The sequence below is a fragment of the Synchiropus splendidus genome, chromosome 4 (assembly GCF_027744825.2).
Source record: "Synchiropus splendidus isolate RoL2022-P1 chromosome 4, RoL_Sspl_1.0, whole genome shotgun sequence".
Lineage (NCBI taxonomy): Eukaryota > Metazoa > Chordata > Actinopteri > Syngnathiformes > Callionymidae > Synchiropus > Synchiropus splendidus.
The window spans coordinates 4,070,549-4,279,456 of NC_071337.1; the positions used below are offsets into that span (position 1 = coordinate 4,070,549).

The 208,908-nt window shown below is 45.2% G+C and overlaps 1 protein-coding gene across 4 annotated transcripts; it reads left to right on the forward strand.

Moving 5' to 3' along the window:
* The first annotated feature begins 25,322 nt into the window (after window positions 1-25,322).
* grin2da (glutamate receptor, ionotropic, N-methyl D-aspartate 2D, a) lies at window positions 25,323-189,686 on the forward strand. Of its 4 annotated transcripts, none has more exons than XM_053863431.1 (19): window positions 25,323-25,562; window positions 82,420-83,000; window positions 89,955-90,092; window positions 96,126-96,392; window positions 102,035-102,222; window positions 107,847-107,987; window positions 126,545-126,659; window positions 136,435-136,640; window positions 138,104-138,272; window positions 141,132-141,285; window positions 153,115-153,240; window positions 153,534-153,646; window positions 158,788-158,904; window positions 160,621-160,781; window positions 166,282-166,351; window positions 168,472-168,589; window positions 174,977-175,038; window positions 175,167-175,337; window positions 181,290-189,686. In XM_053863431.1, the coding sequence occupies exons 2-19, from the start codon at window positions 82,560-82,562 to the stop codon at window positions 184,386-184,388; spliced, it is 5,856 nt and encodes a 1,951-aa protein (XP_053719406.1). In that variant the 5' UTR covers window positions 25,323-25,562; window positions 82,420-82,559; the 3' UTR covers window positions 184,389-189,686. The 4 variants fall into 4 exon arrangements, with proteins under 4 accessions (XP_053719406.1, XP_053719407.1, XP_053719408.1 ...); XM_053863432.1 differs by lacking the exon at window positions 25,323-25,562 and adding an exon at window positions 47,357-47,824; XM_053863433.1 differs by lacking the exon at window positions 25,323-25,562 and adding an exon at window positions 49,644-50,808.
* Window positions 189,687-208,908: the final 19,222 nt, after the last annotated feature.

Below are 208,908 nucleotides of genomic sequence, written 5' to 3' on the forward strand. Positions count from 1 at the left end.
CGCGTGTGGTGGGTTGCTTCAGCTGTTTGGCATCGATTACGTCACCATCTCCCGCTCCCGTCAACACCCCGCTCACCATCTGCCCCATCTGGTCCCGATGATCCGAAACCCAGCGACCCGCTCGGTACCAGCTGGTACCAGAAGCCCACAGAGCAGCTTCGCGGTCCAGGGAGTTTAGGTGGCGTCACAGTCCCAGAGCGGCTCCACAGCGCCCTCTAGTGGCGCTTGAAGTGAAGTGACGGACGTTTCCGGCAGTTGAGAACTTTTTTTTTTGCCAGTAACTTTACGAGACGTGAATTACTGGGACTTTCACGAACGATATTTAGTGTCATGTTTTCGCATTCTTCGTCATTCTAGGTCACCGAATTGATGAATTCGTGAATAAAACGGTGGATATTAGATGTTTAAACAGAGATCCACCGTGTATCAGTTCTGGTTCCGAGGTTACCATGACAACCGGTAGCGCTTGTCAAACTTTGACGCTCACCTGTGGGACACAGCGCCTCCTCTCGGAGATCACAGAGAGAGAACAGCAATTGAAGAAAATGTGAATAAAAGAACCATATTTTGGTGACCTTTAATTTTCCGGGTCCATGAAGGCAACATTTGCCCATTCATTTTATTTAAATAGAGAGAAAGAAAATGTCTCACCAAACAAATGCAACGACTCTGAAGAACTGGAGAACAAATAGTTTGGTTCTCGGCCACAATCCGATCCAGACAGCCGTTTGAGAAGCGAATTTGTCCTAAAATCTGAATCAATTTTTCCCATTACAATGAAAGAAAGAATGCGTTCCAAGTCTTAAAATAGTCTTTTGTAGGAGTGAATGTCGAGTGTCTGCTGCAGGTGGCTGTTCCTCTATGTGTGTGGCCGCTGCATGTGGGAGGGGTTGCCGAGTGAGTGAGGTCTCTCCAGAAGTGAAGAGGTGCCCGGTGCGTGTCCAGCTCTGAATGTGCGCTTCTGTGCAGTTTGGCTGTGACAAAGTCATAAACCAAGTCACGCTCTGTCCCAGACTGGCCTCATCCCTGTCCCAGCTCCAGCCCACAACAGGACATCAAACCCTGGAGTGAGCGCTCCAGCACCTCCCCTGTGACACTCTACCACGGTCCAGTGTGGAGACAGGAAAGGTTTTACACCTCAATATGAAGAAAAAACAGTCAGTAAATGGAGCTAACGGGACACGTCTGCAGACAGAGGCTGCGTTATACACAATAACAAAGCGCGTCGTGGGTCAGCTGATCGGTCCGCGCATTTTATGGTTTTTCCGGCTTTTTTCAGGGGCGTTCCAGTTCTGGATTTTAGTTTGAAATCCGAAGCAAAACAATCTAGAAATTTTTGTTCGAAGTCAGATTTGTTTGAAGTCCGGGACGTTCAAAGACCGAGGTACCACTGAATTTGATATTTAATAAACTCGTCTCCAGACCCGTTTTCGTATCGACAGACAGCCGAACTGCACATGTGGTTCCTCCCTCCTTCATGCTTCCAGGATCATGTGTCCCGATTCCCTGAAAACCTCAGGACTGTTGCTAACTAGCTCAGAGGTCACTCCAGACACGCCTCTTTTCAGTGATTTTTCTTTTTCTTTAAACAACAGAAAGTGACAACAAAACCAGATGGAATGTTTTAATTTTGAAGAAGGTTTGAGTGCATCAAACAGCTGAGGTGTTGGGCCTCTGACAGGCTTCAGCGTGAGTCGTCTGTGGCTGGATCTGATGGTGAAACGTGACCTGATAGTTTGGGATGCGGGCGACTGGGCGACCGGCCCTCAGAACGTCTTCACCCTCCAGCGGGTCACTTCACAGCCTGTTGTGTCTGCAGGCTTCCACCTCTGCGCCAGTGTGTTTCAAGTTCCTGAAGTCCAGCTCCAGTCAGGTTTGTGTTTGAAGCTGTTTCCGTCTGGTTCTGACCTCAGGGATGCAGCTTGTCATTGGCCCTGTACAGAGCAGTGTGTGTGTCACCGTCACATCTGTCGCCGCGTACGTCTTGACAGCCTGCAAGTCTCCCAGGCATCAGCTGCCCTCAAAATCTCCCACCGCAGTCTGCACCTGATCCCGACCCGCTCTGAGAGACGGACCTGGGTCGGCGGCCCCGGGAGCCCGGCGCACTTCCCTGTGTGTAACACTCCTCTTGTGAACTCACCTTTGGATTCAGTGGAAACTGTGGCTGAAGCAAATCCATTCTTGGTCTGATGTTGCAGCAAGAGGCGACTCCTGACATGGTCAGTCTGACTGGAGTCAGTTGGTGGGAAGAAGTGCGGCAGTCAAGGACACATACAAAACATTCATTCATTCATTCATGAAACTTGTTCTCTTAGAGTCAGTGCTGCAGGTTTTTGGACTGTGGGAGGAAACCTGAGTCCCCAGAGGAGGATCCACGCAACCACACTGAGCAGCTTCACGCTGCAAAGAGAGACGCACGTGTCAAGTTTTTGGTCATTGAAACTGTTAATAGCTGCGACATATTGGAGTCCACAAGGGGGCGCTGTTAGAGCTGTATCTAAAATCCTGTGAGAAAAAAATAAAGACGAAGCTCGTCAAGATGTTGGATTTACTGAGGTAATATTCTCCGTGGCACCTTCATATGATCAATGATCCATTTTCAATCAGGTTTCTCGCCTGAAATCTCGAGACGCTTCTTGTTTTGTGTTTTTTTTTTCCTCAAAAAATGAAAGAAAAAAAAGAACAACCCCAGTTCTTGTCATCTAAGTCAGTCGCCAAAGTCCTGCTGTTATGCTGGAACAAAATAATTATTTCACTGAGCTGAATATAAACGAAAATCATCGGGTTCTCCGAGCTTCTCCTGTGAGAAGTGCTGCCTCCCGGTGGCAGTTTAATGTTACTACATCAACCCTATTTTTCAATTCTAGACCAAAACAAAGCGACACTGAACTGTTTCGTGTGTTTGGCTTATTTTTGTTGACTTCTAATGTTTTGTATTTGTTTTACCTGTACAAAAAATGTAAACAAATCAGACTGCTCATCTGAAACTGGATCATGTGACCACACATTTAACACAGAATTGTTCTGTTCCTTTTAGGTGACAAATTCTGGTCCAGTTCTTTCCTTTGCTTTTCAGTGGTTGGGTCGTGGGGGCAGCAGCAGAAGGAAAGACACCCACTCACCTCCTCCTGCTGCTTCCGCCTAGTGGACCCTGTGCGAAGGAATGTAGCTCATAAATCAAGAGCTTTGTCTTTTGGCTCAGCTCTTTTTTCACCATGACCCCATGACTTCCTGCCTGGGGATGGATCTAGTTTCCTGACCCGGAACATGGACTTGGACGTTGGTGACCTGCACCCTGGCAGCACAGAGGGGAGGGTAAGTGAAGGTGTTTGACAGCTAGCGCTCAAAAATCCCAAGCTCCGACCTTGTGATTTTTGAGCTGAGTTCTGTCTACACAGAGGTTCAGTACCAGCACACGAGCTGAGCGATGCCCAGCTGGATCCGGAGCGGCTTCAGAGGAGCCGGAGTTCTGACACCGTCGGGGAGATGAGAGGATGAACGGATCATGAAAGTTCACAGGGTGACGTCTGTCTGACGCACGTGTGTGTTGACAGCTTCCCAGAAACACCCAAAGATGGAGCCAGTGTTTCCAGAGTGGTGAGCGATGTTGACCACAGTCAGGCCTCGTGGTTGGACCTGCTCTCTTGTGAAGGCAGGTGCCACACACCAGCCAGATGAGTGGACCAGGTGCCTCACTTCAGCACCACCACATCTGAGTGTGACACGTGAGAGGAAGCAGTGTGTCATGCTGGAGTGTGTGTGTGCTCTCCTTGTGGGGACAAAGACTTGTGACACTTTGTGGGGGACGTTTTTGCTGGTCCCCACTAGTCCAAGCCTCATCTTGTGGATGAAAGGTTTTGGTGATTCTAACAGGGTTAGGGGGTTAAAACCTCAGTAAAAGAAGTTTATTATAAGCAGGTTTCAGCCTGGTCCTGGTTCAGGTGAGTCATGTGTTTTGGATGGTTAGGTTTAGAGGGAGAGGCTGGGGGAAGGGTGATGGACAGGAGAGGTCCTCACAATGTCCCCATAGGGATAGCAAACAAACACGTGTGTGTGTTGGGGGGTGCAGCGAAGACAAGTGTAACGAGTGGAATAAAAAGTGGCGTGCAGAGCAACATCATCATTCCAGTAAGGTTCTACATCCACGGAGGAGATCAGATGTAGGTCCAGGTGTGGCAGGTGTCCGGGCCTCAGAGAGCTCAGCTGTTTCATCCTGTGCACGGGAAGTCGTCTTCCACTCTCCATGGCGCCGCGACACTCGGCTGCAGCTGCTATTGACCAACACATTTCCACCCTATCTTCTCACCTTCGCACACACACGACCATCTGACCACAGCTGACGCAACTCCAGGAAAGTTTTGAAAAGGTTTTGCAATTCCGATCTACTTTGAATGAATATTTGATCGGAACTGGTGCCGACCCATTTATTATTCACGTCTGACATGTGTGAGCTGACGGGATGGCACCGGCCCAGTCCTGCCTCGCTGACTGCGGGGTGTCTCCCTGTGTGTGTGTGTGTGTACACACGCTGGTGTGAGTGTGTGTGTTCCTTCTGACTGCTGTGTAATCATTCCGATCACATGACACAAACACCCGAAAGCACCGTACATGCTAATCACGCCGTAACGGGCTTTCAGGGAGGAGGGGAGGTGTCGGAGGGGGGAGGCAACTGGCGTTCAGAAACCCGAGCGCCCGCGGCCACCCGCCGGTCAAGGTTCTCGTGTGCATACAGAGAAGCAGCTGCTTCAGCCCTGTGGTTCCTGCTGGCTGGAAACTGAAAACCTTCCGTCTCTCTCTGACTCGACTGCTTCCCAAACTCTGAAGACGCGGCTAGATATCTGTGATGGACAGACTTCCCCGTCGGTTGACACCTGAAGAGCAGCCGTCTGGTCTTTCTTCACAACCACGCTGACGTTCAACTCCACTTCAGGTCTCAGTGAAGCAGCTGTTCCCCGCAACGGCGAGTCACTGAGGAGCTCCACTGAAGACCTCCACCACCATCTGGCCGCACCGAGTCACCAGTCCGTCCACATTTGACCAGTAGGCGGAGTCCTTCTGCAGTGAGCTGGGATGGTCCAATCCAGTATTCTGGACTGGTCAGAAGACTGACACGCTGAGACAGGTGAGCGGCTTCACTGACATCACTGCAGTCGACACTGAAGTTGCAGGTCTATCCATGATGTGGGAAGTGTTTTCCCAGCTTCTGTCGCACACCTTCCTGGGAAAAGTTGTCCCACAGAAGCTTTCGCATGAGGTGTTAGAAGCCCATGGGAGGTCTTGGGCCTCGTGTAGTTGAGGACCCTCTAGTTTCCAACACCACTGTAGGTACCTGCATGGAAACTTTTTCACTGTCTAGTGGAATAAAGGACCATTTATACAGTTTTTTTGTACGTTTCCATGAAGCTCATTGATATGGGCCAAACAGAGCAGTACCACCGGACACCATGGGGGGGCAGTGTTGCTGTTACTGCCTGATAGGTAGCTCTAAAGAGACATGAAGGAGACATAACAATGGTGGAAACTAATAGAGCTGGAGATAAAAAGGTTCTGGGACCTGTTGGATTCCTGCTCAGCGATGTGCAGAGCCATGTATTCTGTGAGAGTGAGAGCAGCTGAGGTGTTGCAGGGAGCAGAGGAGGCTGCCCACTGCTGCCACGTTCTCGGGGCAACAGTCCTCCTGAAGTCGCGACAGAGCTCAAGTTGGTGACCACCAACCATCATCACCAGGTGATCACATGAAACGCTTTTGATCGTTCTTCACCAGATCTCAGCAGAAGTCACTCCGTTCATTGTGTCCACTCCAGGGCACTTGCTGCTGAACCTCCAGAGTTTACTGCTGCCGATGATGTTACATTGGTGCGGCGCTGAGCTTTTTGCCTCTTGTCTGTGGATGACGGTCTGTTCTCTTCAGACTCAACCGTCTTGCAGGTTATAAGCATAAGTTAAGCGCTGAAGTTTCCGCCTGTACTTCAGCCCTCGGACACCTCATCTGTTTTAAAGAGCTGAAGGGGAGTGTTTGCTGCCCACTAGTGGCCAGATGACTTAATACAGCCAGAAAACACCAAGAAGTCCATGTATGTATTTATTTAATGTCAAATATTGTACTTAAAATATTGATACGGTATAGTACCTTTAAGTATTGCAAGTATTACAGTATAGTACCTTTAAGGATTGCAAGTATTATGGCATAGTACCTTTAAGGATTGCAATATTACAGTATAGTACCTTTAAGGATTGAAGGTATTACAGTATAGTACCTTTAAGTATTACAAGTATTCCAGTATAGTACCTTTAAGGATTGAAGGTATTACAGTATAGTACCTTTAAGGATTGCGGGTATTACAGTATAGTACCTTTAAGGATTGCAAGTATTATGGCATAGTACCTTTAAGGATTGCAATATTACAGTATAGTACCTTTAAGGATTGAAGGTATTACAGTATAGTACCTTTAAGGATTACAATATTACAGTATAGTACCTTTAAGTATTACAAGTATTCCAGTATAGTACCTTTAAGGATTGAAGGTATTACAGTATAGTACCTTTAAGGATTGAAGGTATTACAGTATAGTACCTTTAAGGATTGCGGGTATTACAGTATAGTAGTAGTAGCTTGAAGTATCACAATACCTGTGTATTGCGATACCAGGACCAGGTGGAGGGATGAGTTCTCTTCACTGGCCTGGGAGCGTCTTGGGTCGGAGCTGGTGGATGTCGCCCGGGAGACGGTCCATTTGAAGCTGCTGCCCCCACGACCTGGCAACAGACAGGCGGATGAGGATGGATGGATATTTGTGCATCAATATTTTGTTGTTTAGATTAGATTAGATGGCCTTTGATAGTCCCACAGTGGGTGGGAAACTCAACATCCTCCCCCCCACTGTGGACCCTTGTGGCGATGGCGAGCGAATGGTTCCATGGTCCCAGGCTCTGCCGTATTGGAGCTGAGGGTCTTTCTCATTGAGTTAAGGACGTGATGGTGTGAGATCTGAAGCAGGCCGGTGTGTGGCTGTGAACCGGGTTCACATGTCTGTGTCTTCAAGTGTCTGCTGGGATCCAAAGCGCAGCTGTTGGGCCGGTGTGAGTCCGGGCAGGCGGCCTGAAGCAGCTGCTGCCGCCCGCCTCTCCATTCATGGCCCACGTGAGGCGCCCGCTCCCTGCCACGGCCACTTCCTCTTCCCACAGTCCTCCTCCAGTCAGTCAGCTGCGAGGCTTTGATCCCAGCCTCAGGACGGACGTGGGCCTCCGCAGGAGGACGGCCATTGACTGGCTGTAATTGGCCCCTGGCTACTAAAGGAATCTCTGCGGGAGGCGAAGAGTGTTGGATCAGAGGCGGAGGGTGGTTCACCAGGTGTGGACGCTCCTCACGTCCAGGAGCTGAAGCCGCTGCGACTCCTTCCCTCCGCCTTTCTGCCTAATGTGACTTCAAAATCAATTTGCGTCAGACGCGGCCGAACTTTCCGACTCCGCTGGCGCCGGCTTTCCAATTAGGGAAAGTTGTCGGACAGAATGTGGACGACTCGTCTTAGCGCTGGTCACCCTCTGCGACTTGATGAGGAAAAGTACATTTTTAATTGGACCTGAAACGTCACGAGGAACCGCTCACGCCGCTTCACCACGGCGGCGGGATTTGAAGAGTGTGACTTGGATGAGCTGGTTGACCTTAGCTTCACCACATGAGCCGTGAAAATGACTCGCAAAAGGAAGAGCTCTTCCAGGGAAATTTCAAGATATTGGTCGAAGACTTTCGCATGAGACGTGACCAAGGCACCTCGCTGCACGTGCGCCACGCCTCCACATTCATCGCCCATGAGAGTCGCGGTCCTCAGACTTGGATTGCCATCAGAGCCACGGTTTAACATAGCTAAGTTCCAAGTTTCACTTTGTCATGACTTAAACTAAAAGGACTACTCCCGTTTCTCTCCTCTCTCTCCACAAGAGCTTCACCTTTAGCTCGCGACTTCATGATCAGATTTGTCTCCGACTGCTGATCTTGATTTGTTGGACTCTTGTATGAGTATTGACCTGTGTGTTTGTTTCACGTCCTTCTGCTCCCTTGGTTGCTCCTGTTTTTCCCTCCTGGTCCAGTGGACGTTTTGGTTTTGGTGGAAACTTCTCCTTCTGTTGTCGATGGCATTTTTAGACTCTTGCATTGAGTTGCATTTTGAACCTCACAGTCGATCGACGCCTCACACCTGCACTTGGTTCCACCTGGTACGGAATCGTGACACATGATGAAAACGAAGCCGCATTACAATAAAAATGTAATTTACTTTTTGAAAATTTGAATTAATGAGCAACTAAAAACAATAATAAAAAGGTCAATTGTAACAAAACAGTATCAACAACATAGTCTAAATGAATATAAGTAGATAAATAGATAGAATAGATCTACTCTTATTGAGGGGAGACAGAAATATTTATTTTTGGTATACTCAATATTCAGGCCATGAATCACTGGCAAATATTTGAAATATTACCTTAACATTGTCAAAGAACATCGATAACCAAATCTAAAATATAATGAACAAACAAATGTATTTGTAAGTTATTCTAAATGTACAGTATGCAGTTGACAATTGAAGGCACCAGGGTGCCCCCTGGTGGATGGACTTGATATATATGACATGATCAATGCATGACTGAAATGTAGCGTTGCAGTCAAGACAGCGTTGAGACTGAGTGGAGACCAGAGACCAAGACTGAGACCACAGTGTAAACAGAACTGCTACAGTCAGGAAGCACTCCCATAACGCACTACAACAGTTAAAGCACTTTAACAGTTACCAAGCTGAAGGTCAAACTCAGGTTTGTGTTGCTCTTCAGCAGAGCCAGAAAACTCCATCCATGTCAGTGAGGGTTCCTTCAGGCTTCCTGTGAACCGCTGCCCTTGTTCTCCAAAGCTGCGTGTGCCTCACTCACCTGCGACAATTCCAGGAGCCACATAAAAAGGGTCTTTGTGTGGAACAACCATGGTCCCAGCTGAGATCACCTGAGGTCTCTTTCTGCTGACTGGCTGATTTCCCTGAATCCACAACCTGGGCTTCCCTGATCAAGCAGCCTCAGCTCCCCGCGTTTGAGCTCTAAACTCCCAGAACCACCGGGGAGCCACCGCTCGCATCAGCGCTGCAACCTCGCTGACAGCTTTATAAAGATGAATGGAAGGAGAAGAACAAAGTGACTGCTAAAGAGACTCTGCCATGACTGGCCTTCCCTGGAGGAACAAGTGTCTCAGCCACTTCGCCCTCAACCCTAAATATTTATTGACTTAAAGGAGCCGCCGCCGTTTTCTCCGGCTGACTCTGGTGACCGAATCCCCCGGCGCAGCTGCCCGGGACCTTTGTAGATCTGAGAGGACTGAGAAGATCTGACAGCGAGGAGAGGAATCAGGCGAGCGCAGGCACGATGATGGATCGACTTGCTCTGTTGGACCGGCTCCATGGGGCTTCAACTGAAGACTGAGCTACACCAAATGCCCATCGTGCTCCACGCAGGCAGGGGGCGATGGAATTACCTGAAGCTACACAAACTCACTTCAACAACGTCCCCTCAGTGACGTCCAAACATCTCCCAAACTCCTCAGCTGAGTGTGTTTTGTCTCTTCATGTTTGGGCAGGGGCCACTTGTTTCTACAGCCTTAAAACCTGAGCTGTGTTTGAGGGAATGTCAAAAATGACCTGCAAAACTCCATGTTTTTTTTTTTAGTATTTGAAATATCATCCAGTTGAAACGCGCTCCCTGAGCCAGTAGGTGGCAGCAGTGTTCCAGAACCTGCTCACCAGTAGTGAACTAAGCAGGTCAGTGAAATGCTGTTGTGACTTTTGCTAACCAACACACTAACAGATCTCCTGCTCCCACACATGTATCACCCTAAATAAACTGCTTGTTCAGGTGTGTATTCCTCACATATTATCCAGTCATTAATCACTATAAAGTATTGACCAGTGTCTTCTTCAGACTGACCGACGTCTACAGTGGGATGGTCAGTGGTTTGCCATAAAAAACATGAATAAACAAGTAGTTTATTCATTGTTCACAAGTGTTCCCTAAAGTGAAACACCAGCGTTTCCACTTTGTTTCTGTCCTTTTCCTTGCATTCACTTTCAAGTCCTTCAATTAGAATTGATCTCGGAACATTTATTATTGTCCTCATTATTATTTTTATGAAGCAATTTCAATAACTCCACTACGGATCAATAATAACTACTTGTTCTGTCTTCATCGCCAAACAAAACAAGGCCTATAAAATGTATTGTAATGTCCCTGCTTGGGTAAAAGGAAAATACAAATATTTGAGCAAGATGTTGTGCATCAAGTTATTGAATTAAGGTACGGGAAAGTAGAAGAAGTATAAGAAAATACGACACAGACAAAATAATCACATAAATTCAACACAACAAAGCTGACAGTGGCCAACACAAACATAGAATCAAACAAGTCTCTTAAAGTAAAAACTGATTTATAACATAAAGAAAACCATCTTTTCATTTGGTTTTATTTTGTCGGTACATTTCCTGTGTCCTCCACACCTGCTCACAGGCTCTGCTGTGAGTCAGGTCCTCTTTGCTCCCGTGCAGGTACCTTGGCTCTTTCTCGGTTCTTTCCGCTCTGTTTTCCACTTCTTTGGTCTCTGTGTTTCCTGCCGTGTGTGGTTCCACCACCAGCGTGTTTTGTTTGTTCTCCATTCCTCCCTCCTCCTCGTGCGTGAGTTTTTCACCTCCATGTCACTTTCTGTTGCCACTGACTGGACTTTTTATCCCATCGATTGTGTGTCTGCCTGTTCGGTATATTCTGTTTTAATTGACTTGATCTCCATGAACATGACCGATATATCCATATCCAATCCATATCCAATATCCAAAATATATACTTAAGTAACAAGGACAAAATGATAATAAGGCAATTTATTTCAAAATATATTTTTCAATATTCCTTCAATGTATTTTGAGGAACATGAAAAACACATGGCCAATGAAGAGAAGAACATTTTAGTCTTCAAACAAGAACACGCTATAAGTGGTGGCCATGACTAAAACAGAACAAAAAAAATCCTGAAAAATTTCAACATATCAGTTAAAAGGGCGACGAAAATACAGGGATCAGGCCGCACTTTACCCAGGTCTGCACCAGTCCAGCCATGCAGTAGCTACATATCCCACAAAACCTGAAGTAACTTGTGATGCTGATGGAAAACCAGCATTCGCTGACCTCACATGTGAAATCTATGGCATATTTCAAGCTAGAAAATAGCTTTGGCTTTCTCCATCGACTCCTGTTGATACTCTCTGGTAACTTAGGTTCCATGAGGTGAAAGTACTTACTTAGGTTTTGAGCTGGAGTGGAACAAGTTTGTGGATCCTCTGAAGTTGGTGGAGGCTTTGGTGGCGCCTCACTCCTACTGTCATGATCCGCCATCACTACACCTTCAAATTCCGTGGCCAAGTTCCATTGAGCTTCTGTATAAAGTTGTTCAGGGTGGTCGAATGCTATTCTTTCCTGCTCGTGTTGTCCAGTGGTGAAGTTTTCCATGAGGGGGTGTTTGACCTAGTCATGTGCCAAGAACATGAAGGTCCAGTCTGGGACCAAAACCAGGCATCAAAGGAAGGATTTTAGGGCTCCAGTAGCCGACTAGAAATACATAACTCGGTGTCACTTTCTGGCCCCAGATCAGTCGTCCGACCCACCTGCTGCAAGACTTGTTCTGTCGACGTCACAGTCACACAGAGATTCATCTGCAATGTTCTCTTCCTCTCAGTGCTGTGACTGGATTATTCCAGGCTTGTATGGAACCAGTTCTCCAGCAGAGAAGCAGTGAAGTGTCTGATGGCCTTCACAGTCAGGGATCAAATGACTGTTGACTCTAAATGCAGGAGGTGAAGGTGTGTAATTAACCTCCATCAACAAACGTCTGACTCGTGTCGTGTGACTCGCATCGGTGTGAAGAAAGCAACATTCTCAAAGCTGCACAAGGTGAAATACAGTTTTCCCAGCTGTTCTTTGGTTGGGTCGCAGGGGCAGCAGCTGTAGCAAAGAGACCCAGACTCATGTCAGAGATCCCAAGTCAGTTATGGGCCGTAGTCCCTGTGGTGCAGCCCTGAGCCTGCTCCCATCTGGAGGCACCCGTGCAAGGAGGTGTCCCGGAGGCCTCCCACCAAGTTGCCCATTTAGTGAGTGTTGGAAGAGCCTGTGTTCCTACTGCACCTTCAAAAAAAGAGCCACACAGAAGGAGGTTCCTGTTGAGAGGGAAGTCTGAGTCTCTTTGTTTCACAGTCCAAACACAGCAGGAGGCATGGCACGGGAATGGGGAAGTCAAAGTGCTGACCACTGCAGAAACAGGGTAGGATAGTCTGGCGGCTTGTCCCGGGACAGAATGTCACTCACCAAAGGGAGGGAGTAGTTCCCGGGAATAATCTACCCGATTGTCTCCAGCCTTCAGCACCAGCCTGTTGAGGTGCAAGACAAAAACACAACTAACAAGGATCAGGACACGTCGGACGTTAAACCATTCATGAGACAAAAACCCTAGAAATTGCCAAATATTTTCCCCAAATTTCATCAGTACTAGAAATAGAACCTTTGGGATCGTCCAATTGAATCTAAATTCCCCACCACTTCTCAGTTTCGTTGATGTGCTGCAGACTTCAGTTGTACTGGAGGATCTTTCTCTATTGAACTCAAAAGCCTAAACCTAGCATCATGAAACAGAGCAACTGCTCCCTGTCTAGAGTCCGACTTTTTCGGTGTTTGGAAGAGAAGGGAAGGACAGTGACAAAGTCCATTTGCAACTGGCGTTTTTCGAGGCAAACTTGGGAAAGAAGAGGATCACACCACGAGGCTGGACCTCCATAGCAACAGGAGCTGTGCGGTCAGCTGATGTGCTCACGTGTCCAATTACGGCGCTGGCCGCGGCCAGCGTGGGCAGCGGTGGTGGCTAGAGCGTGTGACTAACAGCTGACCACTGTGTCCCCCGACCGCTTTCTGTCGCGGCGCCGGCAACTTTCAGACTGGACTCCGTTCGGAGCGTTCATGGTTTTAAGGCCTTTCAGCGGCGCCTTCAAACTGAGCATAGCTAATGAGCCGGCTCCACTGAAGGGGAGCCCAGATGAGGCTGGCTGGTTCGCACCAGACTCGTGGTCTGCTCCTCCTCCGGGGCCATTAAGACTGACGGAACTGAACTCTGCTGCGTGCGAATGACTGATCAGCTGTCCGTCGCCATGGAGACGAGGGCTCGCTCTGCAAGACGTGATCGACCTTCACCATTACCACCGTGCCTGCCGGCACGTCTAAGTCTGTCAATGGACCCCCCTGCACGGCCTCCTCAGCTGCTCCACACTCGGGCACGTGCTCCGGCTCAGCCGCGGGTCGCAGCCAGATGAAGCAGAGACTCATTTACAATTCAATCCGTGGACAAGTTGGTTTGTCCTCCAGATAGCTGGAGCAGCAGGAGTCCTTGGCCGGTCCTTGTCTAGTCTCTTGTTCCTCACGAGTCGGTTGACATGTCTGTCTCCTCGCTCATCTAGTCGTGTCCGACTCTTCTCCCACCCCACGGTTGACAGGTCCCACATCATTCTTTGATGTTGTTCGACTCGCACCTGACCAACAGGTCTCACCGTGTCCTTCTGTTGCTTGTCAGCGTGTCCCTCTCATGCTGATCCATCACCGAGTCACCTGCTCTCCTGCTCTCTGGCTGACTTGCTCATCTACCTCTCTGCACTTGTCTCTCTGACCCCTTGCCCTCTGGCTGAGCAGCCATGTGACTGGTCATGTGACTCGGTAGAGATTTTCAAACCAGTGATCAGGAGATGCTCAGGTGTCTATTCCCCCCTCAGATCACTCACAGATAAGTCTGGAATTATCGCTCAGTGATGCCAAAACTGTTTTGCCTTCTGCACCTTGAACTACCATTCGACCCGTCGCTCACTAAGTTAGGAGCTCTCAACCCACCTGAAGGTCGACCCATCTTCACCTGCTGGAATATTTGTTTGGTCCATCTGGTGCCGCCGACTCCTCTCTCGCTGTTGGACTGCAGCCAAACTCCCCGCTGGTTCAGAGGCCTGATGGTTTCCCAGTTGGCTGGAACACACAAGCCAAAGTCAGTCAGCAAGTCGTAAAGGTCCACCAACATCTGCATCATTCAAACAAGCAATGAAGACTCTTTTGTTCCTCTTGAGGCAGAGGCCCAACATGCAGCAGCACAACACTGTGCACATTAAGCTTCCAGTGCATGAGTTTGAGGGACGATGATGTCATCATGAGTAAGTATTGGACAGAAAATCTGACTATTCACATGTGAGATGTTGCGACGTCAAGGTCATAGCAGTTCGTGTTCAACACCAGTCGAAAAATGAGCTGCCTGTTGCCAATATGTCGACTGACCTTTGACCCCTGCTGTCGTCCTCTGAAGGAGCATCAGAACGTGATCTGAATCTGTTTGGCACGTGTTCATTTTGTGAGGACCACTCATGTCCATAACCCTTTCCCCAGCCTTTCATCATGAACCTAACCATCCAAGACACATGGCTCACCTGAACCAGACTGGAACCCAGTTATTTTGAAGTTTTCATCCTGAAATTGAGGTTTGGACCTGTGGGGACCGGTGAGGAGAGTGTTTTGCCAGGAATTGGTCCCCACAAGGCAGTATAAACAACACTCAGACACACTCTCACACACACTCTTGCTCTCTCTCTCTCACACACCCACACACCCTCTCACACACATCCCCTCTGACACACACTCTCACACACACATGCACATCAGCTGGTGTTCCGACGACCTCTGTTGTTCAGCAGCAAGCCGACAACACATTTATTTTCTTTTTTTTCACACAAGGGTGAAGAGAAAATGCATCAATGCATGAGCATGAGAGGAACCAGACGTGCTCTTCTCCCATTGTGTCTCCCTGTAGAGGAAGCGTGTTCTCTCCTGGTCTGACCTGATCTTCCTCACCTCGAGCTTTTCCCTCTCCCCGCAGGGAGGAGACCAGAGAGACCAAATAGAGACAGGAACTATACATCCCCCGCATCTGAGGGATCCACTGAGCTCCGGAGAGATGAAGAGGTCCGGACGCCCCTGAAGACATCTCACCCCACAGCCCTGCAGCTGGAAAACAGTTGCATGTGTGTGCTGTCCTGCGCGTTTGAGCAGAATTATCAGCTGCAACTACATGGAGCTGCAGAGCTTCCTCTCTAAGGGCTCTATGAAAATCTCTTTCTTCTGTCCTCACAGATCCACTGAAAACTGATGGAGTACATGTGCCAGGACTGGAGTGGAGCTGTAATCTGACAACACTTATAGAGGACGCCAGGGTGCATATTCTTCTCTGTAGAAAGTGTGTCACAACAGTCGCTCGCAGCTTGTCACAATGAAAGAGTTGCTCAATGTTTTGTGTTTATACTGAGGATAAGTTGAGCAGTTGTTGCCAAATGTGCCCAACAGTAGGACTTGATGGTAGGTGACGACTTTCAGGAGAGAACCAATGCCACAATCGGTACCCAGAGATCCGAACTGAGAAATATCGGATACGTGAACGCTGGATCTGTGTGGGTGAAACAGGCTTCGTCTCTGAGTGGATGGAGTCTTACTGTCATGTTCGGGTATCGCTGGATATTTGAGTTAGTTTGAAGATGAATGTTTAGTTTTACCTTAGTGACCAACGTCACTCGTCCTATTCCGTGACACCCAACACCACAGTGAATTCCTTTACTCAACCTCTGAGGAAGTTCTTCTCAATCCCCAAAGTTGTGGAGGCTTTGACAAATGCCCGTTGGCGTTCCACTGCGACTCACTTACTGCAGTACATTTTTCAATCCGCTTTGCTTGCAGACCATCTGCCGGTGACAGCTTCCCTCCAGTTCCCTTCATTTTGACTCCTGTCCATTAATCTTTGACTCTCCTGACAAGCAGTGTTTCCGCCTCACCTGCACCCCCAGAAGCTGCTCATTTTTCTAGCATGGTTTTTCTAACCTGGAACTTGACCCTGTTCTCTGACTTAATCCACCTCTTCTGGTACTGCTGAACCTCCAAATCTGAGCACCGTCTTTGCCCTTTTGCTTTTTTAAGCCGTGTAGCGCGAACCTGCTCCTCATTTTCATAAAACTCTTCATGCGATCTTTGGCGAAAAATGACACGATCTGCAGTCTTGGGAGTCGTGGGCACCACCCTGTCAGGTGAAAAACTCTTAATAGCTTGGTGGTATAAAGTTCACGCCGGGAAAAAATAAGGTTGTCACTGGACATGGGTCGCACTGGTTGTGGACAGATTTGGATCATTCTTTGGCTGCGCGATGGTGCGACCCTCGGGGGAACAGCAGAGTCCAGCGGTCTGCTCTGTAATGATCCCGCTGGTACACGGTGCCAGGAAGGAAGCTTGGTGCTTCGGTTGGAACAGGGGTTTGAGTCCTGTGCCAGGGTTCATTTCACCACACCAGTCCTGATCATGTGACCATGACATTGGCAGGTGAGATTTTACCAAAGCCTTGTCATGCTATTGAGATGAAAGGCAGTGGTGCTGCTTCGCATTTTCTTGTCTTTGGAGAACACTCAGGACAGGAGGGCTCACACTGAAGACCTGTGTCTAAACAGCCCCAAGTCCCATTCTCTCTCCCTCACACCTCTGCCTCCACACCTGTCCGGTTTTTTCACGACTCACTGGAGCCAGCTGGAGGCGCTACATGCACAAAGAAGACCATGTCCATGCATTCGCTGGAGACAACCAGGGTTTGATGATTAGCAGTTGAATGCTGTTGTGGCGACTGTAAACCTCAGTGTTTTGGTGTTTTTTGGCAACTTGTTTTTTCCCCAACTGATCAATATTGGCAGGAGCTAAAAGTAGCATGATGCGAAACGTCATCTGCGATGGAAGACTGGGAGGAGATCCGCCTCCCCTGGCAGACACCAGTCCGTTTGTATTCAAATGTCAGATTTTCCAGCAGAAGAAACTTTGACTCGGGTCAGAGTGGGTACTGTGAAAGCCTCCACTCTGGCCGGAGAATCTCCCGGAAGTCTGAGCCGATGGACCCCAGCAATGTAGCATGAAGGTCAAGTTTGACCTGCAACCGATTTCTCAGTTGAAAAAGAGAGAATAGATTCCACAGAACCTGTTCCAAGGTGCAGCCCTGCGGGTCTGCTCAGCACATGGGGGCAGCGCGACCCCCCTGCGCCGCACGCTGCCTTCACTCTCCGGTCGGCTGCTCCGTCAGGCGTCGCTGCCTCCTGGCTGCTCTCCCTCGTTAATCATGATTATCATTCTGCTGCAGCTCGTTCATTACTGACGCGCTCACAAACACCTGTGGTTCTGGATGCCGACGTGTCCCCCGTCGTCGCCCCCCAACCCGGCTAATGGAGAGGGTGTCGGCGGGAGGCGGGTGGAGGGGGGAGCAATTACGCATCTATTTAAGTAGTTAGAGAAAATCAGTGAGTCACAGTGGCGGGTGGTGACACGTCTGGTGAGGAGGGAGACTCGGAGCCGCGGCGTGTCGTCATGGCGACTTGTTTGACCACAGTAAGACATCCACTCTGGCATCCTTGGTCCAGTGCTGACTGAGGTTTCTGCCTCACTGTATCTCTTCATTTGGTCCGAGCTGAGGGGTCAAACCTGAGGTCCGCAGGCCTCACCCTGCTCCTGAGTTACTTAAAAGTAGCCACCTCATGAATGACTCGATGGTAACTTCCATCTCTCTGCCTTCAAGTCTCCCAATGCACAGATCAGGCTCTTGTCACACCTGTTTATGTACTAGGGATGCTCCGATCAGGATGTTTACTTTCGATCACCGATACCAGTCACATGGATTGACAGTGTATTTGTAATCAAAATGATGCAACCTTCTGTGTACATGATGTGAAGGTTTTCATATACCTCTACAAGAAGGAAAAACATCACTAGATGCAGCAACTATTCTGTCAGAAGGACCAACTGAAAAACATTTAATTCTACGTGTGAAATATTTTCATACTGGCCACTTGTAGCGGGACTCTGAGTCTGAGAGCACTGCATTGCACATGAAAGTTTCCACTCCGGATGTTTCCAAAAGTTTCTCTCCGTGAACGACACCTGAAAAAGGTTGCTCAACTAGCTCGGTGAAATGAATAATGATTTCTTATCATCCCGAATGTCACGCTCGGACTGGCGGGTGTTGCTGCTGAGGTCCAGCGGTCACACTTTCATGAGCCCAGAAAACTCTTGTGCTCTGTCAGGTGCTGGTGCTATAAATGCCGTGATTGATGCGCTTCCCTGCACAGCATTGCTGCAGGATGCTAACTTTACATGACAGATTGAAAGAACCTCCACAGCAGACATGCCACTGCCAAGTGAGCTGCAGGGACGGAGGACCAGTGGCGATATATTTAACGTCCTCACCGAACACCACCTCCTACAACGCTGCCTCTGTTCCCTCTTTTCTGCAGGAGCTACAAGATCAATACTGACTCCACAGTCGCCATGTTGGTTTGGGAGTTTGTTGTTGCCAACTATGGAGCGGCTCTGTGGCGAAACGAAATGTTGCACTTGGACCGGAGTGAACGAGTGGATGGAAAACTCTTGAACACATACTTTAGCTCCTAAATAAGTCAAAAGTGTTTTATCCGCTTTTCTTTTTTATAAGTGCAAAATGTTTTTTTATTGTTACGTGTGTTTTGTGCGTGCCTTTCATTTATTGTATTTTATTTATTCTTTTATGATTTGTTTTGTTTTTATTATTCTTTGATTGTTTTTGAGCTGTATACTATGTTAGAAAATTCAATAAAAATATGTTGCAAAAAAAAAAAAAGGCAACAGTCCTCGGCACTGTGTGCATCGCGGCCCATCCTCTGTTAGGGGGTGATATATGTGACAGTGTTCCCCCCGCAGCTCCCTGGCTTCCCCAAACTAGTCAGCAGTGCAGTTAAGAGGTGATAAGCAAGTCGCGCAGCTGGACAGTTGTTCTTGAGAGCAGCACTTTTCCTGACTTCAGCAAGGATTTAATCGCCGTGCCATCTGTTCCGTGGTCATCTTTGTTCTTCCTGGTGTGTGAAATTGAAAAGAGGCGAGCGTGAGGAGTCGTCTCCTGAGTCGGAGGTGTGTTAGTCTAAACTCTGAGTTATCTGCAGAAGGAGGCGCTGGGACACAACGTGGAGATGCTCACATATACTGGGCTTTCTATTGGGTGCAAGGTTGGTGGCTTCAGTAGCTCACGTCAGCGCTGCACTCACCAGCGTGCGTTTCACGCAGTATAGTGACGATCGGGGATTGACTCCGACTGACTTATCTGAAGTGAAATCACTTGGTAGGAAATGTCAACATGACGTATAGAGGGTTTTCACTGCGCGTCATCACCGCGCCATCCTACCAGGAAGCTGCCATGTTGGAGATACTCTTTGTAAACACCCACATAGACTGTCACTGGAGTGGAGTGGAAAAACGCAAATACACTCAGAATGGTTAGTTGAAACGACAGGAGTCACAGGACATACAGAGAGGGACTTAGTGAACAGGAAGATGTGCGACACTTGGAAGAGTTGAGCTTTATTGGTGGTGCAGACACGTACCAGTTGGCTCCATCAACTCGTACATTCTGCCCGGACCCGGTCAGTCTGCCGTCGGTGACGTATCCTGATATCATCAATGACCTGTTTTTCATCCACCGCCGAGGACCTAAAACGTCACCTGAGTTTGGAGGCCTATAACCAGATGGTGTGTGGATGGGTCAGGAAACTGTTATAACAAGTCATCGACGACATTTGCACCTCATATGAGAATGTGACGTATTTAAATATTTTGATGTTTCATTTTGAGTTTGTGTGCTATTTTAGTTTGTATTTGTGTGTGTGTGTGTGTGTGTGTGTGTGTGAGAGAGATAGCTTCTGAAAACTGTGAGGGTTGGCATCAGTGAATATGTTCTGATAAAAGTTCTGCGTATTCTCTTCCACGACAATATAATTCAGTCATTTAAGCTATACTTTTTTTTTTTTTTTAATGACCAAAATGTTCAGATCCACAGATTTGCCACGAAGGTCCTGGTTCAGCGTCGCTAACCACAAGCGCCTCCTTTTTTCCGACCACTTCCGGCATTGTTCTCCTTGATTTGTCATAACTTTTGGAAATCAGTAACATTCCAAATGTTTTTCATGATCGGAATGAATCGCACAGCCCAATACACAATAGTAATTCACCATTGTTTTCAAGGAAACGCTGCAGAATGGCCTTCAGTAGCGCTCTGTGCTGAGCAGAGAGTATCTCCAACACGGGGCTTCCAGGTTTGATGTCGGGCCGTGAAAACCCTCTATAGTTACCTGAGTGGAAGACGATAGTGCCCACAGCAGGAGGCGCTGGTGTTGCAGGTGTGCGTCCCCCTTGTGTCGGTGCTTGGGCAACTCTTTTTCTAGCCAGTGAGAGATGTTTTAATTGGAGTTGGTGGACGAGCGGTGCGAGATAAAGGTCAGGAGCCCATCAGTGCCTCCGCCAACGTTGTTTGACAAAAGCTCAGACACCAATTAACTTCCTTTCGCTTGGTTCACAGCCGTTTCGCCCAAACGTTGGCAGCCATCGCGAGGAAATTCAACATATAAAGAACCGTGGGGTTGCTTTACACACACCGAACCAAAACACTTCTCCCATCATCGGAGCACATGGATCTTCACGCAACTGACTGAGGAGTTATTTTAAACTTGAGGTCTCATCCAACATGTCTGACCTCCAATACCTTCATCGGTGTGGGAGAGCATCAGAATATGCGGAGAAAAAAAATTAGAATATATATATATATATATATATATATATATATTACAGAAACATCCAATCTAAAATGAAAGAGAAATATTTTCTGGGGTCAGGTCGCAGGGGCAGCAGCCTGAGCGCAGACATCTGGACTTCCCTCTCCAGAAGCCTTGAGGCCTTATGAAACAGTGTCCGTATTTTCAGAGCTCAGTAGGTGGCGCACTTGGTTTAAAAACAATGTGAGGTTCCAATAAAACGGTTATTCACATCCAATGGTTTTGGAGAGGTGACTGCCACCTAGTGGGCTCTGCTTCAACAATCCTCATAAGCCCATCAATAAATGCAAGTTTTCTGGAGGAAAACCAAGCTGTTTGAAGGTGCACCTGATCACCAACATCTCCAGGGTCTCCTCCCATTTGAGCTCACCAAGAGTGCATCACCGGAGAGGCGTCCAGCAGAGCAGGGTCAGGTCCGCTCCGAGTATCTCCCAGATGACTGAGCTCCTCACCCTTTAGGGACGTTGCCAGAAAATCTCCGTCCTTCTGTCACATGTGAACATGACCCCAAGATACTTCAGCTTCAGAAACGATACTTGAGTATTGGGTTTCCTACTTGCCAAAACAAAGTTAGAGAAAAGTCTAACTCGAACAAATTTTCTTCTTGATTTTAAAGGCTAAAACAGCTATTTTTTTTCTGATGTTAATGCTCATAAGGTCCAGCGTTCTCATTCAAACTCCCCCTCGATGAAAGCGCTGCTTTGGTCCTTTCTTCCCCACAATCCTTCCCATTTGTTTTCTTGTTTGTCTTCATCTGTTGCGGGGGGATTTGTCTGTGCTATAGTTTTGTTTCTTGTCATCAATCTACTGGGATCACACCTGGAACGCAGCTCCCTCCACCTGCGAACCTCACACCGCCCCGCCGCCTCATGTATAATGCAACATGCGGCGAACATGTTGGAGCGTCCATCCTCGCGGCGCTGACTCTGAAAAGTCTGCTGAGGTTTGGAGTTGAGTAATCATGGGCTTCGGTTTGTTTTTTTGAGTGGCGCTCCAACTCCTGGTGGCTCCTGGTGCAGATAGCATCTTTCATTTGTGGAGCATCTTGCAGCCTTTATCAGCTCGCCTCAGTGGAAATAAAGCGGAGGGAGACTTTCGGAGCTTTTGTTTCATCTGAGGAGTAAAAGTGGAGGGAAAATTGCTGATTCGGAGGATCAGATACATAACAATAGTGGGCGCTCCGAGGGAGTTCTGCCCGCGTTTTGTTCAATGACGGAGTCCGGCTTAGCTGAGCAGGTAGTTAGTTTAAAAATAGAGGCTTTTGTCCACGTTTCAGATAAAGCCAGCGTTCCCAGAGCAGGAGGCACCATACTGCACCACTACTGAAGAGGTCCTGTTTCTGCCGCTGTTTGTGATGTGGTCTTTCAAACGCTAAAAGAGGAATGTCAAATTCTTGCAAAAATAAATTCCAGTCATGTTGGCTCAGTGTCTCCGGTGGGATGTGAGCTGCTTGGCGGAGGTCTGCACTCTCTGGGTGCTTCTCTGGCTTTCAGATTTGCTGGTGTTTTTTCTGGTCCTCAGGTCCTGAGGTCAGTGTGGAACCAGGAGACTGACCAGATGCGTCTGAGGGACCAGATCTTTATTTCTCTGGATTCATCTATCTATCTATCGATCTATCTGTCTATCTGTCTGTCTGTCTGTCTGTCTGTCTGTCTGTCTGTCTATCTATCTGTCCATCTGTCCGTCTGTCTGTCCATCTAGCCATCCATCTCATGAGTCATCATAATCATTTATAAAGTTGTAAATGGTTGTGAAAGATGCTGGTGACAGATGAGAACAATCGTGGTGAAATCTAAAGGTAAGCACGGGTCAGTTTGAGATGGAAACCTTGGGAGCTGTCACACTGAGTGACAGGATGTTGTTGTGTTCTGAAGGTTTCTCTTTTGTACATCATGTTCCGGACTCGTCACTGACGGTCGTCAGCGCTGAAGTAGATGCATCTGTGCTCCCTGCTGCTGCCGCCAGCTCTTCTGCCCAGTAAATGTACATGAATATTCACGTGATGTCAAGGGACTTCGTGGACAAAAATCAATGAAAGAAATATGAATATTACTGAAGTAAAGTCAGTTTTTTGGGGGGGTTATCCATGTTTTTTATTTATTTATTTATCAGTCATTCAGTGTTGGTTATACATAAGACATGCAGTTTGAAAGTTTTAAATCAAATTGAAGTAGTGCTTTTACATGTCTAATACTGCAGAACATGGTCATTATTATTTGAGATTTTTTCACTAGCTGCAGTTTTATTTCATTGTCATTTTGAAATTCAGTCAGTTTTAGTTTTTTTCTTTTTGAAAATGCTTACTGTTCATTGAGTTTTTGTTCATCAATATGTCAACGCTTTAATGCATCATGGACCTTGAGGTTTCCGACAGCTGCCATAAACCAGCAGAGCAAAATAAGCAGATTTTAAATCCTCTGTGTTAAATACATTAACAACAAAAACTAAGGAGGTTTTCACTCTAACTTTTAATTTTAATTCATTATAAACAGACGACACAGATTTCATTCTTTTTAACCTGCTTTGTTTTTATTTACGAGTAAAATTGTATATTATTTAAGAGTAAACTGTTTTTACAATCTGCTTGCAGTTATTTCATTCATTGTCGTTCACTCAGAAGCTACATACAAAGGAGCGCATAGTGGGGCGGAATTTTAGTTACGGAATTTTCATTCGTCAGTCATTTATCTTTATATTTAGTTTTGAGCTTTTTTCTTTCAAATTCACAGAGTTTTAGTTTTTATCGTGGGTTGGCTAGTTTGAAATAGTTTCAGTTTTTTGAAAAATGCTTAGTTTCAGTTTAGTTTTCTACTAGTTTGTGTTTTTTTTCCCCTTCAACATGGTGTATTGGAACAAGATTGAGATAGGTCACAACAATAGTAATAAATCCTCAACAAAAAACACCATTTAATAAAACGAATTATGTTTTGAAAGATGAGGCTTTTGCTCACAGACCACCATTACGCTAGTCAGCGTCATCAAGTCAACACAAGTGACGTCACGGACTTGACATGACATATTTATTATCCTTTAATTTCTATTTATTCATTTCCTCCTAAAAAAATAGGTTTGAAAAACCTCTTTCTCCAAGAAATCCCTTTTTTTTTGGTCCCAGCAACAACTACCATGATAACTTATTTGACAGGTGCCCTTTTCGATGACTTGAGCAGCGGCCCCTCACAATGTAAAAATCCTCAAGGATTATCGTCAGCTGCTACCTATTACCTCTCAAATGCAAGGGAAAAAAATCTGACCAGTTTATGCGTCAATCAATAAATAAAAAAAAAAAACATACAAAGAAGTAAAGACAAAGGAGAAATAAATCATAATATATATATTTTTAGATGAATCTGGGGTTGGTGGACTCCCTCAAATTATAATAGGAGGACAGCATCAATAGAGATAAGGGCTCCTGGGGGCCCCCATAGCCCCTGGTCTCCACTTCTTCTAGACGGAAACTTCTGGAGCTGCCACAGGTCTCCTGCTCATGCTGATCCTCTTTAGAAACTCTTTGCATTGTGTGTCCGTAAAAATCAAGTCAGTCTCCAGCTGGACCAACATAACTTTGCTTCTGAAGAGAAAATAGGAATTTGAGCTTTGTTTTGTTTAGTGATGGTTGTGATGTTCCTGTCGAGGTTGTGCTGTTACGAGTCAAGACGTGGACCCAAGTGCAGTGATGAAAGTCACAGGAGGCAGGAGCGAGTCAAAGACAATATTTTAATCATTAACAACAATAAAACCACAACAGAAAGCGTCATCGAACCGGGAGAAACAAAGCAAAGTCGGAATGTCCAAAATCAAAAGGGTCACCAAAACCGGCAGAAGTCCATAAACATGAAGCGTCACCGAACCGGGAGAATCAAACGAACTTAAATCTGGAGACAGAGAGACAAAAACACAATAAACAGAGATAGTCAATCACAAAACAAACCAGGAAACACGTGGAAAGAGAGGAAGGGACAAAACACTAACTGAGGCACCAGGGTTTCAGAGAGTGTAGTCAAAATAAGCAAACAAGCATACAGATATGTCAAGAACGAACGAGGAGAGCCAATTTACCACGGGAACAAGAGGAGACCATGTGGCACACGCTGCTGGAGTCCTTGTGTCTTTATACACAGGTGATCAGAGGATGAGTGGCTCCAGCCGTGTGCCACAGGAACAGGAAGAAAGGAGGGAGAAAACAAAAACAGGACTCAAGGGACCAAAATAAAAGCAGAATCATGACATGTGCAGCTTTGCACGTGTGCAGGGCGTATTTGGATGAAAACATTCCTTGATTACAATATGAGTGTTGTGTACTTCAGAAATGGAGGGAGCAGAAAGGTGTGATGCCGAAAGAAAAGATGGACGTAAAAGATTTAGAAGAAAAAAAACAAAACAGCAGCATCCCGGAAGTAGGAACTTAGTTTAGATTCAACACGTGTCGCTGCGAAGTGATGAGGAGGGGAGGGGGCGGCGAGGGGAGGGGGGCGGAGGAGGTTGCCATGGTGACGGAGCGTACATACTGAATTTTAACAGAGGACCCGGAGTAGAGCGACAGACGGAGTGAGTGAGTGAGTGAGTGAGTGAGTGAGAGGCAGCAGCAGCAGCGGCAGCGGCGGCGGCGGCGGCGGCAGCAGCAACATGTAGCCAAGTGTTCGGGTCCAAACTGTGATTCGCGTTCGGGGGGTTCGGCATGATCCATCCCCAGGACCTTAACGTCCCGCAAGTGTAGCATCGATCCGGCTGCTCTCTGCCGCAGGACAGCGGAGGGATGGAAGGATGGATGGTGGTGCGCGCAGAGAAGAAGGAAGAGAGTCGCGCTCCTGAGAACAGTGAGTGTCTTTTCCTTCCCTCTTTCGGGGATGAAGGTGAACATGTCTGAGAGCGGAGTCGCGCCGGTGCCCTTCATGCCTCCGCAGGCGCGCGCGTCCCGGGCGAGTCTCCTCGGGTCGCGGGGTGGGGTGTGGGGGGTGCGCGGCAGTGACCCACCTGTCATTGATGACAGGCACGCACGCGCTCACGCACGGTGGCGATGCGCAGTCATCCGTCTCCTTCATTCATCTCGCTGCTTCTTCCACAAGTTAATGCGGGTGGGAATGTGGGAACTGGGATGACATTTGAGGAAAACCGCATCATCATCATCATCATCATCATCCACATCTGCATCCCACAGCGCTCGACCTGGCTGTTGCGCATCTGAGCTTGTGACCGCACAGGGGTGATGATGGAGGGATGGAGAGGAGGGGGGGGTGCGTGTGTCTCCAACACCTCCTGATCCACCAGCCACGACTTCACTGGACTCCCATTCAGAAACGTCCTGCAGATCTTCATCAGTGAAGGACCTGAGGGTCGACGACTGTGATCACCAGATGTCTTCATCGATCCCCCCCCCCTCCTCCTCCAGCGCTCTAATGTGTGCCCCGTTTCCATGTGAGAAGCGTGTTGACCGCCTGAACCAAAGACAGCGCAGAGTTGCTTTCTGTTCAGATTCAAGCTGGTTTCAAAGTCCTTCTGTGAAAACAGTCTCAGCTGTCAAGCTGCGTTTTTCAGCGTCGCTGAAGCTCGACAGCTTGAGGTTGAGCCGGTGACTGAAGAGGCTGTTGGAAGGAGGAAAAATGTGTCCGCTAGCAACAAGTTCTGCTGCCTACAGTGTCGAGCATTGATGCAGTAGCACGTGTGGTGAGTAGCCAGAGCCCTACGTGCTGTACTGGCCTTTATCTGATGCAGACATGACTAAAGCTTTTGCCACCCAGCTCAAGGAAAATGAAGCATTCTCTGAGTCACTTTTGTTTGGCCCTAAAAGTCACGTACAACAGGAGGTCTTGCGACGTATTGGACACTGGGTTGCTCTTCCGGGTTACGAAGCTTTTGTCGTAAACGATTCCAGAACACAGCAGAGAAGTACGTCAGTACTTTATCACTGTGCTCCCCAGTACATGCTCACTACGTTCTAGCTGTACCTCCATGGTGTTATAACATCCACATTGCGACATAAAGACGAGTTGAGTGGCCCCAGGACCGAATGTCGTTTTTCACCGTACGTGTGAGGACAAGTCTTGTCAAGCCGCCTTCTTGCGAGGACATTTTGGCCTGTCTTCACAAGGTTTAGAGGGTTAAAACCTCAGTAAAAGAAATTTATTATAGGCAGGGTTCAGTCCTGGTTCAGGTGAGCCATGTGTTTTGGATGGTTAGGTTCAGGGGGAGAGGCTGGGGAAAGGGTGATGGACAGGAGAGCTCCTCACAATGAAAGAGACACAACGTGTGTGTGTGTGACTAGAGCAACAGCAGCTCAGTGTCTCTACCATCCTGTGTGACTCCATGTAGCTGTTAGAGCAGATGATTTCTTTTTCAAAAACGTCCCTCATGTACGTTTCCGTCTGTTCACTTAGACCCACTTACGAAAATGAGGCGGAGCGTCTGGGGTCCATGTAACCTGAGGAAAGTGGTGCTGAAGAGAACATCTTGCCATCATCACAATGATGCTGATGCTGATGAGGCTTTGAAGTGCGAAAGTGTTGTGCAAAGCATGGTAGAGAGTGATGAGCTGGTGAGGCTTCATGACACGCAGGCTTCAGTTTCAGCGCCCACTAGATGGCGCGCTCTATTCTGTAGAGTTGAACAACCGTTTCAATGAAACTTTGCATCTTTTTTAAACTGAAAGTGCCACCGACTGAGCTCTGAAGATGAGGACTGTGTTTCATGAAGCCTCACCAGCACATCACGAGTTAGAGGTGACACTTAAGACTGGGTCTGTTTTATGGCATCACCTGTTACGCAACTGTATTTAAATCTCTGGTAAAAAAGTCATATTTTCAGACTGGTCTTTGATGACAAAGTCATTTCTCGTTTTATCTTCCTGAAACTGTTGCAGCATCACTTTTATTCTGTACATGGGTGGGTTTGCATGGGCTATTGCCGGGCGCTCTGATTTCCTCCCAAAGTCCTGCCAAAGTTAATCCGAAGATTTTAGGAAATTAGCCAGTATTGCCGTGTTGCCGACCTCAGGTTTAGTGATGGGCTGGTGAGGCTCCATGAAACAGTGTTCTCATTTTCAGAGCCCACCAGATGGCGCTCTCTGCTATTGAATCTTTTTTTCATGAAGCCTCACCAGCCCATCACCACCTTTTCCCCTGCATCACATGACATCACATCCGACAGCCATGATCTTGTTTTTAAAAATGTTTTAATGAGCCAGAGAAACTTGAGATGGAGGATTTGAAAACATGCAAAACATCAGCCAACGACGATGTTTGTTATTACAGTAGGTTGTTTGAGACATATATATCTGATCCACTTCCTGCTCTGTGGGACAACGCATCGTGGTTGGCTGACATGAACAGGTTAATGCTTTCATTTGATATCGCAGAAGACAGTTACGCTCCTCTGAAGAAAGTCTGCTTCATTCCCTAGCGAAACATTTGAGTCAAAGAGGGATATTTCGCCCCTGCAGAATCGGTCCTGCCACTTCCTGGTTTGACAAGCAACACGTTGTGATTGGCCGACATGTGCGGGTTTATTATTTGGGAGGACCCAAAACACCCATAGCTCTTGTATGTGACGTCATCATTGGGTTCCTGCACCGCACGAGCTCGGAAGAATTTCTTGCTCTGTTTCTAACCGACTGTAGGAGCCAATGGCTGAACACTACTGCCACCTGCTGTCCCACTGAGCTCATTGGAATTTCACTGTTATAATACATCAAAAGCCAAAAAACGTTATATATAGATATATATATATATAGATTGGGTCTGCGCTCTGTGAGCACCATGGATCCGACAGTAGAATCTCAACAAATGAGTCAAAGTCTAACTAAAATAAAACGTTATTTTTCTGAAAGACCTTATGGATGTTTCATCACTTGAGCGCCGTCGGATGTGAAGCCTCGTGTCCTGGCTTCAGCCGATCTGATGCAGATTTGTTAGCGCAGTTTGGCCTGGTAAATCATCACGACTGTAGAAACCTGGGGACACGCTGAGTTGCGGGAGCGGCTCACCTCCCTCGTAAAGGTTCAAGAGAATTGATGGGACGTTTTCACGAGGGCCACAAATACATTCCTGGAAGCCGGAACATTGGCACCCATCTATCAGGCTTAATGGACAGTGATGGCTGAGGAACATGACGTGGTACGTCACATGACTTCACCCACTTCCAGCCAAGTGCCCGTTCATCATGAAAGAACGGTCCAACAGGAACCTTTCCTGAGGAACATCTGCGCGGTCTCTCTGGCGGGAGGAGGGGCCAGCGACATCCTCCCGGTGAAGAGGCTTTAAAGTTTCTCCTGGTTGCCAAGTAGAGTCAAAGCAATTAGAGGGAGTGGGCCCGATTCTGGTTCTGGTGGCTCCGTCACAGCTGGAGCACCACAGAGTGGGATCCAAGTGATTGCTCTCTGATAAAAATGATGCTAAAATCGGAGGCCGTCCCATCACACGGCGGCTAATGACACACTCTGCATCCTGACTGTTAAATATTGGAATCGAGTTCCTCTGAAGCAATTGGTTCCGGAGCTCAGTTTCCACTTGTTTGTAGCGTAGCAAGTCCTGACGCAGACCTTCGTTCCTTCACCTCCCTGGTAGTGGGACACTGAGATGCTGAGGTGAGATCTTCATGTTTGACTGGACAAACTTTGTTCAACAGAGCCACAAAACAATGCATTGAAATCTTCAATAGTTACACTCAAACACAACATTGTAACGGTTTTATTCTACTTTTCTTTTTGTCTTTCCATCAGAAAAGAAGTGGATTTTAGCAGCAAGGATCTGTGGTGGTTTTGAACCTTGGCACTAGTTGTGCCGTGGTGCGCAGTCGGTTCATAGTAAGGTGCTCTACATACCAGTGATGATGAGGCTTCATGAAACTGAGCTCAATAGTTGGCGCTCTCTGTTGAAAAATCTGTGGTGCTGAACGACCATTTCAATGAGATTTCACCTCATTCAAACCGAGAGCGCTTTGCTTCCTGCTGCTTTCCTTCTCTTTCTTTTCAGTTTTTGGCAGTGTAGACCTAGCAAATGAGCCTCACTGCCCCCTACTGGTGACAAATAGACTTGACGTAGATGATTGACAGCCTCGGAAGCTTCAGCCCTCGAGACAAAAAATAATGTCCTATCCTGCTATATCTTGTAGCGCATGTACTTGTCATTAAAATAAAATAAAAATAAACAAATTAAAATACAAATTAATATTACTGAGTGAAAGACAGAATGCTGTATAGAATCATATAAAAAAAACCTTAAATTTGAACTCTTTAAATTGTTTCAACGCAACCTCACATATTTTTTTAGAACAAGAGTGCCACCTGCTGACATCTAAAAATGAGGACACTGTTTCATGACATTTCATGTTGCTGACTGGAAGCTTCTGGACTGGGTCCTCTGCTACTTCAGAGTTCTCTGAACGGTGGAATGATGTCTTCATGGCTCATAAAGTCTGGAAAGACAATATGGAATTGTTAAGAAAAAAAATATTTCAGCAAATTCCCTCTGTATCCTTCATGGTATCGATCTCTGAGAAATTGGCAGCCCATCTAACCCAATGAAATGTGACCTTGAGCAGCCGTCCTTCCCTCCCAGCTCTGCATCTGCTGTCATCACTAGCAGAGGTACATGACAGGATTCCCAATCTTTGCAGCTGGAACATGAGTCAGCTCACGGCAGCGGTGCTGAACGTCGGGTGACGTCCGTGACCGTTGTGTTCCAAATTAGATTCTCCTGTTGGTGCTGAAGGAGGATGAAGGTAACAGGCGAGATGACATTCAGGATTCATCTGATGGAAAATTCATAAAAAATATTCCAGTCATGATTTAGTTTCGGCTTCGTGGAATGACTTTGAAAAACCTTCTTGACGTTATCAGCAGCAGTAGGTCAACATGGCGGTGAAAGTGTGTCAAACTCTGAGAGTATTGAGAGTAAATATTCTCGCACTGAATTCCTCATCAGCAAGATGGTTTTTCAGAGGCTGAAGTGATGTGCTCATTCATGTGCGTCGGGAAAAGGTGGTCCTTTTAAATTAATTTTCAATTTTGGTAATAAGAGCCAAGAGAACTAGTGGGAATTATTTTTAGAAAATTATTTTAAAAAAGCAAACCTTGACAAATAGCCTGACCTTCCTTGTGTTTAGAAGCAGCAGAAAAATCACATTTATCATATTAAATATGAAATATTTTTCCCCCAAATAAAATGATAAAAATGTAAAATAGAAAATTGTCATCATATGTTGATGTGAGACTATGCATTTCAAAAAGAAACATGAGATAACTGAATAAATAATCATTAATAAAATACATAAATAAATGAAGGATTGAATTTCAAAATTGCATTTTGGATTCTTGAGCCAGGTTCAGTTGGCTGTGTTCCAGTGCTTGTCTTGGTGAATTATATTTATATTATATATTTTATATATATATAAATTGTGTATAAGAATCATTTTAGACGGAGGGGGGTCATTCATTACATTTTGAAGGGTCGATATTGATAATAACTGGTTTATGTGAAAGCAGCTTCAGTGTCGTTCCTCCTCATCACCGAGCAGGTGCCTCAAGTCTCCTCCTCCTCCTCTTTTCTGTGCACTAGTTCTGAATGAGACTGAGAAGATGAATGAACCCATGTTCATGTCGAGGTGTTTCATCACGCTCCAACATGTAGTCCCTCCTCCCCCCCTTCCCTCCCTGCCCTCCTCCTTCTTGCCTGGGGTCCTGCCTCCTCATCCTCACTGTCTCTCTTTGCTATTGGCAAATCTGCTGCCGGGATGAGTGAGGATCTGAGGCGCCGGATCAGGAGTGAGATATGTCGAGGAACAGAAAACAGCGATGCTCTACGGGGGGAACGCGGGAATGTCTCAGGGGCTGGAAAGCAAACATTTGGGGTTTTGAAGCGTGAGAATAAGGAGTGGAAGACGAGAGAAGACAGATGGGGACCAGGGAATGGAGGCGAGGAATCTGGAAGGAGAAGGGAAATCGATGCAACCACTTTAATCTGCTGCTTTGTCTAAGTAATAATAATATTAGGAATCTATCTTCTCTTCTCTTGATGTTCCATTAATAACTCGTATCTATTAAAGCGAGAGACTTGAAAGTGAGACGTTAACTTCCTAATCACTGGTTCTCCTGACTCAGATCCAGCTCCGGCACAGGCACATTTTTTTTTCCTGCTGGAGTGAGAGGGGTGGGGGAGGGAGAGGCTGCGGGGGCCAGTCTTGCTTGACACGGTGTCAGAACAGAACTGGAGAGCAGGCAGTAGTAACAGGAGACAAGAAGTTCAGCAGACGACAGGTGAAAAAAAACGAAAAAAAACGAAAAAAAACAAAAGGACATTTAGCTGAGCATCCCGGAGTGGAAGTGAACGGGTGAACGGGTCGGGTCAAAGTGTCACTGTAAATCTGCGTCAGTGGATTAATGTGGACTCGATGCAGCTGGAAGGGGAGGCGTGTTCATTCACCTCTGACCTCACCTGATGTAGCGTTTTAAGACGAGGATAAAGGCAAGTGTGAGGGGGAGCATCTATTGATGCTTTATCCTCCTGTGATCTCTGTGTGGATTCCAAATCCTGACCATCGCTGAACTCCTTCCCTCCTCCGCCACATGGAATCTTACTGTGGAACCCTCTGGAAACATCACATGGGTGAGAAGAGCCCTGTATGCTGGAGGGAGTTCGTGGGTCCGCCGGTTTCTTCTATGGGAATCTTTTATGATGGCAGAGAAGCGTTCCTCAAATGAAGAATTTAAAATACAATGGTGGTTTTTAACTCCGGGGTTGATGCAGAAGTGGAGTGTCTGAGAGTTTTCTCACCTCAGAAGAATCCTACAGCTTAGGAGACCAAGTCAGAGAGGCTGGATGGAGATGGTTTGGACATGTACAGAGGAGAGAGAGCCAGTACATTGGTAGATGGAGATGTTGAGGTTGGAACTGCCAGGCAGAAGGTGGAGAGGAAGGCCACAGAGGAGATTGATGGAGGTGGTGAAGGAGGACATGAGGTTTGGAGGTTTGAGAGAAGAGGAAGCAGAGGACAGGGTGAGAGGGTGGAGGATGATCCACTGTGGCCACCACTGAAGGGAGATGCAGATCCCACAGCTCTGCTGGGGGACATCTGAGGCGTCCGTGGCCAACAACATGTCAGAATATACCTTGAAGGAAGCTGAGTGTCCAATAACGCTTTCCTCATACAAACATTTGACAGACACTGTCCAGAACATTCTTGAGAAAAACCTCAGAGGCTCTGAAGAGGCTCAGCAACACGCTAACAGCAGAGCATTGGAAACGTTCATGGCCACTCTGGTGTTGAGAACAGCTTCCTTTCAGTTAAATTCCGAACAGAAGCAAAATGTGTGATTCATTGTCCACAAATCACAAGTTAACTCAGCTTTAGTGGGATTAATTGAGATGAAAAAAATTGAATTTATTGACAGACTCTTGTCATTTTGCCACCCATGATCTAGTTCTTTCACTCACTGCCCTCAGTTCCTGACGACAAGTGAGAGTTCAAATCCACCGTTTTGGCTCAGCTCTTTCCTCCTGAGGGCAGATTGATGCATGAGGGCGCCGTCTAACTCACGCTCAATCTCTCCCTCAGTCGTGAACAAGATCCAGAGACACTCCAACTCCTCCCCTGGGGAAGGACCTCTCCTCCATATCTTCATAAATACAGGGTGTGTGTCACTACTTAATATTCAGCAGCAAATATTTTTTTCCTGTCTAACCCCATGGTTTGTGTTCAGAGCGTAAATGTAGTAGAATAGTTCTCTCTACAGGTTTGATAAATTACATGTACTCATCTGTAGCATGTGAAGCGTATTGGTCCGACCAAGTGATGCATTCAGGTGCCGTACGAACTAATTATTTACATTAAAGTCAGCAGAATACAACGTCAACTTTCGTGTTCATGTAGCGGCTGCTGGCATTTCTGTCTGCTGGTGAGGAATAGCTCTGACATTTAAAACATGTAAATGGCTTCAGTGCGCTGAACACAGGAACACATTCCAAGAACCGGTGATCAGTACGCAGCGGTGAGGCGGCCCTTGGCTCTGAAACCTGCTTTCTCCCAACCATGTCTGGGAAAACAACTGCAGTGGCACCTGCATTTTTGTTGACGTTTACTCAAGAAGTGGTCTGTGTGTGAGGCAGCAGCCGACTCTTGACAAAGTGGAAACCACAGTCAGCGAAGGAGAAACTTTGCTGAGCCAGGTTATAGATTTCATTTCTGTCACTGGAATACATGTTGACTTCTGTCCCTGTGAAGTCAAGGCCGCACTCGCTCCGTGAAATGACTCTTTATTCAATTAAAGCTTGGTGGAAATGTTGATCCACCTTTACTCTGTGATAAAGGAGGCGACACTCCAATACTTGAACCACATTCTTCTGATTTTCACTCCCATAAAGTTAACAGAAAACATATGAATGACAAGATGAAGTTATCATAATTCATAGCTGACGTATCATCCAGAGTGCCATCTGCTGGAGAGACAGAACAAACAAAAAAAGTGGTGCCCACTTGTCTTGTGTTGTGTTTTGGGAAAAATAAATATTTAAAAGTAAAAAAAAAAAAGCAAATTCATATTCCGACTGCTAGTGTTAAGTAAAATCCATTTAAATTGAGAACAAACTAGTATAAACCAGTGTGAAGAGATTGTCCTAGTCAGGTCCATCCAACCTAATAAAATGAAACCTCCAGATTAGAAACTTATTTTCATTGCGTCGGACAGATTGACTGACTCTTCAAACACCAGTTGAATCAAGTCAGATTGGTGTTAGTGGCTAGTTTATCAAGGACCGGGATTTAGAGAGGTGAAGAAGAGAGTGCAGGCAGGGTGGAACGAGTAGAGCCAGTCATCTGTGATGGAAGAGTGGCAGCATGAGAAGAAGCCCTGGATAGCAGTAGTCGCTGACACGATGTGGGGTTTAGAGACTTAGGAGTCAGAGTCAGATGAGTTAGAGATGAAGTTCTCATCGCAAGTGACTACAAAGTAAAGGTCGGAAATGAGTATATCAGAGCGACAAAGTTAGGGGGGACAGATGATTGGACACGTCTGGTGTGGTGGTCCATTCTTGGACCAAGAATGTAGGAGATGAAGAAGAAGAGGAAACAAGTCAGGTTCATAGATGCGGTGAGTGGAAGACTGTAACCTTGCACCACATCTTGAGCCTGATCATTACCCCCAAAAGTTCAGCCACTCCGTGTATTTAAAACTGCACTGTGGGTGTCCTCTGATGCACTGGGTTCTGGACCCACAACCACTGACCCTCACCAGGGTGCAGTCCTGGTCATAAGTTGGACTGGTGTGGATGCCACCTGGACTGGGGTCCTCACAGTCCAACCCACTGGTAGTGATGGGCTTGTGAGGCTTCATGAAACAGTGTCCTGATTTTCAGAGCCCAGTAGATGGCGCTCTTTGCTCTAGAGTGTTTAGATTTGTACGACCATTTCAATGAACCTCCACATTATTTTTATGTCGATAGCGCTACCTACTGAGCTCTGAAAATGAGGACAATGTTTCATGAAGTTGCGCGAGCCCATCTTGGTACACACTGCGCTGTATATTCATTTTTCAAATAAGGGATATTTTTGACTGAACTATGCTGGTTTCCAGTGACTGCTGGACTCTGCCTTGGGGGCAGAAAGACTGACATCGCTGGGTCAGCTTTTTGGTTTGGTGTCCTCGGGGTATCAACTTACCTGTGGGCAGATGATGAGGGAGGAAGCCCACTCAGTGAGTTCGTGGAGGTTGAGTGAAGATACTCTGGAGAGAGAGAAGTCTGAGACTGCTGGCGCAGCAAATCCCGGATACGTGTCGGACAATGTCGGCTGGATGACGCAATGTTTTTCCGTATAGCATACACAGTTAACCTGAACAAGACGATGCACTAATGTTTATGTAACGTTGAAGCTTATCATTAAAATATATTCAATCCATATTTTGTTCACCTGACCTTTGCAACGTCTGTTGAGGATATTTAAGTGGTTAATTTGAACCAGTTTGGACAGAAACTAGGCAAGAATTTAATCCAGTCGAGTTTTTCCTCCGCTGGAGCTGATATATTATTAATTTCAATTTCTACCCCGAGAATATGAATGTGACTGTCTTTAGTTGGGGAAAGTTCTCCCATTAAAGCATTTTGTTATGGATCCCAAACTGTTGCTGAATGTTTATCAGGCAAAATACTCTGAATGAAATCTATTTTATCTACTGTTTTTAACAAGTTTTTCTGTGCCAAGGGCCGATATTGTTGAAACCCGCACGTATCCGACCTTGCGAGTTTGTTCTCAGCGTGTTCTGACTCCTGATTATAAAAGGATTTGCTGTGATTATCTGGTGTGTGTGTGGTAAATAATTCACATGCTCTGGGTCCGTTCTATGGCTAGAGGGCATCTCCCTGTGTGAGGATATTGCGGATGGAAATGTAGAACTGTGCGGCGAGGTAGCACTTTAAAAACCAGACAACATCCTTCATCTGCCCTTGTCCACATACAGACCTGGTGGATAATTTATCTTTGTGCTAACACGCCGACTTAGCGCTGCATTTCATCACATTTATGCCCAACTGGACTTCATAAATAAAGGAGGACTTTCAGATTTAATTTTTAGTTCCAAGTGAGAATGTTTCTAAGCTTAAAGGTCAAAGACGACCTTCAGAAAGAGACGATGAGGAATCAAAAGCCGGGACTGATCGGTATGTACGGCCCATACATTGATAAGTGATGATGTAATGCAGGTTTGTTAAGGACTTGGCAAAGGATGAGAAAAGCAACGAATAAGTAGTTTAATCCTCATGAGCAGAATTTAGAAAGCAGTGTAGTGGAGTAAATGGTAGGGGTCGACCGATATGCTTTATTTCAGGGCCGATACGGACGTTGATATGTGGTGTCTTCGGAAAGCTGATAATCAATATTAGGCCGATATTAGATTTGTCTGTGAGATTTGGCTTTGGTATTAAGAAAATAACAGTGTGGAGATGTGAATTTGACAGTATATATTCGCTTCTTACGATCAACATGTAGTCAGTGGCCTAGTCAAAAGATTAGGAGAGAACTGATGAAATGAATCTACAAACCACTACCTTGCGCTTTGCCAAAGGCACGAATGAACAGCAGGCTGTATTCTTCCCTGTTAAGACCCCAATTGGATAAATATCGGCAGTCGATGATGGCGGTCGATAGCCATGTGTACAGTTGAAAAATGGCACAATATATTGGCCAAACCGATATCGCCAGTAAATGAAACTGAACTCTAATAAATGGTCAGTTTCTATGTGTCAAACACAAGGCATGTGGGCTGAATGCGGCCCGCCGTATCGGGCAATGTGGACCCAACATACTTTCATAAACTAATTCCAAGCATGACTGCGCTGGGGACTAGGAAAGTGATGACCTTCCATGACCTGATGCTTCATCTTCCGTGACGATTTATCACAAGGGTCGAAAGCACTTAAGATGTCAAAGACAAGAATGATACAGAAGAACGGTGATGTGTGATGGACTTTGCTCTGTTTTTACATTTTGAAAACATCAGCTGAAGTGAGAAGCGAATTTGAGAAGATTCTCAAATTCGTGACTGTACTGACTGACAGGTGAAAATGGATGTGTCAGATTTGTTCTTCTGTTGTTCACTGGCTGTCGTGTCAGCTAAAGACATCGCTAAGCTAACGCTGCCATTGTTGTGAAGTGATCATTTCTTTGTTCCAGTAGGAGGTGGTCTTGGCAGAGAGCTGGGGTCGTCGAGGCAGCCACAGACGGGACACCCTGTATTGTTAAAACATTTTGTTCGGTTGGCAACTTGGACTGTGTTCGACATTTCGGACCCTTGTGTGAGTGCATTTGACGCCTTTGCATTCAGGGTATAATGAATAACTGAAGCCGCAGTCTGAGGATGAAGCTTCACTTTCACATCCTGAGTCCAGGCAGGGAAAAGGGAAAGGACATTTAATGGAACAATTGGCAGTGAATGGGCTGTGTTTGGTTCCACTTCAGGCACTGACCAAAACACTATCACCAACAGAAACCGGGAAATATTCTAGTTTCTGGTTTAACGAAGTGAAGAGGAACAAACTCAGTCGTCCGCCTGAATCGTCCGGCTGCTTCTGCACTCAGAAATTGGCCAATTTCTCTTGTAATATCGTGTCACCTGCTCTAATTTGAAGCGTTCTATAAAGCTGGCAGCAGACCGCAGAGCGAAGTCGGCACAAAAAAATCCCCACTTTAGTCTTTTTCTGTCCTGACTTCTTCAACAAGTGCCGTATATGACACAAGTTTAGACCATGTGAGTGTTTCTAGGGGCTTCAGTTTTGTCCGTGTTTAATTCAGGAGCAGACGACAAAAGTAAAAGCATACATTGCATATCCTTGTCACTGCCAGTGAAGTGACATGAACATCAAACTCCTCCAGATGTCACTATTAGACATGGTCTTGTCCTTCTGCGTCTACGCTTTATTTTCCTTTCTCTTTCAAATCTATATGTCTTCTCTTTATCCTCCTCTTTTAGACAGCTGAGCGAGCCGATCCTTCTTTCGCTGAAATGACCCCCGTCTCCCTCCTATCTTCACCTGTCGTCTAAATTTGTGTGTCACTCTTTATCTATATCTGCTTTTGTCTCTCAAAATAAATCCGGTCGGTCTGGATTGAGGGAGGATTATTTATGAACCGTAGCGTCCTTTTTATGTTCGCTTAAGGCAGCCTTTTATTGGCAGCTTCCTCTCTGCTATGAAAGGTATGATTTGGCAGGTCGGGGTTCTTTCAGGTGAATCATTTTGAAGATGTGGTGGAAAAGTTTGTGAAGTTTGTGACTGCAGGGTATCAGAAACTGTTGTGATACGCGTTCTCAACCCTTCTGTCTTCGTCTGTCTCTGCACTCATCATCAGATTTACAAAGTTCCTAACTAAGCTGGTTTTCATTCTGCGCTGAAACTCGCTTATGTAGATCTATTCCGCCTGTTTGTCACACTTTGTGTGTTTATCGAATTTGTCATCTGCATCTTTCTCTTTATTGGCTCATTAAAAATGTGTCAGCCCCTCTTAGGTTTTCTTCCCCTTTGGACTTGCTTGTGATCCAGAACCTATGAAACAAGCAAGTAGAGGTTGAAATCTTTGATAAATAGTACCATCTACTTGTCCAAAAAGGTCAATCCAAACATTAAAAAGCATGGACTTGCTAAGATGCCGGAGCAAGACCTAAGAAAAAATGAATATCCAGAACAACGACCAAGAGAGAGGCTGTTACCGAGTGAGAAGACAAGATGTTCTGGTGATGCATTCTGATCAGTCCCCAGCAGTGTGTTGGCTAGGCTAACAGCAGAGGGCCCAGACACGGGGACTCAGGTGGGTCGTCCTCTAACCACTGGGCTAGCCATTCAAATGCTACCCGTCATTGTTGTAGCGTAGTTGGGATACCTTACCCACCTTGCCACGTGTGAATGCGCATGAATGCACAGATATTTCTTGAGAGTTTAGAGGGATACGAAAGGGCACTTTTCTCATGCAGGAAAAAGAGCCGGTGCTTGAGCACCACTACGTGTTTGCACATGTCTGGTGTGAATGATCATGGTGTTGGTTTGGTGCAGCAAAATGGTGCCCAACATTGCAACGTACAGTGGTGATGGGCTGATGAGGCTTCGTGAAACACTGTGCATACCTTCAGAGCCCAGTAGGTGACACTCTCCAATTTGAACAACCATTCCAAAGTAACCTCATATCATTTTTAGACCAAGAGCCCCATCTACTGAGGACACTGTTTCATGAAGCCTCGTCAGCCCATCACCAGGTTACAGACGTTGCTCACAGGCTCTCACAGTGTTTAATGGAATTCCCACCTATTGGTACAATTCTTGTTATTGCTAGGGTTGCAAAGGTTTCGTGACTTTGTTGAGGTTTCCTCCTCTGCCTCAACAAATTATGTTGCCCCTCCATGAAAGCCTGAGTGCAGTGGTTTTATTTTTTTCCATCTTTTCTTTGGAGGTGGCCTCATGGTAGAACTCTGCTGTGGGTTGGTACTTGGTACTTGGTACTACTGATGCTGGAGCTTTTTAACCTTATCACGGCATTATCGTCCGCCGGAACCCTCTCTAGGCCAAACGCTCACAGTGTGGAGAGTCTGGTCCAACTGTGCCTGTGTTCTGCTGTCGGGCCCAAATGTTTTTGAGGCAGTGGACCTCCTCTGCCCTAATGGAACGCCCTTCTGTAGCCATGTTTGTTGTCAAACTGAGTGTCACACTGGTAACGTCTCTGCTTTTATAGAATACAGAGCTCAGCTGCCTGAAGTCTCACCCCCTGCGGAGAGCTTCTCGGGAAAAGGCTTCTCTCAAACCTGGTTCGCTTGTGTTCATGCCAGTCTGAGCGGCACAGACTGACTCTGCAGTGTGAAAAGCCCTTAGTTTTCTTTGGGACAGGTTAAGGGCTCTCTTTAACAGATGAAACTGCCTGTTCACACTCAGCGATTGTCAGGTTCGGAAATAGAGGTAACAGTCACTTGCAGTCAGAAACTGGCTGCAGTCTGAAAAGTTCTGGAGTAATGGGGTGGTCGAGCTGAGCCAGAGGAGAACCATTGTTTCCTCCCAATAAGCCCGGGTCAGTGTTGATGACTGTCATACGTTCATATTTTTGAGAGCATAGATTCTCCATTTTCATGATGTTTTGGTGAAATCGGTGGAGCTTGTTTCAATTCCATGTGTCCATCAGTGACTCGGACAATGACGAGTCACGATAAACTTGTGTTTGAATTCATTTTTTAAAATCCATCATCAATCTATGAACGCTGAACTCCACGCTTTGCTGAGAGAATCGTGGGTTTTCGGTTTCACACGAAAAGAAATGGAGGAGGCTGCTGTTGAATTTTAAGCAGATCGAAGCAATAAATGTATAAAATTTGTATGATCTCTTCTTTATGCAGCGGCTTGAAGCTGTTTAATATCCCACCCCCACCCTCTTTGCTCTTTTCTTAGCCTCGCTTGTTGTGAAACATGTCTGTACACACACACACACACTCATCAGATCCATGACACCCCCTGCCTCCGTCCACTTGCTGATGCGCTCTATATCCACGACAACATTGGAGTCAAACTCAAACTGATTTTACAGAGGTTTTTTTATGTGATAGTGGGACAAGCGAACACTGGCCTGTTCATCCATTCGAAATATGGTGAGGAGGCATCTTCCCACTGAAGGATTTACGAACTGGAAACCATTGTGGCGGAGAAAAGACCTTGAAGAGCTCAGTAGCTTCTGAAATGCTCTGTTCTGATGTAATAACGGCTGCACGTGTGAAATATCCCTCTAATGGCATTTTCCGCTGTGCAACAGTGGATGGGGTCATTACGTGCACCTTAACCCAGCTGATGGCTCACAGCCTCAGAGGCAGCGCATTACATGTCGTGACACTTCACTCCGCTCTCTTCACCCATGTTGGGATTTTTTTTTTTTTTTTTTTAGCATTGGAACGTTTAATTGGACAGTAGGTGGCGGTAGCTTTCTGAAACCCGCCACCCATAGTAAACAAGGATGAAAGCCATTGGAGCCTGTGTTGAATCTCTCTGAAAGAGAAATCTGTTCTTGAGTTATTTTGCAAACAGTCAGACAAAGGCCAACAATCACAAGAGCTGATGCCATAAATATCCTGAACCTCAACATGCTGCTTCCTCAGGTGAATAATTACGTTTGTATGTCTAAAAATATTCAATTATTTAGCTTTTTTTAATTCTTAAAAATGCTGTAGCAGTCGATATAGATGTGCAATGGTATCTACAGTAGTGGCATCACCAGACCTGCCTTTAAAGGCGCTGGTTTTTTTCTTTCATTTGACCAAAAGCATCAAGTTCAATCATGTGAGAGTGATTGTGTCTGTTACCTCTATGGTGCTTGTGAACCAACCTCTCGTGGTCCTTCAGTGTTGCTCACTGCACTCCTGAATATTTCCCTATTTTGACGACGGACGTCTGTGAAGTGCCGTCTTTTTTGATTGAATCATTTTCCTCAGGCTTGAGGAGACATTTGCACGTTCAAAAATCGCTGGAATGCGCCACGCTGCGATCCATGTATAAATAAAACAATAATGATGGCAGGAACTAACCAACGGATCACATTTAGGCAGCACTGAAGCACACGGATGGTCGGAAGAGTAACAAGCTTTGCATGACAATTGAGACGTTCATGTCCCAGAAGAAATTTTGCTCCATATCCCAGCGACAAGGACGACCTTCAACTGCCAGTGGACGACCTTGTCGGTCTGATTGCTTGAGGTATTCAATTTCAACAGGTGACTCCGGTGCTGACAGCAGCTCAAGCCTGAGTCTCCAGTGGACGACGGAACACAGGATCCAGAATTTAAATAAAGCAAACTCAAGATAAATCAGTCAACTGGAAAGGAAACGCAGATCCAACTGAGCAAATCAAGGAGCAGAGGTGTATAAAAATCGTTTCCTCGTTCAGTGACGTGAGGACCTCCACCGTTCGGCAAACCACCTCAGCTGCGGTGTGAGTTTCTGCCGCCGTCCTTGAGTGGACGTCGACCTAAATCATCGCAGATACTTTCTAATCACCCGAGAAATCGGTGAGGTCTTGTGTCCGGGCTGCAAACGGCTGTTCTGAGGAAACCAAACAACTGTGGTCTGGAAAGAAAAGACGCACGACAATGCTCACTGTTGCCTGAAAACAATGGGGCAGTTGTTTGATTTTTTTAATTGCTTCAGTTTGAACTTTTCTTCAAAACCAATTAACTTTGTTCACCTGTTGTGAAAAGAGTTCAGCTATAGTAGCAGCCTTCAGTAAGCAGTGAATAAGGACACACAACAATGACTGTCGCAGCTTTGTTTAACAGACCTCTCACTCGTATCCTAAACTTTCTCTTAAACCACCGCCACATTAATTCAACTCAAAGTGAATCGACCCTCCACTGCCTGTTTGTCAATCTCCACTCATCGATTCCTTTAACCTTCAATGAGGCTAAAGTTTCACCCATTTCTCTACCATCATCTCATTCCTTGTACTTGCATTGTCGCTTGAGATGTTAAATGTTTATCTGATTTACATTTTTGGCTTCTTTTTTCAGCATTTCCCATCTACATTGCCACTGCAAGCCCACCTTCAAGTAACTTCATCATCCTCTAATGTCTTCATTGACTTTCTCCACATTGACATTGTCCACATATTGTCTCTCCACTTGTCCAAACCATCTGGCCTGCCAAACCCCGTCTCTCCCAATGACAACCCAAGTATCTTCATGTGTGGCTCTTCTAGTGACCCTCTGAACCATACATCATACTGCTCTCCTGTGAGGTGACCCTAATGTAGCTGTCGCTCTTCAGCCGTTTTAGCCAACCCATTCTCACTCGTGTGGCGTGATATATTGACATTGAGAAGTGGAGTTTTGCATCCTATACTGAGGCTGTGGGCAGCATGCCACGTAAATAAAATAGGGAGGTTGGGTTTAGGTAAGACATGGAGGGAGGTTGGGTTTAGGTAAGACATGGGATGGCACTCCTTCCATTCGATATGGAACAATGTAGCAACTGCGGTGCGTTTCAGTCGTGGAGACTTCAGGGCTGACGGCACTGTCAGTAAGGGGGGCAGCCACATAAGTGACAATAGAATTCAGTGAAAAGAGTTTCCAAATGTTTCTTACATGGGAAGGGCAACATTTTCCCTGCAGTGAAACACCCACGCGTCAACATGCAACACGGACGGCTCCCTTTGGCATCAGGATTTGGCATCTCCTCTTCATCTTCCTCATCACGTTATTCAGAATGATTGAGGTCAAATGCTCTCTCGAGCTTCTCACTCTACTTCTCCAGTTTTCCTTACGACAAATCATCAGCAACCTCAAGCTCCACTCTGACCTTGTCTGTCAGTCTGTCCATGCTCACCATGTGATGTGATCTTGCCCTCAACATGAAGCCCATCAGTCTAACAGTGCACCGTCTCACTGTCCTCATATCTACCCTGCACCTCCCTCACATACCTCTCTGATGCTCCTGACTTCCTCATTCAGTACCACACTTGCTCCCTCTGTACTCCGTCATAAGCTTTTTCCAGATCCGCGTTGAGACTGTTCTAACAACGGATCTGTTGAATTCCCTCTCGACATGAAACCATACTGCTGCTCGACAACTCTATAGTCACTGTGGTTGAAGGCGTCTCCCTCGTCACTCATTAGCTCGGCTGTGACTTAATTAGCATTGCTAATCTCAACTACTTAGTATCTGTATAAATGTGAGACGGGAAAGAATATCCATAAACGTTGTCTGGATCTTCAAATGTTGTGGCAGACCTGGCAGAGCAGGAGACTTTTTTTTAACAAACCGCCGTTGGGCTTCGCAGCTCTCACTGAAATGTAATCTTGCTTGGAATAAAAGAGCAGTTTAATCATTATTATATAACGTAGACAACTCATCACATTTGAGATTAATCTTCTGTAATGCTGTGCATTGTTCTTGGCAGTGTCTGTCACAATATTCTGGACTGTTTTGCTTTTCAGTCCGATGAAAAATGTTACCATCAGTCTGTAATTAGGAAGTAAACAGAAACAAAGGAGCAGCACAGATACTGCGATAACAGCGATGTTTGTTCTGTTAGACATTCATCAGCACCATCTTTGTGCGACACCGCCTCAATACCGACGGAGAGAAATGGAATTTTCACTCACTTTATCACCAGACTTCCGCACATGGGACAACTATCTTTCCCTGTATCGCCGAGATCAGCCGCACCGCTGTAACTGCGCCGTGTACGAGGTTTGCAAGATTACCTCTGCCAATGTATAGGAGTAGCCCCTTTTTTGTTATCCTTATCCTCTCGCCGAGTCTTTTGACAGGCTCGTAAATAATGCAGCAGGACCGTGCCATGATAAGCGACTGTGAGGTGACGGCGGTGCAGATTAAATCATCCTACTATTCCTCTGGCAGTAAACAACTTTTTCATTCGATGAGAGCTTGATTCACCTTAAGTAGTTGAACCTAGAGTTTTCTTTTCCTGATAGACAGGAATGAGTTTGCCAACATCCCGGCGGGAAGTTGTCAGTGCCACTGCAAAATGGGGCCGGGTCCTTCCTGTGTGGAGTTTCATATTTTTTCTTGGGTTTGGAGTTTTCTCCTCGAGTCCCAAGATAAACAGGTTCATTGGTGACTGTACATTGCACAAAGGTGTAAGTGACCATCTCTCAATTTCAGTTCAGTTCAGAAGCCCAAGTGACTTGGTGACTTGCTCCTGGGACTCTGATAAATTGGTTGGTGTTATTAGATTAAAACTCTGTACCTCTGGAACAATGCATAACTATGCAGCATGAAATGGTCATGTATCGTCTGCAAAGGTGGTTCTGCTGAATTACAGCGCTAAATACATGTGGATCTAGTTCTAAGTGAATCAGTGAGTCAGAACCAGAAACAAGCAGGTCAAAAAGCTCTTCAGCTTCAGCATCAGAGGAGGAATGGCGAAGCGTTGCATGACAGCTGGATGTTCTGATGGTGCCAGTGAGCACGGAAGCCTGTTCTAACCATAAGGAACAGGTGAAGCCAGTTTAAAGAATGAGGGACGAGTGGCAACCATCAGCATTTGGCTGCTTTGCAGGATGATTTTGCCCTTAAAAGTTTGCCTCAAACAGGTTTGGAAAGCGACTGCTAACACCCAGGGTTTTCCCAAGTAAACAAGGCATGATAGCAAGCTATCAAAACAGCAGAGAAGCAGTCAAACACATGGGTGAGGAGGGGTCAGTACTCGACCCAGTACATTGTTGTTCAGTGTTGCCGTCTGTGATCCGTTCAGACACTTCATCCTCTCACAATAGTCAGAGTTGTCGCTTCCTCAACGACTTGGTTGCGATCAAAAGAAGTCCTTGGTTCACATGAACCTGCTCTTCTTCCTCAAAAACTGCTTCCAGGTATTTGTTATGTTCAGTGACGTCACAACGCTGGCGTTTGACCTACTTATTAGAACCTCATCAGAATCTTAATGTATTTTGTGGTAGTATATGGAAGCCAAATTCGATCTATTTATTGGTTGATGTTGATGCCGGTGACACTTTCAGCCCTTGGTAGCCAGGCCAGACTGTTATGGCATTATAACTCACCTTCTTTCCCAGCACTGGAGCGAGCTGGCAAATACCACATCTGTAAGGTTTGCAACACAAAGATTGACCGCTGACACTTGTATCCTCTGGACACTGCTGCTACAGTTCACGTCCTCTCACTTCAATAGAAGCCAGCGGATATTTACTCCCACAGTGGGGACCATATTTCTCTGCCGTGTCAGCTCCGAGGAACTTTTTCCTGCAGGAGAAAATACCTTTTGACCTTAAATTCAACCGCTTCATACGTCCAGTGGTGGTTCCACACTTCGTCTGCAGAAGATAACGTAAAGTAATCACGTCGATTTTCATCATCACTCTCTTTATTTAGCTTCCTCCACATGCTTATAGGAGATCCCGACTCGGGCATTCGCTATCTTGACAGAGATAAGATGGCGAGGCTGGTGTTTCAGCATCCGCCTGGATTATTAGAATAAAGGCGGCAGATGATGGATGGAGTCCAGGCAGCTGCAGAGCACAGCTGGAGTATTTGTTTCTACATTTTCCAGTCGCCTGCTGTGACGGCACTCATCTCTGCACGAACCTCCGAATGCCTGAGAACTGTTGGACATGTCCGGTGACCAAATCTTGTTTGTTACAGTTGGACAGATGTACGAGAGAGAAGAGCAGATGCTGGGAATCTTTGGCTCACGCAGAGGTCACAGACATACACAAAAACAAAGAAGACAAACTGTCAGCACCTTTCGTCACCTCCACCATCTGGTCCGTATTTGATGAGTCACATGGCGTCTGGACACGGTTTGAGATGTCTTTGCTCCTGGGCTCACCCTGCTAATTATATCATTAGCAAAGAATCTCACTTTGGTTGTCCGTCAAGTGCATTTAGCAACTAATAGATGAAGCATCATCTGCCTTTTAGAACGCTGGCATTTAACTCATCTTGTGAGTTGGACGATGAACCTGTGCTGATGAACGTGGGCAGGTATTTGAGAGCTACGACAGGTGACCCCAGTGGCGATGTGTGGGTTGACGTGTGAATACATGAAATATAAAATGAAATTAATAAAAAACTGATGTTTACATTCGATTAGATGTCTTTTAACTGACTTTTAACTGAGCAAAATGTGACCATGGGAGTTAATTGTGCAAAATATTTACCAACTAAGTGAGTAAATACTTTGCAGCAAAATGTGACTATGTAACTTAATTGTACAAAAAACTCACCAAATTAGTGCACAAATATTTTGCTGACCCATTTTCTTTTACATGGTTCACGCATTTTTACAGAAAAATAATAAATAAATAAATAAGAGAGGCTGCGATGTGCCACCTGTGGAGAAATGCGGGCATTTCAAGGATAATGGCGATTACAAATTTAATACTTTAAAGTTTCGATCTCGAACTGCCGAGTATCGTCACATCGTTGTGTTTGTGTGTTGCACCTGCTGATTGACGTCCAGCCGGAGGCGGAGTTTACTATTAGAGAGTAGAGTAGGTGTTAGCTTGGAGCCCTGAGTCTCTTTGCTGCCCCACAACGTCCCCTGTTTCTCTATATAACGGTCATTTGTTGTGTTATCTCAGGTGGTCGCTCGTAAAATAACCAGAGTTCCAATTTACTTTGAACAACTCATGTCTATACGGAGTCCCGTCTGCCCCGCCCCCCCTCTTCAGTCTGCGTCATGGACTGTTCCAAGACGCGCATCTTGTTCACTGCGCAGCACGGAAATGCTTAGCTCAAAACGCGGGAAGAGAAAAGAGAAAAACACTCCCGAAGGTGACGAACTTTCTCAAAGCTACAAGTGGCACTAATGCTGACGGCGGTAAGAAGCTTGCGGCTCTGGTGCCGGTGTCATGGCCGACAGGAATGCAGTAGCGACTACCACGTCACCTCACGTCATCTTGGCGGGAGCTGGAGAGCTGCGCTGCTGCGGTCCTGGTGGAAACACTCCCTTTAGACAAGAATGGAGATGGTTAGAATGGAACTGTCGGCGACTCTGTTCATATGGATAATAATATCAACTGTATGAAAACTGGAGAAACAAACGGAGAGGAAGACACAATCCCTGTGAGACTGAAGACACAAATGGAGATGTGAAGAAAGTCATGGTAAGTAATGAGAAGTTGATAGTTTTTTCCAATCATGTAATCCTATATCACTTACTTTCATGGAAGCTTCATCTTAAAATTAAATTTGAAATGTATGTATTTTCCAAGTTGTATCATGTTCAAGTTTACAAAATGGCTGCATTGCTCGCAAAACTGTTTACATTGAATGGACCGTTGTAGCGGTGATCAGAATCGGATTTATTGCCATGGTCAGTAGGGATCCCACCAACTAGGAAAGTGCTTTGAAAAACGTGCAGTCCAAAACATAATAATAGTAATATTCATAAAAATAAAATAAACAGAAAAATAAAACTAACAAATAAATGGCCCACAAACAACAAGGACTGATCACAAATTCATTCATCTGATGGCCGAGGATTTTTTAAAAAACTTTTTAATGGGTTGATAAAACTTCAAATAAAGTATTGGTGATATTGATTTTCAAACAAAACTCATTGTGATGACATGTATGGCATCGTTGTGAGTCCAGGCCGTAGATACCGACTCATTCCGTAAGCTTTTCAGTGATGCACATAGGTTGTAAATGAATGAAAGTATGTTACAGGGTGCACAGTTGTCCATGAAGAGGTCCATAGAAGCAGGGCCAGGAACAGAACATTTACTTGGCAAACCAATTGCTTGATGTGTATCGTGTTTTGATGATACAGATGTTTTGCATGTGGTAGATACTCGGGTTGCACGATAACCGTTTTTAACATAGTCATCACAAAGTGTGAAACTATGAATCGGCTTCAAATGCAAAAGAAAAGATCGATTCGGCGAAGACAATCAATCAAGTATATGATTAAGACCCAATCATCCCCTCTGTTTGTGAACGCTGAGAATTGCAGTTGTATGAAGTTGATCACGTGGTATCATCTGATGAACGAACCCTTCTCCTCACACGTCATGCCTAATAATCCTCCTCATTAAAACTACAAACAGGGTCTCTCACTGCCCCGTGGAAGGTCAATACCCACTGGAAACAAATCCAGCACGCTTCCACATGTTCAGACCAGGGTAGAGAGCCTGTAGCACCAGATACATCTCACCTGTACGTTGTCCAAACAGAACAGGAATGAGTGGGTTCATGACTCTTGGTCTGAAAGAACCATAATATAATATAACAGAGATGTTGTTTTGTCCACAGTTTTTAAGCCATTTTTGTAACATCCCAAATTATAGTAATTCAGATTCAAAGCAAATTAAATGCCGAACAACAAAACAAAAAACAATATATACTAGAACAAGAAAACAACTCTGTGTGTGTGTGTGTGTGTGTGTGTGTGTGTGTGTGTGTGTGTGTGTGTGTGTGTGTGTGTGTGTGTGTGTGTGTGTGTGTGTGTGTGTGTGTGTGTGTGTGTGTGTGTGTGTGTGTGTGTGTGTGTGTGTGTGTGTGTGTGTGTGTGTGTGTGATTTAAAAAAAAAAAACATTTTTTTTTGCTACTGCCTACCGCCGCCAACAGACTCTGTGATCCTCAGCAAATGTTGCCAAATACACTGACAAATGACCAGTCTAGGTGAAGTGATGGACTCCGTTTTAATGTTTAGACATTCAATGACAACTCACTCTTGCGACAACAGAAGGCACGTGCCACATTTATAACTGGCACTTTTTGCAGTCTTTGCTAGTATCTGATTCAGAACATAGTAACCTCTGATGGCTACAAGTAGAACGAAGGGAGTGCCATCCCATGGCTGAGCTAACCTCAACCCTGTCTTTTTTTTACGTGACGCGCTGCCCATGGCGTCAAGACGGAATGTGCTTCCCTTTAAAGCCTTAAGTTTCAACATCCAACGCTGAAGACTGCCTTTGGCGTCGGCATAGGATGCTAAAGTCCACTTCCCAACGTCAACATATTGTACCGTGGGTGTGAGGATGTGGTATCTGTAGTGATTTACTCTCACTCTTCTGTCATGATAACCATACTGCCTTTAAAGCCCGCATTTTAGATTTAGATCACCAAAAAGAATTGACCTATTCTGGCTGTATACCTTCTTAATGACACCATGAGTCTTTCACATTGCTGTCGGGACTACCTCAGGTGACATTGGCGCGCTCAACTATAACCCTTTATGAGTCCATCGTCGGTCTTTCATTACTTTGTTCGAGGACGCTCCATCTTTATTGGCCAACCGAGACGAGACGGCGTGACTAATACCCACTGAGAACCTCCTCGTCTGGTGCTTGGAAGAAATCTTACTCAACTCTAACACGTGTAGCCACGAGAGCAAGTAAAGGGCCAATCAGCTGCAAGGAATGAAGGTTGGATTCTAAAATGAGAAAATGTGTTGCTAACAGGTTTCAGCCAGAGCATGAACACACTTGTATGGATTTCCAGGTGCTCCAGTGAGGAGATGATGGGGGTCAAAGGATGCGGAAGATGTGAAGAAGAAGCAGGTTTCTGTTTTTTGCTGGGGAATAAATTGTTATCTGTGTCAGAGGTTGAGGAATAGTACTGTCGGAAGCTGGTAGCTTGCTTTTTAAGGCAGGAGGTGTCAGCGGGGGGCAAAGGAAAAGGATGGGGCCGTCATCGAATGATGAAGTGTGCAAATCATTGTGTAGCTTGGTATGTTTTGTTCTACACTCGGCTTTGAAAAGCCTGTCATGAAATGAAGTGGAGAGACGGTGGGAGAGGAGAAAGCCAGTATAATACAAAGTAGCACATGGAAATCTCAGGACATTCTGTGATTTGGATTTAAATTTGCGAGGTGCATGGTGGCATGGCCAGGTTGGTTGGCTCCTTCATGCTTGTTGAACAAGTGGTCCATGGCTTGTCTTTCATTGGACGCTTGTTAGATGCAATGGTAGAACCACTAGCCTTGCAAAAACGTACCCTAGATTTTCTCCTGTTGCAGTTTCATTCAAATGACGTCTGACTCGACCTTCTCTCAAACCTCATCTCTGCTGCCTCATCACTCCCTTCCCTTCGACTTCTCGCATCAGCTGACTGTTTCCTGAGTCGTGAAGGGGAGTCGAAGGGGTGAGCGTGTATATGTGTGTGTTTTCCTGGACCGCCAGGTGCTTTATTGGCTGCCCTGAGTCTGACTGGCATCCTCGCGGGCGAATCTGACAGCTGAACGGATGATGAATCTGTCCGTTTCACAACTTTTTCGCCCGTCATTCTGCAAAGGTGAATGACGGACAAGCTGTTGGGTGGAAACCTACTGCGCCATGAGAGTGAGAGGTGGGGAAGAAAAGCTGCTGTTTGATATGGTGGTTGAGTCATCAGGAGACCTATGTTAACAGTTGGGTTTTACGTCTATCTAGCGCGACTGTGGGTCAAAACGTTCTTCTCTCGTGGGTCCTTAATAGACTTTCAGGGTCATAGGAGCAGAAACCTTCCCTTCAAAAAAAATGAAAAAAAAAAAATATATAAAGAAGAACTCTCGTGTGCAAACGTTTTCAAACAAAGAGGAAAAATGCCAAAAACATTTTGGGCTGTGGGAGGAAACTTCAGTGTCAGGAGGAAGTCAACTATCTAAGGCATTTGCCTTCTGGTGTTTGGCTTGTGTCTAAATAACAAGTATGAACTCCAGTTACCACCTTCCATCACTGATTGGCTCTTACTCAGTAAAGAACAGTGACTCACATGTCGACACTCGAATGCAACGCCTTCCCTGGAGGTCGAAGTTCATCACTGTGATCCTCGTAATTAAACATCAATCGTAAGGAAAAAGACAGAACATCTCACGTAATGCTGCGAACAAGACTTTTCTTCATTTGACCTCAGCGCCTTCACCTCCAATATCTCCTAAAATACAATTAAGCTAACGAACGTTAAAGAAACCCGTGATGTTGCCGCCAAGTCTGTTATAATTACTCGATAAAGCGGTTTCCCTTTCACCCAGGGTTGGATCTCTGCACCCTGGGAGCTGCTCAAAGACAGCGGGCCATGTTTACCGCTGAAGGGGGATTGTTAACATGCTTCGAGATGAAGTGATAATTAGTTGATATGAGCTGAATATTCTTGAATTTTTCAGCCACAGACTTTTGCTATGTACATGAGCCGCTTCACAGTCTGTTTCTAGAGTGTATTGGATTCACTTATGCAGTCCCTATTCACCAGCTTGGCTGTTGGAAACTTTTGGTGCCACCTGGGCACAAAGGCCAAGATCATCCCGAGCACCTTACCTGATTTCATTTCCCCTAAAATTCTGCCAGCGTAGGTTGAGTTTTCTGTTGTGTTTGTTGAGATGTAGTCCAGTGTAGCTCACTATCGCAGCATTGCCTCAATGTCAAACGTGAAGGACATGTTATTAATGTTGATGTCACCTTAAGATCTGTCAGGCGATCTTTGGCCTCGGTGTGAAAAATGCTCAATATGAATCAACCCGAGTTGTAAATTTCTGGGTCATAAACTACAGTCAAAATTACCATCAGAGACAAGACGTTTTAGTCAAATGGCATAAAAAAATTGCTGTCAATTTTTTTATTTATTAATCCTGGGGTTGCTCTGGATTAATTGTGATTAATATAGTATTTTTAGCCCGTATTTTGTGGAAGAGCAAAGAAGGGAATGAAGGGAACGGTATATGTATATCAGAAGAGAAGGATCAGGGAATGGCGACACAGGAAGGCAGGTCATTTTGTCTGGTTTGACAGTGTCCAGGCCCAGTCAGTCTTCTGGACTTGCTCTAGTTGATAACTTAAATCACGACACTTCAAATGTGAAAAGGCTCTCGTCCCGTAAAACCATTTCAATTTCGGCCGACTACAGTTCGACAGACCTGTTCAGACTGTGAGCTTCCATTGATTTCCATTCGTCAAACATAAATCAGCTCTGCCGAGTGGAGGGGTGTTGTTGACAGTGAAAGGAGGTGGAAGAATAAATTGAAGGCTACAGAGCGGGTGAGACTGGGAGTCTCAGTAGATCTGTAAAGTGGCCTTTTTTCCCCACCAAAAACAGGTATACTTTACTTGCATGCTTCCATCGAGGATGCAGTCGACATGGCTGCGGGGAAAGTCCACTGATGACCCTCAGTGGTGGAGATGAATTTGTGCGTCATTTTGTGTTTAAATGTTGCCGTGTCAGAGAGAACACGGATTAGAATTCACTCTCACTCCCGAATCAATTAAACGTCTGCTTGTCGCTGATTGTGGCAGATCCTGAAAGCTGTCGTCTGCAGTTATTCAAGTCTCTGCACTCTCCGGAACATCACAGGGATGACTGCTGTTTTAATAAAATATAGATTGTTTTGGTTGAGGAGGTGTGAGGGGAATAACTGAAATGGTCTGCAGAGCTTTGGAGACGACAGATTTGCTCAACTGTCATTAGCAGCTGCTTTGTTTGATCCTTTCCTGTTACTGTTTGATCCCTCTTATGTCAGAACAATCGCCTGGTCTGATGTGTTGCTTTTCACCTCGTGAGGATGATCCATTGTGGCAGTTTAGGGGCAACTCTTCCATGTCCTGGCCACTTTCAAATATCCTTGTTAACATATTTATGTCTCATTACATCATTGATTCCCTGAAAAAGCCATCTTCATAGCACGGGGGGAAAAAAGATCTCTGCCACAGACGACTGGTTCCATCCAAAAGTCTGAGATTAATTGCCCAAAAACAAGAAGGGGAGAGGCTCAGTCAAAACACGGGGAACTCCTAACTCCAACAATGAACTTCCTTAGAAAATCCACCTTCTGGCCATTGCTTCAAACAGCAGGACGGTGCTGGTAACCAGGGCAGCGAGAGAGCGCATTAGAACCCAAATAGAAAGTGTCCACACGAGCTCAAGGCCTGAGCAGACAGTTGATTTGCAACTCAAAATGGGAAATGGAAAAAATACAGCTATTTAAATTTTGTTTTATAATACTCAAATGGAAAAACAAGTCGTTATTCTATGGGCTTATTTATCTACTCTGATGGACTTAATTCTGTCCAACATATGCTCTGCTTTTGGTTTTGTTGTGTTGAGTCATGAGGAAGCAGGAAAATAAAGACGCATTTATTTTTATATTTCTATCTTTAGATGTGACTGAAAAGGGTTTTGTCAACAAATCTGGGTCAGTTCCACTCAAAAATAGAAGATTATTTTTTCACTATAGCTTACTGACATGACGTTGTGAAGTGTTTGAGTTACTGACTGGGATTTCCAGATGAACTTTATTAGCATTTTCTTATTGACCCAGACTGTGTCGTCAATCAAACAACAAATCATAACCACACAGAAGTAGCTGCGAGAGTGTAAAGAAATATGTCAATGGAATATCATTTTGCTCCAAGTTGGGAAACGCCTTGTGACTTTGATGGTGTACACCCAGTCAGATGATGGTGGTCGATAGAAGGACCTCTTTGACCTCTGGTGCGCGTGCGTGAATCCATCAGAGTCAGAAGGGTGAATGAAGCGTTTCTACACAAAGAAGTAAGAAAACGTAATTCTGTCTTGGTTGGACATAAGTGATGCACTCAGTTGACCAACTGTAAAAGCACATTTTGCAGCCAAAAAGCACATTTCTGGTTGGTCTTTGTTCCTGCACGCTGCTGGGGAGACAAAGCCGCAACGGTAATTTAATGTGTCGTCTTTACTCACTAGCATTTCGCACTCATTCGTCAAACTTCTTATCCATTGTGTTGTAACGAGTCCATTGTGTTCACTGTATTCTTACTGCGCCAGTTGGTTTGGAAGTAAATGTACGGGACATTTGGTCTTTCAGGTAATGAGTTGCGATTCTGCAGCAACTGTGACAGATCTGTAGCATTTAGCTGAGAAAACACGTAGCAAACTGAGACCCTGAGATCGTCATGCCCTATTCTCACCTTAGCCCCACGTTTTCCACTGAGTACCTAAAGCAAGGCTCTACTGAAGCACCATGATGCAATGATTGCACCATTGGATGATTCCAGGTGCATTACGGAGTTTCAAAGGGAACAATTACCTAGATTTGGAAGAATAGGCGGTGAATGAAAGAACATCCTATAAATGTGGAGTGTTCAAGTGTCTTGGGCATGTCTTCTCAACAGCAGCAGTTTGCTGTGTCCACCAGGGGTTTTCCCAACCCTCCTATTTGAATGTCAGGAAATGCCGTGGGAAGGGAAACGTTTAACTCAATTGCCTCAGTAGTGTGAATGTGGTGGCGTATTCCTCTCTCAGTAATGAAAACCCAACCAACTTTCTTTGTTTTGACTGGTTTAAAGTGAGTTCCTGAATTCTTCTGCCTCCTGCTGTTGCTCATTGCTTATTTGAATTTGGTTATTCATCAGGTCAGTGATGTTGCTAATGTTGAAATCGTATACAAAGCTATGGTGTGGTGTCGATACAAGAGTTGTTTGACAGTACGTTGAGCATTGGGGCAAGGTCTTGGTCTCAAACAAGGGCTCTTGTCTGACTTCAGGGCTTGGTCCTCTGCTACTTGGTTCGTCTCTTGCTACATCTAGTGCTGTGTTTAAAAAATCGATTTTCCGATTCTGAATCGATTCGTACATCAATTCCATAAAATCGATTCGTAGGTCCAAAGATCTGATTAATTAATTTACGTTTTAACACATATTCTCTGGGTGAAGTGCGCATGCGCGCACCTGGGACACCAAAGTCAAAACAACATGCCTCCTCACAGTGGCAACACTCGCAACGTTCAGACGCGACCAAACCAAAAACGCGCTCGACAAAAGCATAGCAATTAGCACGTATACCTAATGGAGGTACTGGAAGTGTTGCAGTATTGCGGAAATATGACCCACCTCACGAGTCACGTGACGCGACATCACCCAGCGCTCCTGTCCAAGCCATCCACCGGGCCACAACAAATGAAACTCGAGCAAACTTTACCACTACCGGGTAATTCTGCACGCTCTGTCAAAATAACTGAAGCGATTGCGGGCTTCATTTGCAAAGATATGCGCCCGTCTTCCGTCGTTGGAAACGAGGGCTTCAGGCGGCTAATGAAAGTAGCAGAGCCTCACTATGTTACGGTGTGTCGCAAACGTCTGTTATCCCAAACATGCACCAGTCAGTCAAAGAAAACGTGAAAAGTAAGCTTCAGTCAGCAGTCAGGGTGGGCATTATAAGTGATGCGTGGACATCTTCGCAATCTTACACGAATCTGACAATTCACTATATTGATGAGGAGTGGGACCTCTTGTCGTATGTACTACAGACCACATAGAACTGTTTACATACTGACCAATGACCGTCAGGTTGCTGTGAAGTCAGTCACCAGCACTCTGTTTACATTTTCAATGGCTGAGAATATCTTTTTTTCATTTTGATAATAACATAAAAATGCATTAGTATTAAACAGCAGCATCTTTTGGGTGAATTTTTAATGTCCTATTTCTAATAATGCACCAGTCCCATGAGCAGTCACATCTGGCGTTCTGTGTCTGGATCTTTATTATCATTTACTATGAATCCTTCATTCATTTCCTGTTGAATGTCAATATGATACTAGTATTAATACGTTGTCATGTGATCATGCCAACAGCTCACAAAATGGTTTAAATACTAACCTGAATCGAGATCGGATCGGATCGGATCGAATCGAATTGAATCGTGATAATCGATTCTAAGTCATGAGAATCGGAATCGAATCGATTCTTGACATTAGAATCGATACCCAGCCCTAGCTACATCGTTTATCAGATTGAGCTGAATCATGAAGATGCTGTAGTAATGTGCTGACGGCGAGGGAGGTGAAGATGCTCCTCTGACACAAGGCAGAGTTGAAGATACTTGGGTCATTGTGAGTGACCAGAAAAGACTAGATCAGATACGAGTATCTCAGAGGGCCATGTGGGGAAGTTTGGAAACAGAGTCAGGCAGGACAGATGGTTTGGACACGAGGAGCGTGGAGAGTCTTGGACCACGAATGTTGGAGATGAAGAAGGAACCAATGAGGTTCATGATGAAGGAGGACATGAAGATGTGACAGGACGATGATGACGATCAATGAAGGTGCAATGCTGGGCAAGAAGATGCCGCAGTAAATCCTAGCAACTCTCTTGTCTTCATTGATGTGGTCATAATTATTTTTCTTTTCAGCCTGACCGTCTGTGATCCTCCACAGTGTTATCAGGCAGCACAGGTTTCAGCACAAATGATCCCGCTGCTGGTGGAAGCCAATGTAAATAAGGCGCCGGCTGAGTGACAGCTAGGCTGCAGCCGCTATCAGCGACAGAGATGGATTACAAAGCAGCTGCGGTGGAGGGTCAAGGATGAAGGCGCCTCGACACAAACACAACAAAGCTGAAGGACGCGCTTCACGTTAACTGCTAAACAACGGCCTCGTAACACGCTGATGGGCATTCCTGCACGTTTGGAGGAGTTCACAGTCGCCGCTGTGATAATGCGATAACGCAAAGGAACGCTCTTTAAAAGATGACTTGCTCAACTAACTCACCTGAGCTTCGTCATGTGCTATCTGATCCTGACTTTGGGGATTTGGCCTGCAGTGAAGCTGTGTCGCAGCGGAGGTGGTGCTTATGCTGTGTGTTTTTAACAAAAGCCTCTTGGCTGTCAGTGACATTCTGTCACTGCGAACAACAAAAACAGCCGGAGCAGCACAAACACACAAGCCTTTAAGGTAGAAACCACAACAGAGCAGCTCCTTAAATGCAGATTTGTACAGCGGACTTAAATACTAAATCTCTATTAAGATGAAAGTTGAAAGTGATTTTCTGGAGCAAGCATTATGACCACTCCTTGCATCGCGTGAGGCCCTCCTGCGTGTGCGAGACCCACTGTGAACTGCAGTGGTCAGTGTCTATCCCTGGGGAGAAAGCTGTGGTGCTGTGACAGAGGTCAAGGGTGGTCAAGGCTCATCGATTCTTTGGGGGAGTGTTATGTGCCATCAGTAGATGGCAATCCTTTAATACATTATACATTTATTATACCACAATTGCATAACTGTAATATCACATGGTTTCTTGATAGTTACATTGCGAAGAATTCAGTCAATATTTCTACTCACATTATACAGAGGTTGGAAAGGAGCAGAGTAAATAACAGTTGTTCGAATTCCTGCCCCTTATTCCCACTTTCTTTATTTTTTGGAACAGTGGCTGTGTGTAGACCTGTGTCTGTCTGAGGTCCTGTTTTGTGTTGTATATTACTGTCAGTCTTTTTTGTTTCCTTCTGTGGTGGTTTCTGTGTTACAGTCAGTTTTGTGTATGTGTGTTTGTTTTAACTTTGAATCTTTATAGTCTCTTCTCCAGAGTAGTCAAGCTGTTTCTGTGTAGATCCATTTTTATGTAAACCATCAGTGCTTAGATTTTTAATTTCCTTTGTCAGTCAGTTCCACATTTTCACTCCCACTGCTGCAGTGTACATTTGTCTGAGTGTGGTTCAAGCATTTGGCTGTAAGTGGTTCCCTCTTTTTCTCTGCTTCTTGTCATCGGACATTAGTCTTTGTAGATGGTCCGGTTGCTGTCCATTTTTTAGCAAGCAGTTCACTGGTTTGTGCTCTGTAATTTGCCTTGATTCTAACAGCCTTCTTCTGTCGCAGTGGTCTTGTATTAATTTGGTGGGTGTTCCCCCGCACCTTGACTCAGTCACTTCTCAGGGAGTCTGGAGCAGAAAGAACCACATAAGTAGTGGGATGCGAGCTTCTTCACTCAGACCCAGTAACATCTCAGAAAAGCAGCATCAGCATATAGAGTCAAGAATAGAAACAATAACAAGTCCATATTAGGATGGTCGGCAGTTCAGTCACTGGAGTTGTCACATCTACCTTTTCTTGGAATAAAAGTTGGCTGGGTCGCCGCAAGATGAACCTCTGGAACCACCAGGCAAGATACGTATCATTAATTGTCTGACGGGAATCTGGTGTGACTGGAAATCTGACTGACGATTCTGTCTACAAGGGAAATAATGTTATCTTTGAACTGACCATTACACGTGTCCAGAATAAGACCTATCAAATTATTCTCCAACAAGAGTCCATGGAATCGAGTCACCTCTGATACACCAATCACCTCTGATACACTAATCTCTTTCCAATTGTAATTGTCAGGGACACAAAAAGACCATGAATTTATTTATTTTTTTTCTAGTCTAGTCTAGTTTTCAATTGATGTTTTTCGATCCTCTCCACAGTTGATAACATTTGTGTCATCTGCAAACAATGTATTATTAATTTTTTCTGATTCATCACAGATATCATTGATATGCAGCATAAACCATTGGGGGCCCAGAACTCAGCCTTGAGGCACTCCACAATCTATCTCTTTCTTCATATCTCTAGCTCCTCGTACTGTTGCCTCCTGCTGAGGTTACTTTTTATCCAGCCTTTTGCTGGGCCTCTGATCCCATATCCTTTCAGTTTTAGAGATCAAGAATACTTATTTTGGTCAACTGCTGCTGTTATGTCATCCATTAGATTCATCACTGGTCGGTATCCTGCTCTTGAATCCAAATTGTTTATCGTTCAGAAGTTTTTTTTGTCTAGGAATTTATTGTCTTTTCAGTTTTTCTAGTACTTTGGATAATTGAGGTTCTAGTGTCAATGGTCTGTAATTACTCAGGTTTTGCTTGTCACCTTCTTTCTGCACGGGGTGTTGCACATGCGGTCCGTAGTTTGTTTTATGTCTTGTCTTCAAAACCTGGTATTGCATCCATAATGTCCTCGTGGACTGCTCCACTCATGGATCCGAGGCTCCCACTCCTGCTTTCCACTCCTTTATTTTCTTTTAATTCCTCTCACATCTTATCTAAACAATATACACAAGTCAAGCGTAAACACAAATGTTCTCCGTTAAATACTTTCTCTTCGCTTGACTTGAATTTCAGTTTATTTCTACTTCGTCCTCCATCAAATCAGAATGATCAGCGGAAATGACACTCGAAGGACGGCGACTGACTTGCGTGTGAGTGATATCAGACCAGACAGCTGTTGGGCCAGACTTATTAGCACCGACATGTTCAATTCCACTCAGCCGTGTGTTTATTGATTCTTGGAGCGTCGGCCAATTTGTACATTTGGAAAGTCAGATGACGTCTTTGCTCTTGCAGATCCCGGCGCCTTGACAGACAACAAACTGCTTGACCTGGTGGTTTGATGTTTTCCTCCAGATCTGTGATGTATTATTTACTTTTAATGAAAGGTGACCCAAAGAACAAAAAATGTATTCTTTATGAAAATATTAGTCAATAATTAATTATTAGTGGATTCTACAGTACATCTTTCTTTATCCTCTTCGACCTGCTCTAGAGATGGTGAGGGAGGGCCAACATCGTCACACTTCACTTGTTGACTAAAACAGTTTGGGGGCCAAATCCCAGTGTAAGGGCCCCTATCCTGCTAAAGTGCTAGGGACAACCATGAATGCTGTTGACCACCACACTTTATTTATACATGCACATCTCCCCATTCAGTGTTTCATCTCTGTCTTTGCTACTTTGTACATTCTGGATACATACTGAAGACATCATGGGTGGATTCCAGTTCCTCCCATAATCATCAATTGTTAACCCTCAACCTTAGCCCTCAAAATCAAGTGTTAAGGGCTGTGTCTTACTTGGGACACCCTTTGAATGTAGATATGTCCCCCAGGCTCACGGGGCTAGCGTTGCGCAAAAGCAGCTTTCAGTAAATCACAGTTTGCACCAAGGAGTCGCCATCATACCGACGGTCAGAGTTGGCAGAGGCAAGTTCTTTGGCGTGATGTAGATGAAGTCAAAGTAATTTCGACTTGTGTTGAACCGTTACTGTCGGAGTCGGTGCTGTCGCTGCTGAAGTGCAGACCTTGCTTCACAGCACACGTTTTTGTGCTTGAAATACTCATTCTATTACACTGCGTTGCTTTCAGACCTGCTCTGCCTGTCGTTTCATTGAGTGATCACCTCACATGCCACGATTGTAACACACCAGCAATAACTAGGGATTCACCTGACTTTTACATCACAGACACCTGACTTTGGCTATCGACCGATCCGATACCAGTATTAACCATCTTTCTATGCTGTGGAATAACACTGGTCATGCTTTGAGTAAAATGGAAAAATAACTTGATGTGGAATTATAAACTTGATATTTATTCAAACAAAGTGTTTACCAACTGTTGCCTGTGCAGCACTGCTGCAGTGCTTCAAATTGGCAAGGATTCTATTTCTAGCGCATCTACGTGTGGCACTACTTCAAATTTCAGTGGAGGGGTGCATCGCAAAAAACACAACTAAACGACCATGTGATAACTATGAATACGTCCATTGCAAGTCATGCATATGAAGTGTTGGATCGGGTGAGGGTGGAGAGAGAGTTTTATTTTTTTATCTCTTCCACGGCACGCGTCTTGCGCGAACACTTGATCGTAACAGCATAGGTTGCTGTGAAAAGGAGTAATTGAGTCATATCAGCAGCTTCTGTGGTTCATCTACATTCAACACAGTAAGGACGACAGTGTAGCCGTCATGTAACTGCAACTTTAATTTGCAGTCTCTGTGACAGCTCGCACACGGAGCCGCTGCCGAGCACTGAAACGCTCTGACTAAGCTCTGGCAAGTGTCTGAGTTGCCTTGTTTGCTCGCGTGTCTGTGAGCTGTTATTTTGAAGTTTCTATGCAAATGTTGCGCTCCATTATGATTCCTAATGACTCCTCTGAGGGTGATGGACAGCTGGTTGACCTCATCATCAGTCACAGTGGTGTCAGAGAGATGGTGCCGCGGCTATAAATAGAGCCGGAGCTGCAGCTTCCAATTACGCGGGCCGACAGAACGACGGACAGGCAGAACGGCATCCACAAATATTCTCGTAAGCAGACGTATAAATCCTGAATGAGATTTATCAGCACAATTATACCACAAATCAGCTTTCCAATCCATCCCATAATATTGCAGGCCTATCCAAACCTAAACCATTGAGTAATTATTCACAACACATTCTACTCCACCTTTTCTTTTTACCAGCTTCATTTAAATTCAGACGAAGTGATTTAAAGTCACATACATTTCCCCCAGAATATCAAGGGGAAATTTTAAAACGAAGAATTTTAAAAGACGACAAAATGACTCGACACTTTAAAGATTAATTTTCTCTATAGTCTGAGAATGAAGATGGCTGTTGAAATGTCATACTAGATTTAAGAGTCTAGTCGCGACGGCAGGTGATACTCGACTGGTCGGATGGAGTTCTTCTATGGTGTGTGTGAGAGAGATGATGATGGTGATGATGATCAGCAGGCTGACTTGGTAATGCACGAGCAGTAGGGAAGTTGTGAAAATATTTTTAAGCCGTGTTTGAAAGTCCTTTAATGTTCCTGACGTTTGCGTAGGATTATAAAAAGGACTTCTACACTTCAAAGTGTGCAAACATTATGGAACTTGGATGTCAAGGGAATCTACAAATCAACAATCTACAAATCAAGTCATGATAGAACAATGATTAGGTTTGATAGCATGCACTCATTTCTGGGTGCGGAAAATGACACATTGAATTTAAGGCCCGCCCACAGCTACAATGCTGCGGAATACTTACAGTGTTTACCAAACACTGACTACTGCCTATTGTAGTCCAATATGTTGAAATTCATGCTTGGTAGAGACTTGTCCGGGTGATGAGTGGGTGGGATCTTGATTGTTGGAGTCTGGTGGAGGCCCGCACTCTTCAAGGCCAGCAAACTTACCACAGCAGCACACTGGGAACTAGCATCATTTCATGAAAGAGAATATCAAACATGAAAAGGTCTAAGGACTTAGTAGCTGCGTGCAATGGACCTGAGTGTGAGAACGATCCTAATGTTAAAAGCCGTGTCGGTTCATGTTGTGATCTTTTTCTTTTTTTTTTTTTTTGATGAAATAAAACATTCTCCTCTTTCAAAGTCCGTCTGGCCTGCTCCACATTTCCCAGATAATCTTCTCGGCTTTCAGGATCAATGTAAATTTGAAATCCTCAGACCAGCCAGATCATTTAAAACATCAAACACGGCAGTGAGATCTGTGGAGACTTAGAAAAGACAGCAATGGGATTTCAGGGTTGAAATCATCAGTTGTGGGTTTATTAAACTCTGCTCCTCAAGGTGCCTTCATCTCTTTCAGCGCTCATGAACACTTGAGTTCTCCCCTTCTTCCTTGAGGAATCCAACCAAGCATAACAAACAGCGAGTCTCTCGAAGGGTTTATATCGAACCACCCTCAAGATCAGCTTACTAGACGCTCCCTTCGGCGAGCTTTCCCTCTTTCCTGGTTCTCATTAAGCAACAAGTTGAGGAGAAATGTGAATCTTAAATATGACAAAATCATTGATCTGTAAGCTATACACCATTTTCCCACAGATATGTTCTCAAACTTAAAAGAGGCTACCGGAGCTAAATATGGGAATATAGATGTCAAATTGGTTTTGATGACGTTAGGTGTTGTGGATGCGCGTCCAAAAGTTTAACCTCTATGTTGAAAGTGGTAGGGAAGATATAAGACTTATTCACATGTTCCACTGTTAAGGAGGTAAAAGCTGTATGACAATCTCAGTGACTGTTACCAATTGTGTATTGGGGTCACAGCAGATTCTGACTGTGCCACCGTTTTCAAGTGGAATTTTGATATGCTGAGATAGTAGGGGTCTGCACCACTTAATGCACTAACAGTGTGAGGCAAGAAAGAATGTCGCTGCTCTCACACACTATCTGATCTGCTGGTGGAAGCAGGAAGGTGGGCTGAATAGATAGTAGTGGATAATGGAGGTCACCGTTCTTATTTTGAAATTCTGCCGTAGGACCCAACAGCGAATGAGTGAGCCATGTAAATGAAGACTCGGTTCATTATACCAGCCTTACCTGCACATTTCCATTCAGGACACATTTCCTTCCTCTCTCTGATGCCATTGAACCTGCACCTCTTGGATATATCAGTGGGGCCCTTCAACCCTTCAGATAAACCACCCCCTAGGTCAGAGGTGCGACCTACTTTTCAAACAACCATGCCAAACAGTTGTGACTGACCCTTTTTAGCTACCTGGGAAGACTACAAATAACCTGGTTAGATTTAGAGTTCAATTCTATGTAGACATAAACTGAAGCACATGGAAGACTTTTAAGTAAAAATATTGAATTAGTTGGTGTTTCTCATGTTTTGTCCCTACTGGTAAGAATGGGTACTGGATTTGGAGTTTTTACTGGTACCGGCCAAATTCCCGATCAAGTACGTACAGTCCAGTGGTCATCTGTTGATTCAGTCCCTGAATTCAATCCCTGAGTCAACCATCTTTGTGTCTTGAGTGTGTGATGCAGTAATTTTATCGGACCGAAGCTCCCGTGAGGATTATCATGGTGCCTTGTATTGATCAACACAGCAAGCGTGGATGATCGAAAGCGCTTGTGTGTGGCTGCGTTCCTCAAAACTGGATGGACTTTTTGCTCACTGCAACATTTGCAGTACGAAGGCCAGCGGCAGGAACGTGTCAAACCGGAGGAAGCATCTGGTTAGGCACAATATTCTCTCAAAGGCTGAGGAGTGCAATATATACTTTTGCCTGCAAGCACAGTCTGTGACTTCCACTGATGTTTGATGTTTTGGATCTTTTGCCACCATACTAAATATTCAAGGTTTTTACTTAGAAATGAACTTAATCAATGAATGTGCAGTTGGGTCCTGTTAAGGATCCCAAGGCTGAGATTATTATCCATACTTATTTCACTCAATTTATTGGTCTGTTTGACTGGTCACTCTTGATTTATCTGGCAGATGAATCTGCACCCCAACCAGGTGCTACAACACACCAGTGTTGAAACAGAGACATCACTTTTTGTTTTAGTTTTGATCGCTTACCAAAGCTGTCACTGGGAATCGATCCTTGTCAGAGTGGAAGATCAAATCCTGTCTGGCGGATTGTCTTCATTTGACTACAGTAGATCCTATCAGGTGACTGTGACCCGGGACTCACAGATTTAGTGAGATCCGGAAGATGGCTGTAAACGTGAGTCCATTTCCTCCACTGCACTCTCACGTTTACTGTCCTGTCAATACCCTGAGATAAAAGTTGTATTGCACCGACAAACTGATTATGAATCTGCTGCCTCAGCAAATGTACTGGAATGCAGTGTCGGTTTTCCCTGGGGAGACCTGCATGTGTGTGTGCGCTATTGTGGGCCTGTTTGATGTGATCATGAAGATCCTGCAGTCAGCTCGTTGATGTGAAATGCAGAGATGATGCGGAATGTCTGGGGAAGAAGGAGGGCTTGAAGCTGCTAACACAGGTTTAATCAAACTGCGGGTTAATAGTGAGCAGATCCCATCTGACTGCACCGTCGGTGGATCGAAGTGGTCAATATTGGAGCCAAGGCGTTGGTCAGGACTGTTGAAGAGAGGGAGGGAGAGAGAGCGAGAGGGAGAAAAATGAATGCATTAAACCAAAAGTGGTACTTGATCTGCTGATTTAGATTTATTCCTACAACAGCACACACATTGATACCAGTTAGCTGGTTTGATCAGCGTTGCCCTCCGATGGTGTGGCCAACCCAAAATCATAGTAGATATCAACTAGGGATGTTTGGGTACCGATACCAGCATCGGTACTCGCACTCGCATCCCTAATATCAAACCCAAATATCAACTTTCACCAACGCTTTCGCAACTGCTACCTACCGCAAGGTCACCTATATATTCTATATATTATATATTGAGAAGACACTTGGTTTGGATACGTGGAGAGCAGAGCAGAGGCGGTGTTGGACCAAGAATATTGGAGATGGACGAGCAGTAGACAACCATTGTTCATGAAGGTTAATAAGGGAGGAAGTGAAAGTAAGTTTGTCTGTATGTCTGCAAAGTAGTTAGGGATTGCAATGTTCAGAATTGGACAAAGAACTGATGTTTTAGTGGAGGTTTCCTGGATGCTGGCAGTGTTTGCAAGGGGACTGGAGAAAATGCATTTGTGGGCCAGGTCAGCCATTTCCTTGATTGTGGGGCGTCTTTGGTCCCTCAAGTGCTTTTCTAGTTTTACTATTTTGCAGTATTAACATGTTATTATGACATTTACTAACTGTGGATAGCTGCGACTCATCACGTTTAAATTAGCGACCAAGCACACATGCACAGACCCCTACACACATACGCACACACACCTGCCTTCACTTGCTCTCAGCAGTAAATAGACAGAATGTTCACTTTCTGCTCAGATATTCAAATCTTCAGAGAAGAGTGTTTGCGGTGGAAGAGGAGAAATGCACAGTCATGGTTTCATCCAGAGAACAGAAAAATACCAAACAGGTCCAATATGTCAGCGAGCTTAAGCTGTTTCAGCCACTGTCGCAGATGAGCTTTTATTATTGTCATTATTGTCTGGTGTTTCATGTTGATGGTAACTTGCTACTGTCTCAGTGTGTGTGTTCTGTTCGTTTTGGCTGTAAAAGATTCAAACATCTTGGCAGTGTCTGCACGTGTCTCTCAGTCGGACACATTAATCCTGATCGAATTGAAACTCCATTTGTATGAATTCAAGTAAGCCTTTTACGGCTGTAGCACCCTGTGCCACTAAACTTGTCTTTGGTTAACTAAGCAGATTTCCCATTTATTTTCCCTCTTTTTGAGTCTATTAGCATTGTCCTGGTCATCCACAGGATTTGCTCTTCCTAAGCAGACAAGTGCGTCCATGCTCCTCAGTTTTGGTCCATGCTTCTTCAAACAAATCCCAACATGAAATCCCTTGGCCTGCTTTGAAAAGCCTTGCTCACAACTTACCCTCAAGTACCCTTGGTCTTTTTGATGTGCTCTGTGTTGGCATTGTAGACTTCGCCTAATAGCTGTTTAGCATCTCTCCGTCTGGTGTCACGGGTCTGAACTCACATTAGCTGGGATGCCCGTTCCATCTGGCGATGTCAAATCTTTTGCTCAACTGGAAAAGTGTCTTGGGATCTTGTTAGCCTTAGAATGAGACAGCACCAGAGAGTGATCAAAATTCAGAGCGCTGCTTGGGAAATCTCCTGGCAAGGCGGTTAAAGAAAACTGAACCTGAAAGAAACATGTTAAATAGTGTCATCAGCTTTTTAAAAATTAGAATCTTTGACCACAGAACAAACGTATTAAGGCATTTCCCATATGCTTCACAGCGTTTCTGCTCATTGGCTCTTTGATTTTCCTCTTCTCCTTATTGGCTGTTGTAGCCATCTCCAACATTGCACTCACATGTCCCCTGTCTTTCCTCTTCATGTGCCCAAATGGCCAAAAAGGGTTTCAGTATTGTAGTGGCAACTATAGTGGTAACTAGTTCCGAGGAATCCTCCTTCTTCTGTTGTCTGTATTATTATGTTATGGGCGTTTTCAAGCTATAAAATGGTTAACTCCGCTCCACCCCCCACTTCACTCTACCGCACGGTTGTGTCCCATATTTTTAATCCTCACACTGACCAGTTCCGTGTGACATACCAAAAACTGTTGTCTGAGATCAGCCAATTCTTCAGCAAAGACAACACAAACTAGGTTGTCGTCGGTGAAAATCATCCATCATCTCTTGAATCCTGTGCCGAGTTTCCTAGAGCAAAATATCACGCCCTGCTGGAGTAGGCCAGGACTAATATCCACCACTTCTGACTGACTCAGTTACAGGGTCTTTTCAAGGAGAACTGATTTTGACCCACAGTGTGAGTGAGTTAAAAAACATATAGTAAACACGTGTGAGTGCCTGCCTGCAATGAGACACACGGCTCTTGGTGTTTCACTCAGGACAGTAGTGATGCTTAGATGAGGTTTTGTGACGCAGTATTAAAGGGTTGAGGTGGCTTCATGAAACAGATGGCACTGTCTGCTGTAAAATATTTGGACTAAAACAACTAATTCAATGAAACCTCACATCATCTCTACACTCATTACACACCCGTGCAATACTGTTTCACGATACCTCATCTACCCATCTCTACAGGACACCTTGAAAATAGGGAATGTTTTTGTTTGACCAGGATGAAATACAATGTTCCTTTGCAACATACACATACACCTTCCGTGGATTCAGTGCAACATGGGTTTTTACGGTACTTTATACTTTCACACAAATGAAGGTGTTCACAGGCCCTCATGCCACATCCCAGTGGTGGACCCCTCGCTTCGCTTCAAATTGCAGACGGTTCTATTTTTCATGGCGCCACCAAGGAATGTTCAGACTGAAGGTCAGCGGTGAAAAGATGCGTGAATCCGGGAAAATGTCACAATAAAACCCTATGTGTAGATGTTATTCACAGTGCCCTGCTACAGAGCAAATGGAACATTACGACTGCAGCTCTGTGATAGTTCATTATTGTAGTTTTAATTGTACTTTTGATACAAGAAATTCAACAGTTCACATGGTTGATTTGATCAGATCCACCCTCCCGATTGCCGACACAATGACTTTGATCAGCGGAATTATTACCCGCTACAGCTGCTGCGATAAATGCTTAGACACTGGAGGATTTTAATTTTTTCAAGGTTGAACTTTTAAATGTATCAAATTCAGGAAAATACTCAATTGTGACATTAGTAGTGACAGAGGTTACATTTGGTTGCTGTTCCCAGAACGTAACCGCTGCGATAAACAAGGGAACGCTGTATGGGAAGCATCAAATACGGGTTCAAAACGTGCCATGCCCCATCAATGTGGCACACCGACCTTGGGGTGTCTATGGACCGCTGTGAACTGGTTTAAGATGTTTACCACTGCTTGGTATTTGAAACGTAATTGTGATGTTAATATCTTGAGTTGTCAATGATCAACTTTCATGGGCTCTCCGACGGTTAGCCCTGGAATTCTGAGTAATTTGAACTTTCCCATTGGCTCTCACATTTTACCATTTTTGTGACACAGAAGAGGGAGCTAATGCTTGCTCAAATCATCTTTGACAAATGGAAAGTGTAATATTGGAATCCGTCATCCACAATGTATTCGTGAAGTCACCGGCTGCCAGAGCCCGGAGCCAGAACCAGACAGCTGGCAGGACCTCGGCTTGATTTCTCACCAGTAATTGGAGCCACAAACCAGCAGGCCAAATGGTTTGTATCACAGCCATTTTGTTATGTTCTATTTTCAGTTACAGTATTTTGTGGTTCAAAACTCAGCTGAAGGACCAACTGCCAGCTCCTGCTACAACATAACTTCTCACTTCCTCTAAGGACGTTTGTCACAGATTATCTGTTGCTGTTTGGCTCCTCTCCGTCCGCTAGTGTGCCCATAATGACATTTATATTTGGGGTTCAAGCCGCAGTATCTCCATCCTGAAACCAACATTTCCTTCTTCACAAGATCACTGTTGGTCTTAAGCTAAGATATATATTAGCTTCATTTTAGCCTAGATAATGACTTCACTCAGCCGGTAAATCAAATCAGAGTGAGAATTTGTTTTGATGCAAGATAAATATCAACAAAGATGTCTGCAGCGTCAGCTTGACTTTGAGGTTGAATCTTTCCCGGTGTTGGTCTGAGCACACACTGTGCTCTCTCTGCCGCATTATCATAAATTCTGCCACGAGTGTTTGGATTCTTGTAGGTGCTGATGAATTGATTCAGTGTGAAGTCACGTATCTGCTCTCACTGGCAGCACATCACTCTGCATCACGGCTGCAGGCTGTGTCAGCCCTTTAATATCCACCTGTATATGCAGCTGCGGTTCACGGAGGCAGAGTGGCTGTCGGCACAGTCCGAACTTCAACAGCGGACAGGTCTGAGAACAGAACAGGAAATCTTTATTCATCACCTCAAAGCGTCTATAGCTACTTTCTGCCTTAGTTCACGTGTCACACATCGGTTTTCCCCTGCTGCAGCTGCTGCCCTTCCTTCACCTTTTGTTGTTCAATCTGCTTCGTTCTTTGATTGTTGCTTTTGTCATAGCAATTTAAAGTTTAGCCCTCTCAACTGGATATAAATGGAACTCAATATTTACTCGTGTTGGTCCAACAGACTGTGGCTGTTTGAGAGGCTTTTGATGAATGCCAATGGTATGTTGTGAGTTTGTTGTTTATAGTTACAAAGGTAAAGAAGACGATAGAAGACCTTACGGACAGTAAAACCATACTCATCGTCCTCTATTGCTAATGCTTCTTAAAACACCCTTGGCTTTGCTTTAATGTTGTCTGTCTATTTGGTGTTTGTAAGTCCTTCCAAGGTTGCGTTTGCTGAGAAAGTTTTGGGGAATGGTATTTCTGAGTCATTAAGTTTGTAATGCAGGCCTGGTCTTTTGGTTATGACACTTTAAAATCAGGCAAAAATTGAACCTTGGTGTAGACCACAGGTTTGGAGGAAGCACTTTCGCCCATTGCGAAAAGTTCAATGTTAAAGGTTAGAGTAAAATATCAGCATTAGTTAAGTCCCTGACCAACCTGCGCATGGCCCCCATTCCCTTCAATATCGTGATCTGCGATACATTCTTGCATCTAAACGAGAATATTTTATAAAACTGGGATGTGTTTGTCTTTATTGTAATTTTGTTTAATTGTGCATGAACGGTGTGAGAAATGAATATTGAGTAAAATTCTCTGAACCAGGATGTGAGTGAAGTTGTTGGTGTCTGCTTTTAAGATGAGAGGCTCGTCCATATTTTTCTTCTCCCCACAAGCTACTGTTAACATTTCCTCATATTTTGAACTCTGCTCTAAAATGAAGAGTCTTAATCGTCTTAAGTCTCCTGCCACATCTGATTCCTCATCGTTAAGAGCCTCCGGGGACAAAAACTGAGACCCAGGGACGAACAAATTGAATTATAGGAGCGAAAGAAAGCTGCGGTTGGAGTGGAGAATATGGGAAAGGCGGAAGTTAAAGGCTGTCTACTGGATCAAAGACATTTAATCAGTGGTTTCTTTGAGACCAGCATCAGTAAAGAGGGTCCGGGTTCGTGTACATGCGAACTTACCGATGGATATTTTCTAGATGAAGGAACAGTATTCTATTCTTGGCTGCAGACTTTCCCTGTGATCCCATTGTGTTGTTGGCAGCGCTGAACTGATATGCTTAAAATGAAAAACAGCCCCTCCCACTGAGTGTAATCTTTCAAAATTCTTAAATAGAAAATAGAGAAATGCATCTCCAAAACAGACACAAACACACCCCAGCACTCTCTCTCTCTCGCTCTCTGTCTTTCTCTCTCCTTCTCCCTCTTTCCTTGGTGAGGAATGGTAGAATTCGATGAAAACCTCAATAAAGGTCACTAATTTATCTCTGCAAGTCAAGGTCCACGGATTTAAAGCGATCAGGACAAGAGCCTAGCAAACTCGGTTACTTTTGAGTGGTGTGCTGAGGCGTTCCCTGGCCAACTGAGATGCAGTCTCTCCAATGAGTTCAGGGCCCGACCCAGGGCCTCCACCCAGTTACACATGCCTACAAACATACAAAAGCAACCTTCTTTGATGTGGAGGAGCAGTGCTTCTACTCTTAGTCTTACCCATCTCTCACGTTATCACTAAAGGAGTTCAGCCAAGCTCATGTCTATAGAGGAGAGAAAATATTGACAGGTAAATTGGAAACTTTGCCCTTTGGCTCAGCTCTGTCTTCACCGCAATAGAGTGGCACAACTCATGACTGAGAGCGCAACACCAATACATTTATATATTTCACCCTAGTTGGTGCCTATTTGGGTCTGGTACAGCCTCAAAACAAAGCAAAAAAAAACACTTAAAAAAATCTCTTTTGTCCATTCTTGCCATGTTTCAAATATGAACATGTACTGTTGAACTTCCTCCAATTTCCTTTCCAAATTTTGTGCCCATTGCAGTCCCAACAATACGTGACTGTTCTGCTCGAGGTATTGCATCTCATTTCTCTCATTGGCCTGCAGGAGAATTGAAGATACAATGTCAAATGTATTTTAGGTCTTGTCAACACACATCTCTATCTCATCAATTCCCTGCTGTACTAAAAACTTGAGTTACTTTCACATAAGCTAGTTTCCCTCTTGTCTTTATCAATGTAGCTTCTGTAGGTATCGAACAACGTCAAGAAAGAGCAGTAGAAAAGGATGTAAATGCACTTTAAAAATCATTGCACCGCTGTATCATTCGTGGAGCTTCCATCATCACCAGCTCTCACATCTCTTACTCACTGCTATGTTAGCACACCCATGCAATTCTATAGGAGTTCATTGTTGCCTAGCGACCCCTTGTTTGAGTGTCGATGACGATCCATACTTCCCCTCAGCAGGTGGTCTCCCTTACAGTCCACATTAGTGTTAGGTTCTTTTCTTGATATGCAGAAGATCATGGCGCTAATAAGCATCCTGTTGCCTTCCTTTGGAGGTTTTCCAGGATCTTACAGCTGGAAGGAGACCCAAGGGTAGGGCCAGGACCAGATGGAGTTTATCGCCTCCACTCATGGTCCATCGATCGGAGCCAAAGTCGTGGTGTAATTGGAACTTTAGGGATTCCTGTGTAAAACCATTTACCCCACATGGCAGAAATCCTGAATGACCCAACATCCATCAGGGAAACATTGTAGTAATATAACAGCGGGACGTGTGCTTGTGTGTTTGTGTGTACATGTGCCTGTGTTGTCACGCGGCTGTGTGTCTAATTGTTCAGGGGTTGCAAGGTCAGTGTTAGATGTTGATTCAGAAATGTTAGGCTATGTAACTCACACCACTGCCACTGTCATTGTCGAAGGGCTGTGTTTGCCAGAACATACACACTACACTTTGCCTTCTCCTTCCTTCCTCTACCCTCCGCTACCCACTCCATCGTTCCATTCACTCTCTTTAATTAACCCCACAGCCCCCCTCCTCACTCTTCCCCTCAGGCTTCACGAAAGCATGCTAAGATGAAGCGCACACACACTTTCCTGAATAATCAGCAAACACACATTCTCACCCACATACATGCCTTCAAGTGTGCTTTTTGTCGGCGAGTGAAGAAATGGTGAGCTGGTGGATGACGCAGGTGACGGGAGGAGGACGAGCGAGGCGTTTTGCAGTCTGTTTCTTTATTTTGTTGTGATGGGGAAAAGGAAGAAAACAATTTTGGAAGTGCTCAAGTCATTGTATAGTCAGGAGGTGTGATTGACTTTCTCAGAAAAGTGGTTCAGGATCAAAGACTGAAGTGTAGCATGAGCACACTTGCACCCTCAGAAGAGAGAGAGTGGGGTATGAAGTTGGGCAGCGTGCTACAGTATAGTGGAGCGTTGAATCACCTGCTCAAGAGTTGAGGCTAAAAAAAGTTGCTGCCTCTGGTGTCAGTATAGGATGCAAAAGTCCACTTTCCCAATGTCAATATAGCCCGCCACAGTGGTGAGGATGGGTTGCTTACGCCGTCACTGTTGGCATATTCCCTGGGGTCTCCACTGTTTTTGTGAACATGTAGTGAAGTTGCCATGTCAGCCCTTCCTCACCGTCATTTGAGGAGGAGGCTGGTCAGGGCCCTGTCAGGGCTGTACAATGACTTCTGTTCTCCTACAATGACCTCTGTTCCAACATCCAAATCCTGTCTCTCCAGAGATGATTTTAGTTTCTGACTGCTGTTGTCTGAAGTGCAAAAAAGCAGCTGGTATGTGCCTTGAGATGGCCTTGCGGCAAGTCCAAGGTGCCAACTGCTAATTTAGCCTTTATAGCTTGGATATGCTCCAGCATTCGGCAAAAATGTGAATAGGATTGAGGAGCTTAATGATAACAATGGTGCGTTTTATTTGTTTCTCTGGATGAGGGAAAGGCGGACGACCCCCCTTTGACCTCGGCATACCAAGCAGAACGCAGAGTAAAATGAATGAAGTAATGTATTTTTAGTTTGTTTACTGATCGAAAGCGGCTCAATAACACCATGTTGATCTTGACAAATAAAAAGCGTTCATTCACAGATGATCAATTCAGCTATGATTTGATCTTTCAATATATTCTCTATTATACATTTGAATACAATGGAGGACTCGATTAACTCCCCTCTTTTCTTCTTCCTGATTGTGCTTCCCCTCAATTTTCCAACTGATTTAAATCGAACAGTATAATAATGTGAAACAACAATCGCATGATTGGGATCATTGATCCGGTGTGTGTGTGTGTATTGAGGAAAACTGTGCGACGGGTCGTACCGGTCTGCCCAAACACTCTGCTTTAATCAGACGGACCTTTTTTCTCTCGCTGGCGAGATCTAATCAGGATCTTAACTATGCCGTTTATCTAAGTCCCTCCTTCAGCCCCTCCAGGATTTCAACTTTCTTTTTGTAGTAGACTTGTGTTCAAATATGGTTCTGCAGTAACATGGTGGGAAATAAGGACCTGTGCGAATGAGCTTGTAAACAAATGGTGTCAGTTTCGTCCGTTTGTTTACGCCCGTCCCGTACAGCGTTCGGGTGACGGTACGCTGTTTTTTAGTGCCATCTCTTGTATGTTTTGATCATGGAATTGGGAGATTTATGAATGAATTCAGAAGAGCTGCAATATTTGTGGGGAAATGTGAGCATTTACGGGAAATTGGCGGTGATTGGTCAAAATTGCAGGGCCTCTGTGGGGATTGTTGACATTGCATTTAATAGTTTTGCCATCTCCTGGAGGGATTGATCCTTTAAGCCTATAGGCCTCAAGTGAAACAGTTCTGACCCCTGGATAGGTGGAGTATGAACATCGTGGCACCTCATGTGGACAGGTTAGTTCAGGTGAATGACGTCTCTTCAGGATGTTCAGAGCAGATGTGCTCCTGTAGCCACAAGTTGATGAATGTCAGTCGGCATAATTTGAATGAAAAAATTCTAACTTTTGCCCTTGCTTACTGGATTCCATGGACGGGAACGAAAACAGCTGAAAAACACTAGCAATAAAGTGGTTATTTGCTGTTTTCTCTTCCTTGTTACCGAGCCAACATCATTTGTGGTGATACGGGTGTCTGCTTCTAATGATGGACCACAGGGTGGATGTAAAACATATTTCAGCAGACACACACACACACACACACACGCAGCCCTGTGTGATGTGTGACTGTAATTGCATGTCGCACACATGTATGTGTTCTCGTTCACGCTCCGTTTCATGCTGCTTGTTCGGTTATCTACGCCTTTCCTATGCTGACGCTGTGTCTATGTGCACGCGCCGCAGTTCAGATTTATAGCCCTGCGTGTGTGTGCTCCAGTGATGTAGTACTGAGTCATGAAGCAGCTCGGGCCATGATGAATTCTGAGGGTCCCCAGGTAGGGGAGGCGTCAGAGGGACAGTGGAATTTTAGGGAAAGAAGTGAAGATGAAGGGAAATGGGAAATGATGGGGATAGAAAGAGAAGTATGGGTTCATCATGGTACAATCCATTTCTAACTGATTCTCTTGAATTTCATCATTCCTTATCAGAGTTTCATCGTCAGCTTCAGGAAGTGACTGCTGCATGTGGTCATAATGTGACCGCTACAGGTGTGTTGGGCTGCATCCGATGATATTCCTGAATATTTGAATGATTGTTCTGAAAGTATATGAAGGAATCAGATCTGGTCGGGGAGGATTTTTACTTACTAATGGTTGAAATAATCAACCTTATTCCGGTGCTACCTCATTGACAAGCATTTTCAATGACTGAACAAAATAAACTCAGTTAGACCCCTTTAATGAGACGAGAAACATGACATCTTTTTAAAAACTGCTATCTCAAAGGAAACAATGACTTAATACAACACAAACACATTTAAATAATCCAGTCCAATAAAAGACATTGAAGGACTCTTGGGACACCAATGAATGTGTTCTGGTCTCGCCCCAGGATGCTCGCAGTCGAAACTTGCAGCGCAATGTGACCCAAATTAAGGCTGACTTTTAGTGAAAACCCCTCACTGGCTTCCAGCTCAGGCCAGCACTTCACTCATCTCTTGCATAAAAATGATCATTTTGCATTGCTGATATTCATCTGGTTCCAAGTTGTCCAGCCAGTGCTTTCACATGCAGAATAGCTGCTTTTCTAAAGCGTGGTGAGGCCAGGTGTTTCTCTGTTGTGCCAGTGCAATATTTCCAACACATGATGATGATGGTGTTGGAATGCGTCAACAATTGGAGATACACTCTTGAGTCACCATTGTCACCATTAATAAGTGTCTTGACTCACGTCTGATGAGCAGCATTTATTCAGGATCTTCTGTGTGTGTGAGACCAAGTTGTTTCAGGTTTTATTATTTATTTATTCAGTGTTAAAATCTTATAGCCAGAGAACTGGACTCCTGTTATTATGGGCCCCTCAATCACTGGATTTGTCCTACTGGAGGAAGGATGGAGCATTTGAGAAGTGTGTGAGGGTTATGCAAGACATGGGTTCGGGAGGCGTCTCCACAGATGTGCACGTGGATGATATTAGCTGGTTGTATAGTGATTTGTGAAAGTTAGAAGTCAGTAACTCTGACACAAAGACTGGAGGCACAGCTAGAAGAGTTGGAGATGAAGATCCTGAGGATTTCAATGGAAGTGACAAGATCAGATGGGCAGCTCCCGTTGAAGAGGTTTGAAGACCAAGTTAGGAAGGTCAGATGGTTTGGACGCATGCAGAGGAGAGACAGGCATGTTGGAGATGATGGGGAAGAAGACAACGGATATGGTGAATGGGCTCTGAAAGACTTGGAGCGTGATAGGTTACAGTACAGTACTTGCTGTAGTGCCCCCTGGTGGGTAAATCCTGAAAAGACAAAGAAGAAGAGATGCGAAAGAGTCGTTTTAGTTGCTGTACTTGTATCATTGAGCTCGATTCTGAAGCTCCGGACAATAAGGAATGTCCAATTAATCTTTGGGTGTGGGAGGAAACCAGAGTGCCTGGAGGAAAACAACGCACGTTTTCATTTTTCAAGCGCAAGTGTTCTTGTAAATGACGTTTTGTGTTTTGCACTGTGATTCGGCATCAACTGGACGATCAACGGTCGCTATGGTTTCTCCTTCTTCCACTCACTGTGTTACAATTGGAACAATGTGTTTGGTCTCAGCTGCAGAGGTTTGTAGTGTTCCAGGTTTGATTGCCTGCTGCGCCTGCCCCGCTGCCGCCACTCACTGCGCCAGACAGCAGAACACCGATCGAGGATCAATTATTCGTTATCACATAGTGGAGGAGCTCAACAGCATCACAACACTCCAATCACAGAATGTTCTCCAGCCTCTGCACAACGGTCCGCATCTTCTCCAGCATCCGGTGTTGGAGTGGAGGGGATTTATTACTCACCTTCTCTTCCTTTGTTTCCACCACAGCTGCTTAATTGTTAGTGTCAGAGCGCTCAGAAGCTCATTAAAACACTGTTGAGTAATTATGCGTGTTTATGTTGATGTAAACCCTTTTTTTTTCCAAGTTAACCGAAAAGACCTGTGATTAAATTTGCTTAAAAAATGTAATAGTGAGGTATTGCGCCCTTATAGCCAGTGCAGCATTGAAGCCTCTGGAGTGCTGTAGTAGCCTCAGTTGTGTGGTGCATATAGAGTTCCACTGCTGGAGCTTTAGTGTTGTGGAAAAACCAATGAGGAGGAAGGTTGTGGGATGGATACCTTCTTGACTCAACTGGCAAAGTGAAGGCTTTCTGCGTGAAGTCTCTATCCTTCCCACTCGCTTGTATGCTTTTCTGGTCTCCTCCCCAAGTCCACCCAAAGTGATGCAGTGAGTGTCTGGATCTCCCAGAATCCTAGAAACAAAGAACAAATGAAAAAGTGAAAAATTTAAGTGATTTCTTTGAAAAAGCATGCGATATTTTAAAATTAAAACTTTTATGAAAGAGAAGGTCGCTGAATGAAGATCACAGTTTTAAATCCAACTAGAGGAAGCACCTTGAAATAAATCTATTTTTTGTTCATATGCCCCTGTGCTCGCATTCCTCCAGCCACTCTGGTTTCCTCCCACAGTCCAAAACAAAATATGAGTGATAAACTCTGTATTGTGCTCAAATTATGTCTGGATGTTTGGTTCAATGATCCTCTTGGAGACCAATCCGGGGTCTCAGGCATGTGCCATCAAATACTGCCAATGCCAAAATAATGAGCGATAAAAGGCTTTTATTGAACATCTTATGGACATTTATTATTAATATTTATGTGCGTGAGATACCTGACTTCCAAGTGCTTTACAGTTATCTGTACAGTAGCTGTGTTGCACATTTTTTAACACAAAATTGAGAATATTTGAATTTTATTTTCAGTTTACACTTCAAAATGACCCGTACAATGATGCCGGTTATATGTCAAATTGAGGAGCGCAGCACAGAATCACCTGTTCATCTATCCTACTTCAGAATGCTTAAATTATTGCTGGAGAGCCGGAGCATCTGTTGAGTGGTATCACTCTGACGTACTTGATGGAACAAGCGCATGAGTCAACACTGAGATTTTGGGAGAGACGGCGCTGCATTCGTTTTCTGGTTCGCCATCCACTTTACTAGAAAAGCGACTCGCGATAATGACGCATGGCGGTGAATCAATCGAGGAATTGATCTTATCTTTTAGAAAGAAAGCAAGCCGACGCAATGAAGTGGGTCACTGCTGCTGGAGATGGAGTGGACTGATTACAGACGCTGATATGTAAGAATAATTCACAAACCTCCCCCTGGGTTGTAGAATAAGAATTGAATATCTCATGAGAAAGTGATTCAAACTTTTTTATTTCACTGAATATGTTTTCTTTGTCTGAGTATTGATTACTGAGAGACTGAGGCGCAACTCTTGCTAATTGTACCATGTTATTACGTGTGACGCTGAAGTCTAGTTTGAAAGAACATTGGTTACTTCAATCTGTCACACCGTTCCTCTCTCTTTTTATGAACAAGTGCCTCAGCCCCCTGACGTCTGGTGATGATTCAGTGTTTTCCTCATTTTGTTCTTGGGTTTGGAACTTATTACTGTCAGCACACCGAGACTGAGGCCAAGACATTTACATTTTGATGGTTTTATTTCCAGGGTTAGGTGGTAAACAGCTCTTTCCTAGACCCCGTCCACACGTCCGGACGGGACATTTGTTGGGTGTTGGATTCGTTCACATGAATCTTGCATTTTCAGTCTGACTCCATCATTTCTTATTCCAGGTCCCAGAATGGAGACCATTGCATCACTGCTCCATCTGTTGCGTGTTTCTCCCCCACAGTCGCCAAGTTTTGTCAAACAGTTGGATTTCTCCGACATGCTGTTTCATACGTAATAATTCAAACATACTTCTTAACCCTTCTGCCTTTTTGTAAGTCCAATAATCTGGCGTGAACGTATTAGCGCTCACTCTTGGTGTCTAATCAGGATAAACATTGGAGGTTCAAACTCAGGGATCGGATCAGTTTTTCCCTCACCAAGATTAATGCAAAGAGGACAACTTTGACAAAAAAAAAATGGTATGAAAGCAACTTGAAATGCAAAATAGGACATAACACCTTAACAAAATCTTCCATTCAGCCTCAGCACTAGAGGATACCTGCCATAATTCATTCACACGTGTAGATGGTCTCACTGAAGTGGCTCCGTGATGGGACTTCATCACCTGGCTCAAGCTCAGCCTTAGCATGCATACATACAAGAGTGTGCAGGGGTCGCCGCCACGTATGAACAAGTGTGGCGAACTGCAAATGAGAATCGCAAGGCTTTCAGAAAAATGGCCTCTTTTTAAAGATGAAATCTCACGTTATCAAATCTATTTACATGTAGTGGAAACACGAGTGGATAGCACTTCATCTTGGTTACTTCGTAGTCATTGGCTGTTTGCCCACTTTTTAAACTAGAAAAAAAATGTATTTGCTGTGTATTAGAGTTTGTATATTTGGCTGTGGAGGCCTCTATGTTTGACTCTTGAAAAGCAGAGCACCTTAAGTGAGATATACATTTGGACTGTTTCATTCACATCGACTGTGTTGTTAGTTGTGAGGACTTCTGTGTTGATTCGGACTCCAGCAGTATCTTAATGGGAATGGTGCTGCGCTCAAGTTCAACTTCTAATTTCTGGTTCGTCATAGGGTGCTTCTCATATGGATATGGAATGTGGAGGTCTTCCTCTCACACCAGCTGCTCCACAGTTAGAATGAGATTCACACAGAGACGCCAGCCCGAGGTGTAAGGTGTGATGTCCGACTTGCAACGGCTGATTCACACTGCTGTGTGAGAGCTCTCCACATTTTAATCCGAAAATGATTTGACAGACACAACAGGCACAGGACAAGTCTGTCTCTGTTTTAAATTTTAATGTGAGCAACGATTTTGTCATCGTTCCCCAGTGTGATTGTCTTTATAGCGGGAAAAAAAGGAGTTGATTGAGAGTTTTATTTTCTCAGTTTCTATTTCTCGTCGTACTAAAAAATAAACATCCCATTTTCTCCAAGACTTTCTTCTGCTTATGATCCATCTGCCCTTCAAATATTTGTTTTCCCTGTCGTCGTTTCATCGCCACCGTTTTATTTCTTCTGTTCCAAATGAACATCAAGCTGCTGACACGACTCCAGAATCGGACCAGCTGTCTGGCCCGACTGCTCGGCAGCCTGCCGCACTGCGTTTGCCTGCCGCTGTGACTGGTGTCAACAGCTTGAGCTAATATATATGACGGCCGAGGTGAACACCGTGACTAACGACTGGTATTAAGGAGGAACATGATGATTCATGCACAGAATGTTGCAGCAGATTTCTGTGTAAGTCTTCCTTTTCAGCAGTTTTATGGCGTACAATATTTCCTGTTTAGTGTTCTACCTTGGCCAGATTTGGGGATGAGCTTCAAGAGATAAGATAAATGTTGATAATACTTCACACAGTTGTGAAAGGGTCCAGTGGTAGGTCTTGACCGAACAGAACCAACGAGAGCGTATTACAGTAGATCCTGAGGTCATTGAGAGAAAAAAAAACAGCCCTTCTTCCCAGCTTGTGGAGAAGACAAAGTATCTTGGGTTTACAAGGGAGGGAATGATTGGGTTTGAAGAGGAGGGAAATGCAAAGGTTTTCGATTTACCACTTCATACCACTCCAAAGGAATGCTGTCACTGAAGCCTGTTTTTCACTGTGGGCAATTGGGAAACATGTCAATGCATCAGGCTGTTCAAGGAGGATGACATCATCTTGGATTCAGTCACTTTTTGCGGGCTGAATTCCTGTCTGAAGGATCCTTGGTGGCGTGGAACTCCGTTTAAAAAAACCCATCTGATTTGCAGTGAAGCAGACATCAGCAGAGGCACCGCATATCGGTGAGGACCCCCTGTACCTGTATTGAAGGGCTGGTGAGGCTTCATGAAACGGCGTCCTAATTTTCAGGGCTCAGTAGGGGGTGCTCTGTGTTTGAAAGTTTGATGTTGTTCAATTGAAAATTGCCTGAAAATGCCTTTGCATGACAGTTAACAGCCTTAAAAACCTGTGATGCACTGAATCCGCGGAATCTAGTGAGGGAACGCATGGGGTTGGTCTTGAGTGTTGTCATGAGTGGAACAATACAGCGAAAAAGGCCAACACAAGTTTAAAAATGGGCTAAAATACAAAGGTAACTGAAGAAAGCAAGCATGTCAGCAACAACAAATTATTAGTTAGAATAAATAAGTGGTTACAGATGCAACTTAGAAGCCTGTGTTAATTATCTGTATTTCTACTCTGTGCTGTACCTAATCCAGTCCCATTGTTTTAAGGATCTGCCTCACAGATTTGATTGTTTCTTGCCTAGGTTTCAGTTTCTCTTGGTGGAGCAAGAGTAATAGAGATATTATAAAAAAATATATTATATTCTGCAGCAAACGTTGAATAGAAAAGCTGCTGTGGTGACTCATTTTGAGCCTAAACAGTGACCAATGATTTCATCTTTTTTGTGACTGTATTGTGTAGTAAGTCAGTTGTTTATTTGCTTCTTGGAGGAAGCAGGGCACACTGACATCTTCAGAGCTGATCATGGTCCGCAATGACCCACGTACAGTAGAAGATTTTGCTGACTCATTCTTGCCTTTGGGTCCATTACTGAGTACATCATGGATTTTCTCTGTCCGCCTGTAATTTCCTCCTCGACTCACTTTACTGCCTTTGTGTCCTTGACATATTTGCTGGGGTTTGTACTGTCATTATGATCAGGAAATGTCCCAATCTCCTGCTGGACTGTAGATTTACTGGACCACACCGACGCCCTGCTCTCGCTGCTGTTGTGATGAAATGACTTTATTGGTCTGGAGTTTTGAGCCAAAAAAAGTTGATATATATCCGCTCACGCTAGCAGTGAAAGAAGGGTGTCTGAGGAGAAAATGATGGCGAATGAAGCCATCATAAACGAACAGGATGGCCTGAGCGTCTCGGGAGGAGAGCGTAAAATGATCTTCAGCTAGCTTGACTGTTTTCATTCATCACTCAGGAAATTTGGCCTCGGCAATGTTTTATCAACTTAATAAAGGAGTAATGTAAGACAGACATAATGCCATCATGTCTTAATAAGCGCTCAGAGACACGACTGGAGCAGACTCAATTTCTAACTGCCAGAAGAATGGGATATTAGATTCTAGTCTTTCAAATGTAATTATTTGACTTTAGTCAAGCTCTGCTTGGTGAACAATGTTGACTCAAAGAATCCTGGAAGGGCGGGAGGAGCGCAGACCCTTGACCCACCGGAGTGACTGGAGTAGTGATCAAAGCTACCAGATCAAAGGCAGAAACTGTGATTTTAGGGGTTCCTGGCCAGTTTGCATGGGTTTTGGGTATCTTAGTGAAGCCACCTAAAACTTCCAGTCAAGTCCTTCGGTCCACACACCAAGGTCTGGACCACTAGTGGAAGACTCCTGTTACCCACATTGTCACACGAGTACAAATCTATTTGGTTGTCTAGCGAACAAAAGCACAATTAAAGCATGTTCCTCTTTTGTCTTTTCTCCCTCCAGGGTCTGGTCTCCTCATCAGGTGAAGAACCTTGAGCTGCTGACCCCCTTTCTAATCCTTAGAGAGGTTCAGGTTAAATCCCCCCGCCATCCTCACCTGACAAATCCCGTTCAGCAGCTGCCATTGGCCCCCCCAGTAACCCATGGTGGCCCCGAGGCCCACCCTCTCACTTCTTCTGGCTGTCCTGGCCTGCACGGGGCCTGCACGCCCCTCGCCCCCCCTGCTGCTCCGGCCCCGGGAGAGAGAGAGGGACTCGGGTGGTGTCAACATCGCCGTGGTCCACTCGGGCTCTTCCCTGCTCCCGGAGACGGCTGTGGTGGGAGGTGTGGGGGTCGTCGAGCCGGGGCAGGGGTCCGGTGTAGGAAACGGCCCGGGTGGAGCACGAGGAGTCACCGATACTGCGTCCGTGGCCGGAGTGTCATTGTCTTCGTTCTCCTCGTTCACGACTCTGGCGGCTCTGGTCGGGGAAACGGTGATGACGCCGTCGGGCCAAGCTAACGTCATCTACTTGGCGGTGAATGAGAGCAGTCCAGGAAGTCTTCTGCTGCAGCTGTGTGAGCTGCTGGCCACCACACCTCTGCAGGTAACCTCAACCAGGAATGATGATCGTGTGCATGAGCGCGTCGTAATTGTAGGTCACTGTATGAGAGGACAGCTGTCTGAGAACAGCGAACCCAAGGAACCAGGGAGTTGGCACATTCATTAACCCCTGGGGATGTTTGCTTCCCAGCAGTCCCATGTTCTAGCAACAAGATTTGAAATGTGGTCTCCGTTTGTTACTCTTTAGTCACATGATTTGTCATAATGTAAGATATATCTGCTTCTTATTCCATATTGTCCTCAGGAAGCTGTTCATGTCAGCGCAGGACTTCACTAGCTGTACAGTACCTTGTAAACACTCAAGCACCACATTGCATAACGCCCTTGCACATGTGACAACAGTGTTCATTTGTTTGGCTGTGTTTAATCTGGAGACATTCATTAGCCACTCGGTGAGCATTAAACAAATAGGCAGAGGAGCAACGGAGCAGTTAACGGCACGACTTGGTCCGTCTTATAATACGATTAGGTTCCTGTGAGGAGAACACAGCTTTGATCGCAAACATAAAATGCCTGGTCCTTTATTTACATGTATTATCTGGTGGAATTTAATGTTTAGTGGACTCATTTTTAAAGCTGAGTCCTCTTTGGGTTGACACGCTTCCTTCCTAGACAGAGGAGCCAGGTGAGGTGTTTGAGAGTCTTGCTGTGGTGAGAAGGGTTGGAGACAACTGTTTGTTACTCTGAACATTCGGTGGCCCAATATATTCGGTCAAGTAGCGCAGAAAAAAAAGCTACATATCGGACATGTGGAGAAGTTTGAAGACAAAGTTTGGGAAATCAGATGGGCTGGATGCCAGAAGAGGAGAGACAGTGGTGGCCAATAAGATTAGAGGTAACCATCCAGACTTGTGGGTTTGATCAAGTGTGAACATGAAAAGAACAGGATTTATGTTTTATGTTCATCATACATTAAATACTATTAATTCTTTTAGAAAGTATTTCCTTCGCATTCAAATGTATCTAATTGAAATGATATTTCAAAATTATGATTATTAAGTATAACTCTGTGGCCCGATATGAACCTCAGAATTATACAAAACAGTTTCCCCCGAATTAAAATGATGATAATATAATAATAATAATAAATAGAATGGCAGTACATAAAGTACTACAAGTGTAATTGTCCACCCCTGAATGTGAGCAAATGTTTATTTCAATCTTCTCTAATACAGTCGAATTACATTTGACATTTACATGACCTACATTTCTTTGCCTCACCCTGCGCTGCTTCTGATACATTCCATATAGTACAGTCAACATTTCGTCTTACACTTTAGAGACGTTGAAAAGGAGCACAGTGAAAAACGGTAATTATAAATTCTATCCTAGCTTTTCAGTGGTGACATGGAACCGCGAATGCTGCGTGTGTGTCATGGCCTTTATGTTGAGTTACTTTTGACTACTACTACTACTAATACTTTTGACTTTATGTTTGTTACTAAGACCCCTAATCTTGAAAATAATTACTGAAGCCTGTAGAATCTAAATAACACGCATCTCACCTGTTAAAAATAGCAATTGAGATGTCTCATCCTGTTGTAAATTCTTTGCGATTTATTTTCAATCCTAAAATGTCAAACTGGGTAACAACAGTCAGGCACTGCGGATGTTGATCGAAATTTTGGGACTGGCATCACACTCCAACAATTCTTCCTCACACTGTTTCAATGAGAATCAGTAATGACAGGCAAGGGTTAATATTTGAATGATTCTCTGCTGGAAAAGTGGGTCAACGGAACTTCAAAACCAGCGCTCTTCTGTGCCGAACCAGCAATCTGAAGACGAGATTTTCTGCTCCATTACATGCTTGTGAGTGTTGTTTACGTGTGGAACCGTGATAACACCAGCATGTGATCTTCTCTGCTGCTGAGCGACGTTATGACTTGTCACTGGGCTGTGTATTGAAATATGCCTCTGAGGAATATAAATCAAAGCGGGAGCACAAAACCTGTCACCGATGAGTTGCTTCGTCAGCATAAGGTTTTAATAAAGACACAATTACAGGATGGTCTTCTCGGCGTGATTTCAAAAGGAACGAAGCAAACCTGTCTCTAACAGCATCTTCTGCTTGTGCGGCAGTCGGGTCCCTTTTCCAGGATTATTTTCTTACGCCGCACATGAAGATGGATGAGATTGGGTCGCGCTGTAATTGAAACTGCTGGCGCTGGTTTCGCTCCCCTGGTTCCGCCTCATGAAGTTATAGGTCCTGCTCTCTTTATGTAACAGGATGTGACCTTTCCAAACGGCAAAGTCCAGCTGTGGTTGTTTTAGGTGTTTCACGGCTCGCTAATCGGTGCAATGATTTTGAATTAGCGTGTTGAAGTCAGCTGGTGAGTTGCACTTGTGATCACAAGAGTGATTGATACAGTCATTGTCTCCCGATTGTTCCAGCCGGCTGTCACTAGGGGGGCGAAGCTGGAACATTTATACTCGGAGCCACCACTGTTCACATTAGAAATGGATTGCGCACAGATTTGGTCATGATGGTGTAGTGATGATAGACTGCAGAGACAAGACCAGGGGTCCATGAGGGTGAAGTAATGGAGGTCCAGAGGCCTGTTTCTACAAGCTGGTTTTGTTATATTATGGGAAATAAGAGGAAACTCTTGATTTCCAGTTATGTGATGCAGGTTCTGTGTAACGCTCGGTTACACGGGCAATCAAATCTGAGAACCTAACCTGCTCACCCACAGACTCCTGTCGAGAGTTTATTTCAGAAAGTCAAATGGCCATTCATTACCACTGCTAAAGCAACATGCCAACAATACTGTAACACAAAAACAGGAACTCAAAACATGTATTTTCCATTTTCACTTAAAATAATTAGATGAATAAAACAATGTATGAAACTGATTTCATGTTTGAAGTCTTTTCATCTTTGACAGAGGATCTTCGCTTTTATTTTGCGGACATCTCCAACAAGCAAAAACCACTGCAGCAGATGCGTTATTCATGCAGCGTTCTGACCGCGTGTCAGGGTACGGCCCCCCGGTGCTACATCAAACACACCTGCTGCTTTATTTACACAGGGCACTGCTTTATTGGTGAAGGAAACAAGGGTTCACAACCTGATCGGATGGTGTGTCCAATTGAAAGTGATGACGGGTTTGCTTTCTATCGTCACCTAGAAACGGCTGTCTGTGGCAAGGACCCAAGTCCCTGTCTACGCAGGATTGTCCCGTTAATTCAGGAATAGCAGTTCAGGGTCCATAAATGATCAGCTGGTGGGCCTGATGCGGCCCTGGTGCCACCTATTGAAGCCCTAGGATGCAGTCCATTTTAAGCCTGTGGGGCTTGCTCAAAGACTCATTTTTCTTTTTCTCCTATTAACACTCACATCGACTCCTTTAGATTTCATGTCAGTGGACTTCCTTACTCAGGAGAAGTGGGAGATGCAACACTTTTATTCAATGTTGCTATGGCGAGTCTTGCTATCTTTGAAACATCGATGAGGGTTTTTGTATATCATCATGCATGATGTACATGTAGGGTCCCTCAATCTTGGTTGAACTAACCATTAGCTTCCTGTTCCATATCCAAATATAAAGAGGCAAAAATTCTGTCAATGATACATGTGAATAGTTGTTGGACTGGTCTTGGAAAAGCAAGAGAACGGTGATTTCTTCTTAATATTGCAATGCGGAAAGCATGTCTCTTCTTGTCTTACCCTTTTCTCTCCTATTTTTAAAGTGTTCTCCAGAAACATGGAGTCCATTGTTAATGCAGAGGTCTGCCTTCTATGTTGCATGTTAACCCTGAGTCAAATGTTGCCCCTCCTGGTGCTTCCTAAGACTGTCCAACACGTAAGAAAAAAAATAGTTTGGGTAAAGTTGTATTGTTGTCAAGAGCATAAAGAGGCAAGAGTCCAAGACCAAGATTTTGAGGGCCGAGACCAAGACCAGTAAGGGGGTGAGACCAAGGCTAAACTCATGTATTACTTATTGCAAAAGAAATGGGAGTCAAAGACAGATCAAGAACTGAAATGCAGTCATTGGAACAAACTAGTAATTTCTTCTGTATTCTCGATCCTCCTCATTGTCTCATCGTCTTGGTCTCGACTTGGTTTCAGACTTGGTGGTCTTGACTACAACATTTGGCAAGAGACATGTGGTGGTCCACAGCGAGTGACTAGCAGTGCCACATTTTTGGCCACAACATGGACATACTGTAGCAAGAAAACTGAAAAGCCATCAATAGAGCAAGGACAAGGTCGCGTTGTTTTTTATTGGACACCCGTTACTACAAATGGGCAAAGACAGAGAGAATGACTGGGATTCGTGCCAAGCCCTTGAACATAATGAAGAGGCATGGCTATTTTCAAAAAGTTTGGTGGTACAGACCAAGAAGTGAAGTCTATCCACTGTCACAGAAGCTGCGGCTTCAGGAACACTGGTTTGAGTGGACAGCATCTCGAGCCAAAAAGACCAGGATGTTTTTGTGTGGATGAGTTCGAAGCTTCAAAACACAAGGTGTCCTCCTGTGTCTTCCTTGGGACAAAGCTGATGTCGAGCTGCGGCCCTCTTTAAATCAATTCATTTTAAACGTTAGTTTCCAATCACCTGCCTCATTATACGCGCCTTCGCTTCGACATCATGTCTTTACCGTCTCTCTTACTGTATAATTTTCGGTGACCTATTTGCATATCAAACACTTCCTGATGAGAATGAAGCTGTCGGCCGTCCTTAGCTTAATTTGTCTCTCGTGAGTTATGACAAGAAAACAAGCATGAAGTCATCAAGTGGTTCTGCCTCCACTCGTCTCAATCTCGTCTCCATCTTGCTCTTTTTTCATCCACTCATTAATGCTGGAGACAGTTTTGATTGGCAGAAAAAGATAGCAGTTTTTTTCCTGAATTGACAAGATAACTAGAAGTCGAAAGTTTGGCTCTTATCGTGAGCTTCACATGCTGCATAAAAAAGCGACTGATACCACGTGTGTTTGGCAAGCAAAACCTTTTCTGGTTCATTTCAGTTCTCCATCACTGCTTGGAGGGAAGCCCGGAGGGTCACTTACCTGCCTCCATTCGAGGGTTGCTGTGTATGTAGGGGAGCACTGGCAGACACGAATCCAGCAGTGCAGATTAGTGGGGGCAATCCCTGATGATGCTGTCAGCCCGCAGTGGTGATAAATGCACAGACAGACAGATTCAAAATCGTCTTGAGTTTGATCCTTGTGTGAGATCACAATCATGTTTCTCATAATAATGTGTTGTCATTAATAATGTGTTGTCATTAATATAGAAGAGAAATTGTTAAGAAATCATAGTAAAATCTCAGAACATACAATTTGTATGTTTCTTAGAAAAGAACAATCATGTGGATGGAAAAAAGAGAAAGCTTTCAAACACTACAACAGTGTTGGTTTGTTGGTGTTAGTGGAAGCAAAATGTACGTTATTACAGCATGTGTGAAACTCATGCTAACTAACTCACTGAGTCATTTTATATGCCCAGCATGTGCTTTTAATGCATATATTTGGCTCAAAATTTGGTTTAAATGTAATTCAAATTACACTTAATTCTAGGTTGCCTCCAAGGCTTGTTGGTATGTTGAAGCTTAGTGTTCAAGTTTAGACAGCAAGTCATCCAAGATGAGCGTGATGGTAGATGGTCTAACATCGGCTCCGTCTTGTGATGTGACTGGTGGTGCCAACTCTAAAAAAAAGTATGAAGTAAATCCAATATACTGGAGAAGATTTGAGTGTTTTTTTAATCATTTTATTTGAAGAAGAGGAGGTTCACACGAGCAAAGGACTTTTTTTTTTTGACATACCGTTATGGAAGCAATGACTTGTGGTTGTCAGAGGATGAAGGATCTGATCGAGCATACATAGCAGTGGATGGTCAGACAAAGATGAAGTGCAGCATTAAAAGCTAACATGTTTAGTGCCATCAATTCTATGAAGGTCAAAACTCCCCCCTTTGCTTCCTTGTTTCACTGTTAGATTGCTTCATGATAGGCTACATTGCATTCCGCGGCACAGTTCAAGTCAGGAGCAGGAGCGTACATGTTAAATATGTGTGCGGATTATCTGGACATATTCACTCGTAACTCATCTCTAACATTCTCATGCAGGATAATCTTGGTAATGATGGGACAGGCTTTTGTTTCCTGCTGTAGATTCGTTCATCAATAAAAGGAAATTTGGGTTGGTCCCTTACTAGTTGTGTTAAACATTTCGGACCCAGGTGTGATGGAGTTTGACTCCCCCCCCCATGTATTGCAGCAACATGCCGAGTCACGACTTGCATTAAATATTCAGAAAATGAGTTTTAATTAGAGCTTTGTGAAGTTCAGGAGTGTGTGAGCAGAGGTGAGTTTCTGGAGACAGTCGAGAGGAAATGAAAACTGAAGGGCAACAACAGCCTAAAATAAATCCACCCTTTTACTGTTGGTTGTTTCTGAACTATAATTTAACAAGACATGTCTGATGTCTCTAACTAGAATGACCGTGGACGTTTTGATAAAAGCAAGGATCTCTCTGAGTGGATGGGACTTTTGAGTCACTCCGGATTGAGTTTTCCAAGAGGTTGTTTGTTATATGGACAGACATGAAGCAGAGGAAGCTAGTTATGTCATCCAGTTTATTTTCTGCTTCATTATAGTGTCTTTATAAACTGGAGACACGTGTGGACACTAACAGGTCGGTAAATAGAATGTTCAAGTAAAAGGGTCCCAATGAAATGACAGTGTCTTTGGTCTTATATTTACTCATTTTAATGTTTGGTTTGTGGGAGTCAATGAAGGAATATGTGAAGCTCAGTCTCCTCATGGAGAAACTCTGTAATCTCTGATTGCCGTGAATTGGATTTCAGTGCATCTCTCGGAACGACTGAGTCTCCTAATCTTCATCTTGCTTTAGTATTCAGGCAAAACAGCTCATGAATACCAAAACACATTAGCGAATTCTGATGTGGCCTTTTGTTCTGTTTCAGGGTTTGGTGTTTGAAGAGGAGCGACCACCGCCACCCAACCGTGCCCCCCTGGCTCCCATGTTGGAGTTTGTCTCTGCCCAGACGGGGGTTCCTGTGGTCGCAGTAGGAGGTGGCGCCAGTCTGGGGAGAGAACCTCAGGTAATAAAGCGATTCAGCAGAGTCACTGACCAGTACCTTGATCTGGGTGATTGTTGAGTTTCTAGCTTCATATCTCAAATCTCAACAAATTGTTTGCTCCAGGTTTGTTCTCCATCATTAAGGTGTTTGCTTTTGTCATGAGACTGTGTCTAAAACTAACCTGGCGTATTCACACAGGCCAAACGCAACAGAAGCCACTAATATGTGAAGTCAACGTAGAGGTCCAATTTCTTGTGACAAACTGTGGTGCTTAAAAATGCAGGCTGGGCGTGTGATATGTTTGGGGCGACAGGGTTGCAGCTTCATTTGTCACATTAAACACTGCAACTCCTGGGACAAGTCGCGGTGCGTTAACCTATCTGAGGCCGGATTTTACGGTGACACATGCAGAGAGGGAAAATTCATCAATAGGAAAGTGACATAATGAGAAGAAGCTAACGTTAGCCGTTGTTGGTGCCAATGGCTCCTCTGAAGGAGCATATAAAGGGCTACAATTCAGACCCTTCAGTCTGCCATGTTGACTTCCCACTGACCTTGGACCTACCCTCAGTAGATAAACCTACTCTTTGTAGCATGACTTTGGTAGATGAATAAAAGCTCATCACATGCGTTAACTATTTCTTTCTTTACTGCATGTGAGGGTTGTCCTAGCCAGTCAGCATCATCTACCTCATCCGTGATCACTATCTCGTGGAGATTTCCGCCCAGGGCTTATGCGCAGCAGATACATAGCAGCCCACCAGAAATTGTTGCCTGGCAACAGGTTCCGCCAGACGCCAGTGACTACACAACAAGGCGGCTTGATCCTCCTGTCACACAAGAAGCACGACCAGGTGCTCAAGTTTTTTTTAAAGTGGTCAATGACCATCTTGGTGGGAACAGTGTGTTTTATCTTAACGGTTCAACTGCAGTAAAGTTTTACTTGGACCGTCCAACCCTCACATGCTAGCTCCCAATTTGATCACTTTCCTTGTTTTCCGTGGTGTCAAGTGAGATACTCTTATCTATTTGTCTACTTGCGTGTAGCATATAGCTTCGAATATTTACAGGATCCACTCTGGAGGATCCACTTTTTCATCAGCTCACTTCCTGGCTGAATGATCCCCGATGTACTCTACAGTAGTTTGACTTGGAGCTCAACCGGTCCGCAGAAAATATAGAAGAGCTCCATTTGCGAGGCCTGCTGCTCGTCTGGTTCAAACCGTATAAATCACTAAAGTTGGGGCGGATCAGCCACTCGTTGCCCGTAGTTTGCATTCATGTTCTTCATGTCCAACACCCTCCAACACTGTCTCTCCACCTGTCCAAACCTCCCTAACTTTGCCTCCAAACCTGCCAACATGATCAGTTCTCCTTGTAACGTTTTAGCATATGACTTCTATAGTTAATCCTCGCTGCTGTCATCCTGTAACGCACGCCATGAGAGGCGACACATGGCCTGAATATAGTCGATGTCCAAAGGCTAAACCAGAAGGTTTCACAATATCTGGCAGTGACGGGGAGAAAATCCCATTCATATTTTCTAACCTCTAAAACCAGTTCAAATTGTATTCTAATGCAGGTGGTAGGCTTACATTCAGGGTCATGTGATCTCTCCCTCTGCTCTTTGTTAGGAAAAATTCAGCTGAATTCTGGAGCCCAATTATTTTTTGACTAAGAGAGTGACCCATGTGTGTGTTTGCTAACAAAACAATGAAATATGTGCAGATATTTCTATTATTTGTTGGATTCCATGTTGTATTAATCGTTGTGTGCCATAAAACATGATGGAATTAAAATCCATCTTTTTACTGTATGTCCCTTATGATCAATTGAATGTACTTTTACTTTTGAGCTCAGTTTCAGTCACAGTGCTTCAGGTCAGAGGACCAGCTGATACTGAAGGCAATTGAATTGACTCACAAAGACTCTCAAAATTGCCACCTATTGGAAAATGCTATTGTTTTTAAGTGTTCACCCAAGCGTCTGTTGAGCTCTCTGTGTTGATACACAATCACTCACGTTCACGCATGACTCAACAGGTAGATTGTTACAGGTAGAACGTTTGCAAGTCGGCAGGGTCGAAGATGCTAGCATGTCAGACGCTCTGCTCCAAGTCAGTCATCATCAGGGTCTAGTCCAGGGACCAGCCCACTGATAGTAATATCATTGGGACTGTGACGTTTGTGGTGAGGTAGATAAAAACGCAGTCTTTAATAGTCCAAATACATTCAACAAAGCAAGTGTATTTCACTTTATCCAAAATGGTGTTGAGTGATCAAACGTGTGGCGGTCAAATTTCTTCACCCTGGTGTGTTTGGTGTTCAGGCGAGGCTCACGGACAGCGAGTGTCTTATATTGCAAAGGACAAAAGATATACAGGCCTCTGGAGCGTCTTCTTCCAAATCCTGTAACTAAAGCATCTCAATGGTAGCAACTAAAATACGATTTTTTTTAAAATGGAAAGTTGTTGTAAATCTCATCACAGACATGTAAGAAATCGTTTACAGGATTTTTCGCAATCCACACTAAGATGAACTTGATTTGCTTTGCTACCTTCAGCATGACTTCTGGTAACTTCCCGATGTGCGTTTGGGTGATTCTGCCTTTTAGCAATGTTTATTTGACTGGAGACTAATTGCATTTAGCGCCCTGGAGGATGGTGAGCGTCACATGTGGTGCACACACACACACACACACACACACACACACGCAGACATTGAGAAACACTGAACCAGCTTTTAACATGTCTGCTGAATTGACTTGGGAAACAACATTAGTCATTCATAATTAGCGCTCTAATGACACATGGGCCGTCAGAGTTTTGTACCGCAGCAACAGCTTCTTGAGGGAATTCAGACTTCATATGCCCGCTCTCTCTTCACCCGCGCCGCACGCTCCCTGCTCCTGCCACCCCTGACTTGCTTAACTGACAAGCTAACATCATAAATCAGACTGTTGAATTGATGTTTCACCTGCTTCAGTGCCGGGGAAGCCGAGGTGAGAGCTGTCAGTTGGAGACGTCCCTTGATTCTCTCAATTCTCCTGTCTGTTTATCTCAAATCCTGAAGCCCCACTGTCAGAACTAGAAAACACAAAACTTTGAAACCTCTTTGGATTGCTCCGCTGGACTTGCTCTGACAAACTGTCTGGGAGAGAAGATGGGGGCCACTTTTGTCGGCCGCTTCAGTCAAAAAAAAAAGAGAAATTCCAGGTACTTCCCACGCAAAATGGTGACATGAATTTCCAACAAATTGTGGATTTAAAGGCCACATTTCTTGTACTCATCTCTTGTTTAGGGTCTACAAGTGCTTGTTAACCTGCTCAGTCCCTTCGACTCCCATGATTTGTATTTGAAAAACATGTTATGGGTTTTAATTTGAGCTTCACTCCTACCAATGTTGCCTGACTTTGTAAAGCAGATTTATAAGTGGAGAAGCCCTTGTCTACTGACACTTCATCTCTAGCATGTTGGATTTTCTTTTCAACATTTGCTACAGATTTTAAAACACAGCGAGGGAGAAATAAAGATGGAAATTATTCTCTTTCCAACAGTGTGGCTCAGCGTTGCAGCAGAAAAGAAGGCCGTCATTGTTTCTCTCATTCAGACTAAAAGGTTTTTTAAACACCAAGGACATTGTCTGACTGATGTTGTCATTTGCTCCACATCAATTTAGGTTTGTCAATGTCGTCTTGGGTATTTGAGCGTCGGCATCATTTGGTCTGAGTTGTCAGAGTCAGGTTGTGAGTCGAATTGAAATTTCGATTTGGGGTTCTCACCCTTGTGAAGGAGACAAAGCTACTTGATTCACATGTGGAATGCAGGGATGTGCTTTTCAGTTAGATTCGTTTTCTGCTCTTTAACTACACCAGCATCAGTGACGGCCCCGTGCTTAACCAGGGTGGGCGCCACTTTAAGCGTAATATGCTGATCTGAAGCGTAATTGTCGTCTTTGGTGTCTTTGGTGTGCTGTTTGTAGTCACTTTCTGGGGGCTTCTTTTAGTGCTGGAAAGTCTCTCCATGTTGCCTTGTTACCAACTGCAGCACTCATGCCATTTACAATGGTGAAACAGAAGTCTGTTTTTCTTCATGTGGCTGGCGATTCAGGAAGGGGCAGCACATAGACCTTTGGTTGGATGGACATTTTCACCATTGGATGTCAGAGGCCTTCTTCACACACTCTCCAGCTTGAATCCGAAACATTAATTACCATGTATTCCGGACTATAGAACGCACCGGAATATTAGCCGCACCCACTAAATTTCAGAAGGAAAATAGATCTTGTTCACACATGAGCTGCACTGGTCTATAAGCCACAGGTTCAGTGGTGCTGTCTGCGCTGCGGACAGGTCAATGGTGCGCCGGCTTAAAAACGCTTTTCAGAACTAGTTTTGAAAACGGGGTCCAGCATCAAGAGTGAGGAAATAGTGGAAACAAGCTGCGAAACACGGAGCACGGAAAGGTGTCCAGTTGTGCGTTTCACTGGCTAATAAACAATAGAACTATTCAAGAGGAAGTAACTGCATTTGAGCAAGTGCTTCTTGCTGCTGAACCAGTGGGCAGGGTTGCACCAGGTCCAACCATTTCATGTCATTCACTGAGCCAACGGTGCGTGGTTTTAACATGGGGGCAGGTTTGGACCCTATGGTTCTGCTGCGAGGACCTTCTCCATTGGAGGGGCATTTTGGAGTCTAGTATAATTAGCAATCTCCGTCAAGTATTCATTTGAATGACCCTAAAATAAGGAGTTTTATTTCATGCCCACATGTAGATGAACAAGAGGCATGAGAAGTCTGCGTTGTACCTTTCTTTGTCTCAAAACACTACCTCGAACGTAAATGTATTCCTCAAATCCTCTGATCAAAAATGCTTACCTGACATGCTCATGTTTACCTTGGAGATTTTACTGTCGTCTCGTGGGCTGTGTCCCTGTTTGTGTACTTGCCTACTTGGAATAAAACAGTGTTGACTAAACTAGAGTCTGTGGCAAGCTTTCATGTATTCTATGCTCTTCTATTTTCTTATAGTACAAATTGAGGACAGAGATTCTTTCCTCCATATGATGACACTGGCTCATTCATTGTTGCGCTGACTAGTCACTTATGTGGCAGTTACTGAGAAATGTGGAGGCTTTTTCCGGGGATCCATTCAGCCACAGTATCTCTGTCCTTGTGCATGCAATATTTTCCTTATTTTTCTCCTGGATGAGTAGTTGATGCTGAAAAGATTAAAGTGCTCTCAAAACTCCGATGGAACACACAGTTTACTGAAACGGACGGGTGCCACCTGGAAAGTAGTGGCTGGGGGAACAAGCTATTGTGGCACCATGGTGTCAACCAGTGTGAACAATTGTTCACAACACAAAATAAAACGTACCATCACAAGGAATGAAGTGAAATCATGAACTCGAGAAGTAGAATACTCTCAAATGCAAACCTCAGGTTTTAATATGTATCACACGACTTCAAGGCTAGTGGGTTTTAATACTGAGGTAATTACACGGCCTTTATTCGAACAAAGCCGTGCTTGTTACGTCTCATGAGTCCGACTTGTTCTGATCAGAAAATTCCATACTGAAACACTATCTTCCGCTCATTACTTTGGTTTTCGTGGCCATGATTCGGTCTTTTCATGTCCATTTGTATAATTTATCTATAATCTTCTAATTATTTCATAAATCCTTCCAGACCTTTATTTTGAAATTCTCATTGCCGGGCATAATAACTGCCTCTCCACACGTCGACTCTGGTAGAAATGTGTTCTGTTGTTTCGTGCTGTTGACACAGCGAAGGTTGCAATTGTAATTATTCATTAGAAAAATAACAGCTTCAAATGAAACTTTTATCTCGCCTTTTAGGAAAATCTGGCAATGAATTATAAATGAACAGAATCCTTAAACCCCTCGGAGCAAAGACGGAAGGAGATTTCAAAAGTTGATTTTTTAAAAAGCTCTAATGAAGTGGATGAGGAAGTGAAGAATTAATTGAACAAGTGTCGTTGCTGTTGAGAAAATGAGCCGAGTCAAAAAGCGCTCTCCTCTTCTCTGCTCCCAGGAGAGCGGGTCCATCTACCTCCAGTTCACCTGCTCCACCTTGCTGCAGCTGGAGGTGATCTTCGAGGTGCTGGAGGAGTACGATTGGACCGCCTTCTCCGTGGTGACCACACGTCACCATGGATATGAGGATTTTCTGGCCATGGTGGAGGGGATGACGGACGGCTCCTTCATTGGGTGGGAGAAGAAGAGCGTGGTGGTTCTTAACGTGACCGACGACCCTGGAGGAGCACGGACCAAACGGCTGCTCAAAGACAACGAAGCCCAGGTGAGTCTGGAAAGGATGCATCCTCTCCAAATCACAGCATAGGGGCCCTTTTCCTTTGTTCTTTGGACTTTTGTTTCATTTTTTTCCGACTGCAGTGGTTTGTCCGCTTTTACATATTCACACGGTAGAATCATGCTTTAGATCAGAGGTCCAAAACCTTTAAGGGAGGTAGAGTCCACTGCACAGATCTGTGCAGGATTAGGCCCATTCAAACACGTGTAGGTCTTTGAGTGAAAAAGCATAAGCTGAGGACCTTCAACATTGTTTAGAAGTTCAAGTCAAGTTTAGATGTTTTCTTTAGAGTGATTTTAACGATATGTAAAATAAATCTTTTACTATCACCTGATTCGATTTAAATTTTTGGGATCCACAATTCAATTTTTCGTTTCAAAATCATTTTATTGATAATGATTTCTGCTCATGATCTACTCCTATCAACTTTGCAAACAGAATGACAGCTTCTGAAACCTTTTACACATTTATCCCTGCTTAAGATGGAACCATTGCAACTGTTGACATATCGCACACTGCTCCATCGGAGGCTTGTTGACCAGTTAAAAATCCAGATACCTTACCTGGATCATTGTTTAAGCAGCGGACGGAAGGGTGTGGGACATAAGTATAGTCCGGTAACACTGTACCTGATTTCCCACTATCCATTCCTAACAAACACAATCTTTCGAAATTAATTCCACTCTTGTTTACGTTCATATTTTGTTGGAGAGAGGGTTTTTTTCTGTGCTGATCAAGAATGCGTGATCCACTTCCTTCAACTTCATTACCGCTCCTCCTCCTCCTCCGACTTTGTCCCGGTTCTAATGTTCTTCTCTGTTTCACTAAATCAATTCCTCCACTGGGAACCCATTTTTCTTCCCTTGATTCTCATTATTTTACTGTTGTCGGCGCAAATGACCTTCGTCAATGAGGTGGGTGAGTCGGGGAGGGGAGGAAGAATGGACACGAAGCGAGGGTCTGGTCGGAGCATGATGAAATGTAATGAAAGTAAACTGAACACAGAGGGAATGAATGAATGAGCAGCCTGGATGCTTGGTGTGTGATATGTAAAACAGCACGCCTCGACATTCCTATGTAAGTGTGTCCAGGCTTTTTTTCCGACGCACGCGGAGGGTTTCATTCTTTAACAAGTACTCAATAATAGATCTGGTTTTCGGCCCCGTTGTTTACCCCCCGTCCCGGATAATGGTTATGAAATGGGTTTGTATTTGAAAGGTGCTCCGTGATTACCTGGAGGGGAACAAGAGGAGCAATAAAAGCATGTACTTCATCTTGTCACATTGATTGGTAGCTAACAATTACAAAATAGCTTTCGAGCTGGAAGGGTCTTTATCAGTTATTTCTCACAGTGAATTAATCCGAGATTAAAGCTCTCGAGAAGGGAAAGAGTTTTTGCCTCATATAGTACGGTTGATGTTTTTTTAACCTCTGCTGTTTATGTGTCTGTCTGTGAGCAACATTCAGGAAGTGTTGAAGATGTTGATGGGAAGTCTATTACTACTGAAGACTACTATGATATCGTTGACGGGAGCCACGTACGATAACCCATGGCTTAAGAGTTATCCAGTGTTCTTCATCTTCATCCACACATGAAGACACGATCATGGACGATCGTAGTTTTAAACTTATTTTTAATCCTGGGAATCTTTGATAATGACACTGGTCGACTCTGAGTCTCTGGATCCGTGTTTCTGTTATTGGACTGAGGGATCCTCATAGGTTTTCTGATGCGGTCGTCCTCGCCCTCTGGGACACACTCTCACAGGCAGCGCTAATGCTACGCCCCGGCATCAGTTAGGGACCATCAACTAATTCGAAAATGGTCAAAGTATTAGTGAAATCTTCAAAAAGGCCATGGAAAACATCCATTTTAGGAGAGAGAATTGTGAAAAGGTTCTTAATCACTCAAGACAAAGGACTGACAGTTTGTGTCATGATTTGGAGAATAGAATCTGACTCCATGATCATTTCTTCACCTGATTTCTAATGTTTCTTCAGTAGCATCTAGGAAATGTGTCCAGACTGCTCCATAGTTCAAGTCAACTGTTCAGAGACATGAGATACAGCAGACAGACGGCTCCATTTAACCCCTAAATAAAGCTGGCAGAGCAGCCTGTCAGACACCAGCGGCTTCTACCAGAGACCTGAAACATTGAATTTCACTATTCTATTGAAACATGAACAAATCATGATGGAGACAAACTCCACTAATACGTTTCATCATAAAACAGTTTCAAGAGATTGTAGTGTCCAACACATGGAATAGAGTGCAAATGTATTTATCATGATAATTATCGTGATAACTTTTTTCTCCATATCACCCATACCTTGAAAGAACCATGTTCATTCATTTCAGAGTAATTTAGCCAGCTCAAGATGTCACCCCTAGGGGATCTGTTTGGCCGACGTCAGGTGCCGCCGTTCTTGAGACCCGCAAAGAATCATGGGATTGATGACACACCACGCGATATAATAGAACTGAATAGCCTTTATTGACACGATGCAAGGACGAATGTGAAATACTTTACATAATTACAGCGGCTTCTTTACATGTGAGTTTAAAGTAACGCACACCAATAAACAGTGACACTTATGGACTTCATGGAGTGGTTTTTGAGCCGCTGTTATATGTCGTCTTGAAAGATGAGCAGCTTTGAAATTACATTTACTGACCAGGCACTGCTCGAATGACTGCATTAAGAACTGCGTCGAATCTTTTCAGCACTTTCATAATCCCGACCGACACTGATTGTGTTTAAAGATCGTCCTGTAATTGGAGTTTAATTATTGCCGTCTGATTTACTGGCCAATTAAAAGTTTAAAACTGCTGTCTACAGTGGTTCAAGCAATGATCAGGTAAACGTTTGAATGGTAGCCACTTGAAAATCGAACAGTCGCTGTGCTTCCCATGTCTGAGCATATTTGGACAATAAAAGATCCTTGTTCTGTTCTCTCAAGTTCACAACATGTTCTTGACCTTGTCATCAGAGAGCGTTTCTTTTTCCAAATAATCCACTGATGGAGACACAAAACTGAGTGAGTCAGCCGACCACAGCCTCTCTCAATCATTGTGAAACTTTTTCCCCAGCACTGACAACAGTCTCAGAGGATGTTTCCCTCCTCCTTCTGGCTTCCAGCATCTTCCATCCGTCCGTGGCCTCGTGTCCTTGAAAACCCAACAGCTTATTGCTTGAGCGCACACCCGCTGACTTGTGTCGCTGCTACTTTGGAAGGCAGAATTAATGTTATTGGTAGCGCTTGGTCGCATCTCATTTGCTGTGTTTCATGCTCTTCCAGTGAGAATTGATCCGATGAAACGGCCGAGGAGCGGCGCTGGCCCGCCACTGGGTGTTGAAGTTCCTTCTAGAACCAAATAAAACCCATAAAAGGATGGATGAGTCTCAGTCACAGCACCTCATTGTATTTATTCATAGAATTGAAGGCACTGAGTCGTTTAAATACCTCATGTCATGAATACCCTTGTTAAGTGCTGTGCTCGCCGGCTCGGGTCCAAACCCCTCACGTAGCGTCTATGACACCGGGTCCTCCTCAGCTGCCCAAATCAATATTCATAGGTTCTCATCCCGGCCTTTCTCTTCGCTGACTGAGTCCCCAGCATACAGAGTTCTGTTTGGAGGCTTTAAGGAGCACAAACATGGAATACCAAGTTTGACACCGGCTCAAGCTGGAACTGGCTCGTGAATCAGGAAGCACCACTTTCATCTTTAACTGTGCTGACAGTCCCGACACTGCAGCATCTGCTAAAGTTTGCAAAGAGATGAGCCACCTCAGCACCTTCTCCAGGTCATGGATCACCATTCTGAATCAGACCAGGGAGCTTGTTGCATCTCCAACTCTGGGGCAGTTAATTCACTGGTGCTCTGAGTGAGGTTGGTTGAACATTTGGCTTCATTTCAGGCTATCGCGGCCATTTTTCGGTGAAGGTGTACTTACATGTATGCTGTGTCAGTTTTAAGGATTTCACCTTGTTCTTCCTGCGTCTTTCTTATCAAACTAGTGCTCTGGCTTGTGGAGCAAGCCATGCATTCACAAACTTAAATAATTGGAATGAATTCTTCCCATTTAAAGCTGCAGCGCCCCCTGGCGTCTCAATCTGAAAACCACTGCATGAGCGAGTCCGTGACGGGGCCAGTTTACCTCAGAGTTCAGCGAAGACTCCGTTCCCCTCCTCCCACTCTCAGCGGCACCGTAATGAATAGGGAGAGTTGGAACGTTCATCCCTTTGTTTCTAATTAATTGAGGCTCATTGTGCTGTGAAGCTAACACAACTGCAGCGCAGACAACTTGACCTCACGGTTATCAAAGCCTCCCATCACATGCGGGCTCTTCACAGTTTTTGACTCTAACATTTTTAAAGTGCTTCTGGCCTCTTTCGCACTGAATCCCAAGTGAGTCTTCATTTCCATGTCGAGTGAGATTTAGAACTTCAGTGGAGTGTCACCACACCTGATTCCTCATCTTGACACGGTCCATCTTTTGGAGCTGCTCTCTGTGAAAGCCTCTGATCGTTGGACAAACTAAAATGAAAACCTGTCAAGTCCAAGCTGCGCTTGCTGTCCTCAAGTGCGTCCTGTGTGTGATCATGTGAAGTGCCCTCCTTATGAACGACACGCACACACTCGCACCGCCACAAACACGCGCGTCTCCTCTGGGCTCACACTCTCCTCTCACTTTGTCTTTTTAATCTTCCACCTCCATTAAATTCCTCTTCTTCAATAATGCATGAGCGGAATCGCTGGCGGAGCACGGGGAGTGATTTTTCATGCTCGCTGTGCTAAAATAAATATTAAAAAAACAGTGATAGAGGAATTAATGGATAACTGTTCCAAGTGCATTGATGTATGAATTCATAAAACACATAATTGTAAGGGACGTGCTGATGAAAAATGATGTATTCATTCTCCTTCATCCTGTAGTCAGTCACACTTTCTTCTTCAACTGTTGAGCCTTAGATGTGTTCCTGATGAAGCCAGAGGTTCTTCTCTCGATCCTGACTCGGAAAAGTTTCAGAAAATGTGTGTCTTATTATTATTATTATTATTATTATTATTATTATTATTATTATTATTATTATGTAATGTTTTTTTTCTGGAGGGAAAAAGAAACTGTCAGTCAGTTCATATGTTTGACAATGTATATGCGGGGGAAAAAAAAATCAGTGGTTCAAGGTACTTGTGATTGAAAATAAATGCATAAAAAAAAGGTTCACCCACATTTTTTTGCATTTGTCACAGGGTTCTTGGCTGAAAACAAAATAACTGAAAATAAAAAACTACTCTCTTTTCTTTTTTTCCTATCTTTTCTCAAGAGTTTCAGCGCATTTCCTGGCTCACACAGCGATATGAATTCCAAATTGTTTTGAAAGATGTCTGCTGTGTCTAATTAAAAAATCGACGTGTGATTGATATTAATTCGAATTTTCATGTGAACTGACATCTCGCTGCAGAGTTCCATTAAACACACTCGTGTCATTCATTTGTCATCTGCTGGCAGCTCAACAAGATGATGGATTCATTGGATGAAAATGGGGCTGAATATGTTGGTTGGTTGAATGCGTCTGTGTTTCTGGTTCATGAGCATCTTTCCCTCCGCTCTCTCTCCTCCAGGTCCGGCTGCTCTACTGCTCCCTGGAGGAGGCCGAGCTGATCTTCAGAGCCGCCTGGGCAGCGGGCCAGGCCGGGCCCAGTCACATGTGGTTTGCCGTGGGACCTGCTCTGTCTGGATTGGGTCTGGAGGGTCTACCCAAAGCCTTGTTTGCTATTCGGCCCCAGGGCTGGAGGGACGAACCGCGGAGGTGAGTGAGTTACTCATCATAAAAACGTAGATGAACATCCGGCTGTTGAGATGTGTCTGGTTGTGTCTCACAGCACTGCCATGACCTTCCTTTTGCAGTGACCTTGAGCCACCGTTCTTCATTAATTTTTAATGGAATAAAAGATGACTGGCCAAGCGAATGAAGGTTGAAGGTGAAATCTAAATGCGATCTGTGGTTCACATGATTCTTATCTTTCCACCTGGGGAGGGTGTCTGCGGAGGAAATTTTAAATCAGCCCGATGTCACAGTGTAATAATGACGTCCCTGTGAGACGTTTCTAGAACCAGAACAGGATTAACCCTCCACCACATTATCTCATTTTTACCTCATTTGCAAATGAAAATACTAGGGGTGGGATTATTAAAAAAAAATCAAATTATTTAGAGAACTTGTGATTAATTCATGTTAATTAATCCCAGTTAAATGGTATAAGAATATTTTCCATAAGAAGCCACATTTTTCAATTTGAATGAATTTGGTGTATTACTGATCAAATGATGGAGCCATACAAACATCAGTTTGACAGTAACACAATAAAGGATGGTGGCTATATTCCCGTTTTTATATCACCTGATTTAAACTAAAGCTCTTCTCATGTCTTGAAAATATTTGTATAAGAATTTCAATTTTATAACAATCTCAAGTCCATTCAGAGTAGTGGAAACCCTGGCCATTGTGTTGTGAAAAACCTACAAAAGCAAACAAAAGCATCTGTTTGCTTTGGTTCAGGGAGGATTCCTCCATGTTTGTTGTTGTTGTTCTCATCCTAGCTGCCACGTGTCTGGTGCATCAGTGGAGCAGGAACTCCTGCACTGACAAAGGTTCCCTGTTGTCTGGAGAGCACACTGTTCCATTCAATTGAATTAAATTAAATTAAATTAAATTAAATCTTAGGTGTTTTAACACAATTTGTGTTGTAACAATTAATCATAATTAACTCATTAAATTCCCCCCCACTAGAAAATACAGATTTGACATTTCATTCTTGAGGTTTTGTTCACAAGTGGTGGACAGATGATTAGGCCCTGCTCTTCTCTCGTTTGTTTTGGGAACTTAGGGTGCACCAATCCACATTTTTTCCACTTCCGACCCCTGAGTTTTGGATTGGTGCTGATACAGAGATTCTGATAACACAACTGTACGTTGCAGAACCTTGTGACCAAGTTTCTTTCAAAGTTTTGGACACATTGATAGCCCTTTAAAAAGGCACAATCATTTTTCAGGTGAGGTGCTGAGATCCATGTGTACTCGCCTGACTCAAGTATCTCTGCTTTCCCATGGGCTTGTTGACAGTAGCAGAACACCCCGCTGGGGTTTTACTTTGCTCTGACAGCCGCTGGCAAGACAATTCGATATGTGCTCTTTCCTGAAGCGGAGCCTTATGTTTCATCGACACAGTCGTTGGAAACTGTTTTTCATACCAAATATAGATGCTTTGTCTCCACACAGTTTGGTCTAATTGTTTTTTGTGACCGTAATTGACGTGTTGATGCAGATTAATCCGTTGTCACTATAAATCTGATTGAAAATGAGAAAGTAATTAACCCAGAATGACGCTAACTCAGCGGCGGAAATGCTATAATCCGCCGTTGTTCAATTGGATTTGGCTGATGCGACATCCATTTACACAGCAGCGCTATCGCAGTCCATCAAATCCGACAAGTTTTTAGAAAGACTTCAACATATTCTCACCTCTAAGACGACACATATTGACAGTTGTCAAGACTTTTTATTTATTTATTTTGACGTCATTTTTAGTGCAGAAAGTCAAGCTCATGGTCTCATGAGGTAATACACTGCCTGGATTTAACTAAGCAAATAGGTATGGGGTTGCTGCATTTGGTCAGGTCTCGGTTCAGCAACATGATGTGCTCAAAGAATGAGGTGAGCTGACTGCCTGAATATACTGAATGACCAGGTTATTCCATCAACGGATGTTTTCTTCCCTGATGGCACGGGCATATTCCAAGATAACAATGCCAGGATTCATCGGGCTCAAATTGTGAGACTGGTTCAGACATCATTTTCACACATGGATTGGCCTCCACAGAGTCCAGACTGTAGTCACTTGATGGTCAGTCTGGTGGAGCTTGTGTCAGTGGACATCTGACTGGTTAACCAGCGTCTGCTTGTTTGGTTGGAACAAAAACCCGGGTCCACTGGATTCATTTGTGACCCATAGAGAGGGCCATAGAAATGACAATATGTTGCAACAGAAACCAATAGTTAAGTGTATCCCTGAAAAAGGGTTCTCAGCCTCAGCTTCAGCAGCATAGGGGCCCCTACACTTGGGGAGTTTTCTGCTGTTTTTGGCAGCACGCAATGAAGTGTGGCTCGCATTGTCAACCCTCCCTCACCAAAAATGCAGGGTTTTGCTGGTTGTTTCCAGGAAATTCAACTGGTTAGAGCAGCTAGTTGTTTGGCACTTGGTGTTCCCATTGAAGATCACAGATGTCCAGGTTGAGATTTATTTATGTTGATGTTGCAGTATTAAGTATAGAAAACGCCATAAATGAAATACACGGTGTGTAGTTATGGACAACCATGTGTACAATATATAACAGTATAAGTAGTCACCTCACACAAGTCTTGTACTCAACTGAGATGAACTAAATGGGTGTTAGCCACACACCCATTATGAACTGAGTTAGCTCAAATGTGCAGCTGAACCGGTTACTGTTTTTACAATTTTGGAAATCAGTTTCTTCACCAACATCATCATTTAACTAGAAATCCGATCTGTCAGTCTTTCACAGCACCGTGTGTCACTCACGGCAGCGTTCCATTCGAGTACCGTCGGAACAACTGTGGTGCATTCATTCGTGTCGGATATATGAAAAATTGCACAATATAAATGAATAAAAGTCCAATAACCGAACAGGGTAATAATAAGGGGGCTTTCTCTGGCAACACATTTCGGGACTGAAGATGGGTTAGTTGCATTTAATGTTTTGCTCAGGTTCATCACTGTGATGGTCTGATCCGATTTCATATTTTACAGCCCTGAATTTAAGAATAAGAACATGAAGTGTACTATAAAGGGCACTGGGGGGTCTACCAGGGACCATTATGACACGTCCCCCAACAAGTTCAGCTCCATTGTGAGTTTCAAATATCTCTGAGATCACCCTCCCTTAATCACCTTCTCGACACTCCAGGCCAAGTGGAGGAAAACCACATTGACAAAACAATCAAACATAAGTAGCTTTTTCACGAGCAGAAAGGACATTCTGGTGCAGCTTTTAGCTGGTGTGTGTTGTTAAATTCCCCACAGACTAAATCAAGGACCACATTGGAAGGATATTCGGGCTTTATGTCCGATGCCTGGAAAGATGCCCCGGCTGCAGGTGTCAAGTGTAATTGTTATAGCCACGCGAGCCTTGACTATATGAATTCGGCAGTATGGTTCTGCTGTGTTCTGAGTAGATTAAAAAAAAAAAGTTTCACTGTCATCATCCGTTCTGCTTTCACGCCGCACGGCCTTGCTTTGGTTCCAAGTTCACATTAAATTACCGGCAAACGCGACGACCCATCAGGCATCGAGCCATTCCAACAACATCACACGGTCGGTGATGAGAACGGGGTGCAATCTGAATTTCAGTGTGCCTTTTTATGATTGTTCACAAGAGAGCATGTGGGACTGGAAATGGAGGAGAGATGATGACTGTTTGAATGAATAATAATCTGATGGACCATGAAAATAGTTTTTCATGTTCGTGTCATCTGAATACGGTTCCTTCTTTTGCCTTGAAATACGGCACAAATACAGAATCATTTTCTGTCTGTCTCTATTCAGTCATTATGTTGTGGCCCAGGTTAGTTCTTCTTGGGCCTTAATGCAGCTTGACATCAAGGATATCTCAGGCAGGTGTGGATAAAGGCAATCTAATCCAGTAGGATTATCATTATTTTTTTTTTTTTTATATTATTTTTGTCTGATACTGATTTTCCCAGCATCAACAAGTAGTGCAGTTTTTATGTACAAGTCCTAGGAGTATTTATTCATCATATGTGAATAGAAATAGCGCCCTAGTGGTTAGCATTGTTGCCTTGCAGCAAGAAGGCTGTGGGTTCATCTTGTCAGGTCTAGTCAGTGGCCTTTCGGCATGGAGTGTTCTCCATGTTCTCCCAGTGTGTGTGTGTTAGGGTTTTCTCCGGTTTCCTCCCACAGTCCAAAGACATGCTCATTTGGGACTCAGGTTAATTGAGCACTGTATATTACCCATAGGTGTGAATGCTTTGTCTATATGTCTGATGACCTGTGATGAACTGGCAGCTTGTCCCAGGTGACCCCCGTCTATTGTCTGTTGATGCTGATATTGGGACAGCTTCCCTAGCAACCCTCCTGTGGAGGACAAAGCGGAATAGAAGATGTATATATATTAATATAAGTAACATCTTGATAAAAACAAAAAAAATCAGCCGATCAGGATGATGTCGTAAATGGCAATATCTGCACCGATAAGTCGCCTATTGTGTCCCATTTCTCACCCAAACACTCGTTTTTGACCCAGACATTCGGTTTTGTGTGTTCAGGTATAAGTGGAGAGTTTCCCAATTCTCATAAGACCGAGGATACCGAGGACACCAGAGCTGACTTGAAACCAAGTGGGAATATGAAGTGTGAATAGATTTCAAAACAATGTTGGACAGGTCAACAGGGACATGTTAGTAGCCAGTACTGCTCTTCCATTTGTTTACTTTCTCTCGGATCCACCCAGACGGTCTACCGTGTCCGACAACATGAACAATACAGCGCGTATGTACAAGAGTATGTTTTTATTTTTTCTTAACAAATAATGGTCGGCTAGCATCCTGGCTAACGTTCTATTACTGTCTCCGCCCATTTTTTTTGTGTTGGTTTACCAAGCCAAGTGAGATTATCAGCGCCGATGCAGGAGGTTGCAAAAAACCTTTAGGGCTGGCGTTTCCAAAACGTCTCCAACACTGGATATGCAGGAAACAAAACACAGCACGGCAGCCAATGACACGCTGTCTTTACAAGTAACGTAAGTGAACACGTCAAGCGTAAAGCGTAATGTCATTAAGTGTTGTCCCAATTCTTAAGGAAGTCAATTCACTTCACTTTGTCGTCGGAGGGCACCTCATAGTGGAGGGTACTCAGAACCAAGTGCTAGTGTTAGGGGGAGAAATGGGACACAGCCCTAGTGTCCAGATCATCTGTGACACAAAGATGCTAACAGCCTTCTCTGGGTTAAATAAGACAAATTGTCAAATTGTCTTGAATGTTAGCCAGATGTGTTTCTGAATGGACACAGGCCAAAAGTGTTAAGTTGAGTAGAATTCACTTTTAATGGCCATTAGCAAAGTTTGAGAGCTCAAAAATCCTTCTTCTCCCGGATCACACCTCAGCCAGAGTATTTAGAAAGAATAATTTCCTGTGAGAAAGTCCCCATTTTCCCTTGGTGTAGATGTGGTATCAAACAGTGAACCGCTAGCTGTGTCATTGTTGCTGGCGCTTATTCACTCACAAACAGCTGCTTTGCTAAACCTCGCAGCTCTTTCCACAAACCTCAGCGGACTCTTGCAAGACCTTTGAAAGCGTCCCAGTGTCGACAGCTCACATTGTTGTGGTCCTGCAGGCGGATCGCCAAAGGCGTCTCTGTGCTAACCCATGGAGCTATGGCGCTGCGGCGAGACCAGGGGGCCACCAGCCGGGCACAGTATGCCGGGAACTGCCAGAGCGACGGGAACCACACCAGCAGATCTCTGGACCGAATCAGGTGAGCGGAAAGGGAGGGATGACGGGAGGGGGAGGCTTTGCATTTTGAGATTGTTCATGTTGGGAAATCGGCAAACACACAGTGCTCGCTGGAGAAATTGCTTTAGCGCTTCAACTGATGCTGTGCCCGGTGGACCTTGTACTGTGATGGCTTTATTTATATTGACATGATTAAACCCCTGGATCAGTTTTGTTTTCTTCATCACACATGAGCAGTGAAAGTAAAGTGACAAATCAGTTTTTTTCCTTCGAACCTTCACAGGATGAATTTAATAAAGTCGCCACTGTGGATATGTTGAATCTGCAGTCCTGTGTCCAAACTGGACCGAACTTGGCGTTGACAAAGTTTCCCTTTAAAACACTTGCCTTTATCCCTGTCAGGTCGCAAAACTGACCGCTTCCCATTTAAATTCTGGCCTTAAACGGCAGGTTTGATTGACTGATGCTCTTTGGCTTGGTTCCCTCTGGGATCCGTTTAGAGGTTCGGTTCTGCTCTCAGCTGTCTGTCAGCAGTCAGGTAACGATGGCTCTGGAGATTCAGCTTCACATTTACCAACAGGACCCTAATGAAAGCATTTATGGCGCAAGACTTCAGCCGCAACTTTAGTGCATTTACTCCCTGGGGTGAAGTTGTGTTCCTGATTGCATCAAGCTGCTTCTATTCTATCTTGCTGCATTTTGAGGAGTGTGGAGGATTTCTAATTGTTTGTGTTAAAATGGCCTCTGTGAAAATATTTGAGTTCCAGTTTTATTTTGTTGGTCTGGTTTGTATTATCACTTTGGTCCCTGTAACAGGATCTGCTTTATTGAATGTTGGGCTTGTTGAGTCTTTCCCTCTGTGAGTATTGCGTTCACTGACCTACACAGTGGCAAACTCAGTCGACTACCAGAGGGGAGATAATGAGGTCAGCTGTTGTCCGAAATGTGTGTAGGACAGGAATGATGACTAGGGTTAGTGTATCACTGCTGTGTGTCTGTGAGATTCCCACTTTGACCTGAGTGCTCCACAAAGGAAAGACACAATAGAAGCGTGTTTTATTAGAAGCCGTGGTACCTTGACAAGAACAGGGATGAGGTGCAGGAGGTGAATGTTTGGGAGGAAATTGGTGTGTTGGTTGGTGAGGAATGAGCTGAACCAGAAAGGCAGGGTTCTCAATGTTACCAGCTTTGTGTTGTGAGAGGGAAATTCATTTCAAGTCATTGATCCCCACTGCCAGACTGAGGCATCTGAATTCAGCCAGGAGAGACTCAGGGTAGAACTGCGCCTCCTTAGAATTTAGATGAGCCACTTCAGGTGCCTATCTTCTCTGGCTTTTCCCCACGGGGTCCTGCACATGTCCAAGTAGGAGGAGTTCCTGGGCAGGTCTAAGACAGGCTGCAGAGGTTTTGTTTATCATTTGTTAGTACACCTCACTTTCCCTCAGAAGAGCTGGAGGAGGCTTAGAAGAGAGGGTAACTGCTGACTTTTTATTTCGGGGTCCCAAGAACCAACCTCAGCTATCGTGAAGAAGGTGTATTTATTCAAGTTCAGTTTGCATATTATTTCCTTTACTCGTTTTAATTTTCAGCCAGATCCGTGTTTCCTATTCTGGGACAATTGATGTGCGTGAAAAGAGCTCGAAAGCTGAAGATTGATTTGGCACCACGATCTGGTCACCTTGCAAAAGAAACGTGTTTCATGAGACAAAATGTTCCACGGGTGAAAAAGAGTCAGACAGAAGGTGGACATGGGTTTCTTCAACTTGTATCGCAGATCGATGATCACTGCTCGACACTGGAGTGATGGTGTGATGGAAGTCTGAGAGCAATCATTCCAGCACAGGTCCAGATTGGTCGGAGCAACTTGTCATCAGATAATCTGTCACAGCCATCAGCATCAGGCTGTCAGTCATCGCCATCAGCAGTTGGATTTTCTGCTCCTTTGAAAAGTGTCAGGATTTTTAGATCAGTTATCTTGACTTGGCCTGTGTAAAGTCTGAGCCCAACAGAGTCGTGAACCCACCACATGCTCTTCACCCCTGTCAGCCTGTCCTACAATCCATTTGCTTTCCCCGTCCCATTTATTCCTTGCATCGTGTTTGTGTTGCAGAGCTTAAGTCCAGATGAGTCACCGACTTCCACCTGTGACTCACTTCTGTTCTGCTCCTTAAATGGAAAGTGTTTTTTTTTTTTTTCTTTTTTTGTGAAGTCTGCTTTCAGCCTCGTGATCACGTTCAGTTACTCCAGGAAGCGTGAGTTAAAAATAGCCTGAGCTGAACAGGTCCAGCTAATTTTTCACTGTGAGTGAATGATGTGATGTGGAATATGTGATTCAGTGCACTGAAGGGCAGAATACACCAAATATCAACTCTATTTTCAGATAATGTCAGTCGTATAGCTCATGCTGTTATTACACTACCATTACCTCCTAAGTGTCCTGTAGTGCTCTGATGGATGTTCTTTGACTTGTCATCTTGAACAATGCAGTCTGCGTCAGCCTGACTTCCTCGTTCCCGAGGTGTACTGTATTGATCGTTGAGCTGCGTCCAAGGTTTTTGCAGAAGTCCACCTTCAATGTTGACACAGTAGGTCTTTCAATTGAATCAAATGTTTCTTCTCTCATGGCATTTCTTGATGTTCAGAAAGAATGGCTGTGCTTAGGATGAGGGCACATTGGAGTGATGGTTGTAAGCTCTCATTGTTACTTTAGCTTTTGATGGTACGAGGTATATACGTAATGTACTCTGGTGCAAAACCTCCGGCCTTTTTTTTTTATTGCACTGTCCCGTTTAGTGCTACGTCCTCATATCACTGCCCAATTAAAAACACTTTATCACCTGGTGGTAAGAAGACAAACATCCCTCCTCGCTCCCATGGTGTTATATATCGACGTTGGCTCCTATACTGACACCAAAGGCAGCCGTCTATGTTGTATGTTGATGTGTCGGCTTTTAAATAACAGCTTCCCGTGTAGCGTTACAGGCAGGGCTGTGGAACGGACAAGGATGGATGACGCTTGATGAATGTAGCCTCTTGTATTGCTCTCGTCGTAAGTTACCATGACTGAAATGCACAGACTTTAGATAGCAATTGGTACTTCCTTGCATTTGGAATGAACACGGTGCTGTGGCATGGCTTCCTGACCCTAACCACTGTTTGTGTGCTATGTGATGATGTATATGCGGTGGAAGGCAAAACACGTGCTTCAGTTGTCGACCTAATGCTGAAGGGCTGGCTTTGGCGTCAGCGTAGGATGCAAAAGTCCACTTTCTCAACGTATTGAGGAAACACAGGTCTCACACGCAGTTCAGTGCAGTGGTTCTCAACCATGCATTAAATCTGCACATGTGCCGCTGGTCTATTTGCACTGGGCTAGTGGCATCTTTTTCCCCTGACCTTTTTTATCAGACACTTTTTTAACACTGTGCACCAAAGGCTACTACCATGGACGAGCTCTATCTAATCCTGGCCAAGGAGCGTTGCTGAGGACTATTTTTATGGGCAGGTCTTGACCCGACAAACATGTTAACAAGTGTCCATCGCTGACAAAAGCTGGCGACAGGACATGCTGGAGAAAATCTGTCTGATTCTGCAGGGAGAGGGTCGTGACTAAAAGGATGGGTGCATTAACGAAACAGGACACAGGTGTGGAATAGCGAGCAGGTGGGTGATGGGAGCGATGGAGTCCGGAGTGACAGAACTAAAAGCAGACTAAAGCTGAGAGGAAAACGTGACAGCACATTCTGTTCTATGCGGACTTGGACCTCAAAGTTCTGTGGATTTATCCTTTTGGTTGTAAACACAGCTGGGATCAATAATAGGAAGCAGAGAAATTCACAAACACAGCAACTTCCACTTCCGCATTCAGTCAATGAGTGGCAGAAGTGTAATCAATGTAATGAATATTTTCACTGGATTTATGTTTTTGTCATAATAAGGCAACAAGCTGGTCTCCGTGAGATACCGACCAGGTCTCGCTAGCAAAGCAGAAAAAGCATTTCGACTAAAAGCCGAGGTAAAGATGAGCAAGCCCCTGTGCCAGCATTATTTATTATCTTGTCACAGAATGAAGAGCAATGAAAAAAGCTTCTTCACAGAGCACTCTTTGTCTGCTCTGACAGCCGAGACGGATTTATCTCCAGCACGACCACAGTCTGTGAAGATCAACAAATATTTGGAGGAACACTTTATTACCCACCAGACGAACCACAGGTTTGCTTACAGAGTGAAAGCACCTGGTTGAGGGCCCTCCGTCGACCTCTATGTTTAATGGGAACTCGCATGATGTCTGCCAGACCTCCAGATATCACTCAGAATAATTTCACTCCGTGGTTTGAGGCAAATTCTTATGCCTAAACCACCCTTAGCCTCGGTGGTCATCTCTATTTCAGGCACAAATCCAGTGGAAATTCAAGCCACATCCAGAGCCGTGATGCTCCCTGCTGGGCTGATCCTAGTTCCAGGGGTTAATGGATCTTTCAGGAGTCTGTTGCAGGCATATTCTCTTCTGCCTTTCTCACTTGGGTTTTATCTGTTTCTCTTTCACATCCTGCTGCTGTCTTTCTTCTTTGTACCGTTCTGCCATCCCTCTTGGATGTCTATCTCTCGCCTCACTCCTCAGGGTAATCTCACGCTGTATGTATCAGGGTGAGTCATGGGCCCTAGAACTGTGCATCCAGGTCCGATTCTGGCAGCACTCACTGATGTGATCCACCGGTGATGAAAATCACTAGAAATATCCGCCATGAGTTGTTGAGTGGGGTGAAGGTGGCTCTTTAATATTCATCATTCTCAGTGAAAGAAACCTGCCGAGAGTCAATCCTGCGCTGTGAGACGGACCACAAGACTGGACTGGTCTGAATCAGCCGAGGTTTCATTAAAACCCTTTTCACCGCTCCCTTCTATTGCATCCGTGTTCAGGAGGGTGTTCAAGTCGACACTTCACGTCTCAAGTGTGACCAGCACTGCAACTCTCTAGCACCATTAACGCACGGCCCAGGTTTCCCAAGCTCTTGTTAGACTTACCTCCTTTTTTCATTTACAGAGGGCTGACCTCCATTTTTCACTCTACATTCCTCCACCCTTTTATTAAACCTACAGATTCTATTGTTAATTATATTCAAGTAGTTTTCTTCCCTTGCATTTTGTTACAAACGATTCCTAAATGACGATAATAAAAACCATTGACTGTCAAATGAGGTCCTTCAGTTGGTAGTGCCTGTCAGGAGTTGTTTGTATGGTGGGATTGCGTGTGCCTCGAAGCGCCGAAACATTTCTCCTTCTGAAGTTCCCAATGCGGACAGTGGGTTTTGTGATCTGAGACGAAGGTGACCATGAACCTGTTCATGAGAGTTCCTCTATTCATTTGAGGTGAGAGATGAGTCTCCATCTCTACTGTAGTCACATGGTCACATCAGGAGCCACTCCTTAGTGGAATTGTCACCTGGATGTTGGCCATGCTTCTGAAGGACTCTAAGACTGCGAGAAATTGATTCTCTGGTCTGTCGAGACGAAAGTTGTTTTCCAGCTGCAGGAGCTGGGAAAACCTGCTCCGGAGCGCTCTTGACCTCAGTCTGTGGTTTCGGTTCATCTTCCAGCAAGAGGACGACCCTGAGCACGCAGCCACAATATCAAAGGCTTCAGGACAACATTATACTCGTCCTTAAATGGCCAGGCCAGAAACCAGAACTGGGTCCATTTAAGCATCTCTGGAGAGCTTTGGAAATAACTGTGAACCAATAGTGCTGCTGCAACACCAAAAGTGCGTTTATTGTGTTCAATTAATGGACTAGTATTTTTAGTCAGTCGCTCAAACCAACTCGTATTTAATCCTGTACTAAAGTACTTGGTCTGTGTCACCAAGATGAAGTGTTTGCGGAGCAATATCTGTATCAAATAACACACTTTTCTGTTGTCAGATGCCTTTTTATCAGTTATTTTTTACGTTTATCTTTTTCACTCTTTATCTAGCCTCAGTCTGTTGTGAAGCGCTTTGTAAACAGCGTTCTATGAAGCGCAATATCAAGCTCTATTATTGCTGTGGTGAGAAACCTTCCGGAAAAAATAGAAATTGCAGCCTATGTAGGTGGCCGACTGTCAAGTTGAGGTTTTCCTGTGGAAGGTCACCAAAGGTTGCTGCCTCAGGGTTGTAGAAGCAGAACAAAACACTGTCAAACATGTAGCTGCCTCGTGGAGGTTCCGTGCTGGTCGTGTACAGCCATCAAGAAACTCTTGTTACTCTGAGCGTAGTACATCACCATGGCAACCACAGTTGCAAGACGGACGGATTAAATGGAAGACATTGCTCAGAAGCTTTTGGTTTCAAAGGCAGGAATCATTAATGCTCTACAAATGAAGCTTAAGAGGCAGCAGCTTTTAAAATGAATTGAGTAGTTTGTCTTGATTAGACCTGGGAGCCACGTGTGCGTCTTATAAATCATCTATGGTGTCCGTTAAAACAAAAAAGCTTGAACAATCTTGAATTTTACTCTCCCATATCTTGTTTTATGTTTGCAAACATTTTTACAACCTTTCTTCTAATTCTCTTGAAGAGGAGAAGCAGCAACTGAGACCGGCTGTGGCGTTGGAACTTCATACACGCGGGAGAAAATGTGCATTTTGAGCACTTTAATGCAAGTAAAAGATGCGAGGAGTTCATGATTCAAGTTTAGAGCATTGCCGAGTTTGTTCCATAAGTCAGTCTTCATGTTGGAGGTAGTTTTCCAAGCTAGTTTAGAAGTGATCCTCATGCATTTTTAAGCCCACTGACCTTTCTACGGTGCAGACAGCACCACTGCACCTGCAGCTTATAGCCTTGTGCGGCTTATGTATGAACAAGATCTAATTTCCTTCTTAAACTTAGTGGGTGGGGCTAGTATTCATCTGCACTCTATAATCTGGAATTTATAGTACTTGTGTAAACTACTGCATCCTTCACAGTGCAGTTTTCCCTATCATACTCTAGGGGTCCTTCTTGACTGACGACACAATCATTGCAACTCAAACTTGACAAGTCATCGACAAACCAACCAAAGAAAAACATCTGTGGATGCCCCTGTGCTGCCAATATGTTTGGGGACTTGGGAAACCTTTTTCACATCTGTCCCATGTTTCTCTGAACCTCTAGTTGTGCTGACAGCCGGTGAAGTGTAGCACTGGATGGGGTGCTGGACTTCAATAACATAGTGATTCAGGCTAAATAAAGAGTCAAAGGTTTCTAGGAATTACAATTTTAAAAGCATCCTTAGAGATAGGGTGAGGAGTTGGGTCATCCGGGAGGAGCTCGGGGTGGAGCCACTGCCCCTCCACATCGAGAGGAACCAGCTGAGGTGGCTTGGGCATCTGATCCAGATGCCCCCTGGACGCCTCCCTGGGGAGGTGTTCCAGGCATGTCCTACCGTGAGGAGACCCCGGGTAGACCCAGGACTCGCTGGGGAGATGATGTCTCCGGTCTGGCCTGGGAACGCCTCGGGATCCCCCGGGAAGAGCTGGAGGAGGTTTGTGCGGACCGGGAAGTTTGGGCTTCCCTGCTCCGAATGCTGCCTCTCTGACCCAACCCCGGATAAGCGGCAGAAGAAGGTGAAGGTGAAGAGTTTCTTGATCCCAATGTATTATTTCAAGGAATTATATCATAGTTTATGTGAACAGTAATCCTTTTTCAAGTGTTAGTGCTGGCTTCCAACTTGGTGCCCCAGAGAACATGCATGTACATGGAGTATTCGCCCTTGTTTTTCTGTCTGTTGTCTGAGCTGAGGTCCAGCTGTCAATACTGAACAATCCCTGAGCAAAGAAGCAGATGGTCCAGGTGTCCACCCGACACACTCAGAGGTTTGCGTGGAACCAGACCTGTTTCAAGGCTTACCTCATCAAGGTTAAAAAAAAAAAGAAATGGTTTTGATTGCTGCTCTCAAATGAAACCCACATTGCAGATCAGGTTGGGTTGGGCGCCCAGGGCAGTTTTTGTGTGTAGCCTCAGGCACGATAGTTATTTTAACACAGTGATTGATGTGGCGGCTGATTAGAGAAGAGGAGGGGCTCTGTCGAAGATGATGAAGGTGATGAGGCAGAGAAACGCAGAAAAGAGTTACTGTTTCAACATCAAACGGCGGCGAAGAGGAATTCATGTTCCATTTGTGTGTTTAGACGCAGCAGGGGCGGCTTTCCATTAGTCACAGGCACATGCGGACGCACGCTCCCTCCGTCGTGTTAGCACTTCACTCCCTCCACGCACAGACGCGGCTGCCTTTGTTAGCCCTGATGGGACGGCGCTCTGCTGTGGCTGCGTGTTGACAGTGATGGCGGCCTGAGGAAATCATCTCGCTCTACCTGTAACTTAGCATTCCGCTAACACGTGGCGCCTGCAGCGCTTCATCATCAGCTGCGGAGCTTTGCTCCTCGACTGCAGCGGGCTGCTGAAGCTGGGAATCTGCTGACTTGATGACGTGTTTGCATGTGGGGACTGATCATTAGGAGGACGCCTGATTGCGCTTTCTTTTCTATATCTGGAATTTATGTCTGGGAATTGTGCGGGGAGCGACTCCACTGAATAATGGAATAGAGGTTGTGTTGCAGTGCTGCAGAAAATACATGCCAGTGTCTTTGTGACTTTTAGCTCTTTGCTGCCTCGTCCTGTCAGATGACTGGCGTGTGACCCCAATAAATGATGGGGGCCTTTAATGGCAGGATTTGTATTGTTGAGGTCCCATGTGGCATATTATACATCTGAAAATGCTCAACTCTTCCAAAGTGTTCAATTATTTGAAGAAAAGTAGCATTGATTTGATGTTGACAACATGAATGCAGGCAAAACATTCAAATGAAGTCGTGAATAGCGTAGTCAATAATAAGAATCAATACGACCCACACATTAGAGAAACCAAATCTGAAAGCATAACTCAATAAGTAAACACATAAATAAATCATAGTATAATAAACAGTAAGACAGAATGTAGACGTATGGACAATAATCTCAAACTTTTCCTCTGAAAAATGATTATTGTTTTGAAATTAGTAAAATATAAATAAATAAAAATGAATAAAATTACAAAAAAGATGTTCTCATGTGCTATAGGAATTTATGGAATAATATTTTACACTGTGAAACATTATCAAAACAATTTGTGATATACAATAGATGCTGTGGCTCAGCTTTTAAGTTCTTGTGAGATCATGGTTTGAACTAATATTGATCTTGTGTCTGTCACTGGCGCATCTGTGTTCACAGCGATCATCCATTGCTACATCATACCGAAGGAGTAGCTCAAGATTTTTTGTTAATGTGGCCTGCCGTCATTGTGAAGTGCCGACTTTTCAGGAGGGAGTCAAGGCACACTGGGTGGTGACGTCATCATTTTTCAAAACTAACCGGATCAGCTGTACACATGGAGACACGCGGTCTTTCCGATAGAGGTCGACCTACTCCATCACTGTGGTGCCAGGGTCTTAGTTATGAGGGGAATTGATACTGTTTAGTTTTCGGTTTTAGATGTGTTTCAGTGTTTCATAAATTTCATAAATGGTGAGTCCTGGCGAATCTCTTCAGTATTTGGGGTCGGGAATGTATTACCTTGACAGTATTCATGCCGCTGTTGCCAAAGCTCGGCAAACGTATTATTCCGGGCGCACAAATCTTGCAGCAAATAAAAGAATAAATACCATAAAACTGCATCTGTAGTCAGATGTTCTGATGATTCTGCAGAATCCAAATCCCTGAGGCTTTGACTAAACAGCCCTGCGATCAGATTAATCACATTTCATAATGACATTGTTGCAGCCCCTCCCTCCGATGGTTCTTCCACTCTCCCTCCTTCTCCACACCGCAGTTCTGCATCTGAATCCAGTTATCCAATTTACTCACAAAATGATGCATCAAAGGCTTTTGTGGACGAGGAACCGGGAGAAGCCAAGACGGGAGCAGAAATGGGCCCAAGATCAGTGCAGATGGATGGAGCCAGAGGGAGAGGAGGGGCTGATCCAATAAGTGGGGAGCGAGGGAATGAAGGATGGAAGAGCGGGAGGAGAAGGCAAGGCCGGGTGAGAGAGGAGTGGGAAAGATGGAGGGGAGAACGCGTGAGGAGGAACCGTGCGGAGGGATGTACTGATAAGACATGTGCCAGACTCGATGAAACAGGATTAAACAGTCATATACATGAGACAGGCCGCCTCCGAGTCTGTAGGTAGCAGCTTGGAAATGAGGAGTGAACAACGCTGTACTGCTGCTGTGTTGTGGGAAAGTATGACCAGGACCTCCAAACTTCTCTCATTATGACCGGCGAACAGCACACTGAGATCAGTGCGAGTCACAGCGGGATCCACGTTTAGGCCAGAGGCTGTTGAACCACTTTTTTAGTGTTGATGAAAAAATAGCTGGAACCACCACAGCCTTTTGCTGGTTTCTATCACCCGAAGTCGCCAACTTGTTGTTTGACTTGTAAAGCCTGGGACGATAAAAGCATGATGGAGTCATGTTCAGGCTATCATGCCGATAAGACCGGACTGATACACGCAACTTCAAGGTTTTGTCTCTGAATCACCTGCACGTAGACTCAGTCTTGGTGCAGATGGAAGTCTCGATCAATTTTTTCCACTCACAGATGTGTAGGTGTCCTGAGTTAAAATGCATCCAATTAAATTCCATTTTTTTGGAACGCAGCCATCCACCTATGTGCCCCTTAATATCGAATACCTCCTCTCTTTATGGATCTTATTTACATCACAAGATGAATGGGGGAGAAAAACGCTCAGTCTGCAACTATCAAGTTCGCTTGAAATGCAATGTTATTGTAAGTCAATAAATAGCCCTGAGTGTGTGTATGTGTGTGTGGTGGGCTTGTTTTCCTGAACTTTTTATTATACATTATGTAAATGAAAACCTTAGCTCTTCATTTTTATGGTCCACCGACACGCATCCAGAAAGTCGCAACTTGTCAGCCCAAGTTCTTCGGCACACCTCTGCGCTTCAAGTAGCTTCAGCTTCCAAGGCTGGACTGTGGAACTTGCTTACTGATCTGACACTGTGTGCATGGATGATGACTTCAGTCTGGTCGAATCCCGCCTTCTCGAGTCTAGTCATCATCTTTTCAAGATTAGTTAAGTCTCCACATTAAGTCAAGAGACTTTTTGGTCGAGTCCCATCTGGTCTAGTCAAGTCACCATCTCATCTTGCCCTGTCAAGTCAAGTGTCCAGGTGAAGTCAAGTCTGGTCGAGGCCCATCACGTCCAGTCAAGTCATCATATTGCCTTGCCCCATCAAGTCTAGTCTCCACGTCGAGTAAAGTGACTGCCTGGTCGAGTTCTGTCTCGTTTAGTCATGTCGTCTTCGTCGAGAGGTTGGTCGACTTGGGCCCCCCGGCTGAGCTCCCATCTCTCCTCAAGTTTGGCGAGTTGGCATCGTCCAGCCTGACATCACTGGAACGGCCAAACTGCAAGAACTAACCAAGACCTGGAGACTGCCCTGTGGAGTGTGCTGGCTCAACATCCTGCGCCCTGCTTCTGGGTCCTAAACCGCGGCAGAACTCGTGACACTGAGGCTCACGATTGAGAACCCGTCTCTGTTTGTGACGTCACACCCAGCTGTCAGTTTTATTTTGGGGTTACATTTTGACTTTGTGAGGCAGTGAGTGACAGTCTGTCTGATCGCGCCATGATGTTTGTAGCTTCCAACTAGGGCGGTAACTGGGTCAAACACCGTTTTTCACCATTGAAAGACGTTAATTGTCACATTCTGACTTGATATTGTGGTGAGCTTGTTGTGCCGCATGAGACTGCATTTTTAGTTTGTACAAACAGCTCAGCACTGTCATGGCGAGAGTGATAACCGCTCCACTGTGGAAGTCCGCACATGTAGAGATAGTTCTTTATTTAGTGTTATCAACTGGTGATAAGATTCCTCCTCCACCTGGCTGCTCCTCCTTGATTCGTTGGTCCTGGCACTTGTTCAGTAAACTCTTCCTCTTCCACACTCACCTGGATGACTGCACACACGCTGCGATCAGCAGTCTGCACTTTTATCTCTTCTGTTTGTGCAACTTATCCACAACTTAAAAATACTGAAGCAACGCCCAGAAATTATTCATAAAACAGAGCAGCATGTTTAAACAGAAGCGTATTCCGTCACTTGTGTTTCAGTCCTCTCGAACCCCGGTGGGTTGCGATCGCTGCCAGACGCTCTTCCTGTGTGAGGGTGAGATCAAGCCCTCGCCAGAAGGCTGAAGGTGCAGCAGGAAGCAGCAGCAGGAGGAGGGAAGGTGTCGCGCTCGATAAAGGAAACAAAGACACATTAATTGTGAGCCAGAACTCCCAGCGAGGACACACGGGTTGTGAGGCCTGGCGCATGGGAGATGACTTGTTGATGACAAATGCACAAGGTGTGAAAGGAGCGATTTAAAATGGTTCTGAGTCTCCTCCGCTAACCACTGTTTACTCGCACCCGTAAGTAATATCTGATTCATTGTCCTCGGTTAATGAAACACTTCGTCCCCAGATCTCACCGTTGAATAGGATCATAGCTGGGAACAAGAGGTGACAGTTCAACTCCAGACTGATCCGTGAGTCGTCTATATGTGTGGATGTTCTGAGGTGCACCAGTGATGTGCTGTGGGCTAGTTCTGCATGTGGTCAGTGCTTTGCGTCGGGTGTGATGTGTGACAAAAGGATGTCGGCAAGGATGAAAGGGAAAGTGTCCAAAAGGGTGGTGAGGCCAGCAATGTTGTATGGTTTGGAAACAGTGGCACTGAGGAAAAGACAGGAGGCAGAGCTGGAGGTAGCAGAGATGAAGATGCTGAGCTTCTCTCGGGGAGTGAGCAGGATGATGATAGGATCAGAGGGACAGCACATGTGCTCAGGTGTTTAGGAGACCAAGTCAGAGAGGCTGGATGGAGATGGTTTGGACATGTACAGAGGAGAGAGAGAGCCAGTACATTGGTGGATGAAGATGTTGAGATGTTGGAACTGCCAGGCAGAAGGTGGAGAGGAAGGCCACAGAGGAGATTGATGGAGGTGGTGAAGGAGGAGGTTTGTAGGTTTGAGAGAAGAGGAAGCAGAGGACAGGGTGAGATGGAGGAAGATGATCCGCTGCGGCCACCCCTGAAGGGAGACGCCACAAGAGAAAGAAGACTATTGTAAATCAATTCTTGCCGTCTCCCATCAGGGGTTGCACTGCAAGTCCAGCACCTGAACGTGTCATCCACAGGTCCCCCACTTCATGTCCTCCTTTACTGCATCCATGAACCTCATCTTACTTAAAAACAGGCTGGCGCAACATTCACATAAAGGCACCACAGTTTGTGGATGTTTGCGTGAGTGTGCGCAGCACAGATGGAGAACTTCTTTGCTGTGAATTGGAGCAGCCAATAAAAATGATTGTTCCAAAGTGAGAGCAGGCGGTGAGACTTTCCTCCGCTCCAGACGGTCGTTTTCTCTGCTGGAGAGTTAACAACGGGATTTTAAGTCTCACTCTTGTGTCTTTCGCTCCGCACAAAGCTTTGTGCCTCTGTGTCCTGACGGGCGTCCACACATGGTTGTTTCCTTCAGAGGGCGAGTGGCCACCAGATCACAGATAAAGATAGAATGATATAACTCTGTTGGCTGCATATGTGCTTATTATTTATAGACGTCATTGAGGACTAGAAGGCTCTGGATCAAATTTTCATATTTGTTATCGCTAGGTTAGCTGTGAAGAGAAAATAACAGTTTCCCCAATAATTATTTTGAGCTTTGATGCCCATATTTTCGTTTCCATTTTCCATGTTAAGATTCCAAGTTTGTATCTGTCACAATAAACTTGGCCTTGACAGCAAGTTGATGAGTATTGAAAAATAATCCCGAATTCAAACTGTGTTTATGGTGGAACCATGGATGTGTTGTGTGTGTTTTGGTTTATGAATGTTGCTTCGATCTATCTCTTTAGTCTTGCATCGTCATGGTAACCACAATGACTCCTGCCCTAAAGTAGTAGCCCACTGTTTGACACAAGCACAAGTCTGCTAGGTGTGGGGCGTCCTATGGGATGCCTTAATTTCTGAAATCACTCTATAATAACAGTTATAAAAAAATGTTCCCTGGAGTAATATTAGACATGTTGCAGCAACCAGATGCGTTTTGACTGCAGCTTGCTCCGAATTTCACTGGTCATCCTCCACTGCCCCGGGTGCTTCTGCAATCTTGACACGATGCCTCCTGGAGTGAGGGAATGTGGTACTGGAAGGAGGCCCAGTCAAGCTGGAGGGGTTACGCCTCAGACAAGGGGGAGAAAACAAACATGAAAATGCAATCATGTTGCAAACAGACTCCCTCGAATATGAAGAATGGCTGACGACGGGTTTTAGTCCCCTTTGTGTCCCTGAAACACGCCTGTTTCTGCCCCACGGTTTCTTCCCTTCCTCAGTCTTCTCCCCCTGTGGTTTACAGAAAGTTTCATGAGGATCTTCTTCGGTCTGAGGTGATCAGGAGTCGTCACGTGACCCTGTAATGAACTAACAGATTGAATTATGCCCCACAGTGTTGTAGATGTAAGATCAAGGACGAGGTCTCCTGCCGAGAGCGATGAAGTCTCCTGAGTCTTCTTCTCTTCCCTCATCTCAGTGTGGCGCCACCACATTGAAGAATCTTTATTAGATCCCAACAAAGAACAGGAGGTTGGAGTCTTTGTGCTTGTCAGGAAACCAATAGATGTGATGGATTATAAAAGAAAACGGAACTTTTCTGACATCTGACGACAGTTTGTGTTGGCAGGCAATACCAATTGATCTCAGATATTGAGCTCATTACATTCTAGTTTGATTCCCTGCTCCCTCCCCTGGTTTTTTGTTTTTTTTTGTCAGCGTGAGTCGATTCTTTTGACGAAAGATGAGCCATAAGTCTCCTTGTTTTAAGCCTTCATCTCTCACCACTGTCTTGAGCCGGATCCATTCTTTCGGCTTGTTGCCCTGTTGTATAGATTTCTGTTGGCAATGCTGATCAGACACATCGAAGCAAACTCCGGTGACACTTTTGCTTGTGTTTGACAAAGCAGCACGGTCGATCAGCTCTGAGCGCGGTGCTGTTTGCAGACAAACAGGAGGCATTGCTGCGATCGAACCATTCCATTCAATAATGGGAATGGTTCGTTGCCCGTCACGTGTGGCCGGTGGGCCAAACGCAGACACTGTTTATCAGGTATTTGAATGCACTGTCCATATTTGTTTCGTCAATGGCATTCGACGTTTTTTAATGTAAACATATTGTGTCTTTTGATACAAGTACCTGACACTCAACAGTTGATTTTTGTGAGTTTAGAATTGCTTCTATTATATTTTTATCATAAATATGAATAGTGCCGTGTTTAAAAAAATCGATTTTCCGATTCTGAATCGATTCCTACATCAATTCCATAAAATCGATTCGTAGGTCCAAAGATCGGATTAATTGATTTACATTTTCACACATGTTCTCCGTGTGAAGTCTAACGCCTTTGACGACCTCACGAATCACGTGACGCGACATCACCCAGCGCTCCTTTCCAATCCATCCACCGGGCCACAACAAATGAAACTCGAGCGAACTTTATCACTACCGGGTAATTCTGCACGCTCTGTCAAAATAACTGAAGCGATTGCGGGCTTCATTTGCAAAGATATGCGCCCGTCTTCCGTCGTTGGAAACGAGGGCTTCAGGCGGCTAATGAAAGTAACAGAGCCTCACTATGTTACGGTGTCTCGCAAACGTCTGTTATCCCAAACATGCACCAGTCAGTCAAAGAAAAGGTGAAAAGTAAGCTTCAGTCAGCAGTCAGGGGGGCATTACAAGTGATGCGTGGACATCTTCGCAATCTTACACGAATCTGACAACTCACTATATTGATATGTTATATTGATTGTACGTACTACAGACCACAGAGAACTGTTTACATACTGACCAATGACCGTCAGGTTGCTGTGAAGTCAGTCACCAGCACTGTTTACATTTTCATTGGCTGAGAATATCTTTTTCTCATTTTGATAATAACAAAAAAATGCATTAGTATTGCACCAGTCCCATGAGCAGTCACATCTGGTGTTCTGTGTCTGGATCTTTATTATCATTTACTATGAATCCTTCATTCATTTCCTGTGGAGTGTCAAATTAATACTAGTATCATACTAGTATTAATACGTTGTGTAACTTGTCATGTGATTATGGCAACAGCTCAGAAAATGGTTTAAATACTAACCTGAATCGAGATCGGATCGGATCGAATCGAATTGAATCGTGATAATCGATTCTAAGTCATGAGAATCGGAATCGAATCGATACCCAGCCCTAAATATGAATCGAATGCTGTAGAGGCAGACTTTCCGGACTATAAGCTGCTACGTATTTCACGCACGCTGAACAACGCAGAAACTAGTAAAAGCAATGCTTTTTAAGGGCAAATGCTTCTTGCTGTCAAGCTTTTAAGCCTTGTCACATCAGACCAATGAAGTGACAGGTGACCCGTGTGTATTCTCTGCCGGCATCTTCCACTGTTCCCGAAGCTCCGCCTCTGGGTCTGGGTCCATCACATCATTACATCTCAGTGAGTCCCGACTGCAAGCAACTGCTATGATCTGCTTCTCTTCCAGTACGTAGATCATTGTAAAATCTTTCACCAGAATTCAGATTGTTCTCCTTCAGTGCTTGATATTTCAAACTTGGAAGTGCCACATTGTAGCGGGACAGTGTGACGCTCATATCCATGCCTTTATTTCATTATAAATCAGTTCCTTTTGTCTCTTAATTCAGAACAGAACCCTGTCCTGCTCCTGGATTCACTATACATCTCTCAATTTACAAAGCCATGTGGCAAACTCTAACCATTATATGTCAAGATCTTTCATGTACCTTTTGACTCCTCCTTTGACCGTCTCCCATCAGGCCTTGACTCTACCTTTACCTATCTGATCATCCTTCCTGGGAGAACTGGCATTAACCTTGTGAAAGGGTTTAGCGGCTGACAGTCCGTCAGGTTCTCTCTGAAGAGGCTATAAACTCATTGCTTTGCATTGATCGGATTATCTTTCTTTATGTGAGTCATGTATTTGTTTCATAATCACATTTGACAAAGGTCTTTTGTGTAAATTATTGTCACTGTGCAGAGAAAACCATGTTGTTTCCCGTTAACACCCAAACGTTAAAGCTGTCATAATAACTGATCATTTAAATCAGTTGGACTCTTGAGTCAGATTCTCAGATGAAAAGGAAGGTTTTTTTTTCTTATTCTTCCAACCTCAGTTAAGTGGATCAAAGGGAAGTGCGGCCCAAGCTAATATGAAATATTCCTGATTATAATCATCCGAACATGTTGTGTGCGCTTTGAAACTTTGCGCCTGTGTGTGTGAAACTCCCGCTGGTTTGAAGTTCAATTACAGATGATTAAGTGCAATTTGACGTCGTTTTTGTCGGCAAGGTCGCAGCATGTGGGGATTTTCATTACTACCCTTTCATCTGCTTCTTCCCCCACAGATGCTTTTAAGGAACTATTTCATTAGAGGAGAGGAGTTTCACTCCACTACTGAAGCAGCTGATTGTCTCTGCTTGTTTATTTCTGTTTCACCTGAAGCCTCCTGCTGACTCGAGTGCTGCTGAAGAGCCACTGTCTCTTTGTCCCCAAATGTAAATGCTGTGATTTAATCCCCAGTGAATCTTTCTTTGAAAGTCTTTGAATGTATTTATGTTATGTTTCAAAATAAGTCAGGTTATGTTGTTAAATATAGAGTGGAAAAGAGTCCTTCTGTTCTTCATCCTACAGTACTTGTTCTTCAAGGTTTCTTGCACCTCCCTCCACCAGCCACTTCAAAGAACACTCTGTTGCTTTAGTGAAAAGATTGTTGTAGCAAGCATCAATGTGTTGCCGTATGATCTCCTGGCTAGAGGCGTTCCATTTTGCAGCAGGTACACCACCAGCTCCCTGGTTTTGTCTGTGTTCCTTTGTCGTTCACCACCTGGTCATTGCCAATGTGGCAAACAATGGCTCCAGAATTGATCCTAAAATGAGTCATGCACAAAGTGATGAGGAATGGAAGTGTTCCTTGTGGTGTACACTTTTGAGCTTTTGGGTGGCTGACAAGTTGTTGGCTTTGGTGCCCCAGCCAACAAAAGGGACAAGGTCACTCCCAAGGTGTTGGGATGGTGGACATTTCAATGGATCACAAAACATTTTCCTTCTCCTGTATCAATGCAGCAGCATCCCATGGCTTACCTGACCCAATGAACTTAAGTTCTGTTCCATCACGGGGAGCCAGAGATTTATTGGAGATATACGTATATTGGGCTCATAACTCTGCACCTCCTCAGCATCGGACAGGACTGTTCAGAATGTTCTGGTGCTTCTGCCGGTTCTAGCTGTGAAGCGTATTTAGCATTCCAAACTGTCTCCTCCTGTTTGGAATGCTAAATGCATTGAGGAGGCAAAGCAAAATTTGCAGATACAAAAAATGATTATTTGTTACTGTTTCAGAAAGCTAGCAATTCTGGCCTGCCATTGTTCTTTGCAAGTTAGGACTCCACATGGAGATTCCCTTGTAGATGAAGAAACAAGCAGTGACTTCAGGTTTGATCACATGTCTTCTCTGTGCTCTTTTCCAGGTACTTCACCAACATTTCCATCGGGGGCAGGGACTACTCCTTCAACAACGATGGCTATTTGTCCAACCCTCTGCTGGACGTCATCTCCTACACCAACGGCCGGGGCTGGGAGGAGGTCAGTCTGCTGTTGCAATAGTTCTTCATTTTGGAGTGGTGTGTCTTTTCTTCAAGACGTCTTCGGGTGCAGTGCAATCGACAGGCGATCGGTCAGTCATGCCTTGCTTCGTGACTTATTCATGATGGTGAGGTGAAGGTGAATTTGGTAGCAAGCGCCAGTAGCCAGAACTCAAGCGAGTGGAAAACTGGAACAGGACACACCACAGTAACATGCTTGACCCTGTGGGTTACTGCTCCTATAGTTGCTTATTCCCTGCCTCTTATTCATGAACCTGATTTGATGGCATCAGAACATTCTGAATAGAACAGACCTGAAGAACAGTGACTTGTGACAGCTCCTCCTTGAGAGGTTGTGGCTGTACTCCAAGTATCCGGTGGATGACTGACCTTCCACTTCTTTGTATCATCAGACAGCAAATTGTTTGCCTGCCAAAAAAAAAAAAAAGTTTTTAAATGCGCAACAAAGTTGTCTCATGAAGGCGGAAGTCAAGCTGCAGCTTCATTCACAGTAAACCTCTGGCCACAATTGAATTATCATTGTGGTTAACCAGACCAACCGCCACTCTTGCTCAGTGCTTCTTGTCTCCTGGCTGAACTTGCCTGTGGTTTACAAAGTCATGATGCAACTTTATTCATCCAAATGCCAGGAGATCCGCCTGCTGGTGAGTCATTACAACCGAAATTACAAATGATTCAGAGGCTGCCCCAAACATCGACACGCCAGCTCCACCTCACATACGTGTCATTCTAGAGCCCCATTCTCTTTTTCCTCTATCCATAAAACTCTAGCAGCAACTCTGTCCCACCGTGATCAATTTGCTCCTGACCTTTTACGAGTCAAGGGTTGCCCGACTGAGACGAATCCACCTCCAAACATCCTCACAAAAAGGAAGTCAACGATTTACAGGACGATAAAAAAGGGGCATGCTCAATATACGCAGGAAGCTTTGTGGTGTGCCACTTCTTGTTGAACGTATTTCCCTTCCAAAGGGCAATCATTCTGTGGCAGTTTATTTCCTCAGCTTGGTGAGAAACATGAATAAAGGATTGAGAATAACGTTATGTTTTATGAATAATTAAAGTGGATTGATGTCAGTAGATCAAACACACTTTTTTATTGTTGAATGTACTACTACCTGGAGAGTCTAGGTGCTTTAGAGTGGAACTGTGGCTGCATTATGTATAAACCATTACACGTTATTTCACACACAGAGCGCCTCCTTTCCACTTATGTGTCCATACATCCTGGGTCGGTGTGTTAGCACACACCTTGGCCTTCATTGTACCGGTTCCGTGTCTGAGTTTCAAGCAAAGGTGCCTCACTCAAGCTGCTAAGAATCCGAACTGGATAGGCAGGTTCTCTAGATCTGAGATTATGGTTCTTGTTTGGAAAGGTGTACAAGGTAAATCATGTTTGTTTTGAGCATTCACAAGGTTCACAAGACAAATTGGAGCAGCATCTTCAGTCGTGAGGACTTGCCTGACATAGTGATGGAAGAGCAGGCCAATCCTTCCACTTGCACCTACGGCTTTGACTTGTGATCTAGGTTGCAGGTACAAGCAGTGGAAATGAGGGTGTTCCTTCGGAGATAAAACTTAGACAGGTTTGGATGACCAAGTTGTAGAGCCTTGTTGCAGCCAACATCACAGACTATGTTCTGGCAGCTTTATTTTGTGGCTAAACTGTGGCTCTGTGAGCCAGTGCGTGAGAACAAGGACATGCCTGAGTGTTCAGAGATGTTGCCTGTAGCTGTCGATGGTTTCTTTGGGACAACGTTGTCATGACAGGCAGCCGTTTTTTTTAATGAAGTAGCGCTGCGGGAAACCCTGTGAGATACTCTCAAAGAGTACATAGGATGGTTGAGTTTGAGAGATGCCTCCAGCTGCAGCACTGCATTTTCAGGACTTCAGTTACAGCTAAAGCAATGAAGCGAACACAGAAGGGAAGAAACATGTTGAGGCAAATAACTTGGAACACAGTGCGGCAGCAAGCTGGATAATAACAAGGAAATTACAGAAACCAGTTAGTGTCCAGACCTGGTGCCTAGGTCCTAATCCTCCAGGTGAGTTCATCGGTTCAGGTTATTGTTGATATCTTCAGGAAATCTTCTGTGATACAGACGCGCTGCGGGCGTGTGAGCAGCTCACACTCTTCAGAGAAGCCACCAAACAAGAACTTATGGAACTGCAATTCAAGCTGATCACTCCCTGTGGTGTCGATGAAGCAGCTGATCACGGAGCTGATCCAAAGACTGGAAACACAGCACCTCTACCGTCCTGGCGTACGCACTATATTGCTTCCAGTAGTTCCCAGTGAATCCGTGTGGATGGCAGAAACGGCTTTATTTTTACGGAGCACTTTTTTCAAACCACTACGCAAAATGTTCAGATTGGTGCGTCACCATCAGACTAAGACTAAGTACTTCCCCAACCTCCTTATAGCAAAGTGTCGAGGGATGATTAACACCTAGTTGTTTTGTTTGATTTCTTTGTTTCTCATAGCGTGTGTTACGCTCAATAAAAAGATATTTACTACTCGAATGTTTCCCAGATAAAAACCCCACTGCCCCACCCACTTATGTAACTGACTTGTGTAACTGTGTTCCTGAAGTGCAGCGGTGGATACTACTGGCCCTCCAGAGGTGCTCCAGTCATGTCCAACTGGGTGGAGCCCACACGGCAGATCTAGAGCATACTGGGTCATATGTCCTTGTGGGCCCTGAAACTCCTCTGTATTCCCTCGGGACTGCATTAGAAGGTCTCTGACGAAACAAAAATGAGGTTCCATTTCCTTCCGTAGACACTGATGTGGCTCATGTTGACAATGTCCGACCATATGATGTTCTTGAAGATAGGATTATTCAATGATGTCCGACTCCATGATGAGGAATCATGAACTCTGAAGTGCAGCATCACTTATTCTCTTTGGACCAGAGGTAACATTTCCACCCCGATCACTCTCTGAAGCAATTTGGATCCTAAAAAAAACCCTCCAGCATCCGAACATCTAAAGTTGACTCCAGTCCATTTTTGTCTGAAGATGAAAAGGCTGCGAGCGAGATCGCGATCAGAGGAAATGTTAAAGTTAGCGGAGATGATGAAATTACAAACTCTGACATGAACCTGTGGGCATTGTTGCAAAAAAAAAAAAAAAAAAAAAAAAAAAAGGTCCTGTCTCTTTTCATTTGATTGCTGAGCACCGTTTATTTTTGGAGTGTCGGTTGTTTTCTTGAAGCTCATCTGAAACATATTTCCGGATCTTTGAGATAAAAGAAGTGCTGCGATGACAAAAGGCCATCATTGCGGACTGTGTTGGCCTTTTCTGTCTCATCTCACCTTTTCTGTATTAGATTTTCTGCTGCACAAGACTGAGGCCAGTTTCAGTCCTCTGAAATGGAAGCAGAAAAAAAGAGGCTGTAGTTGACAAAGAACTGAAGGATAAGAAGCTTATTTTGACCCTGGGGATGATCTTTTCTGTCTCGATGTCAATTTAATCTCACCAGGAAAAGTTCCATTTCATTCCGAAAATGTCTTAAAAAGAAGCGTGGGCTCTTCTGACACCATGTATGTAGTATAAAAGACCTCTGCTGATCTGTTCCACAAGGTCGGGATGTAGAGGCTCAGAAATAACCGGGAGAGAGATGGATCCGGTGGTCAGCCATGTTTGTTTACGTCCGCCCCGTATAGTGTTCAGGTGACGCTGCACTAGTCAGCTCCGCTTTTTACTTCCCTCTACATTTCAGTCATGGGAATTTGGACGTTTAGGAATGGATTCAGAATCCTTCACGTCTCAATCGGGGCGCATGTGAGCGTTTGGCGTCGAATATGACGTCATCTCAACAAGATGGGAGGGAACATGATGCTGCACATGCCACTGTTGTTTACTTTCCTCCTCACAGTAGATGCACCAAATTGCATTTGACAGTGGCAAAGGAAAGTTGTTCTCTCATTAGTGTATAAAAGTTCCTCACATTCCAAAGCCAATTTCCCTGCAACACCAACTAACCACGATGACTTGCATCCACCACAAATGTGTGGAAACACTTTTCATCGGCTGTAGTTTATCCTTATTCAGAGACGTTATCTGTCTCACCACGCTGACTTGTCAGTCACAGATTTAGCGCCATCAGTAAGGCATTTAGACTCACAGAGCAGCACTTGATCCAAATCAAAAGACTTCCTTCCCACATTGTACTTCCAAATGTTTTCCTCCTCCAGGTCTATTTTCCAGAATTTATTCTTGCTTTGAAGTCTTGTTTTTGCCTTAGCGGTTAGCGTGCAACTGACAAAGGAGCAATGGCTGACGGTCAAGACGCAAATATATAACCTTGCTTCATGTGGAAATGTCTGTCCTCTGGAAGTTCTGTGAAGTCCTTGAGGACTAAGAAGAACATTAGCTATGCTCAGCAGGTGGGGAACCCTGGAAGCAAACTAGTGTCGGTAGATTTCTTTGCCTTTTGCTTCTCCGCAGCAGTGAAATGCAATATAAAGTGAGCAGAAGGTTTTCAGATGCAAATTCAGGGCAGTGTTTTGATTCAGGTTTGGACCATTGTGGTAGTGTCTTTGGTTGGAACCCAAGCACCTGGTAGAAAACACAGGTATATCGGGTTGAGCAGTACTTTGACTGATACTGATGTAGACCTGAACGATTCTTTTCATTTGTCATGACTGTTATGTGAGAAAATAGAGTAACTATCCAAAAATCATTAGACTTTTTTCGTTTCAAATCTCTCTTCAAAGCTATTCAGATGCGGTTTTCGAATGACAAAGGCTGTAATATGAGGAGCTGAAGTGAGTTCTGCTAGACTGCACGCAAAAAACCTGGCAATCCACTCCACCAGTGACAGAGGCATCACCATCTGATGGCCAAGCGGGAGTGGTTCAACTCCACCCAAAGATGATCTGGACTGTCAGCCGCGTGTCTCACGTCTCCTCCGTCTTTGATCTTTGTCCATGGTGTTAAGTGAGCCCAGCTCCAATGTCATGGTGATGCTTCAGTGCCTAGTCTGATTCAAAGTCTGGATTAATGAGTGACCTTTTGAAAATGTTGCAGATCCACTTGACTTTTCATCGAATGCCTCCCTGTGAGAGCCATCCATTGTAGTCTATATTAACGAGGACCCTACTCTTGACACGGAAAGAATCAGAAGGCCCATGAATCTGAGTTTTGGGGGTCGGTGTGCCCTGCAACATTGTGAGCAGGGTTGGGTTGATATTTCTTGCTTTCATGCGCTGCAGCTGTTCCTTTCCCTGCTTTTACTTACTACGTGTTTACAAGGCTGGGAGTGAATTATGTTTTCCCCAGGTTCACTAGCTAAATAAATATATGTCATTCATATTCATGTAGGCATCAGTATGATGATCTGTTTTTTTTAAAGAGGAAATCTCACTTGATCAAATGTATTAAAATGAAATGGAAGCATCAAAGCAGGTGATGTACTCGTATCACATCATGGAGCTGGACATGGACTTGGTGGTTTTCAGCATGTTGTCATGGGAAATTCTTGAAAGAAACTTCATAATAACTGCAGTCTGTTGCTCGCGGAACTGAAGTCGCATATCTGGCCAGACGTATGAAGAGATGGGCCGCGTGATTTATTTATTTATTTTTTAATCGGTGCATGCTGAATCACGATCGCAATATTATCCACATAAATCACATTATTTTCCCCAAAATCGTTCAGCCCCTGTACTGATCTGATAAGCAAGCAATAAAGGTGACATTCACTTTGACGGCTTGAATAGTTAGCATTTTGGACTTCCAGCCAGTGCGACCGAAAAGTAGTGGTGGGCCGATGAGGCTTCATGAAACAGTGTCCTCATTGTCAGTGCTCAGTTGATGGTGCCGCTGCTTTAAAAACGATGTGAGGTTTCATTGAAGTGGTCTTTAAAATCCAAATATTTTTGAGCAGATAGTGCCATCTAGTGGGCTTTGAAAATGAGGACACTGTTTCATGAAGCCTCAGCAGCCCATCACGACCGAACAGTCAACTTAAAGTAAACCATGGAGCAGATTGGAAATGTTCCGGGTAAATGGGAAATATCGGCTGTCAGAACTGAACATACCAGTTCTTATTACTGTTTCAATTTTGTAGTTGTGATGTTTTCAATTTTCAGCTGTTGTTCCTGCTGTGCAGCGCTCCAGCGGAGTGAAAACACAACTGAAAATCACTTCAGAGTGGTTATGGATTCACCGCTGGCAGGAACAACATGGATGAACGCCCTTTCAGTCAAACTTTGCCGTAAAATATCTGCAGGTCCCGCAGTAATTACACAGAGCCGGCACGGCTCTTTCTCTTCTTATGGAACAATTATGCAGCAGCACTTGCTCCAGATGTTTTTGTATATCGAACGTGAGAGCTAGTTCTCGTTAGCATTCAGGCAGCAAAGCGGGTTCAGCGTCCTTGAGTCCTGAACCAACCGGCGTGTCAGGTCGCTGGACTGAAAAGTGTCTCATAAAATTAAGGGTGTTTTAAAGTTCTGTGAAAATGCTTAACTCCACGGCAGCACTATGGATCCCTGCAGTGATGTGTTCAGGTACATTGGTGCTGCCATTCCTGCTGTAGTGTAGGGACCAACTGACTGGGTGTGAGGAACGCTGGTGCCGTGCAGTTTGTACTCCACTTCTTTCCATAAAGATCAGGAGTTTCACCCACTACTGGTGCTCCAGCGACTTTCTCTTATGCAGGTAACTTCAGACTGTGGAAGACTGGCAGACAGCTAAATGTGCCGTTCTTTAGTAGATTGTTTACGTCTGAATGTCGCGATCAAAGGGGAACTTGAGAGTCAACGCTGAGTGGGTTATAGATGATGGATCTGTTAAACCGATTTGTAATTAAAGAGTGAAATAGGTGTTATGGCAAATAAAATCTTTTTTTTCTCCCTAGTGGGAGTTGTGGAACAAGGAAAACTTAACCACTGGATTCATATTTCTTTCTCAAAATGAATCCACAACTGACAAGTTAAGTGAAGTGAAGAAACAGTTCAGCACATAATACCTTGTTTACATAATTGCAGTACTATATTTTAATGCATTATAGTTGTGAAACACGAAACAACAGTCAAATTGGTAGAGAACAAGCTTGACAGCTTGATAAAAGACAAACAAGTGTAAGATACAAATCATTTAAATAGTCTGTTTTCAAAAAGGGAAGTAGACAATTCAAAGGTTATTGTTGTGACATATTGATAAATACATTAGATCTACTGTGTCTACTAATTTTCTGAATTACGGTAAGTTTAAACCTATTAGTTTGTGAATTATAAATGCCATTAATGTACTAAAGTGGAGTCAAATTAACCAAAAAGAGCAGTAAAACCATGTAAATAAATGATATTGGGCTTCGACCATTTTAGATCCAACCATCTGCACAAATGCTCGCTAGATCAAGGTCACAAATGTGAACCAAGGTCGGTGATCTGGCAGCAACAGCTGGCTCCACCGGAGGAGAAGACGTTGCAGAGGTTCGATCTAACCCTCCCCGGACACGTGCCCACATCCTGCCGCCTCCGAAAACTGCCGACACCATCTTCCAAGTCCTGCACCACCAGGCTGGCCAAGAGTTTCATCCCCAATGGCTCAATGATGTCATTTTCCTTTATAAGTTTGTCTCATGATCATTGCGAGAGGTAGCCCCAAATTTTGTCACACGTGTCTCTTTCATTGACCATAAAGTCTGGTGTGAGATCATCAAGTGTAGCTGTGAGGCCATCTACAGTCCTTTTATTTATCTCAAGAGGCCAGTGTGAAGCTCTAAAACCACCCATGTATGAACTCCCCCATCCCTCAAGCTCCCTGCCATCCCATTAGAGGAAGCACACACAAGACATTTGGCTGCTCCGATAGGTCCTCACGACACTCCTTGTATATTAAGTGGACCCTCTAGAGATGTGTTCCATCATCTCTATACAATGTCAATAGACCCCTCTGCTTCTCAACTTTTTACTTTTGTTTGTGTTTTCCCTTGTCGTCCAGTCATCACCTCTTTTGTCTCCAGTTTATTATCTACCTTTTCTCTAGTTTGCTCTCCAGAGTTCACCTCCAATTTTAGGACAGCAGTGTTTTGTTTTAGTCATTTGTGTCTTGTCTTTTACACCTGCAGTCAAACTAGTGAGATAAGTGCATAGTATAGCTCTATTCAACCACATGAGGAGGGTCACACTATCGACCCACTTATGATCCTTTACATACGAAATTGTACCAGTCCATTTCAAACGGCTTAACCATCATTCATCACATCCCTGCATGTGTTCTTTGCATTGGCATTGCTGTTCACCTGTATATCCACCAGGCGGCGCAGCCCAGAGTCAAAGGTTTATGACAACAACAAACTCCCAAACCAACACGGCGACTGTGGAGTCAGCATTGATCATGTAGCTCCTGCACAAAAGAGGAAACGCAGGCAGCGTTGTAGGAGGTGGTGGTCGTTGAGGACGTTAAATACATCGCCACTGAAGGATGGAGAATTTCCGCCATTGTGATGTCTTTTTCGTGTCTCATTTGAGCGACGTACTGGGTGGTAACAGCAACACTGCCCCCCATGGTTTCTGGTTGTCCTGGTCCGTTTGGCCTATATCCGTAAGCTTTGTGGAAACGGACAAATGAACGCAGAGCATGGACAGAAGACTCCGTCTGTGTCGGATCTGTACGTCCAAAACTTCCGGTATTTGAGTTGTTTCTCTCACAGCAGCAGCTGCGGCTCATAAATCAGTTCCAAACTAAATATAACCGTCACCTTGAGGAGCACATTGGGGAGTAGATTGAGGTATTGGGTTCTGTCATGCGTATTTGAAGACTACAGCAAAATAAGCCAGGATCGGTGTGAGTACTGATGCTGATATCACTATCGGTACATCCCAAATTATTGTTACTATTATCAGCGAATGCCTATTTTATCGTTCTTTCATGTCAAAAATCTGATATTGTCTGTATTTTTAGGGCAGATAGAGTACTTCTTCCACTCCTTAGAGCACGGACCTATGTATCGCAGGACAAGCTCTAGTCGAACTGAATGGTTTATATGATAAGTGTGATGTGTTGCGGCCGAATGAAAAGTCTTCGCAAGTCAGACATTTGGCCTGTTTAGTAGCTTTGGGTGTTTAGTGAGGTAATAGCTCTTCTGCAGTCCAATTAGAGTTCCCTTTTGACAGTGTCATCATAATTTTTCATGTCATCCACTGCATTTTGATGTGATCTCCCACCAGATTCTGCCACCCCCCCTCCCTCCGACGATAAGAGGTCGTGGCCTGAGCCGTGCGTGACTGTGTTTACTGCCTGTGTGCTTCTGTTTATGCAAATACACAGCAGTGAATAACAAGTATTCCAATGATCACAGTGCAAATAATCGTAATGACCCACTGGACCTGATGCTTTACAGCCCGGAATGAAGCCAGTGATGGGGAATTAAGAGAGTCCTCTTCAGGGGTTTGTCGTACATGCTCAGCAGAGACGTCAGTCCTCAGCAATGTGGTCCTCAGAGGGTCCTACTAATCCAGCAGACACAGATTAACCAATGAAGTGTCAGGTGAAGTCAGCCACACCAGACCGCCCACTGTGGCCCGGTACTCTTGTTCAAAGTTGGGGGTCGTTTTTAATCTTCCTTTGTATTGAATTTGAAAGTGCCTCCGTCTGAGATCCTCAGGCCTGAATAGCAGGGAAATCCCACACACAGTCAGACACCTAGACATGTGTTTTGCATTTCGAAGAGGCTGCTCACAATGCTGGTGCCAGTCATGGAACACGGTGCTCACGGATCCCTCTCTTGTGTTCCCAGGTAGGCTGGTGGGAGAACGGTCACCTGCGGCTGCGCCACCATCCTTGGTCCCGATACGGCCCTTTCCTGAAGCCCCTGGACGATTCGCAGCACTTGAGGGTGGTGACTTTGGAGGAGAGACCTTTCGTCATCGTGGAGCCGGCCGACCCTGGAACCAGCTCCTGCATCCGTGACTCGGTGCCCTGTCGCATGCCCGTCAACTCCAGGTGATGCTTATAGTGGCAAAGCTGAAATGGAACTGGTGTTTTTCAACCAATTATTATTCATTATTGAACTGTGTAGCGGAACAGAGGAGCGATCAGGGTTAAGGAGAGGAGGCTGAATATTCAAGCACCCACACACGGCCATGTTTGCACACTCACAGACACACCGAGATGAATAGAGAAGGCAGGAGCTGAACTTCGGCTCCATTGCTATTCATTTAATGTGTGCTGCCAAAATGATATGTGGAGACTGCAACGGGCAGGCGGGAACTCTGGTTCATATCTGAAGTGGACCTTCGGATGAGTCGATGGCTTGCATCCAGAATGTAATGGTTCTATTCCGCGGCTTTTTGTGAGGAAGGGAGGCAGTGATGCAGAGTGGAAAAAGGATACCTGGCGTTTGCAGCATGGCAGGTGTTCCAGTCAAGCTCTTGATGATTGTACTGCACATGGTCCACCCACTTTTTTGTTTTTAATCCATCATTAAGCCAGTGAAGAAAACATGTTTCTAATTTGCTCGACGGTCACTGACTTGGAACTCAACCATAACATCGATTGATGTAATGATTGATTATTCTTGGGGCATTATTGACTTGTTTTATGTGCTGACAACAAACCAGTGCTCCGACGCAGAGCTGCCACATGTGGATGTAGTTGATTGATAAAAAGCTGTTAATGAGTACAGCGCGACAGTCTCATGAAGGAAGCGGTTCACTGTGCGGGTACCAACTCCCCCGGGGAACAAACTGCACTCTCACGTCCTGCCAGTGGCTTTAATCTCCCGCCTGCAGAAGGCCCTTAGGGAGCCCCTGCAGGGTCACTTCTTTTTCTTCTACCCAACGCAATCCAGCCGTCACTGCTAAGGGAGAAGCTGGAGGACTACTACCTTACATGTGAGGCCAGGGTGCACTGTTCACCGCAGACCCCTGGTACAACATGGACAGCAGCCATCTCCACTGGTTCTGGACTGGACTTCCATTGCTGCTTGACTGCCTGAGGAGAGCAGACAGAGCACAAGGAGGTCGTCACTAACCTTTTCCCCTGGTGTGAGCAGAACCACCTTTGTAGTGATGGGCTGATGAGGCTTCATGATACCTTGTCCACTAGGTGTCACTCTCTGTTCTTTTCTTTTTTTTACGCTCAGAGCGCCATCAACTGAGCTGTGAAAATGAAGAGACTGTTTCATGAAGCCTCACCAGCCCGTCGTAGCACCTTTGCATCAGTATGAGTTAAACAAAGGGGGTGGTGATGGACTCCTGGAGAAGGCTCCGTGGACTGCACTGGTGAACATCCACGGCTCGGACATCTTTTTCAAACTTGTTGGTCGTCGAGACGGAGGTTAAAATGTAGTTAGTGGTGGAGCATTGTCTCTCACTTCAGAGTGGAAGACCAATCACTTCTTCAAGAGCACTAAGATCCTGGAGATGTTTCTGCCATTGCTAACACGCCTCCTTTTCTCTTCGCAGCTTGGTGGCGGAAGGGTCTGTTCCAATGAAGCACTGTTGCAAAGGTTTCTGCATTGACGTTCTCAAACGTCTAGCCAAAATTGTGGGCTTCACCTATGACCTTTACTTGGTCACCAATGGGCGACACGGCAAGAACATCGACGGGGAGTGGAACGGCATGGTTGGCGAGGTAGGGCTCCTTATGATCACCTTGGTGGAGGACATCTTTTTGCCAGGGTTCTTCCGTCCATCTGCCCATGAGCAACCTGACTTGAACAGTGAGGAATTAATGGCAATTAAATTTGCTGGAAATGTTATTGAGAGAATAACGATAAATTTTATTTTCTAAAATTAGTTCCTTTTGTTCTTGTTGAAGTGGGTCAGTTTGAATAACCCATATGCACAGATTTATTTTAAACACCCGTCAACAGTAACTAGACCAAGAGTAAAGACCAGACACGGCAAAAATGGCCAGCAAAAAAGGTGTTTTTGGAAACTTTTTTTCTGTCCAGTCAGCCCTTTTGTTGACTGATGGGGAGGAAAGCAAAGCGAGACAGTGATGAAAGTGTGAGAGTTGGACCATCAGAATCATGATTCTGGCGCATTAAAGAAGATGGATTTTCTTCTGTTTAAATAACAGCAGACTCAAACACTTCAGAAGCTCAGGCTGCAGAGGAAGTTGGACATAAAAACAGAACTGCTTAGACAGGAGCTTCTGTCCTTTTTTATACCTACAAAAAAGGCTTTCTGCTTTGGAACGCACTGAAAACAGGCCCAGGTTTAGATGCCCCTTGTCCAGCTAGACATACACTTGATGTTAAAGTTGATGGTGTCTGGTTTAAGTTTGTGAATGAAACGGTCAGATAAAAATACTGTTCCGTTTATTTCCATTCTTTCACTACAACCTTCAGTACTTCATTTGTTTGTTGTTGTGATGGATTGACATTTTCAAGTTCCTTGGAAGACACTGTGTGGAAGACACTGAATATATGGTAATATTTAAGTCGTAACATTCCTAAGAAAGCCACCGGACCGGCACCCAACTCCCTGTCCAGCATGGGTGTTGTGGGGGATTGGACATGGGGAAGTCACTGGCGCTACACTGTGGACAGACGTGAAGCTGTGGGCGATGGCTCAGAAAGCCAAAGCCCGGAATTGCGAGGAGAGGATTGAAGCGATCCTTGAAAGAAAGTGCATAGATTGCAGAGCTGGTTGGGAGTTTAGAGCAGAGGGATCCCTCTGCAGCTCAAAGCTGGGGGCTCTATACGCCTTTCAAATGATCTGGCTGAAGCGCAAGTGGGAGCCAGGCGGAAGAGCTGCCTTAACATATCGGGCTTTGACTCAGTGCAGGGGTTAAGATACTGAACTCACAAGCGTGGCTCCATCTAGGGAAGCATCAGAGGATGGACAACACCCTCGAGCACTGCCCCTAGGCAGTTCCACCATTTTGGATTAGCAATATTCACTGCAGTTCAGTGTTGTACACTGCGTTGGAAAGGAGTAGAATCCCATTACTGTGTTTGTAGTGTGCGCCTGTAAGCCGATCTGAGATGTTTCCAAACATTCAAGTGTTTAATACGACACTGACAATTGTTGTTTCACAGCAACAGGCTGAGATTATAGAGCCGTCCCTCACGGAGAGAGGAGATGACTCACTCGCTGCTAATCTTCCAATGTTCAGAAATCACGAGCAGTGTGACCTTTATCGTGCGTGTCCACTGCGACGGGACAGCTGTTGGTTTTCTTCGCTTTTTCTGCTGCTTCTGCGACTTGCTTGTCTTATGCCAGCGCTTTATTTTTCACTCACAAAAGCAGGTTTGATGAACGCTCTGCTGTGAAGCTCATTTTAATCTTCAGTTTTCATTCCCCCAAACGCCTGACTAACAGCGCGGGAGGAGAGAGCCTGCTGCCAAATTTGTGAATGCGTAGAAAAGCTGCTGCAAAAGGTGTCTGGGAGAGAGAGAGGGGTACGAACTACACGAACGAGCATGTCCCACTGGGGCTTCCTGGGTTTCCATCACTCCCACAATTCCTGCTTTGGTTGGTGCGATCATTTCAGCCTAATCTCCAACAAGATCTTTAGATCAACACATCTCTGATTCACCATGAATTCTGGGTAATGACTGCTGAGAGATGAATTCTTGCCACTGCTTCTTCTGGAAGTGGCTGCCACTCTGTGAAAGGTTGATCCAGCAGAGCGCAGAAGAAGACACAAGCTACATTAGAGTTTCAGTTGGGTGACTCCAGGAGGTTGTTTCATCCGTCAGCTGCATCAAACTAGCACCTGCTTAACAGCGCACCCATTGTGCTTTTGAAACGTAGAAACCTTTTAGTAATAGTTCAGAGGGTTTGATGAAGCTGTATTTTTGCTCATCTCTGGATCATGGACGATGGAAACCCAACTTACTGGATGTCTCCTGGTTGTCATACGAAGACAAGAGGGGCATCACCTGCTGCACACGCCACCATCCTAGGGTGAGACTGATGCATGGAGGAGTGGATCAAAGTTCGGTTTGGTAAAGAAGCGACCTCATATCGATCCCTTTACATTTTATTGGATGTCACATCTGCAGAACGTCGCGGTGTGGCCCTTGGAACTAGTGTTTTACATCTCTCTTACATGGGAACGTGTTTTTCCCATTTTAATTATTCTTTTCTGTTATTCAACATTTGCTGTGCATGTTTTTGCTAACTTGAATTGTGTTCGGGTTGGAGTTGAGTCAGTCTCGAATGGGGGAACCTTCCTTGCACAGGGACCCCCAGCGAAATATTTAAAAAATAAATAAATAAATAAAAGGGCTACAGCCCTGATAAATGGTTTAGGACTACAGTTCTAGGTACCATATAATTTTGTTTCAATTTTATGTTGAATGTTGAATGGGATGGAGCAATTATTGTGTGATTACTTTTGCTACATGTCTGAAGATCCAGTTTGTCAAGTCAGCTTACTGTGATTTGGAAAAAAAACGGCCTTCAGGGGGCGCCAGAGGGAGAACGGAGATGTTGCTCTGCCACTTTGTCATGCCGCTTTTCTTCCTGTCGTCCCCAGGTGGTGTCCAACCGAGCCGACATGGCCATCGGCTCTCTCACCATAAATGAAGAAAGGTCGGAGGTGGTGGAGTTTTCCGTTCCCTTCGTGGAGACGGGTATCAGCGTGATGGTGTCCCGCAGTAACGGCACCGTGTCGCCCTCTGCTTTCCTTGGTGAGTTCGTCTTCCAGAACTAACGAATGGCGGAAACAGTGGGAACACTTGAAATGAAACTCCCCCGTCTGTAGGTTTGAACTTCTGGAAAGAGCAATTATATTCGGTGTTAAACAAACCCACACGGACATAAGTAATAAACTGCCTACAGGTGAAGTCCTCATGGAATACATCCAATTAAGATACAAGAAACAAAACCCTTTTGTCCTCCCTTGCTTGCTTGCTATCTGCAGTGCGGTGATCCCTGCGGGTCCCGCGTCACCGCGATGCTTCCTTTTATTATTAAAGTGCCGACCATTCCCTGATTGTAATAGACGTCTCGCAGGACTTTTACCTGTTATACAGTTTTTGCGGCACATTTCTTTGTGCGCTCGGACTCCCTCAGAGAGACCAGGCTGCTTCAATGATGACTCATTCTCTACTACAAACCTTTGCACAAGATTACCTTGCTGCTACTGGATAATAATAAACACGAGCTCTGCAGCAGAATGTGGTGGTTGTAATCATCGCAATGGACATTGTTAGCCGGTGTTATCCTCCTCCACGCACAACTTCTGCGTAAATTAAAAGTCAAAAGTAAAAGTCTTTATTAGATCATTCATCTGTAGTTGTGTCCAGCGGTCCAACAGAATTATATTCAATATCCGTCAGGGTGAGGAGTTCGGTCATCCGGGAGAAGCTCGGGGTGGAGCTGCTGCTCCTCCACATCGAGAGGAACCAGTTGAGGTGGCTTGGGCATCTGATCCAGATGCCCCCTGGACGCCTCCCTGGGGAGGTGTTCCGGGCATGTCCTACCGGGAGGAGACCCCGGGGAAGACCCAGGACTCGCTGGGGAGATTATGTCTCCGGTCTGGCCTGGGAACGCCTCGGGATCCCCCGGGAAGAGCTGGAGGAGGTTTGTGCGGACCGGGAAGTTTGGGCTTCCCTGCTCCGAATGCTGCCTCCGCAACCCGACCCCGGGTAAGCGGTAGAAGAAGGTGATCCGTCAGCTGAAATGATCTGCACTCGTCCTGAAATACTGGAATCTAAGTTTTCAGTAGGGGGGGCAACTAAATTACGCACAAAACTCATGATTTTTTTAATTGATAATTTTATTGAATCATTTATTTATTGAAGGAAGGTGACTGTAGACTGGGCTGTTTTCCCAAATTCAAGCACAGGACCATAATATGAAAGCTCTAAACAGACAGGTGATGTTTTGTATGAGTTTTAGGCACCACTTATTTATTTGTTTTAGTTGAAATATTCCACTTTGATATCACTGTTTCAAAAGGCTGTCACTTGCAGTAAAATCTTCAGTGTAACCCACAGTTTGGGATGGGAATAAATTCACTCATCTAATTTGTATTTGTGGCCATGGTGCACTATGTGACTTTTACAGATGCTACTCCGAGTCTCTCCTGAGTGACAGAACTCCTCACCCTATCTCCAAGTACCCACTAAATAATAGCTCGGGTAAAGAAAAGATACTCATAGCTGTACTTGAGTACATTACAAGATATTTTCTCCGCATGACTCTCCACCTCTACGTCCCACCACCTCTTTCCAAGGCACCTTGGCAAAGTATGAGCACAAAAATAAAGCCGTTACAGTCACAGATCTCAGATGATGTCCATGTCCAGGAGAATGAAGTAAAGAATGTACGTGAAGGAAAAACAAAGGCAGGAATAAGATTGTGTCAAAACTGAAGAGGCAACATGAAGCTGTTAGAGAGAGGAGGGGAGTGAGATGAAAGAAGACATGGCAGACCAGACGAGTAAATTTGACATGAAGGAAGACAGCGATAGTTGAAGCTGCTTTGATGACAGAGGGTGCGACAAAAATTGATACATGAAAGAAAACAAAGAGCAGAAGGAAGATATGAAACCACACAGAATGAGTGAGGAGTGTATTCAGGTGAAACAGAAGAAGGAAGTGACATCAAGAAGCAGCTAGACTGAAGGGAAACAGTGAAAATATCCACATGATGGTCGAGATTGGAAGGAAGGGAAAGTAAACAATGAGAGAGGGGAGTGGTAAAACACAAGGAGACTAATGTTGGAGGGAACAGAGGGGGTCGCTTAAGAATGGCATCCTATTTACAACGTGATTAGGGCTGTAACAAATAGTCGACAATCATCGATTTTCAAATTAGACGCAGACAGGTTCATTAGTCAACCAGTCATGATGTCATCGTTCTCTCTACACAATCCACCGGAAGAGGAGAAACGCCTGAGGTTGAAAGCATGGAGGCAATTCACGAAGGACAGATCAAAGGACACATTAAAGGACACTTGTCTGGCGCACCTCATTTTGGGCACGAGAAATTGAAATACTACGTTCCAAAACATTTCAAAGCATTTCACATGATATTGTACTATAGTCTGTGGCTAGTCAAAATGTATTGTTTCAACGTGGTTTTATATCAACGATCAATTAAAAGTCAGTTCTGTGACGACCAGCGCTGCAATGACCAGCTGACACAGTCGACTATACTTTGAGAACGGCACAAAAGTATGGGGCCATTTAATCAAAGGACACATCACAGCACACATTAAAGGACACATACCTTTCACTCCACATTTTGGCAATAAAATTCCAATGTGTAGTTTCACAACAGCCTTCAACATTGCAACACTTTCATTTTTTATTTATACTTATTGTTATTCTATTTACATAAAATACAAACGTGTTATGTGTTCCTCAACCCGTACACGTTGCTGACTATTCGTCGTATGCTGACTATTCGAGTAATTGTGATGGTTAGGACCACTATCAAAACAGTTGCAGCCCTACTTACGACAGCTTGCAGTTTAGTGGGAAACAAAAAATTTGAAAAAATAAAAGCTCAAACTAGAAAAGCACTGAGAGCCACAAAGTGTATTTCCACCAATACAGTTGTTTGGTGAATGTCATTGCGGTCCATGTGCACACCCCGCTCCGATCATCTGTCGCATGTTTGCCTGACGTGAGATGACCAGTAAATTCATTCTTAACAAACACGAGTCATCCAGCGCCAATCATCTCTGCAACTGAAGCAGATGCACAGCTGCAGAGCTGCCTGCGTCAAAGCTCCGCAAACACAACCACTTGCTACAGCGGGTGAACGTCAATATGAAAACATTGCGAAGTCACTGAAAACAAAAAAAAAACACATTGGAATTCCAAATGGACTTGTGTACCGTCCACCATTAGTACTGCACAGGTCATTGTCATGTAGTTTGTTTGTTAGCCGCAGGACTAGGCTCAGAATTGGATAGTATTGTTTCATGTCATGAAAACAGGGAAGATTCCCATCAGAATACAAAGGTTCTGAAAGTGGAAAAAGTGCCCCTGTCACTGCCATATTGTGGCGTACATGGAACTAAGTGGTGAGAGTAGTAGTGGCTGGACACAGGGAGACCGTTTATTACAATAAAACACAGATCGCACAAAGACAGATGACAGGACGGAACCATGGGTGTCACCGAACTGGGAGGGTTAACATGAACAAGGGAAATCAGAACCACAAACAGAACTGAAATCGAAGAGAACACAGCAAAGTCAAGGTCGAGTTTATTTATATAGCATGTTTCTACAGTGTGTTACAGTGACATAATACAGCAACAGCTTCAATTACTACACACAAGTACAGCACGATTAAAACATGATTAAAAAGCCCAATATAAATACAAAAAGTATTAAATAAATACATACAAAAAAACGTTGCTCAGTTTGTATTAATAGCCAGTGCTAAAAGGTGCGTCTTCAACTTAGATTTAAAGTGCTGTAGTCAGCTGTCATGTCGGCCTCCGGTCTTCAGCCTGGTTCTGGAGCAGTTCAGAAGAAGCTCCGAAAAGGAGCTTGTGGTCTGGTTGCTGAGTGAACATGGGGCAGCTCAGCCAAGTGTGAGGTTGCCATTCCAGGAAGACATTTTAAAACACACAATATAATGTTGAACTGGATCCTGAAGTGAACACGAAGCCTGTAAAAGCATAAACAAGACCGACTCTGACAGTCGCAATATGGAGCATCTTCATTATTACCGAAACTTGTCATGCGACAATTACATTTAATATCTTCCTCCTCTGTTTATTGGTTTTATAGTCCAGTGAACTCAATCAAGGTTTCATTAACAAGTAGTGCAAACATCAATCTTCCAATCACTGACCCTTGAAGCCTTCCTCTAATGATGGGGATGATTCATCTGGTGTGTGCAGCAGATGCTGGGATGCCGTCTCTTCGCTCGCCTGGCTACAGAAATAACTCTAGTGTTCTTCCCCTCCAGTTTGAGAAAAGGCAAATTGCAGCGTGGTAGTTTGAGCTGATGGAGGTCAAGAAAAAGCTGGAAAATAGCAGGTAAATCAGAATCGACGGAGCTGATGATGGATTATGTTTACACGGCTGGTTTGTGTCTCTGTGTGAGATTTGCATTTATATTTGAAGCCATTTATTCTCAGAAGTCAGTGGACGGAGGATGATGTTAAAGAAAAACTGCAGTCCGGGACAGATCTGGAAACTTTTTTGCTTTAGCTCTGGTTTTGGCCAAAAATAGAGCTAGTCTCATAGCATTTAGAAATACTGTTTGCAGTACACACTGGAGTTATATTAATTTAAAAATAGCAGATGTTTTCTCTGCTTTACATCCTGGCGGTACAGATCTGCTGACATCCCATAATTCTTCTGGTTTCTTTTCTTTTTATCGTACTGATGGCTCCCCATTCTCCGTCGGGGATCTATTACGTAGTTTCTAAGCTGCACTGAAACATCCATCCATCTGTCAGGAGAGATTTAGGGAACAATTTCAAACATGTCACGGATGAACAGAGGCACCACCACCTCAAGGCTGAGTTATCTGAAGGCCTGGGGGCCTCCTGGGTTGTTTGGCACACCGACTGTTGCATCAGTTTGATGAGCGAGGTTTTTGTCCATGAGGTGGAGAGGAGGGAAACAAAACAAATACACATATATATATATATATATCAAGGTTGGAAGAAACTGAAACGGCACAAGCACGAAGTGCTGCAGATAAACCCTACGTTTTGGAGGTCACTGCTGTGTCCTCGAGCTCGGAGTGGTGAATCATGAGAATTGTAACTTTTTTAAAAAAGAAGTTGAAAGTACAAGTTGATCCAGTACAAAAGGTCATTTAAATCATTTGCAGGCCCAAGTTAATATAAATATTGAATTCTTAGTGACTGAAGTCACATGACAGCCCTGAAAACGCAATTATTGCATTAGTCCAGCTAAGTTTGGATTTGTAAAATGCATGAGAGCGGGTAAGTCAATTTGAATTTGTTTTAGTCGGACTACACGACCTGGATAATGGGGTTAATAGCTGGACAAAGCTAACGTCTAGCCAGTAGCTCTTCTTCTCTTCTTCTTCTTCTTCTCCCTCCTGCCATCTGGCAGACGGTTCCGCAGCATCCGATGCAGAACCACCAGATTCAGGAACAGTTTTGTTCCTGGTGCTGTCAGGTTGCTGAACATTGGACAGACTGCAATACTGTTTATTTGTTCAATTGTACATCCTCTGGACTGGCACTTATCTGTTATTATTTTATTATTATTTATCTATCTATTTATTTTTGGACATTTCGTTTTGTTTTTGGAAAATGGAGGCCTCAGACCGAAATTTCTTGCCATCATATAGTAATATGTTTTGTGCTATGACAATAAAGAAAGTCTAAGTCTAAGTCTAAGTCTAGCTGGACTAAGCATGCAGCCAGTAGCTGGACTAAGCTAACGTCTGGCCAGTAGCTGGACTAAGCTAGCATGTAGCCAGTAGCTGGACTAAGCTAGCATGTAGCCAGTAGCTGGACTAAGCTAGCATGTAGCCAGTAGCTGGGCTAAGCTAGCATGTAGCCAGTAGCTGGGCTAAGCTAGCATGTAGCCAGTAGCTGGACTAAGCTAGCATGTAGCCAGTAGCTGGACTAAGCTAGCATGTAGCCAGTAGCTGGACTAAGCTAGCATGTAGCCAGTAGCTGGGCTAAGCTAGCATGTAGCCAGTAGCTGGGCTAAGCTAGCATGTAGCCAGTAGCTGGACTAAGCTAGCATGTAGCCAGTAGCTGGACTAAGCTAGCATGTAGCCAGTAGCTGGACTAAGCTAGCATGCAGCCAGTCGCTGGACTTAAAATATATATATCTATAAACCTGATATCAGCTGTGTTGTCACTCCCCACAACTCTGATTTGCAGATATGTAGCTCTGTCTTCAACTGTCTTCACTAGTTCGTTCTCGCAAAAAGACTAGAAGACGTGATTTGCTGGAGACATAACCTTCATGTTAGCAACCATTAGCTATTCAAGGCTCTGTACTTTAGATGGTCCACATCGATCATTCTTGTGATTCAAAGAAAAGCCAAGCGAGCTGTTGCCTCAGTCAGTCTGTGCTCTGCATGTAACTGTAGTCTGTGTCTGGTAAGAGAAGAGTACCTTATTCACTCACTAATATTTGGGATCATTTAAAATTGAAATTGATGATGAATTGAAATTGATCCGTTCCACATCATTGTTGCCGTTGTTCTGTGCACAGATGCCTATTGTTGGGTCTCTTGTATTCATGCCGCTGAGGTCGGGTTGCTGTAGCAGCAGTCTGAACGAAGAGGCCTGTACATACTGATTTTCTCAGCTCCAGGGGGTCAATACCTCCCTGGAGCTGCTCAGCTCTGCAGCCACCCTGACAGGATGCCTGAGGCACCGCACCGCTGCACCTCTTCTCCCAGACCTTGCTCCTCAGCCTGTTTCTCGGAGAGAGGTCAGACTCCCTGTAGAGGAAACTCCAATTGCTCGACCTTGTTCATTTGGTATCCATAAAAATTCATGACCATAAGACGGCTTAGGCTCTTAAATCGACCCGTGAATCAAGAGCTTTGCCTTTCAGCTCTTTCCTTATCTAGACAGATCCATCCTGCGTCTTCAACCATCCATCCGTCAACACCACCGATCACCCATCACTTAAAGAAGAAAATGGCACCATGACACTTGAACCCTCATGACGCTCTTCATCCAAGTCAGCTTATCACAGTTGTTGGTAGTTGAAACATGAATTCCTCCAGGCAAATGAGCGTCATGCTTCCAAGATTGAGCCTGGTCACTTTGGACCATTTCCGACTTCTTCTTTTTCTTCCCTCTTCTCATCCTGAAGCTCCCTAGCTGGCCGGCTGTGGAGGCGGAGCCATGTTGTAGCGGTTAGCCACTGTGATTAGTTGGCTGTACTGCAAAGCATCATGGGTACTGTTTTGCTCACTGTAACTGAGTTTATTGTTGACAATGCTGCTCTGCTGAAACTACTAGTGACTGAGCTAGATAGTCCAAATGACCTGTTATCTGAGTTGCTGGCGCCTTGTCGCTGTAATTTCTCACTTCCAATCCTGCATCTCTAGATTTCTAGTTGTTCAAGTTGCAGCATCTCTCATGATCCGTTTCTTTTGTGAAGTTAACTGTGGGGTTCCACATGAGTAAAACTGTGTTGTTGTAACTTATTATGTAAAAAAAAAAATCAACACTTATATTCTTGAATTGTTGGTCTCCTATTTAGTGTTAAAAAAAATGACGGCTCTTATGGAATTACATTTTACGATATGCTGGTTGTTTGGCTCTCTCAGTCAAAAAGGGTCCCAACCCCTGCTAACTAGAAAATCCTGGTGTCTGAGATGTGTTCAGAGTGACTTGATCCTGATCATCAGGCAGTCGCAAAAAGTGTTTAATATTTATCATCAAAATCTTGTTTTGGGAGAGTTGATCGCTCCCGACTTGGAATGGAATGTTGCCAGTCACAAAGTGAACTGACTTCCTTCAGGAGTTCTGTCGGCATGCACAACTTGCTCTTTCCTTCCATCAGCTGAGATTGTTTTCCTGTCGTTGAGCTAGTATGAGGTTTTCCTGGTTGTTGCCATGTTTCTGCGACGTGTCATCACGCAGGATTTCTGGCTTGATCGATGGTGGGAGTGTGGGGTGCTGTGCTGACATTGCTATTATCTTCACATGATTGGGTCTGTGACAGATAAAGAAATGTCGTAAGATTTAGGAAATCCTTCTGTGTGCACCCCAGTTCAGAGAGGGGGCGGACGCTGTGTCCCACAGGTGAGGCAGTCAAGAGCTTATGTTTTTTTTTCTGCCTAAATGAGATCAGTGTTGCGTTTGTTTCTGCTTGTGTGCTTTTCACAGCATGAAACAAAAGGAAATCCAAGAGCAAGTGCCTGTGGTGACCAGCAGTCCGTGAAAGCTGAGCTTGTTGAACATGTCGGAGAACAAGGGGACTTGTTCATTAGCTGCTCTTTATAGTATTGGCGAGTGATCACTGCTTTTGTCTGGACGCGTGGCTTCAGCAGGCAGCATTAGAGCTGAAAATTAGAAGATTGTTCTCTTTCAGCTTTTGAGGATTACCTGCCCAGGATAGCGCCGCTGCGCCGCTCTTCATTTTGTCTGCGCTGCAGTGTCACTGCAACATGCCTGAAACCTTGACGCCTTTGTGACGTGTTCATGAGGTTGTGGATGTTTCAGGTCCGAAATGTGACAGTGAGCCTTATGATTATGAAACTACATGGCACTAATGCGGAACTTTGGGCTGCCTCCCATTTCTCACCCTGGGTTGTTGCGTGTCGTGTGTCCCAATCCTCCTCAGACCGAGGGCACTGGCCGTTCACCACTTGAAATGATCCCTTCAAACCCAGGGAGCTCTGGAGCTGACTTGAAACCAAGTGGGAAGATGAAGTGTGGAGAGATGTTCAGGATACCAAAGGACTTTATTTCAAAGCAGTGTTGGACAGGACAACAGGGACATGTTGGTAACCAGGACCACTCTTCCGTTTGACTTTCTCTGGTATCACACGTGTGTTGTATGACGGCATCAGAGCTGATCCACATCCATTCTGATCAATGACTCCCACTGAGTCAAACGTGTGCAACGGATTTGTCTTATACACAAGACAGGAGCACAGTTCTGTCCCTTCAATTCGTCGACTCATTCCTTCCGACACTTCAGGGTAGGAATGTGCCACATCGGCATCCCACGTCTGACCCCAACTATCATCTGTGTGTCAACAAGCCGATCTTACTAGAAGAGCCAACCATCCTGGAGACCAAGACCATGTTGATGATGCCGTGTTTTCCATCTCTCAATATAAGCCTGCAGCTCTTGTTTGCACTGAAGAAAGGACGCGGCAGATTTATGAGTGATCTGTAGTTGGAGCTGTGCTAATGTCTGACTGGAACTGACCTAGCATGTTCTGTCTCACCCAAACAAGTCAGTAACACATTCACAATCTTACTGCATTAAAAAAGCGTGTTTGATTCCACAGTGTTCATCACTTTGGAAAGGCTCTGACTGGTCTCTGTCAGCGACAGCCAGCAGACGCTTATTAAGAGACCTACATCCAGGAAAGGCAGTGAATATGACAAAAACTCAACACCCCTTTAAATCCTGAACCGTCAGCGCCTTTTATTTCAGCGGCGGCGGCGGGGAAAATAAATCACAGTGAACCTTAGGTGTTTGTAGAAGCTGCGCATAATTATTTACACACTGTCTTCCTGGAGACTGGATTGATTGAACCACAGGGATAATAAAACTTAAAATTGGATTAAACAGAAGAGACACTTCTCAAATGGTGGCGCCGAATTATGAACAAACGGCGCTGTTGCCCGCGGCGGAGAATGACAGGTTGCATTTAAAGTCAATGCAAATGAATCCAGCCAAGACGGTCTCCTGGTGGCGCCGTCACCTGCAAGCCTGCTCCGTGGTTGAGCGTGACCGGGCGGGCTTTGGGGAGGGACACTGTTTGTGTTCGTGTTCTACCAGAGGGACTTTGTTGAATTCATTTCTGAAGCATGGACACAACTCTGAGGATATATTTGCTTACCTTTCTGCTGTCAGAGCTTTAACCAAGGCCAGTTTGTCTTGTACCAGAGACCGTCTGCTGCCCCCTTTACTCATGGTCATGAACTACACGATGGATATCGGAATGGTGTGTTTGTAGAGAGCTCACTCATCTGTCTCTCTCTCCCGTCTGCATGTGACTTTGGTTTGGATTGGGTTTCCTGCGTACTCTTGTGTGACGGTGCAGTATTTTATTTTCACGACTCCCCTAAGACAACCTTTGAACAGAGACCTTGTGACCAGTATGTGCATCACCTGGACTTTAAAAGCCCTATTGCGTCCCCCTATTCCTGAGTTTACTTGATCTACGTAACTTTGGATTCCTGTTGTTCCTTGGTTGAACCTCCTCCATGGATAAATGTTCTAATCTACAGCAGCTCTGCTAACATCATTACTGAGAGTTTCTTGAACTTGACCCTAAGTCTCACATGGGTCTGTGACACTACAGTATGGACCCAGGTCTGGGTCAAAGTTGTGGGCCTTCATGATACAATGTCTTCATTTTCAGAGACCACTAGATGGCGCTGTCTGCTCTAAACCAATAATTCTTTAACCATAGGGCTGGGGTCCATGGTTGGACCACGAGCGCCCCCTAGAGGGCCGCTAAAAGTTGTTTTGTTTTACACCTGTGGCCCGTGAGGGCTGCGAGACACTCAGTTTAAAACATGAGCCACATATGGTGGCAGTAGTGTGTCACCGAATGGACTTGACAGCTGCAAATCTGTGATGGTTAACAACTGTGGAGAGGTTCCTGAAAAGAGAAAAATGATTAAGAAAGTGATGCTGCCGCCCCCAACAGTGAAAACTGTTCATGAAATCTCCTGTTGAAGCAGTTTTGAAAATTAAGTAGAACATTTTATGGCGATACTTTAATTTGCACTTTACATATATCTTCTTTGGCGTTTCAATAAAATGTAACATTTTTGATATTTAGACATGGTTTTATTATATTTATTTACAATTTTATTCAGTTTTTCAAATTTTCTCAACAGTTTGCATCAAATGTATTTTTTTGTCTTTTTTTTTTCTTTTATAAATTTGATGAATATGACTTGCATCTGGTTCTGCTGCACTGATCAGATCAGATCAGGTTTCATGTCATTTCACAAGGTTTTGGTTTGTTTACTTGTAAGATTCAATATGGTTGAGTTGAATGGGCCCCGGGCCCATCTGTTCTGGGTAAGGTGGGCCCTTAGATCAAAAAGGTTAAGAACCCCTGCTCTAAACTCTTTGGATCTGAGCAACTATTTCAATGAAACTTCTCATCGTTCTTTAAACCGCCACCTACTGAGCTCTGGAGCTGAGGACATTGTGTCATGAATCTTTTTGGACTCCAGAGGTGGACTTCTCTCTCTGGCAACAGGTGTCTCAAAGGTGCAACCTGCCTGTTGTGATCAACACAGTGTTATATTTGCCGTGAGTGATCAGAGACCACGTGTCAAGCACGTCTATCTAACTTTCTATTAAAGCCGAGTTTGGATAGATGAACAAGGTGAAGACCAAACTCCCATCAGGGGAGACACGGTGGCAGGGGGAGTCAAGTTGAGGCTGTTTTTGGACTGGCTGGGAGAAAGGAGCTGTCTACAGAGTCAATTATCGGAGCATCGCATGTGTCAAACCGAAGGCTCGGGGGGTGGTGGGTGGCTGATCCAGGCCACCTCATCATTGCACGCGTGCCTCACATTGAGCTATTTGAAAGTGTAACTTTGCTGTGACTCGCCCCACCACCAGCGTTCCAGGCTCTTTTCTAACAAGCAGCGATGAAACGGTGAAACTGTCCGAGTTGTGAATCCGATGAATGACAGTGCACGCACTTTTGTTTCTGGTTTACATGTCGGTGGCCTCCGAGCTCCAGTGAGTTTGACTCCCCATCCATGGTGTATCACTCCAGGCTCTCTGATAATTTGATTTCCCATTTCATGATCCTCAAAATGAGCCTGGCAGCAGATGGATGGTAAGAAAAAAATAAATCCCTGCATGTTGTCTTCCTCCTAGAGCCCTACAGTCCTGCCGTCTGGGTGATGATGTTCGTCATGTGCCTCTCGGTGGTGGCCGTCACCGTCTTCATCTTTGAGTTCTTCAGCCCCGTGGGATACAACCGCAGCCTGCAAAGCGCCAAAAGTAAGAGAGCGAGTCCCTGTGGCGCCGACATGGCAACGAGGACAGTTTCACAGAACTGACTGTATCATTTATTCAGGAGAGAGGACGTGAAAACACACTGTGATGTTCACCGTCTTCCTGCAGTCACCATCGATTTAATGATAATAACGTTGAGCCACTGATGCACAGGCGTTTTTTTTTTGGTCTCTTGGATCCGTTAAATGTTTAGTCACCATGGTAACCTGCGATGGACAACGTGTGTCCAAACTTGACTTGAAGGTCTGCGGCTCATTTATCCATCATTGTATCCTCAGAAACCGGTGGGTCAAAGTTCACCATCGGCAAATCCGTCTGGCTTCTCTGGGCCCTGGTCTTCAACAACTCCGTTCCCGTGGAGAACCCCAGAGGAACCACCAGCAAGATCATGGTAAGTGCCGGCTGGCTAACCTGCTTTAGCGGGTTAATTGTTTGCCTGATTGTTTGTTTGGGGCTGATTGTTTGCGCAACTCACTTGAGGTGCCGCTAACACATCCACAACGATCCAAATCTCCAAGCGCTGACTCGGGCCAATCGGGTCTAATGCAGGCAAATGTAGCGAGGGCTTTTTCTCATTTATCTATTTAGTAAGCAACCACACGTCGGCCTCCGCGGACCGTCAACTTGCATCGCGCGCGGCTCTGTCTGTTCTGCCTCGAACAAAGATGCCTGAACAGCAGTGTTTCTTGGAAAAATTCGATTCCGTTTTGCGTTTCCCGCCACTTTGTGATGTTGGTTTTCAGAATTTAATTGCCACCTGTGGGTGACAAAGTGTCTTTTCCGTGAATCCAAACTTCCTGGCGTCAAGTAGGTGACACAGAAAAGCACCGCTAATGACGGCGGGGATGATGATGTGTGGGTCTCGACAAAGCCGGAGTGTAGCTTGATGCTCGACTGCCTGGTGAGGTGAAATCAGTCTCGGGGTCGATGTGAAAGTTCCCGCTGCTTTTCATCGTCATCACCTGAAGATCTCTTGAACCTTCATTAGGAACGGCAGGAGACCCAGAACTCTCAGCTCCGGTGATTTTCTCAACAACCTCCGTCGTGTGGAGAATTCATTAGCTGCAGCAGGTTTCACTGAAGGTGCTGGAGTAGCTCAATTTCATTCCGCCGCCTTCAGCGAGGTGTTGTTCCTCAACATTGTGTTTTTTGGTTCTTCACAACTTTGTTCTTGTATTTATTTTTAATGTCACAAGTTTCTTTTTTTAATGCACATTATATTCGACTATGCGACATAAAATCAACCTGTTTTTTTAATACATATTTTTAAATAATTAATCATTTATATAATTCATAAGTTTTGTCTCTGGGGCTGTAATACTACTACTACTACTTTTATTATCATTATTATTAATAAAATCAGTTAATCTTTTTTTGTCCGTGCAAAGGGCTTTTGCATAGGTTCTATAGGTTAGAAAACAAAATAAAAAATAGATACAAAAAAATTGAAATGGGGTAAAAAAGTGATTAAAATGCAGTAAATGAAGATGACAAAATTACAAAATAATATTAACTAGGATGAAATAAAAGTTCTATCAGAAGTGGGACCAAATAATTTTTATGTTATGTTATGTTTTGTTCAAACGTTGTGCTTGTGAAGGCCGTGCTCAGAACCTTTAAGACCCATTTATACACTTTACTTCAAATGGCTCCAGATACGGATTGAGCCTTCTGTCTGTGCTCAGTGTTCATTTCCTCCATATTTCTGCATGTTACCACAGAGCTTATGGATACGGACCAAACGTAGCAGTACCACCAGACACCATGGGGGGCAGTGTTGCTGTCACTACCTAAGACATAGATCTAATGAGACACGAAGAAGACACAACAATGGTGGCCATTACCTGTATAGTGTATGTATTTAATGAATCCTCACAGCATTTTAAGAAACAGGGGCGCCACCTACTGAGCTCAGAAAGCAAGGCTTCATGAAGCTTTACATATTGGGTAATTGCCCCGTTTCAAGCAAGATGTGCTGCATTTTCATTTTCAGTGGTGTTGTATTTGTGTTGAATAATTTGGTCAGTTCCAATGTTCTCCTCCCAGAGAGGCCCCTGGCCCACCACGCTGACGCTTGGCAAAGTTCAATCTCTGATTGTGGTGTAAGTTGCTTCGGCTGCAGAAGTTGGGGGAGCATTTATTATCGTCTTCATTAAAGAAATTATGCAAATGAATGTTTGGCACAAAGTGTTTGGAGGCAAATTACTGTGTTAATTACTGAGCAAATATTAATGTTCTCATCACTTCCTCTTCGGCTGGGTGAACCTGAAGCCATACATCTGCTGCGATGTCCTTCAGGGGACTGTCTTTACCGATCCGCTCTTGGTCCTGAAGGAAAGTGCGTTGTGATGAATGACGTTACAGCAAACTCCTCCACGTTTCTGACGTGAAGAAACCTCGCTTCATTCACAACGTCACCTCAGATCTTTACATTTTCTGGGCCTTTTCCGACTGCAGAGACACAGACGTGTCAGGAGACATGAGTATATGTAGCCACATTAATGTAGTGTTTATTTATCATAGAGCAAACCTACTTGCCCTGTTTCCTAATAGTGAAGGTCAAGTTTACAAATGTCAGGTGTCCCAGTTGGAATGTGGTGTAGTGCTGGGCTTGTGAAGCTTCATGAAGCAGGGTCCTCATTTCCACAACCCACTAGATGCCACCCTCTGCTCTTGAATCTTTGGATTTAATCACTCATGTCGGTGAGTTAGCATACCATTTTAAAACTCAGAGCGCCACCTGCTGGCTCTGAAACTGAGGACAGAGTTTCATGAAGCCTCACCAGCCCATCACTACTGTGGTTGGACACTCATGGATTCTGCTTTGTGCTAGTAGCAGGACTGTTGAATATCCATTTGACATTGTGGTGGTTTATCTATTTCTTGTTCAGTTTTGAACCCATTCATTTGCTGGCTTGGATACAATGTTACAGACTGACACTGAAACTGTCAAGAATTGAGTTCGTTAGTTAGTTTTTCTGGGAAACAATAAACAGTATGATGCAGCTTCATGTTTGAAGCCCTAAAAAGATTGTTCATAATATTTGAGTTGTCCGAAAACTTGTTTCCGCCACTGTATTTCCTGCTTTATGCAGGTAAGAGTAAGAGTAATAATTGATTTGTGAGAATGATATATTGGCCTCCTTCATTAGCAAACACCAGGGCTGCATAAAAAAAATAGAAATGTATTTTTATAGCGATATCAACACAAACAAACAAGAATTCCCACCAGATAACTGGAGCAGTGAGAAATGTTGATTCTCACAGGTGGATCTCAAACACACAACAAATTGGCAAGTAGAAAGAAATGAGGAAAATATGGGGGAAAAATATATATATATATATATATATATGTAGACAATTGATCAAACTTCAGACGATTTCTGACATACTGTGTGACCGAAACATGTTGTTTTTCGAGTTAAAAAGTTACAGTATCTGTGAAAAATCTGCTAAGTTTGGTCTTTTTGTCACTGCAGCAAAGGCATCCTGAATTATCATCTGTTCCTTGACGTGTATGTTGCGCTCTATGACAGAGACTCGCCTGGCCAAAAACACGTTCATGTCAGGTCGGGTCTATAACAGCGAGACTCAGTGCGGACCACCTATAACAATAGGTGACGCAAAATAGTTCCATATTTCTGACGTTGATTGTCTTTCGGGGACTTCGAACTCATCCCTGGCAGAATGCTCCTCCCGCTCCTCCATGAGCAGAGGGGGGCGGGGCTGCCTGAGAGCTGACATCACAGTGGCTCACAATGACAAACCTCCAAAAGAGAAGAGAAGAGAAAAGAAGGAGGATATTGCACAACCCTGCAATGTCACTATTGCAGGTCGCAATGTCGTTGTCTTAAGCGATTAATGCTCAGCCCCAGCAAAGACACAAATCTTCTTCAGCTTTGTTTGCTCAGAAAACAGTCCAAGTCTGGTTCCACTCCTGCACACTGCAGGTGTGTGGTGAGAGAAATGTGCAATTCATCTGGAGACAAACCAATAACAACATAGTATTTCTGCTGCAGCGTTGTTCCCTGGGGAGCCACACAGTGGCTGTCAAAGGGCTGCACGTGGCCTGAGGTGGTTCAGGCTCTCTCCACTGAGGGAGGCTGCCGTTATGTAAGACTTGTGGAGAGGTTGTTCCTGACTCTCTCTGTCAGAGGTCAAGTGGTTCTGGGGAAGGTAGTTTGGAAGCTGTGCTCGTAACCTGGCTGCGGTTAAACATCCAGGATTGAAGATCCGTTGCGGAAGATGTTTGGGTTTTTGCAAATTTGTGAACAAACAGACTTTTACTCATTTTAATTTTAATCTGCATTTTTTTTTATTTTGATCATTGATCTCCTGGTGAGTGTCCAAGAGGAGCACTGACTGCTTCCGTTTGATCACGACACGAACAGGGGCAGGAGATGCACAAAATGCTTTCAATCATTGTCTAAATATGTTCACGGCACCTTCGTCTGATAACGTACTACAGCAGTAAATAGGCAGTCAAATGCTCACGTCGCATTACACATGGTCCCTAAATTCCGACTGCCTGAGACCGACTGGCTTGCTTCGGCTCCGTCCGTGATTCACATCGACTTCAGTGACTCACAGCCAGAGTCGAAGTAAGTAAAAGGTATGATACAAATTAAATTGCTTACATTGTACTTAAATAAAAGTCCTACTTCTCTGCTACATAAATGGTTTGTGCAAAGAACTCGCCTGCCAAACAAAAGTCAATGTCGTGTCGATACAAGCAAATGGTTTCTTGAGCGGTTGCCAAGCAACAGCGAGTAAATATTCGACCGTTTTGCCGGTCATTATTTTCCTTTTACACAAAATGAAGCGAGCAGACGGACACAACGGTTTCATTGTTCTCCAGACGTCCAGAAAACTTTGATTCAGTGTGAAAATGGCCGGTCAGGCCGGAACGCTCCTCGGGCGGCGGCTTGATTTCACACAAGTGCTGCTGTTCGTGCTCAGATGGCTGGTTTGTCATCGCTGTTGTGTGTGTTTTATGGAGGCTGTGTCACTGTGAGCAACACAATAATGTCACCTGACTAGGACTTTAGGAGGAGTGTTAGGAGAGCTTGCATGTAGGACCTCTTAAATAAATAAACAATAAATAATGCGATCCATTTTTCATAAACTGTTGACAGTTTTGTCCTCACTTGGGAATAAATAAATATCCGAGCCTCACAAAATCCTCAATCCTCTTAATCTTTCTTCCTTTCCCAGCAGCTAGTCGGCTTCCTCCACCGTAACCTGTCGCGCTTCTGACACCTCTTCTCTGCATGGCCTCCTTGAAGGCTTTAAAGGACCGGTAGTGCTGTAGTGGTGCTCGTGAGTTCTGGAATGCTACTGCCACCTGCTGTCTCACTGAGCTCAATTGAATGTGACTATATGTTATTTCAAAGGCTGGTAAAGCTGCTTATATAGATGAAGTGAAGATAGCGTCAGTGTTGGCTGGAAGTTGTGGGTGAAAGTGAGCACAAGTCTGCGCTCTCTCTTCTGCTCTTATAATCCCTGACTTCACTGGCGTCTCTTCCCCTCCAGGTTCTGGTCTGGGCCTTCTTCGCTGTCATCTTCCTCGCCTCGTACACTGCCAACCTGGCAGCCTTCATGATCCAGGAGGAGTACATCGACACCGTGTCCGGACTGTCCGATAAGAAGGTACTCAGTATATCATCAACGTTTTGAGCTTCAACATGCAGCGTTGGTTATTTTGATTTTCCCTATCCGTAATTCTGTCTCTATAGAGTCCAACAACTCATCCTCACTCACATGGCGTTATATATTAATGTTGGGAAAGAGGACGTCTGTGTCCGATACTGACGTCAAAGGAAGCCTTCAGCGTTGCGTGTTGACGTGTTAAGTTTTCAATAGTAGCACGTTCCGTGGCATATCCTGATGCCATGAGCATCCTATCCTGTCAAGAAAGACAGAGGTTGGGGCTGGGTAAGCCATGGGATGGCGCTCCTTCTGATATTCCATCCCCCTCAAATGACTTTCTGACGGCACTTTTCCAAAAAGAGTAGAGCCACATAAGGGGTTGTAAACAGCAAGTGACGTTGAAATTCAGTTCCCACTACTTAACGTAGATAGAAACACACCGACAAACGTTGCTCAGATGGAAATTACTGTTGTCTGCCATCTGCTTGTGTGGAGTGGTAACTACATCAGGCATCAAAATTGCAGCTCCGCCTGTTTAAGTGCTGCATTATTTCCCGTCGCAACTTTACGATTTCAGCATCTTAAATGTTAAGTTACTGAAAAGTGACATATTTCTTTGAAACATTTCGTCTCAAACTACTGATTCACCCTTCCTGAGATCGCCCCGACACTTTCTGTGTCGACAAATATGACAAGTCAAATTGGTGAAAGAAAGTACAACTTTGTCTTGTACAACTTTGTACAGTATAGTAGCTTAAAAAAATACTACAACATGTCTAACAGTCATTTAAATGAGGTATGGACGGCACTTCAGGACAGAAGGGAAGGTGCACATCAGCTCATTACTAATACAGTCATGGACGTTATAAACTGCGCTTGTGGTGCACTCTCTTTGTGTGAGTAACAAAAAATATGCAAATGAAACCAGCTCAAAATTAAAAAGAGAACACAGCCCTGTTTGGAGGCAACAAATGAGGCTGAAAGGCTCACCTGGCGTGGACTGCTCTCACGTTCACAGTAGTTTTCTGAATGAAAATGAATGAGCACTGTGCTGCTGTTGTGGACACTGGTGCAAGGTGCAGTGCAGTAATTGTGTGCTACATGAGCAAGAGGAGGGAAGCGTGACTGACGTCTTCCTCCCCACCACGTCACCAGTGCCTTGCAATCGATACAAATGGCAAATATCCTTTAAAACTATTCCAGAAGGCTGACATTTCGTGAAGTAACAAGCAAGAAAGCTGGTTAGCCACGACAGGCCACAGGTTGTTGTTGTTGTTTTCTCTCCCGACGCTGTTTGATGAGGTCATCAACTGAACTCCACCAGCATTTGGCGAGAACTGTCTTATTATCGGGTGGTCATTAGCGGAGGAAATTCCGGTACCTACAGATGAAGTAGGTCGACAGATATTTACAGAGACCAAGTACACGTTTATCCCCAGCGAGGGATGTGTACGGATCAGAGCTGACAGAAAGAGCAAGAGACCGAGACGAAAGAGATGGATGGGTTCATCATCGTGGACGCGCTGGTCGCTTAAATGCATCTGAAGATGAGATGAATGACTTGTATTAATGGATGCTGAAGACACACACAGATGCATGAATGGATGCATGATTCTGGGTGAATGAATTATCATTGAGTCTGCTGTTGGATGGACCAGTCAACCTATATCTTTGTGTGGTGGCTCCTTCAGTAGATCCCAAAACTTTCCTCTCCAGTTCCAGCAGCCGACGGAGCAGTACCCTCCGCTACGTTTCGGAACGGTCCCCAACGGCAGCACCGAGGAGAACATCCGCTCCAACTATCCCAACATGCACCAGTATATGATTCGCAACAACCAGAAGGGCGTGGAGGAGGCCATCGAGAACCTGAAGACCGGGTCAGTCTCCACTCTCCCTCCTCACTCTAGCTTTCAGAACTTTGCTGCAGTGCTTGTCAAGTAACCCTGGACTCTCACCAATATGCAGTCGCGGTTTGCAGCGCCACCTCGCGCAAAGCGGGGACTCACGTCCGGTGCGGGACACGTCATCAGTTTACTGAAACACGAGATTCAGCTCAGACACAGGACTGAAACCTCATTGCACATTCACAATCAAACCACCAAACCTCTCCATGTTTTTGTAGTGGAGTGAAATCAAAGCCAAATGTGCGTTTCAATTTCATGGCACCGTGCTGTTCTACAGGCTGTTTTTAGAAAACAGAGATTATAAATGTCAACAATCTGGAAACAGGAAACGCAGCTGGGAGGGAATTTGTTGAAAGCAGATGGATGTTTGTGCTGTGAGAAGGGAAAACAGAGCGCGTTCTGTGGCGCAGTCGGTGCTGAAAGACAGCGATGCCTGTACTTTGACTCTAAACAGAGAGGAGCTTTTTACTGAAATCAGTCTCAAGTGATTCTCATTAAACTCTTATTCCCTGTTAAAGAGTCTTCAACACTTTAACTGCTGCTTGCAACTGGCACCACCTTGTGTGACTGAGTTCGACACCCCTTTCCTCAGACCTTGCGATGACCTTGTGGCTCACATTCATGGCATGAAGCTTGAGACTTTGGCCCTCATCTGATGGGATCCCTGATGTCTGTGGTTTCTTTGTGTTTTTTAAAGTCTGTCTTAGCGTGACAACAAAAAAAATCCAATTATTATTACAATCCATTAGAAAAAAGATCTCTCCTCCTGGCATCTCCTCTCAACAAATGTGGAAAAAAACAACAGTGCACTGTTTAAATAAAGCCAATAAGGTAAAATAAATATACTTGGTGGCTAATGCTACAAACAGACTCTCCATTCCTCAGCTAAAGTTGCAAAAGACAGACCACACAGTACAATAGATTAGTTGTAATTGTAAATGTTTGTTTTTAGATTTAATTTAAGGAGTTATTCTGTCTCAATATGTATTGACGATTACATTTTTAAATCAGAACTAAAAAACTTGGTATTGTCATTCCCACCATGGGTATCCCCCCTCCCTGCCTTGAAGCCCCCCCTGACACAGCAGTGGAGGGAGCCTGACCACGTATTGAAGGAGGGATTCAGACTGTTAGAGCGTTGCTACTGTAACTGAACCAGTTGGTCAAATGCTCTAAAATGCATAAATATTTTTAAATGAATGCACAAGAGATAGGAACGGGCAACCTTGTGAGTCAAGAGCACGTGCTGTAACCACAACACCACTGCAAGGTCACATGACCAGGCGCTCACATGAGTATTGGCAGGCCGTAACTCGGCTTTGTAAGAAAATGGCAGACTACGATGGTCAGGGAGGAGAGGTGTATTAAGGTAGCTGGGAAGTTCATGTTTCGCTGAGAGACTGGTGGCCGATAATCGAGATCGACCAGAAATTCTCCCTGATTTTTTTAGGTGAAGATACTTGGGTTACCGTTTCAATTTCAATGACAAAATACTATGATGAGCCAAGTACAACGGAGTAACCTTGGCTCAAAAGTGGGGGGTATAAGTGACATAAAACAAGAAGACAAAAAGATGATTTCTGGGGAGAGCAGAACAGTAAAAGAAACACAATAACACCTCACAATGGGAATGTGTTATGAGCAACAGTGCACGTGGCCCCGTGTCTTCACGGTCAAGTATAGTGTGGAAAAAAAAAAGAGTCCTGGACAGAACTATTATATGGATCTGTCTGACAGCCTCAAGTAGCCGTTTGACATCTCTTTCTTTTGCTCGTCCAACGTTGTCGTCTCCTGCTGTTGACTGGAAAACCGTAAACTGATGGCGAGGGTTTTGCTCCCGCTGCTCTCCAGCCGCTTTCCGCCTTCAATCGCTATCCAGAGCAATTACCAGCCCGTCTGCCCAGTTGAAATCTAAAGAGAAGCCTGATCGGGCAAAGGTCCGGAGCGGTTAGCTGGATTATTTGTTTTGGAACTTTCTCCCATCAGTCTCGCTGCGGAATAGATGATTAACGCTGTCAGGCGCTCTCTCCTGACTTGAAAAGAACAGCGGCGCCGTCTCCCTCGGCTTCTCCCTTCAAAGCTGAAAAGCATCTGCGATTCAGAGTGTCACTTTATATTTGCACCAGCGGCTAAAGTCACTAGACTGTCACTGAAAACAAAAGAACATGGCTTCCAAAACAAGCCTGGTCCTGTGGTCATAATATTTTGGATGGGATGACAATTGGGTTTCAAGGTCACGGTGGACAATTAAATTCCCAAAAGGGCCGCAGGATATAGTGCGACGATTGTGAGGGGCCAAAACAAAAAGATGGGCTTCATGAAACAGCATCCTCATCTTCAGAGGTCAGGTAGGTGGCGCTGTTGTTCGAACAATGATGTGAGATTACATTGTTGTTCAAATCTATGGATTTTGCGCAGAGAGTTGACTCAGCGAGAGAGTCAATAGTGTCGAGGACAAAATGAAAAAAGCGTAAGTGTCCGTGAGATTGATTTGATTCTATATTCTATTTAATAATCTGAAAAAGTCATGAAATATCGCTTAAAAAAAAAAACTATAAATGTACTTGGTTATAGTTACTTTGATAGACAAGAAGTACTCAACAAATAAAAATCTGGAATAAAGTATTCCCAAAACTTATAAACGTATTCTTAAAACTTCACACAAGTTTTGGTTACGGTTGAACTTTAGTGGAATTGTCAGTAATCTGACTGTGATCGAGGTATTACTGTCCTCTTTGGGGTCGCATGGCTGCAAGTCAAAGGGCCACTTGGAACTTGAAGCATCTCTTCTTGCACAGGAGATTTTGGATTGCCACAAGAACAATGAAGGTGTTAGGTACGATTGAATGAATGGACCGGATGTGGATAGAGTAACAGATCAGAGGCAGAACCACTGCGTCAGAATGGATGAGCACTGAAGGCCAGTGTCCGGGACGGTCCCTCACCACTGGGCCGCACTCTCTTAGCTTCATGCATTCCAAACCAAATCACCTTTGTTCACTTCCATCCTTCTGTCTAAAGAAATCCTCATGCACCAGCTCTCCCTCCCAACACCACACCACTTCCGCGGCTCTGTACAGCTCCCTGGTGTTCATGAAAATGAGTGAGTAGACGAAGAGCAGGTGTAGTTACAAATCCATAATCCCATCCCCAGATCACCGTTTTCACTGTGAGCTCCTGAAATCATTCACTCACTCGGTGATGAGGCGGCTCCTCCTGACAGCTTCTCTTGCTCCTCCTGGCTTCGTAGTACTGATGGCTGCCATCTCTCCCACTTGTACACGAGCCACCGTGGACCTGTTCAAGGAAGAGGCATGCTTCCATTTCAAACCCGACGAAAACACACTTATCTGGATCAGCCATTTTTGCTAAATCAGAGGCCTGTTTGACGGAAGCTACCAACCAGCTGCAGTAGCCAGAGTTTTCAACAGTGGTGCCAAAGCTCAGCTGGAGAAGAGTTATTCCCTGTGTTTACCCACACCTTCATACTTGTCGACCAGTCTATGTTAAGGAGGCGACTGATGTCTATCACTAACTCACAGCGTCCGAACCTTCATACTCCAACAAGTGTGAGTCAGCTTTCCTTTACATGACCTGCTGTTCATCCTCAAAAACTGCAGAATAGTCACTCAAATCTCCACTCATTTTGCGCATGACTTCCACTTCCGCACACTCAGCAATGCTTGTTTACAGAGTTGGTACCTCCTGTTACAATGGAGGTGTGTTTGTTTTACCCAGGTATGACGGCCGACTCGTCTACATCACTGTGTAGTGTATGCAAATGACATTTTATGGGACTCCCTTTTGACTAGAGGCGAAATAGCTATAGCATGTAATAAGAGAAAAAAATGACATCTGCATCAAATAAAAATTTATTCCATCAGATTTCAAATATCTATATGTTAATGGCAAATGCTAGATCAGGTTTTATACATGCCCAGACGTTTTTAAAGACAATTCGATCACTCAGACTACAACTTTTATTTTCTGGTTGTCTTCCTCGTCTTCGTCTCCCACATGTCCAAACCATTTGTCCTTTATATCCAAACTTCCTCATTTGCCCCATCCAGTGGTGGGTCATTACCAAACGATCCCGGCTCTTCAAAGTGAGTTGGAAGCCCGTGCTGTCAAACTTGTCTGTGATTGGTCAAAGGGTCACCTACCTGTCAAGAGTCGAACATGAAGAGGAGACACTGAGTCGTAATGAGAACCTTGCACCACAGATTGATGGGCTTGTGAGGCTTCACGAAACAGTGTCCTCAGTTTCAGTGCCCACTAGATGGCACCCTCTGGTGGAGACTCTTTGCATTTGAAAGAAACTTAACATCAATTTTAAATAGATAGCGCCACCTACTGAGCTCTGAAAATGAGGACACTGTTTCATGAGGCCTCACCAGCAAATCACTGGTGGAAAGATGAAGAGAATCAGCAAATGAGAGGAAGAGATTCTCGTTGATTGTTTAGTAATTGATGGACATCAAGATCACAATGAAAACTATGTTTAATACCTTATGTGATTCATATTGTTTTGAATTAAATGTTCATTTCATTCATAAATCTGTGGAGTAAAAACCTACCTCGCTATACTCATGTCCTTGCTAGTCACTGGCACTGACCACCTCATTATATCTCTGACTCTGAGTCTCTAAACAATACATCCGCCCTGCCTGCACTCTCCTCACCGCCTCCCATGACCTCCGTCCATCACTCATACCAAACACTCGTCTGCATTTACAGTTTCCTCAAAGTTTCTCCAGCAGCTGGAGAAGAGGTTGCAGGGTGAACAACATGGCGGATGAGAATGTCGGTCATTAATGAATGGAATTATTTTCCGTCAGAGGACTCTAATAAGAATCTGACTCATGGTTTTTCCATTCAAGTCGGGGTGGAGCAGACATTCGTAACCCACAGCCTGAGCAGACGCTCTTCATTAACCCCTGGTAGAGCAGCTTCATCAGTGATCCCTGTCACGTCCCTTCGCTGGATTATCATGCGCTTTTAACAAAGCGCTTGCGCTGATGTTTTACATATTTATAAACCATTGTGAACCTAAAATAACTGACAATGTGAATCTGTCTTGGACAAGGGATAAATAATCTATGAATAAAGATGAGAAATTAGGAGTTAAATTGCGCCTGAAATGTTTTCTCTTTTTCCTGGCGTAGACGAGGATATGACATGTTGCTTAGGAACTGCAGTGACAGGGTCATAATATTTAGGTGTAATTACACCCATTACACACATACTGTTCAAACAATCGCGCTCGCGAGCACACACTGATATGCTAATCCATGAACACACAAACAGTTCTCCGTGTACTGCAAACAGACACACACACACACACACACCGGCCAGACACACACCTGCCACGTTTGTGAGAGTTGTTGCTGCTGAGTCTGAGTGAGAAAAGTGCCTGCAGGTCCTCGGGTTCTGTTCAAGGTTTACACATTCTGATGTCACTTCCTCTGCGCAGGAAGCTGGACGCCTTCATCTACGACGCGGCGGTGCTCAACTACATGGCCAGAAAGGACGAAGGCTGCAAGGTGAGCTGCGTTTCCCGTCTCTGCATCGCCCTAATGACAGCCATTATTAAAGTGTCCCGCAGCTACTGCCTGTAATGAATCCAAAGCTCTCCACTTCCTCTGCAGCACCGCGACAAGCCAAGTCAGTTCAGATGAAGCGTCAACATCTGCATTTAATAAATCCCGCTCTTCCCCCTTCATTCACATCTCTGCCCCTTGGCCTGAAGCGTCGGTTATTATTGTCATTTTTGGAGGGCGACGCCACCGTTGGTTTGCTGAGAATGGATTTCCTGCTGGGTGATCGTTTCTAATGCGGTTTGTAGCAGGACGCCGCTCCCGGCAGCCTCGTGCCGCCGCAGTAATTACCCCGACTGGAGTGGATCTCTGTTAATTCCATCAAAACAATATCAAGCGCTGGAGCTGGAGGGCATGGCAGGATGTCGCACTGAAGCCGAGCGTCCGTTGACCGCGACCCTAATGCAGGAGCCGGACCCAACTGGCGTTTGGTGACAGTGAGAGGGCCAGCTGGGCGATCACGTTCACTGCCTCTTAAAACCGAAATTCGAAATCGCCGAGCCACTCCAGTGGCCGCTATTATCAAATTTCACCTGTGTAACACGGAAATTTGGTGCTTTCAATTGTGCTGACGGTACAACCGCACAAAGTAAAGACCGGAATCATCTTCACTGTCCAGGATCCCTGCCTGTCAAACTCAAGACCCGGGGGCCAAATCCAGCCCGCCAAGTCTTTTCATTGAGCCCTGAACGACTTGATGTTATGAATTCATGACTAATTTAAACTGCACCAAAAACTAGCTAGCCAACAACAACAACTGACAAGGAGAAGTGCCCAGATCTCAGGATGTCTCAGGATGGCAGCTAGGGGGAAAATTAGTAGGGGAAATTCCTAAAAACTGATGCAGGTTAAAGGCAATTAGATGTGGATAAATGCATGTGCCTCAAGATGAAGAACTGACATTGTTGAGAGGGTAGTCAGGACAAAAATGCCAACTCAATACATTCGATTCTTGTCATGGTTTTCGATTCTGCAGGAAGAAGAAATACTTCTACAAATACTTCAAAAGACAATTATTAATTTATTTTACCATGGAAAAACAGAACCTCATATAAATATATTTTGTTAAGTCAGAAAATGTATTAAATTATTTTAAAAATATTTTAAAATTATAACATTAAAAACATCATTTCTAATAAATGCAGAATATATGATATCTATTCATTCTGGAGACTTGGGATCATATTTTAGTTGTTTCTCCAAACTGCAGGTCGACTTCTCTCTAGTTATGTCTTTAATTGGAGAAAACACATTTTCGTCAGCTGCTGCTAAAGGCAGCTAGTTGCAGCAAGCACATAATAACAAAACGCACTAACTAAACACAGCTACTGCAGATGACGTCCAGTCAGACCATCAGTTCGTCTCTGAGCTTCTCTCAAACTGACAAGCGCTATGGAAGAGTTTGGACGTCTAACGAAGAAAACTCCTCTGGCAGCGAGAAGCTGGACGTCTGAAGCCAGCAGTCTTGCGTAATCGTTCATAATAAAACGAAGAAGAACATCTCAAACACATGTTTGTGGAACCAAGTTAAAGTCGCCCAGGCCACTGGGACACCTGAGTGGACCACTTGCAGACGGCGTCAGAGGGGAGTGGTGAAGATCAAAACTCCCTGCTCTTCGTCCGTGTTTCCTTGTGGAACAAGTTCACTCTTCACATGATCATTTTGTGTGTACCCGGCTTTACAAGAGGCAGATTCAAGTGGAATCGTCCTTTAAAAACATACCTATACTCTGTAGTGATGGTAATGAGAGGAGGAAGTCAGGTGAGCAGGATGCGGTCATTTGACATCTATGGAACACTTGCGTTTTGTTCAACTTCACTGTGAAGATTGAATTTGACTTTCATGTCTCTCTATGAGCCCAGTGACTCTGAGGTCCCCCAAAGTCTCCACCAAGACAAACTATGTTGGGGTCACATTGACGTAATTTGTGGTCGTGTCTCAAGTGCAAGAGCCCTTCGTCTGTGGAGCTATTGTGTTCTCCATAAACAAATTGCAATTCCAGCACAAAGATAAGTTTTGAGAATCCAGTGCCGCATATTTTAATAAATCTCTTCTGCCCTGGAAGGTGATGACCATCGGCTCTGGTAAGGTGTTCGCCACAACCGGCTACGGCATCGCTCTGCACAAGAACTCTCGCTGGAAAAGACCCCTGGACCTGGCTCTGCTGCAGCTGGTGGGAGATGGTGCGTATTAATGTTGTTTTGAGGCGAGGCGAATTCGCATCTGCACCCAGGTTCATATTTTATTTAGGGTTAAAAGTGCGCTGTGAAATCACACACCTGCGGTTAGAAAGAAGCCCAAACAGACACTCACTAAATGATGCAAGCCCTCGTGCTTTCCACACTGAAAACACAGGCCCTGCCACACTAAGGCCATTTCACAGTTCAACTTGAACTGTCTTTGTGGCAGAAACTTGAGCAGAACCAGACAGAGACGGCGGGAGAGACGGGGATCAGCGTGACGTGAACATCGCTCTGAGAAAATGTCAACATCCTGATGCGTCCAGCGAGCTTGACATGGCGAAGGCATCGACAAGACGACATTAAAATCGCATCACTTGTCGGCGTCTCAGTTTCAGCGCGCACGCCGGGAGCACATTTGGCTTTGCCTCATTATCATCGCCACATTCAAAAAGCCCAACTAATTTCCTGCCGCCATCTCAAAACTCAACAGGAGGAAGCATTAACCGAGTCACATGCGCCGTGGTCCCACAGGTTTTGTAATTGCCCGTCGTAAAAGACCGTTGTTGTTGCCTCGTTTGCATAGCATGACTGGATGAGTCGTCAAATTGGTTTCTCATGGGAGTTATTTAAACCATTAGCCATTAGCCAACACCAGGGACGTGGGAATGGTCCTCAGGAGCAACACACGTGGAAAATGGAGGGACATCCAGTTTGCTGCTTTGAATTAGCGCAGGCCACAAACAAGGTGTCACACGGCACTCGTGTTCAGAGCAGCAATGTTCAGTAGATCCGTCATCATTCCTCCTCAAACGTTTTGGACAGAAGAATACAAAAGTACTTTCACCTGTGGAAGCTACACTTTATTATGCCTTGAAAATGACAAAAATGACATAGAAAACACATCACTTCCTCAATACCGCTGCACCGTGGAAAGGTCAGTGGTGCACCAGGCTTAAAAATGCATGAGGATCATTTCTAAACTTTGTTCTGAACAATGTTCTGAACTGGAATCATCAGCTCCTCACATCTTTTATTGACATTAAAGCACCTCAAGATGCGCCATTTTCACCCACGTGTCCAAAGTTCTGACACCACAGCCGGTCTCAGCGGCTGCTTCTCGTCTCCTCTCCTCCAGGAGATCGGCTCTGTGGGCGGAGCTACGGACACGCGGGTGAAAACAGCACATTTTGAGCGCTTTAAGGTCAATAAAACACCTGTGATTTCATTGGTCTGATGTGACGAGGCTCAATATTTTGGCAGCATGAGGCTCTTTAGCCTGTAAAAATGCACCCACCCAGACTGCCGCTACAAGCGGCCAGTATGTAAATATTTCAGCAAAGAGACTCACCAAACTTGACGTCTCATATCGATTAAATGTTTTTCAGTTGTCCTTTTGACTGAATAGTTGCTGCATTCTGCATGGTTTTTCTATTTCTTTTTCTCCTTGAAGAGGTATATGAAATGAATTTTGTCATGTCATGAACACATCATTTTGTTGACAAATTCATTGTCAATCCATGTGATCGATATCGGTGCTGAGCAGCAAAAATCCTGATCAGGGCATCAGAGCGTCGCTACTTATTATTTATAACTTGTAGTACGACTAGTTCTTTGATGATGAAAGAATGCCATGGATCCCGTCGTCTGAAACGCTGGCTGTGTCAGAGGCTGAAGTCTGGCCTTGTTGTTCCAACCTCTCTCTTTCTGGTCCTCCGGTCTAAAGAAGAAAAACTGTCATTTCCCACAAGAGGGTTTCTGCATTTAATAATTATGTGGCAACGGAAAGAGATGCACGACAAACTTTTAATGATTCGCTCTGAGGTCTGTTTCAATATTCCTCCCAACACGAAGCTCCTTTTGTTTCATTTGCAGTTATTCAAACACGGAATATTGCTGATGCCCATCGAGTCACAGCCTGGAGAAAAAAGTGTTTTCCAATAAAAATCTGACAAGCGCAATATTAAAATGTGAGAGGCAGCACAATTACTCCGCTGTTTTCCCCTCTTTTTTTTTTTTTTTTTCCAAGCCTGCCTGGAACGCAAATCATTTCCAATATATTTCTGCTGGACGTTCCAGTGTGTTTGGGCCGCTGATGCGCACTCGACACTTGTGTTGTTCCATTACACCAAAATTCATTCTGAATAGAGTGAAAGCTGTGTCCAATAAGCATTTGCTTGTGGACTGAAAATGTTTCCGTTAAGTGCTGAGAATTGAAAAGAAGATTACGTCTGAGATTCAAGTTCATTGTTGCATTGAGCCTGTCTGAGTTTGTCGAGTGAAGTGTGGTAAACGGGAACCTTGTTGGCCGATTTTGTCAAGGTCTATAATGGAAAATGGACGGCATTAAAAGAGTTCAGATTCATGTGTTGAACACAGCAGGGACACAAGTCCTTTTGCATAAGCACCACTGTACTGTTCTTTGTTCTATTGTTTGCTATTATGTCAGGATCTCAAGGAGGTGAAGAGGTGAGTGCAGGCAGGGCGGAGATGACTATGCAGAGGCAAAGAGGAAGACAACGAATGAGGTTCGTGATGAGTTAAATTAGGAGGAGAGGTGTGACTTGGGAGGATGACCAGGTGGAGCAGGCTGACTCGCTGTGGGAGGACAGAGATGATGATGGGTCTATTCCTTCAACTCCCTCATCACACATGGGCAACAGAAGATGCAGCCTTTATCCAAACAACAACACAAATTTGATTGGTTGCTAGGGCTCACGTTGTTGCTGTGTATTCTGGGATTTGTAGCTGAAAAACACGCTCAGTTAGACCCGGGCCAGATCTGGCTACAAGTCATCAGATAGGGAATCGGACACGTTAATAGCTTCCGCACCAGATCCGCCAGATGGATACCTGCTGCTGCTGAGTCGGCTACTATCTGGAATCTCACTGTCATAGCTGTTTATTAACTTGGTTTTGCTATTACGGGACAGATCTTGCACACATCCATTTCAGGTGTGTGTCACACATTGTTATGACATTTGTATGACTGGCATTTGTATGGACTGCACCGTTTACTCTGTGTGACGGGGCTCTTTCGCCTCAGCGGCGACGGTTAGGGATCATTTATCTTTCAAGGACATCATCTAGAAATAGTGGTGAAAACGAGTCAGGCGGCAGGTAATAACTTCACCCGGCTCTGGCTGACTGAAGACTCCGAGTTTTTTTTTGATGAAACCAATAAGAGAGCAGCCGCCAGTCACGTGCTCGCCTGCATCTTAAGCAGCAGAATCATTGAGAGTCACTTTCAGACAGAGACAGCACCTGTTGCCGCGTACATGGATGGCTGCGGATAAACCGTTCGAAAATGGCTGATGCTCAGTGAAGCTGATGGTTTTCAATGGCACCAGATGTGACGGGTGCAAATAGCCAGAGCTGATGAATGATACCAGCTTATTCAATAGAACTACAAGTGTCTATTGTGAAATCTCAGCTGAAACTGTCTGTATTGCACAACATATGAGTGAGTCTGTCAGAACAAACCATGTAGGGTCAAGGCCCATTTCTGCTTCCGTCACTGATCGCATGTGTTTGTTGCATTGCTATTGCTGTTCACTAAAAGATCCACCAGGGGCAGCACAGAGTCAAAAGCTTATGACAAACAAAACGGAGGCAGCGTTGTAGGAGCCAGTCGTCTGTGAAACTGTTAAATACATCGGACAGAGAATCTCCGCCATTGTTCTTCTTTGTGTCTCATTAGAGCTACGTATGAGATAGTAACAGCAACACTGCCCCCCATGGTTCTTGGTGGTACTGCTCCGTTTGGCCTGTATCCGTAAGCTTTGTGGAAACAGAGGAGAAGGCTCCGTCTGGATCTGGATCCATGCATAATTTATGATGGAGGAGTCGGTTTAAGGGAAGTTCATGAGTCAAGCGACAGTGAGAATAGAGTTTGGAAGAACTGATTCATTCAGAAAAGGAGGGAATGTGAAAACAAGGCGAGGATGTGATGAATAAATTCTAAGTCAACTGAAGGAAATTGGCAAAAAAGTAATTTAAGTTAAAATAAAATGCAAGGTGAATGTACTGAGAAAACCAAGGAGGAAACTGCCTGGCGTCATCTCATTGGAGAGCTTGAGAAAGGACAGGAAGAGGAACAGAGGTTTCCGAGCCGATGGAGCGGATGTGAGCCAACAGAATATGTACAAGAATGAGGAGTAATGACTGGAAGTTCCAGCTTCAGAAACCATCTCTGCTCCTCGATCAATGGACGGAGCGGCGTGGTGATCAATAACACTGATTCACTCTATCATCTCAAGTAATGAGAACTCGTTCCCGACGGAGCCGACAAGCAGCGTCTTGACACATGACTTTCCTTGTCGCTACTGACTAAACATTATTTCCACTTTTGATGGCTGACGTCCACAGAGCTCCCCTCCCCCTGCCTGCACTTCTCACTCGGAGCAGGTGAAAGAGGCTCCAGCTGACGCGCGGCCGTCTGGCGGGGCCTTTGTGTGCGGCTTCAGGAGCTGCCTGCCACGATTAACGCATTTAGGAGATAAAGGGGGCGTCTGGAGGGGCCCGGACAGGGGTAGCAAGATCAGCCAAGGCTCATTGAAAATGGAAGGATTCCATTACGCAGTGAGCCACACATGGAGTGAACATTCGTATTAGTGTCTGCTGTCACAAGCCGCGCCAGAGGAGGCGACGGCGGGTCGATGGAGTCGAGCCTGTGTTAATTCAGCTGTCGGGGGACGTTTGAATTCCACAACGCAACCGCTTGGAAGCCATACTTGTTGGAGGAAGATTTATGTTTCATTTGAGCAGATATGACGTTCCAGTCAACACAGCTGAGTCACAGCTCTAATCCGAGCGCTGGGGCTTCCAGACGCTGTTAATTAACCCAGAGGTCAATTGATACTGCAACAGTGAGCGCGGGAAATTGGGAGAGTCTTTGATCGTGACATTCACGCCGTTTGTTCAGCCGCAGCTTCAGTTTCTGGGGTGGTGTCATTGTGTGTTTACAGATCAGAGCCAAGGCGGACTACCGCAAATGGCGATGACTTACTTTAGCTGGAGTCAGAGACCCTCCACTGGCGGGAGGTTTAAGTGGCCCCTCTTGTACCGAGTACTGAGTCCTGCAGCTGACAGGCCACGGAGTCCTTTTCCTTTGCGTTCCTTAGCTCATGTGTCTTGGAGAAGTGCACAAGTCCGGAATAGAGAATGAGCCAAGTCTGTGAAGTGAAGAAACTCAGTGTTGAAAAGTTCACGTCCAATATACAAAGTGAAACGAAAAGCCCCTAAATGTCCCAATCGAAACACCAAAGAAAACCATAGCGGGGTAAACAAAGGAAACAGGATGGTTGGCAGAAACAACAGAGAAACCCAGTACATACAATGAAAGCATTAAAAATGTGAACAGAGTCAGGGTGGTTGACGTGGATCAGGTGATCGCAGATGGCAAATAAATTCCCCCAGTGACTGAATGTGTGCATCGAGTTTACTCCAGGAACACGTGGCACTTTGTATTCCAACATGTTCTCACTTCAACGTTGGCACAGAAGTTTGCCTTCCTTGCTGCACCTTGGGGCATTGGGCTTTCAACCATTTTTACCTTTCTGGAAGAGGTTTTGGGCTGACACGAGCAGAACTGTGGCACCGGTGGGTACAATCTCAACCTTAGGGAGCATCACCCCACTTCTTATCCAGTGTGGGATAGACCGGTGAAGCGCTGCCTCCAGTTGTCAGGAGATACCGTCGGAGGGGAAACATTTCTCTCAGTTGAAAGCCTTTTACATAACCTCCAACTTCAGCGCCACCCTTGAGCACATCTCAGGAGTCAGGACGTGTTGTCTTGTCTGACTTCACACAAGGGTACATGCTGTGCCATTAGGAGGATCAAGTGGCCCAAGTAATTGTGCGCAGTCCCGAAATAAAGATGAGGCCGACCCAAATTTCTGTCGTTTTCGTGACTCAGGGGCACTAATTTTAGTGCCGTCCAAGGCTCTGACCGATCGGTTTGGACGGTCCTCTGTATCCCTGCATACTTAACGTCTCTGACTTAAACACACACTTGCCGCCTGTTTTCAGTCGCTCACGTTATCCTCCATCTCCCGCAATCCTTTCTCTTTTGTTATTTAATAGCATTTATTGGTTTCGCTAGCAGTCTTTGTCTATTCCTGGTTCTGGCCCACAAGGCCCGCCAGACAGAGACAATAGATCGGTTGTTACGAGCTCCACATCTACCTGACCTTAATGCCAAATTGCATTGGCTGTGCGTTTAGTTTCACTTTTGTCTTTCCTTCTAACAAATGTATATCCCTCCTCGCCCCCCTCCCTCCCTCCTCTTCTCTTCCCCCCATCTCCTCTGATGAATCCACCTTGTCTCATCTGAACGCTGATCTGGTTTTCCAGTTCTCTGATCCAATTTTCATCTCTTGTCCCTCACAGATGAGATTGATATGCTGGAGCGTCTCTGGCTGTCGGGGATCTGCCACAATGATAAGATCGAGGTTTGTCATCTTCCGCTGCTGCCTCATTGTCGCAGACGGGATTTACTCTCTAAATTCAAGGAAGCTGCCCGCACGGTTTTAATGTCTCATCACCCTTCTTTTTTTTGTCTATTCTTCGATCCGCTCAGGTGATGAGCAGCAAGCTCGACATCGACAACATGGCCGGCGTCTTCTACATGCTGCTGGTCGCCATGGGTCTGAGTCTGCTGGTGTTTGCCTGGGAACATCTCGTCTACTGGAAGCTGCGGCACTGCGTGAAGAGGTCGGGTGGGATGGACTTCCTCCTGGCTCTCAGCAGGGTGAGAAAACTTCCGCTAAAAAAACTAGTAAGATGGATGGAGTTCTCTGATGTAACCTGAGGAGGCAGAGATCGGACACAGAACATTCCTCTCTCACAGTGACTTCAGGTCTTACTTGCATGAAGAGCCATCTTTCTATTACCAACATCAGTGGTAATCCTGATCGATGGCTCAAGTTAAAGCCCTGATGCTTTTCTTAAGTAGATGGAATCATCATTGAGGAGTCATTAAGGAGTCTCTCCGACTTCATTAAGATATGGATCACATGGAGCCTTGCTCAATAAAGCCCCGCCGTGCTGCGCGTGGACGAGGAGTCAGGTGCCAAGATCAGCTACTTAGCTGTGGAGTCAAGCCAAGCGGTGTCACGGCCGGGAGATCGTTTCATCGTCCCGCTGCCGATTTCTAATAGAGTCAAATCTGAGAGTTGAACCTGAGGTCACGGGCCGCGACACCGACTCGCAGAGTTCCAGGTGCGGAGTGCAAAGCGTGCGATTATGAAATGATGAGAGAGAATTGAAGGGAACTTAAAGGGGAAGCAAAAAAAAAAGTCAAGTTGGCGCTTTAATCCTCTGCAGTAGCTGGTTTAGCTTCACTGTGTATGTCAGTGAGACGAGCCGGAGTCCGGCACGAGGAGGTCCTCATAAGTGCGTCGGCAGACAAGGATTTACCTGAAAGCCAACGGATCCGATGTGTCTCCGATTGTCAATGAAGATAGCTTGATGACTGCTGAGTCACTGCTCTGACTGAAACCCACACAGAATTAGATTTTAAAGTTTAATGTCTTTAGGACGTCAAGGACGTCTTGTTCTGCTGCAGCCTGGACCCAGAAGGGCTTTGAACCAGCGCGCACGCCATCATGGATTGGGTTTCCGAATGTTCTGAAGCTCCTGAATAATAATTCAGACCACGATGTAGAGATTTCTCAAACATTTCTGACCAGAAATTGGTCACAAAATAAATGACTTCAGATCTGACTCTCATATCCATGAAGACATGGTTTGAAATTGAGCAGGAACAACTCTGGCTTTTGAGATTCAAAGAGCTGTCCTTACGTCAAGGCTCAGCTACTGCTAGTGTCGGTGGGAAGGTGGGTGGAGTCTGTGGTTATGATGGCTTCCAGTTCAAATCTTAGCAAGTTCCTTTCTGTAGTGACCACGATGCCTCCCTCATGCTGACACCTACGTCCTGCGGAGAGCGTTGCTTCCTCCTCAAAGTGCTCAGTCTAATCTGCATCACCTCATCTCATAGTCTTGTTTAAGATAAGACTTGGGCAGCTCCACTGTACTGCGATAAATATGTGTGAATCTTACCGTCTTTGGAGTAGGATAGAATAAAATAAATAATAAAAGAAGTGTGTTTATAATGCAAACAACTCTGGTGTCGTTTACTGAGGCGCTGTGCCACAGTCGGTTCGTTCGATCGAGTCGTGCGAAATCATCATCGGACTTGGATCACATGATTTCAAGTTAGTTCATTCAGCCTTTCACGTTGTTATAATATAAACTACATTGTTTTATTTATACAGTGGAGCAGAGACTCGCAGTCCGTCACTCCAGTCTGTGACATCGCCTCAACAAAGACTCGCTGTCTAAATCTCAAAAACAAACATTTGTAATCGAGAAAGCGTGTGCATTTAAAGAGTCACGTCGCGTTTGTCGTCAGAAAAATACTTTCCGATCCACTTTCATCCTCGGGTACATCTCCACTCCTCTAGGATGCCAAAGTTCTCCTCCAAGTCTTTCAAAGTGGATGATGAAGAGTCTCAGTACCCGCAGAGACGAGCTGGATCAAGCGCAGCCTGAATATCGACTCCATTAACCCGCATCGATTTCTCCCTCCACTGCACACGCTGTTGCTCCTGCTGACCAGCCTGGGTGTAACCTGTTAAATACTAATCTGCTGAGCATTTTCACTTTCAGTCTTGACGTCATCGTTTAAAACAGCTCCTCTCTGTTGTTGACTGAAACTCAGTCGAATGGTATTCAGTCCGTTTCTCACCGATATGTTGTTCAGTTCCGCTCCTTCCAACTCTCTCCACCTGTTTTCTTCAGTCGTGGTAATGGCTCCTTCAAGACAAACAACCACACGAGCGGTTTCTCTGTCACTTTTTGCCATGAGATCGCACAGCAATGACTGAACAGGGTTTGTACTCTTCGACCGTCTGTGCTCTGGAATCCAACAAATACCTTTCTGGGGTCCTTCTTTTTAAACAAAAAGCCATATCAACTGACCAGGCTGTCCAGAGGGACTCGTGGAGTCTTGTCAAGTCAAGTGCTTGCCACCGAAACCTGTCTGTCTACCAATCACATGAGTGATCTGTGACAGAAGAGTGGCAGCTAGCAAGGGAGGCTGTGTGGCACAGTGGTGAGGCCTTCCACCATGTTCGGTTGAGAGACAGTAGCTCTGACACAATGACCAGAGGCAGAGTTACAAGAGTCAGGCTCGAAGATTTTCATTGGGAGCGATGGGAGGGAACAAGAGGAGAAATGGTTACAGCACCGGGACAGTTCATGGAGAGATGTTTGGAGACAACCTCAGGGAGGCCAGATGGACACTTGGAGGCCTTTCACTCCAGTTCCAGAACACAAGTTCAAACCCGTCATCATCGAAAGTTGCTGCGCGCTTGATTATGAAATCAAATAGTAAAGCAGCGTTTTCACAACTAATATTCCAATGCTCCATGTTGGGGGGGAGGGATTGATACGTTTTGCTAGGATCTTCATGGTTGTCAAAAACATAGTGAATTGCTTTATTTACTTTGATATTTTGAACACAGTGAAATTCATTTATTTTTAGTTAAAAAAAAATCAATGCATAAAACCTGGATGTGAACCGGCAACCTTGCGATAAAAGTACAGTACAGTACGTGGCTGTGCTGGAACCACTGCACGTGTTAACAAACGTGAAAGTCTTTTTCGTAGAGTGCACTGTACTACATTTATCACTTATTGACAGTGTATGACAAGGCTCATACGCCGATGCTTCTTCTTGTGTAGTTACTTTTAAAAGTTAGCAAAAGTGTGCTGGATGATTATCCACAGATCAGAAGTGTGAGCTCAACAAAACCGACACTGCACGACAGACAAGTCGCAGATGAGCGGGTGGCGGAGCCCGACTTGTTCTGATGATTTGTATCAAACATCGGAACGGCTGTTTCCATGACAACCTTCTGCTCCATACCATCACTCGGCCGTAAGAGCAGACCTTTATCTCTGTGGGAATAAAAATATTGATCCAATGCAAAGTCCACCCAGCAGCAGCCGACTGCGCTCCCCTGGGCCATATACGCCTCAATAACGCCGCCGTGTCTTCCTCTAACCCGATCACCGACTTGAGTTTCAATTTCTCCCGGAGCCGAGTCTCCGTCGCTGGGGAGTCCGATCATCCCCCCACTGCGTCCACATCACGAGTCAGGGAGGGACTCGGATCTATCGCGGGGAAAATATTTAATCGAGAGAATGCGCCCGCTCCGTCTGAATTATCTTCTCAAATAAGTCATAATCTATGTGATGCAGGAGCGTCGGTTTGTCTTTGTCATGAGTCAGCAGTTATGACAAATCAGGATCAGGCTGCCAGCAGTGATCAGTGGATCAGCTCCGATGCTGTGTTCAAGCCTTTGATGCATCTGAAAATCCCGTTCAAAGATAGAATGGTACCACATTATTCTGTTCTTATTGTGGAGTTTAGGTCAGATCCCGTCTTGTTCGGTCGCTGCGAACAAGAATCCTTCTTCTGCTGAGCCCTGACTGGTTGTTGTCTGCTGCTCTCCAAGCCTCTTCGGTCATTCTCCTTCATCGGCTCTTTGTGGAAGATAAATCAAACCGGTCGGCTGCGTCATGTTTGGTCTGATAGAGGTGGACACCTGGAAGTCCGAAGTTTCACCGAAGCCTGTTAATATTACATCACGGCTGCAGCTGTTTACGAACGTATGCTGCGAACCAAAGACCCACTGAGATCTTCCCTGCACTCTGACACATGCAGAGCGAAGTCTGTTTTCTAAATTGATCTCGGTTTTAGGGAAATGTGTTTTCTGCTTCCACGGGTGGAGGGTTATGCAACGCTGAGAGTGAAGATAAAAAAAAGGGGGGGGGGGGAGAGAGGATGAATGAAAATGCATAGCTTATAGCTGCGACTCATTCAAAGTCTCTCCACGCAGTTTAACTTTCACTAGATATTTTTAGACCTCCTAAAATATGCAGCCTCATTTCCACAAAATCATTTGATGTCGTCTTAAAACAAAAGTTCAGTCTCCCTCCTGTGTTCAGGAGACGTCATCCTGGGGTCATTATGACCACCTGCCTCGTGTTGTGCTGCCAGGTCTCGGCAGCTCTTTTCACTAGATGCACCAAGCGTAAGCCGGAGGGACGAATGCTGGATGGACGTCATGGGCCTCTGCTGAACTGATGACCGGCTTCTGCTGCTCTCAGCTTGATCTGTGGTTACGCAACAGGCTGAGAGGTTTGGGCCTCTCACCCCGCAGCCTCTGTCCCAGGTCTGTCATAGTAGGCTCGAACTCAAGTCCACCTGGATGCTGAAGCAGCCACTGCTGAGCATGCTGCCCCCAGCTGGGGAGAGTGAGAACTGAAAGGACAACAATGGGACACAGCTCTGAAGGCAGTATTGTGTAGTGGTTCAGCATGGGGAGAATCAGCTAAATCCATAGCAGCATTAGCTTTAGCATTTGCAAACATCTGGTTCCTCGTTTTATAAACACATGCGTACGCCACATACTACCAATCTCCTCTGTGGCCTTCCTCTCCACCTTCTGCCTGGCAGTTCCAACCTCAACATCTCCATCTACCAATGTACTGGCTCTCTCTCTCTCTCCTCTGTACATGTCCAAACCATCCTCATCTAGCCTCTCTGACTTGGTCTCCTAGAAAACCAGCAGCAATGTTCCCCCACTACGTGACTTTGATGATGTGTGAGGAGCTGTTGTCGACCCTCAGCCCCGCCAGTCAGAGGGAAACATTTTTATTTATTCACTAGCAGCTTTCGTGTTTCACTGATGCCTGGCAGGACACTTTTGATGTCCCTCAACTCCTCGTCCACTTTGTTGACGTAAGAGTGCCACAGCTGCAACACCACCAACTGAGCTGAAACATCCAGGGACTAAGGCTAAATATCGTTTGACATAAACTAAAGTGAGCTATGGTGAATGTCCCATGTGTCCTGAGCTTTATAAATGAGGTCTCAGGACATGATCTTGTTAACTGGCTGACCAACTGAAGAAGTGCCCAGGCATAAGGGGTTTGCTATTGTAAATTTGTGAACACGTTCAAATCTATTCTTTTGTGATGTTATTTTAAAGGTGAAAATCCAGTTTTTTTTTCAGCACTGTCAGAAATTAAGCAGTTTGTGTTTTTCTTTATTCCACTGCCATGAAATCTGAATTTCTAATCGTAGCAGGAAATGGGTCGAGACTATATAAAAAGACAGATTTTCCTGTTTTGAAGTGTGAAATGTGCTCTGGTATTTGTGAGGTTTAGGAGACAATTTTGTGCTGAATCAAGGACGCTCCATAAGAGAGAAAGTGAATTTGGTGGTCACCTCCCAGGCCATTGTGATGTTGAAAGTGTGTGTGAAAGACGTCCAATGTTGTGTCACATCAGATGGACACTTTGACAATGAGAGCGAGTCTGCTGATGTGAACAATTCTGATCAGTCCTTGTTCCAGACAGAGAGAGGTGGAGCAGTGTCTTCAAGTTGTCACCCAAAATGCTGTGTGATTCCTGCAAACTAGCAATTATAGAGTCACAGTTTGCTGACATTGTCTCGCAAAGTGGTGTGTGGCCTCCTTATTTCATCGGATTTTTACTTGAAACATGCACTAAATTGATTTTTTTTATGTTGAGAGACTTTTAAGTTTGGACAACAATGAGCTTTGGTTGACTGTCATCCCTCTTTGCCCGGTCTGTCTAATCCCCCGGTGTCTTTTGTTCCTCCACACAGGGGATGTACAGCTGCTGCCAATTTGAGGATGAGACTGTACCCGGAGGCAGAAGGAGCTCTTTGCCTCAGTATCACACTGTGACTTCAATGCCATCTGCACCTCAACAACACCTTGTGACAGCCACGGTGAACAACACAACTGCCATTGCCATGGTGCAGCAACAGCCACAGCCAAAACACCATGCAAAACCACAGCAAGGGCAGAACTTTGCCATGCTCCCTGCATCGCCGGGAAAGACGGGACACTCGGCCATGGCCATGGGACCCTCTAACAGCCCCCTGCTTGAGGGCCCGATGCCTTGCTCTACCTTTTTACCGCGACACGATCGGAGGCTTGCTGTTGTTGATCGTTGGAACAGACAAAAGCCTGAGAAAATGATAAATGTGGGCAGCAGGGGCGACGTAGTTGTTGGCGGGATTGCTGGCGGGATCACTGAAGTACAATCGCAGCAGCCCTATCAGTCGTCGCTTGGACAGCTTTGGAAGCAACAAGGTAGCGTTGCGAGTGGGTTAGGTGGCGCCGATAATAGCCTTGATGAGTACAAGCGCTACTACGGGCCAATAGATCCTGAGGGTCTGGTAGCTAGCGCAGACCAACAAGCAGCTGGTCCTCAGCAGACTCCCAAAGCGAATCCAAGAGGCCAATCCAAACCACCTGGCATGCCACGGCTTCCCTCAAAAAGCTCCCAACAAGGCCATATATTACCCAAACCTCCTCCACCACTTCCGTCTTCTCCACGCAGGCCTCCCTTTTGGCGACGAGGAAGTTTAGCTCAGGCAAGGAGAAAAAGCTTGGCAGGTCCTTTATATGAGAACATACTTCCTCTTGGGAGACGTGGGGGTGGACGGTATGGTGCAGGAGAAGGAGGTGGAAGAAGAGGACGACGCCTCCCACCACCACCACCTCCTCTCCCTGTACCCCTGTCGTCCCCAACACACACCCCAACAACACCCTCCTCCCCATGCCGTTTCTACTCCACCTGTTCGAGCGCTTCATCCTCTTCCTCCTCCTCTACTTCGTCTTCATCCTCGTCTTCTTGTGAATCACTTTCTCGCTCAAATTCACCTTCTTCGTGCTCAAGTGACAGCTCGTACAACTCATCCCTTGGTTTCAGATACAGAGCTGGGGATCGTGATTTTACGTTCGAAGATGACTATGATTCTGACTTGCTCACAGAGGAGTCAAGCCTTCTGCTGGGATCTCGAAGAAAAATACGATCCCGCCGCATGTCTTCACGCTCCCTTCCGTGCAGTCCGCCTCCTCCACCAGTTCCTCCACGAAAGCCTCGCCATCAAAGAGATTATAGAAGGGAAAGGACGGGCAGTCAGCTGGCCCAGTTACAGGAGTGGTGGGCATCGTGGGGTGATAGAGAGCGTCGGAGAGATTCGGCTGCTGGCCAGGGAGTTGCAGGTCTGGGAAGAGAGGGAAAGAGGCACCGCAAAGAAAGGGAACGTGAAAGGAAGAGGCGGAAGAAGGGACGAAAGAAAAAGAAACATGAAGAGCAAGAGAGAGAAAGGGAGCGCAAACGACGTAAAACAAAGAAGAAGAAGAAAAAGGATGATAAGGTGCGAAAGAGAGAACGAAAAAGATCGGAGCAGGAGGGAGGAGAAGCTGACAAAAGAGATGAAGCCAAACCAGCCACCCCTGAATTCCCCCCCTACCCGCCCTTAAGACGAGAATCCTTTAGGAAAAAAAGTGAGAGCTCTATCAGGAGCTATGGATGGAACATCCCCAATGATGAGGAGAGGAAGGAGCGCGAAGACAAAGACAGGAATGACACTCGAGGGAAGGACAGAGTGCACAGACGGCGAAACAGTAAGCACTTTCATAGCTCGGGCCCCAAGCCTTCAACATCTGTTAAGTTCTGGGGAGGCAGCAATCCAGCCAATGATGCTATTCCTTCAGCTTTCCTCCCACTGTTGCCTGTCTCCTCCAAACGACGGAAGAGTAAAAGTTCGGACAGGGAAGCAATGGGAATGGAAGGAGAACGGAAACCCTTGCTAGGCCGTGACGGGCGGGATGAGCTGCCATCCAAGGAGGGTTTGTCGCTACACGAGTGGGAATCTGACATGGATGATGATGTTGAGTCTGAGCTGGAGAGGAGAAAATCGGATCACGGGAAAAGGAGAGGAAGGACAACATCGGATGAGGAGCGGGAGCGCGACAAAGTGGTCGGCATCTATTCGGATGACGATGGCTCCTCGGGGGAGTTTGGAAAGTTTGAGCGATACTGGGATGATCATGAAGGCAGGGCCGTTGGTGGGATTGGTGGCGGAGGTTGGTTTTTCAGCACCTATCCTTCTCGAGATAAAGCCGGCAGCATCAACAGCAGGGATGACCTGTTTCTGGAGCGAGGGGAGCGGTGGGGCACTGCTGATATTGGCTGGGGGGTGACAGCTGGAGGAGATGGAGAAAGAGGCTGGGGATCAGGGTCTCATTGGCCACCCCCTCCTCTCACCCCTCCACCTCCACGACGCTACTGGTCAGTGGACAAGCTTCATATGCAAGACGAGAAGAAGAGCAAACGGAAGTCAAAAGACAAGGCTCGAGGACACAATCCGTATCCCTCCTACTATTCTCCCCACCATCATGCTCACTCCCAGTCCTCCAAGTGGGCTCGCATTACCTCACGGAGCCAAGAGGAGCTGTACCACCATTTCCAGAGTTTTTGTGGGCCAATGAAAAGTAAGCAGGACTCCCTGTCGTCCTCCAAACTGGATCGTTCACAAAACCCATCCAAATCCGGAAGCCAGTCAAACCTTAGCATCCAGCAGCGAACACAGAGATCAGATAGAGACCCGTCGGCCCTATCCCAACTGCCTGCACTCCCCGCTCCTCCGTCTTCAACCCACCCCATCCACGTTCCTCCTCCAACCTCCTCGTCCTCAGTCTCTTCTCCATCTGTGGTGTCCTCCACGCCTGGGGCCCCCCAACCGTCCTCCCTGGCTTCGGCAAGTGCCAAACTGCAATATCAGAGATTGCGCTCTGTGCCCCAATCCCAGAGATTTCCCCAGTCTCCTCATCTGCCCCTAAAAGCCAAGACCCTCTGCTCACGCAGGGGCTCAGCTCATTTCTCCAGTGTGGAAAGTGAGGTCTGATTTCTTCTCATGAAGAATCGACGGTGGTCGGGACTGATGGTTGACCAGCGGGTGGTCTAGACCTGGAAATGCACGTTCACAAAGAAGACTGTACACTGAGCCCTTTTCTTCACGTTGTGCACAAACAACCACGAAATGTCTAAGGACACCGGAGCGAAGCAGTGACGGACTGCCTCTCCCACAACCATGAAGAAGCCCATCCAGAACTTTCATTCTGAACTGGGTTCATTAAAAAAAAAAGAACTTCAAAGTGGTACAACTGAAGCATTCTCCTTTGCTACAGAGTAAAGGGCTTTGGGTGTTCACACAGAACAGTTGTTTGTATTCATAGGATTCTTAAATGCTTACTGAGGGCTCAGGAACTTTGTAGTATTTCATGCCTGCTGCTCTAGAAAGCCTTTAATACATAAACCTTTGTGTTTTGCTTACAAAATGTCTTACCCCCAAACTGTTTACATCCTCGCAGAACTGTGATGCCAGTCAGAGGCACCTACCTTGTATATGACCGATTCATTCCTGTTAAGTGGATCACGATTTTTCAAGAGGTTCCTGTCTGATCATCTAACTCTGTATTCTGCTGTCTTTTGTGCTCGCGTTTGCCCATGCTGTTTTCTCACTTTGCCCAGGTCCTCAGAGGTAACTGGCAACTTAAGTTTCTGCTTGAGAGACACAAGAGCCCTGGGAGCTTTTTGGATGCCAGCGGTGACCGCTCCTGCTGTGAAGCAGGTCCTTGGCTTCGCATCATGGTGCACCTCTATTCATGCATTTATTGTACTTGGGAGACGCTCAGGTTGAGAAAGACCAGACCTCTTTTCTAGCTGAAAGATGGTCTCAAATTTACACTAGTTAACTGGTTGTTTCTTGTACTTTGATAGGATGATTGACAGTCACCGGGTCCAACAGTGCCTTGGTCATAAATGTGTTGAATATTGGTTCAGAGGAACACCAACTTTAGCCAGCGGTGGATATGAAGAACTCAAGTGGAAGCCTGTGTTTTGGGGTCACAACAATGCTGCAAAGGCAGTGGCACAACACGGAAGGGAGAACTGAGCAGAGATTGAGCAGTGGGAGCGCAGCAAACATTTGGCCTTGAGATCTGAATCGGAAAAAAACACTTCTCAACTTGCTCTTCCAGCTTCCTCGATGCCATCTTCTCTCTTGAGTGTTCATGGTGTACTCTGAGAATGTGGCCGTCGTGACAGAAACTTAAGTCCAGTTGCCTTTATTCCAGCTTTTTTTGACCTGAACGATGAGAAACTTTGCTTCACCTCCCCCCCCCCCAACCGTTGTCGGCCGCTCCATTCCCCACCGGTCGTGTCATCTCTCAGCCTTACTTCATGGCGCCGCTCTGTGGTGTGAGTATTGCGTGTCTGTACTTCTCTGTGTTTGTATTCTTGACAACAGGGTAAGTCAACTGTGACTGATATTCTTCTGGCTTAATGAAAAGCTGAGTGCCAAACTAACGCAGAGTTAAACATGAATCTGTATAATGTCTCCAGCTATTACTTTATTACTCTCACGAAGAATCACCAAAATATAAGGACATGAACACCTGAACACGCCATCTAATCTCTTACGTGAGCAATACATTACCCACCTTGTGCTCAAGTTTTATACTTTCAATTGAGTGGTGTTACTGTAGCTGTTGTTCTTCTTGTTCTTGATGGTGTTTTATATATCTAAATCGACATGTATTAATTATAATACCACATGAACACTGTGCCATACTGCTCAAGCTTGAGTGCACATGAAACAAATCTGGACTACCTGCCTTTGACATCAGAGGGAAGTCTCTATTTACTCCTGGCTGAATGTAAAGTGGCCACATGGAAGTGCGCTGCACCAATATTCGACGGTCCTGACCATCTTAGAATCCTGGCTCTGTCCCTTCCCTCCTTCTCTGCCACACGCAAAGAAACAGAGTCGGTCACGTTTACATGGACACGGACTTCCGAGAGCTTGACAGAGGCGGTTGTGTGGCTAAGTCTCCAAATTACTCTTCAGTTAATGCAATATACTGAACGCCGGCGTGTAAATAGCCTTTTCTGGTGACTCCATAATAAGCAATACAGGGTTGTGAACCTTATGGAAACAGCTCTCCCACAGTTGCTTGTCCACATTTGTGTGTTTAATGTCGGTAAAATACGGAAGCTACTCCCGAAAGTGTAGTCAACAAAGGTGCCTGGATTGTACCGATGGGTGGAGCTGTACTCCATCACCATGGTCCATCAGACTGTCCATGTAAACGTCGCCACCGCAGTCGGAAATTCCGGTTCCAAATATTGCCATAAGATTAGCATAGGAAAACATGCTAGCGCGTGTCAGCCAGGCTATTAAGGCGTGTCGGGGAAACGTCTTGCCGGTACAAGTGCACTTTTGAAGTAGAGAAGGAGCAACTTATGTGCAATCTTTCACCTTTACTTTGTGTGCGAAACCTTGAGAGAGTAACATGCTAGCAGCAAGCACATAGATGTACCACACTGATGAACCACAATCCTCGACAAAGTCCACACTACTATGTTTTCATTTGAAGACTGAATTGAGGATGAGTTAGCCACATTTACATGCGAGGGTAACAAGCTAAAACTGCCAGGGGGTGGCGCTGTATGACTTGCAGTGGCAAAGAAATAATCGACAACACTGTGGTCACTTAAATCTATACATCTGGTTTTGATAATTCAGCGTGGAGCTCTTGTAGAAAGAGAAAGTAAAGGGGACCACATCATGCTAAAATGACTTCATCCAGGTCTCTTGTTCTCTGATTCTTCAAATCATTCATGCAGTTCTGAGCGGGTTACGACTTCAGAAAAGTCCCCAACCCCATTTACTTCCACAGTAATATCATACGATACCATGCGCATCCACATCCAGGGGTGGTTTGTTGTATTCCACAGGTACCGCTTTCAGATACGACTATCGTTGTGATCAGCTGATGGCGATGTTACAAACTGGGCTCGAACACTCACGAGATCACAACTTCTATTTCAAAGGAGTGAAGGGGCCATTTATTTATTTATTAGGAAACAATATACTGGAGTGAAAATATCGGTGCAGTATAATGCCATCAAGTACTGAGTGGTTCAACATTGTCCTCTCGTGTGAATGCACGTGGCAGTCCCTCCAAAAAGTGTTTTAGCTACCAACTGACTCACAACTGCGCTGGTTGAGGGGTGTATTCGCACACGTCATGTGTCGCACTCCGAGTGTTGAACACGATGGGAAAGATCTCGCTGCATCAGTGGCGTCAAGCTCAATGGCACAAGAGCCCAGAGATCTTCAATGGTCTCTAAACTGACGCTGCTTTAACAGGAAATGCGAGTCTAAACAGAATCAATATCATTTTCCCTTTTAGTTACTGGAAGTCGAATGTATCATTTAATGATATTACTGTGTTAAGTATCAAAGTATTGAAATTGCTGTACTACTTCCCTCCGCATGACATCACTGCTTGCTAGCTTAACGTCAACTGCACCCATAGATTCATGAGCCGCTGTTGAATTTAATATGGAGTGAACCATCTCACACACCTCACGAAATAACTTGCCGCACCAGATTTGGGCCCCGGGCTTTGAGTTGTGTTACAGGATCGGTCGCAGGGAGAATGATGGCTGATACCCGCCACCGCATGCTTACGTGATTAAATAGTATATTTTTTTCATTAAGGTTTCCATTCTAATTTCTAAAGCAGGCTCTGACCAATCACTGCTAAGGGGGCGTGGTCAGGGAGGAGCGCAAATGGAAGACCTGAAGGAAAGACAAACTTCTCCTGAACATAAACTATTTTAATAAAAATAAACTTCACAGTCGTGATATAGGACCTGTATCAATGCAACTTCTACATACATCCTGAACAACAAAAAAGTTGAAACGAAAACATAGTATTGTGGACCTTCCATTTCAGTCACGCTCTGAAACATGTTTGCGTCGCTTAATCTTACGAGTCACATCAGTATCCGGTCACTCCCTTTTTTGTTTGCCTCGAACTGCATCTGAGCCATAATTTACTTCAACGGAAAAAAAGATGAAAAACAGTTTATCTGCGTTCATTTGAGAAAAGAAGAAAATCTCTCTATATATATATATATCTATGAAGAGTAAATCTATTTGTGGAGGTGGCTAGCTTTATAGCATATTGTTTTTTATTCCAACGCCTTTAAACACGATTGAAAGATTGTGTTCGAGTATCATTTGTTTGACGACGACAGAATATGATTCTGCGGTCATTTTTTAAAAGCACTGCGTGTAGTGCAGATGTAGAGTTGAATTGCAACCTGTCCATCGAAGCCAGAGGACGTGGAAAGCTTTGTTTTGTTCCCTGTGAGTTCTCATCTTCAAGTGACTCATTGTGGTGTCACTATAAACAGGATCAGACTGTAGCGTTGAACCGGCGACACGGGGAACATTCACACTCGCGTGCAGAGAGCTTCAGTCCGTAGCACCTTGCGTGACACTTTCAACAGACACAAAGTCACGCTGGGTGTTCATGTGGGCGTCGCCTTGCTGTTGTGGCCTTCACTTCTCACCCATCAGCCCTGCCTCCAGGTAGCTTCAGCCACAGTATAAGAAGATTGCAATGGTAGCACCAGCAGTGTGTGGACTGGTGGGTATGAAGCCCAGTGATCCAAGTACCGGAACCATTCCAACACTACTTTGTACTGCACAGCCATTCATGGGCCACAGCTGAGACCAGGTCTCATTGCTACATGAGCTCACCATGAGGGGTGAGAGCTGGCCTCAGGTGCCCGAGTGGGCTCGCTGCCTCATGGAGCTTCATTACCCTGGTGACAGTCGGCACCTATCCCAATTCTTCATGGCCATTTTTGCCTCCATAAATATCGCAAACGTCATTTCCCACTAGGCCTGCTCAGTTTCTACACTTATAGTCAGCCATGTACACATTGGTTGGACTCCAGATTCTCCATACTGGACTCTGGAGAGAGGACGAGGAAATTTCAGGCTTACTCTCGCGTGCCTGATCTGTTTGACCCAATGTTTTGCAAAAGGGTTCATAGCACGGCGTGTTGCACGCGCAAATACGTCGGAAGGCTCGCGTTTCAGCGAGGAAGTAAATAAACCCCGCTGTACTGCTCTTGCTACACATTGTTAGCCACCTTAGCGGTCGCTAATTCACTTGCTAAATGGTGGGAAATGTCGAGACACATTGGATTCTACCATCTGTTGAGTGGCTCTTGGTGATTCTGAATTCATTTCAATTATTATACATTCATATTTAATTCATATTTGTCCATTTGTTTCATATTGAAGGCCGTTGACAGCTGTTTTAATTTTTCCTAACATTGTGAAAAATCTAAATATTGATCATAAATAATCGATCATTAATCCCTCCATCTCACCCAAGTTCACAGAACACCTCCACTAGTTTACAGGTCCAGGTCGCCCTGTACTCTACTGTCAGTGTCTCACAAGTCGGAGCACGACATGTCGATTTGCAGACAAACCATGCGACTTGTATTGGACCTTGCCACGAGGTCCGCGCTTATTTTCTCACTGGGATTCAAACCAGCAACTTCCTACTCGTGGACATTACTGCTGCCCAGTGAGTGAGCCAGCTGCTGTTTCATGAAATCATTTTGGGGTGTCTGACCTCAAGATTTCGTTGGACTCAATAGAGGAAAGCCTCTATTGGCCTTCTGCTTTACCGTAGTTGCTGCCCGTGAGATGAGGCGGGCGTTTGTTGTTTTATTTGTGTCTTCGCTACAGTGAAAGATTTCCGAAGGGGCGAGGCCTGGTTCTCACTCCCACCCCCTCTGTCGCCTTCTGAGCCGTGACCTGTTTCTGAGGTAGACGTCAGTCAGTTGGGGGGACTCAAACCCTCAAGTGTGGCACAGCAGAACAGTGTGAATGTTTCCTCTGCCGCCGGTTTGTTGGAGCTGTTTAGCTCGCAGATGCCTGCGTTGTACACAAAATTGAGCCACTGGTCTTTTCTCTGTTTTTCCTTTTGTGCTTGTGAATGTCTGCACTTGTGAAGCTTTTTTTTTTTTTTAATCTGTGGAAATATTTATTTACATTTGAAATGAATTCTTACTAGATATGAATATGAAAGTATATTTCAAGATGCTATGATCAATGTATGCGTTTGTCTGCTTATATCTCGATGAGTATTTTTTTGGTTTGTGTCCGTCTCGACCCTGTGCCCGACACTCAACCTCGCGGTGAAAACAGAGACCCATACGTAACTGTGTTTTTGCTCTTACGATCCGCCTCCATTAGCTAGCTACTTTAGCTAAAGGGTTTTATTCAAGTGTCGACGTGGAGGGTGCGCGAGTGTCTTATGACCGTGTCACTGTAGCAGTTTTGGCGTGTGTTTGTCACCTGAAGGGGCCTTTTTTCAGTTTGGGTCACAAAGAAGTGTTTTGCATTCATTTGAGGAATTCTTTTTTTTTTTTTTTTTCCCCACAGATATTCGAGTTTAGCAGACGTCCTCATTGAACGCAACACAACCCCCTGCACAAATACGATACATTCCAGTTCTTTTTGAAGCAGGAAGTAAGATCAAATAACAGTGTAGTACTAACTGCAGTGGTGACGATAGGGAAGAAGATTTAAGTGAGTCTTCAGAAAATGATGTCGGACGGTGAAAAATGTTTGGTTCAATATGTCAGTTTATTAAATTGACTAACTCAACTAAAAGAACCTCCAGAAGTGAACTTTCATAAAGGGCATCCTTCTATTCTTGCAACTTTATTACCTTTATTCTGGAGAAAAGAAGGGGACGTTCTTCCTCCGTCACATTCATGAGGAGGCCCTTCATCACTCTTCCAAAACCTTCGCTGTATTTCCTTTGTGATCAAGATGGTTTGGTCTCTTAAAGAGGCGCCACATTTGCCTTCAGAGAGGTTGTTGGTGTGTAAACAATGTTCAGGGGCTAACAGCTGCTAGCTTGTGTGCTTTAGTTTTAATAGACTCTCCAGCAGGCGTCTGTCATGTTACATTGGTTGGATCTGAAACCTAAAGTATTCAGATTTGCTTTGCTGACCTGAAAATCCGAGCTGTACCTCTCCAGTCCCTCCAGGAGGTGGCGATGTCGCAGTCGTCATTAACGCAGTTCCAGCCAATCCGATTTGCGAGGCCTTGAGATTTTGTCCAACCGCTTTAGTCTATCGCCCGTCAGTCTATGTGGCATCAAGGAAGGAGGCTCAAAAAATGGTTGTTGTTTTCTCCAGAATAAATACAGTTCCTGTTCTGCTCTTGAATTGTGAGGCTCTCTTCTTGTGCGTCGAAACGATACCTAAGCAGGAAACTTGAAAAGTGTAGGCGTGATGGCTCTGTGGCGGTGTGTCCACCTAAACAGCAGTAGTTCTCTGGTAGTAATATATGGTTGTGTCACTTTTATCCGATTGCTGATCCTCGAATGAATGCAGAACACTTCAACCGTTTTCCCCTCTCTCCCAGGAACAGCAGCCACTCTCCTGTACCAAACCCGACTTTTTCGACCCGGTTTCAGGTCCACGTCAGAGTTTCTATTCACAGCAACCTCTTCAAAATCTGATGTAGCGCGTCCCGTTCTTGTTCTCCTGCCTGTTTTCTGTAGCTGTATCGTGAAAACGGAGCCGTTGACTCGGTTGGAATTGAGTTTGACCCAAACCTGTTGTTTAAGTTGCTACGACATGGACAAAGTGACACCTTCAACAAACACAATGTCTTAATTTTCCACAACTGGTGACGCTAATATACGACACACGTCAGGACGAGGGCTAACTCTGCTCGCTAATGCTGTGGTTTCCACGAAGGCCAAAACAGCGACAGCCGGCTCCTTCTTTCTTCAATATTGAATCTCGACCCCAGAAAACAAACTGCAGGTGTCATGCGTTTCCAGAGTCTGGCCACAGCGCTGAGCGACAGCGAGCTGAGACGTGACCCGCGCCTTTGTGTGGTCACAACACAGCGCCAGTCTGTGAGTCATGGCCCAGATTTTATCGGCCCCGAGCTCTGAGAGTCCAAGTTTTAGCCTCCGGTGGAAACAGTCTCACAGTTTTCTGCCTGTACACCTCTGAACAAAGCCTTGTTTTCATACTGCTGTATTTATGGACTGTATGGGACGATGGAGAGCTGTGCTCCACTTTATTGTCAGAAAACCTCTCTCACACACACACACACACAGACGCTGACACACGAAGGGACGATGACAATACTGTGATGCGCAAGCAGGGCAGAGATATAATCATGATTTTAATAAAGAACTTAAACAAGGCTCCGCAGTGTTCTTCACCTTCATGACGACGGCGACGACGCACAAGTGTCATGGTCGAGTTCCCGAGTTGGTCCCAACTTTGTTGCCCAAACGTGACGTCACTCCACTTTTCATTCCACTTCCGTATGACCACTGCCCCTCGTGGAGTGAGTGTCCGTGTGTGTGTGTGTGTGTGTGTGTGTGTGTGTGTGTGTGTGTGTGTGTGTGTGTGTGTGTGTGTGTGTGTGTGTGTGTGTGTGTGTGTGTGTGTGTGTGTGTGTGTGTGTGTGTGTGTGTGTGTGTGTGTGTGTGTGTGCGCGTGCGTGCGTGCGTGCGTGCGTGCGTGCGTGCGCAGAGTAACTCCTGACGTGAGTTCAGTCAAGCCCCCTGGGTGGGCGGGCTTTGGGTTTGGGCGGCTGACTAGGGTCTAGTTGTCCTTGTGTCCCAGCATCCACCTGCCTGCTTATTTGATTTCCCAGAAGATCTTGAACTTCCCCATATTGACTTCACACGTCACATGACGAGCTCCAGTGAGCTTTTCTTTCGGATCTTGTGTGTTTTGTGGGAGCGCTGCTGCCACCTGCTGCTCAAACTAGCTCACAGCAGTAAAATGGAATGTAAATATAGGGCAGTAATATTGGGTGAATGACAATGTGGGTGGGAATACATCTAGGGGAATTTAACACCTAAACTGAACCCATGTTTATGAAAAGCAAAAAGTATGTTGTTTCAAAACGTATTTGGAAAATCACCAGGAAAAGACATGTATCAGTGGGTCAATGCTTCTTTGACTCTTCTAGGGAACGTCATTGTTGTTGACACACTGTGTCTCCGGACAAAACCTCGACGCACACTGTGGGTTTGTGTTCAGTTGACTGGCTGATGGCATGTGATACAGTGAAGTTACAGTGTCAAGTTTAGCCTCCTGATGTCTCAACCTCTGTCAAGGCCTCTCTCTGCATCCTACCACTGTCACTGCAGGTGTTCCACAGAGCTCTGTCCTGGGGCTGCTCCTCTGCGCCCCCCGTCTCCTTCCCTCTGCCTCATGTTCCAATGCTGCGCAGAGGACGCCCACCTCCCAGTATGGGTCATATTTTCTAACCAATCTCACATTTCTAGCCCTGAAGTCACATGGCGACTGGACCGGAAGCTTGACTCTAGGTCTAAACAGGCTGGATTCCATCAGACTGTGAGGTCCATCAGACTATTCTGACCATATTTTCAGCATATGGCCGTACAAACCCAAGTGCAGCTCCGCAGCGTTGTGTGGCAGTTGTGGAGAGTGTGGTTCACGATCATAGTTTGAAAGTGATGTGGAATCCAGGGAACCTTTGATCATGACACTGGTCGACTCTGAGTCTCTGGATCCGTGTTTCTTTTGTTAAATGGAGTGGTCCTCATAGGTTCTCTGATGCGCTCGTCTGCCTTGGTTCACATCAACACATGCAGCTCTCCTGCTGCCAAGGTGACAACACTTGGATATTGACGGTGGCGTCCTCTTCCGTGTCCCCATTAGGCTTCACTGATGGAGGACACACTCTCACAGGCAGCGCTAGTGCTACGAGCTGCCATCAGTTAGGGACCATCAACAAATTCTAAAGCCTCAAAGTATGAGTGACATCTTCAATAAGGCCATGGAAAACAAGCATTTTAGGAGAGAGAATTGTGAAAAGGTTCTTAATCACTCAAGACAAAGGACTGACAGTTTGTGTCATGATTTGGAGAATAGAATCTGACTCCATGATCATTTCTTCACCTGATTTCTAATGTTTCTTCAGTAGCATCTAGGAAATGTGTCCAGACTGCTCCATAGTTCAAGTCAACTGTTCAGAGACATGAGATACAGCAGACAGACGGCTCCATTTAACCCCTAAATAAAGCTGGCAGAGCAGCCTGTCAGACACCAGCGGCTTCTACCACAGACATGAAACATTGAGTTTCTCATCTCTGCACTTGGTTCACTGTTCTATTGAAACATCAACAAGTCATGATATTGGAGACAAACTCCACTAATACGTTTCATCATGAAACAGTTTCAAGAGAGACTGTAGTGTCCAACACATGGAATAGAATGAACATGGATTTATCCCGATAATTATTGTAATAGCTGAAATTATTTATCGTGACATTTTTTTGTCCATATCTCGTCCCTAGTGTGAATTAGAGCTTGAGTCACTATGGTGTTTGGGGAATGGAAATAAGAAAGCATTCCTCCCCTCAAGTTTCGACTCTGGCCTTCCATGAAATGTTCCAGCTGAAGCGAGAAAAGAGCATCACGGCCACAAAAGGCTTGTGATGTGCGTGCGTCTCCATAGGGACCGGCTTGTCTCAAGTCCAGATAGCATCACAAAGTCCAGCAGTCTGCAGGGAACAGCAGGTTTCCAGATTTAGACATGCTGGAGATGCTGACTTTAGTCGGAGCGTGTATTGCTGGGTCAGAAGGCAGAGGTGCAGCGTGGTGGTGTCTCTGTCTGGTGAAGTCCTGGCTCATACAGGGGGTTGTTTCCATCAGCGAGGTGGCGATTAAACTGGCGGTCAGTCATGAGAACGTGACTGACCGTGGTCCACATGAGCTTCAGGAAGTTCCCTCGACCAGCTGTCACCAGGAGTGAATGAAAACGATTGGCAGGTGCCTCTGACCAATCAGATTTGCTTTCCTTTAAAACCCCCGACGGCTGATGTTCTGTTTCCTCTCTCCACTGACCTCAGCTTTGATCAGCTGCTTCAGAGTCGCACCAGCCAGAGGTAACTGCTGAAGCTTCGTGGAGGGTGGTCTCGGTGCATATGATCTATATATAACACATATATAGTGTTATTCACAAGTGCTGTCTCCAGTAGCTTCTCCACTGGGTCACAGTGATGACAGTCAAGTGGGTTGAGCCACCCTTGGCACCGTTAGCAAAGCGGATGGCCACATGAGGTACTTCATACATCAAGAAACATAACAAGAACCCATGTTGTAGACGCCCTTTGAACCAAGGGAGTTACAGAGACTTTTAGGCCTAAAGAGATCAAGGAAATGTGGCAATAGCTGCAGTTACAGGGGCACTTTTTCCTTCAATCTGAATGAATGTATTCTGATGGGAAACGTCCCCGTTTTCATGCCACCAAAGGATTGGGACTCAGATGTGCGTGTCCATGCAGCGACGATTTCGTCTGAGCCAAACTAGTCTGGTGTGCTGTAGCGTATATCGAAGTGCAAATAGCCGAAAGACTCCGTTTGTAAACAAACCACCATCTGGCTTGTTTCCTAGCAACATGTTCCAGCGAAGATTATTCCATTTATTGGACGTTATTGATCAGGATGAACCATCCCTCTTGATCCAAACGCCATTTCACCTGGAACTAGCTGGATCTCATTCATTTCACCAGCAAGACGTGTTTACATGAAGCATTTCCGTTCAGAGCAGGCATTTATTCCCACTGAGGCCCATTCATGCTGCCTTTATTTACCACTATAAACCCTTCCTTTTCAAGCGATGTCACCCTCACTGATCACATGCTTCCATGCCTTCTTTATGTTGCTGTTCACCCATATATCCACCAGGTGGAGCAGCCCAGACTCAAAAGTTTATGACAACAACAAACTCCAAAACCAACATGGCGACTGTGGAGTCAGTATTGATCATGCAGCTCTTGCAGAAAAGAGGAAACAGAGGCAGCGTTGTAGGAGGCGGTGGTTGGTGAGGCTGTTAAATATGTCTCCACTGGAGGACGGAGAGTTTCTGCCATTGTTATGTCTTCTCTCACTAGCGCTACGTGTCGGGTAGTGACAGCAACACTGTGCCCAGGTCTGTATCCAGGAAATACTCCGACCAACTAGGGAAACAAACTGACTAGTTCTGATGGGACCAAGAGTCCGGAGAGTTGTTTCTCACCAAACAAACACCAACCAGACCAAGTGATCCTCCAGCGGGATCACTGGCTTTGCTTTGTTTGACAGTAATCCACTCGTGAGTTTCACTTTGATCTTCCAAGGAAATCGTCTGGAGATCGGCCGCCTTCTTCAGGAGTAAGTACCCTGCCTTTTATGATACGGCTGAGACGTCCATCTTGCTTTGTAGGGAGCTTATAGTTCAAGGCCCGGGTGTTACGGCTGACAGCATCCTGCACACAACACGTCGCTGCTTTTGTTTGTGAGGGGAAGAACAGGACCAAAACATTGCTGCTGAGAATCCAAATATTGAAATCTGCCATTATCTACTTCTGCTTTCATAGAGGTCACTCAAATAAAAAATAGACGCAATGGCTTGCAACGCGACAGAAACATCGCAGGCTCAGTCGGTTTGAATCTCAAACCGATCATTTAGAGTGAAGCGCAGCAGCAGACCAGACTCCTGCTGAGTTGGAGCCCAAACATGGCTGCGAAGGAAGCGTTGAGCCACATCTCCGACGTGGCGAAGGTCCTGGTCATCCTTGCTCCTGCACTTCCCCCTCACAGCAGGACTTGCCAGCTGAGTCTCAGTCTGGGTTTGATGTTCTCTAATGAGATGGCAGGTTCAGAGACATGTCGGCCCCTAGTCAGAATCAGAAAACTTTATTAATCCCAAGGGAAATTCTCGTCGTAACGTGCTCTGTACTCAACACAGCACATGTATTATGAAGTTTTTATCGCCACAGGAGAAAGGACCTGCTGTGGCGCTCGACCCGGCGACTTGATGGCCTGACTCCACGCTGAATAGTGAAATGATGCGCACTGGTGTTAATGTTCCTGGAGAGTCGACCTCAGAATGGTGAGGAATTGACTTGCATGATAGAGGATCCGACTCGTGGACCAGAGACTACATGCTACCAGTGTGAAGCAGAGTATGGTGAAGTGTCTCTGGATGACTTGGTCTGTCACCTGTGGACCCTGCTGATGAGGCGAGTCAGAATGGTGGCTGCTACACGAGTCGGCTCTCTCCTCCCTCCAGACTAGTCAGACTTGGGAGCCACACACAGTTCCCCAGATATTGACTTGGGGTGAGAAGCACCTTGGTGATGTGGTCAAGCTCCCCCTCGGCAAAACCTGCTCAAGTAGCATTCAAGTATGAGCTGGTTAACTACACTACACACTGTGTACTTGTACTCTGCTGGGAATCCTACTGACTCTTCTAAATTGGAGTATTTCAGGTTTACAAAAGTACACAAGTCCACCGTTCTATATACTACTAGTGTACCAAGGATGTAGGTTAGGTTTTAGTCTATTGTAGTGCAAGTTACCTTATACTTTCAAATGCTTGTGGCATAATAGTCACATGCTTGAAACCTTCTTCCAGAAGTTACACAGTCACACACTTTAACTCCATCAAATCGGAACATTTTACATAGAGTTTGAAGTATTAATATCGCGTTTTTAAAACACACCATGCAGTATATCCAATCCTGAAAGAGCATCTAAACTCCAAATCCAACTTTCCTGACTCATAGGTTTCAAGTGTTGAGCTCCTCCTCTCCGTGACGCGCAAGTCCCTTGTCATCATGACGCTGTGTTCGTAAGTTGTTGCTGTATAAAGTTCTGTATACAGCTCTGACCCCGCCCACCTCCTGGCGGCTTCAGATCAGATCACAGAATGTTTCGATCGTCGTGTGTGAATGAACGACTTGCTCTGCAGGAGGAGGAGGAGTCTCTGACTCTCCAGTGAGTCCGAGACGCTCAGACGACGTCACCGTTCTCTGGTCCACGTTTTCGTCTCTAAACAAAGGAGCACGCAGACAGGAAGGTGCACGACGTGAGACTGTGAGGGTTTCTAACCTCCAAGTGTGGAGTTTCTGTGAAGGTTTCCTCCTGTCCACCTCATCCTGTCAGGTGCAGAGCTCGGAAAGGTTCACGCCTCTTGTCTTCTAGTGCTTTTTTATCGTACAATCTAACGTCAACTATGGCGTCTCATAAAAAATCCATTTGCTTTCTTCTCTGCTCTCCTGATACAGTACGGTGTTGTACTTCAGAGTGAATAGAAACTACTTTCTGTGTCAGAGAAGTTGGGTTGCTGTGAAGGTTCACGCTGACACTCGGTGTGGAGCGTCCCACTTGTCCTGTTTGAGCGTCACCTGTGTGAATCTGAAGTGATGGTTGGTTGAATTCCAAACAAACAACCCCTGCAGGAAGCAACACCCTCCACACTGTGGGGCTCCTGCTCTTTCGGAAACATCAGTTGAGTCACCAACATTATGGTTTATCTGACAGAGATAAGAAGCCATTAATGGAAGCTCCTCAGTCACAGGCAGCTGATGTTTACAGTAACTTGTTGGACGACTCTTTGCTCCACTCTGATCCTGAGGGTCTCACATGAACTGGAACACTGACTCCACATCCTAATAGCTAAACCAGCGGTTCCAGTGGTTCACATCCCTCTGGCTGAGCTTGTGAGGTCCTGACAAGCCAATGGAGTGGAGGCAATTACAAGCTACACAACACCTGCGCTGAAGACCACTGCGCTCGTCGCAGGGCGAGAACAAGACCGTGACCTGGTTCACACCCAGAACCACCGGTGATATTTCCTGGGGAACCTTTGACCTTTTGTTTTTTTTTACCCTCCAGAAACTGTGATTTTCCCGTCATGGCTCCAGTGGACTCACCTAAAGTGAGTGATGGCCCGGCTCTAAAGAGGCGCTTGGCTTGGCCCACCTCAGTCACATCCCTCTCCGGGTGCCAGACAGCTGCAGGTGTCCACGTCTGATGTGTGGTCTGCGGGTCTGAGTCATCGAGATTCACTGCAGCGAGTTCAGGTTCAGTTCAGAAGACGCTCATGTACCAAGCACGAGTCATTCTCTCTTCAATGCAGGTCACAATGTCCACTTTTGCTTTTTTACTTTTCACTCAAGTGTCCCTGGGGTCTGGAGGAAGCGCACCCTTGCTTCCTCTCTTCTCAGTGATAGGCTGATGAGGCATCACGAAACACTGTCCCCAGTTTCATAGCCCACTAGATGGCGCTCTCTGCTCTAAAATCTTTGGATTTTCAATGTAATTTCACAGCTTTTTTAAACTTAGAGCGCCACCTACTGAGCTCTGAAAATGAGGACACTGTTTCATGAAGCCTCACCAGCACATCACTGATTCTTAAAGCTCTCTTGAAGTAAAATATCACACGCTATGAAACGCTCCAGGCTACAATGATTTGAAGCGGATATGCTTTGTTTGCAAAAAGTATTTCAAGTGCAAAGAACCCACAAAATAAATAAATAAATGCACGTGCTGAATAAAAAACGAGAATAAGTGACGGCGTGTAGTGAGCACTGGTTGTTTTGTTCCGGGGCTCCTCACAAGGTCGGAGCCTGATGGAGGTCTGGATGGGGCGGAGTCTGAGAGGTGAAGGTGTGTGTGAGCGGCTCATTCACACAGTAGCTGCTGATCTGTTCCACAGTGTCGTGAGGGATGTAGAGGCTCAGAAACAGCCTGGAGAGAGATGGATCTGGAGGTCGGCCATGTTTGTTTACGTCCGCCCGTATAGTGTTCAGGTTACGCGGCACTAGTCAGTTTCACTTCCCTCTGTTCTACATTTCTATCGTGGGAATTTGGACATTTCTGAATGGATTCAGAATTGTTCACGCAATGTTTGGCGTCCTCTCAACAAGGAGGGAGGGAATATGATGCCGCACATGCTGCATAGAGGGGCGGGAGGAAGGAGGAGAAGGTGATTGGTGGAATTTGCAGGAGAGTCGCAGTGATTGGACAAAATTGCTGCGTCTCACAGAACGTGCAGGGACGGGTTCCATCCAGAGAATGACCATGAAAGCGATTTTTTTTTTCTTCTTTATTTTTGCTCACGGAGGAACCAAAAACATAAATGGTCACAAGCTTTCGGGTGATTTGGACCAATACTTTTAACTTACATTCTTCTGAGTCGACATCACAAACATGACCAGAACAAAGTTCTCACAGGGTCAAAGGAGGTATCAGTTAGTGTTGCAGTCAAGACGAACAACAAGCTGCTACTCTGTTCCGATGAAGGCACCGCAGATCTTGATTTATTTTGCACAAAATAACGACGGTTTCTTTTGCAGTAAGGAATACATGTGTGTGTGTGTGTGTAAATGACTGACAGAGTGACAGTGTGTTTCTGGATTCAGATCCCTGCACGGTCCTGACTTCAACACCAGTGAACATGATATTAAAGGAGTCCAGACTGAGGAGTGTCTGACAGGAGACCAGCAGAACATATGAAGCGACCACCTATTGGATAACGCGTTTGTCCCCATTCCTGACGAAACTGTGGCTATTTTGGGTCTGAAATGGTCAGCAGCTATTTGAAGTGGTCAGAGGAAGGAGAAGCGAGGTCATTGGCAGCCGAGGCTCCAGGAGGGCGGCAGTGAAGTGAGCATCCAAACTGGACTGCCATGCAAGAGAGGAAGTGACCTTGGGTCCTTCCAAATAACCGACTCCACTGCGAGGCGTGAGGGAAGAGGAGGTTGGGACGGATGAAGCCAGGAATAAAGAAAATATCAACGCTTTGGCCGAAAAAATGCAGAAAAAGTGGCTACAGCGAAGACGGGAGAAAAGGTCAAACACAACTGCCGACAACAGTTTCAATCCAATGGCCCCGGATTGAGCAAAATATCTGCTTTTCTCCTGATGAATTTTGCAAGTTAGTCGTGTTGAAAAACCACTTCAATACACAGTGTTTCATGGATCTGGAAAAGATTTGTTAATTATGGTGAACAAGATTAAGAGAGAAGAAACCGCCAGGCAAAACATCCCGACTACATGAGGCTCCACTCACAGCCTGACGGTGTCGTCTCTGAACCGCCACCACCTCCTCGACCCTCCTCTTCGCTCCCTCCAGGTTCATCTTCATCAGAGCAACACGCCGAACAACACACACTGTCTGCGTCTGCAGGAGGGAAGCGGCAAACCTTGGAGCATCCTGCCGCTATGGTCTGGGACAAATATGGCTCCTTTTTTTTCACAGTTCACAGCATAAAATGTGACATTCTAACATCAAATTCCAAACTATCCGCCTCACTTCCTCGATCTATTCCCGGCCAGGCTTGACAAGTGAGGTCCGAGGTGAGAGTGAGGACCGTATGGAAGCAGTGCTGCCAACTTTAGCGACTTTCCAAACCTTCTTGGTGACTTTTATTTTGAAAAGCAACAAGTTAAGCAACTTTTTCTTTGCCCTCGTTTCCTCTAAAAAAAGCACCTTGCCGTCTTCAGCACAGCTCCCTCTGCTGGTGACCGCTGACCACTGTACTGCTCCACCTCCAGGCAGCAAATGGCTGTGCAGTCATTACGCAAATTAGCTGATGATATCATTCAATGTCTTCTAGTCAACAGCAACGTTCCTGACTGAGGAGTTGGCAACAGTGAGTAGAAGCGAGAGAGGCAGCAGGCCCAGTGAGCTGTGTTCCGTCTGACTGTACTAGAGCTAGTGAGGGCAGAAGAGCTTCTTTTGGGCTGAGTGTGATGGACAGAAAAGGCGAAGAAGAGAGTGCAGCCTGGGTGGAAACGGTTGAGAAGTATGTACAATGTATTTTGTGGAACAAGAAAAACACACAAAAATGGCCAGTGTAAAGAAGACAGTTTTACTCTTGAAACAAGAAAGGGGCTCTATTTACTGCTGAAGTGCTGGTGGTGACTAACAGACAGTGACAGTTTCAGTCTGCCGTAAAAAGGGCCACGAAAATACAGGCATCGGGCCGCAAACGACCCCCGGGCCACACTTTATCCAGGTCTGTGCTACGCCTAAACCATCATGGCGCACCACCAGGACAACAATGAAAGATCATCTCTTTTCAGAAGATCTAGAAATCTCACACGATCACACCTGATCAAGCCAAGTGGAAACGTCCAAATGTGATGGAGACGGACATGATGGTGTTTATCGTGTTTGTAGAAAGAAACATCACAATAACGTAATGACAGGAAGACACCGTGGTCATCCTGCCCGGACCTCTGAAGAGACGGACCAGGTGAAGATGGCTGCAGAGACGACTGAGATTCACTTCTCAGAATTAGTTTCCGCTGTTCTTCCGGCATCTTCTTCTGCCATCTTCTTCTGCCATCTTCTTCTGCCACGTTGCATCACCGGACACAAGTGTCCGACATGTGGAATATTGACTCGCAGTGTGAGCAGTCATATCCACGGTGGCCAGGAAAGCTCACAGGAAATGCAAAACACTGCGATCCTCCGCTGCACCAGGGTGGAAGAGTCCTGCGTACAGTACCAACCATCCGCCGCTGCGACGCTTGCCGAATTAAAACCCCTCCTCCGATCACTTCCACGAGCCGCTGGCCGTTGAACATACCAGGAAGTTGGTCAGGACGCGTGAGCTGAGTGAGCGAGGGACTCTCAGGACCAGCGAGAGACCGACGTGTGTTCGGCTGTTTAGTGTAAAGCGGCGATTTCCCCCAATGAGATTAAAACGTTACTCGCTTCCTTCGGTTCCACCTCAGTCAGAAAGTGCGTTTCTAAAACAGCTGCTGGAGTTAAGGTGGTAATGACAAGCCACAGGCAAGAACGGGATATTGATAAGTCCATGACGCTTCACGTTCTTCACTTCTGGCTGCAGACACTGCTGCCGTGCTCCTGGCTGAGTGCTGGATTTATATCCTTAATGGATTTCAGGATTATAGTTGGCTCCTCCAGGAGGAAGTGTGATGCCGTCCTCATTGATGCTCTCAGAGCTTCATTAAAATACATTCAGCTGCGCACGCTTTTGTCAGGGATTCCACCTTTCACTGCTTTGTCCAAATGCGTTTCAGCGGCCAGGTTCACTTCCTGACTAAACCCCACCGCTCTGTTGTTTAACCGGCTCCTATGATGCATTTACGTTCCCTGCGTGAAGATAGCTGAGATTTGACTAACTGGTCTGGTTCCAAAAGAAGACCATAAAAACTCCACTACAATTCTCCCCATTCACGCTGCTCACTGGGTTTGCATCTTCAAATATCCAGCAAATCTGAAATGATCATTTGGCAATTTGTCACCGTGACTTTCCCGCCAAATTCCACCCCTCACTTCAGTTTCCCTGCATCATATTCTCATATTCTCCGCCACATTTGCCCACAACCAAAGGTCGCGATTCAGACGTAAAGGATTCTGAAACCATTCATAAATGTCCAAATTTCCATGATGGAAATGTAGAATAGACGGAAGAAAAAAGCGGAACTGACCAGTGCAGCGTCACCTGAACACTATACGGGATGTAAACAAACATGGCCGACCTCCAGATCCATCTCTCTCCAGGCTGTTTCTGACCCTCGACGTCCCTTACGACACTGTGGAACAGATCAGGAGCCACTGTGTGAATGAGCCGCTCACACACACCTTCACCTCTCAGACTCCGCCCCATCCAAACCTCCTTCAGGCTCCGCCCTTGTGAGGAGCCCGGGAACAAAACAACCAGTGCTCACTACACGCCGTCACTTATTCTCATTTTTTATTCAGCACATGCATTTATTTATTTATTGTGCGGCTTCTTTGCACTTGAAATACTTGCAAACAAAGCATATTAGGTTAAATTCATTGTAGCCTGGAGCTTTTTTTAGGCTAAAAACTGACTAGTTTTTTTTGCAAGCTCATGAGCAAAGGTCCGTATTTCCTGTCATGTTATTTTCTGCTGCAACAATCAATAAAAAAGTCCTGGACGGACCGATTTAAATGTCCAATAAATCACACACGTTTTTGTTTACAACCACTTGACAGTTTTTCAAATTATTTCAAAATATCCACTTCACCACCACAGAAAAAGGGAAGAAAATAAGAGAAAAAAAGTGAAAAAAAACAAAACTCAGTTACAACACTCATCTTCATAAATGTGTCTTTAGTTTGTCTTGGACATCAATGCAAGTCAGGTGTATCAACGCGGTTACATCGACGTGCTTGACAGAGACAGGAGCAGTGACAAAGTGGTGACCAGTTGTGCTTCCATCTCTTCTATCCTCGACCTCACTGCGTCCTCCGAGCAGCTCATCGTACATCATCACACGATCAATACTGAGGTGCTATTGTCGTGTTTTATTGTGAGCTGTAACCCAGACCACGTGTACGATGTCGCCGCTCCCATGTGCTGACGTCACTGTCTCCCTCTGGATTTATTTGACCAATATTTTGTCACAAAATGGTTTCGATTGATTTTGGAGATGGACTCCACCAAAAGTGTCGCCTCCACTTGTTGCGTATTTAGCACAAGTGAAGCGCGTTCCATGGGCTCTGGGGGCGTGGCTTCAGAGCGGACTCTGAAGTCAGTGGATCGGACTGTTGTATTCAAAATATAGTTGGTTGCTCACTAAAGTTGTTCTACAACATGGAAGCAGACTTCACCTGCCGACCTCCTTCTGCTGGATCCAGGCTGATTCAGGACCAGAACCTTGTTGACAGGCTGTGTGCATGTGCAGCCGTCGTCTATTTTGGCCCTGAATCCACAACAGTCTGGTCAAATGTTGTGGCCACAGACGGGTGGAAGCCCTTCAGACACAGAGCCCTCACAGCGCTGCAGACCTGCCCTGCAGCTCCAGAAGCAAAGCCTCCTCAGCAGAACTCCTGAAAACTGCGTTGCGCTCTGCTCATCTCTGGCGTATCACGCCAGTTGCTGTACAGTCGATGATGATATCAACCACCTGTTTATCTCTGGTTCACTCTGAGTGGATGGTGCAGAGGCACGAAGCCTCCATTCTCTTTCCAAAAACAGCCAAATCCCTCATTTCCATGTGGAATCTGCGGGTGAAAAATGAAAGCGGCCGGGAGCTCCCCGAGGGAACGGCGGCTCGTAGCCACGTCTCGGGAAAGAGCGGGGACTCGTCCGAGTCTGATTGCTTGGCAACAGTGAGGTTGCCAAGCAATCAGGTCACTGCAGCAAAGGAAAAGTCACGATTGAAACTCCGGACGTGTCTTTATTTTTCCCCCCCCGACACAAACTGCATGCTGGTCCAGGCTTTCACCCCTGAGCATCACACGCACCCAACTGGGATCCAACTGCTTCCATGACGTTGTCTTCCAAGAGAACGCATGACTTCGAGGAACGGCAGTAAAGACACGTTCACTTTACTCTAGTCACTGACATGGATGTTTCCTGACTGAAAAAGAACTTCCACAAGAGGTTTATTGCTTTTTGTCATGATATCTGTTTATATATTACAAGTATTTATTTGTTTATTATAGTCGTTTGATAGTTTGTGACTTTACTGTGGTTTTTTGTACCTCTGTGTTTTTAAGTACGGCGATGCTTTGTGAACATCTTTGATGTTTGTCGAGTGTCTTTGATGTCTTTGGCGTCTCTGTTAGCTGCCGTGACACGATGAGTGTGACCAATAAAGGCCATCGAGTCTAATCTAATCCAAATTCCGACCGACCTGAATCACATTCGTTTTAGTCTCCAGTCACCTGTGATCGGAGCGTGTTGCGCCCCGGACCATCCCGGTCCTACACAGTAGCCGTGAGGTCACAACAGTGCTGTGTGTTTGGCCCTCATGATGGCGCCGACGTGCCTGCATTAGCCAGTGCAGGAGGACGCTGGTTTATTATGCTCATGATTTCCTGCAGGGGCTTGTTATTCACTGCCGAGCGGCGACTGAACAACCCGCTGAAAAGCCTTTTGAGGAGGCTCTCGGTGGAGCGGCAGCAGCAGAAGGTATACGAGCTGTTGTGACAGGTTTACCTTCCCGAGCCGTCTCCGAAAGTACAGCTGTTGTTGTTCCTCTTCGGCTGTGTTGCTCGTCGTCGTCAATGAGAGCCCTCCTGGGAAAGGCTGAATTTAAAGTCGGACACTGGAGCCCGCAGCTCTCTGTTGATGTGCAGCGGCGCGTGGAGCTTCCTCTGAACTACTGTCAGCCTCGCCGACTGCTCTCTTGCCGGATGGGATGGACGAGTGAATGAACTAGGAAAGTGAGGGTTTCCAACCCGCACCAGCAGAGGGAGCAGTCCCAACCGCCCGGCCGCCAGCCTCTTTAGCCCTGTAGCAGTGAGCCTGAAACGAAAGATGTTGAGTGGAAAATAACTATATAATATATACATATTCTGAAAGGTGATTTACCTAAAGGAATCAGTCGTGTCCTGAGTTTTATACTCAGGTTTTGTGTGCTGGTTATGGACAGTAGTCGAGTTGTAAAAGAACAACGTCAGTTTTTTCCCTCCATTGATAATAAATGGAAGGGGCGCCATTGCTGATGTTACGGGTTACTTTTTCCCCACTTTTTTCTTGGCTGATGAAAGTCTCTCTCTTTTCCTTCATGCAGTCCATCAAAACCCTTCTGAAATTCAGATGAAACTTCTGACAGCTAATTGAAACTGTAACTGCAGATTTTAAAAAAAACAGGTTCTATGTTGCCAGCACACCGACGGCCACGAAAACAAAACCTGCATTTACCCTCGGAAAACTGCGAGTATTTCCAACAGTGGAGGAACAATGAAGAACCATATTTCAAGTGCTCCTCTTGTCCTTGGAGATGTCCAACATTCCTGTGTGTTTCTGGGCTGTTTTTGGAACTTAACCAGAAGTAGACCTCGATGGTACTGAACCAGTGACCTGCCCTCTGTCTGGAGGCGTCCCGCAGTGGGGATGCGATCACGGTGCTCTGTCGTCCCTCCTTTCTTCTGCTCCTTCCTTTTCTCTTTGGCCCAGCTCCTGGCCAGGTGCAGCACCTTGGTCACCACCAGTCTTGCTCTCCTTCACCGTATCCTGTTGGACCTGCTGGTATCATGTGCAGCTTGGACGGGACCATCCTCTTCAACAGGGCTTGCTCCAGCTTCTTCCCCTGCCTGAGCTTTGCTCCACAAGCCTTCTTCTGGTCCACTGTTTGCTTCTCCAGCCAGTAATGTTTCCTCAAGCAAACAGTTGTTTATTCCAACAACGTAACTGTCCAGAACATCCTTCAGAAGAACCTCAGAGGCTCTGAAGAGGCAGAACATTGGAGACATTACTGCCCTCTCTGGTGTTGATAACAGCTTCCTTCAAACTGCGACTAGTACAGATACAAAATGTGATTCATTTGCCATTAATCACGAGTTAACTGCGCTTAATTGAGATTAAAATTTTAATCTACAGTAGTGAGAGCCCAAAGAAAGACACCCAAGTTTCTATCTCTTCCTCCGTATTGTTTGGTTATTAAAGCGCACACATGGAGGCTTGGTTTATTTAGCTTGTTATTTTGAATTAGCTCATCATACTCCGGTTTCCTCCCACAGCCCAAAGACTTGCTCAATGGGTGAATTGGACACTCTACAACGTGCATGCGTTCGTGCGTGCGTGCGCCCTGCAATGGACTGGCCACCTGTCAGGGTGTATTCCTGCCTCTCGCCCAGTGACCACTGGGACTGGCTCCACTGCCCGCAACCCTGACCAGGACTAAGCGCCGCTGGTTCACTCATGTATGTTTATATGTAAAATGAAGAAAAGACTCTCGACAGCTGCGAACCTGCAACCTCCCTTAGCTCTGCGCTCCAGCGTCCAGCACTTTCAGAGCCCACTAGATGGCGCTCTCTGCAGATTCAACCAACCATTTCAATGTAACCTGTCATCATCTTGAGACCATGAGCCTGTTTCATGAAGCTTCATCAGCCCATGATTACTAACCACAGATGCTGAATAGACGCGGACGACACGTTTGTCGTAAAGGACACCGGAAAGTTGATGATTTCCAGGATCAGTAGTGAAAGCAGAATTTTCGGAATGATGTTCTGCAGTAGGTGCTGGGGCGGAGACTCACCCTGAGCAGTGGTTCGGAGAGAGTCAGGACCCACTGAGAGCAGAGGACGTGCAGCAGGTTTGCTCAGTCAAGGACGAGACGACTGTGTGTCACCGAGTGACTAGAGACGAGTGGAAGCAACTCTAATGTTCTGTCTTGATCCATGCCAGATTTCTATTTGTTCTTTACTGTGTGAGTCACGTTTGAAAGTTGGAGTCCAACACTGAGACTCTGAACCTCAAACGCTTGCTTTTCTAATGTCCTCTGCTGCAACTCTCCGGTGACGGTGACATTTCATGATCCCTGAAGATGCATTTTAAAAATAGAGCTTTAACATGAACACACTACTTACTGTGTACTGTACTTCACTGTGTATTTAAACCACTCTGTGATCTATATTTAAGACCCCGGTCCTGAACAAGCTGGACGTGGCACTTCAGCGGAGTCAACACTAGAGGGCAGCAGCTACAGTCTTTTAGAGGAGAGAGGCGTCCACGTCTGTCATTTCACCTCTTTCATTTTCCACATGACTCACTCGGATTGATCAGTCAGACCAGAGGGTTATTATTGTCATGATTGTTATTACAGATTCTATGTCATTTTTATATCAGTAAAACTACAATTTAAGTCAAACAGTTATATTTGAAAGCTGCAGGGACCTAAATCGATATTTTTTTTTTGCTTCAACATATAAGTCTCTGTCAAGTTCCACATTGTGACTCTGCGTC

Excerpts from the sequence above, each read along its gene's own strand:
- grin2da (XM_053863431.1), top strand. The coding sequence starts at position 82,560 with ATGGTGGCCCCGAGGCCCACCCTCTCACTTCTTCTGGCTGTCCTGGCC. Across the intron at positions 83,001-89,954 it reads TGGCCACCACACCTCTGCAG|GGTTTGGTGTTTGAAGAGGA; the intron begins GTAACCTCAACC and ends GTTCTGTTTCAG. Across the intron at positions 166,352-168,471 it reads GAAAGGACGAAGGCTGCAAG|GTGATGACCATCGGCTCTGG; the intron begins GTGAGCTGCGTT and ends CTGCCCTGGAAG.